The sequence below is a fragment of the Sturnira hondurensis genome, unplaced genomic scaffold (assembly GCF_014824575.4).
Source record: "Sturnira hondurensis isolate 20B ecotype Veracruz unplaced genomic scaffold, ASM1482457v3 Scaffold0021354, whole genome shotgun sequence".
In the NCBI taxonomy this organism is placed as follows: domain Eukaryota; kingdom Metazoa; phylum Chordata; class Mammalia; order Chiroptera; family Phyllostomidae; genus Sturnira; species Sturnira hondurensis.
Genome location: NW_028093985.1, coordinates 35,707,169 through 35,994,419, shown reverse-complemented (window position 1 = coordinate 35,994,419; position 287,251 = coordinate 35,707,169). Strand labels below are relative to the sequence as shown.

Sequence of the window (287,251 nt, the reverse complement as noted above, 5' to 3'; positions counted from 1 at the left end):
TGCATTTCCCTTGAGGGAAAAGGGGTGAGGGGAATTTAAAAGAACCTTTTAGTCACAGAATAACGTGATTAAAAGTATAACCCTTGTCCTGGCTGAGCACTGTGACAGCTGGGTGCTCAGACTCCTACATCTCACGCTTGTCTTAAAACCCGGTGGTGACGTGGAACTTGTACGGAATTGGAAAGGAAGGGCTCACATTTATTGATCAGGATTGCCAGACAGATGGGGATCTTCAGTATTCCATTTAGAGTATTGTGTATCCTCAGCTCTAACCCCCTGGGATGCCTGGAGGTGGAGGGCGGTTGACCTCGACAGAGGGTTAGGGCTGAACTGATGTGCATTAAATGTTGGCTGGGCAGAAAAATGTGCAGATGTCCCTCTAGCAAATGGGAATGAAATTGGAGCAAATCAAGAGAGGCAGCTGAAGAGCGGGGAGTTCCCCACCCCCCTCTACAAACACATCCCTGCATGCACACACGCCCACAGAAGGGCTTTCAGCAGGCGTCTTCCTCTTGGTGCCTAAAACCGAAAACATTGGTGTTCAGAACCCATGTTTGTGGAATATGGGGCCGTTCAGAGGCTTCTCACCCCTTTTCCTGGTAAAACAGGGTTTGGTCGCACCTCAGCACTTTCTGATCAAAAGCAAACTGCCATGAACTACAGTTCAAAGAGTGGGAGGGGACCAAGACCTTAGCAGAGGAGGCTGGACAGTGGTCCCTTACACAGCCCACTGGTGCTGACTGAGATGGCTAGCAACTTCTTTATTCTTCCTAATCCCCTTCAGATGAAGACACCCTTGAGAACATTACCATCGTCCACAGAGCAAGTCATCAGCCCTACTAACCAGTTACAAGAATGGTCCAACTAAAGTGATGTTAACCAAGGGGAATAGTAGGAAAACATGAAATCAGGAGCGTTTTTCATTGATGATTTTCAGGACAGAAACAAAACACAGATGAAGGTGACATTGGACACAATGCCAAATGCCAGGAAGCCAATGTGAAAGAAACTTGGGCAGGCTTCCCCAGGGTTTTCTAGGGTGAGGAAGATGATGAAAAATCTGTCTGAGAGCCAAACACTCCCTTTCTTCCTGTTCATCATGACAACTACCCTTACCATGTTCTCGGGTGGTGGGGAAGTAGGCTGAACATTTTGCCCTCCTACTCCATCCATGTTGGTGCAAAAGTATGAATTTCAACCACAGAACAAGGGTTATTGCATAAAAAATGAAAAATCTACCAACCAACAGGGCAGGGCTTCCGATTATCAATAACAATGGCAATTAACATGAGTGGCATTTTGCAGTTTGCAGACAAAGTCTTGTTTATGATTCCAGGAGATCCTCATCGCAGCCTCGTGAGGCGGGCAGTACAGGTGACTATTCTCGTTTTACAGAAACTGGAGTTTGGAGAGGAGGACTCTATTGCAGCCTCCTCAACATAAAAAGGTAGTCATGTCTCAAAAGCCTGTGTTGCCATCATCCCCTCTGCTCCCTCGGGGACACCTCGGGTTACACAATTACTCCGCTTCGCCAAAGGGGAAAAGGCCTCGCACAGCGTTTCCCAGGAGAGATGGTCACAACAATAACGTCCCCCAAATAAAGGCTAGGCGCACACGGTCTATTTTAAGGCCATTGTGCTCTAATATTTTTCCATCATTAAAGAACACATCTCTTCCTTCCTGCGTCTGCGAAGTCCTGATGCCAGCGGGGTTATTAGGAACTGTCAACAAAGCAGGGAAGGAGCGCGCTGGAGCCAAGCTCGGCACCCCCCCGCCCCCCTTCATGAGGCGCACCCTGCCACCTGAGGGCCAGTGACGCTGGCTGCCGCGGTGGAAGGAAAAGGATGAAAAGCCCGGCTTTCAGAACATCTCTATTCTACTCAAGCCGTAGATCACAAGAGAAATTTAAGAAGCTTAAGAGAACCCAGGGTTAATGTGAATACCTTATAAGTTAAAAGGGTGAAGAATTTGCCCACGTATCCCTTCATAGAAGACCAGGGAAAGTAAGTATGAAAGAAGAGGTAAGGAATATCACTGTTGTATTTGTTAGTCCCATTAACTACTTTGGCACTGGGGGTACCAAACAATTTGACTTCATTCCTGATGTCAGTGGTCAAGAGACTAGAAAAATCTCCCAAGAGGAGACAGAAAGATGGAGATCATCTGCTCACGGGTACCTATCTTCCTACTCCACATCACTGCTCACGTTCCCTGTTGCTACTTCCTCAGACTGGCCCTCCTGCAGTTCAAAAGCTATGTGGTGTTCAGTGCGTGAGGTGCAGATGAGGCGGGACCACGTTCTCTAGAATGGGCCCCGGGCCGCCCTCCTGCCCTGGGAGCAGCGTGGCCTGGCCAGTCACCATGCAGAGCTCACAGCGCCCTGACGAAGCCAGCATCTTCTGTGTGCTGCCTTGACGGATAACCTCAGACAGACTTTACTCAGAGGGTGAGAAAAACAGCCGCCCTTCTTAGAACCCCACTGTTCTCTTTGCTTGGTTGCTTTTTTGTTTTTGTTTATTTGCTTGTTTATTTGCTTGCCAACCGAAGCCCTGTTCCCAGTCCACAGAGCTTTTCTGCATACACAAATATGCTTTTTAGTAAAGACAAGGGCCCGGCTGCCACCAACTCATGTAAAATATATACAGGATCCAGTACAAATAGCACCCTTTGTTTTATTACAAAATCTTTTATTGCAAAATCATAAGCATGTAATTCTCTAACATAAACAATATCACACTCAAGCACACCCTATGACATCTTAGGTGAAATGTGAAAATTAAAACTATAAATTATTACACCCATATTATTACCCTACCAACCACACTCAAGCAGGCGTTACTTCTGCTGGACCCTGTGTATTTAATTCCAACTGCAGTGCCACACAGTGTTGTTTCCTTCTCTTCTGAATAAAGGTAACGACCTTTGAAACAATTAACTTAAATGGATTTAAAGTGTCAGAGTCAATACCAATTAACTTTTTTTCCATTTTAAAGGTATTCTTAGTCACTTACACCTACCTGAGAGTGAATGAGTCTGCAGCTCTTTCCTGAGAACAGAGCAAGGGGAAATAACGGATTATCGGAAGTTTTCCATTCCAAAGTGCGCATTCTAGGATGGTATGAAATGCTATAGTTATTCTGAAGACCCTGGGAAAGGATACATTTTTAAAAATAAGTTTGACATAGGTGTTGGGTGATTTGAGTTCTCATTAGTGTTTCATTTTATTTAACCCAAGACTTATTACCCTCAATTTCCAGGGTGAAGAAAAATCCTGTGATCAAATTTCTTGCTTGGGAAAAAAAAGATAATGTGTTAGACTCATATGCACGAATAGAAACAGGTGAACAGTCGTATTTCCTTCTGACTTCGTAATTTAAACAGTGCAAGTCGGCGGGGAAGGGCTGTAACTGGAGCCAGAGTGAGTGAGGTGAAAATTACTAGGTGTCGGAGCATCTGCATCTCATTTTAATTAGGTGACTATAATGGCAAGATCAAAAACTTTTTCTTGTCACTTAATCTGTTGAGCTTTCTAATCAAGAAACCAAAGGGCTTGTTTTGTCCTCCATAAAGAGTGACCCAAAAAGATCCTCTTTAATTACCAGGCCAGAGCAGCAGCCGGCCCAGCCCAGGCCCAGGGACAGAGCAGGGCCCAGCGGGTCGGCCAGGCGGCCTGAGGGCCAGGTGCTCCACACCAGCCCCACAAAGAGGCTCTCAAGGAAAGCCACCCCTCAGTTAGCGACTTGGGGTTTTCGCTTCTCACAAGGCAAAGTCCTTTAAAAGGAAGCACGTGTCACATTGTGAGTCTGTAGCCTTGGGTTCCAGTCCCGGCTGGCCTCGCCATTTGTGGGACAGTCCTTCAGATTCTGGGTGCCTCCTCTCCCCAGTCTGAGAAACAGGCTTCGTGTCGGCCCTGCCTACCTCCCCACAGGGAGTAAAAGTCAAATGAGGTGAGTGCTTGTGAAACTCAAAATCCCAACTGGCATTCCCAAAGAGACCCCAGTTCTCTAAATCTTCAAATTAAATAAATGACGTTGAGTCCCCATCCTGCTGACACTGAAAATGTCTCTTTTTTTTCTCTCCCCTAAATACTCCTTATCTTCCAAGAAAAGCAGCCAGGCAGAGCTGGTTAAACAAAAGCCCTGCTTGACCCGACAGAGCTCTTTTCCTCCTGTGGTGGCCTCAGCCACACGAGGCCTGGATGGAGGCCTGGGGCCCCCAAACTGCCTTCCTCCTCCACTCCCAGAGGGCTCCTCTGGGGAGAGCAGGTCATGCCCTCTATGAATCCTACCTCTCCCGCTACCCCTGACACCTGTCTGCTTGGCCACCATTCTGCCTGGGCAGGCCTCTCTGACCTCCAGACTGGGCCTAAGAGGAACACAGCCATCAGTTTGCTGACCACCCTATCTGTAAGGCTTGTACGGTGCCTGCACGTGTTGCCCAGTGACCTCGGCTTGCCTGCCTGCTTTAGTGACTTCTTCCCTGACCCAGTATACTCATGGCCATTGTCCCTGAGCACACCTGTAGTGATGCTCTGTCTAGGCCCAAAGAATTCCCAGTCTCAGCAGCTGAGTCGGCCTGAAAGGGAAGTACCAGCCATCCAGTCCCCAGCCTATCCCCAGCTTCTGTCCCAAGAGTCTGTGACATTTCATTCAAGAGAAAAACTGCTTTGTTAAAACTATAAAGAATTATACCAAAACATGTAAGTGACAGCCATTATTATATGTTTCACGATACTGAAAGGTCTAGTTTAACTCCCGCCTTTTGGAGAAAAATAAATCATGACATGAAAGGTCACTTAAAAACATGCCTCTAGTTCATGGCAGATTTAGAGGCAAGAAGCGGGTGTCCCAATCCCTAATTCATTATATGACACTGTCCTCTATACAGTACAGACCTAACCTCTGAAAAAAGTTACACCAGCCAGAGCAGCTGAAAATAAGACAGAAATTTATTTCACTCTCTTGTGGTAGCCCCAGAGCACGTGCTTGGCAGGGCAACTCTGCCATCGTCAATGGGTGGCTTCTGTTTTCAGATACGAGAAGCTTTTCTAAATGTGTCAATTTTTTCAATGAACAAGAAGAGTAAAGGAGAGAGTGGGTGGAGTATTCCCACCCATTTTTAAATTGATTTTAAGAAAGAGAGAGAGGGTGGGGACTAGTGGGGAAAGAAACATTGGTTTGTCGGTCCACTTTTTTATGCATTCACTGGTTGCTTCTTGGATGTACCCTGACTGGAAATCAAACCTGCAACATTCATACCCAGCCATTTTTAAGAGCTAATCCCAGTAGGTGCACAGGACACTTTGTAGCTCAAGTAACAGGAGCACCATCACAGGGCCACAGCAAGCAGCAAGGGAGGCTGGGAACTGGAGACTTCGGTGCCTCGTGCCCTGTAAAACTGAGAAGTGTGCTACTACTTTACAAAGGGGGGGGGGGTTGGAATGGATACTGCAGGAAATTAGCAGTTTGCCACATTCTGTACATACAAGAATATATAAATCCCTTACACAGTGCATATACATATATATATATGTATGTATGTATGTATATTCATCTAAACATACTTTACAAAAATAAAATCTGACCACTTACTGCTCATGCTACAACAGCTGGTCTAGGCGCCCTGCCTCACCAAGCCTTCCCTGGGCTCCTAGGCGGCTGTGCTCTCCTTCCATCCTCCCCCAAAGCAGGCAGAGCTGAAGGGTTCCTAGCACATACACAATGTGGGGAAACTCGCTTCTCCATTAGACTGTTAGCATATCAAGGGCAGGAGCTGTACCTTTTGTACTTGTGTAAGTCCAGTCTACACTGAGCCTGATAAACTGTAAGCACACAATAAATCACTTGCTAAACTAAGTTGTCACCAAACATAAGATAATAAAGGTTGCATCTCTACACAGAACAGAGTTACTGCTAGTGGCTCCATGGCTGTTGCAGCAACTGTAGCAATAGCTCACTGGCCCATCGGGCACCAGGCACAGGGCTGTTTCCTGTGCATTAGCTCATTCAATCATCTCAAAAACCCTACGCTTTGCTATTTCCATTTGACAGACAAGGCAACTGAAGCACACAGAAATGGAAGAACTTTCCCACACTCACTGAACTAGTAACTGGTGGATCCAGGTATACATTTGAGTGACCCAGCCATAGTCAGTGCTCTTAATCATCTCACTAGGTGTGGTGGGACAGGGGGTGCTTTTGGTAACATGATAGAGAGTGCCTGTTAGAAATCAAGACACGGCCAACACCGCAGGAAGCTAATGACTGATGACAACAACGAGCCGCCCGCCCCACAGACAGTCCCTCTGCGTACACCCACGTCAGTGACACAGAGATGCACGCCCTGCTTTCCAAAGGGCTTGCACATTATGAGCAAGTCGCTGAAACTTCAAGTCTTAAAAAACAATCAAACCCTCCAATACTCTAAATCTTTTCTTAACATATCTTCATGATTTTGTTGTCACATAATAAAACAAAGTGAAGCTTAGAACTGGGTCCCTTGGCCCTTTCTCTTCTCATCTCCCGGTTCAGAATGCTCCTGCCCTTGAGAGCCAGCATGACCTTAGGTCTGCACTGGGGCTCAACACGCCCAAGCCCCAGCACAATCTTCTTTGTAGTTTTAGCCTTTTTTCCGGAAAATCAGCTTAGTCTGCCCACCATACCCACTCTGCTTCCTGTTGTAACGCCACTCCCCCTGCGCACGCGGAGAATCCTTGGCTCCTTGTACTGTGTGCCTTCGTGGGGCTGATGCTGCCACCTTCTTACAGAAAGTCCGGTGGGTTTTAGGAACCTTGACCATGTTGGTGAGAGCGCTGGCAGCATGGGAAGAATATCTTAAATCTTTGCCCCTCGTGAGATCCCTACCCCAGGGCACATTTAAGTGCCTCAGTCATTTGCAAAATCACAGTAACAACTGAACAAGCAATGACAGCGGAATATAGGTCAGAGAGGACCCAAGGGAGCAGAGTGGGCATTGAGGGGATTCTGACACCTGAGGATGCTGGGGACCAGGCAGGTGTGTGTTGGGGGCAGGGTGGGAAGAGAGAGGGAGAGGGGGCGGGAGAGAGCTGGGTGGGGACATTTACTTTGCTCTTCACTGATGCTCTGCTGTGTAAGTGCTGATAAGAATCTCCTAAAACTCTTTTAAGAGATATTTTTAATGCAACTTGGGTCTGTTAGGAGGAAAAAAGACTCCTGATTTGGAAGGAAAAGTACAACAAGATTTGATTTCACAGATGCTTCAGGAATAGTGACACAATCTTATCTGTGTTCAGCAAATACAATCTGAAGCACTCAGACCTCTGATAAAGGTGTATCACCTTCACTGGTGCAGCAAAGTGCAGATTAAGGTTGGTTGTTTTTTTTTTTTTTTAATGTTGTTCAAATCGCCTGTGAAGCAACCTTCTATGAGATATGGTTCAAACAATATTGCAAAGAGCAGAAGACAAAGAATAGGTTTTACACTGAACTGGTTTCCTAGGAAACACTAAAAAATTGTAATGTGATATCTCTTAGAGGTAGTTCAAGGACCTGGGCTCCTCTTTAATTTTTTAAAATTTTATGAATGATGTTGTTTAATGTCTGCCTCTCCCTGTCCCTGCAGTGGGCGCTAGGAGAGCAGGAGAAGCTCTCTCGCACCCAGCAGCCTCCGTGTCCACTCGGTAACCTAGGGCCCACTCTGCACAAAGGAAAAACACGTGAGCCAAGTTGAGCCCATTTGAAGTAAGAAAGGAATAGAATTTGAATCTTTTGCTCTACCATTAAAAAAATACCCAAATCTCAACTATGAAATTCAGAAAAAAGAAAGCCAACCCACTCTTTTTCAATCCACCTCTAAATTCATCTGTTTCAAGGTCTTCAAATACCCTTTATTTTAGGTTTATTTTTACTTTGGCTCTTCACCCATCTCTGTGACGTGCCAGCAGGCTGACAGAGGGTGCCTGATGTAGCAGACTTGCGCATTTCCCAAGTTCAATCACCAGGATCTAGAGGAGGTAAAGAAGCTCTGAATGAAGAGTTGGGAATCTGAAGGTCAGGAACCTTTCAAGGACAGTGACGTTTTTTGCAATGGCATCTCCACCAGCCCTCATTTCTATCCATCATCACTTACGTCAACAGGAAATCAAAATAGGAAAAGTGAAGGAACATCTGGGCTGTGTGGGAAGGAGTTAAATTTGATTTTAAAATAAATAAAACATCAAAGCTTCAAGTTGCACTTATTCAAAAATTGGGGATGAAATTAAAATGTTGTTTTAAAGAAGTTGGGGATCTTTTTTGTGGGTGGGCAAGGGTGGGAGGGGGCTGCCGCATCATGCGAAGTTCCCACCCATGGCTCCTCTAACCCCACCTTTGCACAAAGAGCTGGGGAGAGCCTGGAGAAAACACAGGGCCCAGGGGGGCAGACACCACCAACCCCAGCATCAGCAGGCCACATACCCCCTTCCTTTCTTCACAACCACTGAATCTGGGGGAGCGTGACACTCTAGGAGGAAACCTCTTGAAGCTGAAAGCAATACCATTGTTTCGTATTTGGGATCTTTGAGGAGGCAAACCCATGCAAGAGTGTTTAGGGTCATCAAAACACATTGAATTACTGCCTTTTAATTTAATTTAATTTTTAAGATTTTATTTATTTATCTGTAGAGGGGACGGGAAGGAGAAAGGGAGAGAATATCAATTTATGGTTGCCTCTCATGGGTCCCCTGCTGGGAACTGGCTTGCAACTCAGGCATGTGCCCTGACTGGGAATCGAACCAGGATCCTTTGGTTTGCAGGCCCACGCTCAATCCACTGAGCTACACCAGCCAGGGCGAATTACTGCCATTTTAGATGAGACTCTGTGTGAGGAGTTGCCCAGGAAGAGGGAGGAACCCAGAATTTGAAGCCTTTTTTCTAGGATGAGAAACTACAAAACTCCACACCAGCAAAAGCAGATTGGCATGCACAATGGTTATCCGTAAGGCCCCATATGACCCAGCTCATGCTAAAGGACACGGCAGGCCCTGGAAGGCCACTACAACCCCATTTTATATTTTTAAATGCAGGTTGAACTGTATTAACATAGATGTAAAGAACACTGTTTGAAAGTAAGAAATCCACTTTTAAAAGCAGCTTGTTGGGTACACAAACAGGGAAGAGAGCAGTAGCTTTGGAATAGTAAGGAGGCAGGTGAAAATGAACAGATGATACACAATACACATAAAAGCCTCACATGATGGGAGACAGTCGAATGCCATGTTTCTTTGCTTCTTTTTTTGACAACAGTATCCTATCTTCCTTTTGGAGAGCCAATGCCCCCTTTGTTATGATGTTGATGGGACCATACGTTAAGATTCCTTGCCCTTTTTCTACCCAAGAAGTAGTCAGGTGACCCAAGCTAGATCAAAGTCTTTTTCCCAGAATGTCAAGGAGAAGGACACACTCAGTGGTTGGCACCCGTGCCTGAACAGATGACGTTCACTAGATGTGCATGTCCAGACCCAGGCTTCCCAGCTGGAAGCTGCTCTGCATGCAGTGATAGTAAAATACTCATATCCACACGCTGGTACACCAAGAGGACATGGAAGCCACTGTATCTAGAACAGGTGGGCTATAGTCTGCATCGTTCAGCTGAGTCACCTGGAAGACCTTGTTGGAGGAATGGTGGTTACCGGCAGTTTGGTCCCAGCATTGGTGAATTGTGGGGCTGGGGCACTGGGCTTTCCAAACAAAGGGTACAACGGCAGGACCAAACTATCATGACAGGCAGTTAAGATTTAATTAAGCAAAATGGGAGTTTGTTATCAGGATTTGGGGTTGTCTCAAATACTGGACGCAAGAGTTCACTGGACTTCATGAGGGCCTGGAACCCAGAGCTGGAAAGACAAAAAGCAGGGTGCTGTCTCTGGGGCCCCTGGGCCCCCAGTGCCCTGTGTTAGTTTAGACCCAGAGACTGCCCCTCTCTGACTCTCTGCACATGGTTCAAAGTGGCCACTCCAAAAAGGCAGCCTGACCTTCCGAAGTACCTTCCTGTGACAGAGACTGACCAGCCTCTCTGAGTGTCGGCCTTGGGACTTGGCATTGGAGCCCAAGGTTTGGAATCTATAACTAGGGTGGTCGATGTAAGTGGAGGCCTGGCAGCCACCCCACCTGGCCAGATCATAGCCCTGGGCATAAATTTTACCAAGGTGGTAAAAGACTTGTACTTGGAAAACTATAAGGCACTGAAGAAAAAAAAACAAAGAAGATGAAAATAAATGAAAGTGTATTTGTTCATGGATAGGAAGAATCAACATCATTAAACTGTCCATACTACCCAAAGCAATCTATAGATTCAACACAATTCCTATCCAAATACCAATGGCATTTTTCACAGAACTAGAACAAATAATCCAAAAATCTATATGGAACCAAAAAGACCCCGAATAGCCACAGTAATCTTGAGTAAGAAGAACAAGGTTGGAGGAATCACAATACCTGATATCAAACTGTCTTACAAGACTATAGTGGTCAACACAAAATGGTACTAGCATAAACACAGACACAGAGATTAACAGAATGGAATAGAGATTCCAGACATAAACTCATGCCTATATGGTCAATTAATACTTGATGAAGGAGGCAAGGGCACGCAATGGGCTAAAAACAGTCTATTTAATAAATGGTGTTGGGAAAATTGCACAGGTGTGCAAAAAATGAAACTAGACCACTTTCTATAATACATACAAGAATAAACTCAAAATGGATTAAAGACTTGAATATAAGACTTGAAACCATAAAACTCCTAGAAGAAAACACAAGCAGTAAAATTTCTGACATTTCTCATAGCCGTATTTTTTTCTGATATATTTCCTTGGGCAAGAGAAACAAAAGGGAAAAAAACAAGTGGGACTACATCAAACTAAAGGTTTTTACACAGAAAAGGAAACCATCAACAAAATGGAAAGACAACCCATTAAATGGGAGAAGGTATTTGGCAGCAATACATTTGATAAGGGGTTAGTATCCAAAACTTATAAAGAATTGTTACAACACAACACCAAAAAAAAAAAGTCCAATTGAAAAAATGGGCAAAGGACCTGAATAGACACTTCTCCAAAGAGGACACACAGATGGACAAAAGACATATGAAAAGATGCTCAATGTCACTATCAGAGAGATGCAAATTAAAACCACAATGAGATATCACCTGACACCTGTCAGAATGGCCACCATCAGTAAATCAACAAACGAGTGCTGGTGAGGATATGAAGAAAAGGGAGCCCTTGTGCAGTGTTGGTGGGAGTGCAGATTGGTGCAGCCACTGTGAAAGCAGTATGGAGTGTCTCGTCTCAGAAAATTAAAAATGGAACTACCTTCTGACCCAGCAATTACAGTTGTGAGTATCTGCAGAAACCCAAAACACTATTTTTTCCTCTTTTTAGTCTTATTCCCTCTATATTTTTAAAAATGTAATCATTATTTTATTTTTCCCATTACCATTTACTCCCCCTCCAAAATACTAATTTCAGAGAATTATCTGCACCCCTGTGTTCATTGCAGCAATACTTACAATAGCCAAGATAGAGAAGCAACCCAAGTGCCCATCAACAAACAACTGGATAAAAATGTGGTGGTACATATATACAATGGAATACTGCTCAGCCATAAGAAAGACTGAAATCTTACAATTTGCGACAGCATGCTGGGCCTAGAGGGTATTGTGCTGGTGAAATAAGTCAGTCACAGAAAGAGAAATACCCTGTGTTTTCACTTATATGTGGAATCTAAAAAACAAAAGAAATGAACAGACAAAATTGAAACCTACTCATAAATACAGAGAACAGCCTGGCAACTGGCAGAGGTGTGGCGGTTGGAGGACTGGGGGAACACGGTGAAGGTATTAACAAGTACAAACTGGTAGTCACAGGATGTAAATACAGCATAGCGAATACAGTCAATATTATTGTAATAACTGTGTATGGTGCCAGCTGGGTACTGGAAATATCAGGGGGAATAGTCTGTAAAGTTTATGATTGTCTAACCCACAGATGGCAAACACAAGGCCGTGGGCAGAATCTGGCCCTCCACCTTGTTTTATCCGGCCCAGCACCTTGTTTCTANAAAAAAAAAAAAAAAAAAAAAAAAAACAATGGAATACTGCTCAGCCATAAGAAAGACTGAAATCTTACAATTTGCGACAGCATGCTGGGCCTAGAGGGTATTGTGCTGGTGAAACAAGTCAGTCACAGAAAGAGAAATACCCTGTGTTTTCACTTATATGTGGAATCTAAAAAACAAAACAAATGAACAGACAAAATTGAAACCTACTCATAAATACAGAGAACACCCTGGCAACTGGCAGAGGTGTGGCAGTTGGAGGACTGGGGGAACACGGTGAAGGTATTAACAAGTACAAACTGGTAGTCACAGGATGTGAATACAGCATAGCGAATACAGTCAATATTATTGTAATAACTGTGTATGGTGCCAGCTGGGTACTGGAAATACCAGGGGGAACAGTCTGTAAAGTTTATGATTGTCTAACCCACAGATGGCAAACACAAGGCCGTGGGCAGAATCTGGCCCTCCACCTTGTTTTATCCGGCCCAGCACCTTGTTTCTACCTTGTGGCCGTGCCAAGCTCTTGCTTAACTGTTAAGGAGTAGTTACATTTATACGGTCCTAAAATTACATTCAGCCTTTTGAAGGCAACCGCAAGGCCAATGTGGCCCCCAGTGAAAACAAGTTTGACACCCCTGGTCTAACCACTATGCTATAATCCCCAAACTAATACAAACCACTATTGAATGGAAAATCTAACTGAAAAATAAAATTTAAAAAGTATAGCATCTCTCCCCTTCTCTAGGCCCCACTCTATTTTTAGTGTTAGGCCAACAAGAATTGTGACATAATTCCAATAGCCACAAAAAATATTTTTCCCCAAAGTGTCTAATAAAATCTGAAATTTACTCATTTAGTCTGCAAACATTTATTGCACCTCATATTTCATGTTTCTGTTCTAGGGGCTAGAAGAGCAAATAAGTCAAGAGATGAACATGAGGCAGTGAGTCAAGTGCTCTGGTCTGGTTGTGTGCAGCCAACTGCGAAGCCAGAGGACGGACTCCTACCCAGACTGTGAGGCTGGAGGGGGCTCTGAGAAAGCTTCTTGCAGGAAGTGGCTCTCACTCTATCTTAACGGATGAGTAGGAATTAGATACAGGAGTGGGGTCGACGGTTGGGTTTGGGAGTGGGTGGCATGGAGTTGTCCCATGAGAAAGAAACAGTATGTAAGTGAAGGCCCGGTAGTACTTGGCTCTTGTAAGAATGTGCAAGCATCTAAACACTTCAACAACACGGGCACATTTCCTCAAATGTTAAGGTCTCAGAAGATCCTATTATACAATCAATTATACATATTATACAATCAATATGTATACATGGTGTTTGGACAACTTGACATGGGTGCTCACATACTTTCTGTTTTGCAAGATTTTTTCAAATATAGAACTTATCTATATTTGCATTAATCATATATTGTGAATCACAGTATTTGCACTCACCAGATACCCAAGTTAGTAGTAGTTTTGGACTTTATTATATTACACATATAATATGTATACATAATACATGTGGTATTATGTATCGGGTATCTGGAGACTGAAAGCTCAAGATCAAGGTGCCAGTATGATCAGGTTTTGATATGGACATTCTCAGGTTGCAGATTATGGGCTTCCAGTAGCTGACTTCTCATTGGACTCACAGGTTGCAGACCATGACCTTCCCTTTGAGGGCCTCCATCCTTTCAAACTCGGTCAATGTTGTGAATACAATATTGTTTTTAGTGTCCACATTCCTGAATATTAGTAAAGTTAAGCAACTTTTCACCCATTTAGGAAAAAAAAAAGAAATTTTTTTCTTCTTTCACAGACTTTCTCCATTCTCTTATTTTTATATTTGCATTAGGCAAGCCTTTATGCTTCTTGTCTTCCAAGCAAATGCAAGTTGTTCCAACACTATTTACTGCGTAAGGCATTCTTCTCCCCTGTCTAATGATGTTGGTGTGGTGACTTTAAACAGAGCTGGAGCTGTATTTTCCAGAACTCCCTTTCCTGGGTGGTTCAGATTAGAAATAGCTAAAAGAAAAATGAAGAAGGTACAAGCGACACAGCAATTATTCCTTGAAGGTCACTGCATGGTGCAAGGTACTCTTGGGTGTTGCTGGCTGGGGCAACGGCCAGGACTGCAGCTCCTTGGCTCCCACCAGGTCTCCGTCAGCTTCTCTGAGTCCTGCAGAGCAGCAGAAGACACTGGCCTCCCCTGCAGGCCACTCATGGCATCAAGGTGGCGAAAGACAGACACGGTTTCAGTGGTGCACCCAAGTTTGTCCTTTTGCTCAACAGCTCCACATCAGCGTTTTTTCCTGACTGCTCTATGGTGATTCAGGCCCTAACAGTAGAGGCAATCGCCTAGCATGGACTTCTCAATAAGCTCCCACTATAGCTTGAGGTCTAATTCCTATAATAAATCCTTTATATCCGGGCTCTCAAACTCATCACTACTGACATTTGGGTTGGGTATTTCTTCGTTATGTGAAGCTCTCCTACGCATTGTAGAATGCTGGGAAGCACCCTGGCCTCTACCCATTAGATGTGAGGAGCACCTGCCCCCTCAGCTGTGGCTACAGACAAATGTCTCCGTACATTGCCAATGTTCTTTGGGCCCCAATCACCTGACTTGACGACTGCCCTTATATCACTGATAGCATTTCTGCTTCTGTGCTTGAGCCCTGAGTGACATCATTGCCTTTATCACACATTGTTTCCAAATGTACTCAGATCCTTTTCCTTATTCTCTTCCACTGATTAGTTTCTGTATTTGTGTCAAAACTATGCTTTTTAGTTGGGGTTGTTTTAAAGCAGGTAAAGCAAAACCATCGCAATGTTCTGTTTTTAGCATTTCCTTGGCATTTATCACGTACTGTGCAGCCATGACTCAGAGGTGGCCATCCCTCACCCACAGCAACATCCCGAGACACCCTGTAAAGAATGGGCTTTTAAAATGGAGTTCTTGACCCCCTAGAAACTGTATGCAAAACTGTGTGTGTGTGTGTCCAATAATCTATGAAAGGTGGTCACTCAAAGTCGTAACATTTTTCCAATTACCTTCCTTTTTCAGAATCTCCTACAAAGCAGCTGGCAGGCAAGTCAGGGTGGTCTATCCACAGTAGATGCAAGTTCATGGCATGCACAAAACCTCTTCTCTGAAATTCGTGACAAGTGCTCTGGAGATAAACAAAACTAAAGACACTCCCCCTATGTCCAGCTAGGGTTGATAGGAACAGCAACAGAGACTTCATTGCCTTATGATGTGACCAAGAAACTGGGGTGTGCACCTGAAGGGGCCAGGAGCACACACCCAGACCCAGGGTAGGAGACCTCTACCTTTATCAGGCAAGTCTGTTGTGAAGCATATGTTCATCTTTCATTTATTATTTATACCCTACCTACGTCCAACAGGATGTAACACAGCTTTCAATGAAACGCACAGATATGCACAAACCAAACAACCTCTAAAACTAATGTCAGAAGACAAGGAAAGAGGGTTCATAGAATAATTCTACCAGAAAGCATTGGCTTAGATCTGAAATTCCTCTACAAAAAAGAAAGAAAGAAAGAAAGTGCAATGGTATATATAGTTCCCTTTAGCAAGTAACAGGAAATAAATCATCAGGAGATGCATTAGGGACCTCCCGGGAATTCTGGCCTTTCTGACCAACAGACAGCCAGGTGAGGGAAGGAGAGTAAGTGTGAGTCCCTCCCCAAACATCTGGGCCCTGCAGGGACGTATGTCCACTAGAAAAGTGCTGATTTCCTGGTGTCCAAGGAAAGTTGCCCTTGCAGAACAGTTCATTGTGTTCATCAAATATTTACTGGCCAGATGCCATACTAAGGATTTAAAAGTGAGAATAAGATCCTGGCACCTTTCTTTGGGGAACTCAGTTGAGGATGGTAAACATGAGCAAATAATTAAATGAACCTGGAGAAGTGTCCCAGTGGAGGGATGGACATTAAGCTTAGAAGCCCAGATGGGAGTGTGAACAGTGCTTGGGAGGGTTTCCGGTGCTTAGGAGCCCAGGATGGGGAAGGACGACACTCCCAGCGGAGGGCCAGACATGGGGAAAGGCAGCGCACAACTGGGTAGCCGGTTAAGGCAAGGTGGCCTGCACAAAGTGTAGAATGCCACCTGGTCATGGTGGAACAGGTAGAGGCTTGAAAATCTGGCTGCTGTTAAATCGTGCAGGGCCTTTTATGTAAGGCTTTGGTATGAGAACCATCAAAGATGTTTAAGCAGAGAGTGATGCACTGAGACCACCACTGATTTTATGTGTTTGCTCAAGATCCACGAATCCATACCCAGAAGGCTTATGAAGGGTCTAAAACTGGTCAACAAAGCCTCGCCTGGAGCAACCGAGAGCTGAAACAAGGGCATTTCATACGAGCTCATTGTTCTTTTGCAAAGCAGAACTGGATGTCCTTCCTCATCAGAAAACAGGATGAGGGACTCTGGCTTGGTGATCCTACTCAGGCACAACCAAGAAGAGAAGTCAAGTCAGCAGCAGGGGGCTGCTTTTAAGATTACATCTAGGAGTTTGGGAAGGAAAAAAAGAAAAGAGACATTTGGGAGCTGTCTAAAAATATATTCCTCCGTGAAGGACACACAGGTACTTTCTGCTTCTCTGTGTAGTTAAAGAGAACAATTTTAAAAAATGACCTGTTCCCATTAGTGCAGCGGGTTTCTAGTGGGACAAAAAGCCAAGGGCAGTGCTGCTAAATGAGGGGCAGGAGCCTAAAATGGATTTGGGACCAAGGACAGTGGTTCCAGGCAGAGCCCAACAGTTTGTGGGGGCTGTGGGCTGGAAATATACCTGTTATAAATGTGAGGGAGAGAGGGAGCTTCTGAGGCTGAGAAAAGAGGGGAGGCCACAGAGCCCGGCTCTGCCTGCTGTCTGCGGGAAGGAAGATGGGGCCGCTCACCTCTGCTCTGCCTCTGACAATAACAAACACTCTCCCCCCACCGCCCCGCCCTGCTGACAAGCCTCAGCAGCATCCCTTTGGAGCCTACGGTCCTTCACAGGATCTGGCGCTCTAAGATTTGCTCGTGGCATCTGTTTTGAGCCTGAAGAATCTGGAAGGAAAAGGGAATATTTCCATAGTTTGAATTTACAAGTGATTCATGACACCAGAAACCCTGCAGTAAGAAGGGCTGCAGTGCAGTCCTGACACTCTCACTGTGAGACTGTGAAGACCTTGGAGTGTAGATTGTGACCTTGACTATGACCTGCTGTTTGATAAAGTAAGTTCTTCCCCCCGCCTGCCTGATGTCATAAGTTTGTTTGCCTTTTTAAAATCCAGAAGTGATTTATTTCCCCTTTGCCTTTTCTGAGAACCAGTCTTCCATAGTTGGCCATGGCTTTTGTGACTTCCCCACAAATCTCTCGCAGGCAAGCTTTGCCTATGACCATTCAATACCTCGGGTCTCCCCAGATCCCTTCCAGGGCTGTTCCTCGGAGCTTTAAATTCCCTGGGGAAACGCAAAATTGCTCTCTCCTTGGAGCTTGTCTCCTTTCTTCTCTGACTCTATTTGGACTGGGATGCTTAGGTGACCTTTTGAAAATGGCTAGCATAGCACTGCTCAGTGATGGGACAATGCCTGTCTGAAAGCCAGAGTTCTCCCTGGACAAACTGGTGAACCCAACACATTTTCTGATCAGGGCTCATCATCCTCCTTTTCGCATACCCATCCCATTTGACACCAACTTCCCATGCCCTCCATGCCTCTCTGGGGCTCAAGGTCTTCTCTTCCTCTTGGATCCTCCTCCCAGGTCCGCCTCTTATCACTCTGCATGTTCCCGACCTTGCTTGAAGCCCAGCCTTCCACCTATCAGCCTGTCCCACCTCCTCACACCCGACATTGTGAATTAGCCCAATGGTCAAGTGGTACCGCTGTGCAAAGTTCCCCTTAGATGACAGATTGCTAAAGAAGGTGCCACCACGCCTAAAAGACACATTTAGTGTGTGTGCCACCCTGCACCTCTTTCCCTTCCTGGAGCAGCTCTCATAACCTTGGCAGAACCTCACCTCTTTGTGTTATGCCATCCTGACAAGACTATCAAAATGAACTGGTCTGTCATGAACAAGAAGGAGACATGTGAGTCTAGCCTAGCAAATCAGGCTCGTCTTGGGAGAAGTCACAAAAGGATAACCAACGGCTCGAACCAACTGATCCCAAACTGGGCCTATGGAAAGATGCATGTTAGTTTTGCCTTTCTAGCTCCCCATACCTGGGCCTGTTCCTTTGTGCTTTCTGGAGCCTGAATAATTATCTGTTCAAGTGCTCCCCCTATTCTCTCTTAGACTAGTTAGCAAGGCAAATATCCTAATACCTTTTCTTACCTAAAAGAATGAAAAACTGTGGACATTTAAGGGAAGGTGGCCTTGGGAGAGACTATTGTAGGCCTTTGGGGAGGTTTGGGTATGGCCCTTTCAGAACAAGGAAGCACAGGAGGTGCTTCCAGCACATCACAGAGTCCACTGTTCTACCCAGAGGCTCCACCGAGGGGGTGATCAAAGGCCTGAGTGTAACAGTTGACACAGGCAGAGACCTCTGTATGAGTATCCCACTCATTTGATGGTCTGGAGGGGTGACTCCACCCCAGCAGTCTGGCCACAGCCTCACTGGCTCCCTCTAAGGATAACGTTGCAGAAGGGGGCTGGGGCCTGGTTGTTCACAGCAGAGCACAAAGTGGGGGGGGGGGGCACCTCCCACAGCAAACAGGGGAGGAAACTTTCTTTTTCTCCCTTCTGAGGAAGGCTCTGGCTTTTGGCTGTCCTCCTAGACAAAAAGGAGAAAACCAAGTCAACTGGTCTGAGGCCAAAATACTATGTAATAAACCTCAAGCTTCAGGACCCTGTACTCACAGCAGCCCCTCCCAGACTCGTACTAAATAAAGATGCACTTCTTTATCTAATCTAATCCCACACGTCAGTGTGTATTTTTCATAAAGCAGGCCTCCAAATTGGGTAAGCATGGGGCTGTACAAAAATTGGATCTATTATCTTGAGCATAACACAGAAAGAGAATTAAAACTAGGAAATTCAGAGGTGGGAGCTCTTTGAACAAAGTTAAAAGTTAAAAATTATTTTTGCTTTTGAAATAAAATAGAACTGTCACCAGAGTGTGCTGGACCCTCCCTTTTTCCCCCGTCCCAGGGAGGGCTGTCCCTCAATACTTAACGGAGGCCCTGGGCAAGCAGACAAACACGCCTTACGGCCCCTCAGGCTTGAGAAATTGTCTCTGCTCTGCAAGCAAAGCCTTCTAGAAGTCTGAAGGGGAAGGGCTGGGTGCTGTCCCGTGATCAGGAAGCAGGCGCTTCCTCTTTGGAAGAACCTCCACCCAGTCTTCCCCAGAAGAATCCCACTCTGAACTCAGCAGGATGCTTTACTGAAGGTTCAAGAAGGTATCTGACGGCAGCCACAGCAGATGAGCCAGAAATGTGGCTTTATTTAACTAACATTGTTCCTTGCCCCATACAAAATTGAGGTGGATGAACAAAGGCTTCAGAGTTTAGTCCTTCAAGAGCTGTCCCACATAAATGGTGCTTTGTTCTCCCCCTAGAGCAGCTGTGAGTTTATGCTGTGCTCCTGTGCTCCTAGAAAAACAGGGAACACTCCTCCTCCATCTCAATCAAACTGGAGGCAGACACAGCCTCCTGCCTGCACACCTGCCTTGGTAAGTGGAGCATGGCTGGAATTCACGTCCTCACGCACCCCATCAGCTCACTGATGCTCAGTAAGTAAACTGCCCAACCTGCTCTGGAAGCCCTCAGGTCTCCTAACTCTACCTCTGAACTCCTCCATGCCTCTTATCCTCTTGTCCATCTCTTCTCTCTGCTTCTTCCAGTGTCCTGCCCCCGTCTGCCAGGACACAGCCCTCCAAGTCGGCAGCTCCCATGTGACGGTTGTCTCCTGGAGTTGTGCAAGGTGGTGCCCCTTTTCCTCTGCTTTCTTTTGCTGACTGCAAAGTGGAGAGAAGGAGGCTCTGTCCCATGAATGATAAGCTACCTTATGGTTATGGAACAGCCAACAACCTCACCCAATAAGAATCAGTTTTCACCCTGGCTGGTGTAGCTCAGTGGATTGAGCGTGGGCCTGCGAACCACACAATTGTGGTTCGATTCCCAGTCAGGGCACATGCATGGGTTGCAGGCCAGTTCCCAGGAGGGGACTCAAGAGAGGCAACCATACATTGATTAAAAAAATAAAAGAACCAGTTTTCTTCTGAAATCAACACAATCTGGTTTTGTAAAAAGTATGCTTGTTTTTTCTATGAGTAGTTTGGCCTTGCCAGAAAAACAATACTCCTAGCATTAATTCCCTTAAAGCAAATAGTGCCATCTCCAAATAGTTTCATTTTGACATGAAATCTCCCACCCACAAATAAAGAGGAGGGGAAGTTTCGGTACATGACATCACAAAATGGTTTTAGGGCTTAGGAGGAGCGTAAAACTCTAGTCCCTTCTATGCACCAGTGATTTACATTGTTCTATTGTTTCCTTGAACAGTTACTTTCTCTGCTTTTAATATATGCAGCATTTTTATGAAGTGTGAACACTGTACTGTAGTTATCAGTTAGCTATTGCTACAATAATGTTACATAAACTCAGAGGCATGCAATCATAAGCATTTATTTTCCCTCTAGCATCTGTAGATCAGCTGGGGTTCAGCAGAACTAGGCTGGGCTCAGCTGAGCTTGACTCCAAGCTGCAGGCTGGGTCCAGGGCTCCTCCACATGTCTCTCATCCTCCTTGGCCCAGCAGCTTTTTGAGGCATATTGTTCTCATGGTAAAAAAAAGTGGGAGTGCAAATGAATAAGCTCAACCATAAAAACACATTTCAAGCCTCCACTCATGCCACTCATGTCATATGTGCTAATATCTCAATGGCCAAAGCAAGTCACATGGCCAGGCCCAAATCAAACCAAGGTGCCAAGACCATGATCAGTGGGGCAGAAAGTTACATGGCAAAGAGTATACAGAGGAGGCTAGAGAACTGAAAATAAGCCATCTATCATAACGAGGGAGGAAAAAAGGAAGGATTGCAAAAGAGGTCATTATTTTTAGGGATCTGTTTTGTGTTAGGTACTGTATTATATGTTTCAGGCCCAAAATGTTATTTAATCTTCCCAAGAATCCTCTAGTATAGAGGGAAAACTGACATCTAGATGGGAAAGCTGGTGAGCAACTCAGCTGGGGTTCACACATGGGTGCAACAGCCTCCAGACTCTACCAAGGGATAAAGGTTGGGGACAGCAACCTCTGGAGCTGTGCGTCTTGCTCTTTCAGAGCTACAGATGGGTATTGAGCCGGGGAAGAGGTAAATAAACTGTGATCTTTTCAAACACAGGCATCTCCCAAAGCGTCTGATGCTTAGACGTTATGCTTGAAGTAATAATTGGAGTCCAATGACCCGAGCCCTTCATCATTAGACCATGGATGCACTGTGGCGCGCTTTTTCCCAGTGTTCTTGCAGGCGTGTGAGCTAGTATGAGTCACACAGTCTTGCCCTAAACTCTACGTTATAATGGGATCGGGAACCATACTCAAATTCTATATAAAAGGTACAGATTTTTACATTTTTAATTGCCTTCCTGCATTAGACTTACTGTGTTATTGCAGAAAATAAGTATGGAAGAAAGAAAATAATGTTATCAGATAGTGTCCCAGGTTATGGCTGTGAATCCTTTAGCACCAAGTTTTACATTGACTAAGAAGCTTTAAGAAGAACAAATCAGGATCCAGTACTAAGCTAGTTGGTGCTGAGTAAACATCTGTCACAAGGATGGATTCATCAACACTGATTTTCCACCTGTGCCAAGCAGCTGTCCAGTGCTTCAAGCCGTGGGTTTGTGGGGCTGGAAGGATGATTAGGTTGCTACTAAAGCACACTCACTCAGTGGACTCAGAGAAAAAGGCTGCCTCTGAGGTTGCCTTCTCTCTGTCCTCCTTTTAGACATCTAGTGACATCCTGATGATTCCCTGTATTCACTGACGACTTGAATCCCTGATCCACCAGCCTCACAAGTTCTGAGGAACCTGGATCCCACTGTGAATGATCACGAGCACCTGAGCCTGGCAGTCCCCCCCCCCAGTCTGCCAGCTCCAGCAACTTCAGTCTTCCCCACACCCACACGTTTCGCAGGCGAGGCTGTGACCCAGGCCATCCCGGTGATGTGTTTCCAAACTGCAGGTCAGAGCCGGTGGTGACTCCTGGAGGCAACTTAGTTAACTGTAGAGCTTGCACAAAATAAAATAAAAAATATCTGAGAGCCATGCCTGTAATAAGGGTATTTTTTCATGAAAGTTTTGTTAAATTATATATATTGATGGGTATACATGGCTGTGATGTCATATTTTCCCCCCAAAAAAGTTACAATAAAAAATGTTTGAAAAATACTTCCCTTGGCTTTTTCATTTGCAGAAAAGTCCATTAAAAATAGCATTCTCTCATAGCCTCCTATTGTTATAGCCGTTCACTCTCCACCTTTCATATACTCATTATTGCAGCTCATTTGGTTACGACAGGTGAAAACCTTAGGAGCAGGGGTATTGCTGCACTGTAGCTCTCCTACTTCATCTCAGTTCTGTCTCACACACACACACACACAATGTCTAGTGTGCGTGGCATCTGTGTGTGCATGCTCACACTTGAGAGAGGCGAGTTTCACATGTGAGCTGACATGTGCCAGAACAGATGCACCGCAGGCAAAGCAGAAATTTTGGGTGAAGTGGCATGGACTCAGAAATTTGAATGAACCTCATGAAATTAATTCAAGATGCAGGGAGATTTCAGTTGTCATACAGATTACAAAGTCATAACCCAGAAAGGAAAGATCAGTATTAAAAACTCAAGCCACAATATAAACTTTTTGAGTCAATGTAAATTATAAGCTCAAGTTTTCCCTTGGGGGTAGGACCTAGCAGGACTTCTCAACCTAGGTACTATTGATATTTTGAGTTGAATAATTCTGCACATTCTAGAATGTTCAGCAGCATCGGTGGTGGCTGCTCACTAGATTCCGGTAGCATACCCCTTCTCCACGTGTGACAACTGGAAATGTCTCCGGACACTGCCGGTCTGCCCCAGACCCTGTCGGGAAGTGCCTCGGGTTGAGGAGCTCCTCGCAGTCATGACCTCCTCCGGCTCACACAGCGGCCCCCAGAAGGTATGCAAGGCCCCAGGGAGCCTTCTGCTGCCTGCTGTCTGGGTTAGCCCCGTGCTCCGGGAAGCTCAGGCTCTGCCTTTCCTCTCTGAAGTAGACAATCTGTGGCTTCGTATCATGAATCAATCGCAACATGAGCCACCTCTTACCCCATCTTCAGTTTTCTCCTTTTGGCAGTTCTAACAGCGGAATGAAAATACCAGGAGACAGGAGACAATGTGTTGAAAGTGCGTTAGGACGCTAGCTTTGGACATTCTTGCCCTGTCTTAAAGCCCAAGAATTCAGATTATTAACATCATTCACCTTCCTCATATACAGGGGGCAGAGGCCCAGAGAAGAGAAATAACTTCCTACTACACCAAACATGTATGAGTGGTGCTCCCTGCTCTGGGCCCTTGGTCCCCGACCCTGAGACAGTCCCCAAGGAATGTAAACCCCAGCGGGTTATATCCCATCTGCAGCCCAAGTCCAAATTCCCGGGAGCGACTCACAGGGGCACTCTGAAGATGGTAGCACTGCGAACGCCAAGGGGCACTAGTAACAGACACTATGGAAACCCTGCGGTACCTAATTCCACAGTGTGCACAGGGCTTCAGGGGCCACCCGCAGGTGATTAGCAAGCGAAGCTCAGTGAAGGTGCCCGTGAATTGGGTACCTCAAAAGGCGTCTACCAAAATGGTCTCAGGCAAGTCACCCAACTTCTTAGAGCTTCCTCGTCTTAATTTGGCAATTTTAAAACATGGCTCCCAAATTCCTTGCCACCCCTTCCATTGAGAGGGATAGGTCTTTGTGCTTCCCCCTTGAAAGCTGGGCTTAGTGACAGTTTGACCAATAGAAGCTGGCACAAATTCTGTGTGCCAGCGTCCAGACCCAGGTCTTTACAAACTGCATATTTTTACTTTATGTCTCTTGCGATGCTCAGCCTTGGGACCTGGTCACCCTGCTGTGAAGAAGCCCATGTGGCCCCTGTCGAGGCCGGGGGGATGGCAGCACCAACTTGCCAGCTGGGTGAGCCAGCCATCTTGGAAGTTCATCTTGCAGCTTCCAGACAGGTTTGTCTCAGCGTATCCCTCACGGAGCAGAGATGAGCCTTCCTCACGAAGCACTTTCTAAATTGCAAACTCATATGATAAGCCCATAATTGGGTGTTTTCAGCCTCTGTGCTTGAGGTGGGCTATTATGCAGCAACAACCAGGAACTGCTCATCTTCTCAGTTCTCCTGCTGCAGGTATCATGACAATCGAATGGCAAAGAAGATGTGAGAAGCGAGCACTCTTGGTAAGCCCCGGAGAGTCCAATCAGCTGCCTTTGTATTACTCCACTGGAAACAGGCAGCCCAGCCGCGCTCGGCCTAGCCGAGCCCGCCGCTGGCACGGGTTCAGTGGAGAGGAGGTGGTTGCTACTGGCGGTGACCAGAGGAGGAGAGGGTGTGAAGAAGGAATGACCTCAGACAGAATGCTGCCATTTAGCAAATCTCATAGCTAAAGGTGACCCTGTGAGGTTGTCGGAGACCCTTCCTCTAGACAGACACTCGAAGGGTATCGACTTTATTTTAAAGGTTCTCTGAGGGAAGAAATGTTGGTGTCTAGCAGTAAGTTTGAGTTATGTTACATTCTCTGTCAGGAAATTCTATACCACGACCCACTGGTTTCCTGTGTGGCCTGTCTCCTTAGGCTATGTTTTCAGATAAATTAGGGGACAAAAGTAGAAAGTGTAAAAGGGCAACAATTTAGGGGAATTGGCTGGAGATAAGGACAAGGCTGAAGAACAGACCAGCTGGAGGAGGGAGGAGGGCCAGCTCACCAGGCACCTGCCCCCCATCCTTGGCCACAGGGAGCCAGGCCCAGAGGGTGTTTCCCTAAATCTCAGTTACTGTGAAGGGCTGCTGTGTTGCTGTCTTTACAAATATTTCCCTAATTTTTTAAACGTCCATTTTATAAACTGTATGGAAATCAAATAGTCTAGGCGCTTATTTGGGGATAAAGATTCATAAATTATTCTGCACTTCAAGGTCAAAACACCGCCAAAGCCATCTTTCTGAACCAAATTCAACATCTGGTCACTGCTCTCCAGTTTTTCTCCTTTGCAATTCAGAGATAAGTCTAGACTTGGTGGAAAAGGCCTCTGACCTTCTTGCCACATTGGACCTGCAGAAAAGCTAGAGGGGAGCGAGTTGCCATGGAATGTGTCCCAGAAACCAAAGGCCATGTGCTGCTGCCACTACATGAGTACCGTAGAAAGTCATCACTGAGGCCAACTCAGAAAAAAAAACACACAAAAAAACTGTAAAACAAAGAGAAAATGAGTCCCGAGGACAGGGTCTGAGGGTCAGGTCCAGCCATGCCTGAAATCAGTCCTACCCCTGTGCACTGCAGCCTACACAGAGCTATACATTCGGCTTTGCTGAAGCCAACTGGAGGTGGCCCCTGTGTCGCTCGAGATCCGAGTGCTCACCGAGCAGCACACCAAAGAAGAGTTCCTGAGCTGACGGGGGCGGGAAAAGCACATAGTAAGTGGTTTACTCCGGAGAAATGTTATGAAGACCTCCATCCCAGTGGGAGCTCTTTTCTTTTCTCTGCTGTCCACTTTCTCAGAGACAGAAAAGGGCACTGGCAAGGAACTCCTGGGTTTCTACAATATTTTCTTTCTCAGTGCTGAGCCTCCTGGTCCTCGAATTAGCTGCTCTCCCTCGACCCCATCCCCATGTCTCTGGACAGTTAGTTTTGACCACAGCCATGCGTGCTTGTGAAAAAGCCTCGGGCATCAAGTAATAAGATAATGTGGCATTCAAGTTTTGGAACACGCAGAGCTATTTTAAAGCCAGCCCATAAAGCTCCAGTGGGGCGACAGAGGGCACCAGCTGTCCCCAGGTGTGTCCACTCTCCCCCTAAGCACCAGACTGAGGAAGGGGCTGGAGAAGGCCCCCCCGCCCCGGCACCAGAACTCTGACTATGACAAGTTGCTCCTCATATTTTTAAATCTTCTACCCCCTGTGCAAACCCTGATTTGGGATTCTGAAAATATGGCTATTGTTCATGAATACCCAGGCTCCTCTGTGTTCTCAGCAAATGAAGCTCCCATCACAGAGGCAGGCACTGCCAGCTTGTAGCTCAGGGCCTGTCTGTCCTTCCCAGCACCCGGGGGGGGGGGGGGGAGGGGAGGGAGCTGGCAGTTTCCAGCTCTTAGAGCCCTGTGGACGGAGGGCCCGGGCAGCAGGACTTCCTGGTCCCTTGATCACCAAAGTGTGGCGTGTGAGATGATTTTGAAGTGCTACACAAATATTTTTTATTTCAATTGTCATGTCCTAATTTAAAAGTGTTTTATAAAAAGATACAACTAGTAATTTCATGAATATTATTGCCTGAGGTGAGGTCAGATTATTTAAAAAGTGAATCAAGTTAAATTAAAATACTAAATAAGTAATAGCTCAGTGATGTATCATAGTGACTGATACATAAACATGGTAGAGAAATACAAGAAACTTGGTAAACTCTGTCCCTGGTTATTGCTTTAGCATCTTCGAAAGGATCCGCTTCTCTGGATGAAATTTCTTCAGAGTACTCAGTTCTGCTTTCCTTGCCTTCCCCTCTGACCTATCCCCAGGTGGCCCCAAGAAATCTCACATTTGGCTGTGTAAAAACAGTGACTAAGCAGCTGAACCTACCAGAACCTCCTAAACTAGGTTCAGAAGACAATAAGTCACATCATTAAATGTGCCACAGTGGTGAAGTAAGTTTTACGTGGCTCTAACACATTTCACATGTAGGCTTCACAGTAGGACATATAATTAAAGGCTTGTCTCTTCACAGCTGTATTTTGACAGGGGTTCAAACACTTTTTTAGCGTCTACTAAAGGGAGCAGAAGTGCGAGGCGCCGCAGTGGCAGGGGGCTGGCGCAGGGGCTGGCACAGGGGCTGGCGCGGGGACTGGCGCAGGGAGGAGACGCACCCTGTGGGGGGAGGCCCCACCTGGTGAAAAGGAGGATGGCAATGCCACACAACCCACTGTATCTGCCATTCTGTAGCCCTACTGGGAGCACCTTTCAGTTACTCTCGCAGGATAACACTGTATGGGCCACACAACTTTGTCTCCGTATCTACCCCTACGGCAAAGCTAGCCTCTCAGAACACAGAAGTAAATTTAGCAAAAACAACACACTTAGAACTGGTTGTAACCTTGTGGGATGCACCCAAAGTAAAACCACAAGCATGAATTTCAAAGACAGAAAACCCAGATTCGGATTTTAACCATCTCTCTTACTGGCTGCACGATGTTCGTCGACTGATTTCTTATATCCTTAGCCCCAGTTTTCTCATTTTTAAAAGTAGATCAGTACACCATTCTCCCCGAGTGTTTACGACAATCCAGCTAGATTCGTTTATGTAGAGCACTGGGCTCATGGTGGGCAAATCATGCCCGTTCATTCCCTAGTTCCCTCCTCCCCCTCCTTCCAATGCACTTGGCAGCTGCCAGGAGGGGGCTGGGGTGGGGTGCCGGGGTGGCAGTACACTGAACTGTGGTTCGTGGAGGCGGAAAGCTGCAGCGATACCCTTCTCAGCCCTGCCAGTCCAGGCCTCAGAGACAGAAACACTGGCGCGCGCTCTCCCTGGGGACACCAGCTCCTTTCACACCATCTGGAGGAAGGAGCCGTCCTCAGGGAGGAAGACAGGCCAGGCAAGGTAGAGTGAGCTGGGCTGAGACAGGCGGCCGAGGCTGCACTTCACAGTCCGCTCTGCCAGAGGACACACTTTGCATCCTGCCTCCTGCGGATGTTCTCTCCAGCCCACACGTCGGTTTGCTGACCGACTCCAGGTGAAGGTCTTGACTTGGCAGGTCCCATGGCTTGGATGCCATTCCAGAATCTATGTGTGGATCGATGGTCAGCTACAGCCATCTGATTCAGGTATAGAAAGGAGGCATATATAGGCTTTGTCTCTATTTTTATCACTGGAAAATGCATATATGACAATATCAAAAAGTGGAGCAGAAAACTGGAAAGTTACCGGTGACCTCACTGCTTGGAGACACCCACTGTAAATGAAACTTCTCTCTAAACATCTCTATTCTCCCTCATTCAAAATTAAATAATTCTGTCACTCTAATTTCCTTTAAATTTTTTCTTTCAAGAAAACACGATGCTTGGCGAGTGGCTTCCATAATAAACATTCAAAGACATCCAAGGCTATTGGTTCGAGACAAGACCCTCGTTTTGGAGGAGCAGGTGGAGCCGCTCTGGGGAGTGGTGCCGTCAGAGGCCGGGGCTGGTGAGGGCAGCCGCAGGCTGTTAGGCTCTGAACAGCTGGTCCTTCCTGGGACTCAGAAGAAGGGGAGGATTGTCGCATCCAGATCCCTGCAGTCACAGGAGGACGAAGACAGGTGCGCAGGAGGACTGAAGGGCCCAGCCTTCCTCACCTCCCACCGCCTCCCCTGAACCCGCTCTGGGCATTCTTCCCGGACGGCAAGGCCTGTCAGGGGCAGTCTGCTCTGCTTGCCTCTGTGTTTTGAAAGGGAATGGAGAGGGATTTACAGTAATTACTCCATACTGCTATGAATTACAGTACTATTCGATTAGTACATTGTGTGTTCAAGTGACTTATTTATGATGCACAATTGATAAAGTTTTGTGCACACAGCTTTGCTGAGTCACTTTAAAAGTTTCAAGGCCTCAGGTGACAGCTAAGCTTTCTCTTGGCTCTTGGCATCCTTGCCATCTGCTGTTTTGGGGCCCGTTCCACCAAAGAGGCAGTTGTCCTTGCAGCTCCCAGGCTTGTGACTTTCAAAGCAAAAATGGCTGCCTCTTAGCTTCCAAGAAGCCAGGGCAAGTCCTTGCATTCTTGCTGCCAACTCAGAAGGAAAATCAGAGTAAACAGCAGGTGCGGAAACCGGACCTCATCCTCCAGGAGCTAACGGGCAGAAAGGAGTGGCTGGCTGAAGTGCCAGCGCAGCCAGGGGAGGGGAGGGCTTCCACCCTGCCTGTGCCTCCAGCCCAGGTTTCAGGGAGGAGTGAACACCTGGATGGTCTGGCTTAGAGCCATGAAATCTCATTGGCTGCTTCCTTCCATCACAAGATTGCAGGCTGAGCAGCAGAAAAACTGGGCCCAGGACAAATTCCTCTTTGAGGGCTGCCTTCGTTTGCTAAGGCTTCCATAAGGCAGACCGGGTGGCTTAAGCAACAGAAATTGATTTCCTCACAGTTCTGGAGGCTAGAAGTCTGAGATCAGGATGTTGGCAGGGTTGGTTTCTTCTGAAGCCTTTTTTCTTGACTTGTAAATGACATCAACTGGGCCAATCTGAACCTTTCTCTCTCTCAGGAATACAATCAGGAAAGCCACAGAGAGACTACCCACCAGTAGTGGGAGGAGAAAAGACCCGTGAGCCACATCTAAATCACAGATTGTTGCAGACCCTGCTGATGGAGGCCTGTGAGCTACAGTGGGCCCACATGCCTCTTCCAGATTCGGTCACCCTGAGTTGCACCCACCCTGGGTTTGGGTTCTGAGGGGTCTAAGCAGTTACACGTGGGCCAAGATGATAAATCTCCTTGTTTGAGCTGATCCTGTTGTGTATCTACTTCTTGCCATGGAAACAAACTGTAACTCTAGGGCACTATAGATACAAGCCACATGTGTGATGTCTAATTTTCTAGTAGCCACATTAAAAAATTAAAGAGCCAGGGGAATTAAGTTTAACACTTTATTTAACCCAATCTGTTCAAAATATTATCCTGGCAGCACAAAATCAATGTAAAATGTTTAATGAGATTTCGTGTGTACATGTGTGTATATATACATAATACATACATAGATAGGACTGCACATCTCATTGAGGACCTCTGGTCCCACTAAGGACACAGATAAGCCCTTATCTGAATCACTCAGGTCCTAAGCTCACCTTTTTTCTTTTGTGTCTAAATCGAGTGATTTTGCTTCTCTAGAATCTCAACTCCAGTGATCTTGGAACACAAGAACATATTTACCTGGGAGCATATGGAGTGCTCTTGCTTTAGATTTGAAAATAGGGATAAGATTGGGATGATTTCCCAGCCTGGAAAAATGTGTCAAGGATTCAGTGTCATGTGAACTTACCCAGCCTGCACCACGGAGGTAGGGGAACCCTAAATATATAACACAGTGTCCGGCTCTCTTCCATTGTGACGATGGCTACCGCAGAGTGGACATTGTTCCCGCCCTGCCCCTGCTGAAACTGAGAGGTGACGGCACTTGCTGGGGGCCATGCACCAGTGGGTAGTAGAGTTAAGATTCAAACCTGGGTCTAATTCCCAAATTGGTGCTTTGTTTCCCATGGTGCCCAGTCTTGAGTTTAAAAATAACTGTTGTAGAAAATAAAATCTAACGTTCAATGAGAAGTGCTTTTATCGCTTTAGTATATATTATTCAAGTCCCCATCTCAAGTACTTTGCATGAGAAAGCCTCCCCTGGTTGAGAAAACTGACCCCAGCACTAGGAAAATCTCAGGCCCCTTTGCCTAGACATTGTTGGCCAGGGCGTTGAGTGGAAGCAAAGGCCACTCACCTTGATGGGTGAGGCAAGAGGAATAAGATGATGTATGTCAAGCACACAGAAATCTTGGAGTAATGGCACTCTCCGAGCTTTATCTACGAACTCTGTGATCTGCCCTCCTGATGCCGTCCTGCCTGCAGGAGAATCATTCTCTCCCTCCAATCTCTGGAACTGCTCCTCAACCCAGCCCAGCCTCCTGTTCCCTAGCACATATTAAAAGACTTACCTATGTGGGTCTGAGTTTAATTACACTCGTCAGGCAAGAGGTTCAGGGAGCTTTAATTTAAGGCTGGTGTTGGATGCTTTTAAATTATTTTAAATTTTCTGAGGCACCCAGGTGCAACAACACGTCTTTTATAAATTACAGAGCAAATGCTGCGGAGGCCGGGTGCAAAGAAGGGGCAAGGATCATAACAGATCCCCAAAGGATGAAATTTATTTCTGGCAACAAGAAAGACCTCAGTGCACACCTATCATTATTGTTAATGAAACCAGGGTGGGTGTGCAGCTCACTCTGGGGACAGCACGATGTGGACTTGGCTCTTGGAACTCAGTTTCTCACTGCTCCCTGCCTGCTCAGTAGCTCTGAGCCCTGGTGAAGTGTGTATCAAGTTCTTCAAAACAATTATTGCTGCTGCAGGAAAAATGATCAGCGACATGCTCTGAAGTTAACACCTCCTCGGAGCTAGAAATGGAAATGAATTCTGGAAATGTTTGCATTCTGTTTAATATGAGACTGCAGACATCTCAGCTACTGTGTGCAAAACAGGAGAGGGATTTTTTAACAGATGAAAATGAGCTGAGGAAGGCGCTTGTGAGATCCAGAGGCCGGAGTAATGAACTGGTGCTCACACCCCACGTTCCTGTGACAGTTCTGCTGCGTGACTGTGGGTGAGCTACTTCAATTCCCCAGGCCTCCTTTGGGGAGTCTAACTAATAAAGGTGTTTGAACCAATAATTGATGTTGGAAGCTAAATAATGATGCAATTGACTGGTAAGAGTACAGGAAGTCCTATCATATGCCCCTGAAATCCTCTCAAGTGAGCACAGCAGCAAGGTGCGACCACTGTGACTGGGAGCCTACCAGTTTCTGGACAGAGAGAAGATTTGCAGGGAAAGGCCAAGGACAGGATAGGAGATCCCTCCACTCCACCAAGAAGATTCCACTTATATCTAGAAGCAGAACCAGGGACCTCTGACATGGACTCCGAGGTCTGAAGAACTAGGATGCTAAAATGAGACTCATAATGCCTCAGTTTGGGTTGAGGCCCCAGATGCCAGGAAGCGTCAGTGAACGGTAGGAGCTGAGAAAGCGCTCTCCAAAGCAAGGTATTACACTATTCACGCAAGCCATTGCAAAGATTTGTCCCCTACCCATAACGTGCCTAGAGGACACATAAGGGCTGGGACTAAGGCAGCTGTCAGACTTCCTTTGACAAGAGGAGAGAGTGTACCCCGAGCCCTGCAGGGGTGCCCTTCTACACTGGGGTCAAGGAGGAGAGAAGAGACTTCCCTTTTCTCAATCCAGTTGAGGTAGGCTTCAAAAGAATCACTTGGAAAGTTTGACCTGTGTCCCCTGCAGTATGTTGGGGACAGCGTCTGGGTCAGACTCACACTGCAAGAAGTCTGTGGAGAGAGGCTTGCTGAAGTAGCCTGGTGGCAGAGTAAAGAAGTGCCCTGAGGGCTAACTCATGTCCACAAACAGCAATTCCCATGGATGTGGGACCCCAGGAAGGGAACTGGCTGGCAGAATCTTGGACCTGACCCATATGGGCCACCAAGGGGGAAATGGGCCTGGACAGGGCCAGTGCACCACTGAGTGTGCAGGGGCTGAAGGAGAAAAGGCATTTTAATGGACAACAATGCCTGTTGCAACTGAAGGCCCTCAAGAAGAGAATGTCCCCACAAAAACAAACAAAAAATCCCCCGCTGTAAACCTGTCCAGCTAGGAGGCAACCACTTGGTTACAGGGATACCAATTCCTACCAGTCACCTCCCCTCTTTCCACCATCTCCAAGCAATGCAGGAACCAGGAACAGCCTGGTGAAGCAAGAAGAGGGAAGAGATTTTGAATTAAGTTTGAGATTTTAATTACTATAGCAGACTGGATATTTTAATTATTGAAACAAATCCATTCTTAAAACTTAAAGCAACCAGAAGACTTTTTATTATCTAAGAGTGACAGGAAGACCCATGGGATTCACCCAAACACTCTTCCCACAAGTGGGTAAAAACTGGTGAATAGAATGGGTTTGAAGGGTCACCAGTAAGAGTAAAATTGTTTTCTGTGCACCCCACCAAGTTTGAGTCATTCACTGTGCCAGGTGCCTACACTTTAGGGACCGCAGTGTGCTAACAAGGGTGAAGTTGCCACCCTCTGGTACAGACCTGACTCAGTGAGAGCTGCCAGTCCATTCGTCAACCCAGCTGGACATCGGAGATGGCCCATGAGGAAAAGGAAGCCACACTGCTCCCTGGGTGCAGAGCTGAGAAAGGTTTGGAGATGCGCTGCCCCTTCCCAGTCCCCAAATGCTTAGCAGGTGCCTCAGAGTGAATACACTGCTTCAAGTGCTTCAGTGCCTCCAAAGTGTAGGGTTGGGTCATAATAACTCTCAGGTAAAAGAAACCCATTTCATCAACTACGTACTAAAGACCAGAGAGATTAAGGCATTTGCTAATGTTCTTCTGGCTGCAAATAATAACCAAACCGGAAACAGAAAGGAAGGGGGAAAATGGAGGGGAGGGAGGAAGGAAGAGAGGAAAAGGGAGAAGGTAAAGAAGGGGAACACTGACTAGTTCGTGTACCTGAAAAGTCCGAACATCATTTGTGCAGGTTTGGCAATATCCAGGTACTCAAATGACGCGGTCCCAAACGCATCTCTGTCCATTTCTCAGCAGTGCATCTGCTTTCCTATGTGGTGGCAAAAAAGACCACCGGAAGATCTAGCTTTGTGGTCTATCAACTGGACAACTGCAGCAAAAATAAAAAGAGACTCTTTTCCATAGTTCTGGTAAAAAAAACACAGCTTGAATTCCACTGACCCGGTTTAAATCGCTTGCCCAGCACTCAACCAGTGACCTGTCTGTGAATGCCCTGGCCTTGCACATACACTCCCTAAGGCTGGGGTGTGGGGTCAGCCCAAAGGAAATGAGGATGGATGAGTAGGAAAGAGCTGCCGCTACTTGAAGACAGGGAAAAGGGCGATGGGCAGGCAGAATCGACCGATGTCCACTCTGGACATGGAGACAGTAAGTGAACGTCAAAGCCAGGACTGGAACTTACACCTTTCAATCTCTACACCTAAGACTTTGTAGGCCCAAAGTAATCTCTTTAATGTGCCACTTTTAAAAATATTTTATGAGCTGGTATTAGGGTAAATTTGGGGTCTAAAAACTCAATTTATTCTGCCCTCTGAGGGAAAGTACCAGCTAAAAATAAATCCATGTAAATAATCATTTCATATACAAGACACCAAGTGGAACCATTGGCCTCATTTTGTTAGAACAGTTCATGAAAATAAGTTGTGCTCTAATTTACTCTGACACAAGACAAAGCTCTAATTTGATCAACTCCTGATTCAGGATTATGAAGTGCCAACGCTCTCACATCAGTGAGACAAAATGTAGAGTCCGCTGGCAATAGAGTCGAACGTATTCTTCGACGCTCTCTGGAGTTCTGTCAACCTATTACAATTCATTCTAACGTAGAGAGCTCAATAAGGCTTATGGAAGTGACAAAGGTGTTAATTAGGCAGACGAGACATCAAGAGCATAAATAGGATGTCTAGTGTGAAGTCTGGGGGTTTTCTTTTGTTTATTTACTCGTCCATAAGAAAGCTTTCCCTTTTCTTCAGAGAAATGACCATTAGATTTTTTAAAAAATCCATACCTCTGCTCCATGGGACTTCCGTCAGTGAAATGAGTGGGTTTACGCTGGTGGCGGGCTGGTCACTGATTCGAACCCTGCAATGCTTTACCCGACGTGCAGAAATAGGGAAACGGGAAGCAAGTGGGCTCTGATACAAGCAGAGTGGTACTTCTTCACTCTTATTGACCCCCTGCTTCGTGGGTAGTGAACGCGGGAGTGGAAGTCCAGGCCCTGCTCTGACACGACCTGAGATGAAGTGAGAGGCAGTGGTGGCTGGAGGGCCATGTATTTTGAGTGTCTTCAAGGTCCTGAATGTGAGTTATAGCGCCTCAGGCAGACACAGTGAAGGTGGGCTGTGCTGTTTAAGAGTGCAAGGCTCAGCAAATACAGTTTTCAAAGCATGTTGAAACAAATCATTGTGTGCCCACGAAACTCCTGAGAACGATGGGCTCCCCTTGGCTTTCCCGAGGAGAAGCCTACCACTTAGAGCCTCAGTTCCCAACCTTTCTGGCACCAGAAAGGGACCAGTTTCATGGAAGACTGTTTTTCCAGGGACCGGGGTGTGGAGGATGGTTTCAGGATGATTTAAGCACACTACATGCAAGCTTACCTCCTGCTGTGCGGCCCAGTTCCTAGAAGGCCTGGACCAGTGCCGGTGCAGGTCTGAGACCCTAAGGTTGGGGACCCCTGCCTTAGATGGATAAATGACTTAGGCACAGCCTCTCAATTACTTGTTTGTACAGAAGTCTGGCCTACAGCCAAGCACTCAATGAAGGTAACTTCAAAGCCTAACAAACTTCTGTCTGTCCATCCTTCCTTTCTTCTATCCATTCATCCCACAAATATTCCCATGCCCACATGGGCCAGACTGCAAATGAGACCTGGCCTCTGACATCTGGAAGCATAAAGCATCACGGAAACTCGCACTGAACAAACAGTTCCCAGAGTGATGACCAAATATCAGAAGGGGTGCAAAACCAGAGGCCTGACCGTGCCTCGGGGCCCTGCTCTCAGGAAACCGTGCTGTCCCAGGTGGAGGCCTCTCAGAGCCACAGCCAACACGGGACAACAGCTGGAAGGACGAGGCTGCCCAGGGCGCCCCGTGCAGAAGGCAGGCTTTGTGCTAGTTCAGTGTGGAAACTCTCACTGGGGCACTGCAGGCTTTCAGATGGATTTCCTATCATTTATCTTCTTATCAAAAGGTTTAATCACTTTCCGCTCTCCTGACAGTATGGGAATAATGAGCTTATTCTACCCCTACCAATACAATGCACAATAGAAACCGTTCAGAGGCTATTCGGCCTTTAAAATGAATGTTTTTATTGTATACACATCATTAAAACCACAGTAAAAGGAATGTTTTAAAAAGAAAAATAAATCTCAGTAATCCCATGCACAGCTATTGCACAGTGCCTGCTGGTCTTTGCGTGCACACCAAGATGAATTTTATGTGAAAATTAGTTGTCCTGTCATTTCCCCAAGAAGCTGAATATATTCTGACATGAAATGGACCTGCGGCTTTTGGAGAAGAAAGCATACTCACTCATGATTTTCAGCTTCTCTGTCCAGAATGAAGCAATACTTAGAAACTGAAAACTAATCACAGTGGTTTCTGTGCAGAGTTGGGTGGTTTAAGTCTTGTTCTGGAAACAGTTAAAAATTGCATTGCATTCCTGGAGGGCAAGGTCTGTATCACATACCTTGATGCCTCAATTAGCTCAGCCCCTAAACAAAGCTCCTTTCTCTGAAGGTAGACATATTAAATAACAAAAGCAGCACGAAACCTGAGACCTTCTGAGAGACCGTGGCTGTTAGGGCTCTTGAGGCTGGCCCTGTGCAGAACACTACTCTTCAAAGTGATTCTGGCCGCCCCAGACTTCCTTTTCCATCCTCAATCCCAGGTCGAAGCCAGGACCCTATTTTCTCTCCACCATCAAAAGGGAGAGTTCTTTGCAATTTATCAGTGGACTCATCCTGTGAAATAACTCTCCACTGATACTGTCACCTGGGCTGTGTCTCACTTTTTCCTCTAGTTGTAATAATAAAGGTGGATTTTAGGCCTTTGCAAGTGGGTAAAGAGGGATGGGGCAGGTGAGTTCTAACAGCACCCTATAGCCTTCCTACTCAAAATGGGGTCCCTGGACCAGCCAGGCATCCTCTGGGAGCTTATCAGGAATTCGGGAGCTCGGAGCCCACCCAGCAGCTTTGGATCAGAATCCACAGACCTCCAGGTGGTGCTGATGTTACTGGTCAGGGACCACACTCGGAGAACTTCCCTAGAACCAGTCAGGGAATGCACACACCTGGAAAATCCTTCTGGGGTGTTTTCCTGTTGGGGTGGAAGAGGCAGTTAATGGGCTTCTACTAGCTTTTTGGCAGAGGAGATAAACTGGCAGGGCAGAACACCTGGGGTAGAAACCCTCCTTTCCCATTCGCTGCTGCCAGCTGTCGCCCAGGTCCAGCCTACCCTGAAGCCCCACTTCTTCATCACCTCCCCTCACTTCTGCACAGGCATGCGCCTCCACCTTCAGGATTCCCAGCATAAATTGTCAGGCATGTGGGATCCCATTTAGTTATCACGGCACGGTCACAGCAAATCTAAACCATGTGCTATAAGATAGTATGACTTGACTGGTCTCAGGCTATGCACAAAATTGGAATTAATACAAATCATCCAATTTTTATAAAATCCATCAAGGATTGCATAATTTCAAGACCGGCAGAAGTCCTTGGGAATAGTTTAAGCTTTTCCCACATGTCAAGCCACAGAAATGCCTGCCATTCTTTCTCAGATGTGCAATCTGTGAAGCTTCTTATTGTTTACATATATCAGAGAGTTTGTTCGTATCATGGTAACAATTTTGCTAATAATCATCTTCACTGATATAACTTATTATTTTTTTAAAATCCATGGTCCAGTGCCATCTATATGATCCCTAAATGTAGATGCTCATGCTAAGGCTGATAAAATTTTTTTAAAAAACCCAGCCCTGGCTGGTGTGGCTCAGTGGATTGAGTGCTGGCCTGTGAACCAAAGGGTTGCTGGTTCAATTCCCAATCAAAGCACATGTCTGAGTTGCGGGCCAGGTCCCTAGTTGGTTGCATGTGAGAGGCAACCACATATTGATGTTTCTCTCCTTGTCTCCTTCCCTTCCCTTCTCTCTAAAAAATAAATAAAATCTTAAAAAAAAAAAACAAAATCAAAATCTTTGCAAGGGATGTTAGATGTGGTAAAATACCACAGTGAAACTTCTCTGCAGACTCTGATGTGTGTTTAATGTAGGGCTCTGCAAAAATAGTAAAGACAATGCCGTAGAAAAAGACAACACAGTAATTGCAGATTTATGCTCTCCTGAAACACATGCCCCTGACTTTACATTTACTGCCATGGGAAAATTTGTATTGAATTATGCAAGCTCTTCAAAAAACCATTCATTGCATAAAATGTGACCATAACATATATGAGAATATTTTATTGCTCAGATCACCACAGGCATAAATGTATCCTGATGTATCCAACATGATTTCTCCCCTGGTTATGGAACTCATCCCCTCTGCTGGGGGAGGGCCCACAGTCTCCCTTTGTCCCCTGTAACCCACACATCGTACTGCATACAGCAGACAACCAGTAATTCCTTCTCTCTCCTCATTTTTTTAAAACTCAGGTTGATGATATTCTGAGCTCTGGCTTCAAGCAGGGCTCTTGTCTACTCTATGGGACAGGTGTCTGATGTCTCAGTGCCTCAGTCACCTATCTTTACAAAGAGAATGGCCCTCAGCCTGACAGCCTTTGCTGAGAAGGAGTTGTAGGAAGGATACAGATGGCGGCTCTCGGAAGTGAGGGTGGGCAGGGTCCCCGGCTGTGTTTCCAGCAGTAGGAAGATACATGCAGGTCCATCCACATACCTGGGCCTGTTCTTGCTATGGGGTGAGGGGCAATCTCAGGTGGGACACAGTGATCACCCTCTTTCCCCCCCATAAGGAAGAACAGGTCTAGTGGTGAGATACGTAGGTTTGTATCTCAGGACACTGGGTGGGGTTTGCTCAGGGGTCTCCCCAGAAAGTGGCTTAGTTGAAACTGTGAGTGATGGGCTCTGAGTATTAAGAGGTAACCAACGGCTGAGGTCAGAGCTGTGCAAAACACTCCCACTTGAGGGTCAAAAGGAGGAATTGCTGAAGACTATCAAAGAGATGAAATGATAGGGGCCCAAACAGGACAGTTCTTTGGCCCCATCTAGTGAAACTCCTCGACCCCCATCCCAAATGGAGGGTCACAGAGGCTGAACGAGAAGTGGTGAGTTGAACCATATGAAATTAACATTTTTAGGTACAAAAGGGTTTACTGTTGGCAATTTCACATAGTTTAACCTAAAATTACCTCATGGAAAAGCTTGGGAGTCTGTGCAGCTTGCCTGTGGCTGGAAGCGAACATGGCGGGGGTGGCAGGCAGTGAGGCTGAGCTCCAGGGGGAGGGCACTGTCTGTCCCGCATTGTGGGGGAGGCAATTTAGAGTGGGGGTGTGGCCTTCAGACAGGTCCTCACCCCTCGGGGTGGTGGATGTGGCTGAGGGAGGGGATTATTCTTGCGAGCTGCCTTCGTACCACCACGTACCACCTCATGGCACCGCCACCCTCATCGCCCTGCTCGGTGATGATCTGTTGCCAGGGGTGTGACACCCAGTGGGAGAGCCAACGAATGGCGACCCAAGGCAAGCAGAAGCCTACAGAGAAGACAGCATTCCCGTGGAGATCCGGTGGCTAGGCATCTTCAGGAACAAGGAGTAGCACACAATACCTTCCTAGAATTACTGGGCCACAAAATAGGTTGTTTTCATGCAGCATTTCCCAGGACTAGTGTTTCCCAGAATGTAGTTTGGTCATTCAAACAGGAGTTGAGCTAAAACATATTTATGCATCATCTGTAAAAAAAGAAATTAATAGCACAAACTAGATTTCAAGGTAGAAATAGTAAAATACTTAGGAGATAAAAAAGCTGAGAAAAAAAAGTTTCCAAAGACCTGAGAAGTATTTCAGAAGCACCAAGAACATATAAATAGTTGATATACTAATAATAATTTAATTATTTATTAAAATAGGTTCCTTAAGGATTTGAAACAAGCCTACTTGAAGATATATACTTGAAAGTAATATGACTACATTGCTTCAAATATATTCTAACTTCTCAATAATTCAAACTACTTCCATCATTTTATTCTGTACTTTAAAGATTTTAATCTATCCACTTAATTCACTAATTCATTGGAAAATATATGAAAGGTACTGTTCTTCGTGTTTATAAAGATCAATCAGGAAGGGAATCTGCCTTCAAGAAGATTTCTATGGGAAGAGGCGCTCAGCCAGGAGGATGAAATTAAATGAATATTCTTCAAAGCAGAAAGTCGTTAAGTGGCGTATGAAAGACACAGACGAGGGCTAGGGGTGCCGCGGGAGGGAGGCTGCCTCCAGCTGTGGGATTAGAGACGTCTCTGTACAGGGGATTCGGTCCTGGAAGGTGTGACGTTGGAAGGAAGGCCACGGACGACAGGAGGAAAGAGCGTCCTCTAGTGGGCACCACGGCGTAGGGTGAGACACTCCAGCACAATGGGTGTATATCCGGGAAACCAAAATCTGAGGCTTGATTCTGTAAGCGATAAGGAGCCACCAAGTGTGCAACCAGAGAGGAGGGACCAGGGACCAGCAGGGACAGCGGGTGTGAGAGAGGAAGAACTGCTAGTCACACACCCGGTGTAAGTGGAGCTGTAAGGGGCTTACTTGAATACTTCTGGATTCTGTGTATTTAAAAACTGTGAAATCCTCAGCTCACTCTGTCTGCCTTGGCATTAATATGTCCCACCGGCCCACCCAGACCCCCGAGTAATCAAGGAGACCCTGGCCCTAGGCACCACTCGATTTCCCAAGTGAATGAGAGTGGAGAGGCCCCTGGGCCCACGCTCTTTGAAATAGTGCAGGAACAAAATGAATGAGGCCAGGTCATTTCAGGGTGAGGACAGTGCGAGATGTCCTGGGATACCTCACACTGGGCCATCGTTATTGGAAAACTGCTCTGAAGAGGCGCCATCACACGAGTGGAATGTGAGCAAGTGAAACACCGAACACAGTGCATGGGCTTATGCCAGAGGGTAGCCAGTGTTTTCACGATGACCGAACACCTACCACGAGTTCTCGTTTCATTTTCTTATCGGCCCCATGCCTTGCATTAGTCCCATTTTATACTTCTTATGAGGAAACCTGGGCTTAAACGGACCAACACACTAAACGAGGCAACCCTGCAAGCCAGTGGCAGGGTCTCAATGTGAACCCAGGTCCTTCTGACCCCAAACCCAAGGCTCCACAGGAGTCACACCTTTGCCTAAAAACACAAATTCCCCACCTTTTCAGACACTAGGGTCCCTTGTCTGTGATCACAGAGTGAGGGGAGGGAGAGGTAGGCACATATGAGTACCAAGTCTGCTCATTTCACAGGGCCATTTTGAAGCTCAAATGTGACAGTGCATTCTTAACTCTTAAATCAGGACTTTATTAATGGGGGTGTGGTTTCTTTAAAGATAGATAGATAGATAGATAGATCTAAGTTTGTTTATTTATGAGAAGGGAAGAGAGGGAGAGAAGCATCTATGTGAGGGAGCAACATCAGTCGGCTGCCTCTCGTACTTGCCCCAGCTGGGGACGGAACCTGCAACACAGATGCATGCCCTGACTGGTAATCGAACTGGCGACCCTTCACTTTGCAGGATGATGCCCACTGAAATGAGCCACACCAGTCAGACAACAACACAGATGTGTTTTGAATAAAGGAGGAGGGTATTGCAGGAGCTGTGCAAAACATAGTTTCTTACCAAAAAAAAAAACAACAAACAGAATTGGCACAGCTGGACCACACTGGGAGGGATATGCCTGCAACAGGGTAGTCAACGGTGGTGGCCCGGAAAGATGCCGAAGGAATGAGGGACAAACTCCCCTCTAGGTCCTAAGCATGTGGGACTGGAACCCCATCCCAGGCCGTCCTTCTCATTGGTCCTCAAGCACTGAATGTAACGCCCAGGTGAGAGCCTGGCCTGGGGACCCCCTCCCTGATTACAGCTTCCTCAAGCTGCCCACACAGTGTCCATCCTGTCCCTGCTGTCCTAGCTCCAAGCTTATGCTGATAGAGAGCTCAGAGCCTAGGGCACCACAAGCAACACCACTGTGGGATTTGGTGTGGGTCCCTGAAGTTGTCCTGCACTGAGAGAAATGTATCCAAACTGATGCCATAAAACTTCCTTTTTCTGGTAGCAGAGGGGATCTGTGCCTCCCCACAGTGTGCACCATAAATCTGTTCAAAGGCACCAGCTTCAAGGCCACAAGGGGCCCTGTGATCATAGACCGAACTCAGAGTCAGTGCTGCAGGATTTATTTTCTGGTGTATAAGTCCATTTCCATTTTGATCAGAGCAAGTCCACCCTCTGTGCCGATTCTCTCTAGCAGGAGTTGTGCAAGAAGCCACAGCTCAGTCTGAGCTTCGGCTTCCGTCACCAGACCGGGTTTGGGCTGGCAGAGAAGGTACCACTGACCTAGCAAACCACAGACTTTGGGTTGAATTTCAAGAATAAAGAATATTGGGGAACAAGGAGAATTTCTATCTAAATTACCCAGAAAATTGTCTCTATGTTCTGCTTAACTTGAGGGTAGAGAGTTTCTCTTCAGAGCAACTTTGGGCTGCCTTCCACTGAAAACTCTACCCAGAAATGTTTCCTGGGTTCCAGAGTCCAAACAGGTCTTTGGCTTGGTATCAGCAGGTCCATGAATTTCCTGAAATAAACCTGTCTGTGATATGTCTGCATCATATATATGTGTGTATGTGACAAAGAGAATCCCCATCGGCCCCTGTTGGGATCCTACAGGCTCTGTAGCTTTATTTCATAAGGCTCATGACCCCCAAATAGGGAAGAACTGTTGCTCCAGGAAGATAAACTTCTGTTCTTCCTCTCTGAGAATGAGAAGCAGAGCCCTTTGCTTCCGGATTTCCATGAGCTGTTTTGCCTGCCGGGAGCATTAGCTGCAGGTGGGCCACTGTAGCTCTGGAATTGGTATTTAGCTTTTCAGAAACTAGCAGCACTTTCTAGCTGACTCTTACAGGGGACCTCGTTGTCCCCTCACTCTCATCCTTTCTGGCCCTTTACCTTCATAAAGCAGCTTTCTAAAATACTGGAAACAGACACTCTGTTACCCCCTAGAGTAGGTACCAACTAGATTCTCAGGACAATATGCAAAGAGGCTATAGAGCTTCCTTGCATTGGCAGGCCGCTGACTAGCCCCAGGCAAGGAATGTAACAGTCTGCACTGAGCTGAGTGTGCTACAACACCCTACAGGTAAACGGGAGCTATCAGACGCTGCAGCAGCAGCAGCAGCAGGGCCGCCCGGGCCAGGACAGACCTGGCAATAGCAGAATCCTAAAAAGCTGGCTAACACCAGCACCGGAATGTGCCTAAATGCAAAATATTTCCAGTGCAAGAAAAAAAATATCTTAGAAGCCAGGGGGTTGAGGCAACGGAACCACAAAGGGGCACAGGAAGTGCCTCTTCAAGAGTCTCTCCAGAAGAAATGTCCTGAAGGTCCGGGAAATCGGTGGGACTCACGGCAGAGGCAGGGAGGCTGGAAGCTGTGCCTCCCTGCACACCCAGGAGCCTGGCACATCCCAGCTGCGCTGCTGCCCCACCTGGGGATGCAGACCTGGAAAAGCTCTGCCGCTAAGGAAAGCTTCAGGTCCATGCCATTCCCGCAGTACTCACGTCTCAGTTTTCCAGGTCCTCTCTTCATAGCGGCTCAACACATCCTCAGCTTGGTCATCTGTTTCTGTACAGGTAGAGGGAAGTGTGGAGAACGACTTTTTCCACAAGTCCCTACCTCTTTGTGGCAGTGCACTCTGCTCCCAGCTCTGCTTCTCAAGGGCGTGTGAGGAGTGGGGTAGCAGAGGGCACTTCTGACTTTCAGGACCTGCTTTATCATCCCTTCCATCCGTAGGCTCTGCAGGGCATGGGGAGTAACTGGTGCGGGCTGAGGGGGGACTGAAGCAAATAGGGGAGCACCCTCCGCCCCAGCGGCTTGTTGCCATGAGAAGTGAGTCCGATGTCATCAGACAGGCTGTTTTTTCTTGCCTCTTCTTTTTATTTTTCTTTATTAATTTGAGAGAGACAGAGAGCTATCAATTTTTGTTGTTCCACTTATTTATGCATTCATTGGTTGATTCTCCTTTGTGCCCTGACCTGGGATAGAACCCACAACCTTTGGCGTATCAGGTCAATACTCTAACCACCTCAGCTACTAGGCCAGGGCTCAGGGAGGCTTTTTTTGTTTTGTTTTGCTTTGTTTTTTCAAGAGAAGTAGAAAATCTGCATTTGTATATGAAATGTTCACTTATAATTGTTGTTTCAAATTCTTAGAGTGTAGTTTTGTGAGACAAACTTGGCCAAGCTAGCTCTGCTCCCTTTGCTCTGCAGGTCGGTGCTCCCACAGGGCACCGCGCTTCACAACCCCCAGCAGCCCTGCTCCCCCCCAGTTCCATCCGAGCAACACCCAAGAGCACAGCTCCAGCACAATGGCTTTAAGGAGTCTTAAAGTTGAAGAGACTTCCTTTACCTGTTGCATGGAACCCCCCGCCCCCATCTTAGCAATAATCCTGGCCCCTCCCGGAGTACCAGTTCTAGTCTGGACCAAGTTACCCATCCTTCGCTGCTGTCGAGCTGGAGACATGAGAAGATGGAATGATACCCACCTTTGTGTCAGGTGGCCACATTAAGAGAATAATTGTCTTTATGCATTTAGAGTTTCTCTGCACACAAATAATCGTAAGTTTAACCACAGCATTACTATACTGAAGTAATATTTAGGGACATCGTTTAGAAACCTCAATACTCTTACCACATACTACTCTTACCACATTCCTGTGAAGTATCAGAGACATTCACTATTTTTCTCGATGAATGAAAAGGTTAAGACTGCCCAGAACCCCTATTGAGAGTCAGGCTTAGGATTTGTATCTTGGAGGTCTCCTCCAAAAATCACTGCATGAGGCCTCCTGAATCCCCCAAACTTTGCACACATTCTATTTTTTATTCCATGGTAGGCTGGGCTTTCTTCCTCCCTCTTCTTTTACTTTCTTTCCTCTATCAGCCCTTCTCAGGAAATTAGAACAAATATTTACAGACTTCATTACCACAATAAGCTACCTAGAGGGGGTCAATAATAGCAAGGGATAGGGCTGTTTCACTAATAAACGATTTACTCGAACTGAACTGAGCCCGTCTCCTTGCAGCACACTGAGGACCTCACGGCCTGGGTATCCAGATGCTCAGCCTCACGCCTTCCTCCACAACCCTTGCACACTCATGAGTACTCATAATTGGTGAAGGGACAAACTTTCTGGCAAAGGACTGTACCTCCATCTCCTCCCAAGTAGTATGACAAAATCAAAGCCTTACCCACTTTCACATGGTTCCCTGAGAAGCATATACAATATGGAGCTAAACTGGATATCAATTAAGAGAACCCACTCAACCTCTTATACTATATTGCTCTTGGGTTTACTAGGATGTTGCATACAACTCACAAGAAAACCCATCACTGATGGCTATTGGACTCATTATGGAGATCAATTCATAAGGTATAAAAATATATAATCACTATGCTGTACAACTGAAACATGTAATATTATATGTCAACTATAATTTAAAACCAAGCTTAAAAAATACTGGTCTTTACCAATCAATTAAATACACACATATATTAATTATATAAAGGAACATAAACTTAAACTGACAAAAATGTATGACAGAGATGGTAAATTCTCTAAGAGCTCAAAGAAAAGGCAAAGAAAGAGCAATGATAGGTGGAGTAATCAGGGATACTTCCTGGAGTAGGTGACATATGAGCTAGAACTTGAGAAACAGGAGCAATTTCATCAGAGTCTTAGAGGGGGGAATGGCTTTGCTCTATCTGGCTGGAGGAAATAAATTTCTGATTGAGCTGGGGTGAGGAGCAGAACCCCATAAAAACCACAGAGGACACTCTGGATAATGCAGTGGGAAATAACTGGCTTTTTAGTTCAGCATCTTTGGGCAGTGGTACTTAGATTAAATACAGAACTCACAGATGCCAGAAAGGGAAGCCAATGTCAAGTCCTAGACTGGGCAACTCCTATCTGTTAAAGAAATAAGGGATCTTATACAATAAATCACAGGAAAATAACAAAGGCCTTTGAAAAATGGGCAAAGGACAATGTGAAGCATGTTGCAAAAGAAGAACAACATAAGAAAATGTGCAACTTCACAATAAAGATGGAAAGTCAAAAACACAATTTGGCAAAATTACATACGGACACAGGGCACCATCACATACTGCTGGTGGGATGACACGCGGTGCAGCCCGTTGCATGTGGGGTGCGGGGCTGCCCCTCGGCGAGTAAGTCCACCTTCTAGAACTTAGCTTAAAGGAAGAATTAAGATTTTGAGCAAAGAGCTTGTGTGCTGATCTTCAGAACATCAAGTTTATGGTAAAAAATGAAAATCTTTTCAAAGATGAGAGCCAGGAGTAATGCAAAGAAATATGTTTATTAATATGGAAGGCTGTTGGCAAACATTTTTTAAAGATACAGAGCAGACCACACCACAGTATGTGCATGACAATCCCATCCACACATAAAAGTAAAATGAACAAAAACTATATAAACGCAAATACACAAACATGTAAGTAAACATACATGAGTATACACACACACATTCATCTGTTTCTCTATATACCTACCTGTCTAGATAGATGAACACACACGATGCACACACAAATGTATGCATATATAAAAATAGCACATGGGTGTCTTACACACTTAGATGTCAATATTCCATATCTCTAAGTAGTGAGATTATGAGTAGTGTCTATTTTCTCCTGCATACTTTTTATAACTTTTTCTACAATAAGTATATATAATTTTTTCTTTANCTGATCTTCAGAACATCAAGTTTATGGTAAAAAATGAAAATCTTTTCAACGATGAGAGCCAGGAGTAATGCAAAAGAAATATGTTTATTAATATGGAAGGCTGTGCACACACAAATGTATGCATATATAAAAATAGCACATGGGTGTCTTACACACTTAGATGTCAATATTCCATATCTCTAAGTAGTGAGATTATGAGTAGTGTCTATTTTCTCCTGCATACTTTTTATAACTTTTTCTACAATAAGTATATATAATTTTTTCTTTAAAACAAGAAAGCTCAGCTTCTTTTGCCAGGAACCCATGTTAGCAGGGTGGACAGACGTGAGGGTAACTCACTACGATCTAAAATGAGGCCGAGAGGACAGGGCGATTCGGAGAGGAGCATCCCAATGTTCAGTCTAGAACGCAGCGCTGGTGTGGCCCAGCAGAATGAAATGCCGCTCTGCCTCCTGAGACATGCTGCATTTCCCAGTGTGCACTTCAAAGAGCAATAGGTAGAGATAGAAAAGAGGGGATAAACAGTTAAGTCACACACTGGAGGCCCCACGGGGAGATCATGGCAAGAGGGCATGAAACCCAACAGCTGCCATTCTGCACACAGCATCCCGGCCATCTACACCACCCACTCATTAGCGGCTTCCATGCTCCTGGAAAAGTTGAGACGTGAATCCACATGACAGAATGGCGATGTTTACTGACTCTCCCTCGGAGAAGCAGAGACATTTCGGTTCAGCTCAAGTCTGTTCTGTGCCCTCTACTGAGTTCTAAAAAACAAGACTCTCTCCCTCTTCTAGAAATAACCATGTCAACAATGACAGTATCTTACTCCTACGAAACATTTCTTAAATCCTGTCATTCACTGTTTACAAGAGCATTAGCGTGTAGCTATGGTGGGCATTATCATACCCATTCTACAGATGGGGAAACAGGCTTAGGGGGAACAACCAGGCCTTGACCTGAAGTACCGACTCCCTCCTCTCCAGGTAACTTACAATGTTAGAGCATTTTAAACACAAAACTCATTCAAAGGCAGCCAGTTATTCCAAATACGCTTTGCAATGTTTGATATGAAAGTAAAGGAAAGGCCACAGTCATGCAAATCTTATTTATCATCTTGCCTCATTACACAGTCATATGGAAGTGGCCGATACACCAAAGTGTGAACCCACTTTTTTGTTTTGTTTTGTTTTGTTACTCCCACAATGAAATGTCTGGTCTATTTACTAATCAACCTTACACTTGGCCTTCCCTCCTCCACAGTGATCTCTCTGGAAGGAGGACACATACTCTGTTGGAGGAAGCTGACCTGGCCGGCTTCAGCTGACTGGCACCTCGTTGGGCCGAGGATCTCTGCCCTTGTACCTCTCACTACCAGGGCTGTGCTGCCCTATCATGTCCCTTTCCTGGTGAGAGCCTGTGTGTGCCCTGGGAGGAAGAGGGGGCAGGGCTAGTGTCCTCCCTCATCTCACATTCTCTGCGAAAGGCTGGCTGTGCTTCCTCACGGCTCCTGTGCAGCCTCTTCCTCCAGCTTTGAAACACCCCGATGGTTTTAAAGTAGAAGCTACCATCTTCAAAGCTAAGGCATGCCCAAAGAGCCCTTATAAGGATCCAGAATATATANGGTGAGAGCCTGTGTGTGCCCTGGGAGGAAGAGGGGGCAGGGCTAGTGTCCTCCCTCATCTCACATTCTCTGCGAAAGGCTGGCTGTGCTTCCTCACGGCTCCTGTGCAGCCTCTTCCTCCAGCTTTGAAACACCCTGATGGTTTTAAAGTAGAAGCTACCATCTTCAAAGCTAAGGCATGCCCAAAGAGCCCTTATAAGGATCCAGAATATATACTCTCAGTTTCCTTTTGTGCTGAAAAATAAACCTGGGAGGACAAAAGACTCTTGTTGACCAGTGGAAGTCCCCAGGGCGGTGCAGCAGGATGCGGGCTCCGCAGGGGAAGTGGGGCTGGGGGTGTGGAGTCCCAGCCCCCTCCCGCAGGGCTCTGCTCGGTTTAGAAAAGCGTTAACAGAGAGGCAGATTTTGCTTGCTTATTGGTTTTGTTTCATGGTCCCTCTGATGTCCTTTAGTTTTTGACTTTAGAAAAATATCAATCCATTTTTTCATTTAATTTTTTAAGCAGCCAATACATTTACATGGTTCAAAACCAAAACATACTACAAAAATGAGTACGTGGAGAAATCTTGCTCACACCTCTGCCCTCATCTCCCCATTCTCTCCCTTCCTCAAAGGCAACCATTTTTACTAGTTCCTTATACTTCCTTCCAGTTTATTATATAATACACTATTTTGTCCCTTTCTTATTGAGCAGGTATTCTCAACAGAGTCTCTGTATGTGATATCATCCCCAAGGGGGTGAAAATTGGGTTTTAGAAGAGAAAAATACTCTTTTTATGTATAAATCACAGAAATACATTATATACACGGCACATGAACAGATACATGGTATTAAAATTGCATAGGAGTGGAAATTAGGGGAAAATGTCATAAAAAGGCTTCTTGGAGGGGGGATCATTTAAAAGGGTTGAGAAATTCTGTTATAGAAAACAGTATACAATAAACATTGTTCTGCACCTTGCTTTGTTCACTTTACAATATATCCTAGAGATCTTTATATATCAATTCATACAGATTTACTTCATTATTTTTCATAGAGGTATAGTATTCCATTGTATAGATGTACCATTATTGCTTTACCTAATTCTCTATTTATGAATACTTGGGTTGATTCAAATCTTTGGCTATTATAATATCACAGTGAGTAGCCTTCTGCTGCATATACTGATATAGGTATATCTGGATACAGATGCCTGGAATTGGGGTTGCTAGATCAAAGGGTAATTTCTTTAAAATGCAGCTAGACATTGCCAGATGCCCCTCCATTTTGCATTCCCAGCTAAGTCCATCATTCAATAAGTAAGAAACAGGTTAATTACTCTTTAAATGGCTTCTGGAACCTCCTAAGGGTCATGTGACTGGCTGCTAGGCTAGGAGCAAGACCCCAGGGTCTGGGGTCTTCTCTTGGTTGGCCTGTGACCAGGGTATCCCTATCCCTGAAAAGGGACAGTGTGCCCCTGGTTAGGCAGAGAGATGGCCCTTTGTGACAGTACTTCAGTCAAAGAAGGGGGCCCTGCATCTTAGATAAGGAGCTTTCAAACCATTAGAGAGAATGCTATTTGGGATGACCTCATCCATGGTGTGGGGCCTGGCACCCCTCCCCTACAATCTGGAACCCCTAGTTTGTGAGAAGGCAGTTTCCAGTACAAACTGAACCCAACCCAACCTTGACTTTCTAGCATGGGAGCAAAGGGCCTAGTCAGGAAGGTTATTTCTGCATAGAGTGTTCAGGATGCTGCAGACCTCAGCCCCTAACACAATTCCCTTCCCATTGACCTGCACGGGCAGAGAAGTTAAGTCCCTCGTGTTCCCCAGAATCCTGGGGCACAGGCCTGTCCACTGTGCACACCTGCAGCACACAGCAGGTATGGCGCCTTCCACGCAGCTCCACTCCCACTTTAGTCTGGGTTGCAATTAGTTGCCGGTTTGAGAGACATCTATGCTTAACACTACAACCACCTCAGTGAAATTTTACTAGCTCCTTAAATTATTTAGACCAGTGTAATCATATTTGCTCTCAACAGGAGTCTTTTGTATTCATGGGTTTGATAGCAGACTAAATGAAGCCCCGGGTGGCTGGCTGCTGCTTTGGGCTCTATTTGGATCCCCTCCTGGAGACCGTCACCTGGGCAGGCTTCTCCCCATGACGCTGAGTGCAATAAAGCTTTGTGTTGCTGAGAAACATGATAGAACTGTCAAACTACATAAATTGTGGATCATAAGTCACAGTCCCATTTACTCTGCCACAGCGTAACAACTGCAGATTTTTCATCAGGAAGGAGAAGAACTATGAATGCTTCAGTATAACTCAGCTTCCATGATACTTCCATCACCCAAGGATGAATGAGTTTGGAAAACTGCAACTACTGGAGCAGCTTTCCAGGTAGAAATGATAATGATCTTAGAAGCAACAGCGAAACACACGGCTTGCACAAGAATAGCAAAATGTCCGACTAAGGAACTAAAGGAGAATCATGCGACATATATAGATAGGGTTGAAACTAGTTTAGAGAGAGGAAGTCATGCATATTATGTTGTAAAATAAAACTTCCAAGCATGATAGGGCTCGTTTAGGTCTGACTCCCTCACAGAGAAGCGTGTAAATGGCAGGATACAGGACCATCTGCCTGGAGGTGCTGGGAAAAATGAAGGGGCTGGGGGCACCTGCCAGTGGAGTATTAAAACCACGTAGCTGCCCTTTTGCTATTGCTGAAAAACTCTCCTACAGAAACATGTTTTCTTAGCATAGTTAGAATACGCCCAAACTGATGCCCTGAATGGGCCCAATTCTCCTTTTCAGGTGAAGTGTCATCAAGTTCTAAAGAGAAATGACGTGATCTCAGCAGATGGCTGCTCAAGCTGCCTGGTGACCAGTCTGTGACCTTGGCCTGTACCCTGAGTCTCAGTCAATGCCAGCTCTGATAGAGAGGGCTGGCAGCTCCTTTTCTTGAGTTTAATGGCTTGTCTCACTGCTGAAAATGCCCTTCTCAACACAATGTGGCTTCTCCCATTGCTGGGAAAACAAACAAACAAACAAACGATGTGGCCCCTGGTGCTCTGTTCAGGGCTGTCCCAGCCCCAGGGTTATAGACAGAGTGACTTAGACCAAGGAGAGCTGGCACCTCACTAGCCCAGACAACACAGGTCTAGAAGTGACACAATAGCAGGACCTGCCTGGGCCCAGCCTGCAGCTCTGGCCTCCCCCAGAGTGGGAAGGTGTGCACAGGTGATGAAGGTTTCAGCTATCCTGAAATGGCCAGAAAGGGCCGTGAGAGAAGGAGTGGGGTGTATGAGGGTGATCTTCAGTCTCCTGGTTTACACAGGCTCTCAATTGTTCATTTGATTAAACATCCAACCTAGGTGAACAGATGGCATTAAGATAACATCAGTTGCGTCTATTTCCTCTGGCTTCTCCTTCCTTGTCCTCAAGAGTTCCAAGCATTTTTTTTTCGTTTTGTCTTGTTTTGTTTTTCAACAAAGGAAATTAGACAAAGCAGAACACAGAAATCTCTGGCACACTGTGTGAGAGGGGGGGAAGCATGCTGTCTTTGCAAAAAGGGTGGCTGGCGTTCTCTTCTGTCCGGTCTGGATCTGTGGCTAAGGAAAGGAATCAGAGTAGCAAGGGGCAACAGGGTTTCAGCTCCTGGGCCCAAGGCTGCATCAGGCAAATGAACTGGGCTTCTGCTCGGAGCTGAAATCTTTTGCAGGACAAAGCATGACAACATGGAGGAGGCCGCAGGCTCCAAGATGCACTTCCTGTAATAAATTTTCCATCCATGCTGGGGAAAATAAAGCAGTTGCTTACACATTCGTTTCTCAGACATCTTAGCATCTTGGGCATACTGAGGTGAGAGGGAAAAAAATAACAGAACCCAAAATAGCACAGCATTCCGTGGGAAGGATGATAAAATTATGGCACTTCGCACGGTGACAGACACTGAGGTTTCATTTCATTGCTCCCTAGAAGTGCGCCTTGGGAGATCTGCTGTTCCCATTACTCATCCCCATGTTTTCCTCCTGTGAATATGTACATTGTCACATATTTTACTTCAATTCTGGATATTTTTTCCTTGTCACGTCCCCCCCTCAGATGCGCACAGCCTTGCTGCTCAGCGCTGGCAGGGTGTCTGCCCCTGCTCAGCGCAGGGGTGGCTCTCCAGTGCTGCGTCTCAAGGCGTGACTCCCAGGGAAGCTCTGCAGCCCCAGCCGGCCCCTGAGGCACATCACTCAGAGGCCAGGCACAAGGGACAGAGAAGTACAGTGGCGGCTACAGACCAGTCACGGGGATGTTAAGCACAGCACAGAAAATGTGGCCAATATTATTGTCATAGCTGTGTATGCTGCCAGGTGGGTACTGGAAATATCTGGGGGAACACTTGGCAAAGTATATGACTAACTGCTGTGCTGTGCATCTGAAACCAATACAAAATAATACTGAATGCAAACTGTAACTGAAAAAAATTTAGAAAATTAAAAAAAACCAAAAAAAACAAAGATCAGGTATGGTTGCTGCTCCTTTGAAGTCAAATGTGTCCCCAGATCTGGGAAATGGGATTCCCAGGTATGTCGTCCCGCTGCCCGTTCACAGGAGCCAGGCAATAAGCATCTGACTGAAAGGACCTTGCCGCCTCTCTCGCCCCAGCCACGGCAAACTGAAGCAGCATTTGCGTCTTTGAAGCACTAATCCTGTGATGAACAGGCTAAGTTGTGGTCAAGTGCACAAATCCCAGCTCACCTCCACCCATCCCAACCCCAACCTGAACAGCCCAGGAGAGAGAGGGCGTGGTAGATGCCTCTGCCCCTCCCTCCCTGCTGACATGGGAAGTTCACGTCATTCACATGTGAACTCTTTTAAACCGCCAACTGTATCTGCCCATAACGAGGCTCCAAAAATGTCATCTGCTATACTCACTGGATCAGGCAGGGTTTGATCAGAGAAGCAAAGCTACCGTGGATGGTTAGACAGAATTCATTAAAATTTGTAAAAGTTAGATCTTCTACAATGGGGGTCGCAAACTATCTAGCGATGCTGTCTATGCAAGCTGCAGCTTCTGCATCTACTGTTGGACATGCAGTTACTATAGACCATCCAGACTATCATTTGAGAAGGACGTGGGATGCGGGTGAAAGAAAGGACAAACTGAAACCTGCAACAATGAACTGAGACTCCCATGGAACCTGGGGAGAAAACCGGAACCTGTTTCTGTCTCTCACCCCCTCAGTGCTATCTGTGACCTGCAGGTCCGCCATGCTGCAGAGCTACATGAGCACCTGGCCCAGGACTCAGGAAAGCTGAAGGAGACCTGGTAGGGGCTGGGAGACCTGCAGGGCCAGGAGCTGTCCTGACCACTGAGTCAGCAGATGTGCACTGATGTGTGCAAGCTGCTACAGTGCATGGCGCCCTGTACCCACATTCAGAGTTTAAGGACAATTGCTACTGTTTTTCCTCCACTCTTCACATTTTATTCAAACTATCGCATGCAGCCAATGCTCACCCAGAACCACACGGGAAGGTAATGCAGGGGACTATAGCTCTAGGTCAGCTAAATTGCTACTGTATAAAAGACCACAATGTTGAAGAAATCTGTGACCTTCCACCTCCACACTCCCAACCCCAACTGTGGAAGAAACACTAATCCCAATGCAATGCATTCATACTCCTCAGCCCCCATAATGTGACTCTAAGGCCCATAAAAACAGGGATGTTGTGTGCTTTGCTCACTGACCTATCCCTGTGCCTACAGGGAGGTGGGTCAATTAATTTGGTTGAATGACTCACTACCACAGACAATCAGAACAACCTCTGATCAGGGGTCTGATTTTTATACAAGTCTTCTGCCCACTTTGAATTTTTATACCAATCTATGAATTAACAAGCATGTAGTGAGCACCTGTTTGGAACCATACACTGGGGCGACACTGAGGAAAATACAAAGAACCCACACACACAAGCCCACACTAAACAACAACAAACCACTCATTCCCTCAAAACTGTAGGTATCTGGCTTAAAAGGTGACATGATTCACCTACAGATAATTAATAGCAGTATTACATTTGGTAAGAGGCAGGGAGTCCTAATGAACACTCTAGGAAACCTTATAGGTAACAACAGTCAGGAAAGGCTTCCCAGAGGAGGCGAGGGAGAAAGAGGAAGACAACAGCAAAGGAGCAGGAGTCCAAGTTCAAAAGGCCCACTTAGGGCAGCAGAGCAGCATTAGGCCCTTACCTGGACGGCTTTTAACTTTGTGTGGAGAGTGGGAGGACATTATTATCCCCACTGACGGATGAGGAAACGGAGGCTTAGAAGGATGAAGGTCCTCGTCCAAGGTCACCCAGCCTGTAAGCGGCTTAACGAGGATCTGAATGGATGACTGAGCCCACAGCTCTGTCCCTAAGCGCTCCACCTGAAAAGACGAGTCGAATCTCAGTGACGATTCCTTCCCAACCAGGTCAGGACTGTCCAGTTAGGCGTGAGTTCAAAATCCCGCTGATGAAGGTGCCACCGTACAAAGTATTGCCCCCCCCTCGGACCCTTTGTTCGGTAACATTCTTCTGTCATTTCACATCAGCTTTGATTTTGGAAGGAAACACCCAGAATTTCAACCAGCTAAATTATAAGAGAATTCCGCTGCCTAACAGGTGCCCAGGAGGGTGGGCCAGAGAGAGCCGACATTGTGGTACAATACACATTTATCTTAGAGTAAGCACTTGGTACCGCTTTGCTTTTTATTTTACAGGGATTTTTTTCTCCTGTAGGTTATAAGTTCTTTTGTTTTTTAAAAAAGTTTTCAGTCTGAAAACTGTTAGTAATAAAAATGTTAGTAATAAAAATTACTAACATTTGAACTGTTAGTAATAAAAATGTGTGCGCACAGAGAAATCGTCACCCAAGCACCCGACCCTTGACTACCTCTAAACAGATTGGAGCCCTGTCCCGCCCATGCTGGCGGGGAGCCCACCCTCCAACCTCCACACCCAGAACTGCTCCAGCAAGGAGAGGCCCAGCTGAGGCAACGAAGCAGGAATGGAAAAGGAGCTCGAGCTAGTAAATGTGTCAATTTATTTGGACTCCCTGAAATTTAGAGCTGATTTCAAAGAAAAATTGCTTCAGGCTTCAGACGCCTTCTGTTGTTACCAACTGTGGCCCATTTTTATAGCTGACTGACCAGCAGCTAAAAATGTGAGTCTCTGGTAGTCTCCGCAGGCCTTGATGGCTCCTTGCTGCCCCCGAGCAGAAGTCAGGAGCATAATTACAGCTAATGGAGGCAAGTTGGGGCAGGCCAGCCACCACATCACCACCACCTGTTTCCCTGAAGACTGGGCTGAGGCTTGCACTTGCAGCTGCTTGTTGTGAATCCCTAGCCAACAGCTGACATGATTCATTAGAAGTTCACACTCCACTGCAATCCCCTCATGCCTCTCTCACCTCCCCTGCTATCCCTCACATAGGGCATACAGGCAAGGCCACGGGTTCCCAGACCCCTGCCCTCCTTCTCTCCCACCCTGCCCCTAGCCACCGCTAAGGCATTGTGCTGCCACAGGGCTTCCACCCAGAAGGGGAAGAAGCAGTGCGATTTCACTGGGACTGACTGGACAGAGAGGCACACACAAATAAGTCACATAGGCCTTTTTCTGCCGCTGTTTAAATCTCTTTCATTGCCAGCCTGTGATTGGAGATAAGGGGTTGTCAGACTGTTCTGTGGCAATAACGAACATGTTAATCTCATCCAAATTTCCAAAGGGAAGAAAAAGTTCATGTCAGAAAGGACAGTTGCTTAAATAGAGGTTTGGGAGGGTGAACCATTAATACGTTGTCCCCTCCACAAATGCTTTAGGAGCCTATTAACAGAGCCTCAGTTGTTCGGAGGGGTGCTTCCTCTGCCCCGTGTATCTCAAGGCAGTTGGAGGATGTATTACGTTTGCTCAAAGAGAGCCTGCTCTGAGGAAACAGGTGATCTGGGGGAAGCTCCGGGACCGCGCCTCGGCCAGCAGGGTTATTCTAGGCCAGGGTAAAACGTGGGAGGCCAGGGGCAAATGGAAGCAGCCTCCCGCAGGCGGGGCCCAGGGAACGAGGGGTGTGGCCCAAATGACCTTTCTCCTCTGCTGTACCCCAACTCTGGGCTCCTTGCCTGAACTTTCTTCTTTTGTGAAGACAGCAGTCTAGACGAATGGAGATAACCTTTCCAGGACAACCACAACCTTTTGCTGAGACATTTGCATGCAGTTCTTATGGAAAGGTCACCCAGAGAACTCCATAGTCAAAGAGCGTCCTTCCAAACAACAAATGTGACAAAGAAAACAAAGCGCCCTTCTCCTTGGACAACCCGGGAAGCAGCTGGGCTCCAGGCGGCTTAACGCCCAGGCCTGTGGCATTTGTTACCTGAGGGAAACAATAGCAGCTCTGTAGGCATTTCTGTCGAAAGGGCAGGAGCTGCGGCCAGCTTCTCGGTTCACAACAGCAAGAGAGGGTATCAAGCACCTGCCTGTCAAGGCAGAAGTGCAGTTTCACATCCTCCCCAACACCACCTGTCCTCTGGCCCCTGTCTCCCACGTGCGCACCTCACGTGCATGCGCTCACCCACTCGCTCACCTGTGACCGCGCACGTAGGCACAAGCATGCGCTAGTTTGCTTGCGGGGAAACGTTTTTTCCCTCGCAGAGCCGGGCTTGACGCTCTGAGCCCAGGTGAGGCCCGGAGACCGAAGGAGCCTTTTTCATTCAACTCTGAGATCGCCGGATCATCCAGGGCTTTGTCTCTGACTTGAAAGATGTGTGTTGGTCTGTTCGGGTCAGTGACTCATATCTCACCTTCTCCCAGTTTTTCTTTGGTGTCCTGTAGAACTAGGTCTTCCATAGAAGTGACTGTTTATGGATAGCTGGTAACTACTAACATGGATTCTTAAATGCCCACGTATGCTGGGTTGTAGTGGCAGGTACTTGATGCCTGCTTGGACCCCACTCTATTCAAAGGGAAACAGGCCCCCTTAAGTTCTTGCTGCTTAGGTGGTGTACTTTTGAATCATTGCTCCCCATCCACACCTCTTCTGCCCTGTTCATTGGACCAAGGCTTGGAAACCTAAGCTGGAAAGAACCAGCTGTTGCCTTTCCAATGACCTATGACCCATATGTTTAAAAAAAATAAAGAGGAGAAAGAACTGAACCCATTGCATTCTCTCTCTCACCATGGATCAAAGCAGAATTTCCTATTGGCAGAAGAAATTACTTCTGACGAGTCATTAAGTAAACTTAGAACAAAAAAACACCAAAATTAAGGGTGAGCTGGTGCCACAGGTAAGCACAGGGAGCTTCTGATGTTTGGGACTGAGAGAGAAAGGCCATTGAGCAGAACGTGGGTGTTTGGCCTTAATGGTGGGGCGCTTCAGGGAGGACCCTGCTAGAGCCCCCTGAATCCTTCTGTTTCATTTCCAGATGACCCGGGTGCGTATACACCTTGGTTGCTGTCCTCCCTCATTGATCCACATACACCTTCACATGAACTCCCTCCTACTTAGGTTGGCTTCAAGTCTCTATTCCTTCCTTAAAAACAAGCCTGGAGAAAACAGCGGACATCTGGGGGAGACTTGTTTCTCAGGGCCCAACAAGAAAAGAGTAACTATATTAAGAACACATTTCATTGTTGCTGCCCTATTTGATTAAAGGAAAGAGGACAAAAGCCCTGCTTTATAAGGCAATCCTCAGATCCAGAGAGGGTGCTCCAGGCAGCCAAAGGCAGTGTCATTTATACAGGATGGGTAACCTGATTGCCTCAGAGGGAGAGAGGCAGGTGTCTGGTCTCTCCCGCCGGAGCAGCTGTCCATGCGGAGACTTGAGAAACTGAAGTCAGGGCAGGCGGCTCTCAGGTCTCTCTCTGGGCAGGGCCAGCAACAGCAGACGAGGACCGAGAGGAGGTTATAGCCCTGTTCGGCCTCTTAAAAAGGGGTTAATTAGGTTCCTATTCTAGGAGGTGTGCTAATCACCTAAGTGGTTTGTATTTTTTCTGTTTGATTTACAATAACTATGCTCTAGGAGCGGAAGAATGCACAGTATCTTTATAAATGTCATGAAGTTTCTATGCCATTAAATATTCTTCAGAATTTGTGTGAGGAGGCTCGGAAGACAAAGGTAGAGCAGGCCATGTCGTAGCAAAAGACCTCATCTACCAGAATGTAACTAACCCAGATTTCTCGATTAGACATTTTACTTGCTACTTTCATAAACATAAAAGGTGAAAATGACAAAAACAAATCAATTAAAAATGTCACAGTAGGTTATGTCTTAGAAGGTACACATAGAGATCTCTAGCATGACGGCCTTGAGATGTTGTAGCATCTTGAATCATGTGAAATGTTTGTTACACTCGTTACACTCTACCTACCAAGGCATGGATGTGGCTGCAAATATTTTGGAAAGACTTGCAACAAGAGAAATTCTATTTTGTTCACATATAAGCAGGGAATTGGATGCTTGAGATCTTAAACATCATTTTTAAGGCTATATTATAACAGCCTGAACATCACATTCTCTTCTGAGAAGAGGTTTGTCCAAAAGCCCCTGAGCTAGACCAGGGCCTCAGAAACTCAAAGGCATGATTGAGCCATTGGATGTAAGTCTCAAGATTTTCCAAGGAATCAGGAGACATGGGTTCAAGTCTCAGACTTGCCTGTTGAGGAGTGACCCTGGGAGACCCCGAAGCTTACTTTCCTCAGCTGTTACACAGAGAGCTTGTATTAATGTATAAAAATATCTATCTCCAAAGATGATCTCACTTCCAAACTCTGTACCACCACTTTGAGAGAAAACTCAGAGGGTGCTTAGCTTAATCTTAGCCTTAAACTCAAGGCAAGTCGTAGAGGGAGATACCTTTGAATGAATCCCAAGCTTTACATTACAAGTTTGCCCTTTGAGAGAAACTCTACCTCTAGTGCTAGTTCTAGTTCAAACATATCTTTTCTGGATTCAAACAGGTCTCGAAGGTTCCAGTCTGTCACTCAGATTTGGCATTTAAATACACATTTTTATCATAGCTAGAACCCCCCCTGCCCCGACCAGACCTGAAATTATGTAGCTCTGAAGGCTCCTTTCTATCTCTGAGACCCTAATCCCAGACCCTAATCCCAGTCCCTAATCCCAGACCAAATTCGGGAGTTCTTCCAAATCCATTTGGAAGTGAGGAAGTGGGAGGCTTCATTTTGGGGAAATGATGAGCTGCTTCCTTCCTCATGGAGCTGAGCAAGCTCCCTCTCCAGGTCTCCCACGACCTCAGAGAACAAGGGTTAGGGGCTGAGAAATAGGGCAGAGTCAGGCTTCCCTTTGGACCGCAGACAGCACTTTTGCATCAACACTCAATCCACTGCAACAGATGTGTGTAATCTTATGTAACCAAAGTGCTAGAGACAGTGTCACTAACAGTTAATCCCAGGTTCTAAGGTCACCTAATTTGGACAAGTGACTTCAACGGTTTCAGCTGTAGTTTCCTCATTTACAGAATGGATTTAGAAACAGTCCTCAGGTACATGTATGTATGGTGCCAGGTGGGCACTAGAATTATCAGGGGGATCACTTCATAAATTATATAAATGTCTAACCATTATGCTGTACACATGAAACTAATATAAAGTAATACTGAATGCCAACTGTAATTGAAAATAAAAAATAAACAGTTCCTACTTTATAAAGTGGGTGTACTAAAACAATGAGATAATTCATTCCAAGTATCCAGCATATACAAAGTGGTTAGTAATTTGTAGCTCTTGTTTTTGCTGTATCTCAAGGATCCCAACACTCTCCTTTGTTTGTGCCCCAGAAGTCTGTCCTGAGGACAGGGTATGACAGGAGCTAAATGTGATGTAACCTACATGCCCCGTCCTGAAGAAGGGGTGGGGCTAGGGGTGGGCATGAGGCAGCTCCCTGCCTGTGAGCCAACAGCTCTGCGTTTTGCACCTGTGACTTCACCGCACTCAGTCCCACAGCACCTCTCTGCCATTTGCAGGTGGAGGTGAGAAATGAGTCATTTTTGCCACCCTGCTCAAACCCTGATAATTCCAGTCACACCTATGTTCATTAGCGTTCCGTGGGAAACATAAAATAACTTTTAGTTGAGGTTTGGGCACTCAAATGCACCCAAGCTTAATTAGAAAAGAAGAGGCTATGTCATTCCCACACAAAGAGCAGTAGCCAGGGTCTGACTTCGGCACCCGTGGCTGAACCCATGCAGTCAAGGGCACAGCCAAGGGTCACTCATTCTGGCTCCGCCACTTGCCAGCTGCATAGCTGTGGGCAACTTGCTGAAGCTCTCCAAGGCCATGCTTCCTCTTTTATGAGGAGGAGCAGGTAAAAAGCCTATTAATAACCCCTTTCTAGGGTCATGCTGGAGATAGTGTTGTGTAGTTACATTCTGTTACTGCTGAGTCCGCTGGGCTTCTTTCCAAGACACTGACAGCTGGTAGGCCACTCTGTTAACTAGTTGCTATCTCCCCATGGACAGCAACCACGAGCAGGCCAGTCACCCTCCCTCCGGGCCCACCTCCAACTTGCACTAAAGGGCATTATGGTCCTGAGATACTCTACGCCCGACGCCAGAAGGTAGAGTGTTTCCCTATCCTCCACCTGTGTCAGCCTGGGGATGCTGGAGTCAACAGAGCCAGGACCACTTTCCTTGATTCCTGTTAGAGTCCTCTGACCTCTCCAGAGGGTCCACATCCGGCTGGAAGGTGGTGGGGACTGGATGATCAGCGGGACTGCGGCTTTGGCAGGGTACGCAGCAAAGCCCCCTCCTTCGCCCCTTCCCTTGACTACGCCTCCTGTCCCTCCAGCAGAATTTCCCACCCTCCTCCAGATGTCCTTCAGGTCTTGATCATAGCATTTCTTACCTTGACTTACTGTTTATTTTTTCTCACTTTTAAACTTTTACTAATTAGTAGCATGCATTCTGTCTCAGACTACCTGAGTTAAATGCTTTTTTACCACTTGGTAGGTATGTGACATTAACCAAGTGACTTAATCTCTCTGTGTCTCAGGTTCTGCAACTGTGAAGTGGGGATAATAATAGCTCCCCCTTTACAGGGCTGCTGTGAGCACATGCAGGTAGAGCAGCCAGAATGGCGTCTGGAACCTGTGAAACACCACCGTGCGGCTGACTGCTTTATTACTACGTCACAGTATGCCTCGGCAATAACGCAGAATGAGCGGGGTTCTTTAGGTTGTATCTCTCAGGAAATAGGGCATAGAGACTGTCCAGTCAGCAACCCACTCAGGACACTGAGTTAATCCATCTCATTGCAACACACAGTTGGACTCTCTGCCTGTTTATTGTGATCTCAGAACAACTCGGTCCATCCTGTCCTTGGAACAGTTCCCTTTTTTCTGGATCCAGATACCTGTTTACTCACATTTCTGTATATCCACCTTCCCCACTTACATAGAGCAAAATATAGATTTTATAAACAGATAGATACTTAATGTTTGAAAAGTCAAAATGCCCAAATATGTCAACCCCACAATCGCCCCCCTGCTCAACCTCACACCATGGGCCAAGATGGGTGAGAAAAGGCGGCCGAGCCACCTCACAGACTCCCTCCGACCGTGGGAGGCACGCTGAAGAATGCTCGGGTGTTTCTTCGCAGTTTCCGTCAAAAGTCATCTTTTTAAAAGCTACAGCAACAGAGGAGGAGAATCAAAGAACCTCTCCTTTTTGCCTCTTGGGTAAAAAATCATGAAAACAATGTTGCCAGCCCCTAGACAACGCCCTCTCCCTCCCCCTCCCCGGACCCTTGGAGCTCACTAAGCAGCCAGAGAACAAAGACCACCTTCAAGGAGAGGCTGGGGACAGGCATGGTGGGGAGGCTCCCTTGGCTGCGCCCCTCTGTCCGTCCCCACGGTGACGGTGCACATTCCTTATGCCTTTTCCCCCAATCTCTGATCAGCGTGGCACTTCAGACATCCCCAAATAATTGCCCATCAACTGCTCAGTAAAACAAAAGGGCCAGAATTGGCACTTTCTCTTTTCTCTCCACCCAAGCTGTTCATGCAGAAAAAAAAAAAATTAAAGTCTACAAGTTGAAAAGGTTTTTTTTTTTAAAGCAGCTACCCACATTAAAGGAGACTGTTTAATTCTAGATCTATAGCTAGAAGATCAAAAATAGGAATAATTAAAGCCTGAGATGTAACTGTTAAGAAAGGCACTTTTATCCTCTTTGCCAAGTCTTTAAACAGGTAAACTGCGTATTTAAAGAAAGTACTAAGATCTGAAAATCCCAATGGGAATTTTTTTTCTTGTTTGAGACATAATGAATTCAGTCTTCAGAGACCACAGAGTGGGGTTTGTTAAGCTCTGCGAACTGTCAGCTGAGTAATTATCTAGCAGAGCTGTGTGTAGGTGAGTCCCTGTGATTCAGCTTCTTTCCTGTTTTGAAACAGAAGGTTACTAACCCCTGGAACGAAGTTTGGCAAAGTCAGGGAATGTCAGCTTCATGCAAACAGCATTTCCTTGTGATAGACTTCCTTTTCATCCTATACTATTTTATTTTTTTAAAAAGTCTTATAAAATATAATCAATTCCACTCAAGTACCCTTTCCAAATGCCCCAGAAAGGATGTAGAATTAAAAAAAAATAGCTGAACCAACCAAACAAAAACTTTCCTCTTCTCGGTTGGCTGGCCAAGTGAACTTTATGTCAAACCCCATGAACAGTCTGACAATTTATATTCCAAGGAGAAGGTGAGGCAGGCATGCCACGGGTCATATCTGAAAAAAAACCTCATTACTGCCAAACTGTTGGGTTTTTTAATGTGATTATTATTTTAAACTGTGACTTTAAACTGTGGGGGTGCTTAGATGCTGTTGCTGTAACGTTTCCACTTGAGAGGCTGTAGCTGTGGTTCCCCTTTCACTGAAAAGGAACCAGGACAGCTGAGAAATGGGCTCATCCCGCTGCGGTGGGGACACGTTCCTCAGATTTCGGAACTAACTTACTCAGCCTTTTCCCCACAGGATGCAAGGCACCTTCCAGCAGAGACAACGCATGCCACTATGCTAAAGGAAGAACTAAGCAATGAGCTCCAAATCAGATGCAAAACCTGACGTGGAGCAGAAATCGTGCCTGGCTTGCTGGTGTCCCGAAGGAACTTTGCCTGAGTGTCAGTCAGGGCTGTTGTCTACACCTGACCAGGGAGCAGATGAGGGGTTTGCAGAATGGAACACAGAAACTCAGTTCATTGTTGTAAAGGAGAAAAAAAATGAACAGCCCACCTGTTCCAGAGCTGGCCAGCTTCGCCAAGTTTAGTCAGACAGGATGTTGTGTTGGTCTACACTGATGCTGCTGCTGCTGCCGCAGCCGCCCCTGCCTTCATCTGCCCGCGGTCAGAAGGAGCCAGACAGCAGGACGCAGGTGATTTCCTGCTCAGCTCTTGGGTAAAATTGGAGTTGAGAGAAGGGCGAGGGTCGAAATGCCCTCCTGAACTCCCGTCCCCAGCTGGAAACCATCTTAGCTCCCCCTGTACCTCCAGTACCCACGTGGAGAACGGTGGTTAAACAGAGAGGGGCCAATCCCCAACACAGCTGTAACTGCTCCCGCTGATGGAACCTTATTTCTAGGCTCATCAGCTTGGACTGTGCCCCTGGACGCGAACCTGGTAGGCATGCCATCAACATTCGCTGGATAAACTCGCACATGAAGAAACAAGCATAAAGGAGCAATCCTGCCACCACACACTGAGTAGTTTTCCCGGGAGTCAGGAGTGAAGTTGTAAAAATGTTTTATTTTACCATTATTTTTTCAGGTCACCGCAGTCCTAGAAAAGCCTGTGTTGATGACTCCTTCTTACCTCAGAACAAGCTACCAACTTCTCGGGAAACTTCTCTGTCCCGGCACCGACAGGTCCAAAGTTTGGGGTGGCATCCGCCTCTTTTCACTCAGGCTGCTTGACGCTCAGCACTCCAGGGGCCTTTGACGCGACAGTCTCTTCCACCGTTTCTCCTCCCAGACTTCAAAGACCCTGTGAAAACTGGCCCCTGGCGTTATGTCTTGGAGTTCCCAGCTTGGACACAAAGATTAGACCCTAGTTAGTTTGCAAGGCCAGTTTCAAATGGTGGCTACACAGTAACCTGGGAGAGCTTGCCGGCTGCCACTCCAGGTGCCGGCCTGCCTCTGTCATGAGGAAAATGGCACACCAGGTCGGGCCTCAACAGACACTGGGAAAGTATCTCAGCATAGCCAGAGAAATACATGTTCCTCTAACCCCCTGGATTCTTGATAATGTGAACTCCCCAGCTCTGATCATTGTTGTTACCAAATCATGCTGCTGCCAGTCCCAGTCTTGCCCAGCTGCCCGGAGACCAGCCAAGAGCTGTCTTCACCTGCTCCAACCCACTTTCTTTCTAGAAACCACAACAGTGTGAAACCCCAAATCAACCGATGAACACCGGAGGTCATTCTGAGAATTCGCTTTCGGTTCTGCAAACCCTATAGATCAAATTTTTAAGAAGTATAATAAACAGGGTCGGGCCTGGTTAGTACTTGGATGGGAGAAGTATAATACAGTGGAGTCATCAGAGTAAGGGTCTGAAATAATAACTAATTTTAACAGGGTGGTGGAATTGTTAAATTTTGGAAAACCTATGTGAAAAAAAGTTCATCCTTGGGAAGTGATAAGAGCAGTGACTGGCCAGGTGTCCCCGCGAGGACCCACCTCACTGAGCCAGGTCCCATCGGGACTCCCTTCAAACTTACAACTGAGCGACTCTTCATGGGGTTTTCTTAAATTTTTAGGAAATTGTTTCAAATTTCTTTCCCATGTAAGCCTTATACAGCTTTTTATTCCTGAGTAGCTTAGAGCTTTATAAATGTCATCTTTATTCATGATATTATTGTTTACTAATGGGTACAGTATCTGGCCAAATTGCTGCATTCTCTTATTCAAATAACTTTTCGGTTGATTTGCATGGATTTTCTAAGTAGATGTATTGTCTGCAAGGAAAAACAATTCATGATAATTGAGCTAGTGTGTTCTCTCTGTGACTTCAAACCAGTGACTCACCATTGGTGGAGTGAGTGTTCCTGTAGGTTTTCTTTTCTTTATTAAAATTAGGCTGTTTTTAATTTCGCTTTTGTTAAGTGGTTTATTTTAAAGAATTAAATGGGTTTTTGTTGAATTCATTAATATTTTTTTCTAAATCTATCAAGATGATGTTATGATTTTTCTCTCTTAATTCGCGATCAAATGAATTACAATAATAGATTTCCTAATGTTGAAGTGCCTGGCATTCTAAGGAAGAGAGCTGCTTAGTTAGGCTGTATTGTTTCTTTAGTATATACATGGATTAATTTCCTAACGTTTCACTCAGGATTTCTGTATCTTTGTTAATAATGTGATTGATCTATGGTCTTCTTTTCCCACAACATCTTTGCTTGGTCTTGGGGTTGTGCAAACCTCATAAGTGGGTTGAGAGGCTTCCAAGTTTATTCTTTGTTCTCAAAAAAGTCCCCCAATTCTCTGTTCCTTGGTCACCTGGGCTTTATGACTAACTCTGACTAAGTTTTAAATGTTTCTGTAATTATTTGTCTCTCTTTAGTCAATTTTAGAAATTATATTTACCAGGACACCACCCATTCTTAAATCTAGATTTTCAAATTTATTTAATAAAGCTGAGCATGGTATGTTTTTACATTTTAAATCTCCTCACAGAATATACGTTCTTTCTTATTTCAGATGTTTCATTAATTTCCTTCTCATTTATAATTAGAGTTGCAAACCTTTGATAATTTTTTTGCTTTTATTTCATCAATGCCTGCATTTTTATATGTTTGTTAATTCTTTCCTTCTTGTTTTCTGGGGGTTTGCTTATAATTTGTTGTTCAGCTTCTTGATTCATAAGTTTAGTTCATTTCTTAAAAATCTTTTTCATTGTCTGATTAAGATATTTAAAGCTATAAAATGTCCTCTGAGTGTCATTTTATATGAATGCCACAGTTTTTTGTGTTAATACTCTGCTCATGTTTTCATTTATTCTCAAGTTGTTTGAAATTTGAGAAATATTTTTTTAATACAGGAGTTATTGAAAATCTGTGTTAAAATTTCCAAGTAGATATAGATAAGAATATATAAAGAACTCATATAAAGCAATAACGAAAAGATAACCCATTATAAAATGGGCAAAAAACTGAACAGGCAAGTCACAAAATAAAATGTTTGAATAGCCAATAAATGTGAAAATATATTCAACATTAGTTATTAGGGAAATGCAAACTGAAACCATGATAAGATACCACTTGACATCTGCCAAATGGCTTCCATTTAAAAGATGTAAATTATCAAATGTTGGTTAGAAAAGAGAGCAAAAACTCTTGTACATTGCTGGTGAAAGTATAAATTGGCATTTTGGAAAACATGGTCATTTTTGGCAGTTTTTCATAAAAGTAAATGCCCCTATCTTATAAACCAGAGATTCTATTACTAGGTATACACCCAAAAGAAATGAATGCATGTGTTCAGAAAAATATTTGTACTAAAATATTTACATTAGCTTTGTTTACAATAAACCAAAACTGAAAGCTGGATTACCAGATATGTATTTATATGACAAAGAGACCTGACTAAGGAACTAACACACACACATACATACATACATTTGGAATGAACTGCTGCTATGTACTGCAAACTACAGGGATAAATCTCAAAAAACATTATGCGGAGTGAAAAAAGCCAGACACAGCAGAGTACATGCTGCATGACGCCACTTACACGAAGTTCAAAGCAGACAGTGGCCGTCTCTGAGTGGGGGCATGACTGGAAAGGGGCACGAGGGCTGTTTTTGAAGCGATGAAAGTGTTCTAGACCTTGATTTGAACGATGGCTACGTAGGTGGATACACGAAAATTCTTTGAGCTGTGCACTGGATACTTGTGCATTAACTGTGTAAATTGTACTTAAAAGAAGAACAACAATGAAAACCAAATGTGTTTTCCCTCTTCCTCTGTTATTAATTTATACTATTCTTTCATTTGGCCAGTAAATGTATTAAATACATTCAGCTTCTTACTATTTATTATTGAGATTTTCTTTGAATCATAGTAGATTTTCATTACTGTTCCTTGAGTATTTGAAAGAATGTGTGTTATTCAATTAGCAATAACTTCGTTTTCTTTCAGATACAGCTTATAATTTGTTATTCCAATATACTACTTTTCTTTTTTAAGATGATACTTCTATTTCTACCCTATCCATTGTAGCTCAGTTGGTTGGAGCATTGTCTTGTAAGCCGAAAGTTTGTGGGTTCGATTCCCAGTCTGGGCACTTGCCTAGGCTGTGGATTCGGTCCCCAGTCAGGGCATATGTGAGGCAACCAGTCAATGTTTCTCTCTCACATCAGTTTTTCCATCTCTCTTACCCTCTCTTCCCCCCTCTCTCAAATCAAAAAGCATGTCCTTTACAAGGCATGTCCTTGGCAGTGGGGATAAAAATAAATACAACATTATTGCAAGAAATAATACAACATTTCCTGCAAGAAATACACATTAAAATGTGGATAATATAGTACCTACCTCACACCTTTGCCGTGAGTATTAAATGAGTACAGTGAGGTCCTGGAATAAGGCTTGCATACAGTAAGTGAGAACTTAATAACTATTAGTTATTGTCTGACAGGGACTATGTTAAGCCCTGGAGCTAAAATAATGGAAAAGACAAGACTTGGTCTGAGACTACGTGGGGCTCACACTGTAGCGGATGAGGCAGGCATTCTGCCAATCACACAAATAAATGTACAATGACAGCTGGAGTAAGTGTAATAAAAGAGAGAAAACTATCCTAAGAGCACATGACAAGGGGACATAACTTATTTTGAGAGATTGGAGACCTTCCTAAGGAAATAATATTTGGGCTGAGGAGAATCTAATTATGAGTATAAAATAATTTCTTCAACAAGTCAACAAATCCATGAAATTTGATTACATTAAAATTTATAACATATGTAGTTCAAAAATACCATAAACAAAATGTAAAGAGAAATCATAAAAAGGAGAAGACATTGTAATCCACGTGGCTGACGAGTAGTTACTATCCAAATTTATAAAGAAATTCTAGAAAACAATAAGAACAAGCCAACATGTATAGAAGTGTGGACAAATGACAGGAACAGGCGATTCACATAATAAACTAACACACACACACACACAACCTCATTAGTAAGCAAGATGACACAAAATGCAATAACAATGAGATAAAATTTTATACCTGATATACCAGCAAAAATTTCAAAGTCTAATAACATCACAATTTCACAATGAGAACCTTAACATTTGTTGAGAGGTAAATTAAAACAATTAATTTAGAGATCAGTGAGGCAATATCCAGTAAAACCAGATCGGCACATACACATTAACTCCTGGGTTTATGCTCTACAACCGGTGCTTCCCAGCCTTTTCACACCATGACCCCCACTAGATTTTACCCAGTATGTGAATCTCTGTTTTTCAACATGGGAAACTCGATACTTTATAGATATTGTGATTACTAAGATGACTGGATATATTTCTATAACCTTATTTTATGTTTCCCATGTATCCCACTTTTTAATTTTTTATTTAAAATGTTTTTAAAGGTTTTATATACTTATTTTTAGACAGAGATGAAGGGAGGGAGAAAGAGAGGAAGAAAAACATCAACGTGTGGTTGCCTCTTGCACGAGGCAACCACCAGGGACCTGGCCTGTAGCCCAGACATGTGCCCTGACTGGGATTCAAACTGGGGACCCTTTGGTTCACAGGCTAGCACTCAATCCACTGAGCCACACGAGCCAGGGCTGTATTCTACTTTTTAAAAAGTCTTTGTTAGTTTTCTCTTTTTTGCCATCATTTAAAGTTGATTTTGAATTCTTTGAATTCTTTCCTCCCATAGTTTGGGCATTATACATCCTATTTCTGTGTTTTTTTCCTGTGACTATCTTTACATTTTAACTCATTTAACCATGTATTTTTTTATGGATCTCTGGTATTTGTCCATCCCTCTATATTTTCCCTGAAAGGTTACCTGTTGATTGATACAATTACAATTATTACTCTGCTTTTTACTTTCTTCTTCATACTAAATCATTTAGAATTTTAGTTCTAGTAATTATTTACATTGCGCTATCAAAAACTTTTCATATTTAACTATTAATTTTACAGGTTTATTGGTTTACTATTTTATTGTCACATGTCGAACACTTTCTTAGGTTCATTTTCCTTCCTGCAAGAAACTCTTGAGTGTCTCTGCTCAGAGAAGATCTGTGAGTGTTAATCTTTCAATTCTTTGCGTGTCAGTGATTTTTATATTGTCCTTCAACTTTAATGCTAGTCTGGCTGAGCATACAATTGCAGCTCTCTGCAGCCAGTCTCTGTCCTACAATTGAAAACCAATCAAGTCCCCTAAGCGGCTCTTGCCTTGATCTTCTGCTATTTTTCCTTAGATTTCAGTTTAATGATCTTCTGTTGAGTCCCTACTATCTGGCGAGTACATTCTAGGTGCTGGGGACATAAGGACGACTACGGCACAGGCCTGTGCTCTGTGTGCAGGGTTCACTCCCCATCACTGCACCTGTGCTTCCTGAGCTCCGCCCAGTGACTGGCCGAGGGGCTGCCCTCCTCAAGGGCAACCAATGCTTGGCCTGGTCAAGGGGGTGGTGAAGTCTGATAATCAACAAAAAATGATAAACAGCAATAAAACTGAGCTGTGCTGATCCAGTTCCCACTCTTACGCATCTGAATAGGAAAATGCCCAGAGAACAAAGCTGTAAAAATAATGCTGCCTGCTCTTTGGCCGTCTGCCCACCATGCACAGAGCTCAGGGCATCTGGTCCCTGTGATAAATGCTCTGACCCAGCTCTGGCTGACAGAGGGCATGCTTCTCACCATCACTTTCTGAGCGATGACATTTGGGAGAGGAAAGACTAGCTTCTTGGTGAAGTTATTCCCTGAAGAAAGAAAATAGGGCTGGGGTTTGGAGAGCATTGATTAAATCACCTGGGGGACTTTTTCAAAATGCACATTCTGGGTCCTTAACCCCAGAGAATAAGATCAGCATGCTCAGGGGGTTGGAAGTAGAAGAGAGGACAGCAAATACACATCTTGAAAGAGTGTTTCAGGAAATTCCCACCTATATTTCACGTGTGACCACTGTGCCACCTTGCTGTTGACCACTGCTGGTGTTGTCCAACCCACCGTTTTATAGACAGAGGACACGGTCCCTGGAGGAAAGGTGACTGATTGTCTAAGGCCACACAGCTAGTTAGTAGTGGAGCTAGGATAAGACTCAAGAACACTTGGTTCCTAGACCAGGGCGTCTTCCGACGTTACCTGTAATTCACCTTTAATCCTTGCACTTCTGGCAATCACCTTCATCACCTCCATCACCTCCATCACCACCATCATTATGGTCACCAGACACTCTGCTGACCACTTTACATAAAATTATCTCTCAAATTTGCAATTTTAATCCTACAAGGCAAGTATTATCTCTGTTTCTCACTTTCTGTCCAAGTCCCTAACCTTTGCATACTGTATACCTTGACATTTGGGAATCTATCATCAGCAAGTGCCTCTCTATCTTTCGCCCTTTTTTTGTTTCTTCATATCTTGCCCTAGAGGGCATTTGGCTGCCGTCTGCAAATACCACCTCCATTCTCCCTATATTAGAGGGCTCGGGGCTGGGGTAGGTGTCCCATTGAACTTGCAATTCAATGGTCTTCCCTTCTCCTTCAAAATTCCCCAGATCCTTTGAAAATCCTGCCAGACTTTACCACTTGCCGCCTGGATTTGCTACCGATACCTACCAACCTACCTTCCCTTCATTCATTAATGACTTTAGCAGCTGGCTCTCCACCCCCTATTCCTGTCACCGTTCTTGGTGACTTAACTTGGTAGAAGAGCAACCCGCTCAATACCTCATCCTCTGAGTTCTGTGACGGCCTTATCCACAACGACCTTCAGTCTCTACCTCCACCGGGCTCGCATGCTCTGTCCCTAACCCTGCCATCACCGCTCTCTGACACCCATCCACTGACCCTGCCACCTCTACACCTTTTCCCAGATGCAAAACAGAGACACAGTATTGTCTTCCCACTTGGCTTCTTGTTTTGCATCATCCCATGGTGTTATACAACAATTACTGTTTTGTGAGTTGTCTTTTTTCCTTGTCTTTCCCTTCCCATCAATTCATCTGGTGAAAACACATTCAAGATTACGTCTATATCCCCACGTTTTGTGATTACACCTGACATGCTCAAAGTTGTGGTAGAAAATGCAAAGGTGCTGGGGGTTAACCTTAAATTCATTGCTGTGCACCCCAAATAGGATGCCAGCATGCTTGGCAATTTTATGATACTTCTCCATTGTGCCCCCCTTTGCATTCTGTGAAAAGACTGTTTCGTACCATCCCCTTCCTCCTTAAACTTTACACATGGCTGTCTCAGCCTGAGTTCCCTAAAAACTGTGCCTGAGATACAGGCTTACCTGAAGGTCATTTACATGGGAAGTGATTCCAGGGACCCAGAGAGAAGACCTGAGGAGTGAAATGGGAGAAGTGGGAAAGGCAAAGATGCATGAGTGAGTTGGGTGCTCCGACACGTGAGAGAGGATGGATCCCATGGGGTCTTCTGAAGAACTCGATGGGATGCAGCTCAGATCTCTCTACTCAGGGAACGAAACAGGTGAGCATTTAGCCACAGGTTTCTCTCTTCCACTGGTCAAGGGAGGCTCTTGCACTAACTCCCGTACACCTCCAGCCTGTCCCTGGCGGGAGCCCAGTGGATTCTATGGGCATTTGCACAACAGGGTCAGGGAAGCCATGGGCAGACACTGCTACATTGCTGCTGAGCAGAGCTGTTTTGAGGCCTGTTCAGCTCTGGCCCCTGCAACAGCCATAAAGGAAGGAGTGTGGGGGAGAGGGCGCTTCACCTTCATGCCTGTCACTGGCCCACGGAGTCCTTATTCCATGCTGCAGCCTCTGCTGGGACTTAACACAAGCGAGTGAATGAAACAAGCTCCAGTTCCCCTGTCCAGATGACATTAAGGCCATAATCGATATTCATCATCTGTTTCTATTACCCAGTCTCTGTGTTCCTCATTCTCAGTCAGCACGTAGCTGGGGAAAGTTGATTGCTCTAGGCAGTAACAAAGACACTTATACCCCAAGAGGTCTGATCCTTAATGTCTTGTCCTTATTAGGTCATGGTTGCTGAGCTGCCCATTTACCACAGTTACTGGAAAAGAACGTGCTGGAAATCATTCCTGCAGGGCCCGGGTTCAGACACAGACCTTGCTGCCCTCACTGGCTGTCCCACAGGGATGCGGTGCTCACAGCAGTGGGGCCAAGTGTGGCGTGGAGTGTGAGGGCACTGGCTTGAGCAGAAGGGGAGAGGGAAGAGGTAAAAAGATAAGAGGTTAGAAGGTGAGAAATTTCAAAACTTTTAACAGGAGTGAGAGGGGATGCCAAAGACCTTCTTCACTAACTTCATTAGAAGGGCCTGTCTTCTCTTGAGCACCTACGATGTGCAGGTAGTTGAGGTGACTTGTTTCCATGTAAGAGTGGCCTTGTTACAAAAATCCCTGTTTGCATAAGGAGAAACTGAAGCTCAGCTCGGGGAACTAATGGCTGAGCAGGAGCTCACCCCCAGGACTGCCTGAGAAGCCCCTCCCGGCAGCCCCACACGTCTGCCCTGGGAAGGCGTGTCTAGGAGGTGGAGTATGACCACACTCCTTCCAAGGCTGGAGAGCTCAGCCTGGTTAGACGTGTGTAACGGCACTGTCCCGAGGGCTCGCTCCTTCCAGCCTTTCCCCACTATGGCGCTTCACTTCTCTGCTCGTTGTTCTTTTGAGTGGGATTTCTTCAAACACATCTAATGAATGCAACTTTCTTCTTCTTCAAGTCACTCTCTTCCCAGGAGCTTCCCTATTCCCAACAGCCAAGTAGGTCACCTTTGGCAGGGCTGGATGAAGTCCACGAGGCAGCCAGCAAGTGCTGTGGCCTCCTCCTTCTGTAAGGAAAGCTGGGTCTTGTGCTGGGAGCAGCAATGCCGCAGTTATGACAGCTGACAGCATGCCGCTGGGAGTGGGAGGGGCGCAGGCAGAACCCAAATTAGAGGCTTTCTCTCATCAAGGAGAGGCAGGGACAGCAGCCAAGTCCCCGACTGTGCCAGGCCCACTTGCAAGTGCCCGGCGCCTGCGGGAAGAGCAGTCCAACCGGGGAGCCCTAAATCTGGAGGTGTTTAGAGAAGACAGCAGCACAGCGCAGAGCTGCTGTCTGACTCGACCCTGCTAACTGCTCAGAGCTGCATGGAACAGGCCAAGGGGACTTCCAGAGAGCCCACCGAGGGCAGCTGTGGCCTGAGGGGGGCACTCTGGAGCAGCAGGCCGACCTCAGCTCCCTTGCCCCTTTCTCCACCCTTCAGGGTCCCCACTGACCTTGCTTGTGGAAGCACCCTGAGCGTCCTACCTGACCCAACCACCTCTCCTCATGTCTCCTGCTTGTACTGTCTGCTGGCCCCCAAGTCACTGTTCTTCCAGATGGCAGTCGGCATACACTCCGAGCAGCTCCGGCCTCTGGAGGTTCCGTGTGTGCCTCTCCAGCCAGGTGGGGCCAGGAGCATCCTCACTTCCCAGAGGGCTGGAGAGCACAGCCGGGGTGCGCAGGTGCTTAGGAGGAGACTGCCTGCCCGGAGGCTTGGCTCTGCCACCTCAGCCATTTCCTGGTCGTGAGACATTTCACTCAGCTTCTGACTGCCTCAGTTTCCTCCTCCATAAAACAGGAATATTGGGGGCGATGCTGATATGACCGTAGGGTTATGCAGATTGAAAGAAGCAATCTGCCTGAAGTCCTTACAGAGGTGCACGTGGGGAATCAGAGACTCCGGAATGAGTTCGCACTGACCGGATGACACACGTTGAGCCTCCGTTTGAACCCCACACTCCGTGACTCTAAGGGCCGTGCTCTTTTCTGGTCTCAGTCAGAGGCACCGGCAGGCAGGCAGGCAGGTAAAAAGGCAAAGAGAAGCCCTGCCGAGGCTGGGCCAGCCCTGGGCCCCGGCCAGAAATGGGGATTCCAAGTGCTACTTCATTTTTACTTCTTCTCGGCCTGCTGGAACCAGCCCAGGGTGCAGGGCCAACATTCCTGCAGCAGAGCAACAGGCCTGACTCCAAACTAGGTGGATGCAGGCACGGAGGCACTGATGACCTTTTCCAGCCTTTCCCCGCCCCCATGCCCCCAGGCAGGGCCTTGCGGCACCCAGGCCACCCGCCGAGAAGCCAGGGGTGCTGTAAGAGGAGCATGGGCTACTGCAGAGCTTACACTGAAGCAGGATACAATCTAGTTTCAGAATCCCATCACAGTCCTTCCCTTGGCCTTCTCCAGGCTGTTTCTGGACAGAAACCAAGCGAAAGGATGGAGGTCGTGCAGTCTGTGCACTGTGCAAATGCTCCAGCCAACCGCATCTCCAAGTTCTCCCAGTCCTCGCCTTTCTCCTCAGTTTACATCTTGCAGCCCTGTGCCAAACACTCAATGCACCACCCTGCTTCTGCCTCCTTCCCAGCCAAATGGGTACCAGATGCACTGTGTAGACCTTGGACAAAGTGGGGAAGAAAAACTTTACTCAGACAAATCAGCAGAGAAAATGCAATTAGGCAAAGCAAACAGAGCTGAAAAAGGTAGCAGGCAAGCCAAGCATCCTGGAGCCCACCTGTAACACATTTGCAAGAACCCCTCAAAAACCATCCCCTTTTAATGGGGGCCATATGGAAGCCCCTGCCTCGCAAAGGGAAGCTCTGAGACAAACCAAGACTGCCACCCGGCCAGGGACTGGGGAAGGGGAGGATGTGAGTTTGCTTGTGTTCCACCCTTGAGTCTCCAGGAAGGATGTAGGGCCTGTGGCTACTGTAAAAACATGAGAGCATGGTGCCAAGAAGTGACCAGAAAATTGGCTCCACTCCTTCCTTGTAACGCAATCTAGACCTCCAGCCCGAGCCAGGAGTTGCAATCACTGGAAGAGGGAGGGGAAAAGGACCTTTCTTTGGGAGGCCTGCTCAAATCATGGAGGTAGAAATAGCAGTTGCCTCCCTGTGGGAGCAGGGATGGTTGGTTGGGGGAGAGTGTCTTTGATGTCTTGCTTGGAGCATCAGACAGGCCTGGAGGGGCTTCTGTCAACAGCAAGTATCCAGAGCCCCAGGTGCTGTGGTCCAGCCACTCCCTGGCTGGAAGCAGCAGCTGAATGCAGTGCTCATTCACCCTCCAGCAGCACCGCAGATACCAAAGTGAGACGTGCAGAGCTGCCTCGTGCCTCACAAAGCACAGCCTTTCTGATCAGACAGACACAACCTCAAATCTTGGTTCCACCACTACAAGAAACTATGCAACTTTCAGCAAGTTACTGAACCACCCTGGGCTTGTTTGCTCATCTGTAAACTGGGGATGTAAGTCTAAAGTCACTGGGGAGCATAAGTGCCATACTCGAGGATCTGGTGCGGAACGCATATCCGGCACACAGCGGTACTCCGTAGATGGAAGCAGCTGTGTGCTGAGCTTATTAGAAGGACCTAAACACCTATAGAAGTAAGGAGGTGGGAGAGAGAACAGTGAACATGAAGAATAAATCTGCAGCTGAGAGGTGTGAGGAGATGAAAGAGCTACAGTTGAAAAAAACTTAGGAAAGTGTTGATAGAACTACATCATCCACACCCTCCTATAAAAAGAGGAGCAGAACTCTGCCAGCTTATTACCAGGGGAAGTGATCTATTTTAAAAACCAAGCCAGCCCAAGCAGACATCCACTGCACTGCATCAGATGTGGTGGAAATTATCTTCCTGCTCTGTTTCTTTTCCACCTCCCAAGCCTTGCATGGTGCCTGGCCTGGCTCCCCACCCCTTTCCCAGGCCTTTCACGGGCAAGGGCTGCCTTTCCTCTTTCCCATCTACCCTCCCTTTGTTACAGAAATGATACCAGATGAAAGTGGTGGATTCCGCCCGGAAAGTAAGCTTCCCAGGATCCTGTAGGGACTCAGTTTCATGGCTCAGTCCCAGGAGCTGGTCTGGCCGACCTCTGTGGTCACCACCTCTGTCCGTGGGTCTCACACCCTCATGCCCCGAGAGTGCAGCCAGAGTCCACTGGGAACCCTCCCTCAGAGCTGAGCAGAGCTGGGGGCCTTGAACACTCAGGGAGAACTTGAAGGGGAGCCACGGAGCTGAAAGCTGGGCAAACCAGGCCAAGTGCTGTCACTCCACGGAGCTGGTATTTTGTATCACTCACCCTAAGTGACTGCAGAAAGCACCGCCCCACTGCACTGCCTGAATAAAGCACAGTCACATTGTGTTTGGGGCTGGCACATCCTTCTAAGTCCTTAAGTTACTCTGGCACTCAAGGAAGAATTGTGCCAAATCTCTTGTAACAGCTGCCACCTGTTTCAGAACAATAGCTGAGGAAGACAAGCCCCATGATTTAATTTAACAGTGTAATAATGAGCGTCGTTCTGGCAGATTGAGGTTTTCACCAGTCTCCTATGCATCTATAGGGTCCTGGGTGTTCCCCGGGCAAGGGAATGAATGCGCTGGCTGCGTGAGCTGCCTTTCAGAGACCAGATGAGTCAGTACAAACTAGAGCCAGAGACCAGCGCCTGAATGACAGAAAGGCAGCGGGGAGCCCAGCTCTTGTCCTCTGTGTCCTAGGACAAATTGCTGGTTTGTTTTGAATGGCATATGAGCAGGGGCCCTTCTCCACCAAGAAGAGGACTTGGCATTGTGGAGAGAGGACAAGCTTTAGAATCATCAAGCCTGAGTTTGAATTTGAGGCTAGCATTTGAGGCGAGTTTGAATTTGAGTTTGAATCCAGTGTGGTCTCAGGAATGAGATTTAATCACTTTGGCCCCAGTGGCCCATAGCGCTCAAGTAAGTAGCAGGGTTTCTGGAAGTATTGTGTCTTGCAAAGTACGTACAGGACCTGGCTAACGAATCCCCTCTCCCTTCGGTTTGAGTTCACAGACGAAGTTTGCAGGGTCTGGCCAGACTGCAGACCGACTGGGCCGTTTCTCCATCTCCCAAGCCCCCATGCAATCCCTGACAGCCACCCCCCGCCCACCACGCAGCCCATGCTCAGCTGCAATCACCTGTCTCTGGCTCCTCCGTACCTACAGCAACGGCCGCCCAACCTGGGGCCCAGTGGCCAGACAGCACTTCTCTTCTTCGTCTCATCTGGAATCACCCCAAAGCAGCTACTCAGGAATTAGGAATAAAATAATTCTTCTGGGCAGCAGTGAAAAGGTCAGAATGATAGATACTCTTCTGTGAGAACCCGGACAGGATGGTAGGAAGGAGGAACGTGTCCACTTTTCAGGAAGCCTAGAGGGTCAAAAGACTGAGACCCAGAGCAGATTTCTTACCTATTAGACACTGACTTGGGTTCAATAGGAAAGAAAAACTGCTTGGTTAAATCTTCAAGGAAGTGTAAGTTGGCTTTTCTGATGAACAATAACCCTGAAGCTCTTGCTTGTTTTCTGCTTTTGCACGTCCACCCTCAAAGCCACACCCTACCATATAGAAGAGTCCTCCTGTGTTAGGCAGACTCTGGGCCAGAGGGAGGCTCAGGTCCTAAAGCACTTCGGCCTTTGACACCCACACCTCTCACCCTAAACTGTCTGGATAAAGCACAGTCACATTTGTGTTTTGGGCTGGCACCTCTAAGTCCTTAAGTCACTCCAGGGCTGAAGGTGGAATTTTGCCAAACCTCTCGTCAAGCCTGTGACCTGTTTTAGAACAACAGCTAAGCAGGCCAAGCGCCACAGCAGCAGGGGGCTGCCTCATCCGGGATTATTTCTCCAGGACCTGCCCCAATGCCTGGCACCGACAAGGTGCTCAGTCTGTGCTTGTGAGACTGAACTCCTCTGGTTTCCCGTGGGTCCGACCGTGAGTCAGTTCCAAGGAAAGAGGTATCACATTTTTCACTCCATTCCATGGGGCTTCAAACTCGGAGTGGCAGAGCTGTGTACAGGAAAGTATGGAGAACTGATAAAATACAAGGTACAAGGAGTGGAGGGGAGACTCAGCTGTGAGTGTTCACTTCTTTAGGCGAGGAGAAGTACTCGAAAGCCCTACATGAAAGGAGAAACGCCTGGAAACTTTATACCACAAAAATAGTTATGCTTCAGACAACGGGTATTAGATACTTTCCCGGCTTGAGAGAAAGAGAGATCTCAAATGGTCAAGTTTGAGAAGTTCCAGTAGAATTACTTATCAACCTCGCCTTTCCCTGCCTTTCTAATCCAGCAGCAAACAACAAAGAACAGCTGCTTGCCACTAGGGCGAGGTACTGGCCCCTCCCACCCCACCGGTGTGCGCAGCTCCAGCGATAGAGGGAAAGCCGGCTCTGGGCCTGGAAGAACAGCCTCCTTTCCCACCCGGGCCTCGCCTTCGGTTTATGGGCTGTGACCCTCTGCTGAGTGCGAGTTAGCTGGGTTGTCTGCCTCTCTGAGAGAAGTACCTGCACTGGGACATGTTTCAGGGAAACTCTCTTTGACTAAAACGGATCGGAAGGTGGAGTTCTTTGTTCTCCCAAGGCAGAAAATGGTGCCCCCTGAACTTGCAAGGGGGAGGCAGAGGCCAGGTGATAGGGAGGAAACACTGGAGGTACAAACTCAAGACATGAATACCATCTTTCAGCAATAAACTCTACGGGGAAAGTCCTCATGAAACTCCCCATTTGCCTGCAGAGTTCGGAACTGCCACCAAGGGAACCTGGGGCTAAAATGGGAGTCGTCTCACCCTCACTGCCAACCAGAGCAGCGTTTTCTAACCACATCTAGTGTTTCCTAACCACTGCGAGGGCACATATACGCTTGTGCTTTTAATCGCTAAGAAGTGAGTGAACATGGATACCTAGTGGGATTTTACTGATAATAATTCATCAGTACAAATAAATGCTTTCTAACAGAAACTGTTCTTAACTCATGTTTTCCCACATGTGATCTCAGGAAACCCTTATATTTATTTTAACATCTGGGTCTGTTGTTTCTCTGTAATTATCCACAGATACTTTGTGGCTTCAGGATGAGCGTTCTGTGTGGTTGTTGTTCAGTTGCTTTAGTCCCCTCCTGACAGTAGTGTCAGCTGCATCCATTCCCTGGCTTCCGGTCTGTTTGTGTAGCTTACTTTTAATAACAGCCTAACCACATCCCTTCGACGCGGTGCTCTTGCCTGCATTTCAGTTTATAAAAGTGCCAATCCAGTGGCATCCTTTAAGCACTGACTTTTGTCAATATTTTCCTGCTTTGATGCTCTGAGCATTGAAGATGCTCAAGCATCTCATTTTTTATTATTTCTTTTCGAACTGTGCTTTTTGAACTGTTACTGTCTAGTGAGCTATCTGGATTCCTATTTGCCTCAATTCCTCTCTTCCACCTTGACTTTGATTCTGCTATTTTTTCTCTTCATCAGCCTGTCCTCTGCAAAGTTCAGCTTTTTGGGTAAATTTCCCTTACAGCACAGAAAGTAGAACTCAGGATGCAGGATTATTCAGAGTCTCTCCTAAATCATGTTTCCTGATTAGAATGCAGTTACCTGAGTGACTAAGACACTAATTTCAGAGCCTCTATTCTTTCCCCTCTTTATGCTCCAGAATCTGTTCCACTTCCTCTCTTAGAAGCTGAGTGATTGGCAGTATCCCAGAAGTCTTTTTCAAGCCCATACAATCTTCTACTTATGGTGTGTGGGCTTTTAAACCTGTTATACCATTAGAGGTGACTCACATGGTCCATCTAAGAGCTGTTATGGTCAGAGAACCTCAGCCTAGCAATCAAAGCAGAATTTTCAAAGTGGCTCGCCCCTCCCTCTGTTCTTTCCTTCCGCACACATTTTTTTCTTTATCATTTCTTGAGCACCACGAAGACAACACACATTCACAGAAACAATTCTTAAAATCTCATTTTTCTCTTCCTTCTGCTTCTCTCATATATTTCATCTCCCTCCTCCTTGTATTAGTCTTCCAAAATTCCCCCCTACAACTTGCCGACCACCTCTAAAGCTCAAAAGATGCCTCTCAGAATGCCAGACTTCCTTGGAAGGTAGGGGAGGAGAAAAAACTGAGCAGAGAAAACTAGGAAACCACATTCCTCGTCCAAAGGAAACAGAAATGCTGGCAAACAGAAAAACTACAGGCAAACCTGTCTTGTCTTATCACAAACACAAGTGCACTGTGTTTTAATATGCATCCAAGTACTTTCCAGGACCTTTCCTTCGGACAGGCTAACGGGAAGGAGTGACAGTGTGAGGCCTGGGGCCTGCTGGCGGGTGGGGTGGGGGCGGGGAAGTTAGGGCAGCCCTCACACTGGGTGTCACTGAGGTCACAGGGAACCAGTGTGGTGACACCAAACAGGTTTGAGGTTAGAGAAAGGAGAGTCAGGGTTGAGCTCATCATGTTTTGAACTCTGTTCTTTGGACACTAAGCCATGTTTAGACATTTAGAGAGGGGTAGGGAGGAAGAGAAGGGAACTGCATGTCATACAGCTAAAACAATTTTTTTTTACCGCAAGATCACTCAGAAAAGTTCGTATGATGATACTAAGTACATATCCCTAAGAAGACAAGACCATAAAATGTAGCTTAATGTTTCTTTAATTTATATGATCACAGAACTCTTCTCCTTCTGGAACCCCTACAGTTCTCAACATAACTTGGTAAGAGTGGATATACTTGTACCTTTGTCTTTATTTTTATAAAGGTTTTGTAGCTCCGCATGTTTTATTCGGTAACAATGTGCACGAATACAGTGACTGAGAGGACACTGTGATAGGATGCCAAGTATTTCCTTAGGTTTAAGACAATGTGAACATTAGAGTTCAATTTTTCTAAATAGCCTTTACACTTACTTAAAGCAATATATGCTTATTTTGGGAAAAATGTAAAATATAGGTAATTATTAAAAAATACTGAAAATCATGTCAAGAAAATGAGATTCTATGCTATTGTCATCCAGAGACAACCCTCAATATGTTGTGTATTTTTCCTGTATCTCCACGTGTGCATAAGCATGTTAAAGTGTACACATAGCTTTTCTGCAAAATTAGTGTTATTTCATGTGTGAAACTTTACATTTTACTTTTCTATTTATAATATTTTGAGCATGTTATTAAAATGTTTCAAAACTTTATTTTTAATGGCTATACCTTCAGGTGTATGACTGAACCAAATTTAACTACTTCCATTTCACTGAACATCTAGGTTATTCTACACTTACACTGTTATAAATACCACTATGATGAACATCTTATGTATACATTTTTATTTTCATCTCTGCTTTCTTTTTTAGGGTAGATAAGAAAAACTGTTATTGCTGTATTAAAGAGTAAAACTATGTACTTAAAGATCCCTGTTACATTTTACCAAATGGCTTCAAGAAAGATTATTCCAGCTGTGTCATCAGCATTGTATAAAACAGCCTATTTCACAACAGACTGGTAAGAATTTTTATGATGCTAAAACTTTAGATTTATTTACTTATTGAGTAATACTGTGTACAGTGCAAAATTGAAAAAATTTAAATTCAGTGAAATTTTCCTTTGACCCCTACCCTCCAGGGACCCCTGAGGTGACCGACACTTGTGAATACTTTCAAAGACATTTTGTGCACAGGGTAGCAAATATATGTAAATATATTCTCTTCTTCAAAATCTTGCTATTTAAGTGGAAAATCTTTCATGGATCTCATTCTATATTAGGACATAAAGGACGTTCTCATCTATTTTAACAGCTTCATGACACTCCATTGTACAAAAATGTATAACTTTTAAGCCAATCCTCTATTAACAGATATTTGCAATGCTACCAGAAAAAAAATACATACTATTTCACAGATATGCAAAAACACCTAGGCCATGTTGCTAGAAGCCGACTTGGTGCTTTACACAGTGTGAGTGATCAACAGCTTTTCCAGGCCTTAACAAAACACCACGTGGAGAGCGCGCTGCATTGTGTTCAAAGCACTAGTATTCAGGGCCCATCGGCCCACACTCTCACCCAGTGGTGTGTCAGTAAATGATCTGTAGTTTGCCATTTCCATTGTAACCCAAACACCCTCAACAAGGCTGAGTTTAAGCTCTCACTGTATGTGGAGTTGGGAAGAGCAGCCCGCAGCCACACAGCGCGTTAGCAGACATATTCGTTGTCACCTGACCAAAACATGATGCTGCGTGGAGGTTGAGTACACTTCCCTGTATTTTGGAATATTTTCTTTCCCTAGAAGCTGTTTATGTCCCCTTTTCATTTTCTATTGTGGTAGGGGTCCTTCTCTTATTTGTGAAGGCACTTTATATAATGATCATCAGTGTCTTCTATGATTGCAATAACAGATTTTTCCTTATTTTTATTTTGACTTTACTTATGAAGGTTTTGCCTTGATGAATTTTTTTTTACTTTTATATAACTGCATTCATCATTCTTTTTTAAAACTACTTGAGTCACAAGCTATAGTTAGGTCTTCTCTTTTCTAAGATCAAAACATACGAGGGTGATCCTCATATGATTTCCTCTTGTACTTTCATAATTTGTTTATACATAAACTTGTTGAAACATCTTCTCCTGGTCTGTGTTTCATTCCGGGGGCACCTTCTCTAAACTTAACCTGAGTGTCCATTAGGTTAAGTTTAGTGATGGTACTTACTGCTCATGTTGCCTACTGGTTCTATCAGTTGAAGTCTTCAAACGATTGTGGTCCTTTGTTTCAATCAGTTTTTGGTTCCTGTGTTTTGAAGGATTAGGTGCATATATAACACTTATTTCTTGTTGACATTTTGACCTCTTTATCATAATGTAGTGCCTTTCTTCATTCCTGGAAATGCTACTTGCTCTGAAGTTTACATTACCTTATATTAATCCAGTCCCTCAAGCTTTCTTTTCATCAGTATTTACATGACACATCTTTTCCTCTTTTATTCGAATCTCTTCATATTGAGAGTGTGTTTTTGTAAACTGTTACAAAGTTGGTTCTTATTGCTTATAACTTTTTTTTCAAATTGCAGTGCTTAGACCACTTACATAATCTAATTATCAGTATAGCTGGGTTTATATTTAACATGTTCCTGTTTATTTTCTACTTGTCACATTTGTTCTTTGTCCTCTTTTCCTACCTTTTTGGGTGGACTAATGGAATAATTTTTAGTACTGCATTTGATTTCGATTAGCTCGTTAACTATATCCCTTTATTTTTAGAGGTTTCTCTAATGTTTACCATGTTTATCAGTCTACCTTCACATGATATTGCACAAATTTGCATAAATAAGTTAAAGACTCTTAAAACAGCGCACTTCCATTTCCCCCTTCCCATCCTTTGCTCCCCTATATCTTACTTCTACATATATCTCCATTTATTATAAGCTCCCCCGACCATTGTTACCATCTTTTAAACAATTATATCCATAAGGCAGTAATAATTGGAAGGACTGCTTCTTTTCTATTTACCCACATACTTACCATTTCCTGTACTCTTCATTTGTGTGTATGCATGTTTCCAAATTTCCATCAGAAAAACCATTTCACTTCAGTCTGAAAAAGCTTCCTTCAACAATTCTTTCTAGTGCAAATCCAGCAAAGAATTTCCTGAGCTTTCATTTGTTTGAAAGTCTTTATCTTCCCTTCATCTCTTAATGTTTTTTTCATTCGGTTGGGATTCTAGATTGACAGTGCCCTCCCTCCCTCTCCCCCACCCTTCAGAGGTGTTATTTGGATGTATTCCCGAAAAGACGGCCATGATATTTCTTTATTTCTCTACATATAACGTGTATTTTTACTCAAGATGCTTAGTGGCCTTCCTTTCTGATGTTTCTGATCTGTGCCATTTTTCTTCCCTTTGAATAACTTATTCGAACATTGCTTGCAAGGCAGGGCCACTGACAAAAAAACTCCCTCAATTTTTGCTTCAGAAAAGTCTTTTTCTCTTGAAGATATTTTCACAGGACACAGAATCACAGGCTGTTTCTCTCTCTCCTTTAAACATTTCACTCCACTCTCTTCTTTGTTGTTAACGGTAATGTTGGATACAATTCTTATCTTTGTTCTTCTATAGGTAAGTCATATCCCCTCTCTGCTTTCAATATTTTTCTTTATCTTTTAAATTCTGCAGTTTGAATATTATATGCTTAGGTATAGTTTTTTTGAACTTATCTTGCTCAGTGTTTTCTAAGCTTTGGATCTGTGGCTTGCTGTCTGACATTAATTTGGGGAAATTATTCAGTATTGATTCAAATATTGCTTTTGGTCCTTTCTCTCTCTTCTGTTGTATCTGTCCCACAGCTCTTGGATATTCTGTTCCATGCTTTTTTCAGTTTATCTTTGCTTTCCAGTTTCAAAACATTTCTATTCTCACATCTTCAAGCTCAGAGATTCCTTCTTTAGCTATGTCCAATCGACCAATGAGCCCATGAAAGGACTTTTTCATCAGTGTTTTTGAATTCTACAATTTCTTTTGAATTCTTAGAATTTCTATCTCTCTGCTTAAATTCCCCATCTGTTCTTGCATGCTGTCTAATTTTTCTACCAGACCCCTTTGCATTCGAATCATACCGTTTTAAATGTTTAATGTCTGATATTTCCAACATCCCTGCCATATGTGAGTCTAATTCTAATGTTTGCTTTGTCTCTTTAAACTGTGCTTTTTGCTTTTCTACGCCTTTTAATTTTTCGTTGAAAGCCAGAAAGTTGTACTGGGAAACAGGCCTTCAGTAATGTGGTGGTGAGACATGAGGAAAGGGGAGGAGTTCTGTAGTTCTATGATCAGGGCTCATCTTTCAGTGAGCCTGTGCCCCGGGCTGGGAGCTCCACAAGGGCTTCTCGGTTGTTTCCCCTCTGGGGCAGGGCAGGATGGCTAGGGAGAACTGGAGCTGGGTATTCCCCTTCCCTCAGGCTCCAGTAAAACCCCACTAGGTCAGGCTCTGGTAAAACAGGTTGCCTTGAGGGCAGGCCTTGTTAAGAAATGAAATGCTCGGGCACATTTCAAAACAGTTCTTTCCTTCTCCCCCTACCAGAAGCATGAGGGGGGTTTTCTCCAATATTCACCGTGAAAAGCTGGTACGGCACCTACAGGTGAAAACTCAAGGGAAAGAGTGTGGAGGTTCCTCTACACTTGTCTGCTCTGCAGGTTTTTTTAAAAAAAATATTTTATTTATCTATTTTCAGAGAGAAGGGAAGGGAAGGAGAGAGGGAGAGAAATATCGATGTGCAGTTGCCTCTCATGTGTCCCCTACTGGGGATCTGGTCCGCAACCGGGGCACGTGCCCCGACTGGGAATCGAACAGCGATCCTTTGCTTCACAGGCCGGCGCTCAATCCACTGAGCTACACCAGCCAGGGCTGCTCTGGAGTTTTTAGCTCTCACGCTTGTCAACACGGAGCCTCCAGGAATCTGTCAATTGCAGTACAGCTTTCCTACCTGGTGCTGGTTCTCACAGAAGATTCTGCTCCAGCAGGTTCTGATTCTCTGTATCCCCATCTCTTCACTTTGGGGAACCCTGGTTTGCCCCGTGACCTCTCTTCTCTGACAGATCTAAGAAGAGTTATATTTTCAGTTTGTTCAGCTTTTTAATTATTGTTGGGACTGAGTGATGAGTTCCAAGCTGCTTATACACCGAACTGGAAGCCTGGATGTTTTCAAGACTTTCTCTTTCTCAGTGGTTTGCAGCAATTCGATTACGATGTGCCTTGGTGTGGGTTTCACTCTTTCTTCTGCTTGAGGTTTATTGAGATTTGGAACTGTGGGCTTAACGTTTTGGTCGAATTTGAAAAAAATTGGCCATTTGTTCACTTTTATCTGCTCCCCGCAACTCCTTTCCTTCTAGATTCCAATACACACATATGTTTGGCGGTTTCGTATCACCCCACGGCTCCCAGACGCTCTGTTGTTTTCAAGCCTGTTTTCTCTGATTCATTTTGGGTGATTTTTTCTGCATTTGGATTTGTATTTCTGTAAGTTCTAGTCACTGATTTTTCCTTTTGCAGCGTCTAATCTGCTCTTACACCTACTCAGTGTATTTCATTTCAGATATTGTATTTGTCATTGTCTGAAATACTATTTGACTGTTACTTCTTCCACTTCCTTCTTTATTACATCCATGCTCTTCTTTAATTGGTTGAACAGGGCATATTTTAATAGGTGTTTTAAAATCCTGTTAATTTCATCATCTTTATCACTCCCAGGTTTATTTTTATTGATACTTTTTCTCCCAGTTATGAACTGCTTTTTCTAATTCTTTTTATATATAGTTAAGTTTTAGCGGTTACCCAAACATTGTGAATTTAACAATTGTTGAGTGCTCGTTTTGCTGTATTCCTTTAAATTGTTTAAACATTAAGTTGCCTTCCACATTAATTTGGCCCTTTAAAATATCTTGACGAAGCTCTTTTTAAGAAGGCCTAGAGGAGCTCTTGTTCAGAGCTATTTCCCCCCACTTCGAGGACCTGCCCCTTTTCAGGTCCCTACTGAACGTCCTTCAGTTCCACAGTCTCTTCGCTCCGGATGGATACAAGTTGAACACTTTGCAATCAGATATGAGCTCTGGGAATTATTTCTTTGACAGTTTCCCTGTAATTATTCTAAAATTGTTTTCGCTCAACTCTGTGGGATGTTTTCCATTCCTCTCCTCCTTAAATTCATGTTTCCCTTTAGTTCTTCAAGTAAACAGAGCATGCGCAGATTGGTAACCAGTCAGAGATTCAAGGGGCACCTACGCACAGTCTAAAGCCGTCAGTCCTCATGGGCGGAAGCGGAAGCAGCTCTGTTTAATGGAGATGGAGGGAGACCCAGAAATGTTGTGCCATGTTCTTGCTTTCCACTTCACATGTCCCAAAGCCAACATATCTGTTTTAAACATTTAGACCTTACTTCTAAAAGTAAGCCATTTGGAACCGTATCTAAATTGCTCTATATCCAACATCAGGTTCTGACTTTTGCTTTATAGAAATCAGGGAACACATGGTAATTGTTCCCTGATAAGGGGGTTAGTACTACTTGAGCACAATAAATAACCCAGTTTCTTAAAGTTTTGTAAAATCTGCCATGTACTCCACGCCTCTGTGAATAGGACTTAAACTTAAACCTCTACAATGGAGTTGGGCCAGTTCCCACCACCCGATGACGTTGAAAAAATTTAGGGATAACAAAACAACACGTCCCCTTCCCTCCTCTTGTCTCCTATCAGTCTGAACAGAAACACTCACAGGGAACATATTATTACAAAGACCCCTGACCGAATCTCCAAATGTCACCTGGGTTATCCAACCCTTGTTATATCAGCAAGCCAACACTCTTCTCTGACCTGTAACTGCTCTGGCTGCGGCATATCATGATTTTGGAAAGAGAATCCACTGCCCAAGAGACCTGAACAGCACTTCATAGAGCATTTTTCTCCAATAAATGGCAAGAGCTGAATCCTGATAGCATATCTGGTCCTGATTTCCTTTCTGAAGACAGAAAAATTGGGAAAACAGCATTTTCTGAGATGAAATAGTATAAAGGAAATAGATTATACATAATCACTTTAAGTGTTGGTATCAGCAGAGCTGGAAAAATCCCCTGCCTAAATCCCACAGTGAAAATCTGCTAATTTTGAGGGGATTAATTCAACAGAATAATTTTGGATGGGCAGCTATTGGAAGTAACTATTCTAATAGTTAAACTACTCCAGGGAAGGAAACTTAATTTTTAAGTCTCTGGCAATAATTGCAAATAGAATTCAGTATTTTTTAAGCTGCACAATCGGAACTATTTCTTCTGATCCTATTTACATTTCTATAATCTCTGCATGCCAGTAGTGTTAACATTTTATTCAGACACAAATTCATAATTCAACTATTACCGTCTGAAAGCCATTAGATAGTAATCTCCCTAGGCACACTATCGAAAAGGACCGAGGCATGACTGCATCTGGCTGGTATAAAAATCCCTGTAAAAGTTTCCTTTCCCATTGTCAACACGGTGGCAAAGCTCTGAGAACGATTTCCAAGTGTTCAGCAGAGGACAGTGGCCTATGGGGTCAGTCTCAAGCTATGAGAAGCATGAAACCTTCTCGTTTCTCTTGCTTACAACTTTCCGCCTGGTTGGCATGAACTGGAGAGGCACAAAGTTGGCAGAAGACACGGAAGGGGCGGAGAAACAAGGCACACCTCTGTGAACACGCCACTAAAATACTTCCCTTAGGAACTGCTAGGTACGTCGTCAAAAGTGTAGAAAAAGCTCTGATGAGGAGTCGGAAGCTCCTTTGGGGCACAGATGTGCGTTTCATTTTATTCCTATGTTCTCAGTGCCTAGCGTCTTACTGACAGAACAGAAGCTTAACACATGTGTGTGTGCCCAGTGGCGACCGGGGGAGCCCCCTCTCTCTGAGCAGGAATGTGCCTTCTGCCTTTTCCTCACTGAAATGGTGGTCAAGTAATGGAAACGAACCCAGATAGAGCTCTCGCCTCCTCTTCTCAAAGACGTTGTGTTCCGAAGGATTCACAGTTTAAGTTTATGGTCAAAATGTGAATTCTTCTTGTTTTTAACTATTCTCATGTCTTGTTTGAGAATTAGGACACGTCCACCAAGGGAACAGCATGTGACAAAGGAGAGACGGATAAGACTATGTAGTGTGTTTAGAAACTGCTCCCTCCAAAATTTTTAATTTCCTGCTTTAGCTGTCCAGAGTGAGTTCAGAGGTTAGGGTGAATGATATTCCTTTGATCATGGCTATCATAATTAGTCTGTTCAAGTTTCTTTCTTATTTGTATATCTATTACTTTTCCCCCAGACAGGCTTTTGGTTTGTAATATACTAAGGCTTCGCCTGATAACAGATAGTATCTGTAATAAAAAGCCACAAATTTTTTTAGAAATATTTTATATAAAGACATCTGAGGGGATTACAGGGGTCAAGATTCTGGAGAGAGTTAAGAGAAGTAAACTGACCTCTGTAACTGCATCTCCTCTGGACAAAACTGCATTTGTTATTTTGATCAAAAAGCAAAAACCCAAGAATCAGGCTCCGTCTGAGCACAGTAAGAGGAACCAGAAGTTTCCGGCAGTCTCACGAGGCTGAAACCTGCGTGGCTGCAACACGCCTCGCTTTTCCCTGAAGACACTTGACAAATTCTGGAGCTACACTGACTGTAGAAAGATAAGCAGAAAACTGCTGGAAAGCAGAAGGGACTTTGAGGTAGTCACAATAATGATGAAACAAAGAACAGAGTTCAGGGCTCACCAAGATGGGGGACCCAATGACCACACCAGGAAGATTTGGAAGACTATACCCAGAGGTAGACTGGACTTTCAAAAATGGCGCATAGCATTTTCTTAGCTCACATACAGTGTAAGCCTCATGAAGGAAAGGGTGAATCAAATTGGGTAAAAGATAAACATCATTTGAAAGCTCTAAAATTTTCAAATCCACAAAGTTCAGTATGTAATAAAATAAAACTCGAGTTAAGAAGCAGGAAAGTGACTGATAATCAAGAGATAAAACAATTAATATAAGCAGACTTAGAAACAAACCACACACTTAAGTTTATAGAGGACGGTTTCAAAATAAGTAAGATGAATATAAACATCAAATAGAAAAAAATGATGGAGACACTAAATGAAAAAACGAGACATTATGAGAAATAATTTGAATTTATACTTTAAAAGACTCATATTGACATTTTAGAATTGCAAAATAAATATCACAGAGGCTCTGCTTTTAGTTTAGAAGGAGTGGACTGCTAATGAATCTATTGTCCTTCAAATAACAGCTATACACCCTGAAAAAAACACAAAACAATGGGAAGAAAAACTGTCTGAAGGCTCTGGAGATTGAAAAACACAGGCTGACTACAGAAGGAAGTTGGAACTTAGAAAAGTGACCAGCACAGTAAAAATGCCTCGTTTTTGCCGCTTTGCCTTGAGGTGAACAGATGTGGAGGCAACTAACCCAGGTTCCAAAACTCCAATAAGAAAACCTGTCAACTTATCGTCCAGAGTCAGCGGGGAAAGGAGTGTGGGACAACCACAATCACTGAAGAATGTCGAGGGAACCTTGGAAAGGTGCGTACTTCTGCATGTAAACTTAGCCCAGGTCTATGACTGAGCAATGCATCACGCATGCTGGGTAGAATGCGAAGAAACTTGGAGCTAAAAGAGAACTAAACTGAAAACCAAGCCACCACCCCACACAGGCATGCCTGTGTGCAATTTGAGTCTAATGATTAATAAACATGATCTTCCATACTCCAGCTTTTGAGGTCAGAATGGGTTCAAAATCACGCCTCAAGTGGGATGTCAGGATTAACACGGGACCTGATGTTAACAGGAGTGTATTGGGTCTCTCTTGTGACTTCAGCTGCTACCAGGTGTGGAAAGAGGGTTCAGGAATAGAGTTGTAGTCATTAAGTCATCTACGACTTCCCAACCACCTACTCCTTCACAACAATCTGGCTCTCTGTACTCACCAATGTGCCAGTCACTGACTGTCATAGTATATAAACGTGCAATGGAAACCTGGCCTGGGGTCCCAGAGGAAACTGTTGCATCCCAGTTCCTCGACTGCAGGTGGAAGATATCTCACAGGGTCTTGGGACAGGCCCCAACTTCGTGTGCTGCCATTCCCTCAGCAGCTATTAAATGCCTGGCCCAGGGTAAGGGTTTGCTTCACACATATTTGTTGAACTGAATTTCTTTTGAGGCCTTTGGAGAAAAATTCAGTGACTTCACTCTAATTCTCCAAGGACACATTTTTTCCTGCTACCTATCACCTGTAATGAGTAAAACCTGTTAATGCCTGGCTGGGAGTCCCTCCGGCCCATGTAGATGAACAGTGGTTATGTGGTTACCAAGCCTCATATACTTTACATATGTGAAGCAGGAGCTCCAATTGTTTTTGCTCCTTGTGCAAGATTCAGATTTCTCCTAGAATCAGTGTAGACTGTGTTCCTAGGCTCCCACCATATCCACTGCTAAGAACAAGTATCTTCCATAGAACTCATTAGTTCCTAGGCATTTCCACAGAGAAATGAAAACACATGCCCCCCCCAAGACAAGTGCAATTGTTCCTAACAGCTTTACTCATAATAGCCCCAAGATGCAGATAAATCAAAATTGCAAAGACAGATAAATATTTTGTGGCATATCCATGCAATGGAATACTCTTCAGCAATAAAAAGGAACAAACTTTCAGTACATAATAACAAAATGAATAGATCTAAAAAATATGCTGAACAAAGGGAGCCAAACACAAAAGAGTACATACTGGATGCCTCCCACTTACATGAAATTCTAGGATAGGCAAAACTAATTCATAATGGTGGAAAACAAATCGATGGTTGCCTATCGCCTGGGGTGGAAGAGATTGACCACAAAGGAGTACATGGGAGCTTTGTGGATGGTGGAAATGTTCTGTATCTTGACTGCAATGGAGATTTCATGGATCTGTATATATATTTGTGAAAACTCATTGAATGTACAATTAAAATAAATATATTTTATTGTATGCAAATTAAATCTCAACAAAATTGACCAAAAATAAAATAAATAAATTCTAGTTTTCACATTTAGTTTTAGCTGGATCTCTACATCCAGGACAATGCATTGCAACGGAGCAACCTAGGCTCAGACATCCCAAGGCTCAGGCTCTAGCCAACTGCTGGACCAGAGTACCTGGGACTGACCTCCTTTTAAATTCAATGGTAACACAGGTCTAGAAGTCCACTACTCTGAATGTTTCTGTTTACAGAATCCTAGGTGTGAGGAGATGACGATGAGTTCTTGGCAAACAAAGAGGTCCCATGAAGAGCTATTGAATTACCAGAACTTGGCACAGTGCCTTCTGAATGAATGAATGAGACAAAAGCAAAAGAAGAATATTCCCAGAGGAAACCTTAGATCTCTAGAACAGTACATATGCAAGGACTGGGAGAGGCAGGGGTGGAGAGGGGGGAAAGCAGCAGCCTTGAAGAAAACCGCCAGGCCAGAAGTGCCTCAGTATTGGCTCTTACAAGCCTGAGCTACGAGGTGCACAGCATCAGTGTCTGAAAATCCTGGCAATGTCCTTCCTCACTGATTTCAGTGGGCCAGGCAAACAGAGCAATCCCCACTGCAGCAGATTTTCTAGTGAGGGAAATTTTATTTCCCGTGCACCTGCAACTCCCAACAAGACACATCTCCAGCCAGGACAAGCCTGTAAAATGCGACTCTCATTTCACTAAAACTCCTTGTGGAGCATCTGGCCTCTCCCAGGATGCTCCCAGGCAGGCCTATTTTCTCTGGACCCATGTGTCTCTCGCTTACCACTGCAGAGGTGTATGTGCATCCTGAATCAATTAATCAGCATGAGTTCCTTCTCAAAGACAGCCAACAAAGACATTCTAAACATGGTTTGATGTTGCTCTCGCAGCTCTTGCTTCATCCACACCCCCCGTTGGCTCATATGTAACCCATCTGTTGATGAAAAATGAATGACACACAGTGTGTCACATGGACCCATACGCTCGCTGCAGGGCTCCAGCTAGAAGTCATGCTTTGAGGGAAGCTTCAGAGGAGTATGGGGAGCAGGCTCTGTTGGCTCTCCCCACTTAATAAAAGATTCCATGCCTTGGCTCCCTGGAAGAACATCTGATCAGAAATAGCAAATGCCCTACTAAGTAAACCAACATGAGAAAGGAAAATCATGAACACAGTCAGCTGCAGATGTTGGACAGGGTGATAGAATGGCTTTATACGGGGGTGTAAGACCTCCTCAGAGGAAGCAGTAATGGCTTGAGGAGGCTAGGACAGGGGACATTTTGCTTTGCCCTGAAAGCCTGTGATACTACCAGAACTATTTTATTCATTTGCTTATACTCTCACTAACTGAGGAGCTGAAGCTGAAGGTACACTGTGCCTGACCAGGACCAATGGCAGCTCCTTACAAGTGGCCCATCCGGGGTTTCCCGCCTCTCCTCCCATCACTGAAAGCTGCTGCAGGAGTCAGCAGGGAGAGCTTCTCTGGCCTGCCCCCCACCTCCACCTCACCCCACATTAGCTTCCTCCTGAGGTCCCGGGGCAATGCTGTGTTGTAGATCCTGATATACAAGCAGAACAAGAGAGTTCCAGCAGGACCTCCCTTATCGGCCTATTAAGTGGTTGATGAATAAATAAATGTATAAATGAATGAATGGATAAGCAAAGTTGTCCAGCTAAGGTCTTGCTCAGCATCCTAACCGAATATGATAATCATAAGAATACCAAAATGCATTTTCCTTAAATATAATCCCCTTAAACACATACACACAAATCTTCTTCCATTTCTTTTATTATTCTCTTCTTTCCCTTCTTTTAATAAATGAAAAATCAAGACATATATGCAAAATAACTGTTAATTTATTCACTTATTTATTGTATTTCTCATAGTAGAAGCCTCATAGTAGAGTATAACAGGGCGCTATCCGAGCTTCCGGGCACTGCTGTCAAACGTATGAAGCTCTCTGATTTCTGAAGCCTGTCATTGCACTCGGGGCAAGCTCCTGGTGGTCTGGGCCCCCACTCTGCCTGCCCTGGGACTGCTGCTGATTGATGTAGGGAGAAAGCCGGGAACAAGCTGTTGCTGGAGGAGGCAAAAACTGAGGACATGCTGATGGGTCTGGGAAAGGACCTCTGCCATCTGGCTCTCCTCCCCCACAAGGCAGTGCTGGAGGAGAGGCAGGAAAAGGCAAGCACATTGAATTACTCTGATACATATCCTGGGACATTTCAAAGTCCCCTGCAGGAGTATGAAATGCTCTTTAAAGCTAAACATCATGAATAATTAGAGAACAATTTCTTGTCCTGCCTATAACACATTTTGTGGATGAAGTTCAGCCTATAAGCACATGCCAAGCTTTGGGCATGGCAGTGGTTAATTGTTTGAGGAAACAACACAGCATTTCAGAATCAGTTTGCTTTGCTTTTGATATACACTGGGACGGGCTAAATATTTGGGGAATGACACTACCGTATTTTGTTGTGTATAATGTGCACTTTTTTCCCAAATTCTTGAGGGGAAAATAAGGATGCACATTATACATGGGTAGTACTATTCCATATCTATATAAATGGTTTCATTTTATTTATGCTTACATGCTAAAAGTATAAGTCTATAAAGCAATAACAATATCCATATGCAAAATGATACCCTGGAATATGATAATTGGTTTTGTTGCTAAAAGTAAATAAATAAATAAATAATTGAATTAAAAATTAAAATGAAAATTTTTTTCTATAAGTTTGAGCCAAAAGTGTGGGTGTGCAGTATATATGGCAAAATATGGCAGTATGTGGAAGAATACTTTCATTCATTCCCGTCTGAAGCTAATCCTGTGGGTTTCATATGATGTGTCAGCCCGACTTGCAGACAATAAACACATTTAGAAAAGGAGGCACGAAAGTAGCCCTTGAAGTGGCTTGGATGTCTTACTGGAACACATAAGGGTAACTTGATCAGTTACTCTCATCCTCCCTTTTCTCCATTTCCTAAGCAGCCATGTTACATTGTAAATGCTTAGACTGGAAGGAGGAATGCCATTTTTTTGTTGTTGTTTTTTTCCTTCCACAAATTCAGCAAAGGTCAAAAGACAGAATCAAGTCAGGCTACCAAAGGTACATTCATACCTCCTTAGCTTCCTAGGGAGGCAGAGAGAAGTTCAAGTTCTCACTCAGAAATGTACAGGAAGTTGAGCATGAGGTCAATTTCCATCCTGCCGGGAACTGGTCTCACTGGTCTATTGCAGCAGGTGAGTAGTCAATGTGCCCTTGAAATTCACTTAGCAATGCCTCCCTTCTGTTTTCAGAGAAGTGGATATTTTGCTTATTTAGGATGGATGGCTAGAAGTATCAAGCTGATCTTCAGAGGGAGTGGGAGTCATTGATTTTAAAGCTTTCTCTTTCTCAATGCCCACTTGAAAGTTGAAAGTTATGAATGATGCCTTCGATCTTTTTGTCCATAGCTCTCTACACATGTCCCACCAAAAGACAAGACAGATTTGCTAAGAAGAGCTATAAGGGAAGAGGGGAAATAGTGATTGCATTCAATGGCACTTGACTAAAGAACATCCAAATGCCCAAATCTTGTCCTGCCAACCACTCCTCAGCCCTTGACCTTCCCAAGGGAGCCACATACAGGAAGACTAATAACAAAGTGACAGTTCATTATTACCTTTCAGAGCTTGAAACCTGGCAGCTTGAAACTTTACCTAAGTTTAGGTTTAGAGTGCTTGGTTTACTTAGGGCCTAAGAAGGACCTCCTGCCCGTCTCCCCCCCACACCTCGCTTCACCTCAAATTCTGGACCACAACTAGTTCCTTCCAGCCACATGTCATGAAACTGAAACAATGATGCATTATGGAGGCAGAGAGAGATGGCTAGGCCCTAAGGGATCCTTGGTTCTACTGCCAATTCCAACCCATGGGCTAAAAGCAAGACGCATAAGAGAAGATCACCAGAGCAGACGTGGTCCTTTTACAGTACTCTGTCCATCAGGGAACACGGCCAACCAACATTTTATACTTGGCCAAACAGAATGCCATGTCATTCGCCACTAAGAGACACGAGGGAGCTAAAAAGAGAAACAGTAAAAGTGGGTGAAAACAGAAGTGTCCCTTCCCCTATGAAACATTCACCCTTGCCCCACAAAAATTTTGTATTTGAAACCCTATAAAAATAAGCTTATAAAATAGAGGAGGCTTCTTCGGTAAAATTTAAAATACATGTTTGGTGTTAGAAAGCTGATGAAATAAGAACTAATTAATTTTAGGAGAAATTTTCACTTCTCAAAATCTATGATTTCATAGAAAGAAATTGTGACTTTGTGAGGTTCAACCATTTTGGGCAGACACTTTTGAAATCCTAGCTCCCCCAGAACAGACTACAGAGATAAATGTAAAAATTCAGCTTTAATGTTTTTGAGATTATCCTGGTAACAGATTTAACTGAAAGTGTAATCAAAAGGAAAATGGCTCAAAAGTATAAATGCATTCATGGGAATGGCATTAATCAAGGAGAACGACCCAGGAAAAATCAGAGATGGAAGGAGTAGTTCCCAGAAGTCAGCAGAGGAAAACGATAGCACAATAAAGTCAGCACATTTCGGCAAGTTCTCATCTAGTGCCTGAAGGAATAACCCTGCAGGTGGTGGTCGCACTCTACTGGCCCATCAGTTCAGGGAACCTATCAACACATCCAAGCCTGCCCAGCAGAACTTTGTAAGACGTCCCTTTACAAGGGAGGTTAACCAGCAAAGGCGGCCACTCCCAGAGTCCTTCGGGCCTGCTCTGGGTAATTTGCAAGGCCAGAAAGCTGATGTACCCAAACTTGCTGACTTTTTCTTACTACTACTCTAGTCAGTTTAGATCACACAAGTAAACTACAGAACATAATTTTCAGTATTAAGCACCAAAACTCGGACACAGAGGGCCTTTTTCTGCCATGAGGTAGAAAAGGTGTTATAAATCATTCTATCAAGAAGAAACTGATCTCTCATATTGGATCCCTCACATTTAAAGGCATGGTCTTGGCCCCAGCCGGTGCGGCTCAGTGGGCTGGGTACTGTCCCACAGACACAGAGGTTGCTGGTTTGAATTCCGGTTGGGGCACATACTTGGGTTGTGAGTTTGGTCTTGATAGATGTTTCTCTCTTGCATTGATGCTTCTCCCCCTCTCTTTCTCCCTCACTTCCCCTCTCTCTAAAATAAAAAAAAATAAACTTAACTTTTAAAAGATTTCTTTAAAAACATGGTCTTGGTTACATAGGGAACATTTTAAGTAAAATGACACGGAACAGCTTTCCGCCTGGCTCTCTGCATCTTGCTTGCACTCTGCATTATCTGTGTGAACTTGTTCAGATTTTGTCCAGCCTGTGTATTTGTGATAACTTGAACAATCTTGTAAGGGGAGACTTCTTTCTAAATCTTTGTCACTGAATTGCCCCACATTAGTGAGGAAAGCTTCTTTGTAGGCAATGTATGTATGTGTATGTTTTTAATCAAGACATACTCTTTTCCATAGGAAATCAAACTCTGGGTAATGAGTTCACGAAACTATATGTATTTAACATACATCTCAACATCACAATATACTGGGATGTCTTTCTGGAGCACTTCATTTGATCCCGTCACATAAATCACCTCTGAGTTTGGTGGGAACACAGTTGGTTTTCAGTCTTGCAGCATTAGTACCACAGCATGTGGAGGTGGACTTCCCGACTCCCACAAATCTCACAGCAGTGAGGGAACTGGGTGCACCATTCTGGACAACTACAGTACAGAACACACTTTGAGAAACTTGGGTCTCTAGCAGGTTGGCAGGCTTTTATCCTCCACATGTATATCTCTTGCTCCGCAAATGGAAGGATCAGTGACTTCAGGAGATCCTCCCAGAAGAGATGGGGCTATTCCCTAACCAGATTACCAATGTATTTAGCTAAAGTAGTTTGAAAACTACTCTCATCAATCTGAGGTTTCTGAGAGCGTAGATTTTTAGGATTCAGATGGTACTGTGCAAATAGGAGAGGCAGAGAGAGAAAAATTACTTATGTGCTCCATTAATTCATTCAGCCAATATTTCTTAAGTACTCTGATGTTCACAGGACTACTTACGTCAGCATGTAATAGAGTGAAAGGCTGGATCACAAAGCCGAGCCCAGTCTGGGATGTATGAGTCATTACTTTCTCCAATCATTTGGAAAATTACTGTGCTCTGCTGCCAAAGCATAACCACATTCCTGGACAGGAAGGGATGCTGAAGCTTCCAATGGTGAAATGTTAGGGCAGCCTATTAACGGGGACAGCTTTTTGCTTTGTTAACGGGTAGCCTGGCTGAACCTATAGGAAGAATCTTAAATGCGGACTAGAAACAGTATAAAAGAAATATGATAATCTATCTCAGAAGCAAGAATATATAGGGAAAGACCTTGAGAAATCTCTGAGCTCCATGTCTCTCAGCAAACCTACATTTATTATAGAGGAGAAAAAACTTATTGGTTTTTCCTTAAACAATTCAGGTACGATGTACTGTATTCTTTAAAACTCAGTTTCAGCCCTGGCTGGTGTAGCTCAGTGGATTGAGCGCGGGCCTGCGACTCAGATAATCGCGGTTCGATTCCCAGTCAGGGCACATGCCTGGGTTGCAGGCCAGTTCCCAGCAGGGGACGCACAAAAGGCAACCACACATTGTTGTTTCTCTCCCACTCTCCTTCTCCTCCCCTCTAAAGATAAATAAATAAAATCTTTAAAAAAAAAACTCAGTTTCAGAAATAAATGCAACTATTATTTTTATTATTAACTGCTTTTCCCTTCTTTCCCTTACTTAGATTCCTTTGAAAAATATTTTCAAAAAGCCAGGTCTTTCATAAACTGAGATTCCCAAATTCTCATTAAAAGATGCTAAAAATGACTGAACTGTGATTTTACTAAGGGAACATTATTATATATTCATTATTTTGCCTGCCATAGAGATTAAAACATTTTCTCTAATCCTACAGCATCCTTTCCCCTACATATTTATAGACTGGCCCTGCTTCAACTTTCTTGTCTTTGCAGACTATTTCTTTTGAGACAAAAACTGACAACTTTCCATTTCAAATAAAACAAATAAAGCAGGCTATGAAAACTGACATCACTTAAATCTGAATCATAGGCTTCCAGCCAGCCAGTACAACCTTGCAACTCAGAAAAATGCAAGAGACATTAAAAAGGATTTGGAAGAGGCAGGTGAGGGTACTGGGGGTAAGGTAGGGGGAGCAATGATTAAAATCCTTGAAACTCTCTGAATTTATAGATGCCATTAAACTTTACTATAAAATCCCTTCAATTAATGTGCTCCTAATTTTAGCATTAAATGAGGCTAGTGTATGAAGTAGAACTATTTGCATAATAATGACAAAAAAGTTTTAGGAAAAGTCAAATTGACTCATCTGAAAGTTAAATTCTAACACCTGAGCAGCTTCTGACTAATGAGCCTGAATCAATCAGAATTGCCCCGGCCCTCTTCTTCAGCAGTAGAAAAGGGATTATGTAAAGATTTTTGGGGAAATTTACAATATTTACCTAGCTTTCGCAAACTTCTCCTTCCACATAGCCACACCGGGGGAGTAGGGCAAATATATCTTCCTAGGAGCTCTGCAAATTTAGCCCGAAGCTGCCCATTTTCTCTTTAGCACTTACATGTATATGACACAAAATATTCATCTTTGTAAAAATATAAATGCTCTAAATTATTGGCTAATTAAAATCATGTTACCCCCCCATATTAGTTAGGCTATGGGCTACACTGCTGTGTCAATAAGACCCGAAATATAGTTGCTCGAACCAGGTGTTTTACTTCTCATGTCCAAGGTCTGGAGACAGCAGCTTGTTAAGAGCAGCACTACTCCTTGAGGACATTCAGGGACCCAACTTCCTTCCATGTTGTTGCTCCCTACCCCTTAAGGCATCATCCTCGTCTGCTCAGTCAAAGCTCACTCAACTCCACATCTATGTTTCAGATTGGGAAATGCAGAAAAGTGAAGATGAGTATCATTTCCACTTATAGTTCATGGGCGAGGCCTACTCACATGGCTGCAACAGCTGCAGAGAATGGAAAACAATTTCCAACTTCCATGTGAATGAAAAAATTAAAGTAAAAGTCATGCTACAGAAGCATATACCACATTCATCTTATAGATTAATGCATGCCATGTCAACTGCTTTATTTCCCAGGAGATGCCCCATAAAAGTATGCTATAAGACCTGAGTCTGCAAAGTTCTCCTGTAAAGAGTAAGGCAGTAAATATCTTAGGCTTTCTTGATCATATCCTCTTGGTTGCAAGTACTCAACTCTGCTGTTGAAGCACAAAAGAAGCTGTAAACTACATCAGTAGTCCCCTGCTTTTTGACACCAGAGACCAGTTTTTCCACCAATAGGGTAGGGGGGCGCGCAGCAGGGGACAGGACCCTGGGCTGGGTTGGGAATCAGGAGGCAGAGCTTAGGCGAGCCACACTTGCTCACAAGCTGTTCGCCCCCTGAGGTGGACTGGGTTGGGTGAGGTTGTGGGGTGGAGACAGGAGGCGGAGCTCAGGCCAGCTTCCCTCCTGCCGGTTCCTAACAGCCTGTTCTCAGCGGTTGGGAACCCCTGGACTACATGACTATATAAAGTACAGGGGTGTCCAACCCACAGCTGGTGCACAGCATGAGGCCCAGGATGGCTATGAATGCAGCCCAACACAAAACTGTAAATTTCCTTAAAACTTTTTTTTGCCCTTCAGCTTTTGTTAGTATATTTAACATGTGGCCCAAGACAATTCTTCCAGCGTGGGTCAGAGACGCCAAAAGGTTTCATTCATAATTATTGTAAACAAAAGTGCTTGACTGTTGTTTTAGTTATCTATTACGGCATAACAAATTACTATAAATTCAGATGTTTACCTTAGAACATATTTGTTATTTCACAATTACCATGTACCAGGAGTCTGGGTCTGCACGCAGGAGGATCTCACAAGGCTGTGATTGTGACTAGCAGGGTTTGTGTTCCCATCTGAAGGCTTGCCTGGGAAAGGATTCACTTCCAGTCTCACTCAGGCTGTTTGCAGACTTACAGCCTCGTGGCTGCAGGGCTGAGGGCCTAGGGCTGTAGCTTCTTGCTGGCTATTGGTCATCCTCAGCTCCTAGAGGTCACTCAGTTCCTCACTGTGTGAGTCTGCCCAGAGCTTCTCTCGTAACATGACAGCTTGCTTTTTCAGAGTTAGAAGGGAGAAAGTCTCTAGAATGAATCTGGTGGTGCAAAAGAATTTTACATAACGTAATAATCACGGGAGCGACATCTTATTATCTTTGCCATATTCAGTTGGTTAGAAGCAAATAACGGGTGCTTGCTGCCTGCACTCAAGGGGAGAGGATTAGACCGAGATGTAAATACCAAAAGACAGGAATGACTGAGAATCTGTCCACCATAGCTGTGTTCTAATATAACTTCATAAAAGCAAGTGATGAGCTAAATGAGGACCTCAGGCCATAGTTTGCTGGTCCCTGTTACAGTGAATAAGGGGAAAAAGATGTTGTCTAAGCTAAGAAGATACAGAAATTCCTTGAATAGAGTTAAAAGTTAGATTTCTCAGAGCCAGAAGAGCTATGTAGAAAGATAGTTACAGAAATTTTCCAGTTCTGGTCCCAGCCCATAAAACATTCACTACCTTTTGTTAATAAAAAATTGAGAGTGGGAAAGATCAGCATTATGTTTGAACCCAGGAGTCATAAGACTGAATTGCTACGGACTCCAAGTGAAGTCAAAGCGAAGGGCTTCAGAGCAAGCTTTCTGCAATTCAAACCTGACCTGGAACAATGTCAGCAGAAAGCCTTTTCATTTTTTAAAAGTGGTTATGAAAATGACAGCTAACACTTATTATGTGATTATTGCATATCAAGAATTATGCTAAATATTTAACATTATCTCATTGCATCTTCATGACACTCCCATGTTATTTAGATTATTATTTCCATTAGAAAGATGAGGAAACTAAGCTTTAGCAAACTAAATAACACAAAAGGAGTAGAAATAGGATATGACTCCTGAGGCTGCGGACACTTAAATTTTATTTGAAGTTTAATGGGAAGTCTTTGAGGAGTTTTAGGCAGGGAGATAGTGTAGTTAGTATGACTAGTGTTTTAAAAATATTGGACCTGTGTGAAGACTGGACTGAAGCGGGACTAGAGTGGAAGCAGGGTGGTCCACGGCAAAGATGATGGTAACCTGGAAACAGGAGCGTCCTCGATATTTGTAGGATATTTCGGTGGTAGAAGTGACTACATCACACTCTGCTACCCCCTCGTTCACTACATTCTAGCCACGCTGACCTTCTTTGGCTCTGGAAAAGTGCTCACGCCCAGGGGTGTCCGACCTGTGGCCCACTGGCTGCATGTGGCGCAGGGTGGCTGTGAATGCGGCCCAACACAAAATCGTAAATTTACTTCAAACATTATCAGACTTTTTGTGACCATGTGTTGTAATGTATTTAATGTGTGGCCCAAGACAACTCTTCTTCTTCCAGTGTGGCCCAGAGATGCCAAGGTTGGGCACCCCTGTGAGCCTTTTCCAAGGGACATTGCCTGAGCCAGTCTACTTGTCTGGAGCACTTGTTGCTGTTCCTCTGCTGCTTCATTCTAACCCAGGCTATAGGACTTGGCTCAAATCTCGTTTCCTCAGAGAATCTTTCCTTGATGTCCTGAGGTCCCATCTTTTATTTTCTTAATAGAATTCAATTATTTTTAGTCCCGCACTTGTTCACAATTTATTCATATTTTGCTTTTTTTAAAAACTGACTAACATATTACGCTTCAAGAAGCCAAGAACTATATTTATTTTGCTCATCAGTGTTAACATACTGCCTCGAGTACACAGCTCCTGGTACCATAGGAACTCACTGAACATTTGTTGAGGACACGAATGTCTAACCTCAGTGCCCTTATACTTAAATACTGTGCTATTGCCTCTCCCCTTTGCTGGTTTTAGAAGTGGTTTCTTCTTCAGTTCCTCAGGAGTTAGCAATACAACATAACCAAAGTAATTAGTGATGTTCTAGTCTTCAACCCACTCTCACCCGCCACACTCTTCCCAAAACCTCATCCCAGGTTAAAAGAATATTGAGAATGAAACATATCGTAGGAGGGAGGGGCTACTGAAGTTAGTTTGAAGCATGTGAGTACTTATTTATTGTTGGTAAGAGTATAAACTGATATGAACTTTTGGAAAAACACTGTATCAATATGCAAACATAGCCTTAAAATAAATATAAATAAATGAAAGCATACACAAAGAGAGGTGTGTGTGTATATTGGCATTTACTTAAGATGCCTAAAACTATATAAACCAAATATTTTAAGTAGTTGGTAGGTACTTTTGTGGAGTCAGATGGTTAAAAACAGAGGAGGGACTTTCCCCCCTCCTTTTTTTTACAATGGGCAATTATTATTTTTATAAAGATAAAAATAGAACATAGCCCTGTCCAGGTAGCTCAGTTGGTTGGATTGCTGCCCAGTACATCAAAAGGTTGTGGGTTCAATCCCCTATCAGGACACATATGAGAAGCAATGGATTGATGTTTCTCTCTCACACTGATGTTTCTCTTTCTCTCTCCTTCTCTTTCATCCTCTCTCTTTCTAAAATCAATAAACATATCCTCAGGTGAAGATTAAAAAAATAAATAAACCTTCATACTTCTGACATAGCAATCCCACCTCTAGGAATCTATACTAATATAATAACAAGAGATCTGGTCTAGGGCATATATATTACACACACACACACACACACACATAATATATTCACTAAGTGAGTTCTTTAATTCTTTCAATTTTAAAAAGTTGAAAATAATGTCCAAAAATAGATTGAGTAACTAAAATAAAGTACAGCAGCTCATTCAAATTTAATATACATTAAAATTATGCTTTAGACAATATGGGCCAAAAGTGCTCATGCTATAATGTTATATACACACAGCAAAGTATGTATTTATGGTGTTACTCTAATCTGTTAGGAAAGGAGAAAAAAGAGAAGGGTATATGGATAGAAAAAACCACTTAAATAAAATCTATCAAAATGTCATCAATTGCCATTTGTGGATGATGAGATTCTATAAATTTAGGTTACTTATAATATTTCGTACCTCCTAATTAAAATAATCATATTTTATTACTGAAAAATAGCAGATATTATTTTAATAGGTATAAGAATAGTGCATCAGTTCTTTTCTAACAAGTAATGTCAAACTCTCATACAAGACATATTTCATTGTTCTGATAGTAGATTCCAGCCCCAACTTGTCCTTCCACCCATCTTATTTCTGTTAAAAAGTAACCTGCATGTAATACTGTTTGGAAATGATATCTTCTTTGACTTCTGTATAGAAACAATGATGGTGCCTTAGGGAATGAAATGATCTGCAATTAAATATAGTTCAGGAAAAATTATGTTCTTGGTTGGAATTAGACCTTTTACTTCAATGCTGTTGGTCAGACTTCCTTGAACTAGACCAGTGGAGAGAAAACTACTTCCAACATTTTCCTATATGTTTAAATATACTCTTAGAGAATATAAAGCCAGCTCTTTTAGGGGGCATAACACGAGCTACTGTTAGAAACTTCATTTTGAACTGTCACATTTAATTTAGATGCCTACATTGGTAGTTGTCTATTAAACCAATGAAAACTTCTACGTATCTATATGGTCAGGAAGGCCTAACAAATCAACTTGAGATGATATATCTTTATTTGTACATAAGAAGTCTGAAACAATATTTATCAAAATGTTTATAGTAGGCAGTTCCCTCTGGAGTCAGGCGGAGCAGAGCATAAAAAAATAAGAGAGATCCCACAAAAACACATATGGAAACAAATCTCATTATATTATAAATATGTGTTCCAGATATCCTGTCAGTGGGAGTTTGAGTTTAAAAACTTCAAATTGATCAACTATGGACAGCAACTATTACATTCAGTTGCTGAAGTAATCCACACTCCCAATCCTTTTAAGCAACAATATAGAACACACTTATAAAGAAGGGCATAAATTCCATACACTGAACATTTACTTGGGAAACATTTACCACCAACATTATAAGTGTCTTTTATAAGGACACTAACATTATAAGTTAGTCCTTTAAACCTAATACAAAGAATGTAATTTAATATCAATGGTTCTGTTTGTTTAGGACATTTTAAAATCAAAGTCCTTAACGTGAAGAAAAGCCATGTTTGAATCAATCTGTTTCTCTCTGTCTCTCTCATTTTCTCTCCCTTCCTCGTTCCCCCCCTCTCTGTGTCTCTGAAAACAATATAGAACAAATATTTGATTCATAAAAATTCAACTGATATTATTTTTACAGATAAACATACTCATATTTATATATATTCATAGCATAAAGTACTGTGCTAAGAAAAATTTATTGACTAAAATTAATTAACATATATATAGAAAGTGAATGTAAAAGTTGTTTTGAAATTTTAAGGATACCCATTTAGCATTTATTATAATTCTTTTTATTCATAATCTGAATCTGTCTCCCATACTATGAAGTGAATCATTATTAATCTGCAGCACAAAGAAAAACATACAAAAATCTGGACTGTTATTAAATCATTAAACTCAGAGAAAAAATAAAAATGCACAGAGAAGCCCACACTGGAATTACCTGATACACTACTACTAACTCTATTTTTAATTGCTCTCCTATATTATTTCCAAAGCAAAACACACTCATTATATTCAAAGAAAAATACTGTGCTGTGACTGCATGTGGCTGCTTTCTTACTTTTATTAAGGTCATTACTGGAGTTCTTGTATCCAGGGATTCTATAGGTATCATCAAGTATGTAAAAACAAGCTTGTTAGGCAATAAAGCAAAAATAGAACCGTAAAAACAACATGGCATTCACTTCTGTTTTTTTTTTTAAAGCAAAAGCGCTCTTAACAATTGCTTGCTGTTGGCTCGTGGAACTAGAGAATGTATATTGGAACCTCAGTTCTCAGAAAATGATTTCTCTTAGCTATTATTTGTCTAAGAAGTGACAAACCATATAATTTACAAGAAGAAAACCACTGAATCCTTCAGAAAACACAACCTGGCAGTCTGTCTTCAAAGCAAAACAATGAGGTGGCAGGAGTGTGCTGGAGAAACCAGTCTTCAGGAGCCTCATGTAAGGGAATCCAGCTGTGCCTGTATGGTCTCTAGCTATTTACAGAGACAAAAAAAGAGAGGAAGTTGGTGAGGAGAGAGAAATTTCTATGAAGTGCTGTTCAGAATCATGCAAACAGAAGGGAAAGGATGGCACTGGCAATTATGCCTATTAAGTACATTCACATGGCAATAAATATGCCACAACATTTTTTCTTTTTATGTGAAAATATTAAAATTTGTGCTTGCTAAATTTTTGAATCTGCAAAGGATGATTTCCAAATACTACTGTTTTAAACACACACAGCTGTTTCATTTTAAGGGATCACCGTGTAAGATTTTCAAAGGGGATGGTGGCTTCCTAGATTACAAAAATCAGTATTTGGAAAGAACCATAAAATACGGTCAAAGATAAATCTTTAAGGACTGCTTATCTCCCTTTTCCCTTACACCCAGAAATAAAACTATTTAACACTGCTTTATATGTAAAGTGCCAGTGTGGCTAGGTACCACATAATTCATAACTTATTGCTTTAATTAAAGCCATTTCCATTTTCTTCCAGATTTAGCTTGTCGAATTCTCTTCATCTCAGCAATGCTTCCTACTGTGAAACATAAGGAGTTTACAAGCGAAGTTTAAAGAACTTAATTCTATAATAGGGCATTTAAAAATAAAAAATTCAGAAAATGAAGGAAATATAAAAAACTACTTATCAGAAATTATTTTAAAACACTGACCTTGTTATAGAAATCAAACAGCTCCTTGTGACTGAATTCCACAAGAACCTTTTCCATACTCTGTAAAAAAGAAGAAAAAGAATTCAGTTGTACACAATTTTTACAGCATTTTTCTCTCCAGCTAGCCCCCAATATGCCGTATTATTTATTCTCTGAGTGGGTTCAAAAAAGATCCTTACCCGCTCTACTTAACACCACTGTTCCTAGAACTCACAAATGCACTTAATAAAACTCTACTTGAGCAAAACATTTCAACACTATAGGGACATGTGTTCTTTAAGTTGACTCCACAAAAGTTAATAAAATATATGCGAGCAAAAGAAAATTTCATTATCTACTTTTTTCAAGATCGAGATAATACATGAGATTATATTTCATCTTTCTCAGCAGTCTATTTGAAATCTAGAAAATGCCATTACATAAAGACACTGGAGGCGGCATATCTGATTGAACCCATCCAGCCATTAATGTCTCACATCAGCACAGCTGCTGCCCCCAAGCATCTGACAGTTATGATCTTAACCTGCTGAGATTGCTACCTTTTTAAATGGATACACTCAGCAAAAGTTAACAATTAATACAACAGCTTCAAAGCCAGGACTTAAGCTCCTTCCTTTTACCTCATATGCTACACAGAGAAACCTTTACGGATGCTCCAGCTGCTAAACCACGTTGTGCAAGCCAGCACGGTGGCGTGGTGGAATGCGCCTCGAGCCCAACCCGCTCCAACTGGCTCTGGGCTGCTTTTGTAAACTGAGGAAACAAACTAGTTTCTGAGACTGTTCAAACATGTCTGTTTTATTCAAGGTGCTTTGGGAAATGAAAGTTAATGAGAAAAGGCCAAGAATGTGCTACCTGCTCGGACCACACTGTCATGCGCACACAACCTTAAAAAAGCTGCATGACTGAAGGAGTGGAGAACTGTTGCAGACACTGAGTCCCATACCTAAGTGGTTGTGGTCATTTCCAACACTGTAGTAATTCTAGTCCTCATGTCTGTGTCGAGTTCCTTTGTTTTATCTTTTCAAAAATTATTTGCATTTCTATTTACAAAGGCAACATTTTCAAAACGACTGATCTCCAACTCACCCAGTAGAGTCCAGAGAGCTGTGGCACCCACTTTTCATGAAGCCTAAGCCCACAAGATCAAATCCTACACTTCATTTTTTCTTTTACACCCACCTAAGCATTTAAGCTTTAAAATAAATGAAGAAGCATATCTTCTTTAAGGACTCATCCTTTAGGAATGATTTAAAACTATGAAGTTTTCAAATTGTACTAGAAAAACTAGTTGGCTAACCATCGCATTATCGTTAAACCCTGAATGCTGAATCAGCATTACCTAGCAGTGCTGTGTTTCCTCCCAGCAGTTAAAGGGAGCCAATGGGCCTAGGTATAACCCTAGGGGAAAGCAAGGCAAGCTCCTCACTGCATAAGCAAAAAATTAGGAGGTACTGAAGACTAAGTGTGTCAAGAACCGATTTGCTGTATCCCTGGAGGTAGCAGCCAAGCTAAGATATTTCCTGAATTTTACTTTGCTTGGTTTCAAGGTAGCATTTCTTAAAACATTACATTGTAGAAAAAGAAAGGTAACTTTGAAAATTTACTTTTTAAAATAATAATAGCTGAAACAATTGTGTGTATGTATAAATTTAATGTCTTGCATTTACTGAAATACTTAGCCCTAAGAAGAAAAAAAATGCTGATACCCAAAATAAAATATGCAAAGAACCTACACCAGCTGAATCACTGGTAGCTAGTTATCATTACTGCTTCCCATTCAACTCACAATGACAGAGAAAACCATGAGAATATGGGAGAATATGGAAGTGGTTTTAAGAGGTTATCTTTAGAATTTGAGAACCTAAGTTCATCTACAGAGCAGCCAAGGGCAGTTCTTCTTTAGGAAGGTAACTACAGAGCTTAGGATAATGATAAAAAGAGAAGGGGTACTGGTCAGCTTCCCACATTGCCATGCTCTGATCTGAAATCCCTGAGTCCAAAATTTAAAATTTAAATCTGGTCTCCTAGTATATTATTAAAGTATCTTATCCAAAAAGCAGTATAAACCCTGGCTGATGTGACCCAGTGGATTGAGTGCTGGCCTGCGAGCCAAAGGGTCGCAGGTTCAGTTCCCAGCCAGGGCACATGCCTGGGTTGTTGGCCAGGTCTCCAGCAGGGGGCATGTGAGAGGCAACCACACATTGATGTTTCTCTCCCTCCCCCTTCCCCTCTCTAAAAACAAATAAATAAATAAAATGTTTTTAAAAAGGAATATAGGATTAATTTTATTTACCAGGTTGTTAGCTTTATTTATGATTTTAAATGTAGACATATAGTCCAAGGTCACCATTTTTACTCTTGCAAATACTATCAATGGGCCTGATCAAAATCTTTCCTGAGACCATGACATTTTAAGGAAAATACACTTAGCTTCCCCTGGGAATATAACTAGAAAGTCACATATCTGCTCATCAAGCCAGAATCAATTCTCTAACTTCATTGTTTACTCCTCCAAAAATGTCTGGATGGTTCCATCCACGAAGGAAGTATGTTTTCAAACAATTTCTTTTCAGTTTAATGTCAAGACACAAATCAGTGCAGTCCAGACCCAACGAAGATTAAGAAAAGCATTACGTTTAATGAGAGTTCAATTATTAGTATTTACAGGTATTTCCCTTTGTCTGGCTCTCTATATATCTTCCCACACTTTATATACTCCTGGGCTTTGACCCAACTCATGGTTTACTAGCATCTTTAAGAGAAGAAGAGGAGGAAATAAATTGAAATTCAAATTCTCCATATCTCAGCTACCAGTAGCAACTCTAACAACAGGCTTTCTGGAGGAAGGTGTAGAAAATCCTGGCAATAGTGATTTTATAAGCTGAATTTGACAATGGATTTAATTATCCATGTGTCTACTTCCTGTCTCTCCCTGTTAATAGCTATAGATAATGAGTCCTGACTAGTTGGTCCTATTTTTTTCCATCAAAGAGTCAGAAAGATAGTCTGGATAATAAGATGTAGCCTATTATGCCATACTAAACAAGAAAAATATCTTAGAGGCATAAAACTACAGTTGCAAGTTATCAAATGTATTGTCATCTTGTCAGTCATACACCAAAGCTATTTTAAACTTAAACTAAATATATCTCTAATCTTACTTGGTGAAACCAATTAAGTACCTATTTTCATGTATGTGCATATATCTCATACATCTCATCTGTCTATAAGTATACATACACACCTTTACATTGCATGGTACTTCACTTTTCACACAGCCAAGTGTTTAAGAAAAAAATTTACATGGATATTATATCCCCATTCTTCCAATAATTGGGTACAAATGATTTGTTCATACAAGAAAAATTATTTTAAACTAAAATATGTTAAAGAAAGAATAATTCATACACAGAGTTTATACTATCTTCCAAAGAAATATAATTACTAGATAATTAATATAATTTCTTTCTGGGAGGACATTTTGTTGCTTGCTTGTTTAACAGGAGTATCAGTGGATACTGCTGTTACTTAGCATAACTCATTGGAAACATTTATTATATTTGGCAAAAAAAGAAGTAATTTAATAAGAGCTAATTAGACCAAGATAATGCTATTACATACCCTTCCACATAAATGAATTTTTTAAACATAAAAACAAAGTCAGCAGATATGATAGATTTCTGTTTTATTTTGCTTTGTTGTTGTTATTGTCTTGTCGGGGTGCAGAGGGTAGTTGATGTACACTGAGTCCTCCACACAACTGCACGATCCCTCCTGAGACAAAAGTACCTTCATGTAAGATATTTTGGAGGTTACTGCTAATGATGCCTGCTCATGCAAGAATAAAGCTGGGTAACATTTTTCTTAAGTCTTCTTGGTTCCACACTATCTTCCTTAATCTAACTTTCTGCTTTTATTTCCCACTAGACCCTCCAAAAACCTGTGCTCCAGCCAAAGTGGTATCCGCTCACTGTCTCCCACATTTCCCATACTTTCTTTCCTGTTTTTGCTCATGTGGTCTCCTACTCTCAGATGAATGTGATTCTAACTAGGTAAGGTAAAACAAAAAGCTAAAAGGAAATAAAAGTGAGTATCTCCATTACCTGGGGTAAAAAAAAGACTCTTTTAAGAAGGATGAAAATGATTGGTAAATTAAAATACATCAAATTTGGAACTTGCGTTCATCAGGACATATCATCAGAAGAGTAAAAAGGTTAGCCACAGACACTCATAGACAGAACACATAAAAACCCCTACAAATCAATAAAAGAGACAAAACTAAGTTTAAAAATGAACTAGAACATATGTCACATCACTATATTGTACACCAAAACTAATACAGTATCATATCAATTATATCTCAAAAAAAACCAAAACAACCAAAAAACCCCCAGCCACCTGAGTGGTGGTATCTGGCTGGGGAGAAGGAAGAAACGATCAGATTCTTATCATGCCAGATCACATTGTTAAAAGGAACTCCAGCTAATGCAAATGGTACGGAGACCTGGCTGGTGGCAGAATGCAAGAGGGGTAGGAAGTAACAATTAGGGACACAGCCCTTCTCTTGGTAGATTTCCTGGCAGTTTCCCCAGCCGAGAGAGGTACATACAAGTCCCCCAAGAATGCCCTGGATTTGACAGACTTGCTCTGACTAAAAAAAAAAAAGAGAGAAAAGAGACTTGAACAGACACTTCAGAGGAGGATATCTAAATAGCCCCAAAACTTACAAAAATATATTAGAAACCATACTACTGGAAGGGATGGAAATTTGTACAACCATTCTGGAAAACTGTTGGCGATAAAGCTGAATATATTCATAATCTATGACTCAGAAATTCACTCTTAAGTATAATACTACACTTAACAGAACTGTATACATTTGGACACCATAAGAATTGGTACAAGAATATTAATAGTGCATTACTCAAAAGAACAAAAAAGTGGAAGTAACCAAAATTCCTTTCAACAGAAGACTATACAGATAAATTGTAGTATAGTAATACAACGAAATGTTACACGGACATTAAAATAAACTACAGTTAAATACAACATCATGCATGATGCTCAGAAACATAATGCTGAATGTCAAGAGATGGAAACTGAAGAACATATACCAAGTTACAAAAAAACAGAAAGAGAAAAATAGTTAAGGGGTAAAACTACAAAGTAAAGCAACAAAGTTACCACCAGAAGTATGGGAATAGTGATCATCTCTGCATGATTGGAGAGAGGAGGAAGTAATTGGGAGGAGACGTAAGGACAGCTGAGTAAATGGTAGCAATTTATTTCTTAATATTGGTGGTGGGTGAAAAGGTTTTCTCTTTATGACAAATCACTGCTCCTTTTCTGTATGTGTGCTATATTTCTCCAGTAAGAAATTAAAAAGAAAAAGATAGCATTGTTATATGTGAAATTCACTCACTCATTTTATTCAATAATTATTTATTAAATGTTTACAAGGCCTGTTACAGGCACTACATTCTAGTTGATAAAGACAGACAGCAAACAAGATATGCAACCATACCAATAATAATAATAATGGATCTCATGCATGTAGAAATGCTTGTTCGTGGTCAGTGCAAAGAAGAAAAACAAAGCAAGGACAGGGAATGCACGCTTGGGAGTGCTGGTCAGCAAAGGTCTCTGAGGGGGGACATCTGAATGAATATTTAAAACAAGTGAAGGATTAAAAACTCACAGGATGGAAGAAAATATCTGCAAATCATTACCTGATAAGAGTATAATACCCCAAATGATAAATAATTCTTGTAATTCAACAACAAAAAGACAAACCCAATTAAGCCGATTAAAAATAGGCAAAGAACTGAACAGACTTTTCTCCAGAGAAGATATACAGTACAAACGGCAAGTAAGCACATGAAAAGACAGTCGACACCACTTTATACCTAATAGGAAGGGCATAATTGTTTTTAATAGGGGAAAAACAAGTGTTGGTAAGGGAATAGAGAAACTGAAATCTTCATACACTGCTAGTGGGAATGTGAAATGGTACAGCAGCTGGTGGAAACACTAGCAGTTTCTGAAAAAGTTAAACCAGAACCACCTATGACCCAGCAAATGCACTCGTGAGTACATATACCCAAAAGAACCGAAAACATGGATGCAGAAAGATGCTTGTACACCAGTGTTTACAGCACCTTTTCAACATCTGTCTAAGGCAGTATGTTGGGATTTTGATGAAAAGATTTTGAAAAAAGATGGCAGAGGAGGTAAGGAATACAGAGATGATATTCAGAGTAGTGCATTTTGTATGTGCTTACTCTTCCATCGACCATCAGTTTAAGCCTGCTACATGGTGACTTGTGTCTCCCCCAAATTCTTATGTTGAAACCATAACCCCTAGTACCTCAGAATGTAACTATATTTGGAGAGTCTTTAAAGAGGTAATTATGACAAAATGAGGTCATGAGGGTGAACCCTAACACCCTGGTAACCTTACAAGAAAAGAAGATGAAGATATGGACACACACAGAAGAAAGACCATATGAAAACACTGGAGGAAGATGGCCAACTGCAAGCCGAGCAGAGAGGCCTTAGAAGAAACCAATCCTGTCAACACCCAGATCTCAAACTTCTCGCCTCCAGAACTGTGAGGAAATATACTTCTGTTATTTAAGCTACCCAGTCTGTGCAGCCCTAGCAAACTAATACAGATCCCATTACTTTTTCTGGGATGGATGGAGAGGTCTTTAAGAATAGTGGACAGACGCGGGAGAGTTTTAAGTTTAAGAATGAGATGAATAGCCCTGGCTTGTATGGCTCAGTGGATTGGGTGTCAGCCTGTGAACCAAAGAGTAGCCTGTTCAATTCTCAGTCAGGGCACATGCCTGGGGTACAGGCCAGGTCCCCAAGAGGGGGTCACATATTGATGTTTCTCCCCCTCTCTTTCTCCCTTCCCTTCTGTCTAAAAACAAATAAAATCTTTAAAAAATGATATAAACATATTTACAACCATTCTGGCTTTTACTTGTAAATAAATTGCAGTAGGCCAAACCAGAGATGGACACACCAGTTAGGAGGCAAAAGGTCTAATTTTCCAGTGAAACCCATTAAAGTCACTAATATTATTAACTAAACATATACAGATTAGAAGATTTACTCTCTTTCTTCTGCCTTATATATGTAAGATTACAACTAAGAACTCATTTAGAAAGTTAATTACTTATATTGCTGAAGCTGGTCTCATGCATTAATAGCAGACTTAAACTTTCTGCATCCTATTGAAAACACTGCAAAGTAAAAATTAAAGTGAAAAGATTAACATCCTGACAATTCCTTAAAAGAGAAGATGTATTTGTTCACCCATTCCTTTTAATTTTTAATTTGTACTCCTGTCTATGAGTACCTGGCTAATGGTGCACACAGCCATTAGTAAAATCTCCGTAACGACAGAATTTAAAGGTCTTCAGAGAGATCTAACTTGATGAAAGCTGAGAGTAAAAATATCCTTTGCTTCCCGTTTATTAGAAATTAGGAACATATATACACTTTCCAAGAGAGAAATGCATTAGTCTCTTCATAAATTATCCTAGCAGAAATATCCTGTAAATAATACTGATATAAGCCAGAGAAGAATTAAACCAAATTTACATTGCTTATCTTTTAACCTTAAATCTGATATCAGAATCAGAATTGATACAATTACTTTCCACCCAGAAAAATTATGAGTAGAGGATACTAGTAAAAGAAAAAAACTACTAATATCTTCTCCTAGTTGAATCTAAATAAGGAGGAAGGGTTTTCAGGCAATGCTAAAGGACATACGGACAAAACCAAGGTGGGGGGGGTGATCAGGGGATGGAGGTGGGGATGCCTGGGGTAGGGGGGGAATGCAGACAGCTGTACTTGAACAACAATAAAATGAAATAAATACTTTGCTAGGTACTTTGCTAGAACGTTTCCTCCTTTTAAGTTGTAGAAATAAAAAGCAAAGATAAAAATTAAATAATATCTCAAGTTTTACTGAATTAATTATAAAACAAAAATCATTAGGCACACTTTATGAAATAAATACACCGATAGATTATATTCCGTATAACTGTATTATAAATATAGTCCAGTATCTTTGCTGTTATTATTTGTTGACTATCTTCACTAACTATTATTGTTAAAAAAAACTAGCGATCTAATTTAAGCTCCTACCACAGACTGAAAAACTATGAAATTCTATTCATACATACAAGCCTTAGTCATTTCTGTCACTCAGTCATTCAGTACACATTTAAAGAGTACTGATAAAAAAGTAGATAAACCCTAGGGAGGAATATATCCTTGACCCAAGAAAGATCTTTGTAGGCAGACTGCCCTTCACAGCTAAGCTCCCAACTTTTGGAAGAATGTACATGAACAGCAGGACGGAAGGGATCTCTGCTCATCTGTCAGATCAGTGGAATCAATCCTGGCAACCCAAAGGGTGACAGATGTTACAGACGGCTCTGTCTCAGCGGGTGCCAGCTTGAGAGGCGCAAGCAAAAGCATTCTGGGTAGAGGTGAGAGCCAATTTCCACTTTTCTGAGAGGCAGCTTGCCTACATGATTTCCCAAGGTTCTTTACAATCCTATAACTCAAGGATGTTGGAAGGCACACCTACATGAGAAAATATAATAAAACTGATGAACTGAGGTAGAGGACTACAACATGTCAGTGAGAAAGCTCCAGCAATAACCTAGTCCAGCCCTCTTATTCAATAGATGAGAAGCTGGTCCCACAAAGATGAACCAACTCACATCAAGTATGTAGTGGTGGGACTCATTATTGTTCTTCCCATTTCATCAGTATAGTAACCCAAGATAAAACAGCACTTTCACCTGCATATAAAGTTAATTTATAGAAAATAATTGCACAATTGCTTCCCTACTCTAACTCATTCTACACAGAAATACATAAAAGCTATGCCGAGGGTAACTATTTTGATAACTATAGCTGATGAGGTGCCAAGCTTTTTAAGTAATAGAGGTATGATGTGAGGTTAAAGTCTTCAATTTCCCAAATAAATTTCAGGAAAACATATAAGCAAATCTCTTTGTCTTGGTTACATTAGTTTTTAAAAAAGCCACTGTGAAAATTTCACAAAAGTTAACACAGTATCATTGTCATGTTTAAAACTGTAATCACAAGCAAAAATGTTAGCCCAGTAAATGTACTACACACAGAAATAATCACTGTCACCTGGACATGGAGCAGATTTCTCTCTCCATCAAGCCCTGTGATGCCAGCAGGTTCCAAGACCTCACAGGTGTGGATCGCCCTGCTGTCGGGGGGGGGGGGGTGCAGTAAGCACACTGGAAACCTTGAGTTTATACCAAGATTTGATAAAAGTTACAAAGGGACAACTGCCACAAGTAAAGGGACTAAAAGCCAAGAAGGACATTTCCCAGGGTTAAAGCAACCAAATATTTTTTCAATCTTCGCAAAATACAGTTTGACAAAATGCTTATTTATTTAGGAATATAGTCAGTATGTAAAGAGCGAAATCATATTTCAGGCATATTAGCATAGCCTTCAAGAGTTCCAAAATCTGGCCCATGACCCCTCATCTTGTAGCTCCTCCTAATGCGCTGTATGCCCAGCAGGACCAGGCAGCTTTGCAGACTGCCCTTTGGGTCTTTGTTCATGCCGTACCCTGTGTTCTTCCAGCAGTCCTCCTAAAAGTTCTTGTAAGTGTATGCACGCACACACGTGTACATGTACCGGCCATTTCCTCTGGCTAGATCCTAATACTCACTTGAGCTGACATCATGTACCCTGTGCCTATTTCCATTATAGACTTTCCCTACTACACTGTATGGAAGTACCTACTTTTGTACCATAGATGTTAGGTTCTTCAGGGGGTAGAGGCTATGCTTTAGTCCCATTATTGTAGTCCAATAGCCTAGTATAGTATATATAACCTTAGTAATAAAGGTACTTAACCTTTATTACTAAGGTTAAGTAACTCAATAAACAGGTATTTACTTAATAAATTTACTTATTTATTTACATGTATTTATTTATTTACATAGTAATAAAGGTTAAGTACTTGACCTTTATTACTAAGATTAAGTAACTCAATAAACAGGTATTTACTTAATAAATTTACTTATTTATTTATTTACATGTATTTATTTATTTACATAGTAATAAAAGTTAAGTACTTGACCTTTATTACTAAGGTTAAGTAACTCAATAAACATGTATTTACTTAATAAATACATGGTTATTGAGCTTAATTTTAAGAAAAGGAGGTTGCTGAATTTAAACATGTTTTTGCTGCTGTAGGGAAAAGAATACAACATATGGAGGGTATTAAAATAGGTTTTGTCTATTGATGACAATATTTTTCAATTATACTATAGTATTTGCCCCAATCATGACAATGGTCCTGTAGGTCTCATAACTCTTGTTTACTCAGTAAATATGTGGGATAAATATCACATTAATTGAGCTCTAGGTACTGATTCCCTAGTTAGCTTGAAAAATGGCTCCTTATACTTGAAGGCCCCTGCTTCAAGCTGGTGAAAGCAGATTTATGGTTTTGAACATTTTTAGCTGAAAGACAACAGTTTTGACTACTGACATAACAACAAACTATTTTTTACCATAAAAATCTATTCAACATAAAATAGGGTAAAACTGTGCATGAAATATTGTCACAAGGGTGTAATCAAAAGTATCTACTTCAGCTGTTAAAACATTTAACCTGTTATCTGTATATGCCCTTTTCACGTGGCTAAAATATTACTTTGTTCTTGTATAGACAGTACAATGTGTTTGGCAGTCATATCATTACTATAGTTCCTGTCCTCTTAAAAATTATAATGTTCTATGCATGAGCAGATCACAAACTCGGGAGTCAATCAAAGTGCATCTCCTATATAGTATTCATTAACTATAATTTATTATATGTATGCTGATATGTCATTATGATTTTCAGCTTTGCTGTTGAAATATTTAGCTATGGTTGATGAAAATAATCAACAAGAGGTTTTGAATGTGACTACATGAAGCTCCTTAAATACAGCAAGAAATCATGTTAAGAATGGCAGTGACTGCTAAAAAATGGAGCTTTTTTTTCTGTAATAAATATTACAGGTGATGTCATCTTTTTCTGGAAATTATACTTTATTTTAACTATAAATACTTAATCAGATTACCAAAGCATTATCATTACAGATGTAGAATAGCTGTATTATTTAACTTCTCAAATGCCTAACTTCTCAAAATCCTAGCTGAGGAATTCCAGGAAAACCACAAAGACCAAATTGCAATCATATTATGTTTCCAGTGTATAGTTTTAAAGTTTATGAGCTCCATGTCCTTTGTTCATAAAATCACTTTATTATATTCATACACAGAAATTTGGATGATGTGTGTTTAGTTTCAAGAACTGCTATATATTTTGCATTCTAAATTAAATAACCTAATATAATTTGCAGTGTTAAGGAAAAGGTAATAAAAACATATGTTGGTTTAATTTTTCCTGTTTTGTGCTGCCATGTGAGTGTTCAAGGAAAAGAGGACCAATATGCGCACCTTAATGAGTATCAATTTCTCAATTTAGCTACAATTTACATTTCCTCTAAGTGGAAGCTCTGTTTCTGCAAACTAACAAGGGTCAGTTCAGCATCTGCTTCATGTTAAGAAGGGTACTGAATTTACTATATACGGGGACACCTGAAAATCCATTATTTACCTGCAACATAATAATGGGATGCCCTTTGATTTACACTCAACAAATTAGACCCAAAATTCAAAAGATGGGCAGGTGCAATAACTAATTTGCTTATGGGGTTAAGGCAGTGATTGTCTGAAAAATTTGTTAACTTGTAATTATATTGTTTCATTACAAATTTTTAACTTGTAATGGTTGTCAGATGAAGACTGAGCTCTATTTTCAGTCCACATTAGTTAGTTCCCTACTAACCTAATTACCAGCTTACGATTATCATGATCCTCTTGGAATCACCTAATGACCTAATAATGTATATTCTGAAGACAAATTGGTTCCAATGAGTTGATATTTTTTCATAATCCTGAGCATATCAGGAGCTAATAAATAAAGTTTTTCTTTTACATTTGAAATACAATGTTTGGCACTTCAAAATTGAAATGGTTTTTAAAATCCCACACAACAATATTTTCACTGATACATCCTGTAGAACAAGGAACATAAAGGAAAGAATAAACAAATGGGATGACATCAAATTAAAAACCTTCTGCACGGCTCAGGAAACCACCATCAAAAATGAAAGGGAACCAACCATATGAGAAAACATATTTGCCAATGATACCTCGGACAAGAGTTTAATCTCCAAAATACATAAAGAACTCATACAACTCCACTCCAGAAAGACAAACAACCTAATTAAAAAATGGGCAAAGGGCCTGAACTGACACTTCTCCAAGGAGGACATACAGAGGGCCCAGAGATATATGAAAGGATGTTTAGCATCACTACCCATCAGAGAGACGCAAATTAAAACCACGATGAGATACCACTTCACACCAGTCAGAACGGCCACCATTAATAAATCAACAAACAAAAAGTGCTGGCCAGGGTGTGGAGAAAAAGGCACCCTAGTACACTGTTGGTGGGAATGCAAACTGATGCAGCCACTGGGGAAAACAGTAGAGAATTTTCTCAAAAAACAAAATTGGTACTGCCTTTTGACCTGGCAATTCCACTGCTGGAAGTATACCCTAAGAACCCTGAAAACCAATTTGAAAGAACCTACGCACTCCTAGGTTCATAGCAGCATCATTTACAAGCGCGAGGTGTTGCAAATGGCCTAAGTGCCAATCAGTAAATGAGTGGATCAAAAAACTATGGTACATTTATACAATGGGATATGCAACAGAAAGAAAGAAGCTCCTACCTTTTGCAGTAGCATAGATGGATCTGGAGAGTATTATGCTAAGTGAAATAAGCCAGGTGGTGAAAGACAAGTACTATATGATTTCACCTGTAAGTGGAACCTAATCAACAAAATAAACAAGTGAACAAAATAGAACCAAAGATGTAGAAATAAAGAACAAGCTGACAGTGACCAGAGTGGAGTGGGGAGGAGGATAATGGGGAAAAGAAAGGGAAGGGTCAAGGAAGGAGTATAAAGGACCCACGGACAAAGACAATGGGGAGAGGATTGAATGAGGGAAGTGGGAGGTGGGGGATGGATAGGGCAGGGAGAGTAATGGGGGGAAATGGGGACAACTGTAGTTGAACAACAAAAAATTTTAAAAAATCATAAAAAACAAAATATAGTGTTTGGGGATTATCACTATGCATTCAACACAGGTAGTATTGACAGACAGTTCTGTGTGTGCTATGGTGCTTTAGTAAATGGAGGAGCACAGGTTTTGTTTTCAATTTAAGAAAAATATAACATTGGAGAATTTAACATTATTTTAAAAACAGATTAATGGAGATACTAACACACCACACAACTCACCCATTTAAAATATATAATTTAATGGTTTTAGTAATTCACAGAATTGTGCAACTGTCACTACAGTTAATTTTACAGTATTTTTATCACCACCAAAAGAAACCCCATACCCTTTGGCTATCATCTGCCAATCCTCCTACCCTGCTTTTGCCCATTGTCCTAGGCAACCAGCAATATACTTTCTGTGCTTATAAATCTGCCTATTCTGGAAACAATATAAATTTTAAACAGATCCCTAATGCACACCATTATTTAAGGAATGGGCTATAAAATAGTGGAGTTCTGCAAAAACAAAAGCTGAGGAATGCCTTGAGAGGTAGGGTAAACCCTAGAAAGTGCTACCGCAGACCTTGAGGAAAGAGAGAGTTTTAAATAGAAAAGGGTGATTCCAGTGCCAAAGCTCCCAAGAATCGACTAAAACAAGGGCTAATTCATTTTCATCTCAGATTTAATGTTACTGACACTGGAAGAAGTATTTTTGGTGGATGGTGGGGAGACGCTAACCCCAATGGATTAGAGAGGTGAATATAAAGTGAGAATGTCCAATGAATACAGACCAGGGGTTGGTAAACTACAGTCTACAGGCCAATTCTGGCTTGCTGTCAGTTTTTTTTAAGTAAAGGTTTATTTTTAATTTTTATTTAACTCTTGTTCTAGTACAGTTTTCTTTCTTGTATTCCCAGCCCTGCCCCCCCCACAGTGCTCCCCACCTCCCTCCCATCTCTGCCCCCCACCTTAGTTATTGTCCATGTGTCAAAGGTTTATTGAAACACAGCCACACTCATTTGTTGTGCATTGTCTATGACTGCATGTATAAGAGCAGCACTATATTGCCTGCAAGCTTAAAATATTTTACTATTGGCCCCTTGCAAGAAAAAGTTTGCCAACCTGTGTTGTAGACAAATGTCTTAAATTATTAGTTCTATTTACTACAAGTGACCTAATTAGCATCCATATTCCATATTTTGTTCACTTTTACCAGTTAAAAAGGACCAGTTGTTCACATGTAAGTGGGAGCCAGTAAAGTCAGCTGTGTTGAATATGGAGTAACTACTCATCTCAAGGTTGAAATTTCAGGCCTTCTTTATTACCATCTGATGCACTCTTATGTTATAGAAAGGCTGGTGATAGCTACAGAAGCTGTTAGATTATATCTCTGGAATAAACAGAATACATCATTTAGCAGCTCTTATTTATATAAGTTTTCAAACATTAATAAAGTCTTACATCATATAAATTTCTTTAAGAATACAAATGTGATTTAAAAATTTATATTAAAAATAAATTATGCCTCAATTTTTATCTCATTTCTAAAGTTTAAGTGCTTTTTTCAATTAGTTGCAAATATTTTACTTTAATGAGTCATATATTCATATGAAGTCCATAAACATTTCTTGTTAGTTTTAAAACTCCAGTTTACCTCCATTAAAAAGAAGCCAAAGGTTGGAATCAGAAACATTAAAACTAGACTGTTCAGCTTTTGCTTGTTACACGTGGCCTTTCCCTGGAATGACTCACAACATAAAGCTACACAATTTGGTTTAATATTTTGTATTTGTTGATGATTAGAGGGACTAAATGCCTCTCTAGTCTAGCCATTAAGATTAGTGAGTTTTGTGATCTATGCCAACTTAATAAAACAAAACTTTAAATATCCTATTCAGAAGTTCTCAATAATTTGGAACTTGAAATTACTTTATAAAATTCTTTTCTAGTGCTAAAAAACAAGGGTTTCAAAGACATTTCCTGTTCTGAAAAGGAAAAAAAAATGACAAAATGGTGAGAGCATCAATCAAACACCACTTTTTGATTATAGGTCACATGGGGCTTCAATATCATAGATTCATAGTTTGGGAAATTAAGACATAGATTATATCATAGTTGAATGGCATACAATATGAGAACAGGTTAGATCTACTTAACCCCAAGGTGATTTCAAGTAGTTTTTACTTTCAACTCAGATTTGAGTTGACAAATATAAAATTGATAAGGTTGGTGAAATTTACCCAAATAGTTATGAAAAAATTACTCACTTGTGTCATAAAGTAGAAAAAAGTCTATGATAATTACAAAACTAGAATATTTGCGTGAAGCAATGTTGTTTAAGGTGGGGTTAAATAATGGCAAAAGGGTTTCCCTTTTAGATATTTATAAAGAGACTGCCTTAAATTAAAGTTTGCAGAAACTTGCAGAAGCAACCAAGGACCATGTTGCAAATTAGAACTTTTTCAAATAGACACAGGCTCCTAGTAGGTGGGCCAGACTAATCTGAAACCAGAATGAATGGTAACAGAGTTCTCAGAAGTTGATCTTCCAGATAGGAGCTTAGAAGTAATAACCATATTACTGATCATGATCTCAGTTTGGTCTTGATTTAGAGTGTTAACCCAGTTCATGCACAGGGCTTATGTTCATGTGGAGAGAACGAGATCTGAGACGAGTAGTAAAACACACCAAACGCACTGAGCAGGATTAGCAACACACCCTAATTCTCATTGGGGAATGCTCACCCAAATGATTACCTATAGTAGCGGAATCCCTTCCCCTTTCCTTCCAACCCCCTACGCCACTTCTTCTCCTAAAGACTCATTTCTCAAAAACTGAAATGCTAAATTTACTTAAATTCCCTTTCTCAGTCTCATAATTAACTTCTAGACCATTCCAAACACTGACAGCCAACTCAATTTTTAAAGTGCCATTCTCATTAGGTTGTTCTTCTACTAACAACAGTCAGCATCTCTCCAATTACGAACAATTTTTGCCTAGAAGTCAAAGCTTTCCATAATCAGGTCCCACTCTACCACTTACTTTTTAATTAAAAATATTTAAAATGTTAAAATTACAGGGACTAATGTAGCAGATATTTATGTAACCCAACACCCACATATACCTCATATTAACATTTTGTCTTTAAAGAATACAGTCAAAATCTGCCACCGCTCAGCTCATTTCCTTCCCTTCAGTAGAAGGATAAAGACTTGTCAGAAATAAAAACATAAAGAAGGAAATCAGAGACAATAAACAAAAGACTTAAAATGTAAAAATTACTTATTAACTATACTGAGATTAGAAGAGTGATTTTTTAATGCTACCCATTTGCTAATATTAGACTGGAAAGTTGAAAATAAGAGAATTTAAAAAAACAAAACAAACAAGCAGGCAAAATAAAACCAAATACACTGAAATAGAGAACAGAGGGACAGCAACCAGAGGGGAGAGGGGAGGGAATTTCAGAGGAAAAAGGGGAGGGATTTAGAGGAACTAGTATGAAGGATACATGGACAACAACTAAGGAGGGTGGAAATGGGAGGGAGATGGGGAGTATAGGGGGGGTGGGATGGGATGGGAGTAATAGACAGAAAACTGTACTTGAAAGATAATTAAATAAATAAAATAAAAAAATGACAACACCTCTTTCATCTTCATTTCAAATTTGTGTTGGGGTAAAATTAGACTTGGTCTTTGAAGATAGGATTCGAATATTCAGGAATGGGGTAAAGAATATTTACTGATTTTCCAACCTCCATCCCTTTTTCCTCTACCAAAAGGTAGATAAGACTGGCAAGGCATAGATGAGAAAGAATGAAAGCCAATTATTTTCTTTAATAACACACACATATGCAAATGAGATTCTTACAACGTAAGGAATCAAAATTATTGACAAAACCATTTCTCATCAAGTAACTATATTCATGGAAAAGTAGGAAGAGGGGCTTAAAAAAGTCTAGAGACTTTCAGTCAAATGGCAGTGTAGGCAGACACAGCTCGCCTCTTTGCACAACCACATCAAAACTACAACTAAAACACAGAACAACCATCACTCAGAACCACTGGAAGTTGAGTTGAACAAAAGAATGACAACTACAGAATTTAAAAAATCACATCCATCCAGTCTGGTAGGGGGCTGCAGATGCAGAATGGGCTGGTCCCACACCCATGCGTAGTGGATAAAAATTTGGGAAGTATATCTTGGGAGTGAGGAAGCCCAGACCCCCACCAGGCCCCCCACCCCCAGCCCAGGGTTCCAGTGCCAGGAAGATAAGTTCTCACAACTTATGGCAGCAAAAGTCAGTGCGGATTGAGTCGGTGAAAGAAACTGCTGGAGCACCAAGCAGTTCCTCTTAAAGAACCTACACACTGACTTACCTACTCAGACTCACTCTCTCTGTGCTCCACCACCTGCAGCACATACTAGGACATACGGGGAGAAACTGAAGTGTCTGACATAAAGGCAAACAGAGACCTCTGTCCCTCTTCTAAACCCTTGTCCCACAGAGCCCACAAGTTGGTGCCATGTCTGAGACTCCACCAACCTAGCTAATACTGTTTAACCTATTTTGGAGATTCCCAGAAACTCTGCCCCACCCAACTCACAGGCCTAATCAAGCTACTTTTCCATATGAATGGCTGGTCTTACCTCATGCTTCACAACTTACTAACTCCTGTCAAACAGGCAACAGCTAGCCTTAGTGAGCCTCAGATCTAGCATTAACAGTAGCCAACCTAGATTTACAGCTTGGCTTTCCCTGGGAATCTCTAAACCCAGCACAAGAAGCAGCCATCTCAGATTGCATTACAGCTCAGGCAGGGTACCCTGAGCAAAACACAGGTAGGGGCTGACCTTGGCCTGCACCACCTGGGAAACCCCAGGGCCATCACAGCCAGTGGACAGCTACAGACCACTATGGATTACCAACACCCTGCCCCTGCACAGCTGATCCTCCACAAGAGGGCGGAAGTTGGTGGTCAGTGATGGCACCCGATCCTTGCAGCTCACTGGCCTGGGTAAATCCCTCCCATTGATCTGCCAACAGCAACCAAAACTCAATTACAAAGGAGGGTATATTCAGCTCACACTAGGGGCACACTTCGAGTACTCAGCTTTGGCAATAGGAGAAGCTGTGCCACTGGACTCCACAGGACACCTAGTACATTAGGCCATGCTACCAAGACAGGGAGTCATAGCAGCTCTACCTAGTATGTAGAAACAAACACAGGGAGCCTGCCAAAACGAGAAGACAAAGAAACATGGCCCAAATGAAAGAACAGAACAAAGCTCCAGAAAAAGAACTAAACAAAATGGTGATAAGCAATCTATCAGATGCAGAGTTCAAAACACTGGTTATAAGAATACTGAAAGAACACAGTGAGGGCCTCAACAGATAAAAAAGATGCCAATCAGAAACAAAGCATACACTTAAATAAAGAGCAATTTACAGGGAAACAATAATAGACTGGATGAAGCTGGATGATTTGGAACATAAAGAAGCAAAAATCAGAACAATATGAAAAAGAATCCAAAGACAGTGAGGACAGTATAAGCAGCCTCTGGGACAACTTTAAGAGGTCCAACATTTGCATCATAGGGGTGCAAGAAATAGAGCAAGAAATAGAGCAAGAAATTGGAAATCTGTTTGAAAAAATAATGAAAGAAAACTTTCCTACTTTGGTAAAGGAAATAGACAGGCAAGTCCTGGAAGCAGTCTCAAACAAGATAGATGCAAAGAGGCCCACTCCATGACACATCATAATTAAAATGCCAAAGTTTAAAGATAAAGAGAGGATCTTAAAAGTAGCAAGAGGAAAGAAGTTAGTTACCTAAAGAGAACTCCCATAAGACTATCATCTGAATTCTCAAAAGAAACTTGGCTGGCTAGAAGGGATTGGCAAGAAATATTCAGTCATGAAAAGCAAAGACCTACAGCCAAGAAAAAGCTAAAGCATTTCATCATCACCATACTATTATTATATGAAATGTTAAAGGGACTTATTTAAGAAAAAGAAGATCAAAACTATGAACAATAAAATGGTAAAAATGCATATCTATCAACAATTGAATATAAAAAAACAAACTAAGCAAACAAGACGACCAGAGGCAGAATTATGGATTCGGAGAGCATTTTGATGGTTGTCAGATGGCAGGAAGGTGTGGGGGAATGGGTGAAGAGTTGCAGGGGTTAAGAAGTACAAATAGGTAGTTACAGAATAGCCATGGGCATATAAAGTACAGTATAGGAAATGGAGTAGCCAAAGAACATACACATGACCCTTGGACATGAACAACTGTGAACAACTCCCTCAGGGGCTGCCTGAGGGAGTGGGAGCTGCTGCGTGGAGGGGGACAAAGAGAGAGAACTCAGGATAACTGTAATAGCATAATCAATAAAATATAATTTGAAAAAAAAGGAAGAGGCTAAAATATCCAAAAAAGAATCAGCATTGTATGGAAATGGTATTTTTTTAAGATTGTTTTTTACTTTTGCAAATGATTTTTTTAAAGATTTTATTTATTTATCTTTAGAGAGGAAGGGAAAGAGAGAAGGAGAGAAACATCAATGTATGGTTGCCTCTCAAGAGTCCCCTGTTGGGAACTGGCCTGCAACCCAGGCATGTGCACTGAATGGGAATCGAACCGCGATCGTGTGGTTTGCAGGCCGTGCTCAATCCACTGAGCTACACCAGCCAGGGCTGGAAATGGTATTTTTAGAAAAAGTTAAATAGCCTCACATTAAAAATATATAATTCATTATATAAAGCCATAAATATTAACATGAAAGTGACTGCAAAAAGTATCAGGCAAAAATATGGCTCAGACTAATCCAATTTTTTCTAACTTTAACTGAGTAAGATTTTTTATTTTACTTGCTGCCTGAAATCCAAGTCACTCCACAGACGCATGAAGTAAAATGTGAAATTTGGGAGAAATCAGTCTGCATAATGACCTTAGAACAGGGGTGTCAAACTCACTTTCACCAGGGGTGGGGGGTCACATCAGCTTTGCAGTTGCCTTCAAAGGGCCGAAAGTAATTTGAGGACTGAATAAATGTAACTACTCCTTAACAGTTAAGCGAGAGCTCGGCACTGTTGCCAGGCAGAAACAGGTGCTGCGCGGGATAAACAAGGCAGAGGGCCAATTCGGCCCGCGGGCCTAGTGTTTGCCCCTGTGCCTTAGTAGAACTTGGCTCACTAATCGCAGCAATGAATCACAGTTTTGGTGGGTGGCCCAAGATTTCCCCAAGTGTATCAGCCTTCCCCTGACAGGCCTGGCAATCTGTCCTCTAGAAATACTATGTTCAGAGAATACTATGCCAGTACTTTAAAATAAGGTATTCACATGTGATCACTGACAGCACAGTAAAAATGAAATTCTGTTGTCAGTGCAACACTCTTTGACGTTACACTCAAAACACTGACATGCTAAGGCAAGAGATTCAGATTAAGGGTGGAATGGGAGTTTTTTAGAAGATAGGGTTATTTTGTCACATCAACTTAGACCTGTTCAGTTCAGTTACAGATAATGTCTTCTAAGATTAGGTATAAAACAACATTAAAATATGTAAAATATTTTATAGCACCTTTATAAGAAATTGATGTTAATTCTTTGGACCTTGACCAGATTCCAATTTAGATCATAGCTTTCCACTGAAATTTTCTCCTATAGCTAAAGAAGAAAAATGTAACAATTCAATTTTAAAATAATGTATAATTTGGATCTATAATTTACTAATACCAAAAAAATGAGGTGAGGTTTTGAATTTTAAATGAAAACATATGCATTATATTGAAGGGCCTGTGAAGCACAAAGGTTTTTTCCCCCATGTATTCAAATTAACTTTGGCCGCCCTAGGTTCACTTAGTTACAGAGTAAAATATATTTTAAATATTTGATGCAATTTAAATATGTTCTGTGTCTAAGTTTCACCAAGTCTTAGAGCCACTCTCCCCTTCCACCTTTAATCCATCTAACTCTGAGCATGGACTTCTTTTTCTAGAGTTTTTAGACCCTTTCGAAGACTCTTCTCATTTCTGGTAGACGTTCAAATGCCCTAGGTTGCCACTTCTGTCTTTCCACAATTCAAGTTGAATTATCTCTTCCCTACCACCTCTCCATGGATGTATACAAATTCACTAATTACTAACCTTTAACACTTCTATATTTTCTCCAAACAATGCTTTTTTAAAAATATTTTATTTTTTTATCTTTAGAGGGGAAGGGAAGGAGAGAGGGAGAGAAACATCAATGTATGGTTGCCTTTCGTGCGTCCCCTGCTGGGAGTTGGCCTGCAGGGAACTGGCCTGCAACCCAGGCATGTGCCCTGACTGGGAATTGAACCGCGATCATCTGATTTGCAGGCCCGCGCTCAATCCACTGAGCTACACCAGCCAGGGCTTCCAAACAATGCTTTTGTTCCCAATGCCCCCTTCAGTGAGAATGTATTCCCTGAACTAACATTCCCATGGCAAATTCTGCCGTTCTTCAGGGTCATCTAAGGAAGCCTGAGGTCTTCCACGAGGTCTTCCCCATCTCCCAATAGGAATGCATCGCTCCTTCTGGGTCAGCAGTGCAGCACCGAACTCATTCTACCTTGTGCCATTTCCCCCCTGAATATATCATCACGTTTCTAGTAGGATGAAATTTTAGCACAGTGCTTGAGTGGGACCTCTGCTGTCAAACTGCTTGCGTTTTAAATTTTTCACAAGTCACTGTCTTGAACAAACTGAAATGTGCTATGCCTCAGTATCCCTATTTGTAACTATTGGAGATAATAATGACACCTACTTGACAGGGATATGAAAATTAAATAGTATTACGTGTAGAAGCACTTAAGCTAATGGCTGGTCTAGTGTTCAGGAAGTAATCAATGGTTGCAAGTGTTTGCCATCATTACTATCATCATCCTCACTATGCTCCAAGCCCAGGGACTTGAATTGAACAAATGTTTGTGAAGTGGAATAGAATTTTTTTTGGCTTCTCAAATTGAATGGAAAATAAATCACGTGTAAAATGCTAAGAGGGAAAACAAAAACTCTCTCAAATGTAGTGTTTTAAATAAGCCATAAGTAGATAAACAATTACATACATAGAGTCTTGTAAATGTTGTCCAAATAAATTAGTTTTTAGAAGTGTGTAACATCACTGCCTGGATATAACCTAAATATGACTACAATTCTGAAAGCTATTTTCACACCAACACAGACTGTCTGAGAAACCCTTTACATATACACTGAAGGTCAGTATCAATAGCGTCAGAACTGGATTTAAAAAAACCCCAAATTTTAGGGAAAGTGAAAAAACTAGTATGCAGAATATTATGTCTAGGCAGACAGCATGCAGAGGGTTGGTTCCTTTCCCACCTGACATTGCTTCTTAGTAAAACAGCAACTTCCAGCTATTTTTAGATGGGATGTCTTTTGAAGACAGACCACCAAATAATGCAAAACTATTACTGTTTTGTGAAGCAGATAAAAAGTCTTTAATAGGCCCTGGCTGGTGTAGCTCAGTAGATTGAGTGCGGGCTGCGAACCACACGATCACAGTTCGATTCCCAGTCCGGGCACATGCCTGGGTTGCAGGCCAGTTCCCAGCAGGGGACTAACAAGAAGCAACCATACATTGATATTTCTCTCCTTCTCTCCTTCCCTTCCTGTCTAAAGATAAATAAATAAAATCTTTTTTAAAAAAGTCTTTAATAGAATGAACCCAAGAAGTTCACTGTTACTAGTAGCTTAATCTATGTAGTAAGCCTTAATATCAATAGCTTAATATTTTTACAACTCTTTTGCATGAACACATGAAAACAAAACAAAATGCTAATTTTGTTTTCAGGACATGAATTGTTCATGGTAAACATTATATGTCATTTACATAATATAGACTCCCTTTAAATAAGTAAATTATTTAAATAAGTAAATTATTCTTAATAGTAAGGCAAATAAATGTCTTAGACTAAAAGAAATGACCAACCTTTGCATTTAGATGACATCTATGTTCAAAGGGGCTCAAGACATTTTGCAAAATCTGACAGCAATGGTATCTCTCTCCATTAAGCACCTAAATAGGAAAACTCCATGCTAAGAAGGGCAAGTGAGAAATTAGCAATATGATGAAGGATTCACACCCAACAGCCATAAAGGAAATTGTAATGCTGGGTCTGTTATGTCAATAGGTGGGTCAAAACTGCAGGCTTCTGTTTTCAAATTAAGCCTTGATTTGTCTTTTACATGACATTGTAGTTAATGCTCCATCTTCTGATAAGAGAGGAGACTAGAAATTGCAGAAAATCAGATCTGTGCATGCTAATTGCTAAGAGGTAACAGTAATACTAGGTGCTATGAAATGAATTGTAATATGACAGAGTTAGATTTTAGTGAAGGGATCCTGACTAGCTGAACTTTCACTAAGTAGTAATTTTTATAAATACTGAAGGGAATGAACCAGAATATTAAACAGTATTATGGCTTCATATATATGTTCAAAATTTGACCTGAATTACAGTTGAACAAAACTTCTGCAGAACAAAACTTCTTTCTTCCCCAGTACCATGTTCTGTACTTTAATCACTAGGATGGAAATGAGTAACAAAGTTCTTAAAATTTTTTTATTTGCTAGTAAAAAATATAAAGAACAAAATATATAGGCATTTGTTCTTTATCTTACTTCAGAGTAAAAGACTTGAAAATGCAGAAGAATAAAGCTGGAAGAATCACACTATCTGGTTTTCAAACTATACTACAAGGTCATAGTAATCAAAACAGCATGGTACTGGCATAAAAGCAGACATATAGATCAATGGAACATAATAGAGAGCCCAGAAATAAACACACAACTTTATGGTCAATTAATATTTGACAAAGGGGGCAAGAACATCAATGAGGTAAAGACAGTCTATTCAATAAATGGTGTTAAGAAAGCTGGACAGACCTGAATATACACAAAAATAAACTCAAAATGGATTAAAGACTTAAATGTAAGACTGAAAACCATAAATTCCTAAAGGCAGTAAAATCTCAGATATTTCTCATAGCAATACATTTTCTGATATATCTTCTCAGGCAAGGGAAAACATAAACAAAATGAAAAGACAGTTAACTGAATAGGAGAATGTATTTGCCAATGATGCACTTGATAAGGGGTTAGTATCCAAAACTTATAAAGAATTAATAAAATTCAACACCAAAAAAACAAACAATCCAATTAAAAATTAGGCATGAGACCTGAATAGGCACTCCTCCAAAAGGATGGACAGATGTCCAACAGACATACGAAAAGATGTTCAACATCATCACTAATCATCAGAGAAATACATATTAAAATCACAATGAGATATCGCCTCACAACTGTCAGAAGGGCTGTCATCAATACATGAATGAACATTCTAATCAAGTGTTGATTAGAATGTAGAGAAAAGAAGACCCTAGTGCACTGCTGGTAGGATTGCAGATTGGTACAGCCGCTGTAGAAAACAGTATGGAATTTCCTCAAAAAAATAAAAATGGAACTGCCTTATGACCCCGAGATTCCACTTTGGGAATATATCTGAAGAAACTCAAAACACTAATTGGAAAGGATATATGCACCCCTATGTTCACTGCAATGTTATTTACAATAGACCAGATTTGGCCATAGCCCAAATGCCCATCAGTAAATGAGTGGATAAAAAAGCTGTGGTACATTCACACAATGGAATATTACTTGGCTATATAAAAAAAGAGGAACTTGTACCTTTTGTGACAACATGGATAGACCTGGAAAGGATTATGCTAAGTGAAATAAGCCAGTTAGAGAAAGACAAATACCATACGATTTCACATATATGTGGAATCTAATAAACAAAATAAAAAATACAGAAACAGATTCACAGATACAGAAAACAGACTGACAGCTGTCAGGAGGAGGGGGTTTCCGTGCCTATATGAAGAAGGTGAAGGGATTAAGCAAAAAAAAAAACCCCAAAACAAAAACCTCATACACAGACAATAGTACAGTAATTACCAGAGGAAAAGGGAGAAGGGGAAAGTAAGAAGAGGGTAAATAATGACAGAAGGCAGGTTGACTTCAGATGATGAATATACAGTACAACATACAGATGATGCATTATAGTACTGTACACATGAAACCTACACACTTTTCATTAAACCAATGTCATTGTAATAAATTTGATAACAATTTAAAAAAGAAAATGAATATACTAGGACCTGACAAATATTTAGATAATAATACGTTTTATAATAAGTTGAACTACAAATTTTCAAATAGTTAATATTTAAAAAACTGGCCCTAAGTTCAGTCTTTAACTCTTAAGTATTATATCTTGTTACTGACAATTAAGAAACTGAAGAATTATGGATAAAATAAAAATACATATGTATGTCAATCTAAATTCTCTTAGGTTCTCCTTAAATTTAATTTTAAAGGGCAACAAAAAGAAATTTGTCCATAATATGTATAAATCACCCACTGCACTGAGAATTGCATTAACTGATACTTGGGCAGTTTTGAGGGATGCAAAAATTTTAACATAATAGGAAAATGTGGGCAAATGGAAATATACAAACCTAGAATCAAAAATCTAGACTCAGAAAAAGACAAGGGGAAACACTGGTTTAAAAAGAAGTACAGCATCCAGAGGTCGAAAGCTCTTGAGTCAGACTGCTTGTGCCTGAGTCCCGGGTTCACCCGTTGCTGGTGGCGTGGCTTCACACAAAGTAATTAATCCCTCTGTGCCTTACTCTCCTCATCGGTGAGTGAAATAATAATAGTAACTTATCTCAGGGTTGTAGTGAAGATCATATGATATGTAAAGTGCTTGAAATAGTAAATGATGCAAAGTAAATGTTCAATAAATATTAGTTAATATATTATAAAACTAAGGGAAAAATAATATTGCTGAAGCCCAAACACCAAGAATACCAGAGGCTGACAAGCGATCGATCCAGAAGACACAGTCCTGAAGCAGTGAGTCTATGAATCTTAAACAAGAACAATCTAAGTTTATAAATGAAGACAAAAGGCAAACACTATAAATTTGTGTTGGCTGATAGGAAGGAGTAAACCAGAGATCCATACATATGCAAAGGCTGCAAAATAAAAATGTAAAAGTGAATGAAAAAAATGAGACAGGAGTCAGGTATTTTGCTCAGTAATAACCAGAAGGTGTCAAATAAATGCACTAAAATGAAAACTTCTAATCATGATAACATATTTTTATATGTACCCAATCATATCTACTGCTCCATTTGACAAAAGAACCTTACTAATATGTGAAAAGAATATACATCAACATCATTCTAACCTTACTAACAAATAAAAATAACATAAGAAACATCACCATCACCTCACACTTCCCCTCTCCAGTAAAAATCAAGAAAATGCTCCAAATATTTGTAAAAGAACAACTCAGTATTACCCTGTCAAAATTAGTAAAACTTTAAAAGTAAAAATCAATTGTCACATCAAGATTTTCAAATTCAGTATCTCCAGGGGTACACCTCTGATTTCTGATTGCATTCAACTTTTCTGCTCAATAAACAGTTCTGAACATTATAATCAACTTCTTTTTAATCAAAACTAGTCATATTGGCAAATTAGGTAGTACTGAGAAATGTATTTCATCATGGTAGTTTTCTTTTTAAGTATGTTTTTAATCAGTTTTGGATGCAGGTGCAACTTTAAAAGAAAATCAACAAATTTCCATGGGATACAGCAAACGTAGGAACTGGCTTTGCTACAAAAAAGTAAAAGACAAAAATAAAATCAAATTTTGTAAGTCTCCATGAAGTAGTTCATATACAAAACAATCTTACTGATTTATTAATAATTTACAACCTTCACAAAGACACTATGTTGTTCCATGTCTTCCTATTTTTGAATAATTTAGTGGAAAAAAACATAATACTTATATCACAAGAACCACAGAACTATGTAAACCAAAATATCCCCTTAATCTATTCAAATGCCTATCAGCAAGCTTTGCTGCAAAATACAATTGTGAAAAATGTGATAAATTCAAGCCTGAAGTCTAATTCTAAATGAATTAATTTTCCAAAAATGTAATTAATTAATGAGATTATAAACAAATCAATCTGTCCACTTTGGTAGATACTAATTAATTTACTTATACAGATTGGCTACTACTTTGCATGAGTATTAATATGATACCTGATTTTCTCTTTTTATTGAATCTTGCATAGAATAAGGTAGTGAATTCTTTATATTCTCTCTTTACTTTTAAAAAATATTGGTAAGTAAAACTTTACTTACATGTAGCTGACATGTTATGCTACCTTTGAAAATAATATGCCAAGTTAGTAAAATGGGTCAATATTGAGCACTAAATAGATCAAAACAATCCATTTGTTACCATAAAATAAAAATACCACATAAGCAAATTCTTCTTAAATAGTATGACTAACAGCAAATATTGCCCAGGAAATTTCTCCCAAATCAGCAGTTTAAATATGCTTTCTTGTGGGGGAAAAAAAGAATGCATGAAGAAGGTTAATGCTAAATAAATGGCTTTTATAAACTCATTAAGCACCATAAATATTTAGAACATTTTCCTCCTTTAAAAAATTTTGGTAAGCCACCATTAAATGGTTTCAAAATCTTTTTTGTTTCTCTTAATTTCAAAATCTGTACTTTTACATTTTACTTGAGAAAATGGATCACATCAGTGAAGGAGGATACATATACTTCTTCCCTTTCCCCTCAAATGCCACATAGAGTGTATTTTTTAAATAGAAGAAACATTAATAGTTCAGGTAAGTAAGAAAAAATACCACTGCATACCAGACAATCTGAGGAAGTCTTATAAACTAAAAAGCAGAGGATATTTGATTAAAGAAAAAAAAAGTCAAATCAGAGAAAACTGTAGCTAAAACAAGCAAAGGAAAAGCTACTACAGAGGCTCAGAGAAAACCAAGTTCATGGTCAATAAATAACAAAAGCAGGAGTATATTTTCTCAAATGTGATTTCTGACTATGGAGAGTCCCAGAGTGGGTAGTGGGATTAAAGGAACAAAACAAAGTGGCAGGTCATTTATGAAAAGGAAGTCTTAAACCCTTGTTGCGGATGATAAACTTCTGCAATAAGGAACATCCTGCCCAGTCATACTCCCTCCCTTTGCCCTGCAAGTCATGGGATGAAACTTCTGCAGTAAGAAATGTAACTCAGACACACACAGCAATATGAGGATTACCAGAAGAAAACGGAGGTTGTGTGGGGGACCTGAGAAGGGGGTACAGAGGGGAGAAAGGGTGAGGGAAAGAGACTTCGAGTGGTGAACACATAATGCAATATACAAATGATGTATTATAAAATTGTACGCTTGAAACCTATGTGATGTCACACTAACCTATGTGATGGCACTCGAAGAACACTAACAAAAAGAGCCACTTAATCGCGTCCTAGTGTACTCTCAAAGCTCCGTGTACTGTCTCTGTGTACTCTCAGAGCCCCGTGTACTGTCAGAGCTCTGTGTACTGTCAGTGCTCCTTGTACTGTCAGAGCCCCGTGTACTGTCAGAGCTCCATCAACACAAATTTCACAATCTTCTGGGGGGGGGGGGGTTGTGTGAGGGCAGATGGAGGGAGAAAAGAGAACAGGTTACCTACAAAGTTATAAAAATCATTGCCATCAGAATTCTTTTTAGCAAATACCAAGAGAAGTCAACAGAACCTTGTCTTTAAAATTTCAAGGTAAGATTGTTTAAATGTAGAATTCTGTCAAGCCTAAATAACAATCAAGTGAGAGAGTAGTACATGTTTTGGTCATACAAAGACTCAGACTAGCTTAAACCTTTCAGATACAATATAAAAGAATTACTAAATGATTAATTCTACTAAGAAAATCAGCGAGGAAGATGTGAAGTAAATTGTGACATTCAAAACCAGTAAAACTAAATTTACTACATTTTTCGTACAACTAAATTTAACTAGTTATTGATTGATGTTTAAAAATAACAACCTAAAATTAAAGTACAAAAGTATTTTTGAATGACTATCAGGGAGAAAGAAATGCATATATACTAAAAACTCTAGATATTGTTGGAAAAGAATACCAATATTCAGTAAGAGAAAAGTTTTTGGATGTCCTAAAAATAGTCCTTATTTTCAGTTATATAAAAAGATACCTGACAAGGGTGAAAAAAAAAAGAGAGAGAGAGAGAAAGAGAGAAAAGACCCAATTTCTGTGCTATCAGATTTAGCATACATTTGTTTTTCTCCATCCATACCTATAACTCCTTACTGGTGGGTGAACATCACCCTCAGACTGTTCCTGGAGCTGCTGAGCCCTCTTTAAAACTAATTACACAGTGAACTAGGGTCCCCTTTTCCCCACAGCCTCTCCAGCACTTGTTTGTTTCTTTGTTTATGATAGCCATTCTGACTGGTGTTAAGTGGTATCTCATTGCGGTTTTAATTTGCATCTCTCTGATAGCTAGTGATATCGAGCATCTTTTCATGTGTCTCTGGATCCTCTGTATGTCCTCCTTGGAGAAATGTCTGTTCAAGTCCTCTGCCCATTTTTTAATCGGGTTGCTTGTCTTCTTTGAGTGGAGTCGAGTGAGTTCTTTGTATATTTTGGAGATTAAACCTTTGTCTGAGGTATCATTGGCAAATATGTTTTCCCAAGCTGTTGCTTCTCTTTTTATCTTGATACTGTTTTCCTTAGCCATGCAGAAGCTTTTAATTTTGATGAGATCCCATTTGTTTATACTTTCCTTTATACCCCTTGCTCTAGGGGACGTATCGGTAAAAATATTGCTGCATGGAATATCTGAGATTTTCTTGCCAATGCTCTCCTCTAGGGCTTTAATGGTTTCATGGCTTACATTTAAGTCTTTTATCCACTTTGAATTTATTTTGGTGTATGGCGTAAGTTGGTGCTCAAGTTTCATTTTTTTGCATGTAGCTGTCCAGTTCTCCCAACACCATTTGTTGAAAAGGCTGTCTTTACTCCATTTTATGTTATTGCCCCCTTTGTCGAATATTAATTGACTATAGAGATTTGGGTTTATTTCTGGGCTCTCTGTTCTATTCCATTGGTCTATGTGCCTGTTTTTATGCCAGTACCAGGCTGTTTTGATTACAGTGGCCTTGTAGTACAGTTTGATATCAGGTATTGTAATCCCTCCTACTTTGTTCTTCTTTCTCAAAATTGCAGCTGCTATTCGGGGTCTTTTATGGTTCCATATAAATTTTTGAAGTGTTTGTTCTATGTCTGTGAAATATGCCATTGGTACTTTAATAGGTATTGCATTGAATCTGTAAATTGCTTTGGGTAGTGTGAACATTTTGATGATGTTAATTCTTCCAATCCATGAACACGGTATATGTTTCCATTTGTTTGAGTCTTCTTTGATTTCTTTCTTCAGTGTTGTGTAGTTTTCTGTATACAGGTCTTTTACCTCCTTGGTTAGGTTTATTCCCAGATATTTTCTTTTTGTTTTTGCTGTATCGAATGGGATTTTTTTCTTGATTTCTGCTTCTGCTGCTTCATTGTTGGTATACAGAAATGCCTTTGATTTCTGGATATTGACTTTGTATCCCTCTGTTTTGCCAAATTCACTTATTAGTTCGAGCAGTGTTTTGGTAGAGGCTATAGGGTTTTCCATGTACACTATCATGTCATCTGCAAACAATGCCAGTTTTGTTTCCTCCTTCCCGATTTGGATGCCTTTTATTTCCTTTTCTCATCTGATCGCTGTGGTTTGGTGGGATTGCAGACTGGTACAACCACTATGGAAAACAGTGTGGAATTTTCTAAGAAAACTAAAAATGGACCTGCCTTTTGACCCAGTAATTCCACTGCTAGGATTGTATCCTAAGAACCCTAAAACACCAATCCCAAAGAACATATGCACCCCAATATTCATAGCAGCACAATATACAATAGCCAAGAGTTGGAAGCAACCTAGCTGTCCATCAGTAAATGAATGGATAAAAAACTGTGGTACATTTACACAATGGAATTCTATGCTGCAGAAAGGAAGAAGGAGCTCCTACCCTTTGCAACATCATGGATGGAACTGGAAAGCATTATGCTGAGCGAAATAAGCCAGGCAGTGAAAGACAAATACCATATGATCTCACCTTTAACAGGAATCTAAACAACAAAACAAACAATCAAGCAAAATATGACCAAAGACACTCAAATATGGAACAGGCTGACAGGGACCAGAGGGAGAGGGGAGAGAATCACAGGGGAAAAGGGGAAGGACTCACATGAACAAGTATGAAGGACACATGGACAATAAGTAAGGTGGGGGGCAAAAATGGGAGGGAGGTGGGGAGCACTGGGGGGGCAGGGCTGGGAATATAAGACAGAAAACTGTACTTGAACAAGAATTAAATAAAAATAAAAAATAAAATAAAATAAAATAAGTACACAAAAATGATTATATTGGGTTGGCCAAAAAGTCCATGTGGTTTTTTCATAAAATAAAATATTTTTCATTTTTACCAATAACTTCACTGAGTTGGATATCTTGAGTACGTCAGCTATTCCCCATGTGGCATAACATAGATTGTTCTCCATTTATGTCTCAGTTTGATTGCTATCAAATTCAATTGGTCTACCTGATCCCACATGGAGCATCATCCAGCGAGAAATCTCCAGCACAAAACTTCACAAACCACTTTTGACCAGTTCAATCAGTCACGGCATCTTCTCCATACACTGCACAAATCTTTTTTGGCTTTTAAGTTGCATTTTACCTTTCTTGAAATAATAAAGCATAAAGTGCTGAAAATATTGCATATTTTCTTCCATCTTTAATATTAAAATGACCACACAAAATCCACCAATTTTGACAAGTTTTTTAAATGCACACTGATATGACAGCTGTCACAATACAATCTAACAAAATTTTTTCTAATGGAGTTAAAGACAACAAAGCACTCCTAGAGGTACCTTATAAAAAAAAACAAATGAACTTTTTGGCCAACCCAATAAAGGGCCTTGAATGCCCTATTGAAGGGAACCAAATAATGAAATCAGATATACAAAACTGACTCAGAAAGCTTCAGTATCAATGCTCAGAAAACTTTATCTTGGAGTTACATTATACAAAAGTCCATATCTGGGAATCTTCAAATTATCTATTGCTAATTTTCTAATTAAAATTGAACTGAACCCACCACAAGAGTGTTCATTTCATTTAGTAAATACGTTTGATATCTTTTCTTTATGGAAAATTTACCTTATTTTGAAAAGAACTGATATATTTACAAGAAAGAATACAAAATTGTAAACTAGTGACTTGACCTTTTAGGTAAAGGGCTTGCTGCTAAGAATACTCATGAAAATTAATTTTGAGGGTCTAAATGACCCATCAGTTTAGAATGTACTAACTCAGAGGAAACCAAGGGTCTAAGCTGTTTTGTCTGGATTGTTTTGCTAAACTGCCTTCTGTGACCCTGGCTGGGTGGCTCAGTTGGTTGGAGTGTCACCCCATACGCCATAAAGGTCATGGCCGGATCCCTGGTCAGGGCATGCGGTATGGGAGGCAACCGATCAATGTTTCTCACATCAATGTTTCTCTCTTCCCTTGTTCCTCTCCCCTAAAGTCAATAAACATACCCTTTGGTGAGGATTTTTAAAAATGCCTTCCTGTACATTTTCCTTTTATAAAGTTCAGATAAAAATAAATGTTTCTGTAGCACAGGACATCTGGAAATTGATAATGTAGAAGTTTAAACTATTAAATAGATTGAAAAAAAATAAGCCTATTTTTCCACTCGGCTGACAAGAAGAGGTTATATATTTGAAATAATCTGCAAAGGATCTGTGCAAGATCCAAGACTTGTTTACAAGATCTGTCCAGCAGGTATCCATCCATGTAATGCGCAAAATAGAGACATTCACTGAAGAAGATACAAGAAACACTGTACACAGGATAATGACACCTCAGTCCCCTTCAAAGTTATGACCTTCTAGAGGAAATCCGATCTATTGGCAGTGGTTTGGATCAAGTCATTAGCAACTGCAGCATGACACCCCTTCTGCTCTGGTAGCAGAAGCCATGGAACAAATTTTGCCACAACGTGTTTCATGTCAAGATTCTACACCAAAATCTCAGACACGGAGTTTTTAGGAATATCCAGATTAGCTTCTAGTTCTCACACTGTCAGTCGCCGATCTTTGTTGATTGCAGCCTGTACACATTCAATACTCTCTGGTGTTCTGCTTGTTGCAGGCCTTCCAGAACGTGGATCACTTCCAGAAGATTCTCAACCATCTTTGAAGAATTTATGCCACACTTGTATTTGCACTGCACTCACTGCATCATCTGTGAAAGCCTTCTGGATCATCTGAAAAGTTTCTGAGGAGGAATGTTCAAGCTTAACACAAAATTTGATGCAGATTCATTGTTCGACTTGCTTAATCATTTTGAATGTCAAGGCCACAGAGTACACATGCTCACTCAATTGCACCTACTGCCCCCACAGTGAAGTTGTTATTGTTCACACATGCCCATTCCAGTCCATTCTCCTTGGCTGCCAGGTTACATTGGTGTCACACAAACTGTTCTCATTATATTAACAATGGCTGGGCTTTTACGTCATATATCTTGCTTGAAACATCAAAGTGAGAGGGGAAAAATGGCTTCTTGAAACATTAATCCAAGGACCATTAATCAAGCCTCTTCCAAACTCAACCGTTACATGAATGCATGAGAATGGTAATTTCTATAGCACCTAAAATACAAGACATTAAGCCTATTACAGATTTAAAGCAAAAATACCCAAATTTACTTAAGGATAATTATGTCCATGCTTACTGACCTTCAGGAATGGGTAGAAAAGTATTCTTCATATGCTCAATAACTCCAAAACTAATAGAAGTTAGAAACTTTACTACTTGAAGTTTTCACTGGTCTCTATGGTCAGTCTTATTCAGTGATACAAGATCATTTTTGACTTTACTACAATATAATATGGTTAACTTTCATTACATTTAGATTCTTTCTTTTGACCATATGTCCACCTAGAAGCCAGGCACAACATTTGAATAAAGTAAAATATGGACTTGCCTCCCTTGGGACATTTTTCAAATGCTTTTGGAAATTTTTATATAAGGTAATATCGGTCCTGAATATTTGAACTAATTTATTTAGCTGAGAGTGGACACAAAAATAGCTCCATATGCGCATCCATAACAATTTAAGGAAATGAAAAAAATTAAGATTGGGTTTTAATTGCAACTTTTCTAAACACTACAATTCACATTACTAAATGTTTTAAAAACAAGAAATATGTTCTTCTCTTCCACTTGATGAGATCGACCTTTCTCAGTGTTTTACTAAAGCATTCTACATATTACAGGCAACAAAGATGCAACCCAAGAGACTAAATAATTCTGAATTTGTTGTTAGCATATATGTATATTATTAAATATCAATATTGGCTTATGCTATCACTAAATTCAGACTAAGATTATAAAATGTAAATAGTATCTAACTGTTCATAAATCATATCCTACCAATATATTTGTGAATGAGGGTATCTTCAAAGGTAAAAAGTGGTTTCTGGTAGATTCCTAAGATTGGGCTACCAACAGTGAATTACTCTTGAAAGTAGAACTGTCTTCAATTTGAAAAAATCTGTGCAAAGAGGAAACAAACACTTAATGAAAAATAAAAACAAAAATAAGAACCTAACAGAAAATTAAGTATTTATAATAATATCAGGGCTTCAGAAATAATGCACGAGCATAATAATGACAATAGGTTTCATCTGTCTTCTTGTCTACTTGGAAGCATTAACTAGGAGCTCTATGTACGCAGGTAGGCTTGGACAAAGGCGAGCTTCAATTTAGGTAGGAGTTGTAGTGAGCAGAAGTGTGATGAGCTGTAGGAAGCCAGCTGTCAGGCTGCAACCCCTCAAAGGCCAGAATAATGTAGGCTTATCTGTGGAGTGCTAAGATGTACAACAGAAACCTTATCCCTTCCCATATGGTTCATTCCCTTTCTTTTAAGACGAAGCACTGGTTTTCTAGCCTGGGGATGAAGAAGTGAGGTAAGGGAGCCGATGTCCTAGTTTCGTGCAAGATTTAATTAGTCGCCCCCCCCAACCCCACCGTTTCTGCTCTGCATCGTCTTCCTGCTCTTCATACTTGCAGATCTCAACCCAGAGGCTCTCTTTGGTTCAGGAAGGCTGATTGCTTTGGTTTCCTCTTTTCTGCAGCCCCCTCATGGCTTGTTTTATCAGTCAACACATTCCCATCTTCCCTTCTCCCAGTAATTTTAATCAATCTCTCTGATTTTCTTTGCTGCATGGATCTATTTCTTTATGTGCTTCTGTTTCTATTTCAGTGAGGCCTCAGGAGGGAAAAGAAGTCAACGTGTATGCTCAGGCCTCTTTTCCCAAGTAGGACTACTTTTTTAGTCCCTGCAACTGTGTATAAAAAAATCTTATCAGCTAACTTATAGAAAAGCTAACTTTTCCAAGATCTAAACAAATTTTCAAAGCTCCACAACATTTCAATTTAATATAAATTGTCTACAGATAGGAAATCAATTATTTTCATACATGAAGTAATGAGCAAATTCTCATTACTATTTATTCCCAATGCTTCATTAAGAAAATCTAATCCCACCAGTGAATCTCAAAAACAGTTCAGTTTCTGTTTTAAGTTCAAAGGTTTTCTTACAATAAAATATGTTTTTTTCTAATTATATCAGCAATTAACTATCAGTTAGCTGCAAGATGAAAACTAGATAGATGTTCAAAAGTAAAAAATTTACTAATTTTCCCCAGAGAAGGCAATGAATGAAAAGGATCAACTACAATAAATATGGAAGTCTGAGGGAATATAAATTATCATTATTCATAAAATCAAATGTGGATAAAGAGAGTACAATCCTTAAGAATTAGAAAACATATTAACTTTATGACAAATATACCACTGAATAACAAATATGACTGTTAAGTGATTTCTGTGAATCACAATTAATTGAATTATTATGTCTATTACTTTACTGCCATTGTCTTATTGTTGGGTCATAAAATCAGATGTGGAACAGATTTCTAGATAACAATTTCCAAAGAAACAAAAAATATAACAAGAAGCACAAGTTATATAAAGATAGCTTAAAATATGTGCTGTAGCCCTGGCTGGTGTAGCTCAGTGGCCTGAGTGCCGGCCTGCAAAGCAAAGCAAAGCAAAGTGTCACTGGTTCAGTTCCCAGTCAGGGCACATGCCTGGGTTGTGGGACAGGTCCCCAGTGGGGCACGTGAGACACAACCACACACTGAGGTTTCCTCCCTTCCTCCCTCCCTTTCCCCCTCTCTAAATATAAATAAAAATCTTTAAAAAGAAATATGTGCTGTATTATAGACTCTACTTTTAAGACTTTATTTAACAATAGAGATAAAAGTATTTTTAATTACAAAGTAATATTGCTCATTTGATAGAAACCCACAGAACATCTCAGACATCCTGGCATCACCTTCTCACGTTTGAGAATTCCAGTCTGAGGTAGTGGAGGAGGCGGGCCATGATGGGAGGAAAGAGAGGATCCAAACTGACCTCAACTATCTCTTCCCATTCCTAAATTCTCTAGTTAATTCCACATACTCAAGTCTTTATTCATTATCTATTAATATCTCAATATTTTATTTATATCACAAATGTTACTTTTAATTTAATATCACTGTAACTTCAAAATCATACATTAGACAAACGTGTTTAGAATTAAAACCCTACATTAAGACAAATTCACACTGGAAAATCAGAGTTTGTGGTCTGCCATGGTCAGGTCACTTGATTTATCCAGATGTCTGACAAATGAAAGATACTGAAAGATACATACAGACTAAAAGTAAAGGGATGGAAAGAGATAGTTCATGCAAATGGAAAAGAAAAAAAAGTTGGGGTATCCAACAAAATAGACTTTAAAACCAAGGCTACAGTAAGAGACAAAGAAGGACACTACATAATGATGAAGGGAATAATCCAACAAGAGGATATGACCCTAGTAAACATTTATGCACCCAACATAAGAGCACTTAACTATGTGAAACAAATCTTGACAGACATAAAAGGGGAGATTGACAGTAATACAGTCATAATTGGAGATTTTAACACCTCACTGACTTCAAAGGATAGATGTTCTAGACACAGAATCAACAAGGAGACAGTGGTTTAGACAACACACTAGATCAAATGGACTTAATTAATATCTTCAGCCTAAAGCAGCAGAATATACATACTTTCAAGTGCATATGGAATGTTTTCTAGGATAGACCACATGTTAGGACACAAAACAAATCTCAATACATTTAATAAGACAAATTATATCATACACCTTCTCTGACCACATTGCTATGAAACTAGAAATCAATCACAAGAACACTGAAAAATGAGCAAAGAGATGGAAGCTAAATAACATGTCACTAAACAATGGATGGCTTGAGCCCTGGCTGGTGTAGCTCAGTGGATTGAGCGCGGGCCTGCGAACCAGAGGGTTGCGGTTCGATTCCCAGTCAGGGCACATGCCTGGGTTGCAGGCCGGTTCCTTGCAGGCCAACTACCAGCAGCGGATGCATGAAAGGCAACCATACATTGATGTTTCTGTCCCTCTCTCCTTCCCCTCTACATATAAATAAATAACTAAAATCTTTATAAAAAAAACAATGGATGGCTTGACAATGAGATCAAGGAAGAAATCAAAATATACCTCGAAACAAATGAAAATGAAGACACAACAATCCAAAATCTGTGGGACACTGGGAAGCAATCCTAGGAGGGAAATTCATAGCATTAAAGGCCTATCTCAAAAAATAAAGAGAAGCTCAAATAAACAACCTGACTTTACACTTAAAGGAACTTGAAAAGGAACAGCAAACAAAGCCCAAAGTGAATAAAAGGAAGGAAATAATAAAGATCAGAGCCCAACTAAATGAAATAGAATCTAAAAAATGATACAAAAGATCAACGAATCCAAGAGCTTGTTGTTAGAAAATATAAACAAGACTGACAAACTTCTAACCAGACTCAAAAAAAAAAGACCCAAACAAATAAAATTAGCAATGAAAGAGGAGAAATAACAACTGACACCAAAGAAATACAAAGAATTGTAAGAAAACATTGTGAACAATTATATGTCAACAAACAGGACAACCTGGATGAAATGGATAAATTCCAAAAAACAATCATCCAAAACTGAATCAGGAAAAATCAGAGAATCTGAATAAACAGATTACACCTAGTCAAACTGGAGCAGTAATCAATAAAAATCCCCCCAAAACAAAAGCCCTTGAATGGATGGCTTCACAGGTGAATTTTACCAAACATTCTCAGAAGAACTAACACCTCTCCTTCTCAAGCTATTTCATAAAATTCAAGAGAAGAGAAGGATCCCAACTCATTTTTTTAAAGATTTTATTTATTTATCTTAGAGGGGAAAGGAAGGAGAGAGAGAAAGAGAGAGATATCAATGTATGGTTGCCTCTCATGGGTCCCCTGCCGGGAACTGGGAACTGGCCTGCAACCCAGGCATGTGCCCTGACTGGGAATCGAACTGCGATCGTGTGGTTCGCAGGCCCGCGCTCAATCCACTGAGCTACACCAGCCAGGGCCCAACTCATTTTTATAAGGTCAGCATTGTCCTAATTTTAAAACCAGATAAAGACACTACAAAGAAACAAAATTATAGGTCAATACCTGTGATGAGTATACCATATTTTGCCATGTATGATGTGTGCATTTCTGCCCAAATTTTTGAAGGAAAAATAAAGATACACTTTATGGATGAGTAGTACTAATTCAGTATCCATATGAATGTTAATTCTTTTACTTATGTTTATATATTAAAATTATACCTCTAGAAAGCAATAACAATGTCCATATGCAAAATAATACCCTAGAATATGATAATTAGTTTTGTTTCTAAACACTAATTAAAAATTCAGTTAAAAAATTAAGACAAAATATTTTTTTCTGAATGTTTGGGCCAAAAACATAGATGTACATTATACATGGCAAAATATGGTAGATGCTAAAATCCTCAACAAAATATTAGCAAACTGAATACAGCAATGCAACAAAGAGATCATACACCATGATCAAGTAGGATTTATTCCAGGAATGCAAGGTTGGTACAACATTTGCAAATCAATAAATGTGATCCACCACACAAATAAAATGAAGGATAAAAACCATGAGATCATATCAATAGATGCAGAAAAACCATTTGAAAAAATCCAGCACCCTTTATGATAAAAACTCCAGGAAAGTGGGAATAGAGGGAACACACCTAAACATAAAAATGGTCATATGACAAACCCACTGCCAGCATCATACTCAACAGGCAGAAACTACAAGCTTCCCCTTAAGATCAGAAACAAGACAGGGATGTCTGCTTTTACCTCTTTTATTAAACATAGTTCTGGAAGTCCTAGCCACAGCAATCATACAAAAACAAGAAATTAAAGGCATGCGAATTGGAAAGGTAGAAGTAAAACTGTCATTATTTGCAGATGATCTGATGGCATACATAGAGAACCCCCAAATTTCCACCAAGAAACTATTAGAACTATATCAGCAAAGTAGCAGGATACAAAAATAAAACCCAGAAATCAGTGGCATTTTTATATAACAAACTAACAGAAAAAGAAATTAAGAAAACAATCCAATTCACGATTACAACAAAAAGAATAAAATACCTAGGAATAAACCTAACTAAGGATGTAAAAGACCTGTATATGAAAATTATAAGACACTGAATTAAGAAAATGAAGAAAATATACGTAAGTGGAAGCATATATGGTGTTCATGGACAGGAAGAATTAACATCCTTAAAATGTCCAAGTTACCTAAAGCAATCTATAGGTGCAATACAATTCCTATCAAGAATCCAATGGCCTATTTCACAAAACTAGAACAAATAGTTCAAAACTTTATATAGAACTACAAAAGGTCCTGTATAGCAACAGTGATCCTGAGAAAGAACAAAGTTGAAGGAATCATGCTACCTAATATCAAACTACACTATAAAGACATAGCAATCAAAACAGCATGGCACTGGCATAAAAACAGACACATAAATCAATGGAACAGAATAGAGAGCTCAGAAATAAACCCAGACCTTTGTAGTCAATTAATATTCAACAGAGAAAGCAAGTACATAAAATGGGCAAAAGATACTTTATTCAATAAATGGTACTGAAAAAATTGGACAGATACATGCAGAAAAATGAAACCAGACCACCTTCTTATACCACACACCAGAATAAATTCAAAATGGATAAAAGACTTAGAACTTAGACCTAAAACTAAAAAAAATCCTAGCAGAAAACATAGGCAGCAAAATCTTATGCTATGTTGCATAAGATTATGCTAATAATCTTATGCTAATCTTAAAAATTGCTATGAGCAATTTTTTATTGGATATATTTTTGCAGGCAAGGGAAAGGAAAAAAATAAATGGGACTACATCAAACTAAAAAGTTTTTGCAGAGCAGAGGAAATCATCAACAAAATAAAAGGACACACAGAATGGGAGAACATATTTGCTAATATATCTGATATGGGGTTAATGTCCAAAATTTATATGGTACTTATACAAAACTCAATACCAACAAAACAAACAACCCAATTAAAAACTGGCCAAGGACCTAAATAGATACTTCTCCAAAGAGGACATATACAACAGATAGCCAATACAACACAGGTGGCAAACAAAAGGCCTGAGGGCCGAATGCGGCTCTCCTTGTTTTACCTTTCCCAGCACCTTGTTTCTACCTGGTGGTAGCACTGAGCTCTTTGGCCATTGCCTCTAGTTAAGGAATAGTTATTTATACAGTCCTAAAATTACATTCAGCTCTTTGAAGGCAACCACAAGGCTGATATGAAAATGAGTTTGACATCCCTGCAACAGATGTATGAAAAGATGCTTAACATCACTAATCATCAGAGAAATAAAAATTAAAACTATAATGAGTTATCATCCCACACCTGTCCGAGTGGCTATCATCAATAAATCAACAAACAAGTGCTATCGAGGATGTAGAGAAAGGGGAACCTTTGTGCACTGTTGGTGAAAATACAGATTGGTGCGGCCACTGTGGAATACAGTATACCTCAAAAAGTTAAAAATGGACCTGCCTTTTGACCCAGCAATCCCACCTCTGGAAATATATCAGAAGGATCCCTAAACACTAATTCAAAAGAACATAAACACCTCTATGTTCATTGCAGTGTGTTTTACAATCACTGAGATATGGAAGCAGCCTAAGTGCCCATCAGTAGATGAGTGGACAAAAGAGCTATGGAATACTTACACAATGGGATACTACTTGGTGGTAAAAAAAAGAAAATTTTGTCCTTTGCAACAGTGTGGATGGATCTGAAGAACATCATGATAAGTGAAATAAGCTAGTCAGAGAAGACAAACACCAAATGCTATAAGTCAAATGTGAAATCTAATGAACAAACTGAACTGACAAGCAAAACAGAGACAGACTCATAGGTAGAGAACAGATGACAGCTAGTGAGGGGAAGAGATTAGGAGGTGACAGGATTGAGCAAAAAGGAAAAAGGACTCATGGACATGGAAGACAGTGTGGTGATTATTGCAGGGAAAGGGATAAAAGGGGACTAAATGGTAACGGAAATAAATACAATAAGGATTAAATTTTAAACATGGGTAATTTTTCATCTTAATTTTCACAGAACCCTACTTACTACAGGGGGAGGTAAAATTATTTTAGTATACTATGGCCTCTTTTTAAAACATCATTATTAGCAATATGTTGTTTGTTTAAATGTTTACATAACTGTCACTAGAAACTTAAAAGTCCTCAAAGAAATCAACTGAAAAATAATATTTGAACATGAATACTGGAGTAGTTATTTCAATACAATCCAGAAAACTACAGGTAAAAAAATAAAATGGAGTATTTTTAACATAAAAGAAAGGCTAAGTTGGCTTTCAAGAATTATTTAAGACACATATGAAAGCAACTATTTCTGAATGGAACACCATTGCACACCACCTGCGGGGCAGAGAGGCTGTCTAAAATCAGCTGCACTAAATTGTGTCTAGCTAATGAACCACTTCACAGCTAACTGAATTTTATGTAGGAGCTGGAGAGCTACATACTTCACTGCCACATTCGGGGCGGGGGTCGGGGGGGTGTCTTGTTTCTGACACTAAATAGCAGCATGTCAGGATTGCAAGTATGTTTATTTCAGACGTCCAAGTTACATTTGCATCTTTGGTTTGTTACCAGCAACAAATAACTCGCCTTTTACGGTTTATCGATTGGCATACTGGCTCAATGCAAAATTGGCTGAAGCAGAGCAGCTGATTAGAAGTGGAGGGCTTTGACAAGTTACAAGTGGCGGCCCAGAAATGGGTATATATAATATTTGTAGAAATATATATAATATATTTCTGTCCTAAAGAAAGTTTTTCTACTGTAGTATTAAAATCATGATTTAAAAAGATAAGCGAGTAAGTTCAAAAAATTCAATCTATACTGTTGGGACCAATGCGCTATACCTCAAAAGAATCTTGCATAAATATTCAGAAATAACAACACTCACTAAGCTGATAAACATGACAATAGCAAACTAGATGATGTTAAATATTTCCTTGGTGATAACATTATAGACTGCTTATGTGTGACAGATACTGCTAACATTGCTTTAAATACATTAACTCATTTAGTCCTCAAGCAACCTATGAGATGCACAATGAGACACAGAGAAGTACAAGTGCACGGTCACGTGAATGACATTCGAACCCAGCCAATCGGATTTTAATTCCACACTCATGCTGAATGAGATTGGTCCAGTATAGCTAAAATATATACCTGAATGAAATATGGAGCACAGTAGCATTTATAATCATTCAACAAATATTTATCAAATGCTTATGACAAGTCGAGCACTATTCTAGCTGCCCAGAATATTAGTTTATAAAACTAAAATCCTCTGCCCTCGTGGAATTTAGACTCCAGTGGAGGCTGACAGGCAAAAACCAGTAAGTAAAATACATAATTTGTCTAATAAGACATACAGTTTGTCTGAAGTTCTGGGACAGGCTAGAAATACGGTGAATTGTTATTGCCTAGGCTTGACAAGAAAGGTCTCATTGATAAGGTGACATTGGAGTAAAGACCAGAAAGAAGTGAAGGGATAAACCACAAGCATGTCTGCAAGGAGACTATTCCAGACTGAGACAGAACAAAGCCCCCAAGGGGAAAGTGTGCATGGTGTCTTCAATAAACGAGGAAACAGTGTGACTGGAACACAGGAAGCAAGAGGGAGACAGATGTGTGTACATGATTAGGTGAGAAAGGCAGAGGTGAGGACTTTGGCTATTGTTTTTGGATGGGAAGCCATTTGAGGGGTTTGCATAGAAAACCAAAACCTCAAAGTATCTGGGGGCTTAAGGGATCCAGAAGAATCCTTGGTAGCTGGAAAAGTGAGGCTTTGCATAAATAGAAGAAGGGGAGAGTAATAAAAACAGGATCCTAATCAACAAAGTTAACATGTCTGTAGGGCAAGGATCTGTACTGGGCAGTGTAAAAGGAAGCGAGAAGCAGCTAGAATTTTCACTGGTATTGCGGTCAGAAAGAGTCTGATTCGACAACTATTATGGAAGCCAGGTGACAGTGACAAAACAAGGCAGGGAAATTTCACAGCAGAATCGCAGTGATATAATGAATTCCTCATTCAAATATTCACAGGAAAAGACAGAGAACAGCTTGGTCAATCACCTGGGGTGTCTTTGCTAATTAATAAACACATCAGAAATTTGAAACACTATTTTGAAAACAAACAAAAAATACTGGATATGACCAAAAGGAAAAATAATTTCAACTTTGTAATAATCATTAAAACAACGTGACATGAACGGGAAAAACAGCCATAGTCCACACATAAATCCTCACGGTAGTAATAATCTAATGCACAAGGCTTTGACGATGGGTAAAATTATTACTTTAATGCAGTAAAATGGATGAATAAGGAATGTTATAGACTGCTTATACAAATATATTTGAAATGAAGTAAAATCTGGTGTTCAAATAGAAAAGCTATTGAAATGTCCAGTACTGGTGCATTTAAATAAGGCAATTTGGTGGTAACTGAATTCATCAGTAAATAATTTACACACAGATAGAGTTATAAACTAGCTAAAAAAAATACTATGAGTTCTAAAAAACACACCCAGTAGGATAATTTTGCCTCTGATGTTAAAGAGTACTGATTTTAAAAAGGTCTCAGAGTCCCTTCTGTGCAGAGACCCCTTAAAGTATAAAGGGCTGGCAGAGCACAGGAACAGCTGAGCTGGAGCCTCAGGAGTGCTGGCGGGGAGGGCAGCAGCTCGGCAACCGGGCATTCAAAAAAGAGCTGGAGTCCGGGTAGTCTCCGTGGGGTTTTCATTTTGCTGGAAAACTCCCGCCTTGTCTATCCAACTGTCTACGTCCCACCAACGAACTTCAACAGTGAGTGTTGTCAGTGGACAGAGAAATCAATCATTTGTATGCTGTAATTCCGGATTTGTGCTTTTTATATAATACATATTTTGTTATTTATTTTTTCCATTTGTGAAATGTGCCAATCTACACATCTACTTAAAAAATTAAAATAAAATAAAAACAGCAAAAACAAAGAACACTGATACAATTAAGAAAAGAGAGTGCAGGCGAATAACAGGAAGTGCATCAGTCAAAAATATAGATTAAATGGAGAACAGGTTGATAATGAATGTTTGTTCATTCCTTTGAGGACTCTTTTTGGTCCTTCAGGAAACAGAATTACAAAAACTACAATTCCTTTTGGCTGCTAATTGTAGGACTGCCGCTTGTTTGCTAAATTTGGAGTTGCAATATCAATCAGTTGCCACTTTTGTATTTTAGGTGTTTCACTTTCCTAACAGAGCCCTGGGTTAGAGTCACTGTTCCTGGGCTCTCACCTCTTATCTATTGCGATTTTATTGGAGACGCACTTTCAGAGTTCTTGCCTGTCTGAATTGTCATTGTTCACTCTCACACTTCATGGAGAGTTTGGCTGGGTATATCAGCCTCTGGTTTCAAAATCATTCTCCTCCGGAACCTAACAACATTTCTCCACTGTGCCTTAGAATTCAGGGTTGCTGGTGAGAAGTTTAATACCAGTTTGATCCATGTTCTTTTGTTTGTAACCATTTTTTTTCTCCTTGGAATTTCTTAGGACTTTCTTCTTTATCTTGATTGAAACTCCAACTCCCATTTACATGGAAGTACTTTATTCATTCATTCTGCTTGGTACTTGCTCAGGACTTTCATTTGAAGATGAAAAGCATTCTTGGGGTCTTGTGATTTTTAAGTCATTTTTGTTATTATTTCCTTAACTTCAGTCTATAGTGTACATGCATTATTTGTGCCTATCCATTATCTTTGAACACCCTTCTATGTTTTATTTCACATTTTATGTTCTTAAAACATAAGAACATTATTTGGTTTGTTAGAAGGCGATAGATGCTATTGAAATGAAAGAGCAGAGCAGTGTAAGGAAGTTCAGAGGCTAGGGTTGGAGTGGGGAGGCACTACATGCTGTGATTTTTAAATAGGATAATCAAGGTAGGCCTCACTGAGAAGCTAACATGTGAGCACTGAGAAGAGTCTATGCAGCTATAGGGAAAAACAAAACAGGTAGAGACAAGTACAGAAACCCTAAAGCAGAAGTCCCCGGCATGTATGAGGAAGAGTAAGAATGTTAGTGTGGCTGAAGTGAATGAATGAGGGAGACAGAGTGGTTTAAAATATTATCAGAATCCTGCCTGGGTGGCTCAGTTGACTGGAGCGTTATTCCGTCAATCAAAGGCTTGTGGTTTCTATCCCCAGTCAGGGCATATACCTAGGTTGCAGTTTCTCTCTCTGTTTCACTCTCAGTTTCTCTCTCTCTTTCTCTCTCATATCAATAAACATAACCTGAGGTAAGGATATAAAAAATAAATTTAAAATAAGATCAGAGAGGAAACCTCAAGAATGTGGGGGTGACTTTCCTCACAAGTCCCCCCGTGTGCCACGGATGAAAGTAAACACTACCAAGACATGATCTGCTTAGGGAGCAAAGGTGGCCAATCCCTCAAAGGGGAAGGGCCAAGAGCCCCCTGCTCAAGGGGCTTTTATTGGGTTTGTTTGCACAAGAATATAGGTAAGGATGAAACAACAGATATCATTCAAAGAACTATGAGGGCTTATTCTCAGTCAGGGTCTGATAGCTAAAGAGCCATAAAACTTTGAGGAACAAACTTCTTTCTTGGGCCCTCATCATTTAAATGAGAGCATTCTAAATAAAGCAGGCTTCACAGGATTTTTACATATTCTATCTTATGCCTGATTTATGCCCCCATACCTGCCCTTTCTGGCACAGGGCTGCACAGCCTTCCCCGTTATAGGTTTTTAGGCTTAAGTGGATTAGAGCCAGGCCGCGCTTCTCCCAGATGGAAATGGGGAAGGTACTTGGGCTATGTCACAATAGCGGGGGTGGGGGGTCGGGGGGGTGGGGGTGGGGAATGAGGGTTCATTGCTCCCTCTTTGTCATAGCCCCTCCCCCAGAGTCCTTCCATGATGGCCTCCCAAGTGATCGTGTCTGGCCTAGGTTGCCTCTCTGAGGGGTCGTACCCGCTGTGGACATCGACTATGCTTTCGGGGCAGGAAGATGAAGTAGGGGAAGCATCTGCTGCCAGAGACAAGCTTTGTCTCCTGCGGCTCACATTCCAGAGGTCACTCACTTAGCCATGGGGGCAGTTACAATTCCTGAAACCAGACCGGGCAGTTCCCAACACAAGAAGGGCCATGCCATTTAAGATATTTCAGGCTAATGTGGAGATTTCTCAGTCTGAATGAAATGAGAAGTCTTTGCAAAGTCAAAAGTAATGGTTAAATTTGAGCATTTCCTCTTTGATTGGTAGTTTTATTATAATAAATTTAATGTATTTAATAAATTTATTAAATAAAATTTAATGTTCTAGTTATAAAAATTACAGGATTTATTTTTGTTTTTAGTGTAAGCTCAAAAATTTTGAAAAAAATACTACAGCATGCAGATAAAATGTAGGTATTACAGAAAAAAATTATATGCAAGATTTGTAGGTTGAAGTACTCTTAGAAAATATTTCAATCATATAAGTAGTTATCATTCTAATCTGCTTTTTATTATATAGTCATATTATTACTAGCTCATTTGGTTATACTTATTAAAGAAAAATGCAATGAGTACATTTACATTCTTGCAAGTCAACAGCGTTGTTAAGCCTTACACCTTGACGTGTACCGGTACCACCAACCCTACTGAGCAGAGTGAGGACAACAAGAAAAACCTTGGGGAATGACAGCTAAACTAAGGAGTCAGAATATAATGTCAATTGTTTCAAAGTAATTTCTTAGCTGTAATCAAAGCAAACCTAATAAAACTTAAGAAAATCAGCTCCTAGAATGCTACAATCTCCTGTTTTGAATAAATTCATATTATCCGGAAATCAATACGGCTCACGTTGCACACAGACAAGGTCTGAAAATAGCAGCACCCCAGAGCTCCAACAGGATGCCATATCCTCGCACTTTTCAGGCCAATATGAAAGGCTACTTCCTGGAAGATACGATGATTGTGAGTGAGACATTTCTTAAAATACTCTTTCCAGAATTACTTGTAACCACCACAATAAAACACTTTCAGGAAACAATCAGTCTGATTGGTCACAGCATTGGTGCAACAGAAAAAACTGCTCATATTTACTGGACCATATGACAATTAAGAACAGGACATCATTATGATTAATAGGATAAAAGGCAGGAGTTTTCAATGAATGTAGATGCAGCAACTTTCAAATCTTTGATGACTGTCCTAACCATGTTTAACAAGTTTAATGTAATTTTCAAGTGTTTCCCTAAATGTTACATCTGTTAATAGTTAGAAACCAGCTTAAATTCCCATTAAGTTTTTATTCAACAAACCTCAAGGTTCTACTCTGGAAATCTCTTAAGTAAGTATCCTCTATGCTATAACAGGATTAGTAGTATATATATATCAACATTAATCTAACAGTTGGTTTTGAAAATTTTTGAAATGTGTAGGCTTCCCAGGAGTTCATATTTAATTGAACAATATCAATTCTACTTGAGTCATAAAATTCCACTTGTACTGACAACAATTCGAAAACTCAAACTCATATCCCTTACACGGGGCAACCCCCCGGGGGCACAAGCTCAGCAAAGCACTGCACTGTGCAGGAGACCAAGCTTTGACAAGGCACCACTGCATAATACTTCCACCAGTACTCATGATTGGTTCGATGTCTTCAGCTGTTTAGATTAACCTGCTGATAATGCTAAGCTGCTGTGAAGCCTTTTACATTTAGCTTTCAAAGTTTTTGTTTTTGTTTTTGCTTCGAGCTTAAAGTAATTCTAGCATCCTATTGCAACACAGTGTATCAACAAGTTGATTATTTAAAAATTTCTTCTATTGAAGAGATCAAGGTTCTTAAATGTTACCTGTTTAATTAAAGAGAACGGAACAGCAAAGCTTAAGTGTCAATCACAAATTTATACTCAATTTAAATTATGGATTTTAGCCACGAATGCTATATTAACATAACTTTTCACAGAAGGATCTTAGTGGATTTTTACACATTCCCAGTTAACCAACCATCCTAACAAGATTTAAAAACTATCTTTTAAAGATTTTATTTAATTATTTTTAGAGAGAGGGATGGGAGGGAGAAAGAGAGGGAGAGAAACACTGGTTGGTTGCCTCTCACAGGAGCCGCAGCAGGGGGTGGGCTGGCAACCCTGGAATGACTGGTGATTGAACCATTAACCTTCTGTTTTGCGGGATGATGTTCAACCAACAGCCACGCTGGTCAGGGCAGGACAATTTCTTAAAAAATGAACCTCCACTTCTCTCATTCAGACTCTTATTTCCCTTCTACTTTGTTTCACAGACAGGAGTACTGGAAGATAACAGGAGATTACCAGATGAGGCTAGGGTATGTCTTTTTTTAGATTCAAAAAAAGGGAAGACAGAATGGCAAGTGAAAAGGTACATAAATATGAGAAAGAAAATGAATGCAGGTGAGTGCAGAAAATAGGAAAGGAAATGGAAGAGGTAACATGGGGAAAGAAGACATGTGAATGGAGAAAGAAAGAAGAAAAAAGAAAGGAAGAGTTAGTAGAGTAAAAGGAAACAGAATGGAGAAAAGAAAAAATATAGAAAGCCTTCAAAGAAGACCATTTGAAGTAGACCTTGACAAGTAGATATAACAGATGGATCTTAAGAGTATCATGCTAAGCAAAATAAGACAGAAAAAGTCAAGAACCATATGATTTCACTCATATGTGGGGTATGAAACAGAAAGCAACAAACAAATAAGACAAACAAAAATTCATAGACACAGACAACAGTATGGTGGGGAAGTTGGGGTAGGTGGGTAGAAAAGGGTAAAGGAGGTCAAATACACAGTAAAAAAAGGTAATCTGACTTTGGGTGGTGAATATATAATGCAATATACGATGATATATTATAGAATTGTATACTTAAACCTATATAATTTTATTAACTAATGTCACCCCAATAAATATAATAAAATTTTAAAAAATTCTGATTAAGTTGAAGAAATTCATTTGGAGTCACAATAATGTAACAGCTTGAATTTTCAAATTCTAGTTAAAATGTTTCCTTTAATCCTCACATTTATGTTTATAAACTAATGCTTTGAATAGGAATTAAGGGTACAACCTGCAGTGATCGTATTGCCCAAGAAGTACTCCTAATGGAAATTAGAAAAAAAATGTATTTTTAAATTACAGAAGATACTGATCACACTGTGACCACTGTAAAGTGCAGATGTTGGTACTACATTCTGAAACATAAAACATGCTAGATATGATTTCACTGCTTTTAAGACGATCAAACTATAGTTAGAAGAAGCCAAAAACAGACTGTTGAATTTGCAACTGAAACAGGTATTCAGAGAAAGACTAATTAACAAATAGAAAAGCTTCAAATTTCATTCTTTTAAATTGAACTGGATTCATTTAAATTTCCAGGGATTAGGAGAAGGGGGAAATGATGAGTTGCTACATAATAAGTATAAAGTTTTAGTTATGCAAGATAATTAAGTTCTGAAGATATGCTGTACAACACTGTACCTATAAAGCTAACAATACTGTATTCGATACACTTAAATTTTGTTGAGAGTAGAAATCATGTTAATTATTCTTACCGCAATTTAAAAAGAGAGAAAGAAACCTTTAGGCCATTACCACTTAGCAAGCAACAGAGAAAAAAATAAAAAATAAAAAGTGTAGTGAGGCTGCTTTAGCACATGGGCTCTTCTCATTAAGCTAAGTAGGTAACTAAGCTCTATAAGGCCTACTTTCTAATAAACACCATTCAGAATACCCGGACATGAAAAACACAAACTGTATTTAGAATACAAAGGAGACTTTCTACAAGACAATGAATTAATATAAGATATTAGAGGCAAAGAAAGAATATTGGATAAAATTTATACTCAATAGATTGAGCCATCAAAAAAGTATTCGTCAATTTACTTAGTGTCTCTTATATTAAAGTAATCATGTATTTAATTTATGTTTAGGCTAAAGGACATTTTAAATAAACATCTTTTAAATTACTTTTTTTTCATTTTAAATAACCCCAAATCTCAAATAACCCAGACAATGTTATTTTATGTCACCACACAGAATTTTAAATCACAGAGACATATCTTTTCACTTGTCAGAAAAATAATTGTGCTTGTATTTTGTTGCACAAACAAACCCACAGTTTTATATAATGTCATATTTTGCTCTCCAGCTTTTTCAAATATGAATCATTTGTCTCCCAAATTAGATGATAAACTTCTTTAGGGCAAATCACATTGTCTTCTCTTTTTCTATCTGTTAGCAGCTAACACAGAGTTAGACTATAGAACTGCTCAATAAATGCTTATTGAATTGAACAATACCCTTAATCATTGCCATTTCTTTCCTCAGAAGTGCAGTTGAATAGATTTAATGCTGCAGCACTGTCAGCTTTCATACTTCAGCCTGCATCTGTGGCCACCTTGCTAGCAGAAAGCAAATGCAATCTTTCCGATAATTCAATCAATGCTGCTCCTGCCAGGATGATCACCAACAACGACAATCAATGCCAGTTCAAGTGGTAAGTTTTATTACACACGAATCCCTGTCACCTAGAGACTGAACCCCAAATACTACATCAGATTTAGTCATTTTGCTCAGCACCTGACTCAAAACAAATGATCAGTCTTAAATATAAGTATCTTTCATTCTATAAGTGAGAAAAAAACAATAAAAAGAAAAATAATAAAAACAATTATTTTTAAAGTAGATAAATTGTACATGTTCTCTACATACTGGTATTTTTATGCCCAAATAGAAAGGCAAATTAGTTTTTTCTAAAGTGACATTCTTCTACTTCAAACTGTAATGTCTATAGACAGATATTTATTTTACACTATTTTATAAGATAAAATAATCTACCTTAACCCTATCACAAAATAGGAGTCAAAATCAAAATTATGATTCTCATAGTGTTAATTTTCCAAATACAAAATTACATTTTGCCTTGGCTGGTATGGCTCACTGGATTGACCGCTGGACTGTGAACCAAAGGGTTGCCAGTTCAATTCCCAGTCAGGGCACATGCCTGTGTTGTGGGCCAGGTTCCCAGTAGGGGGTGCTCAAGAGGCTACCACACATTTATGTTTCTCTCCCTCTCTTTCTCCCTCCCCTTTCTCCCTCCCTTCCCCTCTAAAAATAAATAAAATCTTTAAAAATAAAATACAAATATGACTTTTAATAAAGAAAACTGTTTCAATGCTTATTTAGTGAAGAAATTTTTCTTTGCCAATGCAGAAAGATTAAACTGAATTAAGGTGTAGTTAAAACTTGCTTAATCAGGGCTAAGTTATAACATGAAACTAATAAGGAGAGTCACAGTGATGCTAAAAGGTCATTTACAATCCTACAATTCATGACAAACCACAACTAATGCAACCATCAAAACATTTATTTAAAATTACAGCAAGACTATATTATCTTCTCAGGTTTCATTGAAACTCTGAAGAAAAAACACAGTGGCCTATTAAAAATTCTTTAACAAATTTATTTTATTACACCTTTTATGTCTTTATTTCTTTTTCTTGACACAAAAATTATCATATAGTGACATAATAAATGTAATTTTCCTTACTTTAACTTTGCTAAATGAATTTAAATTAAAATGAACAATTCATTTCTGCTGTGCAAAATCAACAATGACAAATTTTTTCTTAAAATTATAACTATGGCCTAAAATATAAATGATATTAGTATCAAAATTGTGATTTTATGGCTCATACTATACTGTATTTCATTTCTCCTAATCTCATTTTTAAAGGTGAATTAGAAGCATATTTTAAAATCAGTGGCTGTTATCTATTTGGCTGAAAAACTCTCATCTGTGCTAATCTCCCATGGCAAAATTGAGATGTTTTTCTAATTTAAGGAAACAGGGAAAAGGCCAAAATGAACACCTAAGAAAGAGTTATAATGACAGTAACTGTATTTGCCTTTATCGCTACAATGGAAAAAAAAATACCCTGCTAATCCTGATTTCTAAAAAAGATTTTAAGTTCCATTGAAAGGTAAGCATATGTGCATTATTCTGATGACATTTTCTTCCCTCTCTTGCCTTGCTGACATTTACAACATGACCCTGTTCAGCTAAAATTACCATAGTGAAAAAGCAGCTGCATTATGACAAGTAATTGTACCTAGACATGCTGTCTGGTTCCCCCTGGTATACACTGACACCCCTGGGTGAGAGAGACTAATTCCTCTACTTGCCTTTTTTTTATTGATAAAAGGCATCAACAGTGACTTTTTATAATTCTGTGCTGCCAAACCAAGAAACTGAAAAGTTGTGAATGCTAGGCATCACCAATCAAGTAAGAAAACTAAACCCTGTAATAACAAGCAAGTAAAAAAAACATTTCCTGAAGCTGATACCTTGGGAAATGCAGACAACAGGAATGGAACCACCCAAATTGGTGGTCTCAGTATTTCTGGCCATGTTCCCTACTTCACACAGGTAATAAAGGACTGGCAGCTGGAAGGCAAAATATAAAAGTGGAATCTCAAAGACAGTACTATTATATGTTAAATGATGAGAAAGTATGAATTGAATAAAAAAATTTTAATTAAATGATGTAAAGAAAAGAATCTTTCAAAGATACTGTGAAAGACTGAAAAAGGAAAACAGAAGAGTATCTAAATATTAACTGATGGAGAGTAAAGTGAATGGATAATCAAAATCAATTTACTGAAAAGTTATTAAAGTTACTAGTAGAAATAATAATGTCTGACAAAGGAATCCAAGCCAGGTTGATTAAAAATCTGAAGCTCCATTAAGGAAAATACTAGGTAAGAGGCTCATGGCCCTGAAATAAAGAGAAGTGAAAGAATTTCTCTCGGCGGGCTGAATCCAGTACTTAAGTTGTGATATTTTTAAGTGATCATCTCAAACTTATGCCAAGAATGGTGAGCTTGCAGTACCAACAGTAAGCGATCCTGTTTACCACCCCCATCCACCAGGAAAGCAGGAGAGTGTGACTTAGGCACAGTGTACGTGAGAGCAATAAACTTACCCACACCTTGAGCCTGGAGCAAAGAAATAACATAAATTTGTAAGAAATGAAAGCGAAGTTAGAGAAGTCTGAAAAAGAGTGTTTAATGTTTTAAACTGTCAAGATCAGCAATCTGCTTATATATAAAACTCCTAGGAGCATATTAAGAGTAATAATGAATGATAACTACTATTTTTATGAGTAAATACATGATTTAAGTGCTGCTGAAGTTACCCTGCATTCAGAGGAAGCAGGATGTCTGTAGTAAGATGGGTGGTATGGCAGAGCTGGTAACACACACCAGCTGTGTGTATGATCTGACTCACACAAGGAGGAAACCTAAGAGCAGTTGACATGAGAGTGCATGGCGGGGGAGAGAGAAAAAACTGAAACTGGACCTATGGAAAGGAGGGTCTGTAGACAAAAGTTGTTTTCAGAAAGGACTTTGTGAGACATGGTGTCCCACCACAGCAGTGGTGACTGAAGTGAATGCAATGCCATTCTGAAAGCTCCGATGTGCATGTGAGGACACTAAGAGACAGCATCTCTAACAAGGAAGGAGCCACACAGGACAGACATGACAGGTGGCGGAGAGGGTCTGCCCTCGTGCTGACTGCTTGAGAAAAGTCAGTGAACATGTGGAGCCTGTGTGCATAGGGCAGTAGCACTGACGACTATCAGAATAAAGGAGCCTGTACGGGGAGGTGGAAGCCTTGTACAAGTAGGACATGAACAAACAGAACTCAGTTATTACTATGAATTGGTCTGTGTATGAACCCCCAGAATGGTGCGGTACAGAGAAACTCAGGTTAGCCATAATCTACAACTTGATCATGCTAGAATGTTTATTCTGAAAGACATGATGACGGAAAGAGAATGATTCACAACAGAGTGGAGGTCAGGAGAATAATACATATCCTGAATTAGACTTATTCCAGACTGCTCAGAAAAGCAGTCTTCTCCCTAATGACCCTTTCTATAGCATTCTTAATAGTGTTGATTGGGGTTGGGGAAGAGATTTTCTTAACAATGATGATGACAACCACAACAAATTATATTGCTTACTGCCAGCTACCATGAAAAACAAGTATTCATTAACTCACTGAATTCTCACTATAGTGTCATGAGGTAGGAGCTACTATTATTGACATCACTTGATTAATAATAGAACTGAGCTTAGAATTTATCCAAGGTTTTATGAAAGGTAAGTGGTGGCGGCAGCTTCCCAACATTTTGGTAAGACCTCTGCTTGTGGCAGCTCCTCTGAGAGTGCACCAAGTGGGAACCTGAGAGTATCATTACACAAAGCTAGAAGCAGCAATAGAGCCATGGCAATGACCCATGCCCTCAGTCTCCATCTGGAGGCCAAGCAAGGGGATAGAAGTCAAATGTTTTGAGTAGGGCTGTATAGTACTTTAGGGTGTTTCTGTTGAGCATTATGCTAAGTGAAATAAGCCAGGCAGTGAAAGACAAATACCATATGGTCTCACCTATAAGTGGAACCTAATCAACAAAACAAACAAGCAAGCAAAATAGAACCACAGACATTGGAATTAAGACAAACTAACAGTAACCAGAAGGGAGGTGGGAGAGGATAATTCGGGGGAAGGGGGAAGGGTTTTGAGGAATATCTATAAAGGACACATGGACAAAACCAAAGGGGGTTGGGATCAGGGTGGGAAATGGGGATGGCTGGGGTGGGGGGACTTGTGGGGAGGAAATGGAGACAATTGTACTTGAACAACAATAAAAAATGTGAAAAAAATAAAGTGTTTCCGTCAATATGCTGGAATTCTCCAACTGTTTCCACCTATACCAAGAAAAGTCACTGCTTTTCAGGATAAGATGAATTTTCTCAAATTCAAGTGGCTTGGAGTACAGTTAAGAAATGAAAATGACATCTTATCAGGCTGATCTCTTGTTTCCCCTCAAACTGTAGGGACTCAGCATTGCACACTGCATGAATAAGAACATGGATTCCATAACTTTAAGATCCTCTGCATAATCTAAACACAATAATATACCCAATTGTCTGTAATTCATTTAGACCCAACCACTACTCAGCGTTTAAAAAAGTTAGTTAGAAAACTTCCATTGAATTATAAAAACTCTCTGCACACACTCCACAGGAAATAGACTACCTGAATTTCCCCAAATAAGTAATAAATAATAAGCATGCATGACAAAATAGTCACAAACATGAAGACCAAATGCAAAATAGTCAAGCTACTTTCTGTACAATCATTTAAAAATGATAAACCTTCCACCTTTAAGCAAGAAAACATTTCAGTTGATAAGTAGTCTGGGACATTAGTACTTATATTTTTAAGACATATTTACTGTATAATGTTACATACTAAGTGCCATAGTTAAGGGTGGCAAAATAAATTTATGTTCACATTTAAAATGCAAGACTAAATAAAAACAAATACATTTTACAGTTTTCTTTTCCCCTCCCCAGACTCTCTATGCTTAAAAACTGTAACTTTCATTCAAGCAGCTGGTAAAAACTAAATGCTTATTATGAAGCAGACAGTGTGTTTAATATCTTTTACCCTCATGAAATTTAAATTTTGGAAAGACAGACAAAAATACAAGAAAACAGGCAAATAACTGCAAGCGGTAATAAACGGTAAAAAGGAAAACAACAATGGACCGAGACGGGTCTTGCGCTCCTGGTATACTTCTCCAAGGATGTAACATTTGAGTTGAGAAAGAGAAGGAGACAACTATACACAAACCTGGAAAAAGAGTCCCAGACTGGTTAAAAAAAAAAACATGAAACAAACTACAGCAGAAAAATACCAATGTCTGAAGAACTGTAAGGACATAAGTGTGACTGTGGTCAAAGAACAAGACCTGGCTAGAGATCCCCACGGTTGGGCTAATCAGACAAGGTATCAGAAACCAAAGAAAGTCTGAATATTTTACTAAGTACAATGAAGAGTGCTGGAAAGTGTTTTGAGGGAATGAGGCGATCCAAATAACATTTTATTAGGATTACCTTTAATCTGTGTAAAAACGGATTAGAGAGGCTCCAGTGGGGGTCAGGAAAGTTAAGAAATAATGTTACTTTGAAATAGGTGGCAGTGGACATACAGAGGTAAGAGAAGATTCAAGACAGAAGATGAAGAGAGAGAAATAAGCTAAGAAATAGATGGAGAACATCAAAAAAGAATTAAGGAATGAATCCCAGGTTTCTGCCTTAAGTAACTTTAAGGTAATATTACACCAAAAGTTCTCCAAAACAAATATCTGAATCTTGGCACACACAAAGGACCATTTAGAAAAAGAGCTATGATGTAGAACAACTATTTAAAATATCCCACTAATTGAAGAAAGAAGGGAAGGAGGGAGGGAGGGAGAGAAAGAGGGAGGGAGGAGTGAAGACCCCTGCCATTCTTCGAGGCACTCCAATACCCTAACTTACGTTATAATATGAGATAAGGTAGTATAGGATAAGCCTAAACTGATTCTTTTTCTTTTTTCCCTAAGCTGATTCTTGTTATTTATCTGTCCACCTCAGAATTATTTTCCATTTTATATATAATTTGCATAAAAGGAGCATACTGTAACATTTAAACTCATGTTGAAAATAATTACTTTTATAGTTGTTAGAAAACCACACCTACATACTTACTGTTGCATTCTAAGTAATTTTTAAATATGTATTTTGCCACTTATAAATACTTTGAAACATGAAGAAAAGAAGCAAATGTCCTAATCAGATCTAGTTAATCGGATTAAGAAAAGTTTATACCATAATTATTCAGTGGAATGGTTTCTTGAAAGGACATGAAAGTTTCTTTAAAATGATGTCACTGCAGTTGTGAGGAGGGAGCAGAATTAGATGTAGCAGACTAGGTAACAAAGCCAGGTTTAGGATGGGTTGTAGAACCAGTTCTGACACAACATATTCATATTTAACCAAGTGTAGTATTACTTTCTTTGGTTGTAGTTTAGTTTTTCACCAATAAAATGGTTTGTGGTACTAATCATTTATTTCCTTTCCAGCTCTAAAATTCAGTAATGTTATGAAACTGTATTTAGAATAATTACGGAGGTAATATGTCAGAAAAGCTGGAGAAGCAAAGTTTCAACCTCATCAGAAAGTATGTTTCCACATGTGAACAGGGGTATTAGTCCACCTGAAATACAAGAGACAATAACATATTGTTTATTTAAACTGGGAACAATTCAATAAATTCTGAGTGCATATTAGGTTCACTGTTAGCCATTACAGAAAACACAAAAATGGGTTAACTTAAAACAGAATAAAGTGTCCAAGAGCACAGCATGAATTAAAAGGTTCCTTTGAGAATAAAAATATTTGCACTGCTTTAATTCCAAGTTCTCTAATAACACTGTCAAGTCCAATGTACAATATTTCTCTGGCAAAATTTCTAGAAATATTACAGTGGAAAAGAATGAATAGTGACTTTAATCACACTATATATAACACACACACAATTTACAGAAACAGAGGAGATCCACTGGCTAAAATACAAATATGCTGCCTTAAAAAAAGTATAAACTGTCAACATGAACCTGAAAGAATTTAGATACAAGTTAATATCTAAATACTTCACTTAAATTTTATTGAATGTGTATAGGCTTTTTGAAAAAATGTACTATGAAAATCAATAGGGATGAATCAGTTAACTTCTGGTCATGGTGAGTGACTGGCTGCACAAAATGCCAGAGATAAAGGGCATGAAGTAGTAAATTAGTACAAACAAGCAAACTACATAAAGATACTGGAAAGCATTCAAAAGCAGACATAAGGCCAAAGAGAGTTTAATTTTGAAAAATGAAAGTAAAATGGGGAAGAATTGAGAATTCATGGCTTACTGGTCCCAGGGCACTAACCAAGCTCCACAGCTACAGCTGCAGAAAATGCAGGAAAATAATACATCCACGCTGGCCAAGGTTCTAAGAATTAAGAGTGCAGGGCTGAAAATTTAAAGGGGAAAACTTGGCAGCAAGACAACCTCAAAAGGCATAAGACCCAAATTCAGAGCATAATTACTCAAATTTGTGGTTGATAATAAAATTACACATGAGCAAGGGAGATTCACAAAACCTGGTGAATAAAAGGAAAAAAGGATTTTTGAATTTGTGATGCTATTAACTGAATTAATTCATCACCCATTTGCACCTTGCATGGGAAGAAAGATGAACAGGCTTGACTGCCAAAGTATGGAGCCCAAAGTTAGCACAGTTGCTATCAATTAGGAAGTAATCCTCAGGGGCAAAGAAACAGTAGAAGGAAAGTCTAAATCCTTGGGCTGACAAATTTTGCAGGCACAAGGGAGACCTATAGGTGTTCAGGCTAATTAATAGAAAATATCAGCAATGGGAAGCTATAAGCTGTGTACTGAACAGAGACAACATTTCAGTTTTAATTCAAGCAAGTTAACTACCTACCAGATCAAAAAACAAGGTCCTCAAAAGAATATAACAAAACTCAGAGTAACTTCAACAAGCAATCTATAATGTCCAATTCTCAACCAAAAACTTCTAGACATGCAAAAAACTGGAAAATATTACCTATACTCATAAAAAATTCTGTCAATAAAAAGTGGTTCTAAGTGGACTCAGATGCTGGATTTAACAGATAAGATCATTCAAAGAAGCTTTTATAAATATATTTTTAAAATTTAAGAAAAGCATGTTACTAGTGAGTGAACATAGAAAAAATCTCGAGAAAAATGGAAACTTAAAAACAAAAATGGAGACTCTAGACCTGCAAAATACAATAACTAAAATAAAACATTCACCAAATGAGCACAACAAATTGGAGACATCAGAAGCATCAGTAACCTTGAAGGTGGATTCATAGAAATTTCTCTATCCAAAGGTGGGAGAGAAGAAAGACTGAAGTAAAATGGTCATGACACTATAGGACAATATGAACTAATCCAAAGTAAGTATAATTGGAATCCTAGCAGGATAGGTGATAAAGGGAAATTTTTTTAAAAGATAGACATAATAGCCAGTAAGTTCCCAAATTTGATGGACAATAGTACTAGATACAAGCAATTCAGTAATATCTCAGCAGGATAAATGCAAGGAAAATTTATAGTAGAAATAACACAATTAAACTCCAGAAAGCCAAAGACAGAAAACAAATCTTGAAAGAAACCAGGGAAATTCCATAAAGGGGAAAATGACTGACAGCTGAATTCTCTTTAGAAACTATGGGAGCCAAAGAAATTGAAACAATAGATTTAAAATACAGAAACAAAAAATTCTATTTCCATGAAGTCCCTCCCTTAGTAATAAAAGTAAAATAAGGACATACTCAAAAAACAAAAACAGGAGAATTTGTTGTCGGCTGACCTGAATAATAAGAAATACTAACAAATTCTTCAGTCTGAATGACAGTAGATGGCAACTCAGGTCTATAGAAGAGAAGGTTATGAGTAAATATATGCATAATATGAAGAATATATAAAATGTCCTTATCTTCTCCTAGTTAAAAAACCCATACGATTATTTAAAGCAAAAGTTATGGAACTATGTGAACTTTATGTCAATAATAATAATAACAACAACGTATTAATATTGGTTCACCAATTGTACATATATACCACACTAAAGTAAGTTGTTAATAGTAAAAGAAACTATGCAGATTGAGAAGGGATAGATGGGAACTCTGTACTTTCTGATCAATATTTGTGTAAACCTTAAATTGCTCTAAAAATAAAAGTCTATAAAAACTTTAATATATTAGTAATTATACCATAACTCTAATACTTGCTGTAATAGCAAACCTAGCTCTAAACAATATCATTAAAAAAACACCCACCTAACAAACTAAGTAATAATAAAAGAGAATTTCCTGAAAAGACATAAAGACATGCCATATACCAACACTTCAGTCAACAACAGACCACATATACTATTGTGGTCCCATAAGATTATAACAAGAGCTGAACAATTTCTATTGCCTAGTGACATCACAGCACAGTGCTTTGTCACGTGTTTGTGGTGATGGTGGTGTAAACAAACCTACTGCACTGACAGTCATATAAAAGTACAGCACACACAATTCAGCAGTTAGCTATACCATCTAGGTTTGTATAAATACACTCTATGATGTTCAGACAATTACACAATTGCCTAATAATGCGATCCTCAGAACATATGCCTATCACTTGTACTCAACACTGTGTGGGCAATTCTGGAATGTGCAACAAGGCAAGAAAAACAGTGAAGTGCAAACACACTTAAATAAAAAAAAGCAGCCCTGACCCAGATGGCTCAGTTGGTTGGGCATTGTCTCACAAAGCAAAAGGTCACTATTTCGATTCCTAGTCGGGGCACATGCCTAGGTTACAGATTTGGTCCCCCTGGTTGTGGCGTATAGGAGAGTCAACCAACTGATGTTTCTCTCCTTCTCTTTCTCCCTCCCTTCCCTTCTCTCTAAAATAAGTAAATAAATAAATATTAAAATGAAAATAGTAAAATGTTTGTCTTCTCAGGCGACATGATCCTGTATCTAGAAAATCCTAAGAAATTAAGAGAAAAACCACTTGAACTAATAAATGCATTTAGCAAATTTACAGGTTACAAGGTCAATATTAAAAATAAACTATATTTCTATATACTACTAAAAATTTTAAAGTGAAATTAAGAAAATAACTTCACTAAGACCTTTAAATATAATGAAATCTTTAGCAACAAAAGTACAAGACCTATTCACTGAAAACTACCAAACATCAGTAAGAAAATATAAAGGAAATGAAAGCATATGGGGCTACCTTCCATGTTTATAAATTGTCAGTCTCAATATTGTTAAGATGGAAATTTCTCCAAATTCGTCTATATATCAAATGTAATTTGCATCAAAATCCCAGTAAATAGTTTGGAGAAAAATGACAAGCTAATCCTAATTCTTACATGGAAATGCTAAGAATATAAAGTAGGCAACATAACTTTGAAAGAGCAAGGTAGAAGGAATTATAAAACTCAAATTCAAAAACTTGCTATAAAGGTATAATCATCAAGACAGCCTGTTATTGGTCTAAAGACAGACATATAAATCAATGCAGCAGAATATAAAGTTCAAAATAAACCCTCCTATTTATGACAAATTGATGTTAGACCCTGGTGCCACAATGGCATTGCATGCAGGAAAGGATAGCCCCTGTGGCTCTCTACCCCATGTTGAAAGACTAATCTTCCCTCTATAAAACAATAAAACTTCTGGAAGAAAATAAAGGAGAAAATCTTGGGCTAAGCAAAGAATTCCTAGATATGACACTAAAAACATAATCTATAAAAGAAAAATTTTATAAATTGGACCATAAAAATAAAAAAACTTCTGCTTTTGAAAAGACATCATAAGAAAATAAAAAGATATGCCACTGACTGGGAGAAAACATTTGCAAATCTGATTTAAGATATACAAGGACTGACCACACAAAAATACACCTCTACTTAGTCTTCAAACAGATGTCAATTTAGAACCACAACACGATACCAAAACAAATCTACGAGAATGGCTCTCATCATAAAAACTGATGATGTCAAGTGTTACTGAGGAAGAAAAATTGTTTCCTACTTTTCTGGTGGGAAGGTAAAATGGAACAGCCACATTGGAAGAGTTCAGCAATATCTTAAAAAGTTAAACACGAATTTACCATATGACTCACCAATTCTACTCCTAGATGTTACTATAAGAGAAATGAAAACAGACATCTGTACAAGGACTTGCACATAAATGTTTCAGAAGCATTATTCATAATAGTCCTAGATTGGAAAAATCTAGGACTATTAAATGGATAAACAAAATAGGATATATTTATACAATAGGATATTATTAAACAATAAAAAGTAACCAACCATTGGTATATTCTACAACATCAAGGAACCTCAAAAATATTAAGTGAAAGGGTTCAAACACAAAAGACCATATAATGTATGATATAACTGCTTTATCTGATTCCCAATATACTTAAAGTATAAAAGTTCATGAACAATGCAATTCTTATTCCTTTTTTGTACAAATACATGTCTTTCTTTTTAAATCTTTATCCGAAAATATGTTTATTTATTTTAGAAAGAGAGGAAGAGAGAGGGAGACAAAAAGAGAGAGAGAGAGAGAGAAAGAATCATTGATGTGAAAGAAACATCGATTGGTTGCCTCCACAAGCATCCTGACAGGTGATTGAACCTACAAACTTCTAGCATACAGGACAGGCTCCAACCAAGTTAACCACCCAGCCAGGGCATTCAATGCATGTCTTCTTAATATCAAACTCTAATTGCAAAAGGAGCCTCATAAACTGAAGATTCACATATAGATTATTGTTTTAAAGATTTTTATTTATTTTTTTAGAGAGAGGGAAAGGGAGGGAGAGAGGGAGAGAAACATCAATGTGTGGTTGCCTCTCATGTGCCTCCTACTGGGGACCAGGCCCACAAATCCAGGCATGTGTCCTTAACTGGGAATTGAACCAGCAACCCCTTGGTTCACAGGACAGCACTCAATCCACCAAGCCATGCCAGGTAGGATAGATTCATAAGTAATATATAAAATGTTAAATTAATATTCTAATCTATCCTATATTTAAATAGATAAAAGATTACTCAAATTATTCCGTAATACTTGATTCAGTTTAGCCCTAGATTTTATCACAGAACCATGGAATTACCAAATACTCAGTAAGACTTAAAAATAAAATTAAGTATTAATTCAATTAAAATATATTTATAGAACATCAATGATATGCGAGGCAAATGGCTGGGCATTGGAGATACAATGATAAATAAAAACAGAGACGGTTTGTACCTTACAGGTAGCTTCCTAATTCTAATGAATAAACATAAACCAACTTCCCTACTTAAGTCCTCATATAATGACCTACTTCGCAGCAAGATTTATGAACTATTTCTCAATGAAAACATATTGGTCCAATTTATAACAAAGAGTTGAGTTAAAGTTTCAAACTAAGTTTCCTTTGAGGACTTGGATTGAAAGACAGAAAATACTGTAATTAAGTGAACAGAGCTGGAGATGAAAGTTTAAAATGCTTTATTCTTGAAAATGTACAATGAAAGAAGACATTAATAGTAAACCCATTTCCATGGACTTGTGGATTTGTAATGTTACTTCTAACACATTTTCCTTTTAAAAATATGTTAAATGAATTCAGCACTTAAAAACATAAAAATGCTTTTAAGCAATTAGTCAAAGAGCACAAACTAGAATACCTTCATTCTTAAGGCCATGTTGACTACCTTATTCGAATCAGATAATTCCAAGTGTTGACTTTTAAATCACTACAGTCTGGCTTCACCTCACCTCATTCCATTCCAGTGATCATGAACATCTTTCAGAAATCCCTACAGTATATTATAGTCTATTCCCACTGCCTATATAACATTCTCTCAAAACCCCTGTTCTCCCTGACTCTGACTCCATCTTACAGTTTTTGCCCGTGTCTCGTTTTACATCTTTCCTGAGGTTCCCTGGAATAGGTTATGGCCTTGGACTGTACTCTGAATGCACCATGAGCTTCCCTTTTTTGGAATTCCCAGCATTTCTAATTATCAGTGTAATGTCTGATTCACCAATACATTTGCAAATATATTCCCAAAGCCTAAGAAATTCTCTGGCACCTACTTTGGAACTCAGTAAATACTTACTGAATAAATGACATTGAGGTAAAATATGAATAAACATACTCATTATTTCTTGCCTCACATATTACAATGTAGCAAAAAATCTTCTCTAATTAAAGAGCAGCTAATAGTCATTTAGTCTGCCCTGATCCCTGTGAAATTTCCTGTTATTTTGTTTTCCCAAGAACTGAATGACGACATAAGTCCAACATTGCAGAAAAGAATGTGTCTTGAATGAGTGACCCAAAATACCCAGCTAACAATTCTTTAGGTGAACTGGGCATTTTGAGTAGAATCTGGCAGTAGTTCACTTACATCTGTACCAAAAGTGTTCATGTTTTGAGAAAAAGTGACCTTTCTTAAATTCCATTTTTTTGTCTTTTAAAGACTGAGTATCCTCACCACTACTAATAAAATTAATTTGTGACATTTTAAAAAAGAAAAATCTCTTCTCTAGTGTACATATATATTTATTTTATACTTCTCATCACTGAATAAGTAGAAGCCTACTGGTGTTTCTGAAGTAGTTCTGAGACTTAATTTCCTCATATTTTATCCTTTTTATCTTTTTAAGAAGAATATCACTTGATTTGGAATAAATCTGATTCCTGTAAAGACCTGCAAAGCCTAATTTATAGCTGGAGAGCAAAAATACAGTAAAAGATATCAACTTGAAGGAAATAAAGACAAATAAAAAATAACACAAAATGCTATCAAATATTTTATGCAGTCTAATCAAGAGCAATCCTCAGATATCAACTAAAATAACCATAATGTAAAAAGGTCTCTATGTTGTTTTCTTCTGAATTCCAGTTTTGATTTTGTGAACAAAAGGTCAAAAGTAATAACTGAGACAATCTCTTATAAGATTATCTTTCTCACTAGCCTTGTGTTCCTGAATACAATATTAAATTCACCATAAAACACTGTGTGAACTTTTTGACTACAAGTAGACTCTATTCTACATCTAAAAGCACATTTCCATTTTACTAGATGAGTCAATGAATCAATTTAATGTTATTTGAAATATAAGAGTTTGATAACCTAATGGGTACACTAACTATAAATATTAACCAAAATAATTCTAAACCATATTACAAGTTTCCATGTTTTTACCAAAAGAGATTTCAGGATGAGTAGTTTTCCAAATTAAACTATTAAATTTTAATTCCAAAAGCCAAAACAAACTTTTCTTTAGATTCACATAAACTGTTTTACTATTTATCCTTTTCAACTTTGGTAATATTTCTATGAGAATAGAGTAACAGGCTTAAATTGGACTATCACTAGAGAGTAAGATCCTCCTCTAATCATGTCTTTATTTGGAATATAGCACACACATCAACGCTGGCTAATGCACTGAAGCTCACCCACAGCTACTTGGTCACTAAAGAACATGCAGAGACCAATGGATTCAGTCAATATTTCCCAGCCCACTATATAGGTTTTATTTTAGTTTTCTGGCTGAAGTATCTGTCTCCCTTATCTATTCTATCTATCTATCTATCTATCTATCTATCTATTCTTCCTCTAATAAGACAAAATCTGAAAAAACAAACAAAGGAATACAAATCACCCTTATTTTCTCCTTGACTTACTACCAATTTAAGTGAAAAATGCTGACTCAAACTGTAACATGCCATTCAAAACAATCAGCAGGGTTTCCTCAGGGCCACCTCAAAAATAGTTTACTAAGTTGAAAATACAAAAACAATTAAGAACAACTGTGTAAAAGTAGGAGCTATCCTATATATAACTTTCAAAAAGCCAAAATACAACTTTCAAATCTATGTAGGGCCCATGGTCAAGAGATGCAGTTGTCAAAGTTACTCCATACTCTGTCAAAGTTAAACACCAGTAACTTAGCAGTATAGCATACTACACCACACACCAAGGCTATGTGGTATAGCACTGCTCCTAGGCCACAAGCCTACACAGTATGTTACTGTACTAAATATTACAGGCAATTATGGCTCACTGAGTTATAATATTATGATGGCTACAACAACAATATTAGGCAATATTAATTGCCTAATTAGGCAATAATAATTTTTCAGCTTTGTTATAATCTTATGTGACCACCATTATATATGAGCTCTATTGTTGACCAAAATGTTGACATCCAGTGCATGATTATATTTCAACCAATTTCTAGCCCTACTGTTGCTGACTAATAACCCAAAGTAGAAGTATAGGAAATCTACTTCACATACATTTTATATAGGATTATAAAATAGAATCATATTTCTCCTAAACATTATGACAAAAGCTTGCTAACAGGGTGGCATATATTTCACTGGTCCATGTCCCTGTTATGTGATTCAAGGTCTGGGGATCCTTAGGCCATAATCTAACCACAGTTAAACAGGAACATGTAAATGCTAAAAAAAAAAGGATCAGAGATTCACAGATAGAGCAATTCAATTTAATACATCTTGAATACCTGTTATTGACTGCTTTTCAAGGTCTGAAAGATTACCCTGAATACCCCAAAGTTACTCTGTGTTTTGGTACCTACATCAAAATGGCGGCATTATTTATCTCATACAGTTACAAACATCAAATGAGGTGAATGTAAAACCACTATAACAGCGTAAGTACCCAACAAATAGCTGTTTATTCAAATATTTTTACTAACATAACCAATGTGCTTCCTTTATTTGGTAACAGAATATTTCATGTTTCCAAAATGTAATTCCTAAATCAGCAAAACACCTCCATATTTGCACATTAATGTAGGTGGTAAATTTCATAACTGTGGGTGCTGAAATTCTAGAATAAATTATTCATTATCTAGTTCAAAAATATTAATTAATGTTAGAATGTGATTACATCTCTTAATTCTTTTCTTGCTCATTTTCAACTCTCTCTATGGTTCTACTTTCTAGGAAGTTTACTTTCCTTCGGCAACACAAAAGTCCAGGAAGCAAGAGGTAAAACTTTAAAGACCAAGTCTGACTCCATCAGAGTTCCAGCCAAGATAGAGGCGCAGGTAAATACAGTTCACCTCCATGCACAACCAAAAGAAGTTTAACAACCAATCTAAAGACAACAATCAGAAACAACTACTAGACAACTAAAGACAGCTGGCAGAAAACAGAACTGCATGGAAGTCCAACAACCAAGGAGTTAAAGAAGTTTATAACATTCATCCAAACTGGCAGGAGGGGCAGAGAGGAGCAGCCAAGGCAAAGAGGACGCTCCGTGAGGTGGCACTGGGGGATCCCACATTCAGGAGATTAAAACTGGGAAGAACAACTAGGGAGCAAGCAATCCTAGCCCAGGGCAGATCGTAAAAACCAGGGTACCAGGACTGGGCAGATAAAGCCTCAAAACCTCTGGCTATTAAATCCAAGATTACTCTATCCAGCAAAGGTATCATTTAGAATGGAAGGGCAGAAAATGTGCTTCCAAGATAAGGTAAAGTTAAAGGACTTTATCATCACCAAGTCATTATTATATGAAATGTTAAAGGAACTTAACTAAGAAGAAGACCAAAACTATGAACAGTAAAATGACAACAAACACAACTCTCACCAACTGAACCTAAAAACAAAAACAAACTAAGTAAACAACTAGAACAGGAACAGAATCACACAAATGGAAATCACATGGAGGATTATCACTGGGGAGGTGGAGGGGGGAGAATGGGGAGGAAAAGGTACAGAGAATAAGAAGCATAATTGGTAGGTACAAAATAAACAGGGAATGTTAAGAACAGTATAGGAAATGAAGAAGCCAAAGAACTTACATACATGACCCATGGACATGAACTAAGTGGGGGGGTTGCTAAAGGGAATGGGGGTACAGAGCAAAGAGGAGAAAAAATGGGACAGCTGTAAATAGCATAATCAATAAAATATATAAAAAAAAATAAACATGAACTCTATCATAAAGTCCATTTCAAATAGAATATTCACAAACACTCAGAATAACCATTGTTTAGTCGACTCTAGGTACTGTACTATTATTTTCTGTATGATAAAATCTTATTTCTACAGAATGAGTTAAGGTTATGTACTTCCATAAAAGCAGGCATTTTCTGAATATTAAAATTTAAATTCAATCCAAAATTTGTTTTAAAATACTCTACTTTATGAAAAGAGATGCATGTAAAATATGAGAAATTCCTTCTTTGCTCCTTTAATAATGAACTCAGGTATATAAATAATAAGACCATGTAAAGGATCACTCATGTTTTATCAATCACATTCATCCAGTGACACTGCATTTGCATTAAAATATTAATTCATGTAAAAATACCAGTATCATGAAAAGGCTACAAATCTTCTACACTGTAAAATTAAAGTAAGACTGAATAAACACACATGGTATCTTTATTACTCCAGAGGTATGTGCTGTGTATCAAGGAAATGAGATGGCAAATGTTTACTCAATGTAAAAAGACTTCTAAGGAGGTAACAAATATACTGGTCCTTACCCTTTCTTGGGTTACACACTGGATTATATTCATAAGTGCTACAGACATCAGAAACAAATGTGTATGTGCACACACATACAAAATGTAGCAGACAATTTCAGGAGCTGCAAAGGCCTTCTAAAGATAACTCGTACAGGTTAAGAATCCTTACATAGACCCTTAATATTCTGTGAGTATTTTCACTGTGACAAAAGGTCCAGGGCCTGTGACAATTTGTTCTTTTGCTGAGGCCCACATTTGAATCACACTGAAATAAAGCTGAAAGACTGATGTCAGCTAGCAGGTTACCAGCTGGCGAGGGAGCCTGGTGTTCACACTGCAGTTTGACTTTGGCATCTTTACAACTCATCATTAATAGAGTAATTATCAAGAAATGCTTTAGTGGTAATCTTTATTATATTCAGGTCTTTGACCTTCTCATAATAAAAAAGGTATACTACTTTCATAGACTAAGGCTTCCTAACAAGCTATGATTCTCTAAAAGAAAGTGGCTTATAAAAGATAACAAACCAATAAAAGAAATAAAGCATATTATCTCCACAAATAGTCATTTATTAACATTTATTGAATCCCTATTTTATAGAAGTTACTTCCTAACCATTGTATAGTTCACAGAGATTAAAAGGTAGAAGATACAGACCCAGTCTTCTGAGAACACTCGATATTATGCACCGTTTATTCACAAAAATACTGACTACAAAGAACCACATGACAAAAATTTTATTACAGTAACCCTTAAAAAAGTAGTTATGTGCAAGATATATTTATAATATTCTTCGTTGTTCTCACCTGGGTTTGCTGACAGATTTCAAAGTCTGTCCTAACTCATATACCACTCTCATATTAAAACAAACCACTAGAAATCCAGTTAGTTTCCTTAAAAATAAAGATGATTGGGATCATAAAATATGATGAATTCATTATCTAATTTTGACAAAATGCCAAGAGTAATTTCTTAAAACAGGATACAGGTGGCATTTTTTTTTTTACATGAGATGTTCTGTTAGGCCTATCCCCCTGGCCTACCATGTACACTCTCCTCTAACCTCTGCCCTGCCCCACACCAACACCCTTTCCCCTGGCACCGCCTGTCTTTGGAACTTCATTTCTTATCTTCAACCCCCTTGGAAGTCCCACTTTGTGAAAAGGCCCAGCCCAGCCAATCAGAGTCATCACTACTGGCTCAGATATGTGGACACATTTACTCCTACTCCTCAAAAGACAGAATTATATTCTGTTAATTAACAGAACTAATTGTTCCATTCTCTGCTCACTCAAAGCACTTACTAATACATCATTTATCTGGCTCAGCGTAATGTTAGTTTGTTGCTCCTTCATTACTTAGTCCTCTTTTTGAAATTGTCTATGCCAGTACGGTTGTTCCACATTTTTCTCGCCTTTCCCACCTGAACCCAGCCCCACTCTCTCCCCTCCCTCAGTCAATCCCCATATCGGTGTCCACGTCCATGGATCATGCATAGATATTCTCTGGTTGATCCCTCCCCATCTCCCAACCAGTCCCCCTGGCAGTCCCCAACCCCCAGCAGTCAGTCTGTTCCATGCACCTATGCTTCTGTTACTATTTTGTTTGTTAGTTTATTGTGTTCATTAGATTCCACATATAAGTGAGATCATTTGGAATTTGTCTTTCACTGAGAGACTGTCATGTTGTAATATCTTTAAGTGAAAAAGATATCTTTAAGGTAGAAAACACTAGATCTGCCTAAAAATTCATGTCCTCTTCTAATGCTGCCCCTAATGCTGCCCCTTCAAGAGTAAACACTACCCTGACATCTAACAACAAAGACTTGAACTTTATATAAGTAAGATCGTCAATATGTGTCTTTTGACTCTAGCTTCTTTCACTCAACATTATATTTATGTGATTCATCCACAGTATTAAATATAGCTGTAGTTCTTACATTCTCCTTGTTGTATTTCATTTATGACAATGCTACAATTTATTTATCCATGCTACTAGTCATGAGCACTTGACTATTTCTATATTGGGACTATCATAAATAGTAATGCTATGCACACTATTGTTCATGTCTTTTAGTGAAAAAATATCTGCATTTCAATTAGGTATATACCTAGAAGTAGAATTTTGGGGTTATATGGTATATGCATGTTGGATTTTAGAAGACATTGACAGTCTTCTAAAGTGAGTTACTAACGCCTAATTTTTGCATTCAATCATTCATTTCCTAATTTTTAAAAAATGCGTCAAGGTAGTACGGTTGACACTGGTGAAAACAACTAGCTCAGAGACCTTTATAGGCACAGCACTCATGCCTTTCTACTTTCATTTTCCTGACACTTAAGGTGTACCAGGCATCGTTCTGCAGTTGGAGATCATCAAATTGATTAGAAAGACAAAATCCTCACCCTCGTGGTTCTCACATTTTAGTGGCGATGGAATTCACGGTGTTGTAGAGAAATAAAAAACACTGAGAATAATAGGAAGCAAACATCATATAACTGAGAATGCCAAGAAAACAAAGTAAAAATAAAATGCTAAAAATGTCTAAACCAAATTAAAAGTCCTCAAAATTTCTTAATATCTTTGATGTGAAGTTGAAAGAAATTGGTTTAATAACTTAGTTTTCTAAAAGATTTCTTGACCTTATTTTTTCGTTATTTTATATTTTCCATGGTATGAAGTAGAAAGGAACACATAACATAAACATGCATATGTATATATACATATACAGTTACACATGTATGCAAATGCGTATGTATGTATATAATGTGTGTATACTTTTTTATAGATCATATAACTTAATATATATTTGAATATATACACACACTTTCTTCAACAAACCATGGAACTGAAAGGAAGACTAGAAAAATCACCCAATGAAACAGAATGCGACCATCTCCCCCAGGAAAGGAATGACCGCCGCACTGCCGTTAGATGCCAGCAGAAATTCAGTTATGCCAGATGCTACCATAGGTAGTATGGCTAATTGAGACTTAATGTACTTTTCTGCTTCAACAATTAAATGGGAGGGACTGCAGGGAACTGTTCTATATTGCTGGGAACGTCATATAACAGTCAGTAAAATGAAAAATAAATTTCAATGAAAATTTCTGTTTTCTTTCATTAGTTTGAGGGATGTTTTCACTTATGTATAAGTACAATTACTCTAAATCCACCCTTTCTTTGGGAATTTAAAATTGATGTTGTAGATTTTAGTGCATGCAGAGTAAGAACGTTTTGGACACACCACATGTATGTCCATCTAGGAAAACAATGTTTCATTTGGAATGAAAAGCAGAGCTGCTGGAGCTTGGCAACCACTGCACCGTGGCCTGGTTTAGCAGCGTCTAACAGAGACGGCGAGTGTTGTCATGCACCTTTTGCTGAATTCAGAGAACAAACAGAAGGCTCACTATGGGAGGTGGTGGGCGATCAGTCCACATCCTCTAGTCACTCTTCCAGTAAAACAGCATGTGTTGTCTGAAATTGCTATGGGAACCTGGGAGCTCATAAGGAAAATCGAGTTTTAGTTGAATGTCTTCTTTAATATCCTATACTACAAACTTCATAGTAAATAAAAAGTTTACATGAAGACATCCATCATAAGCAAAATCAAATATTAACATTAAAATGGAATACAATTATATTAAACTTTGCAATTTAATTATAGTGCTGAATTCTCATTAAACATAGTAGATTCCTCGCATGGTATTTTTGTTTGCACAGTAGAATTAGTTTTAACATATTCTGTAAACTCATATGAACAAAAGAGAAGACAGTATATTTGTACTCCACTTTCCCTTCTGCCTATAGTATAGAGAAAGAGGGCTACATTATTAGGTATTTTCTCCTCAGAAATGCCTAGTATTCTGAATATTCAGCACAATCCAGTACCAGATCCAAAGGTAAATTAATAAAGAAGTTCTCAAAAAGAAAGGCTGGGCAGGAGAGAAAACACCTAAATGAATGTGTTCTCAGAAATAATAACTTAAGCCTTGTTGCAACATTTCCCTATATGAGCCATTTATATTATTTTTCAGAAAAGTGGAATGTAGTGCAGTAGAATACAATCAAGTAGAGAACTTGATTGACAGTGAAAATATTTAGTAGGTTCTAGTCCCCTCACTGTCATTTACAACTGTGTAAATTTGGGTACATAAAAAAAATAAAAAAGAACAACAACAAAACTTCCTAGCATTTGCTTTATAGACTTCAAAAAAAAGCAAAGAAACTCCATATTTTCTTCATTTAATGCTGCTGTGTAGTCAGGGTGCTGGTTTATGGAATTACAATGATTTCCACAGCAACCAACTGGTATCAGTACAGTATTTGAAATTCTTCTTAGTAGCAGTCAAAGGCAAGAGACCAGCTTCTAAAGGTGAACATCTACTAAAAGCATCCATTTGGATATATGGGAAGGAGAAAACCACAACGTACTTAATAATTAAACTGCTCCTTCTAGGTTTCTTTCCTCTCTCCAGCTGTGACTAATATTAAATCTTTCTTTTTAAGAGTAACAAAGGATATTTCTGAGGATAACTTTTGATTAGTTTAAAAATGAATCAAAACTGTGTATGCAATGTGTGTATGTGTGGTAAAAAATTATCAAGTATATGTGAGATAAAAAAAGAGAAGAGGAGAGGAGGGGAGAATTTTTGTCTGTTTACTAGAAACACATTTCCTCGTATTGAGTCAATCAGCCCACTAATGTAAATGGCCGCAAGTTATAGCAGGATTTTAAAGTGACAGATAGTTGGGAAGTGCTTAAATCATACCTAGGTCCATATGACTTCCAAAGCTCACACTATCTATCACTTTACTACATTGCCAACCTCCAAAATACCTCCTTTCCTTTCCACAGCCCAAATCCCCAGTTCTTCAACGCAGTGATCCAGGCTACATTATTAGAGGAAACCATTCGGACCTAACATAGACTGGATAAAAATAGGTAAATACTGCCAGCAGTAGTAGGATTACTACTTTTAAAAGGGAGGCAACTAAACTGAATTCAAGAATAGCATATTTGGTAGCAAAACAAAAGTAAGCAGAATAGCTAAAGCAAAGTAGACCAACCCTACTGAAGGAGACATCTATACCTGTGTGGCATCTTTTCTTTTCTGGAAATATCTCTACCCCATTCATTGTGATTCTGATATAGCTATCAATCATGTAGCTATACCTTCTCTAACCCCTGGTGGCCATGAGAACCAAGCAAGGCCAATGTTCCCCCCCACCCGGCACCCCAGAGATTTTTAATTCATCAGGAAAAACAACAATTACACTTATATGAAATCTGATACTATAAGAATGATATACAGTCCTAGCTTGTGTGGCTCAGTGGCTTGACCACTGGCCTGTGAACTGAAGGGTCACCAGTTCAATTCCAAGTCAGGGCACATGCCTGGGTTGTAGACCAGGTCCCCAGTTGGGTACGTGTGAGTGGCGACAGGTATCTTTCACACACTGATGTTTCTCTCCTTCTCTTTCTCCCTCCCTTCTCCCTTTTCTGAAAGTAAATAAATAACATCTTTTAAAAAATAAAAGAACGGTATACCTCTGGACACATGGGCTGCACATGTCCAGAGGTATATACCATGTCAGAGAATAATCCCAACACAGAGAAAAGCAAAACTGGCAAGGATGCAGAGACAAGGCTGTGGTGTTATTGCTTGAACCCTTGGATCCTGCCATGACTGAAGCCAGAGATTCACCTCTCATTTCATCGTAGCTCTCTGACCAGTCAGTGGAGACTAAGTTAATTTGTGTTACGTCTCTGACACCAGCACCCAGAAGAATCCTGACTAACACAGGTTTCAGAGTTTGCTCTTGAGGTCACCTCTCGGGAGTGTTTCCATTAGTTTTTTTCCTCATCCACTTCAACACCCAAGAATAAAATAAGTAAGAAAGAAAATGAAAATTAGTTTCAACTTCAAATCAAGGATGATTAGTAAACAGTAAATACAGGGATACAGAATGAAGTTGTGGCAGTTAAAGGCAGTATTAGTAAATATATTTTCCTACTTAAAATATACACAAAAATCTGGAAATACTATTTGCACCTATAAACTCATATTTTCAGACATGGTGTCTGATAAAAAAAGCACAATGTTACATGTCAAAATGTAGAAAGGTATATAAAAAGGCAACTACAGGGTATACAGTGTAGGAAAGTGCTTATTACAAATCAAATTATATAATAAGTATTTAAATTATGATTGGTTGACTTTTGAAACACATTTTACATGACTTAAGTATTCTTTTTAAATTATTGTTTCCCAAGTTGTCTTTTATAGATTTAAATCATATAGAAAGTAAGAATACACTTATTTGAAAGTTTAATAAAATAGCTGCGGGCTAAATGGTATGATGGGAAATGTGTGTCAGAGATGTCTAAGCCTTCTATGGCTCGCGCTTTTGATATTCTTCTTGTTCTTGTTGTAATATTGAAGAAAATGAATGAAAATTCAGACCAAAGAAACAAAATGTAGAAAAGTAATATGGAACATGTACAGTTGACTCTTGGACAACGTGGGTTTGAATTGCATAGGTCTACATATGCATGGATTTGTTTCAATAAAAACTGTACCTGGAAAAAAAAAGACTGAATTTTCATATTCTTCTCTTTTTGGAATAGTACTTTACCCTCAAGTATTAGTTGCTTTACCTTTTTAATATTTCAGGTACAAAAGTTATATACAACTTAGACATATTTTGTTTGGAATATCTGTCCATTTTTGACAGTGGGCTGTTAAAATCCCCTACTATAATTGTGTTGCCGTCAGTATCTTTCTTGAAGTCCTCCCAGATTTTCTTTATGTATTTGGGTGCTCCTCTGTTGGGTGCATATATAAATAAAATGTTAATGTTAAAAATGTGGTAGCAATACAGCATGATGCCAATTCAAAATGACTTAGCATTTCCATTTTAAAGAAACTAGAACTCCTGGCTGCCAATGACAGAAAACCTCACCCAAGCTGGCATATGCAAAATGCTAATGCACTGGCTCATAGGGTTAAAAGTGTCAGAGTAGGCCTAGCTTCTGACATGGCTTGATTATGGCCTCAAAATATATCATCAGGACTCAGTTTGTCCCTCTCCACCCTCCTCTCAATTCTATTTCCTGATGCGTTGGCCTCCTTCTCAAGCTCCATGTGCTATGAGAGGCTGCGGTACTTGAAGCTGCGGCAGCCATCTTTCAAAGTACACTAACACATAGTTGCTCAGTCTGAACCAATCCATGTGCGTAAGGAGACTGTGCAGATTGCTTAGTTACAGGTGACATATACCTTCTCTGAGCTGGTGGCTATGACCTTACCGCAAGAGCAGGGAAGGGATGATTCCTCAAAGTAAAACAAAGAGATGTTTTTCCGAATATCAGAAATACATGCCCGATACAACTTACATTCTTTCATAATCAAGATTATGTTGAACCAACAACATCTACAAAAACTGTTTTTTTAAGTTTTCTGGAAATTGTAAACAATTTCTTGAAAACAGCATTCTTCACTAGATTTTTATTATTGTTTCTTTCTGGTATCATGACTTAAATAATTAAAACTTGTATTTTCCCCCTTTCAAGTTTCTTTAATACTGTTAACTGAGATTGAGGGTTTTGACAGCTGTAGCTATCAAAAATTAGCACATATTTTCAAGTAGCTAGAAATTAATATTTTTTGGCTAAGAATAATTGTACTAATCAGAGTTCTTGGTTGCAAAGAGCAGAAACAATTTCTGTTAAGTAGAAAAGAACTTAAGGAGCACACAGAAATGATGAAACTGAAGAAACAGACTTGGAAAACAAGCTAGAACTAAAGCCCAGGAAGCCAGAAGCGCAACCAAAGGCATGCTGGGTTTGAAAACTCAGCTTAGGAAGCCTTTGCTGAGAGTGTGGGCCCCACCACCACTTCGTGCACCAGAGCCTCCACTGTGGGCTACTGCAGCAGCTAAATGGACGAATTCTTAACTGTCCTCCATTTCTTTGTATCATTTTTTTTCAGATGCGAAGCTTCAAGCAGAGATTTCTAACTAGTTGAGTATAAGTCATGTGCTCCAAACTCTAGCCATATCTGCCCATTTTGGCTCTCGAAATGAAGGTGGGACCTCAAGTACTTAGAATAAACCCTAACATATAAGCCCTTAATACATGTAATTTATTATTTTCATAAAAGCATGGTTTAAGTAATTATGTGGAAAATATGTTTATGCTATGACACTATAATGATGATAGCACCATCTTCATTAAAAAAATGGCAAAGATATTTCCAAAATCACATAATTATTGGTAGAAAAGGCAAAAACTAATTACTCTAATCAACTCTTAGTTGTAATTCCAGCACACAGAATTTCTTAAAAATAAACTCCATTCCCTCTCCTCCAAATGTATCCTGCCTGTATACTTTAAGTCAAGTGGGTTTAATAAGGCAATAAAAAAAAAAACCCTGGGAGGCAATCCAAGTTTGATATTATAGGGTAGATTATGGCAGGTCAGGAACAAGTTACTTCTTTCACCATGAGTAGTAATTAGCTAAGTAAATTCATTCACTTACTGCAAAGTATATACCAACATTTATCTAGGTTAGTTTCCATTATAGCTATTGGAAACTAAAAGAGTCCATCTTCCATTTTGAACTAGCAGAATGATGTGTTAGCTCACTCCTAAAGATTCCTGTCTAAACAGTGGATCTATACTTAGAGGGAAAAAGTTGTCATTTGGCTTCTATATTACCAAACTGCTTCTGTGATTGCAAGGTCAAGTCCATTATTCTCTTAGAATTCTACCCAAGTCACAGAGCTATAGGCAAAAGAAAATAAAGTATGAGAAATAAAGAAATTATTTAAAAGGAAAATTTGGCTTACAACATACAGCTATTGTTTTAAGTAAAATACAAGACTTGGAAGCCAGCAATTTGATTTATTAAAAAGCCTTTTAAAAAGAAAGACAATTTAATTATTACAATATCTCTTCTTGATATAGTTAAATAGAAACTACACTCATTTCTATATTTCTGTTGTAAGTTTGAATTAGAACATGCTGGAGTGTATTTACATGTAAATGTTAATACATGAAGTAATTAAGAGATTACTTAACCTAACCTACTTTGTAGTGCTAGCCCAAAATACCATAAATAAAATTGAGCTTAATAAGAACCTAGAAGTGAGGAAATACAAAATTAAAGGCCTCAAAATAATACATCAAGATCCCAATGCGGGCCCTGGCTGGTGTAGCTCAGTGGATTGAGCGCGGGCCTGCGAACCACACGATTGCAGTTCAGTTCCCATCAGGGGACTCAGGAGAGGCAACCATACATTGATAATTCTCTCCTCTCCTTCCCTTCCCCTCTAAAGATAAATAAATAAAATATTTTTTAAAAAATCCCAATGCAGTGAATGTTGTGTTAAATACTTCAGGTTCTATTTCATAATGCCTAAAGTACAACTGTGAAAAAGTCTTGAAAGCTGACACAGTCAATGTGAGGTTCAAACTCAGAAGAGCCTGCTTTCAGGACCATTTGTTTCTTATTTTTAAAAAATGTTATTATCGTAGTAAAACATACATAACATAAAAGGCACTATTTTAACAATTTTAAGCATATAACTCTGTGGCATTAAGTACACTCACATTATTGGACAGAAGTTTTTCCTCTTCCCTAACTGAAATTCTGTACCCATCACACAACAAACCCTTCCCCTAGCCCCAGGCAACCACCCTCCTACTTTCTGTCCTACGACTGTGACTACCCTAGGCACCTCACTTACGTGGAATCATACCATATTTGTCCTTTCATGACTGGCATAATGCCTTCAGGGTTCATCCATGTTGTAGAATGTCAGAACTTCATTCCCTTTCAAACCCGAGTAAGATTCCATTGTGTGTACATATTATATTTTTATCCACTCATGTGTCAACAAACACTTGGCTTGAGTCCACCTTTTGGTTATTGTGAATAATACTGTTATGAACATCAGTGTGCAGACATCTGAGTCCCTGCTTTCACTTCTCTGGGGACATAAACAGGAGTGGAACTGCTGGATCATACACTTAGTGCAGGTTCAATTTTTGAGGACTCGTAATACTGTTCTCCACAGTGGCTGCACTTTTACATTCCCGCCAGCAATGCAAAGGGATGACCACTTTTTTCATGCTGCCATTTAATAAACACCCATTTAATGCCATGTAGTGCCGTGCTGTGTTTCACATGTATTCATTCATCCAATTCATGTGTTGCTATCTACTGAGTAACTACTACTATATGTTAAGAACTATTCCAGCCCCTGGGACTACCGCAGTGAAAAATGCCACTCCCCTTCAGGGTTTATATTTCACTGTGGTGACACAGACACAAATAAGAAACAAATATATGTCAGATGATGATAAATTCAATGGAAACAAACAACACAAGGTAAGGAGATAGACAGCAATGCAGAGGTGTTTTAATGGGGTGGTGAGAGAAGTCCCTCTCTGAAGAGTGGCATTTAACAAGTGGCCGACAGACGTGAAACAAACAGCTATGAGACACCAAAATGAGCAACACGGACTTGCTCCCCAGCATAGTTCTTCGTTTCTTCCAATCAGAAGGTTCTATTTTATCATACCAGCTATAACATATACTTATTTAAAAGAGAAAAGTTAATCTGCTGTTTTAAATCACTGAAAAGCATTTCAAACTTTTAGTAAACATTTCGAATTTGACCACTTCTTTATAGAGAAGTTACAATGGGACACACCAATAGACAAGAGAAGATTGCTCATTTTGATAAACATCGATTCAGAGTAGCTACCATTTTGGCGGTGACTGGAATGGTTTGTACAGAAACCCTTTTACAGAAAGGGTTTCTATAAAAAACGTAGCAATAGGCAAGTTATCCAGGCAGAGTCTGGGGTCATCTTGAGGATTCACTTTCTCTCACACTCTGCACCTAATGAACAAATCCCACCATCTCCAGCTCCAAAGTACTCCAGAGCTTCTTTCAGCACCTCTACCACTGTCATTCTGGTGTAAGGCACCATCGTCTCTTGACTGAATTACTGTATGAATCTAATTGCTTATTCTGCTTCTACCATTGCTCCCCTGCGATCAATTTTCAGTACGGTAGCTATAGTAGTCCTTGTAGGCTATCATTCGGATTATGCATCTCTTCTCTCATAATCATGCACTCAGAGTTTTGACCAAGGCCTACAAGGCACTACAGGATTCTGTCTCCTCCCACCTTCATTACTATTACTCTCAACTTATCATCTGAAACGCTCCTCCTCCTCACACACACTTTACTCCTGCCATAGTAGCCTCCTCATTAATTCTGGGAATACTGCAAGCACCCTTCCATCTCAGAGCCTTCACACTAGCTATTTCTCCTTATTGGATTGTTCTTCCTCAAGATGTGCATACTTCTTTCAGGTCTCCAGTTAGGTACTGCCTTACCAGAGAGAAAGGCCTTCCTTGACCGCCCTATTTAAAATGGTATCCCATTATTACTCACTGTCTCCATACTACACTTGGTTTTTCTTCATAGCATTTATCACTATGTGCCAGAGTATACATTTATTCAATCTGTTTATCTTCTTTCTCCACCTATGGAATGAAATACCTAAGAAGATGGGGACTTTCCATTGAATACTAGCATATTCCCAATACCTAGAGACTCCCGGCACATGGTATGCTTTCAATAGATGTTTGAATGAAGGAATAAAGGACTCCCTATCACTAGTATTTTCATTGTTCTCATTCTGGGAATGGGGGACGGTTTGAAAAGTTTCAACAAGGATATTAACACCCAATGCTTTGGCTTCTCTAGTTGAAACATGCAATTCTATTTGTATTTGTACAAATATTTCTATAGAAGGTAGATGATTTATGAAACTAAAACTCCTGTAATAAAAACAAAGAACTGATCATAACTTCTGAAGTGACTTCTGATCACAGCTAGAGAGGTGGAAACTGAAAGCTACCAAAAGTGAAGGGTAAACACCAAGTACCTCATTATCTAGGGTGCAAATTAGTCTATTTTTTAAAGCTATTCAGTGTGAAGGCTGAAAATAACCACTACCTCTTTGAATATAATATACTTATACTAACTATATAATATACCTATACTAACTATATAAATTAGTATAGGTATAATATACCTATACTAACTATATAAATTAAATTGCATAATCCACCACGTCAAAGCAAAGTAAAAAGTTACAATGTTAAAAGTCAGGAAGTTCTGAAGTTTATACTCACTCCTACTCTACTATTAACTTGTTTACCTTGGCTTGCATAGCATTTGGAAGGTATACATAACAGGAAAATTGAAAGCTACTATACTCATGGAAATAATGTTGAACTGTGGCTGCTAGAGAAAGCATAACTTAGAAATTTCCTGGGGGGTGGGATGGGATGGGAGTAATAGACTGAAAACTGTACTTGAAAAATAATTAAATAAAAAAATTGAGGAAAAAAAAAAAAGAAAGAAATTTCCTGATTTCTAAGAAATGGAGTTTAATGTGAGGCTTTTTCCATTTGTAAATTACTTTAAACATAAATAAATGGGTAGCAAGAGGCAGCTTTTAGATGAGTTCAGATTATATGACATTAATCTTGACCTTAATCTTAACTCATTTCTTAACTTGATCTTAACTCATTTATTACCTAAATATTTTAATTATATATTAAAAGAAAATGTAAATATAAAATAGAGGGATATGTGTGTGTATGTGTGTGTGTGTATATATATATATATATATATGTATATAAATTCGCATTATTATAAACCTCAATGAAGGCTCCAATACTGCAATAATTTCACACAGCTTAAATTTTACAAACAAAAGACAAAGATTTGATTATATTACATAAAATTATTAAAGATGTCCTTTTATATTATTGCAATCTGTATTACTCAAATCTTTACAAGAATAACAACAACAAAATATAATTAGCTTTTAAGGAAGAGCTAACCCTTATTCTTCACAGACTATTCCAAAAAATCCAAAATGAGAGAAAACTCCCCAACTCTTTTTATGAAGCCAGCATCATCCTAATTCCAAAGCCAGATAGAGACACAACAAAGAAAGAAAATTACAGGCCAATATCGCTGATGAACATAGACACTAAAATCCTCAATAAAATATTGGCAAATTGCATCCAACAATACATCAAAAAGATCATACACCACGACCAAGTGGGATTCATCCCAGGGATGCAAGGATGGTTCAATATACGCAAATCAATAAATGTAATACACCACATAAACAAAAGCAAAGACAAAAACCACATGGTCATATCAATAGATGTGGAAAAAGCTTTTGATAAGGTTCAACACCCATTTATGATAAAGGTACTCAGAAAAATGGGAATAGAGGGAGCATTCCTCAACATAATAAAGGCCATATATGAAAGACCTACAGCCAATATCATACTCAATGGACAAAAACTAAAAGCTTTTCCACTAAGATCAGGAACAAGACAAGGTTGCCCACTTTCACCACTTCTATTCAATATAGTATTAGAAGTTCTAGCTACAGCAATCAGACAAGAAAAGGAAATAAAAGGCATCCAAATTGGAAAGGAGGAAACAAAACTGGCATAGTTTGCAGATGACATGATAGTGTACATGGAAAACCCTATAGCCTCTACCAAAAAACTGCTGGAACTAATAAATGAATTTGGCATAACAGCGGGATACAAAGTCAATATCCAGAAATCAAAGGCATTTCTGTATACCAACAATGAAGCAGCAGAAGCAGAAATCAGGAAAAAAATCCCATTTGATATAGCAAAAACAAAAATAAAATATCTGGGAATAAACCTAACCAAGGAGGTAAAAGACCTATATGCGGAAAACTGCACAACACTGAAGAAAGAAATTAAGGAAGACACAAACAAATGGAAACATATACCGTGTTCATGGATTGGAAGAATTAACATCATCAAAATGTCCATACTACCCAAAGCAATTTACAGATTCAATGCAGTACCTATTAAAGTACCAATGGCATATTTCACAGACATAGAACAAACACTTCAAAAATTTATATGGAACCATAAAAGACCCCAAATAGCTGCTGCAATTTTGAGAAAGAAGAACAAAGTAGGAGGGATCACAATACCTGATATCAAACTGTATTACAAGGCCACTGTAATCAAAACAGCCTGGTACTGGCACAAAAACAGGCACATAGACCAATGGAATAGAACAGAGAGCCCAGAAATAAACCCAACTCTCTACAGTCAATTAATATTCGACAAAGGGGGCAATAACATAAAATGGAGTAAAGACAGCCTTTTCAACAAATGGTGTTGGGAGAACTGGACAGCTACATGCAAAAAAATGAAACTTGAGCACCAACTTACACCATACACCAAAATAAATTCAAGGTGGATAAAAGACTTAAATATAAGCCGTGAAACCATTAAAGCCCTAGAGGAGAGCATTGGCAAGAAAATCTCAGATATTCCACGCAGCAATATTTTTACTGATACGTCCCCTAGAGCAAGGGATATAAAGGAAAGAATAAACAAATGGGATCTCATCAAAATTAAAAGCTTCTGCATGGCTAAGGAAAACAGTATCAAGATACAAAGAGAAGCAACTGTTTGGGAAAACATATTTGCCAATGATACCTCAGACAAAGGTTTAATCTCCAAAATATACAAAGAACTCACTCGACTCCACTCAAAGAAGACAAGCAACCCGATTAAAAAATGGGCAGAGGACTTGAACAGACATTTCTCCAAGGAGGACATACAGAGGATCCAGAGACACATGAAAAGATGCTCGATATCGCTAGCTATCAGAGAGATGCAAATTAAAACCACAATGAGATACCACTTAACACCAGTCAGAATGGCTATCATAAACAAAGAAACAAACAACAAGTGCTGGAGAGGTTGTGGGGAAAAGGGGACCCTAGTTCACTGTTGGTGGGATTGCAGACTGGTACAACCACTATGGAAAATAGTATGGAATTTTCTAAGAAAACTAAAAATGAACGTGCCTTTTGACCCAGCAATTCCACTGTTAGGAGTATATCCTAAGAACCCTGAAACACCAATCCAAAAGAACCTATGCACCCCGATGTTCATAGCAGCACAATTCACGATAGCCAAGAGTTGGAAGCAACCTAGATGCCCATCGGTCAATGACTGGATCAAAAAACTATGGTACATTTACACAATGGAATTCTATGCTGCAGAAAGAAGGAACTACTACCCTTTGCAACATCATGGATGGAACTGGAAAGCATTACGCTGAGCGAAATAAGCCAGGCGGTGAAAGACAAATACCATATGATCTCACCTCTAACGGGAATCTAAACAACAAAACAAACAAGCAAGCAAAATATGACCAAAGACACTCAAATACAGAACCGGCTGACAGGGTCCGGAGGGGAGAGTGGAGAGAATCACAGGGGAAAAGGGGAAGGATTCACATGAACAAGTATAAAGGACACATGGACAATAACTAAGGTGGGGGGTGGAAATGAGAGGGAGGTGGGGAGCACTGGGGTGGGGGGCAGGGCTGGGAATATAAGACAGAAAACTGTACTTGAACAAGAATTAAATTTAAAAGAATAAATGCAAAAAATTTTTTTAAAAAAGAATAACAACAATGAGGTATAATTAAACTATTTTTTTAAAAAAGTTAAAAAGCAGCCCTGGCTGGTGTAGCTCAGTGGATTCAGCGTGGGCCTGCCAACCACACGATCGAGGTTCGACTCCCAGTCAGGGCACATGCCTGGGTTGCAGGCCAGTTCCCAGCAGGGGACTCACAAGAGGCAACCATACACTGATATTTCTCTCCTTCCCTTCCCCTCTAAAGATAAATAAATAAAATCTTTAAAAAAAAGTTAAAAAGCATGGAGAGTTCAAGACCCCAAAGCCTTTCTGTTTCAAATGAACACATTAAATTAGTAATGCTCCAAATCTGAGGAACTCCTATGGTTTTGTAGAAGCAAAAAGTTAATGGTGCCTGATAATTTGGGGTAGCAAATTTAGAGAAAGAAGAAGAGGCAACATCAACATTCCTACACAATACAATTAGCACTGGCACAGGATTTTTCTTTATATAAGCTCTCTCACTCCTCCTCTCCCTACCTCTGACTGCTTCGTTACCTCTGAGACTGTGTTAATAACAGCCTCCCACGCCTGTGATAACCCAAAGCTTTTCTCTACTCCCCCACCTCCACCCCACCTTGGATATTAACTGAGATCTTCTCTCCATAAAAATAACAGCTGGTAAGTCTATGAGATGTTTACTTAACATTTTACATACTTCTTGATATGTTATATATAAAGTGGCTGGGCTAAGAGATATATTTTTCCAGTTGGGTTATTATTCTGTAAGCTGTAGACATACCACTAAGCATAATCTTTTATTTGGGGCACCAACTAAAATATGGTTTAAATACAACTCACAAAACAGAGCATAGCATTTTGGTTTGTTTGCATGAGCGGTGCAAATGAAACTTGCTGGGACTTTCCCCAGAGTACCTGCCCATACAGATTTACAACTACCCTGGGAAAATGGGCATGTTTGGCCAGCTACAGAGTCCTAAACTTAAAATTAGAAGATGTGGGTTCAACTCCTTAAACTTTGCATACAATAATAAAACAACACTATATAGCTTTATAAAAATAACTATTCTTTGCATCTCACTTTATAGTTTTCAACATATTTTCCCTTAAAGAATCCTGACCAATAATAACTCTGTGCAGCAGTTATTACTGCCATGTTACAGAGAAATGGACTCAGGTCCACAGAGCTAGACGTGCCAGAGTTAAGAACTGAAACTACGGAGATATTTTAATGGGCTAGCTTTACCAGCCATACAATGCCCATATATGCCACAAGGGATGCAGAGCAGCTCCCCGAAAGCAAAGTACAGCACACTTGGTGAGCTTGCCTCCATAACACACTCGCAGCAGTGCAAGTCCCTCAAACCTAATTCGATCAAAAAAGTGTAAGAGGAGCCATCTTCTAGGGGCAGATATGCAGTAACCAAGTGTTAACAGACTGAATGCTGTGCCCCTAAACTTCACATGTTGAGGCCCTAACCCCACTGTGGCTATACCTGGATGAGACCTCCAAGGAAATAATTAGGATTAAATGAGGCCAGAAGGATGGAGCTCTCATCTGACAGGATTCGTATCCTTACAAGAAGAGACCCCAGAGAGCTCACTCACTGTCTCGGAGCGCACACTCTGAGGACATGTGAGAAGCAGCAGTCATGAGCCAGGAAGACAGCCTTCCCCAGAAACTGAATTTGCTGGCACTGATCAAGCCTCCAGAACTGTGAGGAATACATGTCTTTTGTTTAAGCCATCCACACTCTGGTGTTTTGTTAAGGCAGCCCTAGCAAACCCATACACTATGGACACATGACCTATAAGAGTGGCTAATTATTAATTTACAATAAGTACAGTTACCAAAAACATGACATAGTCAGCTGTGTTCCTCGGTGCTGAGAGCCAAGAACCAAAACCAGGGTGGCTTGATAAACGGGATATTTTAATGGTCTGAAATAAAATACCCTTCACACCATAGGCGCCCCGTCAACGATAGAACCAGATCATTCACTTTTACAAGATAAATTTCCTTTCTTCAGGCACTGCCAATTCTGGCAGAGTCCCTTGCCACAAGGGGCGCAGAACAGCGCCCCGAACACTGTTCTGGTAGAATTGGCAGTGCCCGAAGAACGACTCCCTTTGGGCTTCGGCAGCACAAGACCGATTCAACTTCAGCAACTTCAGAGGGGCACACGTTTTCTTTAGATATGTTAATAAATCGAAAGCCTAAGTGACAGGCTTTGTCAGTGATTTTTCATATCTTGGCCATGATTAATTTTGTGTTTAGACAAAATAACTCTCCGGGGGCAAAGCATTTCCTTCATTTTCAAGTCTTTAAGGGGTGTTTTTCTCTAGTATCCAAGGACTTTAAACAGATTCCAGGGCTCAGACTGTAACCACTGATCATTCTATTTTTCCAAATGCACGTTACAGCTTATTAAATAGCTGTTTACAAAATATCACATCTGTTCTGTACAACATAAACCCTCTGAAAGAAGTTATATTTTTTCCTCAAAAATTGTGAAACTGAGTACCAGGAAGTGGTAAAGCCTGGGACCACACTTTTTTGTTTTACCACTTTACACATTATGAATAAATAAATGAAGTATTCCAAAACTCTTTGAAATAAAATCTATGTGGTTATTTTTAAACCAAGACAATTATCCTTATAATTAATGTTCTAAAACCTATACAGGTACTATTTCAGCTTAACATTTTATTTCACTAGCAGTCATTAATCAAGACACTTTCCTTGTGTTGGTTTTTGAGTTTGTTTTTTTTTAAATACAAAATCCTTTCAAAAAGCCAGAATTTAAAAAATAAATTTTACAAGGTGTTTTTAAAAGATCTAAGCAGTTCTAGATAAGAGATACTGACAAAGTTTTTATCTTTTGATATTAAAAGTATTTGTTAAAAGAGATACTGACAAAGTTTTTATCTTTTGATATTAAAAGTATTTGTTAATATCTAATTAACTGTTGTATTATTTTAAATTATTTTAAAATTTTCACTAAGGTAAATACTTTCTCCCTTTAGCTTATAGTAAATACTTTCTCCCTTTAGCGTTAAGCCAAAGACTCCTTTCTTCTTATTTGAACCTCGAAGGAAGTGGTAAGGAGCAAAAGGTAGTAGAGAGGTTACTAGGCACTGCAGCAAGGGTATGAACAGGTCAAACTACTAACAATGCCCGACTCCCTCCCCCATTTACCCAACAACAGGTGCTCCATTTACAGATGCTCATATTTTCACAGACAGCAGTGCTCCTTTAGGCTTTTTTCTTCAAATAAAATATTTATATATCCTGCAATCAAAAGAGTGGTTAAAGAGTATAGATCTATACCTTGTACCTGAGAGATTCATCCATCTTCAATTGTTCGCCAGTCTTTCCAGCCTTTTCTATTGTGTTTAATTAAAAAGAGCAAGAACCTTGTTTTCCTCATGTTTTGACGCAGCATCTGATATTAGGATGCTAAATTACTATTTGAGAGTCAATACACAGTAAATTTATTAGTCATTGCCAATGTCAGAGAAAGCATAAAATATAAATAAATTTGAGCTAAGTTTTCAGAATAAATTTATAATTTAAAAACTTCAGTTTGTCATCAAAACAGTGACTAGCAGCAAGTCATAACAATTCTGAGACATATATATCTAAATGCTCACTACAGTCTCTTCCATATCTGTATTTCTGATTTCATCTACAAGTATTTACTTAGCAGTGAATGGGATCAAGGATCTAGGAAGGAAAGCAAATAGACAGAAAACAACCTGCTGTTTGCTGTTCATCTGCACCTGAAACTAACCTCTTCAATTCATTACTTGGAAATAAAGTTCATTGTTTTATGCAATAACTCTTTTAGGCCAAAATACTTGGAAAATTCTCTCTTTTAAGAATTACATGGTACAGCCCTGGCTGGTGTAGCTCAGTGGATTGAGCGCGGGCCTGCAAACCAGACGATCGCGGTTCAATTCCCAGTCAGGGCACATGCCTAGGTTGCAGGCCGGTTCTTTGCAGGCTAACTACCAGCAGGGGACACACAAAAGGCAACCATACATTGATGTTTCTCTCCCTCTCTCCTTCCCCTCTAAAGATAAATAAATAAATAAAATCTTTAAAAAAAAAAAAGAATTACATGGTACAGTTAGGTTATGTATCTCTATTGCTCAAAGATAAATTAAATAAAAATAAATACTCTTAATTTTGTTACTGACTCCCTTTGGACCATAATACAATTTTACTGGAACAAGCTACTCTTATTATAAATGAAATGCTTCTAATTGCTTTTTTAAAAAAGATAACAAAGATGTAAATTAGGCATTTTTTCTGGGCAATCTACTTAAGTTTTAACCTTACTGATTTTAGCCACTACATAAACGTTTCCTTTTACTCAGACTATCCATTCCTTTTTTAAGTCCTAATTCAGATAGGTACTCCTTTGTGGAGCCTTCCCTGTGGATCTAGACAAGATCAATCAAACACATCTGTGTGCTCACACTGAGTGTTGGATAAGCCTCCAGAATTCAATACCATTTATAAGTACCCAGTATGTTGGGCACCAATTAACTGCATTTTTTCCAAACCTTTTTTTCCCACATCACTGTGAGCCTGTCCAGACAAAAAACCTTAAAACACATTTTTATTTCACACTTAGAGACCAAAATAAAATCTGAGCTGAACAACAGTAAAACTGAAACTTTTACCAAACTTTTACCAAAAACACATTTTTATCTACTCAGTACCAATCACAGAGGTTGGTAGATAATAGGGTTAAAACAAATGCTCATATTTTAATAAGAATATATATTTTATTAACAGAAATATCCCATATAACTATATTTTCCTAAAATATGAAAACTATAATTTATCACCATCTCCAGGTTTTATTATTCTAATGCAAAATTTGATTCTTGACCCTACTCTACAGTTGAAATTGATATAAATAATTCCTTAGCATCAATATGTTTTCCACATGTCTCGTCTCATTCCTGACTTTTTCTTTTACAAGGTCAAATCTATTGCTGAAAAAAATTTATGTCTAAATCAGGAGAGTTATTCTTTGAATGCTTTACTATATTGGAGTCAAACAGAACTGTGTTCAAGCCTCAGCCCGGTTACTTACTAGCCATATGATCAGTTTCTTCATTTATAGAACAGAAATAATAAATAGCATCTGTTTCCTAGAACTATTGTGAAGAGTAAGTTACATAATGTATTTTAACCACTGGCACACACTAAACACCCAGAAGACAGACAGCTGCTGTCTCTGCGATACAGACTTAGCCCTGACCCAGCGACGATTCCGGTCTTCCTTTAGACCACTGGTACTCAGGTAAGTTTAACAAAGAGCAAAAAAACTACTTGCGTAACTCATAAAAATACAACTGACATTTCACACCTCATTCTGAAACTTTTCTGTTGGTGGAAGGACAGGGGAGATATGGTACAGGTACACAGAATTAGAAAACTATCCCCTGATAACTTTGCTATCATTGTTTTCAAAATTAAATTTACTAACCTTGTTTTCATTCCGAAATCCACTTATCAGCAGCCAAAATGTTGCATTTGTTAAAATGCCAAATTCTAATTTTCTATTTCCATTACAACAGAGATTTTATTCAACAAAATATTTGTCTATACAGCCAGTTCTCTTATCAATAATTCTTAATTAAAATAATGTACTTTTAAATTTTTATAAAGACTGAGATCTAGAAAACATACTTTCTCTCTAAAATATATTCCTAATTTGGGGCTTACTAGCTTTTAAAGATGAGAAAGTCAATCCCCTCACCTTCACTGTCACTGTATGAGAATTTTTAACACTACCACCCTGGTCGAGTGTGCCCAGGGCTCAGAGCTGCTGTTCTGCTGCGTTAGAAAGGTCTCAGTCCCATTGCTGGTAAAAGTTTCCGTTTTACTGTTGTTCAGCTTAGCTATTTGGCTCAGATTTTATTTCGGTCTCTAAGTGTGAAATAAAAATACTACAGTAGCCACAGATTCACTCATTAAACATATAATAACAATTGAAGGTCTACTATGTGCCAGGCACTGTTTTAGGCATATCCCTACTCTCATGAAATTTATTCTAGCAGAGGGGAATGAAAATTAAACAAGTAAACATACGAATAGGTTTGTTACTAGAGGATATTTCTGTGAAGAAAAACAGAGTAAGTTCAGGGGGATAAAGAGTCACAGGAGGGATGCTGCAATGACTTGTAATGAATTCAGGGAAGGCTTCTCTCTGCTAAGTCCTTTGAGCAGAGACCTAGCAGAGGGGAAAGTAGCAATCCATGTGAATATGAAGGGAAGACGCATTCTAGGAGAGAAAAGAGAAAATGCCAAGGCGATGAAGCAGGAGCATGGTTGAAGTACTCCAGGAAAAGAAAGGTGACTTCCATGATAAGAGAAGAGTGAGCAGGGGAAGGCGTGGTGTAGAAGGTAACAGATAAAGTTAAACAGGTGGCATGGGGGTTATATCATGTATGATCTCAATTCTACATCTTTATTATTAGGCTAGTGGGTCTTACTCTGGGTCTTACATTGAGCTATAAGGGAAGCCCTCAGAGTACACTAAGCAGAGAAATAACATAATCTGAATTATATTTAAAAATTATGACTACTGTGTGAAAAATAAACTACAGAGAACAAAGGTAGAAGCAGGGAGACTAAAGGCACAGATGGCAGACTCTTGTCAAATGTAAATGATTAGCCACAGGAGAAACAAAATTTCCTGGACTTAATTAATGAACATGGTGACCCTGACCCTCTATTCCCTGTGACAAGATTGCAAAAGATGTTAGCACCTGTTACATGTCAAACACAACAAAACTGTTTGCCAACAAATTAGTCAGACCTCAGGAAAAATATAGTTGCTTGCATAGTAAATGACATTTCAGATACAAAAGTCTTTCCATAATGTACATTAATCCTTAAAGCTTTAGATGTGTATCCCCAAATCTGTCCGATTCATGAAAGGCAAAACTACAAAGATAGGAATTTCCACTTCCAGGAACAGGAGACTAGAACCAACTCCCCCACTAATGATTAACTAGAAAGACTAGACTAAAAAATAATTAAAAACAAAAAATAAATAATAGATGTCTGAAGGCATAGGAGTAATATCATGTAGCATCTCATAGACTATGTCAAGGCTTCACAATAAAGTAATGATTTATAGTTCAGGATCCAGGAGCGGCCCTTTAGAGTAAACTCAGTCTTTGGAGACATTCCTGACTTCTTCCTTAACAAAAGTAAATATGTAAACAACCAATTAAGAAGAAAAGTAAAGGTAATCCATTTTATTAGCAATTAAGAAAACAAATATTAAAACCACAATAAAATACCACTGGACACTCACCTCGATGGCTGAAACTAAAAAGACATTATGAGGTTCTGGTATTGATATGAAATAATCACAACTTTTATACACTGTTTGTGTGTGTAAACTGTACAACTACTTTAAAATTAAGCATATATGTAATATACATGTATGCACACACATTAGGTTGGTTAAAAAGTCCATACGTTGTTTTTTTCATAAAATAAAAGATATATTTTTCATGTTCACCAACAATTTACTTCATTGATTTAGATATTTTGAGTATGTCAGCTATCTCCCATGTGGTACAACATCGGTCCTTCTCAATGTATTGATTTAATTGCTATCAATTTCAACTGGTCTACCCAACCATGGAGCATGGTGCAGTGAGAAATCTCCAGCACAATATTTCACAAACCACTTTTGACATGTTCAATCAGTCACAGCATCTTCTCCATACATTGCACAAATATATTTTTTGTGTTTCAGTTGTATTTTTACCTTTATTGAAATAATAAAGCATAATATGCCAAAAAAATTACATATTTTCTTCCATCTTCAATATTAAAATGTCTACACAAAACTCACCAATTTTGATAGTTTTTTTAATGCATGCTGATATGACAGCTGTCACAATATAATCTAACAAAATTGTTTCGAATGACATTAAAGACAACTGAGCGCTACTAGAGCCTTCTTACAGAAAAAAAGAAATAGGCTTTTTGGCCAACCCAATATATATATTTTGGCCAACCCTATATATATATATCTATATATATATATATATAGATAGATATATACACACATACATATATATATACACACACACATACATATACATACATACACACACATACATATATATCCCTATATATCCATATATATATAAATAATCCATTATATATATATATCCATTTATATATATAAATATATATATTACTTGAATAGATTGTAAAAATGACCCCAGTTCTATATCTTTTCCTAAAGATATTACCTCTGAAATGACTCAGTAGCACCTTCCATCGGTAATTAAAATCTATTTCCCTATTCCTTGAATCTGGCCTTTATCTTTTGTAGCACTTTCTAAAATGTTTTTAACTTTCTTGTCACTGTTGATGCTATTACAGATATCCCTGTTTCTCCCCTTTGCCCACCTCCACCCAGCCCCCACCTCCCCTTCCCTCTGCCCATCACCTCTTGACTTACTCTGGCCAACAGAATGTGATAAAAACAACAGTGTGCCAGTTCTGCACCTAGGCCTCAATAAACCTTGTGCTGTTTCAGGCTCTCCCAGAATCAAGTGAATAAGCCTACAATGACCTGCGAAATGATAAGAAACATGAAGCCCAGTCACCCCAGTGCCATAGTGAACAAAGCCATCCTAAACCAGCCTGCCCCCAGGAGACTGCTCACACAATGAGCAAACTCAGCTGAGATCAGCCATGCCTAGTCAGTAAACTACCTTGTCCACTCACAGACTCATGAAGAATAATAAATGGTTACTGTTTCAAACCATTGAATTTTGGAGTAGTTTGTTACACAGCAACAGCTAACTGATGGTACCAGAAGCAAGGTACTGCCATCATTTAAAAAATAAAATATGTGGTACTGGCTTTGCAACCAAACAATGACCTAAGACTCAAAAAATGGTGAGTAAACTATTAGCAAAACTTGGAAAATGGTAAGAAAATTTTCACTAGAGGCTGAAAAAATAGAGACCATGTTCTGTAGTAACAAAACAAATGGCAAAATTATGCTAAGATAACTCAGAAGATGAACAATTTACTTAATAAAGACTTGGATTTGCCCCAAATTTCTAAACAAATATTGAAAGTCAGTTAGTTGTTCCTTCCTGTCTATGGAGGAAAAAAGAGACAATAGAGGAAAAAAGAGATCTAAAGAAAAAAAAAACTGACTAGTTTACAAGTAAAATTTGGAAGGAATTAAAAAGGGCCAGGACTTGCTGAGTTGGAATACACAACTGCTTCTCCTCCCCAGCCTCTCAGCTGGCAAAACACTGTCCAAAGACAACAGTCTGAGACTATAGAACAAATCAGGGAGCAGATGGAAACCCTTTGTTAATGCCTCTGAAAGAGTTATGGAGGGACCTTCTCAATTAAATAAAAGGCCTTCTAGCATCTTAAAGAAATTGTCTCACAGCAGTCTGACACATCCAAAGTAAGTCTAGAGAAGGAAGAACACCTAAAAAATGAATGATTTACATGCAGTTTTTGGCATAAAGCAGTACCAAGCAATTCCACTCTCAGGTGAATGGATACACAGTAGAAATGGTGATCTACATGTAACAAGAGGCATGTACAAGAATGTATTTATATTAGTTAAAAACTAATGCCTATCAACATTATAATGAATAAAATAAAATGTGGTCTATTTATATAATAAAGTACTACAGAGCAATAAAAGTGAATAAACTATACCTATACACAACAAGGATGAATATCACAAACATCATTTTGAAGAAGCCAGAAAGACAAGAACATAATCAATATGGTTCCTTTTAAAATAAGGTGAAAAATAAAAGTCAAAACTAAACTATGGTATTTAAAAATGTTAAGATTCAGGGTAAAAATATGAGGAAAACCAAGAAAATATGACCATAGAAAGTAGATTACAAGAGAAGGGAGTAGAGGAGGAGTCATTTAGAAGAGGCCAAGGAGACTTCTGGCATTCTGGTAATATTTTATATCTTGGGCTGGGTGGCAGTTACTAGTTTTGTGATTAATGGCACACCCGTGTTTTCTGCCCTTTTCTGTGTATACATAACTTAGCATGTGCATGAATTCGAATAAGTGAGGCCACAAGTCAGATGCAGTCAAAGAACTAAACATGTCCAGGTTCATAAGCATTTTGGAATAGAACTATTTCTTTAAAATGATATGGTCTGCTGAGATTTTACTCAATGCATTTAATTAAAGCAACACTGATTTATTCTGTCAGCCTGTTTAAGACTAAGAGAAAAAAAGGATACCCCGTGTTTGCTTAATCATTCAATAAAATCTAGCAAGCAAATACATTATGAGACAAACTGCTACTATCTCTCATCAGGAACACCATTCACTTTCAGTAATAGTTTAAGATGTATGTCCAATAGCAATTCAAAAAGTCCTGATAAAATACTATTGCCCCATCATTTATCCTTCTGCTCTTCAGAAGTGAAAATTTTACAGTGATGGGAAACATTTGAGTAGAACTCCCTCCCGGCCCCACTACAGCTAAAAGCACAAGACCTAGTCCCTTTCTGCCAGAGAAACACCAAAGCTGAGAGCCCACAAAATCTGACCTCTCTCAAGGCTTCAGTACTGTCCCCCAGCTGACTACCACCTTGAAGTATATGATGAGACATTATAGCACAAGATGATAATATGCTATACTACCTAGATTCCAATAGAACTTTCTCTTTTCAAAAAGGCGCCATTATAAAACAAATGCTTTAAAAAATCATGATTCATAACTCATATTTGTCCACTTCATATTCTATTGCTACAGATTCTGCAATCTGTAACACAAAACATAAAAGAGGGTTACAGATTGATTCGGTTAAAAGAATACTTTTCTTTAAAACTGTAAACTCATTAAACAAAAAAAAGAAAAAAATTCAGCCTGAATCAGCATGTAACAATTTTGAATTTAGAATGTACCAGTTGGCTGATGTTAGTATTGTATATAAGACTACTATTATAAATAAAACTTTAAATTTTCTTATGAATCTATAACAGTGAAGTGAGCTACAGGTTAGTAGGATATTTTGAAAGAGCACTATAAATCAGACAAAAATAAAAGTTTAAAATATAAGCTAAAATGTTGAGATTTGCGGCATACCTAATTCTCCAAATATAGACACAGTACCTTGTATCCCACACACCCCTCTTAGAATATGAATTTAACATTTCTCCTATAGAGAGGTGGAGTCAATATCCTTCCCCTTGAACCTGGCAGACCTTGGTGATTGCTTCATCCAATAGAGGGCAACAGAATTACGCTGTGTGCCTTCTGAGGCTGGGTCATAAAACTGTCCCGCACTTCTGCCTTGGGATGCTCACTCCGAGAATTTAGCTTCCACTGGTATTGGAACTAAGTAGAGACTGTTAGTTATCAGGAGTGTCCAACCTTTTCGCGTCTCTGGGCCACAATGGAAGAAGAGTTATCTGGGGCCACATGTTAAATACACAAACACTAATGAAAATTGATGAGCAATAAAAAGGTCCGTGCATAATTTCCGTGATATCGGCCACCGTAGAGAAGTAAACAAGTCCTCACATAATAATCCTGAATATACAGCGGCCTTTTTGATAACCTTTTAAACACTGAACAGGTCCCAAGTTTGTGATCACTAATATGGAAAATATACCTATCTAAGTAATACAACTTAGTAATAAAACTTAGTAATGTTTTAGGCAAATTTACGCTTTTGTGTTGGGCTGCATTCATAGCCATCCTGGGCCTCGCATGGCCTGTAGGCTGTGGGTTAAAGCCCAAAGGGCACTGAGGCCAGAGTTAATGACGAAGGCTTACAAGAAAATGAGGACGTGTGATTGGAAGCTGCAGCAAAGGGGATCCTTGTTCCATTTCGGAACAATGTTTGGAAACACTCATACTGGCAGAAAAAAATTAAATAGAAAATGTTCCTAATAAAATGATTGACTGAAAGTGCCACTGGGCTTCTTCTGGCTGCGTAGGATAACATATGAGAGGAAAGAGATGAGCTAAAGAATGAACTGTCAAATCTAAAGAAGCAAGGACTTGCTGGGTTAAGCAATAAAACAATGTGAAATAACAAGCACCTCCACATGACAAAATGATTCTCAAATAATAAAATGGCTTCCAGGTAAAGATCAAATCCAGAGTGGGGCTGTAAGAACATATGTTAAGACTTCAGAAAGGTCAAACATGGAGCTTCATAGAAATGTTCAGATTGACAAAAGGTCTTATAAAGTATATTAGTTTTTAACTGTTACATAAGCAATTACCACAAACTCAGTGGCTTAAAACAACATCTACTTACCAGTTCATGGTTCTGTAGGTCAAAATTTGAAACAGGAGGCTCAGCTGGCCTCTCTGCTTTGGGACTCACGGGGGTGCAATCAGGGGTCGGAGGGCTGGGCTCTAACCTGGAGGCTCGGGGAAGTGCTGCATCAAAGCAGGTTGGCGGCAGATTCCAATTCTTTCAGCTGATGGTCTGTTTCCTTGCTGTCAACTATGGGCCACTCTCGGCTCTTAGGGGTTGCCCTCACTCTCCCTCGCCGATTCCTCTACCTTCAAACCAGCAGCACACTTTGAATCTTTCTGAAAATTTCTTCTGCTATCACCCAGAAAAACATTTTGCTTTTAAAGAGCATACTTGACTGGGTCAGGCCCACCCAGGTAATCTCCATAGTTCAAGAACACTGACTTGAGACTTTAACTTTATCTCTTCAAAAGATTATCTATTTAAACAAAAATAATGGTATAGTGTGGCATTTATAAACTACGTAAGAAAACTGTATGGAAACACAAAAAGCCAGAAGAGGAGAAATGGAAATATATTCCTATAAAGTTCTTATCAGTGCCTGGAACCTGAGGCCAAAGAAAATAATGGGTGCCCCTATTTACATGTTTTACATATATTTTAATAGTTAATATTTTCCAGAATATACATGAAAGATTTAAAATCCACAATGTTTTACATTTAAATATTTACTTATATCAACAAAAGAATTTGTTATAATTTTACTTTCCTGGCTTTAATAGAAGTAAATTCTTCAATAATATTTTTTTAAAGATTTTATTTATTTATCTATAGAGGGGAAGGGAAGGAGAGAAGGAGAGAAATATCAATGTATGGTTGCCTCTGGTGTGTCCCCTGCTGGGAACTGGCCTGCAACCCAGGCATGTGCCCTGACTGGGAATCGAACCGCAATCAGGTGGTTCGCAGGCCCACGCTCAATCCACTGAGCTACACCACCCAATGCCTTCAGTAATATTTTTTAATAATATTTTTAAAATTGACTTCTTTGCTTATGTTATTTCCAACTGAGGGAAATGCCACGTTAAACAATTTTCCTTCACCAGGTAATGATTGTAATTTTAAATTAGATTGCGTTTACTAAAATTTCTTTCACAGGAAACTACTGTGACTGCTATTATTTTTGTTAAAGTTCTTGTCACTTATGAATTTGAATAAAATTGCAGTAAGCAAATTTCATGACCTGGATTTAGCAGGTCCAAACTTCATGCTGATTTTATATTACAATTATCGATACTGCATGCTGGTAAAACTGTTACAGATGAAATTTCTACAGGACTTAAACAGTCTAAATATTTAAGAATCAAGTCAGTGACTGTTTTTGGTAAATAGTGCATTCCTAAAAATAACTTCGGTTAAAAATTACAAATCAGAAGATAATTCATTTAATTTTTCATATCTTCATTACAAAAGTTAAATTTGGATGCTTATAAACTCTCTAAATTCTATTTTCTATATATTATTCCCATAATAATTAAAACTCTGATGATTCATACATTTCTAATTTCTTAATTTTTATTTTTATTGAATTTACTGGGGTGGCATTGGTTAATAAAACCATCCGGGTTTCAATCGATCAACTTATACCACATTATCTGCATCCTGCATCTTGCATTCACCACACAATCAAGTCTCTTTTTGCCACCATTTATTCCCCTTTGGCCTCTTGCATCTATCCTGCCCCCTCAAAGAATCCACTTTCTCTCTGGCATTCTCTATATTATTGTCTGCATTTGGTTTTGGTTTTTTTTTTCACATCGTTCACTGAGCACTCCAAACTCTTTCCCCTCTGACAGCTGATAGTCTGTTCTCTATATCTATGAGTCTGTTCCTATTTTGTTAGTTTATTTTGATCACTAGATTCCACAGATAATGGTAATCCTATTCTATTTGTCATTCTCTGATGAGATTATTTCACTTAGCATAATACTCTCCAGGTCAATCCATGCTGTCACACAATGAAAGATTTTTATTTTTTATGGCTGAGTAGTATTCCATTGGGTAAATGTACCACAGCTTTCTTACCCACCCATCTACTGGCAGGCACTTGGGCTGCTTCCAAATTCTGGTTATTGAAAAAACACTGCAGTGAACTTAGGGGTGTATATATTCTATTGAATTAGTGTTTTGGGATTCCTTGGACATATACCCAGAAGCAGAATTCCTGGGCCATAAGGTAGATCCATTTCTGATTTTTTGAGGAAACTCAATACTATTTTCCACAGTGGCTACACCAGTCTGCACTCCCACAAACAGTACACAAAGGGTCTCTTTCCTCCAAATCATTGGCAATACTTATTAATTTATTGATAATAGCCATTGTGACAGGCAGGGGATTTTATCTCATTGTGGTTTTAATTTGCAGTTCTCTGATGAGTAGTGACATCGAGCATCTTTTCACATGTCTATTGGCCATCTGTATGTCCTCTTTGGAAAAGAGGTCCTTCGGAAAAGAGTGTCTCCTCAGGTCCTTTGCCCATTTTTCAATTGGATTGCTTGGTTTTTGATGTTGAGTTGCGTAAGTTCTTCATAAGTTTTTAATATTGACCCCTTATCAGCTGTATCATTGATAAATATGTTCTCCCAGTCACTGGGTTGCTTTTTCATTTTGTTGATGATTCCCATTGCTATGCAAAAACTTTTTAGTTTGATGGAGTCCCATTTGTTTATTTTTCCTTCTGTTTTCCTTGCCCAAGGAGACATATCAGAAAAAAATACTGCTATGAGAAATGTCTAAGATTTTACTGCCCATATTTTCTTCTAGGATTTATATGGTTTTGAGTCTACCATTCAAGTCATTGACCTACTTTAATTTACTTTTGTATATGGTGTAAGAAGGTGGGACAGCTTCATTTTTTCATAATCCTACTTCTGGGAATATATTTTAAGAATCCTGCAACATCAATTCAAAAGAATATATGCACCCCTATATTCATAGCAGCATTATTTACAATAGTCAAGATCTGGAAGCAGCCCAAGTGCCCATCAGTAGATGAGTGGATAAAAAAGCTGTGGGACACTAACAAAATGGGATCTACTCAGCAGTAAAAAAGAAGGAATTCTTATCCTTTTCAACATCATGGATGGACCAAGAGATTATTATGCCATGTGAAATAAACCAATCAGAGAAAGACAAATACCACATGATCCCACTTGTATGTGGAATCTAGTGAACAAAATAAGCTGATGAACACAACAGAAACATGTACATGGAAGAGACTGACAACTGTCAGAGAGGAAAGAGGATAAAAGAAAGTGAAGGGATTATCCAAAAGATACGTTTGTGTAACCCACAGACAACAGTGTGGTGATGGCCTGAAGGAAGGGGATGGAAGGGCTGGGTAGAGGTAGAGAAAAGAGAGGAAGGTGGGGACATTTGTAATAGTATCAACAATACAAATAAAGTTAAAAAATTCAAAAAATATATTTATCCAACAAATACAAAATGCCAATGAGTTTATATTTAAGAACCATTTCTGCCCTAGCTGATGTGGCTCACTCAGTGGATTGATTGTTGGCCTACAAACCAAAGGGTCACTAGTTCAATTCCCAGCCAGAGTACACGGGTGGGTTATGGGGTTAGGTCTCCAGTTGGGGCCGTGTGACAGGCAACCACACATTGATGTTTCTCTCCCTCTCTTTCTCCCTCCCTTCCTCTCTCTCTAAAAATAAATAAATAAAATCTTTTAAAAAAAGAACAATTTCTCTCTCCTAACAGGGTCAAATCCTGAGATTAAAAACTTTCTTAACGTGTTTATTAAACACAGAATGTTAAACACATTCTTTAAGGAATACTTTTAAATTCTAAGAAATAAGAATCTGAAAATTCTGAAGGCATAAATAAGTAAAACATAAGAGGAATACTGCACAAACAATCCAAGTCATCAGTTAATACAGTGGAGTAATTTACATGAATTTAACTAGAATTCAACTATACACTTTGAAAATGGAGATAGAATCATTAAATAATGCAGGCAATTAAGTCCACCATTTTCCCGAATAAGGTAAGTTCTGAAGTATGTGTGAAATGTGAAATGTGAATCTGCTGTTTCCTCCGTCAATGCATGCTGAGGCCTCCTGTGTGGTGAGTGATTCTAGTGTTAAAAGACATACATGTACTATAAATGCTCACTAAAGAAAAGGCAAACTGCTCCAGCAAAATGCTTGAGAAGAACCACATGGCTGAAAAGAACTTACTCAGAAATGTTACGCTGGGATACAATATGGTACTCTCCAAAGGGATTCCCTCTCCCTTCCAAGATAGTCTTGTCTCTATGAAATTACCATTTTCCACACTGTTAAGACCCTAAAGCCCATCTCTACATAAGATGTGATTCCACTATGTGTAAAAAAAAAAGCCATCACTCTTCTAACACTGATGTGCGAAAAAAAAATTAGTAGTTTTGTGGGAGAGGCTGGCAGAAATGAGGATTTTTCTCACATAAGGAAAACTATGTGGGACTAGACTAATAAAGGTAACTGTGAATGCAGATTTGGGCCAAGATGCTATATAGACTGCTAAATGTTAATGAGTTATACACTAATCTTAACTATCTAGAAAAATTTTTACATAGGAGCTTCAAAAAATCACCTGAAACTATTAGTAAACCAAAGTTCCCCCAAAAGAATAGTGGAGGTGCTCTCTGAAAGCAGGTCGAGTTTGCCTTCTGTCAACCCACACAACCAACTGGCAGACAAGTACTGGTCAGGAAATGTCTATCCTTTTACACAAGTCACCACTGTTAATCATATGCTGCCAAGTATAAATGTCAAGCACCAAATTCAGTATCACATCAGCAATTAAACAATAGGAGAAAGAGAATTAGGTTACAAATATTTTAAATTTTGTACATCTTTTCACTCCTGAGAAAATTATGTTCCTGAGCCTAACTCCCATCCTGACACTGAGAGAAACTGATGACGCCTTGACCCTACACTGAGGTCAACCTGCAGGGCAGCTTGAGGCTGGGTGACTGACTGTGGTCTCCCGTTCCCCCATACACTGCTAGGCTGCCCCAAGGGCCAAAGGGTCAACCAATATCTGAGCTGACCTGTCACTGACTTACACTTCAGCTGATTATTTCCCAGAAAAATCCAGCATACACTGTATTCTACTCCTAGAAAGTCTCTGATTCTTTAGTACTCTAAGCACTTCAACACTTTGCTCACCAGAAAATAACAGGAACAATTCTCCGTCCAATCTTCTAGCAAAGTCATTCTCTCTCCTCACATCTGGGAAACTGAAATAAATCACTGACCCTTAGGAGAGTCTCATAGCCATCAAAACAAAATGTTTAAGAGCAAGATAAAATCATAAAGATTGTGAGAATAGGTTTTAGTGGACTAGCCATGACCTCACTGAAGGCAGATGGCAAAGTACTCACTGTAAAAGCATGGTTAGCTACTTTATTAACTTGTATCTAATTTTTAGCCCTTCTGGGACAATAAAAAAGTGACTCATTGCTTATTAATTTCAAGGGTCTGATGAGACAAAGCCTGAAAGTACATAAAACAATATCCGGCACATAGTAAGTGGTCAATAAACGTTATCTGTCATCATCATCTTCCTGATGGTTTGAACGCGGCAGTGTCAGGTGCAGTGGCTGCTGCCTGTGCATTGCGGCTCTCAAGCTACTTGGCTCTGCTGAGCGCCACCCACCCAGCCTGACTAGAATTTGGGAAGAGAAGGTGGCAGTACCTACAGACGAGACAGTGAGGCATCTCAGCCCCCTAAAACTTTGTGTTATATTATGAAGAAACTAGATGTCCCCTTAGCCTCCAAATGGGTTCTGACCCATATTCACTGACCCAATGCAACTTACAGGTTTACTTCCTAACACAGACAAAATTTTCTTAGGAGAAATATGTATCTTTTTAAAGAATTATTAATTAGGCCCCATTTTTAAAATATATTTAATTTTTTTTGTTTCTTAACTTATACAATGTCTCCCCATCTCCAAAAATCACCACTCTTAAACAGCAACCAAAACATTTGGGATTAGGCAGTACTTTATTCAGAAAGAGAATGTATATTATCAAAGAGAAGCTTAAAACACACTATAAGGTAACACTAGTCTTATTATTAAATAGTCGTTATCATGCCAACCTAAAATATTAGAGAAGGTGGCTATTATGTGACTTTTGCATAAATGAATATACAATATCCACTCTCAAAGCCAAAAAATCTATAAATTATTCTACTTATGTATATACAGCAAAAAGGAGCTAAGTACATGCTCACCATTTTCATATTTTCTTGTACTTCAGCATCAAAACTCAATATACATACAATCGTTTGAAAAGTAAGAAAAATAAGCAAATTTAAATGGTGGTAAAAATTTATTTTTAAATAAATCTAAAGCATTATTAACATGACGCTGAATAACTTTTGGTTTCTCATTTTCAAATAAGACCATCTTCTAACTAGCAAAATACTTTTATTAGACTATGTCTTCTCTTATTATAGCATTAACAACTAAATAATACTGTTTTCTTCCTCTCTGAACAAAAAAAGGATGATTACAGTACGCCTGCCTCAAAGAACTCAGTATCTGTAGACAGGTCCTATAGCTGAAAGCTACTACATACATACTAAATATTACAATTGAGAATAATGATATAAATGAAAGGTGGTTTAATATAAGAGAAAATTACATTTATAATTGGCACATTGCCGTACTGCCCCTGCGGATTTGTCCTGTCAGAGGGCATACTCTCTGAAAGGTCACTGTGGGTGAAAAAACCCCATGGGGTGTTCAAGTGCCTACAATACAATACTAGTAATTAAGGATGTGGTATTCTTCTTCTATATTCATTTGGGAATCATTTCTACTAAGAGAAAAGGAACAACGATTTGTTTTAAAAAATTATGGCTGAGACAATTCAATCTCAATTCTAATAGCCTGGTTACAAAACAGAATACTGTAACACTGAATAATTTTTTAAAGCACAAATTATTATATAAGCCACCAAGTCACTACTCAACTACCTTCTAAGGTACTATATTCCTAAAACAATCTTCCTGAGCAATTTATGCTCCTACCACAATGTTTAACTACAGCATTACAAATTCAAATTCAATTAGCATTAAGTGCCTACTATGTGAGAGTCATTAGAGTAAAGCATGTTACAGACATTACATCATTTAATTCTATCAATAATCTTATGAGGCAAGTATTGTTAGTCATTTTTTTTCAAATTGGGAAATTTTCCACAAAAAGATTCATATTCTTGACCACAGTCTAAGAATTTAAAATCAGTATTCTCACTTTATATCCAATGTTTCCTCCACTGTGTCAAATTAGGGTCTCTCTGACTGTGCTCATAATCAGCTAACAAACCATTCACACTGGGCCTGAATGTTCTCATCACTAAGCTTAGAGGGTTGAAATATCGCTAAGATCGGTCTTCCCCATTCTCTCTCTTGACCTCCCTCACTCTCTAAAATTTACCATTTTAATAATTTTTTAAAGTGTACAATTCAATGGCCTCTCCACTTAGTGCCACTATCACCATTAATTCCAGAACATTTTCATTATCTCCCCCCAAAAACTCATAACATTTAAGCTGTCACTCCTCATTCTCCTTCCCCCATCCCACAAGCCCAAGGACCTGGCAACTGCTAACCTGCTTGCTGTTTCTACGGATTCGCCTAATCTGGTCATTCATGTAAGTGGAATCATAAAATATTTGAACTTCTGTACCCAGCTTCTTTTACTAAGCAAAATGCTTTTGAGATTCATTTACATTGTACCATACATCAATACACTTCATCCCTTTTTATAACTCAATAATATTCTACTGTAATGTATCATGCCACAATCTGTTTATCCACTCATCCACTAATGGATATTTGAGTTGTTTCAACCTTTGGGCTATCATGACTGGTACTGCTATAAGGTACACATACTTGTATGAGTCCTTATTTTCAACTCTTCTGGGTATATATCTAGCAATGAAATTACTAAATCAGATAATTCTATGTTTGAAAATTCTAAGGAACTACCAAACTATTTCCCACAGTAGTGGCAGAACCATTTTACATTCCCACCAGCAATGTACAAAGGTCATAATTTCTTCATATCCTCATCAACTCTTATTTTCCTTCTTTTAAAAAAGTTATAGCCATCCTAGTGAGTGCGAAGTGATAGCTAATTGTGGTTTTGATTTGCATTTCCCTTACGACTAATTATGTTGAGTATGTGCTTTTCATTTTTGAGTAATCATTTTTATGTGCTTCTTGGCCATTTGTGTATCTTCTTTAAGGAAAAGGCCTATCCAAGTCCTCTGCCCACTATGTATTTGAGTTGCCTTTCTGTTGTTGAATTGTGGTTCTTTACATATTCCAGATACAAATCCCTTATCAGATATATGACTTCCAAATATTTTCTCCCCTCCTGAGTAGCTCTGTGTGTGGGCCCTTTAAGAGCAACTGCCAGTAAGTCCAGCTGTTTCGGTGTTACATGACTTCAATGTCCATTGATTTTTATAGTCAGAAGTTATGGTGTCTCCTCTTCCTGGCACTGGAACCAAGAGATAGAGGGTCTGGTATGGAGCTGGGACTCTTCAGGCCTTACATATTCCCCACAAATTTTATCTGCCACATGTGGGTGTGAGACCAGCCCATTCCAAATCTCTCCTCTCTTCTTACCAGTCACAATGTAGTTTCTTTAACTCTGCAGTTGCAGGACTTCCATCCAGCTCGATTTCTAATGGTTCTGAATGATGGTTATCCCACAGTTTAGTTGTAATTTTGATGTGGTTGTGTGAGGACACAAGCCATGTTTACCTACACCACCATCTTGAACAAAAGTTTAAGCATAAACTCACAACTATAAATCTACTTTTGCCCACTCCTGTATATATTCACTGCTAGAACGTAAGTTCCATGATGGAAAATAAAACTTGTCTACATCATTAAAACCTTGTCTAGTAGTTCATGCACAGTTAATGACTAAAAGATATTTCTTGAATTGCATTTGAGCTATTTATTTATTTATTTATAAACATTCTATTTATTTATCTTTAGAGGGAAAGGGAAGGAGAGAAATATCAATGTATGGTTGCCTCTCGTGAGTCCCCTGCTGGGAACCGGCCTGCAACCCAGGCATATGCCCTGACTGGGAATCGAACCGCGATCGTGTGGTTCGCAGGCCCATGCTCAATCCACTGAGCTACACCAGCCAGGGCTTATATTCGAGCTATTTAAAAAGTTACTGCTTACTTACTTTACTGAACTTACTAGCATTTTATTTTCTCAAATGTCTAATTCATTAACATTTTTATTTCAAAATACTTAAACCACTCATTTACATTATTATAATTTCTAATCCACAAAAATACAGCAAACAAAATTTAAAAGTATTTCTAAATATTTTCTATTTCATGAGTTCTATAATTGCTCATTTTCTCTGGACTTCAAACATTTAAAAAGTTCAGAAGCTAGGAAAGACGGGAGAGGGTAATGTTATTTATTTCCCTACTTTGGAATTCCACAAAGAAATTTAGGATAATTTTAGCAGAAAGATCACTTTAAAATTCTGAAATGCATAAACTTTCTAGAGTATCTTTTAAAAGAATTTTTCTCCTTCTGGACTCTTTTTTCATTTTCTCCATACAAATATTAAATTCTATCTCATTTTAATTGTGTATTAATATTTTGTTTTTGCCCATCAAACTTAGTGTCTAAAGCAATATTTTTTTTACTTTATAAAGTCTTATCATGTATCAATGCAGACTTTCTATGAGGCAGCCTGAAATATGGAGAAAAGCTTCCCTACACACACACACACTCACACACATGCAAGGGGATTCAGGTCACTTGTGATATAAGGAGCTATACAATATGATTTCAGCACTTTAGTATATCTGAATACAATAAAATATTTTGGAAAGTCATATATATCACAAATACTAAAAAAACTACATTGAGAAATAACATTTTGTACCTCGCTTATTTAGAAAACATAACACCTTGAAGTGCACTATCATCGAAAAACAGATCACAATGGAAAAGAATACAAAACAAAATTAAGAATTGGAAAAACTGAGCCGCAAAGTCTTAGGAATATTTAAATATATCTGATTCTAAAGAATCAGGTTTTCTCTTCAAAGAATCTGGGTGATTATCTAACAAGAAAGTGCTGTTCCTACTTTTTCTAACTGCTAGAAAAAGTTAGATATTTGATCAGATTGCCTCTGCATGTTCTGTAACAGAGTGAGTACACTTAACAAAAGCTTGTTTAATTTATACAGTACTAAAATAAAAAAGTATAAAAGGAGGGCTCTATAATATTACAAAAATACCTGGGCCTTTAACTGGCCCCCTAAAATTATCCCAATTAATTAACTAGTTATTGAAGAACCTACTTTTGATTATTAATGTTACACCTTTCTCCAGACAATCTTAAGTCCTTTGAACATAACCTTTGAATTTCTGTGTGTGTTCCCAAAATGGCTATGGAAAGTCATTTATCAAAATGACTATGGAAGCCGTTTATCAACCTAAAATCCTGACACCCTTTCACCCAATAATTATACTCCTCGGGAATAACCTACACACAAAGGAGACTTCATTCATTCATTCATTCATTCATTTATCTACCACTCAATAAATGTTTATTGAGCACCTATGATTTATACAAAGATGTTTATTATGATATAATAAAAGTACCAAAAAAATTAATAACAGAGGAATTGGTTAAAATTACTGTATGTCACAGGCAAAATATAACGCAGTCATTTAAAATATATTCGTTATCAGTCTGAAGTAATATGAAAAAGGTTTGTTATAGAGTTAAGTGAAAAAAGCAGAGTATAAAATCAAAGAAGTCATATGATCAGTCTCTCAAAAGAAAATATGCATAAACACTAAAAAAGATACAATAGATTGGCTTCATCTTGGTGGCAAATCTGAGTTTTCTTTCCATACTTATATAATTTCAAGTTTTCTATAATAGACATATAAAAAATAATAAGAAATAAACTAAGTTTAAAAAATAGTCAATATCACTAATTATTTCATTTGAGAAGAAAAATCATTAATCTTTCTTAAAATTTTTCTGACCCTGAAAAAACCATTCCAAATGATACAGAAGTGCAGGAGACAAAGCTTGTCTCATAAAATTTCTGACCAAAATCAATTAGTAAAAAGCCCAAGACTTTATAGAATGTCTCTTCAGATCACAAGATAACAAATCATAAAAAAGGAATAATTGCTACTTATCAAAAAGGAAAAAAAATCTGATTGATCAATGAGCTATCTCTTCATAACCACACTAGTATTGAACAGTTATAATAAAAACTTCAATTCTTTTTCCAAGGCCAAAAACAAACATCACTATTAAAAAATCACTTAATAGATTCACAGGAAAAAAACAACTGGAAAGTTATAAAGCAAAACATAACAGTGCTGTGGGTACTGGAGTTACACTCAGTTTTAACTGATTTTTTCTTTATTTACAAAATGTAAATTATAAATATGTACAGATATTATAATAAAGGAAAATAAAATTACTAAGGGAATATGCTAAAACATATTCACTAAATGGTTGTGTTAATAACACAGCATTTGTAAAACGCACACCTGTTTTTAAGAGTAGCTCAGAAAAATTAAAGGTCCTTCAAAATCAGGCACTAGAACATTACCTTCAAGGAGAACTAAATACCTTAAATTTTTAATGCAAGAGTTCATGATTTGAACAACATATGTATTTTTTTCTTACTGAGAAATCTGTCATAAGTAGATGAAAGGATATTTTTTCTCTTTAATAATATAGCCTATTTCTTTGTTCATAATACATTAACATCAATAATGTCACACAGCCCTTACAGTGTGGTATATTAATAAATGCAGCTTCTATTGAACTGAGATAACAATATGCAATTTTACTTACTATAAAAGTGTGTATCAGTGTCTCTCATTGACTTAAAGTATAAAATTGTTTCAACTTAAACAAAGAAAAATAAAAATAGAATCCACATAACCATAATTTTATGAAGAACAATAAAACAAACACTGCATTTTTAAATAATTTTAACACTCTGAAACATATTATAGGATTGAGTGCTAAATTATTTGATAAGCAAAATAATACAGTAGTACCCTAGCAATAAGTATAGCACAGGACTCTGAAATAAAATTGCCTAATTTCAAATCCTATTTCTGTCATTTATTAGCTGTATAATATAAGAAAATAACCTCTATGTGTTTCCATTTCTCCATCTACTCATATAGAATAATAAGTATTTATACCTGACAAAGATGTTTCAATATGAAAGGAGGTAATAGCATGCCTAGCACAAAATAAGCACTAAAACAAGCAAAAAGCTTCCCTCCTCTACACAGAATTTGTCATAAAATTTTGAAAATAAAAATAAAGAATTTATCTCAAAAACATAGTCTTGAAATTCCTAACTTCATTTGAAATCATAATTAGCCATCCATAAAGTACTTTCTGCAAGCTGAGCAAAATCCAGACAAACATTAATATAGATGAAAGTTCTCGTGTTAAGGTGATTTCACCCACTTAAAGAAAAAAACAGTGAAACACGGGACTTTCTTAAAGAACATACAAAAGAATTTAGAATCACTATTAACAAACCATAATTGTCCTAAACAGCAAACTTTCTGGGGAAAATGCCATAAAACAAGATCAACAACAAAATTTAAATATTTTAGTGTTTTTAGGATATTCAAAGTTGAAGTTTTGCTGTCACTCAAAAAAGGGGGGGAATAAGACAACTGTAATACCATAATCAATAAAACATACTAAAAAAACAAAACTACCAACATTTGTTACGTATAAACATACTATTATTTTCTTTAAATAAATGTCAACTGTCTATGATCAGCCTGGAACTACTTACACTATAACCTAGTACAGCCATTCAACTATCTTGGGGATTTCTTGCGCCTATTTTGTTATAAAGAAATTAATAAAAGTGACAGAATCTAACAGAAAAGTCAATAGTGCAGAAGGCTTTTAATACATTTCATCTTGGCAAATGGTCACATACAAATTAAACACTGAAATCATGATGATTTCATTTTTTTTGTTCTGTACATATCTGATTAATAGGCATTAATTTTGTTGATGGAAAGAAGCAAATTCTATTGTTATATACAGATTAGAAATGTAAACACTTAGCATTTCCCACAGCTACTGACTTCACAAATTATTTTGAATGTTATTTCAAATACTACTGTGGCTGCCAGAGGTTAGGAAAGCAGAGCTCTACTGCCCCCTAATGAAATAAACAAAAACAAAACAAAACAAAAACCCCAGAAAACTCCTGAGATATCTGTGGAACAGGAAAATAATCTGACTTTGCTAACTACAACAGATAAACACTAAGACAATTAACTGAAAACAACGAGAATATATATCAAATACTGCAGGAAAAACTACAATCACCCAGTTTTCCATGATAAAATTAGTAGCAAAACAGGAAAGCCTAGAGACAGAAATGTCCTCAGAGAAAGAAGACCAGCACAACAATGTTATCAAATGTGATAGCAATTAAAGCTTCACTGCACGCTACACTTGTTGTGTGTGTTGGAAGTATATTAGAAGAGATTCTTAGAAATCACACTTTCAGTGAATTACAGTAAGTTTTCAGTTCAACAGTTCAAAAGTAAATACCATCAAAATATTCTCACAAATTTGTACTGATTGTAACACTCTAAGAATAATTTTAAAATATGTATATTTTCAAGAAACCTATCCTGTAAAATATACCCTTAAAATAAATTTACCTAATGCCTCCAGTTTTAAATAAGTGCCAATTTCCTAACTTTGACAACTTTGAACTTTTTGGTACTTTGCATCATAAACTAACTAGTGATTAACTTTTAATCTTCCTTTTAATAACAGCTCTCCCTTCCTCTAACAAAGTTGCTTTTTAAAATATCCTCCACACTCATATTCCTTTTACCTAATATTCCAACCTGTCAAGGCTTCCCACATTCTCACTTTCAGAAAACAGCAAATGTTTAGGGGAAAGTAGTATGTGGTCCTTAATAAGAGGAGTTACATAACAATTAACATCCAGGAACCAGATATAATAAAAGTACAAAGAACAGACTACTAGATCACAAAAACAGGGATAATGGAAACACAAAAGTAAAAGTTCCAGCAGCACGTCACTGAGGAGAACAGAGGTGCAGTGGTTAACTGTTCCTTTGTAGCCAGGGCACAGCACATCCCTCGGAGGCGGCCTGTTTCTGTCTAGGTTGATAATGGTTGTGCACTCCATCATGTGCATACTGCTCAGGAGACAGAAAAAACAGGGACCAAATCCACACAACGCTATAAGGAACACAGGCAATACAGAGGAAGAAGTTTATTTAAATCTACTCACAGAATGAAAATATCCTTTACATTTGTATGCTGCTGCTCTTTCCCTGAGTGCCTATTTATTAATGAAAACACCTTTTTCTCTGCAAGTTATAAGGGTGATCAAATGTCCATTCAAAATTTCAGAAAAGCAACACAGAAAATATAATACCTATATATACTCAAACCTATATCTCAAATGAGTTGGATCTCACATCTGTATAGATTTCCTGGATAATATGAATTAAAAATATAACTCTTTTACTAGAAGTATTATTCACTCTTCTAAATATATAACAGAGACATAGACATATTTTGAAGACATCATAAAAGTTGCTGGAAGGACTTAAGCATCCCAAAGTTAAGCATTGCCAAAGTCATGATACCTAAAGCATATCGATATATGATCAAAACAGTATTCTTCCAACCTATAAATTGTATTTAGCTAGTTAACACTTAGCATATGGTAGTTAAGAGAAATACAACAATGAAGGTATATAGCTACTTGGAGAAAGAACGCATGTACGTATTTATATGTGTGTGTGTTTCCACACCCGGAATAGTTCCAGTATACACCAGCAAGTTCAGGATTATTATCCTAACCCTAAAGGAATGCCTTCCCTATCACAGGGGGCAGAGAGAGGGGAAAAAAAGACCTCCAGGCTATGCATTGCCTCCCAACTTCCACTAAGAAAAAACATGAAGAATATGAAAAAAAGGAAAAATGCAAGGAAAGAAAAAAAAGTAAAGATTAATTTCAAATGACAGCTCTGGTTTAAAACAAAGAGATTTATTTAGTTATTAGCCCAATAAAGTTTTATTGATGATGATGATGATGGAGATGGTACCAGCTCAACATTTATTGAGTATTTACCATAATTTTAGGCAATGAACTAAGCATTTTACACACACTGAGTATTTAATCTCCATAAAAACATGACTTATTACCTGAGAAACTGGCAATATTATGCCCATTTACAAAGGAAGAAACAGACACTCATAAAGAATAAGTAACTCACCCAAAATACGCTGATATTAAATTGCAGAACTTATTTAACATTCCAGTCAGTCTGACTCTTAACCACTAAGTTCATATTATTTTATGGTGAAAAATATGTGAAATAAAATAATAAACTTCGAAACACTGTAATATATTAGCAAATTATATTTTAAAACATTCAACTCAATTTGAGGTCCAAGATGGCGGCAAACTAGGTGAATGTTACACTTATATACTTCAAGGACCAAAGAGAATACAACTAAAATATAGAACAATCAACCTGAATAACCAGATGAAGACTAGCTGAATAGAAGTCTTATAACCAAGATTTTACAGAAGATGTCACATCGAGACTGGCAGGAAGGTTGGAGACATGAATAAGGACTGGCCCCAATTACCTGCGCGGTGGCTGAGATGCCAGGGGGATATCTCAGCTGCAGAGGCTCCTCCTGATGAATGCAGGGTCTCAAACCCATGCTGGGCTCCCCACCCCAGAGCACCTGAGTTGGGAAGAGGCATCCACATAACACCCAGCTGGAAAACTCAGCAGGGATTCGGTCTGTCAGAGAGATATAAGCCTACTAGAAACGCAGGCACCCTTCTAAAGAGGCAAAGCACAAAAGCTTGTTCATAATCACTCCCACTGTGCTCCAGTGGAGGGAGGGGAAGGTGGACTTCTGAGGAGAGATCGGGTCTGTGGCTCCAGAAAGAGAGCTGAGGGAACAGCCACTAAGACCCTGGTGCTGAGTAACTCTCCCACACGGCAGATGCCATCTTTCTCAGGTGGCGCACTCCCTCCTTACGGCATCAGCCTGGAGGAAGACAACAGCCCTGCCCTCTCGGATCCCTATCACCCCACCCTTCAGAACTTTCCCTGTGCTGAGGAGTCAGGTAACTGGGATGGGGTACAGAAGTGTGGGCAGACTCAGGAGGCGAGTCTCAGGTGAGTCAAAGGTATCAGTGAGTGCTATTATGCCTTTGGGGTGAGGGCCATTTCCCCCTCTCTCCCATGAACCTGACTGGCACTCTAGCCCCACACTCCAGCCTCCAGGTGGTTCCACCCTCTTGACTCTTGGTGCCCTGCCCTGCAGGATCTGGGCAAAATCTGGAACAGACTGAATTGCGTGGCTCCAGGACAGGGGCCTCTCCCCGTCTTCCCCAAAGCCTGACTGGCACTTACTTTTCACAGGAGATCCACTAGCCACACGTTCCTGACATGTGACAGCCTCACCCTGTTGACCTTGGACTCCTGGCAGATCTTAGACGGACTGAGTTGTATGGCTCTAACGCTGGGGCAATTTTTTCCCTCACACACCCAACCATGGCAGAGCCCCCCTTCACACAGCCAAATCTTGGTCTATCTGGGCCTAACAAACACTGATGGCCTCAGCCCGATGACTCCCTGAGCACCGGCCCACCAGCAAGGTCTAGGGGCACCCAGTCAGTGGCATCTAGATGTGATATATTTCCCTGGGGCATTTGCTGAATGGGCTCAGACCCAGCATGGCACCAAGTCAAGTTTGAACCTGGATCAGTCTGGTGAACACCACTTCTCCCTACCTAGTGACTCACTGAGAACCTACCTCATGCAATTTTAGTGCCACTAGAGGCTCTTCTGGTACCTGACTCTATTAGGCAGCAGGTGGGCTGAGACAGGTGGAGGCAGACCTCAGGGTACCTTGGGACTTTTGCTGACCTACCCCCAGGCCTGGTGCTGGAAAAAGCCAGCCTTCACGCACAGCTTGGTCCTTCCCATGTACACCCAGACAAAACAGAGGCAGCCACAAACTGGATCACACTGTAGCTCCAAACAGGTAGCCCAGGCCCAGTCATAGGCAGCATTAGATATGAGCCTAAACCAGAGTCCCTCCCAAAAGGCCCCAAACCCAACACACCAAGAGGCCATATTCTGACAATATCAGAGCAGAATCCAATTAGCTTCACAAGCGGCATATCCAAAGAGAGGTATCAGCAGGCACCAGACACTGCTGAGGCAAATTCTGCTTCATGTGGTCAGCACCTACACAGCAGCTTGAACACTGAGGTTGGGGTGGACCCTAACAAGTCAGCAAGTCTGAGGGGTGACCCCACACATGAATATGTCAATAGCAATCAAGGCTCTATTAAAACAGGAGGACACACATAACTCACACAAGGGATGTTCCTGGAGCACCCAGATCACGTGATCAAACAGATGGCACCACTGAATCCCACATGACACCTACTACGTGAGCCCACTTTGCCAAGCCTACAAGCCATAGCACATTATCCTAACACAGAGAAACAAACACAAAGAGGCAGCCCAAATGCAGAGACGAAGAAACATACCCCAAGGGAAAGGACAGGAGGAATCTTCAAAAAAGAGTTAAATGAAATAGAGGCAAGTGATTGAACAGAAACAGAGTTCAAAAAAATTGTTATAAGGAAGCTCAAGGAACTTCAACAAAGAAACAGCAAGCATAAAAACATGGAAACCATAAAAAAAGAACCAGTCAAAATGAAGAACACAGTATTTGAAATGAAGAATATACTAGAAGAAATAAAAAGTAGGTTCAATGAAGTAAGGGATCAAATCAACAATATGGAAAACAATATAGCAGAAAACACCAAATAAAAACAGTAAAACCCACACAACTCCAGGAAGCATAAAGAGTTCCAAGCAGCATGATCTCAAAGTTACCCACATCAAGACACATCATAATTAAAATGTCAAAGGTAAAGGACAAAAAGACAATCTTAAAAGCAGCAACAGAAAGACACTAAGTTGCCTACCAGGTAGCTCCCATAAGGCTGTCAGCTGATTTCTCAACAGGTATACTTCAGGCTAGAAGGGGTTGGCATGAAATATTCAAGTAATGAAAACCAAATAACTACAACCAACACTAATTTACTAGCAAAGATATTTAAAATTGAAGGAGAAATAAAGAGCTTCCCACACAAAGAAAAAAGCTACAAGAGTTTATTACCACCAAACCAGTATTACAAGAAATTTTAAAGGGTCTTCTTTAAGAAAAAAGGAGAAAAAGAACAAAGGAGCATAGTTATAAAGCATGAAAAGGCAGTAAACTCATATGACTCAATAATCACATTAAATGTAAATGGCTTGAATGCTCCAATCAAAAGACATAGCAAAGCCCTTTCCAGGTGGCTCGGTTGGTTGGAGGATTGTCCCATATAACAAAAGGTTTAGGTTCAATCACTGGTCAGGGCACACACCTAGGTTGCAGGTTTGATCCTCTGTATAGGCATGTACAGGAGGCAACTGATTGACGTTTCTCTCTCAGATCAATGGTTGTCTCTCTCTCTCTCTCTCTCTCCCTCCCTCCCTCCCTCTCTCTCTTTCTCAAATCATTACATGTATTCCCTGGTGAGGATTAAAAAAAAAGAAGACATAGAATGAATGAGAAATTCATTCATTCTATGTCTTGAAATGAATGAAATTTCTCATTCATTTGAATGAATGAGAAAACATGACATAGACATATGATATCTACAAGAGACCCACCTCAGAACAAAGAATACACAGAGACTAAAAGTAAAATAATGGAAAAAGATATTTCATGCAAATAGAAAGGAAATAAGGCTGACATAGCAATACTTAGACAAATTAGGCTTCAAAAAATCATAACAGGTAACAAAGAACATTACATAATATTAAAAGGAATGATACAACAAAGGATATAACCCTTGTAAACATGTATGCACCCAACAAAGGAGCACCTAAATATATAAAGAAAATCTTGATGGACATAAAGGGACAGATCAACAATAATATAGCCACAGTAGGGGATGTTAACACAACACTGACACCAATGGGTAGATCTTCCAGAAACAAAATCAACAAGGCAACAGTGGTCTCAAATGACACAATTGACCAGCTGGATTTAACTGATATCTTCAGAGCATTTCACTCCCCAAGCAGAATATACATCCAGAACATTTTCTGCATTTCAACTGCATCCAGAACATTTTCTAGGATAGACCACATGTTAGGACACAAAATAAGTCTCAATAAATTTAAGAAGACTGAAATCACATCAAGCATCTTCTCTGACTATAATGGTATGAACTACAAATCAATCACAAGAAATAAAACTAAAAAACATAAAAGGACATGGAGGCTAAATAACATGTTACTAAAACAATGCATGGGTTAACAGTGAGATCAGAGGAAGAAAGAAAAAGATACCTTGAAACAAATGAAAATGAGAACTCAACAACCCCAAACCTATGGAACACAGTGAAAGCAATCCTGAGAGGGAAATTCATGGCATCACAGGCCTATCTCAAGAAAGAAGAAACTCTCAAATAAACAATCTAAATTTACCCTTAAAGAAACTTGAACAAAGAAAGACCAAAATAAGAAGAAGGAGAGAAATAATAAAGTACAGAGCAGAAATAAACAAAATAGAGTCTAAAAGAAATACAAATGGCCAATAAAAACCAAGATCTGGTTCTTAGAAAGGTTAAACAAGATTAACAAACCTTTAACCAGATTAACCAAGAGAAAAAGGGAGAGGACCCAAATAAATAAAATAAGAAATAGAAGAAGTAACAACTTCTCTTGCATTTCACAGAAATGCAAGGGATTATAAGAAAATATTATATCAACTATATGCCAGCAAATTGGACAATTTGCACAAAATGGATAAATTCCTAAAAACATACAATCTTCTAAAACTGAATCAGGAATAATCAGAAAAGCTGAATAGAGCAATTACAACTAATATATTTGAAGCAGTAATCAAAGAATGCCCAACATATCGAAGAGGGCTTCAGAGGGGAATTCTACTAAACGCTCAAAGAAAAACTAGCACCTATCTTTCCCAAATTATTCCATAAAATTAAATAGGAAGGAAGACTCCCAAGCTCATTATATGAGGCCAACATTATCCTAATTCCAAAATCAGAGAAAGATACCACAAAGAAAATTACAGGCCAATATCCCTGACCAACAAAGATGCCAAAATCCTCAACAAAATATTAGCAAACTAGATCCAGCAATACATTAAAAAAAATCATACACTGTGATTAAGTAGGATTTATTCTAAGGATGCAAAGTTGGTACACTATCTGGAAATTAATAACCATAGTATACCACATAAACAAAATTAAGGATAAAAATTACATGATCAAAATAATAGATGCAGATAAAGCATTTGATAAAATCCAGCACCCATTTATGATAAAAAACTCTCAGCAAAGTGGGAATAACAGGAACATAACTCAACGTAACAAAGACTATATATGACTAACCCACAGAAAACATCATACTCAATGAGCAAAAACTAAAAGCATTTCCCTTAAGATCAGGAAGAAGACAGGGATGTCCATTTTTACGTCTCTTATTCAACATAGTACTGGTAGTCCTGGCCACAGTAATCGGACAAGAAGAAGAAATAAAAGGTATCCAGATAAAAAAGGAAGAAGTAAAACTGTCATTGTTTGTAGATAACACAATAATATATATGGAGAACCCTAAATATTCTACCAAAAAACTACTAGAAATGATAAATAAATTCAGTAAAGTAGCAGGATACAAAAGAAATATCCTGAAATTGGTTGCATTTACCATATTTTTTGGACTGTAAGACACCCTCCCCACCCCCCAAATTTGGGAGGAAAGGGGGTGCATCTTATAGTCTGAATGTAGCTTACCTGGCTCACTGGGGGTGGGGGCAGCAGCCTCTTGTTTATGTTATTAAATATTTTACCACATTTTTTGCTTCAAATTTTTTCCGTAACTTCCTGCTCTAAAACCTAGGTGTAGCTTATGGTCCAGTGCGTCTTAACAGTCCAAAAAATTCGGTGTATACACCAATAACTACCAGAAAGGAAAACTAAGAACCAGTGGAACAGTGGAAGAGAATAAAGAACCAAGAAATAAACACACACCTTTATAGTCAATTAGTATCTCACAATGGATGCAGAAACCTAAAACAGGATAAAGATAGTCTATTCAATAAGTATTGCTACAAATATTGGACAGACACATGCAAAAAAAATGAAACTAGACCACTTTCTTATATACATAAAGATAAAACTCAAAATGCATTAAAGAGTTAAATGTTAGACCTGAAACCACAAAAATCCTAGGAGAAAACAGAGACAGTGAAATCTTGAACATTTCTCACAGCAATGTTTTGGTTTTTGTTTTGTTTTTTTTAATATCTCTTCAGGCAAGGAAAACAGAAGATAATATAAACAAATGGGACTAAATCAAACTAAAACATTTTTGCACAGCAAATGAAAGCATTAACAACCTGAAAAGACAACCCACTGAATGTGAGAGCATAGTCACCAATGATTCATCTGATAAGAGGTTAATATCCAAAATTTGTAAAGTATTTATACAACTCAACACCAAAAAAATGACCGATCCAATTAAAATATAGGCAAAGGACCTGAACAGACACTTCTCCAAAGAGGACATATAGATGGCCAACAGGCATATGAAAACATGCTCAATGTCACTAGTCATGAAAGAAATGTAAATTAAACCACAATGACATATCATCACCTCATATCTGTCAGAATGGCTATCGTCAGTAAATCAATAAACAGAAGTTGGCAAGGATGTGGAGAAAGGGGAACCCTCATGCACTGTGGGTGGGAATGCAGATTAGTGCAGACATGGTAGAAAGCAGTATGGAGATACCTCAAAAAATTAAAAATGGAACTGCCTTATAACCCAGCAATTCAACTTCTGGACATTTATCCAAAGAACCCCAAAACACTAATTCTAAAGAATATATGCATTCCTATGTTCATTGTAGCATTAGTTACAATAGCCAAGATTTGGAAGCAGCCCAAGTGCCCATCAACAGATGAGTGGATAAAAAGCTCTGGTTCATTCACACAATGGAATATTACTTGGCACTAAAAAAAGAAGAAAATCTTACCCTTTGCAACAGCATAAATGGACCTGGAGAATATTATGCTAAGTGAAATAAGATAACCAGAAAAGGACAAATACCATATGATTTCACTCATATGTGGAATCTAATGAAATTAACAAAATAAAAAAATAGAAATAGATACAGAGAATAGGCTGACAGCTATAGAGGGGAAGGGTATTCTGTAGCTGGATGAAAAGAGAAGGTGAAGGGATTAAGCAACAACAACAAAAAAACCTCATAGATAAAGACATCAGTATGGTGATTACCAGAGAGAAAAGGGGAAGGAGGTAGTAAAGGGTAAAGAGTAGATAAATGTTGAAGGAACAAGATTTGACTTTGGGTGGCAAACACAAAATACAATATACAGATAATGTATTATAGAATTGTACACCTGAAATCTATATAATTTCATTAACCAATGTCACCTAAATACATTTAATAAATTGTTTTATTTTAGAAAAGGACCCAACTTAACTGCCTACAATTTTCTCAACATGTAACCGGGGCTAAGCACGGGACCCAGCTCTTTAGGAAGACAGAAATATGCATGATATAATACATAGTAAAAGTACTAACAAAACAGCCAGTATTTCCAACCTTCAATATTCTTCAAATGTTATAAATAATAGCATTTCTTCCATTATTCCCTGATTACATCCAGCCACAGAAATCTCTCCTTCCTCATAACTTTCTACCTCATTCTCACCTCTACTTCATGTCTTAAAATGAGAGAAAGTCTCATTTGTTTAGAGAAAAAGTCACTCTCCCTTTTCTATTTTAAAAATATAATTGAAATTTAAAAATAGAAAAATAGCTCTCACTGATATATGAAATATGCATTTCTCTGCATGCTACAGTTAGAAAAAGTATTCCATAAAACTCTTTAAACTTTGATAACACATTCAAGTTTTCAAAACCAATACTAAAGAAGAAATCACTCTGCAGCACAAAATTAATCCAAATTCTGTTTTGCAAGAGCTGGAATTTAAACATGCACACATCTACAAAAGTACAAACACAACTCAGCTCACCTTAACATACTAGTATTGGCTGAACAACAACATTCCCTCTACCATGGGTATTCAGCCTAAACCACAAAATACTCAGGAATATCCACAAATATCTAAGACATTAAAATCATAATTTTATATAGCTACTACCAATTTTTTCCATTGCAGAATTTAAAGAGGACATTATGAAATGGTTTTGCAAGAAAGGCACCTTATGAAATAAGCTATTTCTTCAAATAAATAACAAAGTGATATGTAAATGTGACATCAAAATCTGTCACAAATAAAGATCTGTCCATTTGTTAAGCCTTGTTGTGTTTAAATTTTCTATACAGAGAACAAAGACCTTTCTAACAATAAAGTACAAGACTTGGTGGAAAAAAATACATCTTTCAATGTGTTGCCCTGTCTTACCTTCGAATCCTCATTGCTCACTCCTAGCTGTAACACAGCTTGAGGAGATTTCAGTTTTGCTTGAGCAGAATGAGCCATCTGAAGGTTAAGCTGCCATCCAACCGTCTCTAGCTGTAAAAGACAAGTGCCGATTAGAATGAGGTGACACAGAAGGAAGAAAACAGACAACTTTAAGCAAGCCTCCACTCAGCAGGAATGAACGGGGACAGCCTGGACTTCACGGTGAGTCCGTTCCAGAGCTCCTTTAACCTGCACACTCCGCAAATCCTTCCTTTAGGCTCATACTGGCTTCATGCCATGCCAGTCAAATTCAACAGTAAAACTGGTCTTTAAGTACAATCTGCTCTAAAAATAAAACTTCTAAGATTAAGCAATAAAATACACTAAGAGAGTCAATGGTTTTTAAATAGTACATTACTATTTTAAAATAGTATGTTTTAAAGCCAATGACTTTTTAAATAGTTATCTATTTTAACCAGTAAATAGTATATATTGATCATAATCACTTCAATAACCTTCCATTATCTTTGAAAACTCCTTGTACTAGGTAGAACACAGATTAGAGGGGTTGTTTAATTTAGAGGGAAACTTAAGTACCCAGATGGTAAGAGGTTCACACATTTAGACACAGTTAGTGAGACTGGAAAAGAGCCAGGCAGAAGAATTGCTATCTTCCAGTGAGCAGGTGGTATCTGATAGACCGTCGTGCTTTCTAAAGTACTCTAACTTACTATGGTTCCCAGTTATGACAAAACTAATTAGAACATTTTCTTTGAATTTATTAATTAACAGAACAGCAAATTTTAATCACCTAAGGCAAAAATAGTAAAGACAAACTAAAGCAGCATGAATGTGGCTTTATTGGATTTGACACATTATTGGTTTCACCAACCTCAGAACTATGAATACAAAATTTTAGATTTAATTCTTAGTAAACCTCGTGTATCAATAGTTAAGGAAGTATTATGAAATGCAATTGTCATGTGCCTCTGATAACGCGACACTAATAATTAATTTAGTAAAACTACCTTGGTTGCATCGGTAAGAATGGCAGCCTCACAGCAATTTTTACTTAACCAGAATACTAATTGCTAACTTGAAAGCCTGTTCAACAGCTAGAATCACAGCAGTGCTTCAAAGCCAAATTGGAATGAGAGCAATGGAAGTATTATCTACTCAAGGGAAGATGTGATGAGAAAATAAAGATACAGTCCCATTCTCCCTGGCACTGAGCCTTTTAGAAGTTATGGGTAAGATGGGGGAGGATATTGCAGAAACATAACCTATAATACCACAAGTAAAAAATTAATTCAATAGTGCACGCTAAGTAATGATTTTTAATATATTGATCTTTAACATGGATTACAGTAAACATAGTCTCTAATACCAACCCACCACTATTTTCAAATCACATAAAATAAACCCTACAACAAAACAGAAAAAAATATGATACAACCACTCTCATATATATAAGCATATACACATGTCACCTTCTAGGAATTCGTATGAACCTATAAAGCACTGTTTTGATCTCATTTAAAAGATGAGAAGGCTAGTGTAGCTCAGTGGATTGAGCGCAGGCCTGCAAACCACACAATCGCGGTTCGATTCCCAGTCAGGGCAATGCCTGGGTTGCAGGGGACTCATGAGAGGCAACCATACATTGATATTCCTCTCCCTCTCTCCTTCCCTTCCTTTCTCTCTAAAAATAAATACATAAATAATCTTTAAAAAAAAGATTCTATTCCTGTCCTGTAAGCACTTAAGATAAATGATGAAGATAAATACTGCTCTAAGTGAACATAAGCATACTCCCATTGCGGTCAGTCCTTTGCATACATTAATGTGTGCTTAGTCACTGCATAGAGCTGGTGTGAGATAATTAAGAAGAACTTGAAGCTTGTGCTTTGGTTCATGCATAAGCTGTCACTCACTACCTATGCAACCCTGGTTAAGTCACAAACTTCTAAGCTCTCAATTTCCTCATATGAAATGGAAATAAATCTATCGGATCTACTTTTCTGAGTAATTGACAATATCAAATAAAAAAATGCATATTCAAAGTGTTCTGGAAACTGAAAAGCATTGTAAATATAAGGTATTTGATCACCTAATTTTTCTATAGTATCTTTTAAATAGAGTAGGCATTTTATATACAGATTGAGTTGAAATAAAACAAATCAAAGAACACTCACAAGGAAAGGTAATTTTAAAGAGTCATGACTGAAAAGAGTTTGTGGATTGGCTTTCTTTAATCCCATAGCATTTCTAATGAATTCTGTGTTTTAAAAAATAATTTTCTCAAGACCACATAAAAGATTAATTTAAAAAATAAATAACATTGCTAAGCTCATATGTAGTCATATATACTATGCACACCCACAAAATACTTTACAAAAAATAACTGATATTCAGGTAACTTAAATGAAGAAAAAACATAGGAAGAATAACTAGAGTTATAAAACAATATTTTACAGACACACAGAACAATGAGAAAAACAAACTCTTCTCAGTGAAACCAGGAGACATAATCAACCCTAATTGAGATAGCTACTCTTATTATACCCCCATTTTACAGATTAAAAATGTAAAGTGTAAAACACTGAATTGGAGTAAAGAGTATATGGAGGTTCTTTATGCTATTAATGCAACTTTTCTCTAAGTTTGAAATTATATCAAAATCAAAAGTTACAATAAATTGATTCAAGTATGAATCAGCAATGGATCCTAAAAGTAAGTGGTGAAAGTTTGATTTTGAATGCAGAGTCACAAAGTATCCACCCACAATTGTTTCTTAGTTATAAAAGAAAAAAATAATTATTCAAGGGAGAAAAAAAAACATCATCTTTACCAAGAGATCAAAATTAAGACCACCAAAAAGTACCAAATGGCTATCACATGACTCTAGATGTGATATCCTGCAAAGACCACAATATTACTTACACAGCTTTCTATCCAAATAACATAACCTAAATCTGATCATAGAGAAACAACAAAAAATAAAAATGGACAAACATCATATAAAATAAATGTTATGTGTACTTCAAAAATGTCAATGTCCTAAAAGACAAAGAAAAGCTAAGAAAACAAGTGCAGCTGACCCTCGAACTACACAGAGAGGTTAAGGGCACTGACCCCTGAATAGTAAAAAAATCTGCATATAACTTTTGAATCCCCCAAAACTTAATTACTAATAGCCTACTGTTGACCAGAAGCTTTAATGATAACATAAACAGTGAACACATTTCATATGCTGTATGTACTATATACTATACTCTCAAAAAAAGAAAGCTAGAAAAAATGTTACTAAGAATATCATAAAGAGGAAAAAATACATTTACAGGATTTATTGGAAAAGAACCTATTGACAACATTAAGTATGGGCTTACTATACATAGATATCGGCCTTAATGCACCAAGCATCCAATTTGAGAGAAAGCCTGGTGTGCTTTCAGGATACCCATGATCCCCATCTTTATGCAAACTTCACTAAGTTTCTGAAACATACACTTATCAGTAGAACCAGACTTTCCTAGTTTTTTATTCACTTGAAATAACAATGGCAAAATGATACAAACTGGCGTGTACAGATGGAAAAATAAAAATAAATTGCCATTAATCAATATGGAAAAACTATAAGAATAGTTTCAAGAAGAATGATCCAAAGACCATTTGAATTTTTTATTGTTAAGTTTGAGATGACTATGAGGCATTCAATGAAATTATCAAGTCGACAGACCCTGGTTAGAAAATAATAATATTGAAACCCTGGTGCCTAGATGTAATTGCCAAGGAAAAAGGAAGGAAGGAAAGATGGGAAGAAGGGAGGGAGGGCAGGAGGAAGAAGGAAAGGAAGGACATTTTTTCCCACTGCTCGAAACAGTTTGTGAACTCTGATTTTGATACATTTTAGTGCTTCTGCCATTTTTGTTTCACATCTTCCACATCAACAAAACATTTCCCTTTGAGGACTTTTTTCATCAGGGAAACAAAAGAAGTCACTCAGGATGAGACTGGGGGAATAGGGAATGTGGGGCATGGGGGACATGCTGTTTTTGGTCAAAAACTGCTAAACACTCAGCATGGTGTGGGCAGGTGCACTCATAAATCACCCATCAATGGGCAAAGACGTCGAAAGGTGATGACTGGCCAGAGCACCCACAGCCAAAGCACCTTCTGGCTAGAGCACTCCTGGCCAGAAGGAATGTGTATTGTTTTGGGAATAGATTGTAACTCCCTCGTCTCCTTTTAGGAGCTGTTTCGTTTTTTAAAAATATATTTTATTGATTATGCCATTACAGTTGTCCCATTCCCCCCCTCACTTCCCTCCACCCTACACACCCCTCCCCCACCATTCCCCCCCTTTCGTTCATGTCCATGTGTCACAAGTTCTTTAGATTCTGTATTTTCCATAGTATTCCTGCCCTCCCCTGTCTATTTTCTACCTGCCGTCAATGCTATTTAGTCTCTGTACCTTCTCCCCCCTTCTCCTCCTCCTACTCTCCTGTTGCTAACCCTCCATGTGATCTCCATTTCTATGGTTCCGCTCCTGATCTAGCTGTCCTCTTAGTTTGCTTTTGTTTTAGGTGTGGTTGTTAATAACTGTGAATTTGCTGTCCTTTCACTGTTCATATTTTTTATCTTCTTTTTCTTAGATAAGTCCCTTTTTATAAAGGCTTGGTGATGATGAACTCCTTGAATTTGACCTTATCTGAGAAGCACTTTATCTGCCCTTCCATTCTAAATGAAAGCTTTGCTGGATAGAGCAATCTTGGATGTAGGTCTTTGGATTTCATGACTTGGAATACTTCTTTCCAGCCCCTTCTTGCCTGTAAGGTCTCTATTGTGAAATCAGCTGACAGTCTGATGCACACTCCTTTGTAGGTGACTGTCCCCTTAGCTCTTGCTGCTTCTAGAATTCTCTCCTTCATTTTCATCTTGGCTAATGTAATTATGATGTGCCTTGGTGTGTTCCTTCTTGGGTTCACATTCTTTGGGACTCTCTGAGCTTCCTGGATTTCCTGGAAGTCTATTTCCTTTGTCAGACTGGGGAAGTGCTCCTTTATTATTTGTTCAAATAAGTTTTCCACTCGTGGCTGTTCCTCTTCCCCTTCTGGTACCCCTATAATTCGGATGATGGAACATTTACAGATGTCCTGGAGGTTCCTAAGCCTCTCCTCATTTTTTTGAATTCTTGTTACTTCATATTTTTCTGTTTGGTTGCTTCTTTCTTCCTTCTGGTCCACTCCCTTGATTTAAGTCCCAGTTTCCTTTCCATCACTATTGGTTTCCTATGCATTTCCCTTCATTTCAATCAGTTTAGCCTCCGTATGTTCCTCTAATTTGTGACTAACATCAACCAGTTCTGTGAGCATCCCAATCACCAGTGTTTTGAACTGTGCATCTGAAAGGCTGGCTACTTCTTGGTCGCTTAGAATTATAGACTCTGGGGCCTTGAGCTGTTCTTCAGTCATATTGTTTGGTCTGATCATATCTGTTATGTATGAGGGGCAGAGTCTTAGGTGTTCACCAGGGTGGGGCAACCCAGTCCCTGGGTTGTGACGGTGTATGTGGGGGCAGGGTCAGAGAGGGGAAAAAATGGCACTTTGCTCTGTTCCGCTCTCCCCCAGACCTCCGGCCCCCCTGCAGCCCCCCACAAGCAAATTGGGCCTAGGAGCTGTTTCTTATCTTGTGACTACTTCTTGACCTTCTCTTTCTGCTGGCACACACTGAGGTAATATAGTTTAGAGTCACACATAGGACATGTGTCTCCTTTGTCTGGGACCCCTTATAATGAGCCTTAGACTGAAGGACATGCGGTCTCTCTCATATCGACCTCCTGTCCTTGGTGTTAATCTGAGTAATAAATGGCATGTCCACATCGCCTAGGCCACCTGGTGGTCTTTTTTTTTTTTTTAAATATCATGAACACTTAAGCAGCTCTCCATTTAGGGATTCCTACACTACATGAAGATATCAATAAATGAAGAGATATACCATGTTCATAAATTTAAAGTCTCAATACTGTTAAGATGTCAATTCTTCCAAAAGGGATTTACAGATTTAGGACAATCCAATTAAATTCCCAGCACTTTTTACAGAAATGGACAAGATGATCCTAAAACTTAATTAGGAAATGCAAATGACATAAAAAAGCCAAAGTGATCTTTTTAAAAGTTGGAGAAGCTACACTACCTAACTATAAGATTTATTATAAAGCTAGAGCAATAAAGACAATGTGCCAATGTGGCACAAGGATAGATATATAGGCTCATCAATTGACTCCCAACAAGATGCCAAGGTAAGTGATGCTGGAACTACCAGATACCTACATAAAAACTAAATGAAAAACCCCTACCTAGCACCAAACACAAAACAAACTCAAAATGTTCCACAGACCTAAATGTGAGTACTAAAACCATCAAACTTGTAGAAGAAAACACAAAAGAAAATCTTTGTGATCTTGAGATAGGTAAAAATTTTAGATAGAACATTAAAACCATGGACCATAAAAAAACTATAAACTGGACTTCATCAAAATGAAAAATTCTGTTCTTCAGAAGTCACCATTAAGAAAAAGGAAACTTCCAGGAGAGATGGAGGCATAGGTAAACACACTTCACCTATTCACACTATACAGAAAAAAATTACATCCATACTAGAAAACAAGTATCACCCAGAACCATCAGAAAATCGAGCTGTAAGGAAGTCCAACAACCAAGAACTTACAGAAGCCGCATTTGTCCAGAGGGGTAGGAGGGGCAGAGACACAGAGCATGGTGGAGAGGCATGGAGAGTAGCAGAGCTGTGGGAGTGGAATGGAGGGAGTGGAACGGACAACCCCACATTCACGTCTGGTGAATACAAATTGGGAGGGATACCTCAGGAGCAAGGGATCCCAGCCCCAAGCCAGAGCACCCAGCAGCCCAGGGATCCAGCACCAGGAAGATAAACATCCATAACTTCTGGCTGTAAAAACCAGTGGGTATTGGGGTGGTGGAAGAAACTGCCAGATTATCAGGAGACTCATAAGGGCCTGCATTAACTTAGGACTTACACAGACCCTCTGCCTCTGGAATTCAGCACCAGAGCAAAGGCTTGGAGGGCACGACTGGCATATGGGGGAAAGTGAGATGAATGGAAACAGAGCAAGTGCTGGAAGACAGCTTCCTCCCAGGTAAACTTCCATAAGCCAGGCAGCAACACTGTCTGCTCTCTGAGCCTTCCCCCCCACACAGAGCCACAAAGCAGTGAAACAGGTTGGCCTGCCCTGTCCATCACCTAAGACTTTGCCCCACACAATTTACAGGTCCACTGTCCTACAATAGGCCCCACTACTAAGACAGGGAGTCAAAGCAACTCTACTTAATACACAGAAACACACACAGCGAGGCTGCCACATTTAGGACATAAAAAATACAACCCAAATGAAGGAACAGAAGCCCAGAAAAAGAATTAAACAATATGGAAATAACCAACCTATATCAGGATGCTCAAAGTCATTGATATGGTAACAGCATAAAAAAAAAAACTCAGACAGAAATGAAGGTTACATTAAGTGAAATATACAGAAATCTACAGGGAACCATCAGTGGAGGAAACTGAGTATCAAATGAACGACTTGGAACAAAAGGAAAAAAAAAAAGCTTTTAATCAGAACAGCAAGAAGAAAAAAGAATCCCCCCAAAATAAGAATAATGTAAGGAGCCTTTGGGACAACTTCAAGTGTACCAATAGTTGCATCGAAGCGGGCTGGAAGAAGAGGAGAGAGAGCAAGAAACAGAAACCAATTCGAAAAAAAGTCTTAGAAAACTTCCCTAACTTGGTGAAGGAAATAGACATACAAGTCCAGGAAGCACAGAGAGTACCAAACAAGATGAATCCAGAGAGGCCCACTGCAAGACACATCATAATTAAAATGCCAAAGGTTAAAGACAAAGAGAATCTTAAAAGCAGCAAGAGAAAGCAGTTAGTTACCTATAAGGAAGCCCCCACAAGACTATCAGCTGATTTCTCAAAAGAAACTTTGCAGGCTAGAAGGGACTGGCAAGAAATATTTAAAGCAATGAAAAGCAAGGACCCACAACCTAGATTACTCTATCCAGCAAAGCTATCATTTAGACTTTAAGGGCACATAAATTGCTTCCCAGACAAAGTAAAGCTAAAGGAGTTCATCATTACCAAGTCATTATTACATGAAATGTTAAAGGGACTTATTTAAGAAAAAGAGGACCAGAAATATGAACATTAAAATGGCAACAAATTTATAACTATCAACAACTAAATTTAAAAAAAACAACCAAGCAAACAAACAGAACAGGAACAGAATCATAGATATGGAGATCATTAGGAAGGTTATCAGCTGGGAGGGGGAAGGGAAAGAACAGGGGTGGGAGGGAAGGTGCAGGGATTAAGAAGTATAAATTGGTAGGTACAAAACAGACCAGAGGATGTTAAAAATAGTATAGGAAATGGAGAAGCTGAAGAACTTACATGCATGACCCATGGTCATGAACTAAGGTCGAGGGGAGGGTGCTGGAGGAAAAGGGGGTACCGAATGGAGGGAGGCAAAGGAAAGAAAATTGGGACAATTGTAGTGGCATAATCAATAAAACATATTTTAAAATATATTTTTTAAATATATTTTAAAAAATAAAAAGGAAAGGTAAGCCACAGACTGATAAAATATTCACAATACATATACCTGACGAAGGACTTGTACCCAAACTATATAGAGTTCTTATCACTCAATAATAAGATAAAGAAATAGGCAAGGATTTGAACAGACAGCTCACAAAAGAAATATACAAATGCCCTTAAACACATAAAATGATGTTCAGCGTCTTTTTGTTCAATAACCTTACACTCATTAGAATGGCGAAAATCTCAAAGAATGGGAATACCAAGTGCTGGCCAGGGTATAAAGAATTGCTGGTTAGAATGTAAAATAGTATGAACACTTCAGAAAACTGGCAGTTTCTTATAAATACACCTACCCTACAACCCTGTCTGTCCATCCCTAAGTATTACCCAAGAAAAATTAAAACATATAACTATACAAAGTATGAACATGAACGTTAACAGATTTATTTAAAACAGCTGCAAACCATCAATGTGAATGGAAACAACTTGTGGTATATCCTTATGATTAAATACTACCCTGGAATAAAAAAACAAACTATTAATACATTCAACAACATGTATGAACCTCAAAATCATACTCAGTGGAAGAAGCCAGAAAGAAAAAAAGCACAGTTGTATGATTCCATTTTTTATAAAATCCTAGAAGACGCAATCTGTATTGATAGAAAGCAGATCCTGGGACCAAGATTAGGGGAGGAAGAGACCACCGGGGGAAGGAGGAAACTTTTGAGGGTGATGAAAATGCTATATGTTGATTACGGCAGTGATCGCATGGGTACACAACTACCAAAATTCATCAAAATGTACAATTTAAAAGGACATTAATTACACTAAGTAAATTATAATTTGATATAATTTTAAAAGATACAATATACTAAAGAATGTAACAGAAGAATGTATAGATGCAATAGGAAAACGTCTTCATGTGCCTGCTACTTATCACTTTCTTCGTCATCCTTAGTCATTGGCAAGAACAGATGGCAATAAGCCTCCAAAGACCAAGCCAAACCACCTGTGTCTAAAAGAAAGCATCCCCTCTGTGACATCTATAAGTAGACATCTATAAGTAAAGACAATATCAGGATCTCAAAGATGACCATTACACAATATGGTATCCATATTACATACTTGTGTCTATTACCATGTATCACATAGTTGCAAAGAAATAAACTTCTTTAATCAATACTAGAGTTATCTTGCACCAAGTGACTGCCTACCACCAGAGAGCATACTGTACACATCACACTGCATAGGACTACCCATTAGGCAGTCTCCAGAGGACATGAAAAACCCAAAAGTAACTGAACCAATGTCGTTCTTTAATGTTGCTGCTACACCAAATCATAACAGGTACAAATGCTTTCCTACAAATATCACAATTTAAGCATGCTCACTAATTATACCCTCAAGTTTAGATGCCGCAAAGTCAACCTAGTCTTACTGCTAGAGTGGCATGGAATTTCATTATACTCCTTGACCCACAAACTTGGCCAAAATATCTAGTCATGGTCTTCATGTCCAAGTTGTAAGGTGCTGAAGGAAAACATCAATGAATCAACCTTCAAACTGCTACCTCTCTACATACCAAGAATATATGAAGATAATAGTACAAGTTAATGTAATTTAACTAATACTCTCACAATTGGCAACACTGAAAAGGTGTATCAAAATTACTCGGCAAGTACACATCTTTAAATACTATGTATGACATAATAAGAGTAATTTTGCTAACAGCACAGTTCTTTGTTATTAATAAAATCTTTCATTTGTCAATGGTTCTGGTTTTAGCTAATTATTCATAAAGCAAAGAACACACTTCTGTTTCAAATAAGACTGATCAAGGGTCTCTCAAATCTAAAGCTCTTTAAATAAACTGCTACATCAACAGCTAATGATGTTGTAACAGGATGTAAGCTGAGAGGACCCAGGGCCCCCCAAAAGAGAGTATTTGTAATGGGTCCTGAACTTGGGGTGTTTGGGAATATTCACCCCCCACAAGTCTGGCTGGGGGATGGGAGACATAAACCAGGGCCATTAAAAGTTATTTTACATATAAATAACAGAATAGCTTCATACCTATATTCAAAAATAATTAATTTGCATATCCACTAGCAGACTAGTTTTCCAGCCTAAGTGAAGCCAAAAAAGTATGCATAACTTAAACCCATAATGAAACTGGGAGGCAGCTCCCCTTACACTAAAAGACTACATCTCCACCAAACCAGCACTGCAAGAGACGCTAAAGGGGACTGCTTTAAGAAGAGGAGGAAGAGGAGGAGGAGGAGGGAGAGGTGGTGGTGGGAAATACTGTTACAAAAGGAAAAAGTGGCAATGAATAAGTATCTATCAATAACAACCTTAAATGTAAATGGATTAAATGTCCCTATCAAAGACACAGGGTAGCTGAATGGATAATAAAACATGACTCACATATATGCTGTCCATGAGAGATCCACCTCAGAACATAAGATATACACAGGCTGAAAGTGAAGGGATGAAAAACAATATTCCTCGCAAATGGCTATGAAAAAAACAGCTGGGGTAGCAATACTTATATCAGACAAAATAGACTTTAAAACAAAGGCAATAACAATACACAAAGAGGGATACTTCATAATACTTAAGGAAATAGTTCAACAAAAAGATATAACTTTTGTAAACACATATAAATATATAATTAAAATATTGGAGGACTTTAAGAAAGAAGTAGACAGTGGTATAGTCATTGTAAGGGATTTTAACACCCACTGTCAACAATGGATACATTATTCAAATAAAAATCAACAAAAATACTGCAGAACTGAATGACACTCTAGATCAAATGGCTTTAACTGATACTTCTAGAACATTTCACCCCAAAGAAGAAAAACACACATTTTTCTCAAATGCACATGAATCATTCCCAAAGACAGACGACATGGTAGGACACGAAACAAGCCTTAAAGAATTGAAGAAAACTGAAATCATATCCAGCACCTTCTGGGATCACAACAGCTTGAAATCAGAAATGACCCTCAAGAAAAAATCTCAAAAACACTCCAATTCATGGAGGCTGAATAACAGGTTATTAAATAATGAATGGATTAACAATAAGATCAAGGAAGAAACCAAAAAGTATCTGGAAACAAATAAAAATGAACACACAACAATCCCAAACCTATGTAACATAGCAAAGGCAGTCCTGAGAGAGGGAAGTTCATAGCAATACAGGCCTGCCTAAAATGATAGAAACATTTCAAATAAACAACCTAACCCTACATCTATAAGAACTAGAGGAACAACAGCAAACAAAGTCCAGAGCAAGTAGAAGGAAGGAAAGAATCAAGATCAGAGCAGAATTAAATGAAATACAGAAATACAAAGGACTATAGGAAATGACTATGAACAACTATATGCCAAAAAATTGGACAACCTGGGTGAAACTGATAAATTTCTAGAAACACAAAACTTCCCAAAACTGAATCAGGAAGAAGCAGAAATTCTGAATAGACCAATACAACTAGTGAAATTGAAGCAGTAATCAAAAAACTGCCAACACACAAAAGCCCTGGACCAGATGGCAAACTGATCCTTCACAAACTATTCCAAAAAATTCAAGGAGAGGAAAGATTCCCAAACTCTTTTTATGAGGCCACTGTTATTTAATCCCAAAACCAGGTAAAGACACAACAAAGAAAGAAAATTATAGGCCAATATGTCTGATGAACAAACATGATGAAAAATCCTCAACAAAATAGTAGTAATCAGATCCAACAATATATTAAAAAGATTATACACCACGATCAAGTGGCACTTATTCCAGAGATGCAAGGATGGTACGATATTCACAAATCAATAAATGTAATATATCACATAAACAAAATGAAAGACAAAAAAATCACATGATTGTATCAATAGATGCAGGAAAAGTACTTGATAAGGTACAGCACCCAATTATGATAAAAACACTCAGCAAAGTGGGACTACAGGGAGCATTCCTCAACATAATAAAGGCCATGTACAAAAAACCTTCTGCCAGTATTATATTCAAGGGGCAAAAACTAAAAGCATTTCCCTTATGATCAGTAACTAGACAAGGCTGTCCACCACTCTCACCACTCTTATTTATCAGAGGTTCTAGCCACAGTGATCTGACAAGAAGAAATAAAAGGGATCCAAATTGGAAAAGAGAAAGTAAAACTGTCATTATTTGCAGACAACATGATAGCCTACATAGAGAATCTTATACACTCCACCAAAAAACTACTTGACCTAATAAGGAAATCTGCAAACTAAGAGTACACAAAGACAATATTCAGAAATTGATGGCATTTTTGCACAGAAACAATAAAATATCAGAAATAGAAACTAAGAAAAAAGTCCATTTACTATAGCAACAAAAAATAAAGTATTTAGGAATAAACTTAACCAAAGAGGTGAAAGACCTGTATTCAAAAAACTGTAGAACACTGAAGACAGAAATTGAGAAAAATACAAATAAATAGAAGCATATACCCTGTTCATGCACTGGAAGATTTAACATCATCAAAATGTCCATACTAACCAAAGCACTCTATAGATTCAACACAAATCCTATTAAAATACCAATGGCGTATTTCACAGATGTAGAAAAGATACTTCAAAAATTTATATGGAACAAATAAAGACTCCAAATAGCCACAGCAATCTAGAGAGATCAAAGTAGGAAGGATCACAATACCTGATATCAAACTATACCACAAGGCCACTGTAATCAAAACAGTCTGGTCCTGGCATAAAAACAGACACAGAGATCAATGAAACAGAATAGAAAGCCCAGAAATAAACCCATGTCTCTATGCCCAATTAATATTTGACAAAGGGGGAATGAACATACAACTGAAATAAAAATAGCGTCTTCAATAAATGGTGTTGGGAGAAGTGGACTGTTACATGTAAAAAAATAAAACTAGACCACCAACTTACAGAATACACCAGAATAAACTCAAAATGGATAAAAAACTTAAATATAAATGATGATACCATAAAAGTCCTAGAGGAAAACACAGGGAGGAAAATTTCAGATGTAGCAACATCTTTGCTGATATGTCTCCTAGGGCAAAGGACATACAGGAAAGAATAAACAAATGGGACTACATCAAATTAAAAACCTTCTACACAGCTAAGGAAACCATCATCAAAATGAAAAAAGAACAGACTGTATAGGAGAACATATTTGCCAATGATACATCAGAAAAGGGTTCAATCACCAAAATATATAAAGAACTCACAGGATGCAACACCAGGAAGAAAAACAATCCAATCAAAAAATGGGCAGAGGACTTAAATAGACATCTCTTCAAGGAGGACATACAGATGGCCCATAGGCATATGAAAATATGCTCAACATTACTAGCCATCAGAGAGATGCAAATTAAAAATACAATGAGATATCATCTCAGACCTGTCAGAATAGGTATCATTAATAAATCAACAAACAACTGCTAGCGAGGATGTGGAGAAAAAAGGAACCTTATTGTACTATTGGTGGGAATGTGAACTGGTGCAGCCACTGTGGAAAACAGTATGGAATTTCCTCAAAAAGCTGAAAATGGAACTGCCTTATGACCCAGTGATTCTGCTCCTGGGAATATACCCGAAGAACCCTGAGACACCAATTCAAAAGAATATATGCACCCTAATGTTTTTAACAGTGCTATTTACAATAGCCAACTATTGGAAACAGCCTAAGTGCCCATCAGTAGATGACTGGAGTAAAAAACTGTGGTGTATTTACACAATCAAACACTATGCTGTAGAAAGAAGGAAGGAATTTCTACCATTTGTGACATCATGCATGGAACTGAAGATTAGGCTAAATGAAACAAGCTAGTTGGTAAAAGACAAATACCATATGATACCACTTATAAGAGGATTCTAATGAACAAAATAAACTAATGAGTGAAACAGTACCAGAGACATGGAAAGTGGGGAGGGGGGAAATGGTAGAAAGGGGCAGGGAGTAGTCAAAGAGCATGTGTGAATGACCCAAGGACATGACAACTGGATGCAGATGAACTATGGGAGTGGGGGATGGACTGTGGGAGCAGGAGATGAGGCAGAATGGAGGAGGGCAAAGGGGGGTGGGGAATTGGGACAACTGTAATAGAATAGACACGAATAAAATAAAATTAAAAATAAAATTAAATTAAAAACTAGGCACTTTCCAGGTCATGAAAATATTCACTATTTTGTCATGGATAATTAAATGGGTATAAATTCCAAAACTCATCAAATCGAACACTTAAAAATCTCTGCATTTTACTGCAGTTAAGTTATACTTCAATAAAAAGTAGTAAATACATATGACATTATTTAAACCTCACAAACATTTATATTCATTTAATTTTAGAACATGGGAAAACTGTCTTTTACTTGATTTATAGCATGCTAATAACTAAAGTAATAAAACAGGCATCCCTCGGTGGGCCAAGTATTGCCCAGTACTATTTATAATTACAATAAAACACATTTCCTATAAATACAGAAGATAATGTTAAGAAGCATTTAAATCCAAATTTCTACTTTCTTATACTCCATATAAAATACAAAGTCCTAATTTTTTAAACAAATTTATTTACTTATTTTTAGAGAGGGGGAAGGGAGGGCAAAAGAGAGGGAGAGAAGCCTCGATCAGTTGCCTTTCACACCACCCTACCAGGGACTGAACCTGCAACCCAGACATACGTCCTGACTGGGAACCCAAACAGAAACCTTTCACTTTGCAGAATGATGCCCAATCAACTGAGCCGTACAAGCCAGGGCCAAATTCTAATTTCTTATACTCCATATAAGAATATAAGTATAAGAATACCATATAAAATACAGGTATTTAACAAATAATGAAGGAAACAAGTAGTTGTTACACTTAACAATAAAGTTAATCTTACTATAATGGCTTTAAAGGGGATATTTTTAAGAATGTTATAGAAACATTATCTTATGAACATTGGCCATCCATTTTAAAATGTTGGTTTCTCAAGAATCTACAGGAAATATGATGAAATTTCATTATATAATGAAATGGGTAGATATGAGTAACTTTGCCATTAGTTGGTAAAGTTAATACTCTTACCAGAAAATCACACTAAATACATTTTGAACATTCAAAGCACATATAACTCATAGTTATATTTAAAAGCTCCCTGACAAACATACAAATACACTTTAAGAAAGAGGATCAGTGCATGCAATCTCTAAAGAGGAGGTTACTAGGAGAGTTTAAAGATGCCTTGCATATATTTCTCATAATCACATCTAATTCTAAGTAAGAAATATCATTAGCTTAGAAATGTAAACTTAGAATCAATGTAAACTATTTTAGAAAAAAATATTATATAAAACAAATACAATTATTTTCCTTAGGTCTCAAAAAAAACAGATATATATGTCAATAATATTTGACATGTAACTGGGTACACTTAGTTTAGTAGAAATGTATGTAAAAAAACTAGAAACAGAATTTCAGGAGTAAAATTAAACACAGATTAAGTTCTGTATGAAAGGGTATTCCTAATTTAACAAATATTATGATCGAATAGGCATTAAAGTAAAAATCAAACAGAAAACCCTCTCCAAGGACACTGTTGACAGTCAACACTGATTTAAAAGAGAGAGAGAGAGAGAATACAAATTAAAATAAGTGGTAGTGACATTTCAGTCTCAAGTCTCTAAAGAGGGTAAAATAAAATATACATTTTTTAAAACAAGAGAGTAAGATAAAATTTAAACATCACTTCTTCAATCATATCCTACAAAAAGCTATCACTGAGATTAATTTTCAAATAATAAAAGATAAAAAGGTGTTTTTAAAAACTGAATTAACAAGAAGCATCTGTTGACTTTTTAACTTACTTAATTGAATCTGATTCTTTAAATTTAGGATTATTACCCACAGATGTTCCACTGTAAGCAGTGCCCGGACGGTGCACACGAGTGAGCCCCTAAATTACCATTAAGACAAGTCAATCGTTGTAAATATACCTTTTATTTATTACGTAAGAAATCACTGCTGTCTATTTTGTTACAATTTAAATGACATGACGTATTTTCACATATGGCCACATTCTAAATGGTCATCAGGGCAAAAAAGGAAGGTAACATTACAGCTGCCAGAGGCAGCACGATGCGAAAGGAACAAAGCTTATGAGATGGGTCTGTTTCCTGTCTCAGTCTCATCATGGACGACTTGGGTTAACATGATCAAGTTACCCTTTCTAAAGTTTTATTTCCTTCCTTTTCAACGATATGAACCACACACACACAATTATGTAAACCACCCTCCTTAATATCTGACACACACAAAAATTTGCAGGTAACATTTAGGCGGCAGTACAGTATGATGGCTTGGGAGTGTGACTACTTGTGTCAAATCCCAACTCTGCCACTCACTTAGCGGTGTAATGATGGACCAATTAGGTAATCTCTCTAAACTCTGACTTTATTTTAAATAGGAAGTAGAATTATTAATGGGTTTTACGAGATATAAAGCACTTAATGGAATAGTTGGTCAACAATAAACACAAGAAATGTTTGTTATTATCTTAATTAAGTATTTAAGGCATTAATGTATTAGCTATACTTTCATGTACTCTAAGTTGACAAAAAATAATTTTCAGTATTCTCAAGGAATCAATATGCAATTAATCATGTTTGTCCAATGTCTTTTTGCATATTTCACATGACAACTGATTAAACCACTTCTTAAACAGAACTTAATGCAAATACAACTTGACATGGGGAAGAAATAAATAGTAAGTCATCCAGAAAAATGACTTACTATTAGTAGCAGAAAAAGAAATATTTTAAACTGTTAATAGCAGAAAAAGAAATATTTTAAACTGTACTTATATAAATGCAAAAAATGAACTCTATAAAATAGCAGAAAATTCTAAACAGAGAACATGCAAATATTAAAAGGCAAGTGATTTTTTAAATGGAGATGGTTGAAAGAAGAATTTCAGGGACACAAAATGGAAAACTTAAAATCTGTACAGGATATACAAAAAAGTAGAAACTGAAATGAAAAATGAAGCAGTGATGTGGAGAACACCTGAGAGTTCTTAAAATGTAGTTAACAACAACAACAAAAAAGGTGAAAAGAGATGAAAACAAAGGGACATTTTCTAAAAATAGCTAATATCCTACTTAATGATGAAAAAATGAACTCTTTCTCTCTAACACTGGGAGTAAGGCAGGATGTTTCCAACATACTACTCCTATTTAACATCATATTAGAAGTCCCACCCTGGCTGGTGTGGCTCAGTGGATTGAGTGTCGGCCTGTGAACCAAAGATAGGGTCACCTGTTGCATTTGCAGTCAAGGCACAGGCCTGGGTTGTGGGCCAGGTCCCCAGTAAGGGGCACACAAGAGGCAACCACATGTTGATGTTTCTCACCCTTTCTTCTCCCTCCCTTCTCCTCTCTATAAATAAGTTAATCAAAAAAAAAAAAAAAAGTCGTGCCCTAGCTGGTGTAGCTCAGTGGATTGGGTGCAGGCCTCTTAAGCAAAGGGTTGCTGGTTTGATTCCCAGTCAGGGCACATGCCTGGGTTGCAGGCCAGTTCCCCAGTGGGGGACACATGCGAGGCAACCACACATTGATGTTTCTCTCCCCCTCTTTCTCCTTCCTGGTCCCCTCTCTCTAAAAATAAATAAATATTTTTTTAAAAAGTCTTATTCAGTTCAGTAAGGCAAGAAAAACAAAAACTCTAAAGGCCGGAAAGAAAGAAACAAAACTGTCTCTATTCATGAACAATATGACTATCTACAAAGAAAATCACAAGAAATCCACACACAAAAATGTTGTAACTAAATCGTGTTTACCAAGGTTACAGAATACAAGATCAATATACAAAAATCAACTGTTTCTATATACTAGCAATGAACAGTTAGTGACCAAAATTATAAAAAAGCAGTACTATCTACAACTCAAAAACAAAACAACCCACTAAATACTCAGGTACAAATATAACAAAATATGTGCAGGATCTGTATGCTGAAGAATGTAAAACACTGACATAAGAAATCAAAATGGACCTAAATACATGGAGAGATATACTCAATACTGTTAAGAAGTCATTTCTCTACAAAGAGACCTATAAGTTAAATCTCAATCAAAATCCTAGGCAGGGTTTTTATAGATCTAGAAAAACTGGTTTTTAAATGATATAAAAATGCAAAGATCCCTGGCTGGTGTGGCTCAGTTGGTTGGAGCATCATCTGGTAGACCAAGAGCTTTTACGTTCAGTTCCCAGTTAGGGCACACACCTAGGATGCAGGTTCGATCTCGGGGCACATAAGGGAGGTAACCAACTGATGTTTCTCTCTCATGTCAATGTTTTTCTTTCTCTCTCCTCTCTCCATCTTCCTTCCTCTCTCTCTAAAAGCAATGAAAAAATGTCCTCAGGTGAGAATTAAGAAAAAGTAGAAAAGAAAATGCAAAGACACTAGAACCAAAACACTGATGAAAAAGAACAAAACAGACTCACAATACCTGATCTTAAGACTGACTACAAAGTTAACAAAGCTATAGCAATTAAGGCAGTGTGACACTGACATAAAGATAGACAAATAGATCAATGGAACCAAAGAGAGAGTCCAGAAAAGCCTCACACAAGTACGCTGAAGGATTTCTGACAAGGAGCAAAGGCAATTCAGGGACAAAATGATGTTATCAACAAATTGTGTGGAAAAAAATGAACATCCATATGCAGAAAAAAGGAACTCTGACTTGTACCTTATGCCTTATACAAAATTGCCTCAAAATGGACCTTATCCTCAAATGTAAAAAATATATCTATAAAACACTTTTAAAAAAAGAATTAATAGCTTCTGCTCTGCAAAAGACAGGTAAGAAAATAAAAACAAATGCAATATACTAGGAAAAAACATCTGTAAATCACATATCTGACAAAGGACATGCCTACATTATATAAAGAACTCACAAAACTCAACAAAAAAAAACACCCTCCACACAAACAAAAAGAAAAAAGAAAACAAAACACATGCATTTCTATCTATATGCTGGGATTTGCACCTGTAATAGTCCTTTATATTATTACCATGGGATTTCTTTGTCATAATATGGATATAGTTAGACAAAATGTTTGAATAGACACTTGACAAAAATATATATATATATAAATGGCCAGCAAGCACATAAAAAGGTAATCAACATAATATGTTACTAAAAAAATCCAAGTGAAAATATAAGATACCACTACAAACCTAACACAGTGGTTTTAATTAAAACAACTGACAATACCAAGTGTTGACAAGAATACGGATCTACTGGGACTCTCTTATAATGCTACTGAAATGCAGAATAATACCAATCCTTCAAAGTCTTCCAGAAAGCCGAACGGCAGGGACCACTTCCCAACTCATTTTACAAGGCCAGTATCACCCTGACAGAAACAAGACACCACTAGAAAAGTACAGACCATATTCCTCATAAACATACACAGAGAAATATTTAACAAATTATTAGCAAATCAAATACAGAAACACATAAAAAGGATTACACATCATGACCAGGATTTAACGCAGGAACATAAAGTTAGCCGAAAATCTGAAAATCAATTACCAGTATGTTAATTCAGGAAAAAAAAAGGGGCAAAATCTGTGTGATCATCTTACCCTCCATTAAGGGTGACTAAAAGGTAACTAAAAAGTAACTACCTTCTGCATATAAGGCATTCTGCTAGGGACTAACACAGAAACACAGAAACAAATAATTATGTAATTCAGTAAAATTACAGTAAGTTTTATATACAGATATACAGTTAAAAGAATAACCAACTCTGCCCAAGGCCTCAAGGGGAAAAAAGATTTTCATTCCTATTCTGAAGTAACAGAGGCATATTTTAAACTGCAAGTTAAAGTTAAATCACATTGTGGTAGCAAACATGTATGAAGATAACTTTATAGGAATGCTGTCTAGATACTTTCTTTTGCCTGACTCTACCCCTCTACAAAATGTTGTCATCCTAAGAATCTTCAGGCATAATAATTTATGCCATACATTACTGAGAAGTATCTTTGAGGTAACATAACCTGTACCTTTTGGGGAGCAAGAATCCTCTGCCTGAATTTTTCGACTGTTTCTTGACCCATGGAAGACCAAGCACTGACAAATGCTTCTGCTTTGTCTTGTTGAAGATGAATGTTCTCTAACTGCTGCTGCAAAGCTGCTGGTTTCACATTGTAATATACTGCCTATTAAAAAGAAAAAATATATATTTCAAATATTCATACAGAGGCCTTGATCTATAAGCAAACAGAAAATTAATATTAAATAATTTAAATCAAAAGAATATTTTATATTTCTAGTGCAAAAAAGTTTTATTATTTTACAAATAATATACCATTCCAAGGACTGAAAGATTTTAGATTAAGTGGCCTAAATTTTTCAGGCTAAACTTTTTCATTTTTATCTGAGCTGTAAGCAATCCTAAATCCACCAAACTTCTATGATTTAGCTATGTAAATGGTACCCTAACTAAAATGCTATTTCCTGGGCTCTCCCACCACCCCCATCATGGGTCCAAGCAGCTTGGGCGGCCAGAGAAGCAGCAGCAACCAGGCAGCCCAGGTCTGGGAAGGAGGAAAGTCAGTTCCACCAAGGGTGCAGCAAAGGAGGAGCCCAAGAAGCAGATCAGCAAAATTGTCAGCTAAGCTTGCTCCTGCAAAAGCAGACACAAAGCCAAAAAAGGCAGCAAGGAAGAATAAATATGCAGACAAAAAAGTGCAAACGAAAGGGAAAAGAGAGTGAAGGGAAAATAAGCCAAAGCGCTTAACCTTGAACCCAAGTACTATCTACCTGCAGAAAACAGAGTCTAAAAATGAGGAGAGTCCAGCCTCGGATGAAGCAGCAGAGAAAGGAGCCAAGTCTGATTAAGGCATATGCCAGGCCTTATCAGTGGCACCTCTCTCCCTGCTTGTACAATCCAGAGGAATATCTTTATCAACTATTTTGTAAATGTAAGTTTTTCAGTAGCTCTAGGAACATTTTTAAGGAGGGAATTCAACCTCATTCCATTTTTTTTAAGAATAAAAATTTTTAAGAGGTGAAATCATTCGCTACTTTTTATTTTTTGGTACAACCAGAAAATAGTAGGATATTAAACATGAGAATCTTTGATTATCTTGGGTGTCAGCTTAATTAATATTCCATTGATGGAATATTAAGTTTTTACATCCTATAATACAGTACAAAGCATACTAAATGGCATGCATTTAATATGTCCTGAGCATGTTAAATTACTGGTACTCTCATCTTTTTGGCAGAATTGTTTCAAGAAACCTACTCCTCAATTTCAGCTCCCCTGTCAGAATTTTGTGCACACTGTAATGTCTCTGGTGTAGTTGCCCAGCATTCCTAGTAACTCTGTTGATGTGCTGTGAAAGCCTGAAAATTTGATTATGTAACATATACAACAGTAAACTGTGAACTAGTGAGACTTTGATGTATCAACATTTGCAGATACTGGTACTTGATACTCTATTAAGGAAAATTAGTCTACAAATTTTAAACTGGAAAGTTATTGGAACTGTTTAGAAAAGAACCATGACTACATGACTAGGTTTTTGGTACGTATGTTAAGAATTGTACACAAATTGGAATGTCTGTTGACTTATCCTCAGAACAACCAATAAAATCTCAATTATGAAAGAAAAAAATTTTTCACTTCTTTATTTCACTTAATTATTTCAAAGAAGTGAACAATGGTTTTGTTTCCCAACTAACAAAATTTTCCAAGAAGCACTTTCTCAAAACTACCTTCCATCTATCAACTTCCTAGATAATAAGTAATAAAATACTGTAAAAATTTTAACAGTGATATCTGTTCTATTACTTACTAATTCTGGAACAACTTTCTCACAGACCCCATGCTGCTCTGTCTTATTCGACAGTCCTTTCCTTCTACTGAAGGCCCACCAAGGGTCGCCATCGTTATGATCTGCAATCTGTGTAAGTGTGTATGTAGTAGACACTTGGCAGCTTGTCCCTTTAACAGTCTCTGTCACTAGAATGCTCATAAAGCTACAGTACTACTTAAGATTTAATTTCACGAGAGGCTGGGAAGATGGTGACAGAGTAGGAGGGAGCAGATTCCACTTCCCCCTACACACGGGAGAAAAACCTGGCCCATCTATGGAGAACCAGAGCAAACTGACAGCAGTACCCCAGAATATATGAAAATAAGAGACCAGAAATTGCAGCGGCCACTGAAAGACCAGACAGTAAGGAGATGGCTGCAGGACAATAAGTTCCCAGGGACCAGCACGGGATGTGGCTGTAGCCCCAGGCCCGGCACCTTGCACTGGATCTACCACAGACTCCTTGGGAGTGGCAGGCCTGCCACAGAGTCCATGGGAGAGAGCCAGGTCAGCGGCTCCCTCCCTCCCTGGCCAAGCAGGGTTTGAGCAGCACTGGGAGAGATCTGGTTGTTTAAAGTTGCAGAGAGGGGAATAAGGACAAAGAGGCAAACACACAAGGGCCATGATCACCCGCGGAGTCTGTGGTCACTGGCTTGGGAGTCTGAGACTGCCAAGTTTCACACTGAGACTCGCAGTCTGAGTCTGAGTCTGAGTCTGAGTCTGAGTCTGAGTCTGAGTCTGAGTCTGAGTCTGAGTCTTGGGCGATTGAGAGTCAGTGTTGGGCTCTGACCCTGATAGTCACTGGCCTGGCTGGAGAATTGGGCTGCACTGAGCAGCACGTTTGAGTAGGAGGAATTTCTCAAATAGTAAAACTGTTTGGGGGATTCTCCTGTGACAACCGCTCGGCCTACTCCCCACCCAGCCAGGTTGAAAGGCCCTACCTTCCCCCATAGCACTGGGAAGGGTTCTCACCTAAATCCATTGCACCAAGGCAGCCTGACCAGACAGACACCCCCACACCTCAGCCCACAGTGATGGCCCCGGGGAAGGAAAGCTCTGAAGACCTGGATTCCCAACCTGGGGGGCTGAGCAGAGGTGCCAGACTAGCTCTCCGGAAGGTGCACACAAGTCTGGCTGAGTACATATCGGGAAACTGAGAAAGGCCACACCAATTGCCCCTCAGACCCCTGCAGCCAGCGAGACCAGAAAAACTGGTTTGGCCAGTTTGAAACCAACAAGAGATGTTTTTTTTGTTTTGTTTTGTTTTTTAAGTGATCTTTTATTTTTTTAAATTTTATTATTGTTTGACTTTTCAATAATTTTTTCCTCTTTCCTTCTTTCTTGTTTTACTTCTCCTTCCTTTCTTTGCAACTTTATCTCTTCTTTCTCCCTTCTACTGCCTTTTTGTTTGTTTGTTTGTTTGTTTTACCCACAAGTGAGACAAAAAATTTGGAACTGTGAAAGGACCAGAGTAGGACCCAAAGAGGGGGCATCCCAACAGTAGAGACAGAGACAAATCTCACTTTGCTACTGCAGAGAAACTACAAGTGACTGCATATTTGTATTATTTTTTCATTATTCTTACATCTTTTATTTTAATAGTATTTTTGGATTCCTCTTCTTTCTGTATAATCTTCTTTGCTTGGCTGGTCATATTGTATCATTTGATAGGTTTCCCCTGTTCTCTCTTCCACAGTGTATTGCTAATTTACTGCCTTTCACGTCACTTGTGTTCCATTAGCACACTACTCAAAGTCTTCTATCCCCATTCTTGTTACCCAGGTCGCATAGATTCTGTCATATGATTGTTGCTCTAATATTATTGTAAATAATAGCTGTTCCATACAATTGTAAATACTTCGCAACACACCTCCCGGATCTTAGCCCACTTCACAGTTTCCTGAACTCTATTACTGTAGTGGTTACCTTTATTCTCTCGTACACTACACCTATTTACTATCCTTTACTCTCACCTTACCTCAGTATCTGACCTCCCACAACCTCATTGCTTTCTAGATCCAACTCAGAAGCCTTTCCTCCCCAACAAGAGTCTTATCTTCTTTCCATCCTTTCTAAAAAGGGCTAGTTGGGTCGAAGATTACGGTTAACACTATGCATAGCCAAAGGATCTCCTATCTCTTCTCTACCGGCAGATACTGTAAACACCATAGAATACTCCCCTGCTATCATAAACCATTTTGCCTTCCCCTCCAACTGATCACAAAAAAAGAGTAGGTGGAAGTGGTGAACACCAGGATACCCGCTGGAAGAGGAAACCCAACAACAAAGGAACCACCAACAGATAACAACAGAATAAGGTGAAGGAGGGAATGGAAATCACACAAACCTCAACCCAAGAACTATCTGGAAATACAACTAAACAGTGGAGAAACTACCCAGTGCAAACAACTGAACAAGACCAAAAGAGAATCCTCAAAAGCTTGTACACATGGTGGAACTAGCTTCAACGCAACCCTCCCTCACCAGCACAACAAATTAAAATGGGTATTGAACAGAGGGACCATCAGTTAACCACATGGTGGGAAGGACCCACAAAAGAAAGACCCCAAAATAATCAAAACACAAAGACAGACACAGAGCCAACTTACAGGACAGCCCAAGACCAGTGAGCTTGGGAGATCAAGGAGACCTCACCACTGAATCTCATAGGTATTATACTACAGAAGTTCATACCACAAACCCAGGGAGCCAGAAAAAATCAATTTAAGAAGCTGAAGCTAACAAGACGAGTCTCACAAACAATGGGAAGACAAAGAAACAATCCCCCCCAAAAAGGAAAGGAGGAAGCCTGAGAAAGAATGTTAGATGAAATAGAAGCAAGTCAGCTATCAGATACTGAATTCAAAGCACTGGTAATCAAGAAGTTCAAAGAGCTCACAATGAGCTACGAGAAACTACAGGGGAACTACAATGAACTCACTGCAACTATATTAATGTAAAAAAGGAAATAGAAACCGTCAGCAAGGGCCAAGAGAAAATGAAGAATACAATTTCTGAACTGAAGAACACAGTGGAAGGAATCAAAAGCAGGAGAGATGAAGCAAAGGATCAGATAAGCGAGTTGGAGGACAAAGTAGGAAAAAACTCCCAGAAAGGGCAAGAAAAAGAAAAGAGGCTCAGAAAGAATGAAGATGGAATAAGAGAAATGCAAGCCAATATGAAATGCAATAATATCTGAATAATTGGGATACCAGAAGGAGAAGAAGAGCAAGGGATAGAAAACCTATTTGAAAAAGTAATGATGGAAAACTTCCCCAATCTGATGAGAGAAAAAGTCTCACAAATCCAGGAAACAGAGAATCTCAATCAAGAGGAACCCAAAGAAGCGCACTTCAAGACATATCATCATTAAAATGGCAAACCTCCAAGACAAAGAGAAAATTCTAAAGGCAGCAAGGGAGAAAAAGGAAGTAACATACAAGGGGGTCCCAATAAGGCTGGCTACTGACTTCTCAATGGAAATGCTCAAAGCAAGAAGAGAATGGCAAGAAATATTCCAAGTAATGAGAACCAGAGGCCTGCAACCCAGGCTACTTTACCCAGCAAGGCTCTCAATCAAGATAGAAGGTCAAATAAAGAGCTTCCAAGACAAAAGAAGTCTAAAAGAATACACCACCACCAAATCACCTCTGCAAGAAATACTAAAAGGACTACTTTAAGAAAGGAAGGAAAAGAGAGAGACAGAAAGGAACACAGGTACAAAAATGGCAATGAATAAGTACCTATCAATAATAACCTTAAATGCAAATGAATTAAATGCTCCAATCACAAGACATAGAATAGCTGAATGCATAAGAAAGCACGACCCACACATATGCTGTCTACAAGAGACCCACCTCAGGACAAAAGACCTACACAGACTAAAAGTGAAAAGCTAGAAACAAATTTTCCAAGCAAACAGACAGGAAGAAAAAGCTGGGTAGCAATACTCATATCAGACAAAACAGACTTCAAAAAAAGGGCAATAAAGAGAGACCCAGAAGGTCACTTCATAATACTCAAGGGAAAAATCTACCAAGAAAACATAAACATTGTAAATATATGCACCCAACATAGGAGCACCCAAATGTATAAAGAAACTCTTAGAGGACTTCAAGAAAGATATTGACAGCAACACAATTATAGTAGGGGATTTTAACACCCCACTATCAAAAATGGACAGATCTTCCAAACCAAATATCAACAAAGATACAGCAGCATTAAACAACACCCTAGATGAAATGGACTTAACTGATATATATAGAGCCCTTCATCCCAAACAAGCTAAATACACATTCTTTTCAAACGCACATGGAATATTTTCAAAGATAGACCACATTATAGGACACAAAACAAGCCTCAACAAATTCAAAAAAACTGAAATCATACCAAGCAATTTCTCCAACCACAAGGAACTGAAACTGGAAACAAACCGCAAAGGAAAAAACCCAAACCCAAAATATTCAAAATTATGAAGACTGAATAGCATGCTATTAAACAACAAATGGTTCAAGAATGAAATTAGGGAAGAAATCAAAAAGTTTCTGGAAATAAATGAAAATGAACTCACGACAACCCAAAACTTATGGGACACAGAGAAGGCAGTCCTGAGAGCGAAGGTCATAGCAATACAGGCTTACCTAAAAAAGATAGAAACATTTCAAGCAAACAACTTAACCCTATGCCTACAAGAACTCAAGGAACAACAACAAAGACAGCCCAGAGCAAATAGAAGGAAGGAAATAACCAAGATCAGAGCAGAATTAAATGACATAGAGACTAAAAGCACAATTCTAAGGATCAATGAATCCAGGAGCTGGTTCTCTGAAAAGATAAACAAAATCAACAAGCCTTTAAGTGGGCTCATTAAGAAGAGAGAGGACCCAAATAAACACAATCAGAAATGAAAGAGGAGAGATTACAACCGACACCACAGAAACAGAAGGGACTGTAAGAAATTACTATGAAGAACTGCATACCAAGAAATTTGAAAACCCAGGTGAAATGGACAAATTTCTAGAAAAATATAATATTCCAAAATGCAATGAAGAAGCAGAAAACCTGAAGAGACCAATAACAGCAGATGAAATTGAAGCAGTTATCAAAAAGCTTCCATCACACAAAAGCCCTGGACCAGACAGTTTCACAGGAGAATTCAACAAAGCATTTAAGGAAGAGCTAACCCCTATTCTTCACAGACTATTCCAAAAAAATCCCAAATGATGGAAGACTCCCAAACTCTTTTTATGAAGCCAGCATCATCCTAATCCCCAAACCAGATAGAGACACAACAAAGAAAGAAACTTCAGGCCAATATCGTTGATGAACATAGATGCTAAAATCCGCAACAAAATATTGGCAAATCACATCTAACAATACATTAAAAAGATCATACACCATGACCAAGTGGGATTCATCCCAGGGATGCAAGGATGGTTCAATATTTGCAAATCAGTAAATGTAATACACCACATAAACAAAAGCAAAGACAAAAATCACATGATCATATCAATAGACATGGAAAAAGCTTTTGATAAGGTACAACACCCATTTATGATAAAGGTACTCAGAAAAATGGGAATAGAGGGAGCATTCCTCAATATAATAAAGGCCATATATGAAAGACCTACAGCCAACATCATACTCAATGGGAAAAAACTAAAAGCTTTTCCACTAAGATCAGGAACAAGACAAGGTCGTCCACTTTCACCACTTCTATTCAATATAGTATTGGAAGTTCTAGCCACAGCAATCAGACAAGAAAAGGAAATAAAAGGCATCCAAATCGGAAAGGCGGAAACAAAACTGGCATTGTTCTCAGATGACATGATAGTGTACATAGAAAATCCTATAGCCTCTACCAAAAAACTGCTCAAACTAATAAATGAATTTGGCAAAACAGCGGGCTACAAAGTCAATATCCAGAAATCAAAGGCATTTTTGTATACCAACAATTAATAGCAGAAGCAGAAATCAAGAAAAAATTCCATTTGATATAGCAAAAACAAAAATAAAATATCTGGGAATACACCTAGCCAAAGAGGCAAAAGACTTATATGCAAAAAACTACACAACACTGAAGAAAGAAATTAAGGAAGACACAAACAAATAAAAACATATACCGTGTTCATGTATTAGAAGAATTAACATCATCAAAATGTCCATACTACCCAGAGCAATTTACAGATTCAATGCAATACCTATTAAAGTACCAATAGCATATTTCACAGACATAGAACAAACACTTCAAAAATCTATATGGAACCATAAAAGACCCAGAATGGCAGCCGCAATTTTGAGAAAGAAGAACAAAGTAGGAGGGATCACAATACCAGATATCAAACTGTATTATAAGGCCACTGTAATCAAAACAGCCTGGTACAGGCGTAAAAACAGGCACATAGACCAATGAAACAGAACACAGAGCCCAGAATTAAACCCAAATCTCTACAGTCAATTAATATTTGACAAAGAGGGTAGCAACATAAAAATAGCCTCTTCAACAAATGGTGTTGGGAGAAGTGGACAGCTACATGCAAAAAAATGAAATTCCAACACTGACTTACACCATACACCAAAATAAATTCAAGGTTAATAAAAGACTTAAATATAAGCCATGACACCATTAAAGTCCTAGAGAAGAACATTGGCAGGAAAATCTCAGATATTCCACGCAGCAACATTTTTACTGATATGTCCCCTAGAACAAGGGACATAAAGGAAAGAATAAACAAATGGGATCTCATCAAAATAAAGAGCTACTACACAGCTAAAGAAAACAGTATTCAAATAAAGAGAACCAACTGTATGGGAAAACATATTTGCCAATGATCCCTCAGACAAGGGTTTAATCTCCAAAATATAGAAAGAACTTACAGGACTTCACTCTAAGAAGACAAGCAACCCAATTTAAAAAATGGGCAAAGGACTTGAACAGACATTTCTCCAAGGAAGACATACAGAGGATCCAGAGACACATAAAAAGATGCTCAATATCGCTAGCTATCAGAGAGATGCAAATTAAAACCACAATGAGATACCATTTTACACCGGTCAGAATGGCCATCATAAACAAATCGACAAACTACAAGTGTTGGAGAGGGTGTGGGGAAGAGGGGACTCTGGTCTACTCTTGGTAGGATTGCAGACTGGTACATCCACTATAGAAAACAGTATGGAATTTTCTAAGAAAATTAAAAATAGGTCTGCCTTTTGACCCAGCAATTCTACTGCTAGGATTATATCCTAAGAACCCTGAAAACACCAATCCAAAAGAACCTATGGACCCCGATGTTCATAGCAGCACAATTTACAATAGCCAAGAGTTGGAAGCAATCTAGATTCCCATCAGTAAATGACTAGATCAAAAAACTATGGTACATATACACAATGGAATTCTATGCAGCAGAAAGAAAGAAGGAGTTCCTATCCTTTGCAACATCATGGATGGAACTGGAAAGCATTATGCTGAGTGAAATAAGCCAGATGTTGAAGGACAAATACCATATGATCTCACCTTTAACAGGAACCTAAACAACAAAACAAACAAGCAAGCAAAATATAACCAAAAACACTGAAATAGAGAACAGGCTGACAGGGACCAGAGGGGAGAGGGAAGGGAATTTCAGGGGAAAAGGGAGAAGGGTTTACAGGAAGTAGTATAAAGTACACATGGACAAAAACTAAGGGCGGGGGGGGGGTGGAAATTTGGAGGGAGGTGGGGAACATGGGAGGAGGGTGGGATCAGATGGGAGGAAAAGACAGAAAACGGTACTTGAACAACAATTAAAAGAAATACATTTAAAAAGAAGAAATTTTTTTAAAAGAAAAATAAAATTTAATTTCACAAGTATTCTATTTAATCAATCAACAGAAGTTTATTGAGAATCTATTTTAAGCCCAGCAACGTGCTAGGTTTATATAAGATGTGTAGGCACATGTGGTGTACACATACACACACATACAAGGTCCTGGCCCCCACAAATTCAAAACAAAGAGAAGTTATCACTGACACTCAGGAAACAATTAAAGACAGACAAAGTGCTCTACTGTGAAGAGCCAAAGATAAAAGCAATCCAAGTAAGGGGAAGACTGCAATTATGAGAGGTCAAGGCTACAGGGGAAGGAGGTGTGACTTAAAGGGAACTTACAGAATAAAATTTTCATCCTCCCTTGGAGGAAAGGAAGGGTGCAGAAGGGAGCTCAGTGTGAAGAAACTGAGTGACAAAGTCCTTGGACAGCTACTTCTTTTCTAAATGATTCATTTATCATCTTAGTCAAATCCCCCCAAATCATTTATTAAAATTTTAAACTAAAGAGTACTAATTTTCCAAGTTATTATACCAAGTAACAATGAAATAAAATCTTTTATAAATGTCTCAAGTAAATAAAGTATTGATTCATATTGCCAAAACACTCTCTTCACACTACTCAACATTAAGCCTGTTTTGCAGAATACAATACTGTGGGATGGGGGAATCACATATTCAAATATTTTTTTTACTACATTAAAATTCTTGATTAAAATATATTCACAGGTTCCATCTACATACTTTTAAAAAATGTTATACATATCATAGCAATACAAACATACTAAACAACAATGGTTAGAAACTTTGGGGCAATAAAAATACCTGTTCTAAAATGAATGATATTGTTTCAAGAACTAGGTGAAGATCTTGTTTCTCTAGAGAAAATGCAGCTTGAAGTTTTTCTTCCTCTTCTTCACTGAAACTGTTCTCAGCCTGCAGTGCAAAAAGCCATCTATTAGCATACATTCAGGTACTCAGATACTCAGAAGATTCTTTTAGTCATATGCAGAATGAGATTCTAAAAGAAAAAGTAAATCCTAGGTAAAAGAAAGTCATGTGTTTATAAATTTCAATATCTCAAAATCATGGCACAGTTCAATATCTGGATATTACCAAATAAAGTTCATTTTTTAAAAAACAGTATTTTAAAATATATGGAGGTGAAAATAATAGTAAATACATAACTAATGGATATTTAGAAAAAAAGTTAGAAGGTAAAACCTCAAAATGTTAACAATATAGTAATTTCCAAAAAATTAATGATTCAGTCATTTCCACCTTCACTCATTCAAAACATTTACTGAGTATCTATTATGGGCTACACAGACAATTCACATCCTCAGGCATACCAGTCTCTAGTTAAAAAGACACACAAAAACAGAGACAAGCGACCCCTTTTTTTGGTCCATATACGTGAGACTATTTTTTTTGTCTGAAGGACTGTACTGAATAGGTAAGACATTTACAGTCCCAGAGCACTGAACGCGAGCGGCACCCTCCACACTGGAATAACCAAAAAAAATCCTCAGGATGTCCACATGCTGGGGCTTACACATGTGATTGTTCTGTATATTAAAGAGATTCCTCTCTCTATCATCACGGGGAAGTACAGTGGTACTCACAAATGAATCTATGAAATAAATGAACTTTTATTTTAAAAATTTGGAAGAAATGTTTCTAAAATGTATGGCATCCATTCTAGAATTCTGTAAACAAAGTATACGGAACTCAACTAATTCTAATGCTGACTCAGGTCATAATTACAAGCATCAAAGTTCTGGGCTGAAGTACCCTAAAGAACTCCTAGAATACATCTATAATTTTTCCCTTTAGTAAAAACACCCCTCAGAATTCTGTGCTTTTATATTTCTTCTGATTTTCAGGATTCTCCCATTTCATTCCATGATCAAAAGGCAATTCCTGAAACTGCCTTACAGGCTTCATCACAGCAGCACCTTCATCCCCCAGCTGGCTGTCTCTAGTCCACCCAGGAGCCCAGATGCCTGACCTCTCAAAGCTAGACACACAGTGTAGTTACATTAACAAGCTTTGTGTGAGAGGCCAAAAGTCTCTTCTAGTAGCAAAGTATATGAGTTGTTTTTTTTTTTTAATATTTTATTTATTTATCTATAGAGGGGAAGGGAAGGAGAGAGGGAGAGAAATATCAATGTATGGTTGCCTCTGCCAAGGACACATAATGTATCGTGTGTCCCCTGCCGGGAACTGGCCTGCAACCCAGGCATGTGCCCTGACTGGGAATCGAACTGCGATCCTCTGGTTCGCAGGCCTGCGCTCAACCCACTGGGCTACATCAGCCAGGGCTGAGTTGTTTTTTTTTAATTGCATGACTTGTAACCGTTATTTTTGAAACTCAGAAGCAATAAATGTTTATTTCTAAGTTCCCAGCTATGGCAGATGGTCTGACTTCCCTCAGTATTTCCCAACTCAGACTCTATGAGCATGATGGATGGGACAATTCTTTGTGCGGGACTGTCCTGCACATTTCCCTGGCCAGGAAGATGGCCAGTTCAGAGTGGACTCCCAGACCCATGCTTAGGCATGCCCATATTCTATACCTAAGCTGTCTTAGTTTCCTATGTTCAATCCTACTAGGGTTCCGAGGAACCAATCTGGACCAAAATAGATTATCTCTGCCCATAAACAGATTAAGCTTGGTAAAATCAATGTGCTAAGCTGGTATCATTTAGTACAGCATCTAAATATCTACACCTTATTAGTCTAGTCAGGTCTCGCTGTTCTAAAGGCTCTGCTCACTGGAAGGCAAAGTCCAACTTGACAGACGAAAAGTAAATAAAAGAAAGCTGGCAGAGGCCCTGGCTGGTGTAGCTCAGTGGATTGAGTGCAGGCCTGCGAACCAGAGTATCGAGGTTCGATTCCCAGGCAGGGCACATGCCTGGGTTGCAGGCCGGTTCCCAGCAGGGGACTCACGACATGCAACCATACATTGATATTTCTCTCCCTCTCTCCTTCCCTTCCCCTCTAAAGATAAATAAATAAAATCTTTTAAAAAAAGAAAGCAAGCAAGCAAGCTGGAAGATCCTGAATGTCTCTATAAATCTTACTTGATAAAAGCTCTTATCACAATAGAAGCCCTTCTGGAAGAACACTCCCTGAAACTCTCCAGGGGGAAAAAAACAAACCATACCTTTCCAGATTCTCTTATAAGTCAAATACTCACACATACACATTTCTGTTCTCAGTTGCTTCAGCTCTCAATAACCACACCTCCTCATCTTCACTCCCCTACCTGGGATGGTACAGCATTCAGGCATCTCTGGAATGCTTCAGCCACAGTTACTCCAAGATAAACATTAACTTATCACCAACTCCAGAGGTGACTGACAGGGTCAAAGGCAAAATACACATCACAAATTTCCCTGAAAATATTCCATCCTCTCTCAGTAGGAAGAACCAAAGATGTAGGTAAGAACTGTTTGGCCCACATTGTTTGATATGTATGCTTACAAAGGCCGCCACCTAACAGCTCAGAGAATCAAAGCACAATTTCTGTATAAACTGCATTCATCATTCACTTTTAGACAGATTCACATACTATTTCATATCCTTTTCTGAGGTTTACTGTAATGAAGTAAAGAGAGAGATTCTGGAACAGACTGCCTTACTAGTGAGCTGTGTGATCTTGGGCAAATTATTTAACTAGTCTCTATCTCAGTTTCTTCACCAATAAAATAAAGATGAAATGGTACCTATTTCCTAAAGTTGCCACATTAATTCCACTATGAGCTAATAATGCAAAACATGGTAGCAGTCACAAAAGGAGCAATGTACTTGCAAATAGCAAATTCCTTACAGACAGGAATTTAAAGGACTTACATTTGTTTTGTGTTTCCCACAGCAAAGAAGAAACTAACTCCAAGAACAGTTACTGAATGCCGACTGTATAAGTATCAATGTATTAGGTGCAGGAAAGATTAAGATAAGACATAATACTCAGGAATTCAAGGTTAGAGAAAGATCCTGTAATCATGAAACAAATACTTATGATACAATACTAAAGTGGGGTGATACAATAATGAACCAAGTGTTTTAGAAGCACAGAAGATAGAACAACTGCTGAGAGTGAGACTAAAATCCCTGAAAGATGAAAACTAGTTTGTTTATTCACTAGAGAAGGGAAGGAGGACATCATAGGTAAAGGAAAGAGAATACACACACACACACACACACACACACAGAGTTGAAAAATTCATGGCATGTTCTAGTAAAAAAGCACAGTCCAGTGTGACTGGAGCACTTGCAAAGGGGGGAGAATATAGGTTATGGCTATATTATAATGTTATTATAATACAACAAGGATTTTGAACTTTTTCCCACAGGGCAAAGGAAAACCATTTATGGCTTTGATATGATCAATTCTTTTTTTGAAAAAAATATTTGGAGAAAAATTTTTATCCAAATGATAGATGAAATAGCATTATGAAGAAGCAATAGAAAGGGAGAGACTAAAGATGCCAGTTTGAAGGTAATTATTGTGTCCAAAGAAGAAATAATAAAAATCTGAACTAGGACTATAAAGAGAACTTGGATTTGAGAGACATTTCAGAGGGAGAAAGGGCTTTGGGCTGACTCCTTGCCAAGAAAAAAAAGAAGAAAGAGTCCAAGTTCTTGTTTAATGGTGATGCCTGGTACCAGGCAGAACAGTTAGTGGGTGTTCCATAAATACGTGATGAATGAAATTAAATTTTTATAACCTGATAAAGTTAACTTAGACTGGTGAGCAAGCAGTGAATTACTAACTCTTGAAATAAAAGTCAAAGATTAAATGAAAGATTAAATACTGACTGATACCACAGAATTATTTTTAAGAGGAATAATGAAGTCATAAAATCAGAACTTCCCCAAAGCATGTTCCACAGAACCTTCGTCCCAAAATATATCCCATGATAAATATTCCAAGGTCAAACACATCTGGAAAATTCTGCACACTGTATTCACCCTTAAATATTTACTATAAAAACTTCTGACCAAGGGACATTATCAAACTTTCTAAAGCCCTGGTGTTCTCAAAGACACAACGGGAAACACTATACTTCGCAAAATGTTCTGTAAGTAGAAACACAGAGTTTCAGTGAAATAATAAGAAAGTATTATAAATTATATAAATGCAAAAGTACAAACCTTCAGGTGAAGTTTTTGAAGAATTCGGGTGAGCAATCGTGGAAATCTTCCTATATCTATTGCATTTATCAGCAACACTGCTTTTTTCATGCTAAATAAATTAGTAAAACAAAGTTTTTATGTGAGCTTTTCAGTGCAACTATACTTGCTCTAGTACACTTGTTTATAGCTGAAGTTGTCTGTAAGTCTTCATTTCAATGACTCTGATTGCTATAAGGTAAGCCTGAGTGAAATACAGAAAAGCAGATGACAACCGGCATTTTTTTAACATGGACTTGACAGCTGTCACAATACAACCTAACAAAATTGTTTCAAACGAAGTTAAAGACAACTAAGCGCTACAGAGCCATCCTACCAAAAACAAAAAAAAACAAAAAAAAACCGCAATGGACTTTTTGGCCAATCCAGTACTTCAGTACTTCAGTATGTCAGCATCCACATACCACCTCACTATGATTTAATTACTTTCATTACATGCAGTCATTTTTGCTTAAATAATTTTATTTTAGAAGAGAATTTCATATCACCACCAAGGACAGCTGACCTTACCTACCATAAACAAAAATTAACTAAAAGTAAACAAAATGAAAACAAAGGCAATGTTTTCAAATGACGACTGGCCTGAGGCCTAATTCTGTCTGGAGGGAAAAGGGATACTGACACGTGTTAGGTTTAAGGGCGGTCCAGCACCAAACGGAGCCTTTCTCATCATCAAAAGGTCAGAAAGAGAATTTAAACGTAAAGGGAACACCTCCCCACGTTACTCAGCATTACTCCAGGGAGGCCTGGCTACTGCTGACAGTACACCCTGCGAACAGTGACAGCTTCCACCCACGGCAGCACTGACCTCGGCGGCCAGGCGCACTGTGACCCCGCGCAGGTGAACCACCGCAAGCTGGCTGGCCCAGAGCCCCGCGCACCGTCCGGGGACCCGCAGGGCGACTAGGACAGCCCCGCCCCCCGCCTCCGGACGGGGGCCCCGCGTAGGCGCCCAGGTGACAGACAGCGGGGGGCTTCCTTACTCCGACCCCGGCCGCGCCACCCAGGGCCCGGCTACCGCAAGTGCCCAGCCAGACCGCTACCTAGGGCTCTCCCGCAGGATCAGTGCCGCAGGCGCCGCCATCCTTGAAGCTCCCACGCCTGGTGCTACCAGTCAGCTGCTCCGAGCCCAACCAATGGAGGCGGCGGCGGACGGAAACCCGGAAGGGCCAAGCCACGCAGCTCCCACCGGGCTTGAGGGCTGCTGCGGACCCAGCGCCGGGTTCTACCCCTCGGTCCTGCGGGGTCGAGGGGGCGTCACGGTTCTCGGCCCTGCCTTTCTAGCCTGTTCGGAGTTCAGGCTGTAGATGTATAATTTATTTATATTTATATATTTACTAATTATATATACTTAGGTATGGATGTGTTTTTGTGTTATGTATGTAATATGGGTGTATAAGCGTGTGTGTATTTAGGCGTGTGTATATATGCATATTATATACTCGCTCTGCAGAGCGCCGCGTGGAGTTTGTCTACGTACCTTCATTTGTTCAGCAGTTTTCTTTGAGAGCCTACTACGTATCAAGTGCTATGCTAGGCACTTGGGATACAAAAAACCAAAATTTCTGCCCCCCGGGTTTGCCCGCAGCGGAAATGGACAGTATTTATTGTTCCCTCTTTGGAGTCAGGCACTAAGTTAGGTACTGCAGAGTGGGACAGATAAAACACCACGAAAATTCCCATTGAGGATCTCACAGGAGCGTAAGTAGAGAGACAACACGGGTTCACGTATACTTTGGTTTATCTCTGAGAAAAACTTGTAGTGCGGTGAGGGAATTCGGAGCTGGGAACAGTGATAAGGCATCAGAGGTAGGATTAGGGCAGGTGACATGAAGAAACCTTGAGTAACATGTTGTGGCCTGTGCACTTAATTAATCTGGTGAAAAATTGAGAATCATCAAATGTTTTCAAGCAAAGAAATTTTTGTGATGAGAGCTGGCTTATTTGTTTTTCTTTGTTTGTTTGTTTGTCTTAAGGTTACTGTCAGCAGAATAACGGTTGGATCGGAAAGAGGTAAAGAAAAAAAAAAAGCCAGACAGAAAACTTGCAATAATCTATGGAAAGCAATAAAATCCTGTGGTAGTAAAATGGCATAGGAAAATAAGCAGATAGTGGGTGGATTAGGGTTGCGTTTCAGATATAGAATTTTCAGGAGCTGGCAAAAGATTGAATTTAATTCTCCTACTTAATTATGTTTTACTTAAATTATTATTTAAATTAGTTGGCATTCCTACAGCAGCCCCAAAACATCCTAACAGAGAGGAGGAGCCAGATTGCAAATTAAATGTCAGAAATACCGACATGGATAATTGAGTCAATTATACAAATACATTTAGTATCACAACACTCCACGTACTCTGCAATGCTGCAATATGTAAAAAATATGTATGTGAATCTACATAAATTATAGGTTTTGATACAAACATATTACCCTACCTGCCACAACTTGAAAAGAGTCCCACTTAAATCACCTTTTGAATCATTTCTCTCTTATCTTGATTCAATGTCTGAAGTAGAAAAAACCCTAAAACCCTTTTGAATCTCTAGTGAAGTTTTCCATCCTCCTCAGTTGCTTTCAAAACCATAGCTAGGATTTTGAGCAAAAGAGCATTATCAAGCTGAGTTGAGTCCTGGACCCAGGTAACCTGGAACATTTAACCTCACTTTCTTGTTCCTGATCTGAAAAATGGGGGTGGGAACAATGTCTGTTCTTCTGTACAGTGGTAAGAATTAAGTTCTGTGATGTATAGGTACAAAAAACACTCTACCCTCCCTTATAAAGCAAAGCACATGCTTCTAAGGTTTTAGAAAGAGAATCTCCCATGGGTACAGAGACCCCTCATTCTTACTTTTTTATTTCCACTGATGGGTGATCATTTCTTATTGCCACTTGCTATAAAGGCTTGATGCAGTAAATAATTTTACCCCTTAAATGAGACCCTCACTCAAAATATTTCTGGTTTCTCTGAAATATACCTGGGCATGTATATCTATGAAAAAGTCCTTATAATTGTCTACCCCTTGTTGCCTGCTAGAAGATAGGAAATGTACCTCCTGGAGATGTAATTCCATAACCGCACTTTATCCCCAACCCCAAACCTGTCCACCCATCTTTAGGCGGGTCTAGAGCCTAGATCTGCTGCCCCCAATCTATTACGACTATTAAGCAGGCTGAATGCCCCAAAGTTTCTCTCGTACTCTTGCCTTCATTTTAAACTTCCACCAAATCCACTTTAAAAAAAACTCTGTGTTAGTCTGGGTTCTCTAGAAAACAATATGTTAGTGCTTCACGGGGCACTATAATTGCAGGGAAGTACAATCTAGGACAAAGGGGAAGGAAGGAAAGAAAGAAAGCAAATACAAGGTCATGTGTTATCCAGCTGGTTACAACTTTGAAACCTAGTTCATTTCTTCGTACTGTGGGATAGTTCCAGAAAGACTATATTGAGTCATTTTGTCTTGGAAAAGCCAGGAGGTAGCAGGGAAGGAAGGAAATTTGTCTGCAGACTCTTTCATATCTCCTTTGTCTTATTGGTCAAAATTTGTCCTATGGGCTTATACTTCCCTGTACTTCTGGGATATGTTACCTGGTGCCTCTCAACAAGCACTGGAAAATCTAGAGCTTCCATGCGTTGAGTCTGGTAGAGCAAGAACCAAGTCCTGGAGCTGTAGGAGAAGAGGAGTCCATGGCCTAATCCCTAACCATACCCACTGCCAGCTGTCTCCTGTTCTACCCCCTACCACGGGTGGCAGCAAGTGGCAGGGACTTTAAGGCTAGGGCAAGAGTTCAGAGTTCTTTCCCAAGGGCCTCGTTATTGGGGAAGTGAAGCAACCCACCGAAGCCTGGGATGCTCTGAGGCTGAGCATGTCTGGGGAGGTATATAACTTGAAGAGAGTTTTACTTCTTGAATGGAATCTCAGCACAAGAGTTGCTTGGGGCCTGCGTACTTCACCTCTTCAGTGATACAGCTTTTCAGTTCAGTTGCTTTACCAAATGGTCTATCACAGCACAGGTTGGAGTGAGGTTGGTGACAGTCCTCCACCATGTCCAGAGAGTTAATGCTTCCTTCTGGGTGTGACCTGGGTCCTGTTTGGAGCCCCTCCCTTTTGGTGAGTTTCCTCTCAGAGGCTCCACAGGCTCTCCTGCAATATAGCCTCAGGCTGCACCCATGCTCCCCGCCCCCCACCCAGGCATGATTTACATCTTCAACACTTCAGCAGAAAGTGTGAGCCTTTTTTCCCCAGAAGACTCCTCCAACCCTGAAGTAAATCGTGGGTACAACAAGAAGCCCTGTCCAAATCCACCCCTCAACATTCCAGCCACAAGTGAAAACAATATTTTGCAGGGAAGGGTAACTAACCCACCAGAACAACATCTAAGCCCCAGAAACTCAGTCCAGCTGAAGTAAGCTTTTAAGTAAGCTTTTGATATATATTGTCAAATTGGGGGTATAGCATCCCATTATGCACCCCAGATATTTCCAGCAGCGGGTTAGATAGGTACCTGGCCCAGGTCCTTAACATTGTACAAGTCGGTTGTCCTACAACTCGCTTTGAGTTTCTCTGGTGCATTTATCAAAAGTAGTTTAGAGTCACATACTGGCAGAGAGCTATAACTACCTGCTTGCTGCCCATGTCCTATCCCCAGAAGACTCTGAAATACAAAATTAATATTCAGCTGCTTTATCACATTCACTTACAGAAGCCACTGCCCGGATTGTCTCCTTCCCACCTCCCCCGCGCCACTCCTGCTCTCCGCAACACCACTCAGCCAGTGTTTCGCCTGCTTTCAGCTCCATAGTCAGCACTTGACTCACGGTTATGACAGAATCATTTGGGATAAAAACAAAGAACACCTTTCTAAATGGCTAGTATGTAACTGTTTGTTCTACATTTTCTCTCCAGAGTCTCAGGGGAATGAAGTTTTAAAATTACATATTTTTATTTATGAGTCAGTTATGTGAATGTTCCTATTTAATATAAGACATATCAAGAATAAAGGATGCATGATTATAATCTATCTTTTGAATATTTACATACCAGCCTGTGATGTGGAAAGGAAGCAAGAAGCTTAGGGGGTGGGGGCGGGAATAGCATTAAAGTTTCAGACCACTTCTGCCTCTAAAACAATGTTATTTATGTTCACCCACCCTTAACCAAATGGAGGATGGGGAAGTGTAGGGGAGGTAAATTTTTATTAACATGTAGCAAAAACATACTTTGTGATATATGAACAGATGCCTTTCTAATCTATTCTCAAACTTAAAGTTGAAAACCGTCTCAAATTATCACCCCTCCATTTTAATTTACACCTCGTTCCCTCCATTCTATCCCCAAGAGGCCAGTGCCATTAACAGAACTGATATTTATGCATATGATGTGAGAGATATTGAGTGGTGTCTTCAGTAATTTTCACCAGTTAACACAGTTTGAAAAGAATTAGATGGTGCTTTCTACAGAGACAAATTAAGTGAGGCACGATTACAGATCCTCTTTTACCCGATGACTTACTTAAGGAAATAAAAATAGTAGACAACAGAAAAAGAAAAATCCATCAACAAAAAACAAACCAGGAAAGAAGCATAACTTAATAATACACTTGAAAAACATGTCTGCCAAGAAAAGAAACTTCATCTATCTGCATTAACTAAGCTGGAGTCTAAGGTGGTTCCCAACCTGGTGAAACGGGTACCTTTGCAGGTTGTGCACAGAGCCATGAGAACTCTCTATAGAGCCCTCGGTTTGGAGAGGAGCTGAATGGGAGGTAAATAGTCAGCTCAGGGGAAGTCTGGGGAAATCCCTGGAGATTGTAAATCTGTGAGGGACAATGCAGGATGTGTGGAGACCAGAGGAATCTCCAGGCGGCACTCTTCTGGTGCCTCTGGGTAAGGGGAAAAGTAGAGCAGTAGGCAGAAAAAACCAAGACTGTATATAATACGCCACATGATGAATAAGGACCTAGAAATTTGAAAAAAGAACACAAGAACAAAAGAGACTCTGAAGCAAAAATCTCGCAGAAAAGGTTACATTGAAGCCACCATGAAATAAGCTTTCCCTCAACCTCCCAACTCATGGGTAACTGAACACTGACTGAACCCCCCCAGGCCCTATGATTCTTCCCCATACTAAGTGGAAGTGAAAGAATGAAATAGGGAAGTGAACCACCAGGGCTGACTCAGGAGAAATCCGAGGCTCTGGGTTACTTAACCAAGGGCTCAGCTGAAGTATGGGGTATCTACCCACCCTCAGGGATTGGACATGCACCCACCCAGTGGGGTGAATCCCGTTATGGGACAGTTAACTAAATCTCAGTGTTGAGAAAGTCAAAATTAAGCCCACCAGCCAACGCTACCCTCAGCCCCAGCTTCCCCTGAAACTTCTGTAGAAAAGTAGATACAATGCCATATTGAGCTATCAAGCTGGCATCCTGGATGGAAAAAGAAATCCCACATTAAAAGGCAACAGAACTAAGGAGATTCTGGCACTACATCACAGAAAACAGAGGTCTGGGCAGAGCTGTCCATGCTAAACACAGCAGGATGAGAAGAAAGGGCACAACAACTGTGCAATCACCTACAGAAAAATACAGGGTCCGGCAGATGTAAGGTTTGCTTGAGTGTGGTTGGTAGGGTATGTGAATGTCGCACACGAGACGGACAGCAATTTGAACATTTCACCTAAAATGTCACAGGGCGTGCCTGAGTGTGATATTGCTATATTACAGAACTACATGTTTATGATTTTGTAATAAAAAGGGGCATTATTTGTGCCAGACCCTTTGTATGAAATAGAGGTAAACAGCATGCAAACAACAAACAGATTACAAAATCATCCTGGAATAAAATGTAACCTAAGAGGCAGAAGAAGATCCCATGTGAGTGCTCCTTATGATAGTATTTAATACGGAAATAAATATAGTGAAACAAGAGCTAAAAGACAATTTGATAAAACAACAAAATTAGATGTAAAAGCCATTGCGAAACCAAGGAAAGAAACTGAGGACTAAAAGCACACCATTTCCTAACTAATGTATAAATTAGAAACAGATGATGCAATTACAAATTGAATTATTGAGGGAAAGGAAGGGCTATTCATAGTGCAAAGGAAAGAGACAAACGCAAAGTAGATACTGAGAACAAAGAAAAGCCAACCTAAAGATAACTCTGTTCCAAGGGCAAAAAAAAAAAACAACAAATAGAAAAATACATTCAAATATCATTATAAGCAGTCTGGCTCCATTTTTTCTCAACCCCAAGCAAAAGTTTACTTAAGAAAGTCACAGGGGTAGAAGTGATCCCTGGAAGAAGTGGGCGAGCTGGGCTGCCTGGGCTCAGGAGACCAAGTTAAAGGGCACAAGAGGGCCCTTAGAGGGAAAAAGAAAGGCAAAGAAAACTTGACTCCAATTTTGATGTTTGACTGCTGACAGCTTTCAAGTCCCCATCACTCCCTCTCCCCTTCTACTCCACACGCGGGCAAGCTGGTAAGGAGGCCCAGGCGCTCCCTCCCCTGGCACTGGCAAGCGTGCCAACCAAACATCCCCCCCGCCCCCCGGGCCCCCGACTGCCTGGGAGAATCCTCCTCCTGGCCCCACTCCCTAACCACTAGGAAATCCCAGGCCAGTCACCCTTGCCAGCTGTCCCAAGCCATTTTTGAACCCACTTGGCAGCCTCTCCTACTTGTCCCAGAAAGTCCATTCTATGAGTCGTAAAACCTCTCAGACCTGCGCGGTATGTGTGCATCGTCGTAAGGCTCAGCGCCAAACCAAACTCAGGTGGGAAGTCATCTCGCCCCTGTAGGGGCGTGGTCACAACACATACCTGCTAGGAGACGATCTCCCTATAAAGTTGAAAGAACTGAAAGAGCATGTTGTTTTCTGGAAGACCCCGATATAGAACGATGATGCTGGACAAATTCTGGGAAAACAATCCAGTTCCAGGATAGAGAAAAACATGTTTTCAGGCATCCAGGTAAAAAACGTAAGTCACTTACAAGAAGAAAAGGAATGAACACTTCTCAGACTTCTCCAAACTTTTAGGAAGAAATTCCAGCCAAGTATTCTCAAACATGATTGCATTTGTAATTTTCATGAGTTCTTTTTGGGAAAACTGATAGTTAAAAAACAAGCCAACTAAGAAATTAATGAAAATTTTAAAAACTCAGGAGTGGAGATGCTGTGACATGTAGTGAATATCAAATTCATACAGAACTAAGATTTAGTTTAGATGGAAGTTATGTTTATGAAATTAAATATATACTTTAATATCTGATAGTGTAAAATTGATATATGCTGAGAGAACTAATTTAAACATGGACAAAATAAGTGAAATAAAGTTTTCAGTACTAATTTCTTAATCTTTCATGCTACCTTAAAATAAATACATCATTTCAAAACTAAATTGACTATAACATCTTAATACTTTTTAAAAATTGCAAGGGTACCAATCTGCAGAACTGTGGTCTGAATGTGGCTCATGGGTTGTGGAAACACTGCCCACTTTATTTGACTTACTGTGGTGACAGACAATGTGATCAGAAAAATCTTTATTTTGAAAACAATCCCAGCAACTTAATGTCTAGAGCTTTTGCTTCATGAATCGTATTGTCACTGTTCCTGAAGTCACTTGAATTTGTGACCCCTGCTTTGGGGGAATATTTTAGGAATGCACATATATTTGTTAAAGAAATAACTATCTAAAATAAAGCAACTTCTTCGATTTAGTTTCCTTCTCCAATCCAGTTTAATAAAAATAATTTTAATATATATGTATAGGTTGTATATCACACATAGATTGAGGTCTAGATATACATATCCATTCAGAGATTATTGGAATTTGGTTTGGCTGATGTTCACAATATTACTTCTGGTTGATAAAATTTTTCTATATCTTTTACCTTCTAACTTGTACTTCTCTGTATTGCTTGGATTTCCAATAATGAGAATGTACTCTATGGCCATACCACCCTAAGCACACCTGATCTTGTCTGATTTCAGAAGCTAAGCAGGATCAGGCCTAGTTAGCACTTGGATGGGAGAATGTATTATTTCTACAAAACAGTGAAGTCATTATTCAAAATGTAATAAATACAAAGTAAATTAGTTATATGTTCAAGCTTTTTAATATTAGGTATTAAAAGAGGTTCATATGAATAAATATACTTTGGGTGATCCAAATATTAACATCATTCTCATGGTAATTTATAAATAATATTAAGCTATTAACCATTGCCAAAATTTATTTCTGTGTGTGTTAAAGGTCCAAAATAAATTATTAATACTATTGCATTTGAAAAGAATGCACTCATTTACGTCTTCAGTATAACCATCTTTTATTTAGACAGGGTTTTAAAAGGTTTTCTCATTACGCTTGGCTTAGATTAGTAAATTCACAAGATGGGCACAATTACTTTCCTTCGGCTTGAGTCAGCATAGAATTATTAAAGAGAAAGTGGTGCTTCTAATACGTCCAACAGCCAGACGGGTCATAACCTGCCTCATTAGAGCCACGGTTAAGCATGCAGATCTCTCCCTCCGTTTCCTCCTTGTTCCAACAACACGCCAGCCCAGTCCCAGCTCTGCGTCAGGAGCCGAGGAGTTTCTCCTTTGTGATACACGCTCGAACAGAAAAAAGGACATTAGGGAAAAAAACGAATATAGCTAAATGACGTATTGATTGAAGGTAGTAAAAACGATCACTATTGATTCACCAGAGGTAACGAATATGCCATGTTCATCTAACATGTTAATAATAAGGGAAGCTGGAATTTATGGGACCTCTTTGTATTATCTTTGCAATTTTTCTGTTTTCCAAAACTGTTCTAAAAATAAAGTTTATCTAAAAAATTATATGGAACTTTTTGAGCTGTACAGAAAATACTGCTGTCAGAATGACCCATATAAAAATCAGAAATACCGTCATCTTTGTGCCTTCTCATAGCAGCACCAAGTCCCCCGCAGGCTCCATAATCGCTCGTGCGGGCTGTGTCGTCGTGGACGCTGTGCTGTCTCACCCATGTCCCCCCTTCAGAAATATTGCCTCAGCTGCTGGGCAGGCTGCTAGCTGACAGCTCCAAACTCTGTGGGAATGGCTTCATCTGAAGAGCACCACCCAGTCAAGGTCAGATCCACCCCTCAGGACCGCCTGTCCCCACGGATTGGCGATGTTACTGATAGCTCTCTGAAGGAAAAAAAAAGCCTTAATCTGTAGCATTTGCCAATTTCTAGCACAAATGCTCCTACCTCAGCCCATTTCAGCCTACTAATGTCTAATCAATGAATGCACATTTGAGAGAGGTGCATACACTGCTTTTCCTGAGCTGCTGGGAGCCGGCTCCCGCACGGCACTGGGGCTTCCTGGAGTCAGTCTAGGGCAACGTTGAAGAATCATTTCAACTCCAAGGCTTCCTACGAGGCCAGCTGAGTGCGTCGTGTGACTGCATTGCAGCCCACCCTGTCCCTCTACCTAATGCTGCTTCCTTCCTACCTCTTTCCAGGTTTTGAACTCAAGAGCACCCCTTCACCAAGTTCCCACATGCTAATGTCAGCTCAGATTCTGCTTCTTGTGGAACCTAACGTGCAACGGGGATTTTCTGCCTTGGACAAACTGCTCAAGAAGCTTTTTATTCAATGGCTGGGTAACATGCTTGAAGACAGGGATGATGGTGATGATGATGGTAGTGCCGGCAGTGATGGGATAATAAAGGAAAGGAAAAGTTTTTGTCTGATAGTCTCTGAATTTTATCTGAACAAGGGTTCAGGGTAGTTGTCAAGTGGGAATGAAAAAATAGAAATGATAACTAAATATTTAAATTTAGAAAAGCTGTACTACCTAGGAAGCCCAGCAGGCCTTGCCTAGCCATGCCTTCTTCACCCACCTTCCCTTCAACATGGAATCTATGATGTCTCCGCCTTCACTCAATGTGTATTTGTACCTACCCTGTGCCCAGCTCTATGCTAGGGACCTGGTATTTTAACAGCGTCCTACTTCCCTATAAGGGACTTATAAACTCATGTGAGGCCAAGAAAACAAGAAGAGAAAGATAAAGTTTAAAAGTTTAAACAAAGCTTTAAAAAAAGGGCTGTGATTCACATGCACACAAGAAGGGAGGATGCTCTGAACACACAGTGATAGCCACCCCTTATCGGGCCGGGCTTTCTGTGTGCCCGGCGTTGCTGTAAATGCGTTACAAGCATGATTTCATTACATCTCACAACAATCCCGAGAGCAGTTCAACTTTAACAGATAAGGAAACTCACAGGAGAGTGTGAGTCGCTTTCCCACGGTCGCTCAGGGAGTGAGTATTAGGCAAAGCCAGGATTTGAACAGCATATGCTAACTCAGGACCCAGAACTCTTAACCACCATGCTGCCAAGAGACTGGGTATAACAAGGAGGGTACAAATGGGCTGAAGACAGAAACTTCATAAGAAAACGACGACATTAAGAGGCTGGGAAGGAATAGTCACAGAGGAAGGAGGGCAATCGAGGGTTGAGAGGGTTTCAAAAAGCAGGGCATGGCCTGAAGAATCAAATATGGAGAGGAGGTCGACAAAAACAGAGGGAGAAAGGCCCCTGGGCTTTAACCGCAGCGAGGTCCTTGGGGATCTTGGTAGGGAAGCTGGGAAATGAATAAATAAGTGACAGAGAAACAAACACAGTGAGTGTGGAGTATTATTGCTGGAAGCCTGGCTGTTCAGATAAGGGGGAGCATTAGGTATCAGGTCAAAGAGAGACTTTTTCTACAACTGGTTTTGCTTTGGTTTTTCTAAGAAGGGACAGACTTGAGCATGGATAGTGCATGGTATTAAGTTGACCTACCTAGCTTCTCTTCTACCTTTTTTTGCAGCTGCCCCTGATTTCTACTTGGAGTAATCGTTTCTCTCCCTCAATACTGTGCAGGTGGAACTACTAACTTGAGGGGGAGGGTTCCTTCACCTGGGCTAAGACCACCTGACACTCTCCCCAGGGACTTCAAAACTTGAATGACACCAGGACAAAAAAAAAGTATGGAATTAACTTATCTAGCTCTCATTATAAAACCTACAGGCCTGACCCTAGGCAGTTATGAAAGCTTTACCTGCAGTGCTTCAAGGGGAAAAACTGTCCTCCCCATGCCAGCCTCGGGCACAGCCAATGCACTGTAGTCTGGGGACAGTACACTCAGGCCCCCATGGACTCCTGCTCTAGGCATATTTGCATTCTTAGCCCCAGTGGCTTCATTTCTTGGTCTCTTAACTGAGACCTTGAGTGGGTCTTCTTCAGGCATCCCTGCTGAGGCCTCCTTGCCAGGAAGACAAGAAACCTTGAAGACACCTTTCCCCACCCAGACTCAATACCCACTACTTTTCCGCTCCTAGCCCTCACCCCTCCAGGCTGCCCCATCTCAGGGTCCATAAAACTGCAGGAGCCTTTTAGCTCAGGGCTCCTAGACAGTGAGATGGCTCCCTCGTCTGTGCTGATCCATTTACCCTCATCCAGTGCCCACTCCGTGGAGGAAAATAGAACAGGGGGAGTGGGCACTTTGTCTGGTTTTAGCCTCTTGTATATACCATTGCAGTAAATGATTAAAGGCTTCTTCCCTTTGGGTTCTTTGCTTTAATCGACTACTGTGTCCCCTGACAGCCCCGCTCTCACTGTCTTTGGCTCAGCTGCGCTCCTGAGAGCTGGAACTGTTCTCGATGCAATGCTGCTACCCAGCTCCACAGGGCTGCTCTGGCACCTGTTCTTCCCAAGGCGGGTTTAACATTTCCTTACGTGTAGTGGGCCTTTCCTCCTTTTTTGGCTTAAATTATCCAGAGCTGTTTGCAGATAAAAACCCTAATGGACACCAGCAATGCCTATATCTTGATCATGAAAAAACCAACAGAGAGTAATAGTGCAAATATACAGAACAGGAAGAGGAGAACTATGACTAATACAGCAGAACTCCTGAAGAATTAGGGGAAATGGGATCCAGAGGTCATTCCAATTGGCTGGCCTTTGACAGGAGGAAAATTTGTTTCTCTGAACCTAGAGGAACAAAGGCAAGAAGGAGCCTGGGTAAGATTTGTATGAGGATTTGGGGCAAGGGGGATAATAAGGATGTCAAAATTACCTGGGTTGGATGGACTCTAATATTTCTAAGAAGGAAGAAACCCTGCTGAGATGACAAAGCAGTGATGAGCTAAAGAGGCTAAATATTTAAGCAGCTGCTGCGCAGGATGGCTGGGGAGCTGACTGAACCAAGGGGACAGGCTATGGGGAGAGGTGAGAGCATTAGTCTGTGCACCTGGGCAACTTCACCACAGACAACGTGAGAAAGAGGCAGTGGGAGTAATGTATTTTATCTGAAGTATCTTCTAAACTGTATGTTTTTGCTAAATGTATTCTTTGTTTTCAGTTATAATTTTGGAGCAAAAAGGTACCAAATCTATTTCAATACCGATGTCTTGGTTTTTGTTCCCCTGTGAAACTTAAAGTACATATGAATGGCCAGCAGAGGGAGCCCAAACCACGCGTGGGCATTTCTACATAGCTATTAGGAAAGTGGATTAAAAGCTACAAAATGCAAATGAAACTCATTTTCCAAGAACATATGCAAAAACCATAGAAATCATAGAATTTAATGCTACTCTGCTTCCAGGTACTGCACAGAAAATTTCAAAGCTAGAATGAGATTCTGAATCTCAACTAGTTCGAAGAAGCGGCATTCCTCCTGCTTCCGGATTCTCGTTCTCTCTCTGGGACTTGTCTGGAGTAACTCCCCCAAAGCTAGGTCATTTGTGTTCTATTTCAGTGGAAACATTCTGTGCGTTGTATCGACACTTTTTTTCCCAGTTCCCGTTGCCGGAGCCTATTGGTTCATACTGGTTCCAGCTGTGTTGAGAGGAAGCCTGACGGCCTGCAGCTCAGATCCCTAGAATCAGTAGGTATGTACCCCTTAAGAAAGGGAAGGAACACATTTCTCGTAGAAGTTTGTTGAAAAAGCATTGGCTGCAACTAAATGTAAGCACCTCTCTGTTTTCTGTGTGATACTTGCCCTAGTTAGGGTGTTTTGTTTCTAAGCAAAAGAATCCAACTTTGACTAACTTAAAGGGGAAAAGGAATTTATTGAAAGGATACTGGTGTGCCTTATCCTTTCAATAGTTCATAACTGAAATCTTGGGAAAATACTTTATAATGAAAAATGATTAAGTTTATTCTGTACAACTTTATTTCACAAATTTGAAAATTTATATAAAATGGATAATTCCTAGAAAAATATAATTCTGAAACTAATATGAGAATAGAAGAAAATACACTATATCTTATCTTTACAAATAAATGCATAATTTAAAAACCTTTCTATTAAACAAACACACACAAAACCCCTTCAGGCCAAAGCCTCACTGGAAAGTTTCAACAAATATTTTTTTTAAAAATAAATAATGCCATCTGAAAGACATCAAAGGAAAAAAAAACAAATCATTGTATGGCTCACATAACCTTGATACCAAATACGAACAAGAGACTTCCACTTCCAGAAAGACATTCTTTTTCATACTCCTTTCAGTAAGTATATTCCTTTTATATTCCTTTGAGTAAGTACAGCTAAAAAGGCTTGACGTTGTAAATAAAACACATAAGACAACTCTGTAAAGTGGACAGAGGAAGGCAGGCTAGGTAGGGGCCTCAGACACAGGAATGATGCGATGGTAAGTGGCCTGGGTTTCCTTTCTATTTCCTGTATCTCAGGGTTTGTTGTTGTTGTTTTTTTCTTCCTTAACCATTGTCTCCTTAGGACCTCATACAGTATCTAGTGAATAGAAGGTGCTTGATGTAATGATCACAAAGTGATATATCTATTAAGCATGCAGGGCTATTGAATGCATTACTGAGGAAAAAGCACACTCAGCCCCCACTCTCTTTCAGTTTGTTATATCTCATCCCCTAAGCATTGGCCAATTTAAAGAGAACAGAGAGCTATACAAAAGGAAAGGGAGAGACCTGCTAAAACTATAAGCACATAAGCAGCTCCTTGTTAGACAAGGATAGCTATGAGGAGAGTCATTTTTCTTCCACAGAGTAAAGAAAAATACTGTGAGAAAAGCAGAATTTTAGGAAATCTGTGAATATGGAAAAGAATATTCCAAATCTAGGATTAAAATACAGATTCTGAAAAAGAAATGAAGTATGAAATCTGCTTAGGCTAGATCAGATATATGGACCACTTTCCTAAATAACCCAAAAGCTATCTTTTGCTGTTATAGACCCCATGAGAGTGAAGAAAACGAGAAAAAAGGGAAAAGCAGCAAGAATAAAAGATTTTCTATTCATTATTTTATATGAGAATGTAAGCTAATCCAAAGCACCCAATGCCTAGAACATACTAAGTGTCAATAAATACTGGAAACCCACGCATCGAATGGTACCTGCTTGCAGGGCTGCTTGGCCGTGCAGCCCTGGGGGAGTTCTTGGCGGTGCTGCCCGTGTGGAAGGCACCCCCTGGACGTCATTCACAAAGAGCCTTCATGGCCAAGCACTGCAGCCCTGCTCTGTAAATGTTTGCATCTTCACAGCATTACAGAACCACAGTCTTGATATCCACCAGTGTCCAAGTCGGCATGGTTCACCTTCCAGAAAAGCAAGTAAATATATAAAGGTGAGGGGAAGTGATTTTTCTGTGAGTTCCCATCCCAAGTTTTATCCCTGAAATGGATCCAGGATACCTTGGGGGAAGGGGTTAGGGCCAAAAGGACTGTCTGGACACAGTACGGATATTCTTTAGTTCTTACAAATTAGACTCAGACGAAGTCCTTCTGCAAGCTGCTGTGACACGGCCTTCCAACTGTAAACCAGCACAGGATGACTGTCTGAATTCTTCAGCAGATAACTTTATATCGAAATGACCTTTCATGAAATAGCTTTCCTTACAATTTTTACACATATTCATGTAGGCACCCTGTCAGCATTAAAAGATAACCAAGCAGAAAGAGAAAAATCCTAATAAAATGACAATTTCCTTAGTTAATATAATCAGATAAGGCAGCCATATTCCTTGTTAATATGAATTTAGTTCGAATAACTAAAGAGCTTTGTTCACCTTGTGATAAAATTAGATACTTGCAAAATAGGTTTCTGACATTTCACATAAATTTATTTTTGCAATAACCATTTGGAGCAGGAGGCTTTTCTAAATGTTAGCATTGGCATCAGGTTAGGATGAAATAACCTGACTCCTAAAAAAGCACTTCATGAAATGCCTTGCTGGTTTCAATAAAAGCAGTATGAGGTGTCTGCTTAGTAAGTGTGCCATTTTTTTCAACTTACTTTATTTATTGCTTTACTTAGACAACTAACCAACATAATTGGTCAACACACTTTTAAACCAGATCCTTTGAAACCAGATAACCTCATCTAATGTTTAAGGCTGAATGACAAGAGGAGTCAAAAGGGGTAAGTACTTTCGTGTTCGTTTGTCCATGATTATTTTTTAATACAAGAATTGGACAACTAGCCATAAGGCAGTGTCTCGAAAACTTACCTGCTCCTAAGATTTCCTGGGGTGCTTGTTTATTTATCTTTATTTATTTTTTCCTTTTTGTGTGTGTATTCACAGCCCCCAATCAAGTCCCTGTCCATTACCATTTAGCCCCTATACCCTCCCCAACCTCTTCGTCCCACCTACCCCTGGCAATCACCACACTGCTGTCTGTGTCTGAGTTTTTTCTCTTTCTTTTCTTTTTTTGCTCAGTCCCTCCACCCCTCCCCAACAGAGATCAGACTCTCTGAGTCTGTCTCTATTTTGATTATTATTTCAGTTTGTTCATTGGAGTCCACATGTGAGTGAAATCCTATGGTATTTGTCTTTCTCTGACTGGCTTATCTCACTTAGCATAATGTGCTCCAGGTCTATCCATGCTGTCACAAAGGGTAAGATTTCCTTCTTTTTTACAGTCAAGTAGTATCCCATTGTATAAATGTACCATAGCTTTTTTTTATCCACTTATCTACTTATAGACTCTTGGGCTGCTTCCAAATCTTGGCTATTGTAAGTAACACTGCCATGAACATTGAGGTGCTTATAGTCTTTCGAATCAGTGTTTCCGGTTTCTTCTGATAAATTCCCAGAAGTGGAATCACTGGGTCATAAGGTAGTCTCACTTTTAATTTTTTTGAGGTAACCCCATACAGCTTTCCACAGTGGCTGTCCCATCTGCATTCCCATGAACAGTACAAAAGTGTTTCCTTCTCCACATCCCTGCCAAAATTTGTTGTTGATTTATTGATGAGAGCCATTCTGACAGCTGTGAGGTGAGATCTCACTGTGGTTTTAATTTGCATCTCTCTGATGATTAGTGACACTGAGCATCTTTTCTGTATGTCCTCTTTGGAGAAGTATCTACCCAGGCCCTTTGCCCATTTTTTTAATTAAGATGGACTGTTGTTTAGTTGTTGAGTTGTATTAAGTTCTTTATGAGTTTTGCATGTTAACCCTTATCAGACGTTTCATTGGTGACTATGTCCTCCCATTCAGTGGGTTTTCTTTTCATTTTGTTGATGGTTTCCTTTGCTGTGCACAAATGTTGAAAAAGTACAGATTCCCGGGTCTCACCCCTGGTGGTTCCTGGGGTCCGGGCTGCAGCCCAGGAACGTGTGTTATTAAAGCACCCGAATAAGGGGAAATGCTTGGTGTCGGGGAGGGAACACTGACCTAGTCACAGAGTTCAAAATGCCAGGGTTGCCAGCTCTTCCATGTGTGTTTAACAAAGTCGTTCTATCTCCTTGGATCTGCATTCCCTCCATTGTAAAAACAAAACAGAAAGACTGGTTTTGGTATATAAATCTGTGACTATGGGAAGCGTCCGGGTTTTGCTTGCTGCTTGATCCCCTGTGCCTTAACCTGATGCCTGGCACAGAGTGGCCTCTTCCATAGTATTTGTCGACTAATGTACTATTTAGACAACTTGTGAGATTACTTTCAATTTTAAAAAATTATATGATTGTAAAATGAGTAAGTAATAAAATAATTCATTTGGTCAGCCATTTATAAAATAACAACTATTCTCAAAACAAAACATAAGCCCCAAAGGCCACCACTGCCTTCACTGGTTTTAGGGCTGCACGTTCCTGGTGAGCAGTCTGAAGCACCTGACCTGGGTGATTTCATGTCCAGTCTTCCTCACAGTTGCTGTGATGGGTAATGTCATAAATGGGAAGCACGTGGCACAATGTATAAGTGAGAAAAGTGAGTGGAATCTGGGACTCAGTAAATTCTGTGGAAAACAGAATGAGTTTCCTGCTATCCACACAGGAATGCTGTAGTCATAGCATGACTTTTAAGATTTTGTTACTTTAGTCTCAAAACATACTGTCAAATAACAAGCCCAGAATTATTAGGAACCTTCCCAGGCACATGTGGATTATACAGAAATAATTGCTTTTAAAAATGACTGGAGGAAAAACAATCCCTGAAAAGTTTACTTTAAAATTAAATACTATTAATAATTTTTAAAAACTTTTATTAAAGCATCCACTTACACTCTCCCACATATTAAGTATCCAGTAGAACATAAAGAAATGGTTCTCAAAGTGTGGTCCCTATACCAGCAGCATCAGCATCGCCTTGGAAATGCAGATTCATGAGCCCTGCTTCATACCTAATGAAATGTGGATATGGGATGGTAAAATCCATGTTCCACATCTTCCAGACGACTGTGATACACACTGAAATATAGGAATCACTGACTTGAGGCAAATGGGATTATAAAAACAAATTCTAAGAAGACCAAATTCTACTTTCTTTTGTATAAACCTCCTAAGTGTACCAGATTAAAAATATATATACTATATCTATTCAACTGCATAGCAAGACATTTAATTAGCGAACATATAATAAACACATTTTGTATAATAAGTTTTCTTCTTTAAAAAAAATAATTTAATTAATTATTTTTAGAGAGGGGAACGGAGGGAAGAAGAGGGAGAGAAATATCAGTGTGTGGTTGCCTCTCATGTGGCCCCCACTGAGGACCTGGCCCACAACCCAGGCATGTGCCCTGACTGGGAATCGAACTGGTGACCCTTTGGTTCACAGCCCACGCTCAATCCGCTGAGCTATACCAGCCAGGGCAGTTTTTGTCTTTTGAAAAAAATATCTGAAATTCTGAGCTTGAATGTAAACAATATAAACCAATGGCTTTTAGGATATGTAAGTCCTTATTTCTCAATTTTACAAGTGAAATATAAATTTTTAATAAAACATTGCCAAGTATTACCAAATTTGATTTTAATATTATTAAAGTCACAGTAAAATGAGATTATGAAGATACAACACAAAGTCACAGTTTTGTTTTTTTTAAAGTCCAAATAGCAATTCTGATTTGGAACTAGTTATGTGTATGATTGATTCTCAGGGTAACTAGGTATCATAAATTTATACTTCTATGCTAAAAAAAAAAAACCCTCTCAGCTACAAAATTCTGAAAATCTTACAATTACATTTTTCAGATACCAGCGAAGAGAAAAGAGGTTTTTAATGTCAGGGCAGAGTGCAGATGGGAGTACTGATGAGAGAAACTGAGATCCATTCACTGTCACACTCTTGGGTTACAGTAAAGAAATCCAAGAGGCCGTGGTGAGAAGATTATAGAATGACTGCCCATTCTACATTGTTCTACAGCTTTGGAGAACACGCCTCTTAAGCATGTTTTTCCAACATTTTCCCCCAAGCCCTAGAATTCACCAAAAGAAAGGGGTTGACTTAAATGTAAAGGAGAAGAAACAAATCAGTTCCTCTGTCACAGCTCCTAGTCGGGAACATTAAACGGCAGCATGCTGATGACCTCTCCGGACTCGGTGACGATGGCGTCGTACACCCACTTCCGGCCGCAGCGGCACTCAGGACCACACTTGTTGGAGTTGCACTTGGGGCAGGGGTAGAAGCAGCCCAGGCAGTTCTTTTCCAGGCAGTCGCACAGGTCCGCGTCGTTGCAGATCAGCCTGCCGCTTTTGTCATACTTCCTCACAACTCTGCAAAGGAAAACAGTGACGCTAACGTGAGAGCGAAATTTTCCTCAACGCTGAGGATAAATTACTGTGCAGCAAACTTCATTAATAGGACTCTTTTACACGGAGATTACCCAGCAACACTTCAGAACATTATATGCCAATGATGTCCTGGGAAATTCTGCCATATGTGACCAATTTCCAACGCAGCCGGTCTTGTCGCCGAGAATAATAAGTATTTTACATATTCCATCTAAGCAAATTATGAGGAATAACTGATTAAATCTTATTTCTATAGATGCCCCAATTTTTCCTTTAAATTATAACCATTCTTGATGGAATTTTCCCTAGTAAATCGCACTTTTTTTCTTTCTTAAGAAAAATGCCCTATAGTGAATACAATTACATTTTTTAATGTCAGGCATTGAACCTTACTCAGTTACTATGCCATCATTATTACAAAAGCAAATAAATAAAAAACTCCTTAGCTAACTGTGACTTTGCTTCTGTTCCTTTCTGACTGCTTTTTTACCAGTGTGGAGGAAGAAAACGGGTGGCTAGGTGGTGGGATCCGCTGCAAGCTCTTATTGGAGGTGAGAATTCTGGACCAGACAAGGGCACCAGAGTCTACACCTTGCTTCAGGTTCCAACACTTTCTCTGTCAGCCTCTAAAACACGTCCAGGAGGCAAAAGGCTTTCACAAGAATTCCCACACCTTCTCAAAACCAACCACTTTGAAATAAATCCTTCAAAACTGAGCTACTTGAATGTCTTAGAATAACAAAAGGGTCTCTGTGCAGCCTGTATCCATTACTACCAGATGAAGTCAAAAAGGGCTGTGAAATTATGAACTTCTGCACCCTGGCTTCCCAAGCAGACATAACACCCCCCTTCCTCTTCAGTTAAGTAACACTGTTCTGTCCTCTTCCCCCTCCCAATAAGGCAAGGAAGGTTGAGGACCATTATGTACACTTGTGGCCTGATGACCACACTTTAGTGGAATGCCTTCCAATGAGGATTTACATGTGAAGCTTTTCTTCTGTGGAATGGAAGCTCCCCCACCAACTCCCAAGCCCATCAGGATATTCAGATGTCAGACGAACTTAAAATCTATTACAGGAGTGATGGGAGTGGGAGGCCTCAAACCAAGAGAGGTCAGATTCTTCCCTTCTCCCTAGGCCTTAACCCAAATAGACCCTCGTTTTAACTCAGACATCAAGATAGATTTTACAGTTTCCTGCCCACTGATGCCACCTTACATAAAATTCTGAACTATCATACATACAAAAGTATACAAAACATACATACACAGATAAAAAAAGAAAAGAAAAAGAAAACCAGCTTGTGTGCTCACTGCCCAGTTTAATGAGTATTGTACCTTCAAGGTCCCCTTGATGCCCCACGCATGGCCGCCCTCCTCCTGGCCCTCCCAGAGGAACCACACCGCGATGTTATAAAAACCGTCTTCTTGTTTTACTCTTAGTTCTGCCACATGTGTATGTATGCCCAGGCACACTGCATTTCTCCTCTTGTAATTTGATTTTTAATTCTATCACATGATTTGAGATGAATCTCCAATGGTGTACATAGCTATATTCAAATATTTTCCTTCTATATGTATTCCTCTGTATGAATATATAAATTACGTATCTTTTCCATTATAAATGGGCATTTGGATTATTACTATTTTATTTTCTTTCCTATTGTAGTGATACTATGAAACTTCATGAACATGTCTCCTATTGTACAACAAGTGTAGCAGGTTTTTCAGGAGTAAAGATGTTAGGCCTTAAGTATTATAGGTAATGCCACGCTGTTTTACACAGTGGCTGTATCATGTTACACTCAATTCATTTCCCATAGCTTCACTGGCATCATCAGACTAAAATCTTTGCCTGTCTGGGGAGTGGGGCACTTCTCCCTGTGCTATTGATGGGGTCCAGTATCCTGAGAGTTTGTTAGCCTTTTCTTCTATGAAATGCCTGTTTGCCATTCAGTTCATTTTTCTCAGAGGAAGTTTATATTTTATTAAATTGCACAATTCTCTACATATTTTTGGATACTAACCTTTTAAATTATACATAACTTCTACTTTGTGACTTGTGTCTCATTATTTTTAGGGTGTCTTTTAATGGGTGTAATTCTTATTTTAACGTGGTAGAATTGATCAACCTTTTTCTTTATGGCTTACTTAGTTTATACTTCTGATGCACTAGCAATCATTGTACTTACGATAATTCATGTCCATTTGATACCTGAATCCGCTCCCATAGTTATATTATTTCTCCTTCAGATAATATTTCTTCCTTTTACCATCTATCCTACTAAAGTTGTTACTCTAACCCAAGGGCTTCTGCACTGCAGCCTCCCTACTTTTCTGCAGCCTTTTAAAAAACTGATTTCTAGCCTGGGATTATAGTCTATTTCCTGAAGTTACTAACTTCCAGACCATGGGGTGATACTGCACTTTAGAAAACATATTTTTAAATTATAAACAAGGGTCAACCTTCAATTACTTTGCTTTGTCAAGGAGAATGCATGCATTTTATTATCCCACAAATCAAATATGGTGAATGGGGATCTTACTTGTATTTTACAGAAAAATACTCATTCATCTTTGACATCCGGGCTTTCTTTTTCTGCTGTCGAGTTTCAGGATTGAAGTCTGCTACCTGTGGTCCAGGGTTTTGAAATGCCAAGCATCTTAACTGCCGCTCTATCTGTTGCTATGAAACAAATAAAATGTATTAGTAGTAAGAATTGGGTGGTTTAATCTGTTTTACACTGTATCAAAATAAATTTTCTGTAACTTTCAGCATAATGGCATGAAAGGATAGATACTATTACCTGAAGAAAGAACCAGAAACTTAACCTGATTAAGTTTCAAAAGATGTAAATCTCCTCAGTTTAGGTCATTCCTTCTGAACAACAACAACAAAAAAATCTACAGTATAAAACTTATATAATAAAATGTAAAAAACAACCAAATAAGAACATAATTTTTTCATACCAGTTGGCTTCTCTAATATCATGGGGATGAAAGTCAGAATTAGCACCTTAGGGTGGAAAAGGACAGGGGAGAAAAGGCCCCTTCACCGTTGTCAGCTGAAGAAGCCCTGGGAAAGTGGGTCAGGTCACAGAGGGAGTGGCGTGCACACAGCCCTCCCCTTCAGTGCCAGGGAACATCNACTTGTATTTTACAGAAAAATATTCATTCATCTTTGACATCCGGGCTTTCTTTTTCTGCTGTCGAGTTTCAGGATTGAAGTCTGCTACCTGTGGTCCAGGGTTTTGAAATGCCAAGCATCTTAACTGCCGCTCTATCTGTTGCTATGAAACAAATAAAATGTATTAGTAGTAAGAATTGGGTGGTTTAATCTGCTTTACACTGTATCAAAATAAATTTTCTGTAACTTTTAGCATAATGGCATGAAAGGATAGATACTATTACCTGAAGAAAGAACCAGAAACTTAACCTGATTAAGTTTCAAAAGATGTAAATCTCCTCAGTTTAGGTCATTCCTTCTGAACAACAACAACAAAAAATCTACAGTATAAAACTTATATAATAAAATGTAAAAAACAACCAAGTAAGAACATAATTTTTTCATACCAGTTGGCTTCTCTAATATCATGGGGACAAAAGTCAGAATTAGCACCTTAGGGTGGAAAAGGACAGGGGAGAAAAGGCCCCTTCACCGTTGTCAGCTGAAGAAGCCCCGGGAAAGTGGGTCAGGTCACAGAGGGAGCAGTGTGCACACAGCCCTCCCCTTCAGTGCCGGGGAACATCTCAGAACTACTCACTAGCCTGGAACGTGGGCTCCATCAGGGCTCCGGTGCAGAACGCTGCCAACTGAAGTCTATGTTCTCAGTCAAAGCTCCAATATGGAGAAGCAAATCTTGTTAGAATGGCTTTCTAGAGCATTCATGTAAGTTTTCAAAAGTCTCTAGGGATATTCTAAATTACAGGGAGCCTAATCAGGAAGACAAGTAATGAAGATGCTTCAATCAATCCTGTTAACTTATTTTGAACACATAGCACATATGTCATGAGGGAAGGAAATGCTCTTTGGAAGGGTTTTAGAAAAAAGTAAACTAAGCAGCCCAGAAGTATATAGGCTAATAAAAAGGGGGCAGGAAAAGTGGGTTTACAGGTGTTAGTATGGACAGTGATACAACACACAACAAAGAGGAGAGATTCAAGGTGGTGGCAGACTGGCTGGATGTTACCATCACTTCCTTCCAGGACCCACCTGGAATTACAACTAAAGGATAGAGCAATTAACCTGATAGCCATCTGAAGACTACTAGCTGAAGAGAAGGCTTATGACCAAACATTTAGAGAAGTCACATCAAGACTGGTATGAAGGTCAGAGAAGTAACTGGAAACTTGTTAAAATTGACAGAGAAGTAACAACTGACATTAAAAAATTACAAAGGATTGTAAAATATATATATGTTATGAACAAGTATGTGCCAATAAATTGGCAATCTGAATGAAGTGGATAAATTCCTAGAAACATACAATCTTCCAACACTGAATCATAGAGAATCAGAAAATCTAAACAGATTATACTCAGTAAAATCAAAGCAGTAATTAACAACAACAACAACAACAACAAAAAACCTCTGACAAACAA

General features: G+C 39.7%; 2 protein-coding genes and 1 pseudogene across 5 annotated transcripts in view; 1 reads left to right on the top strand and 2 right to left on the bottom strand.

Moving 5' to 3' along the window:
- Positions 1-103,910: 103,910 nt before the first annotated feature.
- On the bottom strand, positions 103,911-263,774 carry COMMD10 (COMM domain containing 10). Of its 3 annotated transcripts, none has more exons than XM_037032104.1 (7): positions 263,692-263,774; positions 262,610-262,700; positions 258,272-258,382; positions 247,818-247,973; positions 227,095-227,205; positions 106,626-106,685; positions 103,911-105,944 (listed from the first exon to the last, which is right to left on the bottom strand). In XM_037032104.1, the coding sequence occupies exons 1-7, from the start codon at positions 263,730-263,732 to the stop codon at positions 105,906-105,908; spliced, it is 609 nt and encodes a 202-aa protein (XP_036887999.1). In that variant the 5' UTR covers positions 263,733-263,774; the 3' UTR covers positions 103,911-105,905. The 3 variants fall into 3 exon arrangements, with proteins under 3 accessions (XP_036887999.1, XP_036888001.1, XP_036888002.1); XM_037032106.1 differs by lacking the exon at positions 263,692-263,774 and adding an exon at positions 263,457-263,557; XM_037032107.1 differs by lacking the exon at positions 258,272-258,382.
- LOC118977425 (non-histone chromosomal protein HMG-14-like) lies at positions 248,262-248,673 on the top strand (annotated as a pseudogene).
- A 17,960-nt stretch (positions 263,775-281,734) lies between the features above and the next one.
- The window catches only part of ARL14EPL (ARF like GTPase 14 effector protein like), a 20,345-nt gene continuing 14,828 nt past the window's right edge, over positions 281,735-287,251 (bottom strand). Inside the window, exons 3-4 of one of the 2 annotated variants that reach the window (XM_037032246.1) lie at positions 285,802-285,941; positions 281,735-282,635 (exon numbers count right to left, since the gene is read on the bottom strand). In XM_037032246.1, the coding sequence (XP_036888141.1) occupies positions 282,413-282,635; positions 285,802-285,941 (363 nt within the window). In that variant the 3' untranslated portion in view covers positions 281,735-282,412. Of the gene's footprint in view, positions 282,636-285,197; positions 285,332-285,801; positions 285,942-287,251 lie in introns of those variants that run through there. The other variant, XM_037032247.1, reaches the window with a different exon arrangement.

Excerpts from the sequence above, each read along its gene's own strand:
- COMMD10 (XM_037032104.1), bottom strand. The coding sequence starts at position 263,732 with ATGGCGGCGCCTGCGGCACTGATCCTGCGGGAGAGCCCTAG. Across the intron at positions 227,206-247,817 it reads GGATTCTTGCTCCCCAAAAG|CTAGAGACGGTTGGATGGCA; the intron begins GTACAGGTTATG and ends TGTCTTTTACAG. Across the intron at positions 106,686-227,094 it reads TGAGCAATGAGGATTCGAAG|AGTATGGAAAAGGTTCTTGT; the intron begins GTAAGACAGGGC and ends TCTTTTTTACAG.